Below are 269020 nucleotides of genomic sequence, written 5' to 3' on the forward strand. Positions count from 1 at the left end.
AGCAACAGACTCCCCACAGCTATATTACTGCCAGGATTTCTAGGGGATGTCATTGACCAGATTTGGCCAATGAGGTCACCTGGGAATACCGACATTAAATTGGTAATCTGCCATTTAATGACGCACAGATCATTGGGCTATCATAAATGATGTGCATTACACTCCTAGATAGCTTGATTGACAAATATATCCCTGGATGCAATGACTGATCCTAAATTTACTTCTAGGGAAAATATTAAACTTTATTTTGAAAGCCTGTAACTGTTTGCATTTTTTGGTGTCGGTGTTGTGATTTTTAATTGGTGTTGGTGATTTTTTTTTCTTTTAATCCTTTGTGGAAATGGGCAAAGGGTACCAATGTATCCCTGTCTTCATTCTCTGGAATGGGGGTGGATATCTGGTCACCCCCTTTTTATAAAATAGCCTTAAAAGTTTCACCATAAGCCCTCCGATTTTACCATTACACAAGGCCCTTGTCCCTTAAAGTGGAGTTCCACCCTGAAAAAATAAATCACAGGAAAATGCTGGGAAAAAAATAAAATAAATTGTTTACATGCAACAATCTGGATTTTCTGCTAGGAAATGTCTTAAAACCTCCAAACATTATATTTTTTTTAAAGCAGAGGTCCTAGAGAATAAATTTGCGGGTTTTGCAATTTTTAATGTCAGATGGTGTTATGTAGCGTGTTTTTCAATCGCAACTTTTTTTGGAAAAAATACACTTTTGAATTTTAATGCAAAAAAAAATAAAAATTCATAACGCAATTTATTTGGTAAAATATAAAAAATGTTACACCGCGTAAATATATACCAAACACGCCGCGCTTTAAAATTGCCCATGCTACGGCATCAAACTACGTAAATTTTACTATTCATAGGTGATGCTTTAAAAGGCTTTACAGGTCACCACTTTAGATTTACACAAGAGGTCTTGTTCTAGAATTACTGTTCATGATCTGACATCCGAGGTGATAGCTCATGTGTGGGACGGTCGCTGTTTGCGTATGTGCGGGACCTAATGCTCCACGGTTTTGTTTTTTCTTGCATTTCCTTTTCTTTAATGAATCAAACAAGTCTGGATATGAAACATTTCAGACCGGTATCAAGCAAAGTGTCATGGTCAGTCTATCTATATCATATATATATATATATATATATATATATATATATATATACACACACACACACACACACACACAGTATATGCTCTATATTCTAGAAGACTGCTTTTCAAAACATGCAGCAAGCATGATGCTGACTGCAAACTTATCACTGACAGTAATCGTTTAGCTAAAATGTTTAACGAACATCAGGCATATCATTCATAAAACAAGTGAAGGTCAAAAGCTATGTACACAAAAAATAATAAATAATAAAAATAATGGACTTATCATAAACATTATCTTTACTCTCATTGCTGCAGGAAGTACACATTTGTTAACAACTGGAATTTGGCAATATCTTTTAATTAGCTGCTCCACACATCTTGCATAATAAATAAATACATGTTTGTATTTAGCATACAATTCAACCCTTTGGGAAAACTGGACTCCAGTGCAGACTTCAACTCTGCATTCCATGAATAGCATTCTAATTGATCCACAAATAAGACCAAAAATGGTTCACATGGTCTTATGCAGTAATTCCAATAGAGGAAAAATAGCCCCATGGCAACAACAGAGTGGTGGGGTTTAAATGTTATCCTTGCATAAACATGCATGTGTGATTACACTGTAAACCTTCCAATACTGTTTATCGTGCACATTTATAATAAAAAAACAAACTGCCTGTTGTAGCCGCGCCCACTTTTAACCACTTCAGCCCCAGAAGGTTTCACCCCCTTAATGACCAGGCCATTTATTTTTTATACAGCACTACGTTACTTTAACTGACAATTGTTGTACCCAAATTAAATTGATGTCCTTTTTTCCCCACAAATAAAGATTTATTTTGGTGGTATTTGACCACCTCCTGCGGTTTTTATTTTTTGTGCTATATAAATTTGCTCATCAATTCAATTTAGGCCAATATGTATTCTGCTCCAGTAAGCAGATTGGTTTGCACAAAAGTTATCACGTCTACAAAACGATGGGACAATTTTATTTGTTTAATTATTTTTCTAGTAATGACGGCGATCAGCGATTTTTAGTGGAACTGCGACATTGCGGCAGACAAATCGGACACTTAACACTTTTTTGGGAAACAGTGACATTATTACAGTGAATAGTGCTAAAAAAAACATGCACTGTTACTGTACTAATGACACTGGCAGGAAAGGGGTTAACACCAGGGGCGATCAGAGTTAAGTGTGTCCCTAGGGGGTACTTGTTAACTGTGTGGGGGATGGACTCACTAGATGAACACAGAGATCCACGTTCCTGCTTAGCAGGAATACAAGATGACTGTGTTCTCTCCTGTCAGAATGGGGATTTGCCTTGTTTACATTTACTTGTTTACTGTAGTTTCACGCTGTGGCCGGTCTGCAAGTGGGTAAAAACTCTGAGGTTAAATGTGCTAATGTGTAACAAAACAGCTTATAATATTTCTAAGGCCCCTTTCACACAACCGTACAGTTTGTGTAAACTGACTTTTTCAATTTACCCCTGCCTACCCCCAATCCGATCCAAAAAAAAAAACAGTCAGAGCCGCTGGGTGTAAACGAATAGCGGAGTCCATTTACACCCAGCCACCCACAGAGTGAAGTGGACTCAGTATGTAGAAACTGAGCAGACACAGACCTGTCATATGCCCACTCTGCTCGGATTAGCAGGGGATCAGCAAACAGGTGATCCCCTGATGATGAAAACGGAGTCTGGCCATGTGAAAGAGGCCTTATGATTTTCAATATAGGTCTACAGCTACAACCTTTTATGTAGATAGTTGGGTTAAAAAAAAAATTGAAAACCTCCATATACAGAACCCAATACTCACAGTTGATCCAGAGGAAGGCAAAAACAAAAGTCCCATAGGCCTCGTTCACACCTAATGCCGATGCGGCTCCCAGCAGGGGTCCTGTGCGTCCTGATTCGCCATTTCAGGTCCAATTTCAGACCGAATTTTAGCCTGAATTTGGACCTAAAAGAGACCCAAAGACACACCGGAGCCACATCAGAGATATGTGAACGGCTCCATAGAGAGCAGGTCACAATCTCCTGTGGTTGCGAATTGGATGCGGAGATCCCGCAACCAATTCATAATAGTGTGAACCCAGATTTAAGCTTGGTTCTATTTACTCCACCAGGGAGAAAAACTCTTTCCTGGTCCCCTAAGGCAACCAGATATTAAATAGAACAAGCATATTTTGTAATGTTAGGCAGTTATATACTATACTGTGCATTTAGAAATGCTTTTTTTTTTTTTTTAAAACAATCAAGTGAGTTGGCTAGAAATATTTACTAAGGGAGTCTATTCCATAATTTTACTTTTAATCCTAAACTCTAGATTTCGTATAAATAGGTTTATAACAGATGTTCCTGCCTATGGATATAGATTGTGCAAGTTATGCTCAACTTACACAATATATCCGCTGCTACCCAAATCCAAGAGTTGACTTTGGTTGAATGCATCTCTTCTTCCATGGACAAACCAAAAGGATGTTTATCCCAACTACAGGATCTTGACACACCTAGATCAACCAACCAGATCTTTTTTTCAATGGGAGAAACATTATCATATACAAATAAAATTACATAAAAAGTGGGTATTTTACAACTCTCACATATTTTCCTCTAAAACAGAATACGTTACCTACAAATTGATATTCCGTTGGCATAATTCTCAAGCTAAATCACGCTAAGAGAATCATCACCACTATCGCCATTGTTTTGGAGAGGCTGCAGCGCAAAGAAGTCGCTATTCATGCCATTCATGCGATGTACCATGGTATATATTGTTTCATTGTACAGAACAACCAATAGGCTTATTTAAGCTCCATTTACACCAAAGCTTTTTTTTCAGGCTTTTTGCAGAAACACAGGACATTTTTTATCATGGGTTCCTATGGGACACATTCACATCAATGCATGTTTGTGCTTCTGCATTTTTGGAAAGGGTCAGGGACTTTTTTAAACCCAAAACAGTGCTTTTTTGGTTCAATAAACTTCAATTGAGAAGATGCAGAAGAGGATGCAGTGCGTTTTTACTACGATTTCGCCCCGATTTGTGTTTTTAAATCTGCCCAACAAATTTTCCCCCAAAAAAAACATAACACAAATGCATAGAAATCGCTTTAAAAAAAAAAAAAAACATGGAACGCACAGCTAAAAGCACTGCAGAAATGCTCAAAAGCAACATGCATAGATGTGAACCTAAACCAGCATATTACATAACATTTACAGTAAGTCCCTTATTCGCATGTCCAGTCCTGTAAATCTGGGTACACACTCAGTTTTTTTTTTTCATTCAACTCAGTGGGCTGAACAAAAAAAACTGGCAGGTGACTGTACTAACACAAGCAATGTTGGTGCAGCAATCTCCCATGCTTTGCCTTTGTGTTCTGACAGGAAACACTGATCATCGCTGGGCTTACAAACAAGTTCAATTTACAAAACTGAACTCGTTCATAGGTAGGGGACTTACTGTATTTAATACCCCCAAGGTTCTAATCAGTAGTACTCGCAGATACTGAATACCGATACTTTGAATTTAATCTCATGTGAAAGTGGCACGTGTCAGTATTTATTATTTTTTATTATTATTTATTTTTACATTTTATGTATTTTTTTTACAATACTTCTTTTATTAATATTTTTTACAAATTTTTTTAAATTATTTATTGCAAGTTTTTTTTTTTTTATCAGCCCTGTTGACCTCTGACATCTCCCTTTGAGACAGAGAAAGGGAGTAGGGACACATATTCCCCAGTCCCTTTCTCAGCAGACTCAGCTGCACTGAAAATGAAAGGAGAGAAGACAGCAGCTTCTCTTCATTCATTAACTGAGACATGGTAATCACAGGAGGTTACAATGTTGCAGTTATGAGAATGGACAGAGTCAGTGATCACTGACTCTGTCCATTCAGAAAACGAAGGAGCCGGGTTTACCGGCTCCTACCTCCATCCTGAGATACCGAGGGGGACAGATGCACGGAGGGGGACACGGAAGAGAGAGGACGACAGATGCACGGAGCAGCATGGAGGGGGACGGATGCACGGAGGGGGACACGGAGCAGCATGGAGGGGGACAGATGCACGGAGGGGGACACGGAGGAGAGAGGGGGGACAGATGCATGGAGCAGCATAGAGAAGGACGGATGGGAACTGGAGGAGAATAGGGGACAGTCAGCGGTGATCGTGTGTGGGAGAGAAGCACCGATCACCGCTGAAAGCCGCAGCAGGGGGTTTGAGAGAGAGGACCGGCTGTCATACTTTTAAATCCATACAGGGTGATCAGTGCTTGTAACTCCTCCACAGCACTGATCACCCTGACTGCTCAGGTATCGGGTGAAGTATCGGAGCATTTGCTCCGAGTACAAGTACTTGGGCAAATGCTCGGTATCGGTACCGATACTAGTATCAGTATCAGGACAACCCTAGTTCCAATGCATTGACCACCCATGTCTGATGGAGGATTTTACATCTTGTGTCTAAAATTAGCAAAGCCTCTACTAAAAAATTTTGGTCAGTTGGTTTGCCTTTAAAGTGATTGTAAAGGATTACATTTTTTTTTTTAAAGAACAAACGTTATATTTCCCTGCAATGGTTTTGCACAGAGCAGCCACAAATCTCCTCTTCTGGGGTCCCTAGCCTATGCCGAGATGCACGCAGAAGGTTCTTTTTAACTTAATGCATAGAAAGCCTTTAGAACCACTGTAAGTCTTCTTCTTACCTGGACTTAACATCTCCTATGCTTACCTTTGATTGTTTATATTAGAGACAAATTACCTCAGTTTGCAGTCAAGACCATCCCTCTTCTCCTTTTCCTAACCTCTACTTTCTCAGCTTGCCTCTATCCTTCACCTGTCCCATTTTACTAAATTTCTTACATCTTTTCTCTCTTATGTAGCTCTAATTTATGATATATTGGGACCGATCGCCAACGTATGCAGTCTAACAGAATTTGCCATGTCTAATTTGTAATTTTGCAGTTAATTATCTTGTAATGGCTGCACTGCTAAAAATCTATCCAATGAAGAGCCGATCAGGCATGGGGAGAATGACGCGGGATCGTGCCCTCGGAAATTCGGGGCTCAGGTAAGTAAAATGGGGGCTCCGGACAGTGCAAGGTGTTTTTTCACCTTCATGCATAGGATGTTGCATGAGAGACTTGGCTGTCCGGGACTCCCCTGCTCATTGGCGGAGAGAGAGGAGCGTAGCACCATTGGCTCACGCTACCGTCAAGGTCAGTGAGCCAATAAGAGAAGGGGGCAGGGTCGGGCCACGGCTCCATGTATGAATGGACACAGGGAGCCGCGGCTCGGGTGCCCTCATACTTTAGTATTACTTTAACTTATACAGTACAAAAGCCATGTGTGGGGAACCGTCAAACACTTTTGCAAATTCCAAGTATACTATGCCCACAGATGTTCCTTTGAATTTTGTTTACTTCCTCATAAAAAGAAAGTAGATTTGTTTGACAACTTTGGTATTTTGTGAATCCGTGTTTTTACTTTAAAAAAGCTCTTCTATGTGGTCTTTTATCAAACTCTCTTCGACAACAGAAGTTAAAACTAACAGGCCTTTAGTTACTTGGAAAAGACATTGATCCCCTCAGGCACCATATTGACTTTGCATCAGTCCATACAAAGCCAATCAATAAAAGGGTAAGAAATCAGTGGAAATGGCTTTAAAATAATATTTTGGACACATTGGTGTAATCCATGTGTTTCAGGTGCAATATTCACCTTTATTTTGTCGAACTGTTTCAAGCCACTGTTGTTCATTTGAGACTCTTATAATAGTAACCATATGATCAACATGAGCTCCACAGTCTTCCTTTTAATACAGTCGAAGAAAGTATTTGATAAATTTGCCTTTGCTTTGTCTCCAGTCATTAATGGCAAGTGTTCTTGTAAGGGACTAAACAAGCTTAGATTTGATCGGTTTACTATTACATTTAAAGAAGTTTTAGGGGGTTGTCTCCCTATTGCAACCTGTCGTTTGATTTGAATTTTTGCAATCCTGATTTCCTATTTACATTTTTTTTTTGTAACTTCAAATGATTAAAGTGTTCCCTTGATTTTATATTACTTGAAAGTGCTTTTCTAATACTTTGTTTAATGTTTGGTATGCACCCCATAGATTTTACTTTTGGCCCTTTAAACTTTAGACCCACGGTAATCTATTTTGCATATAGTTGATTTCTGTTTTGTTGTCATTGATGATAATATTCCCTTAAAAGTTTAAGTTATGGAAAGCAGCTTTTTGGATTGGAAATGTTGCTTTTATAAAAATGCAGAAATGCATTGATCCCCATTTTCTGACTAAGGTTTATTGGTCATACTGCCATTTTGTATTAGATGTCTGTGGGTTTAGTAAAGATAGACTGGTTGAGATCAATAGAAGAAACAATACACAGAAGTGAACACTCTATACAAATATATAACAGCATATAGGGAAAATGGCTAGAGTTTAAAAAATCATTGGAATATATGATGCTGCTAGAGTGTTAAGGGGAACGGGGAGACTAGGAGAGGATAGAGCTCCACGAGAAAACAGATAGGAGTATGTGATGGGATCTATAAATGACTGAGTCTAGTGGGGGGAGGTGCGAGAAAAGGAGGGAGATTGGGGGGGGGGGGGGGGGTACGGGTTTCATTGAATTTTTTTGGGGAGGGGGGGTGGGAATGTATGTTTTGGATATGAATGGGAATGTAAAGTGGAGATGCTTATTTCTAATGCGGTTAACTTGAAAAATGTATATCAATAAAAAGAGAATATTCCATAAAGATGTCTCTGGGTTTAAATAACCAGGAAAAATACTTGGTGATAGTAATTTCTCCAATTTAAAGATCGGGTCTAAGGCTAGGTTCCCGCTGCCGCAACCACCCACAAAAAAAAATGCTCTGGATGCATGCATTAATCCCAATGGCATGCCCCATGCCCTGGAAATCACACCCGCACTGGGAACTGCACATGCACTTCCCGTGCGAGCTACAATTTCTGAAGTGATGCAGGGATCTTTTTCCTGCATTTTGGTAGACACGGCAGCCCTTCTCAATGAATGAGCTGCCGTGTCCATGCAAAATGCGGCTTGCAGATCCGCATAGGTGTGAATCTAGTGTAAAGCAGAGAACCGACTTTAAATAATAACAACAGATACTCAAAGTAAAAAATTGTGCTGAGAAAACTAACTTGAAGAGGCAGGGGTGTACAAGCATCAATGCTCAGGTTACAATTTCAGGTAAAACATGCTGTAATTTTTGTAAACTTTTCAGGAGACAAAAAAAACAACATGTAAAAAAGTAGAATATAGCCATGTTCGGAATAATCAAAGTGCCCTTGCACAGTAGGTATGAGACCCATGAAAATGGCATAGTGAGATTTTTAATCTCTATGCATAATCTTCTCTTGTAGAAGGTATGCCACTTGTGACGGTTGTAAAATGTTTTTTGCTTGCATGTGAATGGATGGTATAACTCAGCAGAGTTTTATCTCATTCCTTAAAGGAGTTGTAAAGGTTTGTTTTTTATTTTCTAAATAGGTTACTTTAAGCTAGTGCATTGTTGGTTCACTTACTTTTTCCTTCCATTTCCCTTCTAAATGTTTTTTTTTCTGTGTTTTGTCTGAATTTCTCACTTCCTGTTTCTCCTCAGTAAGGAGTTCAGTAAGCTGTTCTAAATGACTTTCCACCGCTCAGATGATGGTGGAAAGCTTACTGAGGAGAGACAGGAAGTGAGAAATTCAAACAAAGAAAAAAAACATTTAGAAGGGAAATGGAAGGAAAAGGCAAGTGAACCAACAATGCACTAGCTTAAAGGAACCTATTTAGAAAATAAAATATGAACCTTTACAACCGCTTTAAGCAAAGAGGAAATCCCATTGCAAATTGAACAGCCTATTTGGCTCTAGTAAATCAACCTCAAAGAATACCACATTATCTTGGTGTTGCATTGGGCTTGGAAGACCTTTATGCACCTGCCCCACAGAGAGGAAAATACTATTCTGGAGAAAGTGTGGTATGACGAGATCCACAAATGATGTAAAAGTTGACTACTCAAAAAAATATTTGTATTATACAGTTCTGGATCATTTCAAAACCCTCAAGGGATCTACTCCTACAGTTAGGCTTCAATACACAACACATACACAAAACAAAACAAAAAAGAAGAACAACAAAACGCCACCATAAAATGCATTATACTACCATGTTTTATTAAGGGTTCACATAAAAAGTTCTGGATCTTGGTTCACAATTATTAAATCATACCTTCCTCTGTGTATAAGTGTTAATTTTTGGAGCTAAACAGACAAAACATAGTATCAAAGTATCTTAAAAGTATAGGCTCATTTCTTCACAGTAGCTTGCAGAACGATATCCGCTATTGTCTCTAAATCATGACAGATAAAAAAAATCATCATACAGGTTTATCCAATAAAGCAGTCCAAACAGCAGAGCCTAGTACATGATCTCATACCAAGTAACCCCAAATCACCTCTTACCCAATCTGATTATTGTTCTCAAATCTGATCTGCTGCTGGGGGCTACAACACTTTGCACTGCCTTACTGAATAAATCCAATATTGTAACAGGTGGTTATTGCTGAAGCACAGAAACATCATCTTCCTCAAATACTGCATGATACAGTGACAATTACAGCTATAGAAAAAGATCCCGACTCATGACCCAAAGTTCAAGCTTATTATGGCCTTAAAAACTTGAGATGCAGAGAGGAGTAGAGACATGTAATGGTGTCTGGGCATTTCCAACCAACAACTTAGCAGCTGCTTCTTCACTTTTACCATCCACTTTGTTTTGACAATAAGGATGTCCTGTCTGAGACCACATATTCACTTCTACAAAGACTTCCTCACCAACATACAACCTTTTAACTTTTCCTTTGCTTATGTACCTAACATGGATTCAAAAATAGTGTTTGTAAAGATCTTCAAAATCTGTTCACAAGTTTTCTTCTTCACGTAAAAACTGGAAGACGGATGAGAAATCTTTCTGGGCATAGCCCTTGGCACACATAAGTCTGTATAACTGATGCGATAGAGATCCCAGAGGTGTTGGGGTTTTCGTGTTTGTGGCGGAGTCCTGGGCCAAACCAAGATCCTGTAAATCAAAAAGGACATTTTAAAACACAGGTGGAACAAACTAAACAGTTTCCTTTTTTGAAAAAAATAAATAAATTATTTTGCTTATTGGTTAAAATCAGGGGAACGGCTGAAAAAAGGTCTTTTCAGGCTGAAATGTACAAATCATTTAACATGGTACAGCAGATCAATAGAAAGTAAAATTCTTGAATGGAAATATATATGATTTGTGAGGCTCGATAACTGATAATTTATAGCTCTTATTTACATTTTTCTATAGACCATACAGGCAAGTAAGTGCACCCAGCACAAGGAAATACCTAGCAGCTAATTTTGTATAGCTGGATCTAAGTACAGTGTATAAACACTAACAATGACATTCTCTAATTTGCGCCATTTTGGTACATTTAACATATCAATGGAAGCATTTTGTCATATGTTTGGTAAAAGTCTGTAAAAAAATGTAGAGTTGTCCTTTGTTTTCTCCACACTACTTGCATTACCTCAATGTGCCTCCCTGTAGAACAACGTCTGTATTCACCTCTTCAGCAGCCCATTTCTTCCATCTTTTCTCTATCTGGCATTGTGATTTTTATCTTGCATTACATTTTAGACTGTCTCCTGACGAAGCGACAAATTGAGGTCGCGAAACTAGTAGAGACCAAGAGACTGTTGTCTCATGACCCCAACTGCCTCACCGTGACCCCCTCTTGCCTGTTCATAAGGGATTGCACAACCGGTGACCGGATTGTGGTCAAACATGTCTGTATTGTTGTTTTAATGTTTTGTTTTTTTATTCTGTTCAATGTATTTATGTGAATACATTTTTTTTTACAATTTAACTAATGTGACTTATCCTGGTTGTTTCACAACCAAATTTTTACCGTACCGGTATAGTCCTCCCTGCCCATCTCTCTCTGTAGGAGCCTCGGGAACCGTGGGGAATCCCTGGGACCCCTCATTCTTTATCTGGCATTTAACACAAGTGTTGGTTGCCCAAGTCTCCTACTGTGCACTAGATGTTCTTCCTTCGGCAATGACATAGTGGGCAGAGGATGGAACTATGGTGTGCAGCAGGGGACATCGACATCCAACCCTCTCAAAAGCTGAAGAGGTTTCTGAAGGCTACATGGCCTCTTTTAGACCGATGCTAAAAATTACAGCTGAAGGGGGTTGTTCATATGATGCTCCGTTTTTAACTAAGGGTGTAGAGCTTGACAAGCAATACCACTTTTCAAACTCTCCCATTAAATTGGATGTAAACCCACTCTCATCCTTTCTAAACTACTGTCATGCCATAGTGCTGATCTATAAGGATATACATGCCAACTGCATGTATCCTTACCTGTCAAATGTCTCCCCTCTGTCTGTTATGAGACCCAAAAAAATGCAGATTCTGTGGGTGGGTCTGTTCTCTGGAGCTCGGTGGGTGGAGTTGTGATGTCGGATTCCCCGCCCACCTCTACACTTCCCTTGTCAACGTGCATTTTCTCCTGTGTATTTCTTACACTGAACTTCTGCTATGATCATTAACATCCAGTCAAAACCCAGAAAGGTCTCCACATGACTTCAGCATGCCCAATCATGCTGAGGTGTGGAGCAGCCAATCCTGGGAAAGCTGGAGAAGAAAAGGAGGGGGGATGGGAAGTACACAGAATGCCTCTCTCCGGCTCATTACATAAATAAATAACTCTTCGTGGCAAGACTGGGCACAGATGACATGAAATCTATACTGTACAAGCCTTAATAAAAAAAAAAGATTTGGGTTACATCCACTGTAAGTTCAATGGGGATGTGGAATGCACACCATAGAGACATGGTAATGTGGCTTAAAGGGGTTAATACAGGAGGCGATAGATCTCCTCCTCACGTGTCAAATACCCTCTGAACACTGATCACTCTTCAGAGGGCACTGCACTCCACCAAAAGTGTGACAGCACCCTAACAGGAGAAAAGGTACACATTGGGCTGCTAGGGCGGAGTGTATAAATGCTGGAACTCAAATTGTGTGTGCCATCTGTATGCCATTGTAGAGATTTCCCCTCACTTCCTGTTCCACAGACAAACAGGAAGTGAGGAAATTCCTGCAAATTAAGAGAATTCCTTGAGGACCCCCAGGTACAAAATTGAGTTGGCCCATCCTTTGCGCCAGTGCACAAAGCAAGGTCCATGAAGACATGGATGATACTAGCTATGCATATGTAAAGTAAAGCCAAGCTACTGACATCATACAGGTGCCCAACAGGATTGGTCAGTATGTTTAGAACAGTCTGGCGAAGGGGGTATGGGGATATATTGGGCAATCCACTGGGGGTCTGTAATCATAAAAAGGTTCTTACCCCTGCTCTATAGTATAGAGGGCAAGCACAATGGGGGTTTGTACAGTAATAAAGTGACTCTTGCTTGGGATAATCTTTTACCCCCGTTCCTACTAGGGCAGCTCCCATCCCTTGAAAAGAAAATCTTCATATGCAACTTTGTTCTATGTGTTTTGTTCTAGTCCACATCCTCTTCTTCATCATTAGATGGATCCTAAATTCTGTAGAGAGCAGTGCAACTCTGGAGTATGGGGAAGCAGGTGGAACCACAAAGCCATGGGTTCACCGGAAGTGTCATTTAAACAAGAAAAGGGCTGATCATTGACCAATAAGTGGGTGACCTTGCAGAGGACAGGGCCAACAATGGGGTGAAAATGGCATCGGGAGCTAAATTTTTATTTTAAAATTCTATTTAATTTTCTATTTTTTATCTTTAAATTCTATTTCTTTTTTTGCTGAAGCTGGTATTCGGTTTTAAACATTTGATAAATAAACTGTATTTAGATGTTATTTCTGTGTTGTTAAACATGTTGTATTCTTTCAGTGCAATGTATACATTAGAAAATCAGAATGCAAAGGGTAAAGAAAGCAATCCTATTTGGATCCTTCTAGCAGTATTCATGATAAAACAAAGAATATACTGCATCTCAAGGGAGACCTGTTTCAAAGAAGGGTCACCTTAGAGCACACAATTGATTTAACACTTTATTTACTTTCTCTTACCATATAAATCCATTGAATTTCTATCCACAATCAAAAACGTGTTACAATTTGCATAATAATGTACCTTGGCCATAAGAGTAGTTCCAAATCCACCCTGGTAATTATTGGCAGAGGGCACGCCTTCCATCACCCCTGGTACAGGGTTGTAGGTGTCACTTGACCAGCATCGTCCGGAGCTCATGTTCAGGATTTTGGCCAGTAGCTTTGGGTCAAGCCCTAATCTATAAAGGGTCAAGGAAAGCATATTAATATTCAACCGCATCAGGACACGGGTGACAAGTTTTACACACAAGAAACACAATGTCATTTTTCACTCTTTATTATGTGTCCAAAAATGGCGGAGTATTGATATGGGAGATAGAGTAAGCAATATAAATTAAAATCCATAAATCTCTCATAGTGTTATTATGCTGCCTTGTTTACAGCTCCCATTATCAGATGCAGCACACATTATAAAACTGCCTGGGTAGATTTTGGGGGAGAAAAATGTTCAGTACACATTTACATTCCAGTTTATGGATTATATATTTCAGCAGTGGACTATTTTAACAAAAGGACTTCTACTACCACGCAAATAGGTAGACAAATATTTATTACCTTTAAAAAAAAAAAAAAAAAAAAGCTTTTAGTGTACCTAAACCCAGGAACAAGAAATGTATCATATTGCATATTACTAGTCTTAGGATTGGCGGCTGCATTAGTTTTCTGTTTTCAGGCCCCCCCCCTTTTTTTTGTCCACCTTGGTATCCTGCTAGCAACACAATTCATATCTTCGGGTGACAACTCTCACTCACTGTAATGTACTGACCGAGGAGCAGTGTTGTAACCCTAATCTGCTCACTTCTGATTTAACCTACCAAACCTCTCTATTTTCTAAAAGGTGCACCAGACAATAGCTGATCTTACTACCTGAGATTTCAGGACCGCCTAGGCATAATGCATTGGAAGTTACAAGTTCAGGATCTACAGTTTTTTTTTTGCACTTATTAAACAAACCGAACACTTTAAATGGTTTAACAGACTAAAAAGGGAGTAAAATATAAGACACTCACTGTTATGTGAGAAGGAGCAGTCACAGCGATGGGAGCATGGGATTGAACATGCTCCCAGCACAAAATTACAACATCAGCTGTATATACCCATTTTGGCAGCATGGTGCTAAAGCTGAAGTTTAGCTAAAATTCAAAACATAAAATAAGCACAAGGGACATAACTTATTTTTCATAGAAATCTTCAGCTGTTCCAATGAGGAGGGGCGAATTATCAATCATCCACCTGTCCCCCATTCATACATGACGTGTCATTCATAGAAGCTGTAGTGTGGCTTCTATGAATGCAGGATCGGGCAAGAAAAGTTGGGCACAATCAAGCTCCTGACAGCCCCTTAGCTGTATTAATCCCCGCTGCACGGAACAATATGGTGGCAAGAATGTTGGGACACATGAAGATTTCTACGGAAAGAGGAAGAATCAGAACAAGAGAAACATCATGCCTACTGTAAGTTATGTCCCTTGTGCTGATTTTTATGGTTTGAATTTTAGCTAAACTTAGACTTTAAAGCCCATCACTGTGCTGGCACATATATGCATATGGATGGAGGCAAAAGCAATGCGGTCTTTAACCACTTCAATACCGGGCACTTCCTGCCCGGGCCAATTTTGAGTTTTCAGTGCTGTCGCACTTTAAAGAGCTAATTCACACCACAGCAGTCCGGATGCAGTCCAGAGGTTTTTCTGCATGTGCATTTTTGATACGTTCCAATGCGTTTTTAGCACATTGATGCAGTCCAATGTATTTTTTCCTTCTCTTTTCTTAACCTTACATAAGGACATTTGTGTTTCAGTGCGTTTTTGGTGAATTTTTGATGCTTTTTACAGTGTTCCGGTACAGTCCCGTGCAGGAAAAATGCAGCATGTGCTACTTTTTTCTCTGGAACGCACTAGAATTGCAAGCACTGGTGTGAACTATGCCATTAAAAAGCATATAACCTACTTCCCATGCGTTTCTGATGCAGGTGTCGTGAACTGGCAGTCATGCAATACTGTACCCAAACTACCATTTTTTCCATACAAGAGCTTTTTTTTTTATGGTATTTAATAACCACCGTTTTGTTTTTTTTCATTTATTTAACAAAAAATAAAAGGACAGAAAATTCTGAACAAAACAAAACAAAAAAACACACGTTTTTCTTAGTTTCTGAAAGAGAGGGGTGATCACCATATCACTTGACACAGTGTAATGGCCACATCCCTATAGTATAGAACAAAATGTTGTTCCCCCTGGAATGGGACTTTGAAACCCAGACACTGATGTATGTAGAAACAATGTTTATTTGCATAGAAAATGTCAACAGACGTGTGTACAAAAGTTTAAAAACATGAACCAAGATGGGTAATATTCATGTATGTAACAATACAAACATCAACTGTACAACAAAACATATAAAGGAAAAAAAAAACAAGCAGGGGTGAGTGCGGTCAAAATTATTTTTTACTCAATACGAGTGGTTCCATATGAAAAGACTAATAGAAACAAATTGTAGAGATGGGGATACAGAGGCGCATCAATCCAGTACCAACTTGAAACTGATAGATTCAGGTTCTGGGATTAACCGGTGCCCAAATTCCAATGTAGGGCAATATGGGCTCAGCGGGTAGGATGTGGCGCTATCGGGACCTTCAGTAAGGCAAACCAAAATCAGTGGATGGCTCCAAAACAATTCCTGTGTGCAGCTGTAATAGCCCCTATATGTCCCCGTGCGGCTGGCGTTTCCCCTCCTTGAGTAAAAAATAATTTTAACCGCACTCACCCCTGCTCGTTACCCGTGATGTAGGTTGTATACCAGAAACGCCTCGGGTACCAGGGAACATCACTCATAGGAGAGTTTTAGTGTCATTTTTTCCGTTATATGTTTTGTTGTACAGTTGATGTTTGTATTGTTCCATACATGAATATTACCCATCTTGGTTCATGTTTTCAAACCTTTGTACGCACGTCTGTTGACATTTTCTATGCATATAAACATTGTTTCTACATACATCACAGTGTCTGGCTTTCAAAGCCCCATTCCAGGGGGAACAACTTTTAGTTTAGGTCATAATTTTCGGCCAAAATGTATTCTGTCACATTTCCTTGGGGAAAACCCAAAAAATGTGTATATTATGGAGTCTGTAGAAAAGTTATACAGTCCACAAACTATGGTATACAGTGGGTAAAATAAGTATTCAACGCGTCACCAATATTCTAGGTAAATACATTTCTAAAGGAGCTATGGACATTACGTTTTCACCACATTCCAACAACAACCCATGCAATTCATACATACAAAGAAACCAAAACAAATAAGTTCAGAAATTAAGTTAGGTGTAATAAAATGGAATGACACAGGGAAAAGTATTGAACACACTAACTGAAATGCATTTCATACTATGTAGAAAATCCTTTGTTGGTAATGACAGCTTCAAGACCCCTCCTGTATGGAGAAACTAGTCGCATGCATTGCTCAGGTGTGATTTTGGCCCAGGCTTCAAATCTTGAAGGTTTCCGTGGACTTCTTCTATGAACTCTGATCTTTGATTCTTTCAATAGATTTTCTATTAGATTCAAGTCAGGTGATTGGCTGGGCCATGTTAGCAGCTTTATTTTCTTTGAAACCAATTGAGAGTTCCCATGGCTTTGTGTTTGGGATCATCGTCTTGCTGAAATGTCCGCCCGCATTTCATCTTTATTATCCTGGTAGATGGCAGCAGATTTTTATCAAGAAAAATTCTTATCAAGAATGTTTTGGTACATTTTTCCATTCATCCTTCCTTCAAAGATATGAAGTTTGCCAGTACCGTATGCTTAAAAACAGCCCCACACCATAATGTTCCTACCTCCAAAACTTCATTGTTGGTATGGGGGTGTTTTTGGGGTGATGTGCGGTGCCATTTGACCTCCAAACATGGTGTGTATTATGGCAGCCAAAGAGTTCAATTTTAATCTCATCTGACCAGACTATATTCTCCCTATGGGAAACACTGCGGTGGATCATACACACGGCCGTGTTTCCCGACCAAAGCTGTCATGGCAGTTTTCCTGCCAGGGAAACCGGCCGTGTATAGCGGGAAAAAGCTGCCGAGCAGGTTCTCCGTTTTCCCTGGCTGACTTTTTACTGCCGGGAAAACTGATTGTGTGTACAAGGCATAAGTCTTTATGTCCAAAGCAGTTGCAAATGGTGACTTGTTTGCTGTTTTTTTCGTGATGAACATGGCATGAAAAACCCAGAGATCTACAAAACAGTTAGCTGAAATATGTAAAGCTGGACTTTCCTGTAAATGTCAAGCTTGGCTACACACTCTAATTTGTGAGTCTTTCTATTGGTGATTTAGGAAAACTGGTGGCTTTAATGACCAACCGAAATGCTTGGAATATGGGTTAAAATTGGGTCAAATAAACCATTCTGCGGAAAAGCCAAGATTTGAAACTTCAGTGTTTTGTATATATTTTAATACACAATTGTGACAGCATACCGTTTTTTTTTCTCAAGTTTATCTAATTAAATTAATATTTCAGTTTTAGATTTTAGAGCAGCGAGAGGTCATTACCCCTGTCCTGTTTTAATGTTATCGTTTTCCCCTTTAAAGAAATACATTCTCAATTTGTCCTGGTTACCACCATAGACACTGAAAGTGAGGGTGAAACCAGTAATTTGAATTGTCACTAAAGCAGGAAAAGAGGGGAACCTCCACTTGGAACAGCTGTTTTAGTGACAACTATGGCTTCTTCCAATGACCTCAATATCACTAAAGGACACAGTAGTTATACAACGGCTAGCGGAGGTCCACAAAGGGGAACCAGGGGGACACAGATGTATTCAGCAGGACAGAAATGCATTACATTTTTACCCTTGCAGAGATATATATAATATAATTTATATATATATTTTTTAATATAGCTACATAGTTCATGAAAGCTGCCCCACTTTTCCCCACACAAACCGAACCACCCTCTGACTAAACACTGTAGTGAGCCCATCAGAATGCCCAGCTGTCCAGAGGAGTTCTTACAGGCTTCAGAATTGCAGCAGTACAAGAACGTTAGAAATATGGACTGCAGTGCTGGATTGCAGATCTCCAATCAGAAGATGCCCCAGCAAGGGACATGGAGGATGATCTTAGGTGAGTAAAAGACCACTTTTTTCAAAAGATTGCGAATGGATGGCCTATGCCTATAGCATTTAGCCCATGCTTTTTTTTTATCACTAGCACAGTTTAAACTGCCCGGTTGTGTGACAGGTTCACTTTAAAAATAAATCCACAACCACCTACATGTACAAGCCAAGGTTTAAGTGGAAAGCACATTAAACAATGCCATTAACATTTCTTAGTAACTTCAGCAGAAGCAGAAACAGATCTGTATAAGTACACTAATGACAGTGTAAAACCAATATTTAACAGGTTACAAGATCCTATCCAGATAAAGCCCTCAGCTGTGTGGGACTTGCACAGACTCATTATTAAATCTTCATTAAGCGGAGCTGCCCAGGAAGCAGTCTGCACAGAGATGTGACATATGTTCTCCTACTGGCAGACAAGCACTATAGTTCTGGGTCAACTGCTGATAAGGTTGCTGATCCTTATAAAACAAAGCTTGGCCAAGCAGAAACATCATTTGTTCTATCACTAGGCTTATGACATAAAATCATGCTCATTGTGGCCAAGAAATTATCTTCAAGATTTTTTATATTCTTAAAAACAAATTGTTGGCACAAATTTTGGAGATTCTTACTTAAACCATTAAGCGTCAGCTACAGAATTTTTTCTACATTTAAAAAGGGGAATGAAATGGCTACTCCTGGAATATCATGTACAACCAGGGTCGGCAACCCACGGCATGTTTGTCACACCTGGCCCATCATCACAAATTGTCTGGCCCGGTCAGTGCCAATGAAAATTCACAGAGGACACTACAGTGGGGGGGAGTGTGCAGGGGGACAGAGGACACTACAGTGGGGGGGAGTGTGCAGGGGGACAGAGGACACTACAGTGGGGGGGTGCAGAGGACACTACAGTGGGGGGGGTGCAGAGGACACTGCAGTGGGGGAGTGCAGAGGACACTGCAGTGGGGGAGTGCAGAGGACACTGCAGTGGGGGGGGGTGCAGAGGACACTACAGTGGGGGGGGTGCAGGGGGCAGAGGACACTACAGTGGGGGGGGGGGGGTGCAGGGGGCAGAGGACACTACAGTGGGGGGGGTGCAGAGGACACTACAGTGGGGGGGGGGTGCAGGGGGCAGAGGACACTACAGTGGGGGGGGGGGTGCAGAGGACACTACAGTGGTGGGGGTGCAGGGGGCAGAGGACACTACAGTGGGGGGGGGGTGTGCAGGGGGCAGAGGACACTACAGTGGGGGGGGGTGCAGGACGCTGCCTTGGGGGAGCACAGGAAACTTGCTATGAGAAAAGGGGGGCAGAGGACACTATTGGAGTGATGTGAAGGGGGACAGAGGACACTGCAATAGGGGGGGCCCTGGGGATGGGGACCCCCCCATCTCCCTACCATGCTGGCTGGAAGGGCTGGCGTCAGCCAGCCTTGGGTGCCAAGATGGGGGAGGGGGCAGTAAAATCTGAATCCCAGCCAATTGCTCCCTAGGGTGAACTAGCTTTGTATTAGTGAAGCATCATAAAGTGAGGTAAACCTGTACTGTTACTATGTTAAAATTATTATTATCTTAATTTATAAGCAAGTGGATGCAGCCCGCCATGCATTTACATACTGTACTTTAAATATGGCCCTTAAGTGGAAAAAGGTTGCTGATCCTTGATCTTATAACGTTCCAAAATGTAATTCTGTAAATGCTAGGGCAGAAATTACTTTGTAGATCTTAAAGTGGTTGTAAACCCTTTTTAAACAACTTTATGCTACAGGTAAGCCTATAGCATAAATTGTTCCTCTCCACAGGAAAATGTATCAATAGGTCATACACGATCTAGATTTATTTTCCAACCTATTCAAATTTCTATCTTCTCAAGGCAGCATTGCGTTACCTTTATTTTGTCTGTCATCTGATAATACATAACCAAGATTTTTTATAGACAGACATTGGTCTCAACAGCATCCTGGGACTCTTCTCCATTTGTGTGACTTAAAACAGACTCATGAGCAATCATTTAAAAAAGGATCTGTAATTCGGTAATTAAGTTCAGCCTTTCATGAGATTCACTTATCCATGCCAGACAGCACACCCATGTCCTTGACTTCACCAAACCCACCTACAGATAAAGCAACTCAGCTTGGTCTACCTACCCCCAAAATACAACTGAGCAGATATGAAATAGCAGCACACAGATGAAGTTATATTTCATATATATATATCCATCTATCTATATAGATATATATCTTGTGTACAATATATATATATAATTATTACACACACCAGTGATGGCGAACCTTTTTTAGGCCTAGTGCCCAGACTGCAACACAAAGCAAACATATTTATTTCAAAGTGCCAGCACTGCAATGAACTCAGTTAACATACAGTTGTCCAAACCAATTAACCTCTTTTGTCTTAAAAGAAAAACACAATAACAGAGCTTTGAATCATGCAGTTTTTGAAAAAAAAACAGCAGGCATGGTATAAGGGATGGTCAGAGACTGCTGACATGACACAGGAGATGGTCAGAGATTGCAGACATGATACAAGAGATGGTCAGAAACTGCATAAATGGCAGAAAAGGTGGTCAGAGACTGCGAACATGGCAGAAAAGATGGTCAGCAGCAATGCAGTGGAATAACGTCCTTACAGGATGTCTCCAATTTACTAGCTGACCTCAATGCTATGTCTAATTGGGCGACTATGTGTCAGATGAGGTTTAATGTTGATAAATGTAAAGTTATGCACTTGAGGGCCAAGCATATGCATGCATCATACATGCTAGGGGGAGTACAACTGGGGAAATCCCTAGTGGAGAAGGATCTGGGGGTTTTAGTTGATCATAAGCTCAATAATAGCATGCAATGCCAAGCTGCAGTTTCCAAAGCGAGCAAAGTCCTTTCTTGTATTAAGAGAAGTATGGACTCCAGGGAGAGGTATAATTTTGCCCCTGTTCAAATTATTAGTAAGACCTCATCTGGAATATGCAGTTCAGTTTTGGGCACCAGCTCTCAAAAAGGATATCGGGGAACTAAAGAAAGTGCAGAGAAGGGCAACTAAACTGATAAGAGGCATGGAGGAGCTCAGCTATGAGGAAAGATTAGAGGAACTGAATTTATTCACTCGAGTAGAGGAGAAAAGAGGGGGATATGATCAACATGTACAAATATATAAAAGGGGTCCATATAGTGACCTTGGTGTCCAGTTATTCACTTTACGGTCAACACAAAAAAGACAGGGGGGCACTCATTAAGTCTAGAGGAAAAAAAGATTTCATCTCCAAATACGGAAAGGTTTCTTCACAGTAAGAGCTGTGAAAATGTGGAATAGACTCCCTCCAGAGGTGGTTCTGGCCAGATCAGTAGATTGCTTTAAGAAAGGCCTGGATTATTTCCTAAATGTACATAATATAACTGGGTACTAACATTTATAGGTAAAGTAGATCCAGGGAAAATCTGATTGTCTCTCGGGGGATCAGGAAGGAATTTTTTTCCCCTGCTGTAGCAAATTGGATTATGCTCTGCTGTTTTTTTTTTGCCTTCCTCTGGATCAACTGTGGGTATATGGGATTGTACGAATATATATATATATATATATATATATATATATATATATATATATATATATATATATATATATATATATATATATATATATATATATATATATACACACAGGGAGTGCAGAATTATTAGGCAAGTTGTATTTTTGAGGATTAATTTTATTATTGAACAACAACCATGTTCTCAATGAACCCAAAAAACTCATTAATATCAAAGCTGAATATTTTTGGAAGTAGTTTTTAGTTTGTTTTTAGTTTTAGCTATTTTAGGGGGATATCTGTGTGTGCAGGTGACTATTACTGTGCATAATTATTAGGCAACTTAACAAAAAACAAATATATACCCATTTCAATTATTTATTTTTACCAGTGAAACCAATATAACATCTCAACATTCACAAATATACATTTCTGACATTCAAAAACAAAACAAAAACAAATCAGTGACCAATATAGCCACCTTTCTTTGCAAGGACACTCAAAAGCCTGCCATCCATGGATTCTGTCAGTGTTTTGATCTGTTCACCATCAACATTGCGTGCAGCAGCAACCACAGCCTTCCAGACACTGTTCAGAGAGGTGTACCGTTTTCCCTCCTTGTAAATCTCACATTTGATGATGGACCACAGGTTCTCAATGGGGTTCAGATCAGGTGAACAAGGAGGCCATGTCATTAGTTTTTCTTCTTTTATACCCTTTCTTGCCAGCCACGCTGTGGAGTACTTGGACGCGTGTGATGGAGCATTGTCCTGCATGAAAATCATGTTTTTCTTGAAGGATGCAGACTTCTTCCTGTACCACTGCTTGAAGAAGGTGTCTTCCAGAAACTGGCAGTAGGACTGGGAGTTGAGCTTGACTCCATCCTCAACCCGAAAAGGCCCCACAAGCTCATCTTTGATGATACCAGCCCAAACCAGTACTCCACCACCACCTTGCTGGCGTCTGAGTCGGACTGGAGCTCTCTGCCCTTTACCAATCCAGCCACGGGCCCATCCATCTCGCCCATCAAGACTCACTCTCATTTCATTAGTCCATAAAACCTTAGAAAAATCAGTCTTGAGATATTTCTTGGCCCAGTCTTGAAGTTTCAGCTTGTGTGTCTTGTTCAGTGGTGGTCGTCTTTCAGCCTTTCTTACCTTGGCCATGTCTCTGAGTATTGCACACCTTGTGCTTTTGGGCACTCCAGTGATGTTGCAGCTCTGAAATATGGCCAAACTGGTGGCAAGTGGCATCTTGGCAGCTGCACGCTTGACTTTTCTCAGTTCATGGGCAGTTATTTTGCGCCTTGGTTTTTCCACACGCTTCTTGCGACCCTGTTGACTATTTTGAATGAAACGCTTGATTGTTCGATGATCACGCTCCAGAAGCTTTGCAATTTTAAGAGTGCTGCATCCCTCTGCAAGATATCTCACTATTTTTGACTTTTCTGAGCCTGTCAAGTCCTTCTTTTGACCCATTTTGCCAAAGGAAAGGAAGTTGACTAATAATTCTGCACACCTGATATAGGGTGTTGATGTCATTAGACCACACCCCTTCTCATTACAGAGATGCACATCACCTAATATGCTTAATTGGTAGTAGGCTTTCGAGCCTATACAGCTTGGAGTAAGACAACATGCATAAAGAGGATGATGTGGTCAAAATACTAATTTTGCCTAATAATTCTGCACTCCCTGTATATATATATATATATATATATATATATATATATATATATATATATATATATATATATATATATATATATTTATTTATATTAGGTTGAACTGGATGGACTGTCTTTTTTCAACCTGACTAACTATGTAACTATGTCAGAGACTGTGGACATGGCACAAAGGACAGTCAGACTGTCTAGAGGCCCATTTCTAAAACCTGGACAGAAGATGACAACCCTGGATCATTAACACAGATCACAATAGCAAGGCTTTTATTGATATAGATCTCCCAGCCTTGCATTATTTGGGGTGCAGGTATTATGATCTAAGTCCTGGACAGGTTATGACAGCACGATGGCCATCCCAGGCTCCCATAATGATCCCATTGCTGTGGCCTGCACCTGCATAAAGGATGCCAGCCCTGGATCCTCAGCACAGATCACAATGCCAGGCTACCATTTATAGTGATGCCTTAGTCCTTGCAGGGTATTGCTGTTTTGCGGAGTTCTGGCCACCAGAAGACAGTCCTTTGTGCTGATCACAGATCACGCCCGGCTCCCATTGAAAGTGCCGATTCATCCATAGCACCCCCTTATCGTTGTGTAAAGCTCTGATTCTACTCCGTGTACATATACGTCCTCCGGCCCCGCACTGCAGGTGTGCTCCGCTCACTCTCCCGCTCAGATCACCATGTTACCTGAGCAGAGGTCTATTTTAGAGCGGGTCTCGGTATACATGCGGCCTAGTCTTGTCCACATCCACCCTGAACATGTTGCCCCTGGCCCCAGAGCCTTGTGGGAAATATAGTTCTATGGGGGGCTGTCGGGGGGTGTCGCACTGGCGAAGGTCAGTCAGTGTGGGCTCTTCTTCCAAGTATAGCTCTCACATGCCATCGCCATCACTGATATACACTATGCTCCTTTTTCTTATCCTCAAAATTCTCTATGTAAGGTTGACAACACTCTACAATGCAGTAAAGCCCCATTGACTTGCAGTGTTTCCTGCAGGTTCTGTTGAGGCAACAAAAGGTTAATATGAAGCAATAGTGGGGTACAATAGAAAAGCCTGGAGCTCTTCTTTACCCTATGGGCAGCTCAGGAATAGTTAACATTTGTCCTTTTTCCATAAAATAAGAAGAATTACTGTTTTCTGCAAAGAGATTTTCCAACAACAATACAAAGTCTGTACAATGCGCACATTATTATCCTATAAAAAAGGCTCTAAATAGCCTAAACCTCCAAGCATTTTAAATTTATCAAGGATTGGGCGATGTATGTCCACCCTACACTTGACATGTGCATATCTCAATAACAAATTTGAGTTGAAGGACAAGATGTGAATTTTTAGGGAAAAAAAACAAAAAAAAACAGAAGACAAAACTGTTTTACTAATTAATTATCAAGCAAAAAATGTACTGGACAGAGAAGACTGCAGTAAGGAATGTGTTTATAAGCTCAGGCTTTCACTGTGATATAACCCACCCTGAATGCTTATTTCTTTCAGAAAAATCCGTATGCTGTAAGCCTTTTTTTCTTGCAAGTGTACCATTAAAAGAGCAAGCAGAAGCATTTTGCATTTCATCTTTTTCTGTATTCTTCCTACTAGCTTCCACATAACTGACAGTGAAAATTAGACATGGTATTAAAATCAGTTACTGAAGTCCTCTGTCTTCCACCAAGACCAAAGCTTGTAATGGTCTAAAGCCGGCTGGAATATAATTGTCATTCAGTACGCATCTTTCCTAGAAAGTCATGCTTCATTGGAGAAGACTGAGTTTCCATTTGAAATCAACAAATTAATCTGAGACAGGTATCTGAAAGGGCAAGTTTAATAGGAAGCAGCTACTGGGCTCTCAACCATGATAAAATGTTATTGCTGTTTCCCTGTAAATTGGCTGGGAACATATGATACTTTCTGCATAAGAGCCCCATTGCTGTTCAAGAGATATACTGCTGAAGCTATCAAAATGATGACAGCCTGTCAGTCCCCCATAATAGGCTGCCAATGGCTGTGTTGTGTGCGCGCTTCTGTTTACAATTGGGAACGCTCTCTTAGAAGTGATAAAAATAACATAAAAAGAAAGCCATTATGGTTACAAAATTTGAAATAAAAAACATTGAATCAATTGCAAGTGTTTCAATTGGGAAAAATCTAATAGCAAGAAAGGATTAAAGCATGGGAGCCTGGGATGTGTGTCTGTATGTGTGTATGTGTTGTGTTTTCTTTTTTTCCTCCAAAAATGTAAGCATATGAATGCTTATAATTGTAAACATTTTCTGGATCAATAGCAGAGCCTCAATGGTTAATTCTGCAAAAAAAAACAGAGAGGCCACACCCTTTTGCGCCACTGGTCTAGGGCAGTGATGGCAAACCGTGGCACCTCAGATGTTTTGGAACTACATTTCCCATGATGCCCATGCACTCTACAGTGTAGTTAAGCATCATGGGATATGTAGTTCAAAACATCTCGGGTGCCAAGATTCACAATCACTGGTTTAGAGCTACTGCACAGGCTTACTTTACTTATTTGGCCTGTCAGTGGTTCCAACTACAAGTGTAATCATTAGAAGTTTCCCATGCTCAGCACTGATGTATGGAGGTTTCTGGTGTGCATAGGGGATGAAGTACTCTTCCAAAATGATATAGTCACTATACCACAATGGCCCAACACTTGCTTTTAGTGGTCTAGTGTCTCTACCCTTAAAGTGGTTGTAAACCTCAGACATGGAATATGAGCAAAGTATATCCCTCCTATAGCAGGGGTGTCAAACTTAATTTCATCATGGGTGGCATCAGCATAATGTTTGCCCTCAAAGAGCCAGTTGCATGTGTAAGCCTATATAAATGTATCAACTATCACAATATTTGCCTCTGCATTCCATTTTTACTGGTTTTAGTAATACCTTGAGACTTAAAATATTACTAAACCCCACAATAGTAAAATCAGTCTGTATATGCAGTAAAGCATGCTTGTTATACTCAATGTGGAACCTAAAGGGGTTCTCTGATCCCCTCCCTCCTACTGTCCCCCTGATAGTATATAGAGTCAGACCGCACATGCTCAGTTTGGTTTATATTGCTAGAGAGGTTTTTTTTTCTTGGGAGAGTTCACGTGATCAGCACAGGGCCAATAAGCACTGTCCAGACAGAGGGTCAGGGGTCTTGCCGTCCAATAGGATAGTCAGAAAAATACTCCTACAAGCTTTAACCAGTGCTTGGCTGGACACTGATAGAAGTCACAAGACTGCTCTAACTGCTGATAAGAAAAGGAATTTAGCAGTTTATATTTACTAAAATAATTGCATTTCCATGTTCTGTGTACTGTGGGAGACCAGATATAGTGAATGTAGGGTCCTGGGTTTAGTAACACTTTAAGCTGTAAACGGGAAGGTGCCGACCACCACAGAGACCACTCACACTCTTGTAGCAGATGATGCAAGTAAAAAAAAAAAAAAAAAAAAAAAAAGGGATGCACTCCACGGTTCAGAGAGAACATGGCTCTGCCATGGTGTTTTGTCTGAGTATTCCCCAATAAAGTTTCTTGTGGATGATACCAAAAGGTGTGCGACCCTCTTTTTCAACTGGCATAGAATTGTATTACTCTCATAAATTATAAGCCAGAGCACCCCATGTCAAAAGTCAAGAGTCCCCCATTCTCCCTTACATCACAGTGCTAACCCTGTGCTGCTATCGGGAAGAATTTCGGGGCAGAGCTGGGAAGCAGAAAGTGTAGGACCTGGAGGAGGACCAGAGGAAAGCTGGAGTCAGATAAATGCTGAGACCAGGGGATGCAGAGACAAGGGGATGCTGCAGATGCACAGAGGGGTACATGATCTGTAGGGGGAGTTGTCCTCTCTGCTGCCAACTGCTGAGACAAGGTGGGGGTGACACAGCTGCAGGAGAGGTGCAAGGGCCACATAAAATGGCCTGGCGGGCTGTATTCGGCCCCCGGACCTTCTGTTTGACACATGTGCTCTATAGTGTGTACTTGTCTCAATTGAGAGCACCAAGTGTCATTTGTGTAAGCTGCTATATTCCTCTGCCATCAGCATGAATTACAAGTTTTCCTGACACGAAGAAAAAAAAAAGTGACAGGGAAGGGACCTCCAGCAGGTTGACAGTCTCAGCACTGTTCCTGTGTGCTGTGTGAAGGGGGTTATGTCCCTTCCCTCCAATCAGCATTCAGAGCTCTAGTCACTGAGCTCTGCAGAGTAACTACAACTCTCCACTACCTTTTTTTCTGATAGCTCACAAGCTTTATAAATTCAGCATGTTGAACAGATATGGAGTAGAGAAGACCAAAGATAAACAGGTATACCTTGTGTAAGAGGATTTGTTTCATCTCTGTGTATCACCTGAGTCCATTCACTTTACTGGGTATATGTAAGGGTTTACAACCACTTTAAGGAAGAACAAAGGGTCTGCATTTTATTTCTTTATCTTCTCTCTTTTTTTTTTAAATCTTGTTTTTTATTTTAAGATGACTTATTAGCTTTACCAGGACCCTCCGAAGAAGGGGATACATACTATGGCACAGTAGGGAAGGTGACACTGCTTGCTTACTAGACAATACATGAGCCACATAAACCGTTTAATCCAAGCAAAGCATCAAAATATAGAACGCAGTTCCCGCTAACTTGCTTTTGATAATGCATGTGACAGGGGTCACTTTGGGTGGGGGGTTTGTGGAACTCCGCTTACCCAGACCCTCTTATGTGTAAATCACCCTGTGTCTCTAATAGGGGCACAGGGTGAATGAGAACCCCACTATGATCTGTGCTGACAGACTCAATGTTGTATATATGTATATATTGGGTGTTGTCTCATGCAGTTGTGTACTATTTTCTGTGATGGTTTGGGGTGTGACTGTATTCTATTGTGGCTGCCTCAACTATTATGGGATGTGCAAGTGTGTTTGCTGTGAGGAAAGAGGGAGGGGGATTCCTCCAGCAGACCCCTGCTGATAAGACGGTTTACTGATGGCCTGTGTGTCCATTGTCATTGGACCGTTTAACCCGCCCTGTTTTCCAAGGGTGGGGGGAAGTGTTTTGAAGTGGGATCTGTATAACATATGCTTGAATAAAGTAGGCTGCTGGTTTTTACCCTACACTGATGTTGGCTGGTGACTGGGGGGGGGGGGCTAAAGAGTCTTGGATAGTGCTGGTTCTAGACAATGGAAGCATTGATGGTGGACACAATGCACATTAAAAAATGTTAACGTTTTTCTTGCTTTCCTTTTTACATTTTTTTATATCTAATAATAGCAAAACTGAAGTAGGTGGGTTGCAACCCCTTTGCCACACAAGCCCATAAGCTTGTTATTAGTGCTGAAACATGGGCTAGTATGCATAAAAGTGCATCCTCTTATGAAAATACACCAATGTGTAATTTTGGATTCAAAATTATACTAAAACTAAAAAAAAAAAAAAAACACACCTTAATACCTCCAACTATATTGTGTCCATATTTAATAATTTTGTTGCCATTTCCAGCAATGGGCAATGTTAGGGTTAACAATGACCGCATTCAGAATCACATTTGTTTCAAGATTTTTTCTTAACAAGTTAGCCTTATTCCATTTTACAATGTTTATGGCTAGGGATATTGATAAATCAATTATCGCTGATGCAAAACAAATTCCTATTTTATCTCAATTACTTTGTGACAACAGCATAGGTCAAGATAGTTTAACAACCATGTGCTTCAATAAAAACTCAATTTTCAATATGTTAATTAAACGATACTCTATGTATTACATTATGGCTCTCCATTTCGAACAGAAACATGAGCGATAACAAAATAAACAAAGTCATGATAATATTTCAATATATAGTTAGCGAAATCTATATAGCTTGTGCTGATATTCTGTTACTTATTTAAAGACTGACTGATGAAGGACCCAGTTATCAAATTATAACAATCGTATACATATGAAACTGAGATATTAAAGAATTCAACTTGTTTTTAATTTTGTATAGCGTAAGGGAGGGTTATAACCCATCAGTTTTTTTCCATCTGTATCCCATTGAGGAGATTTCCTTCACTTTCCAACAGAAAGCGATAGGTAATCCCTGGTATATACCAGGATCACCAGAACCAGTGTCCATATTGAAAGATTTACCCTCTATTCCTGTTCTGGAATAATTTGGGATTTCTTTACCACTCAATAATGGTCCACAGGACAAAGAGGGTGAATCTCCCCAACGAGGGACACAGACAGCAATAAATCCCTGACAGGTGTTTTAATTCTTCTCCACGCTATCCACAACTAAAAAAGGTTTTGCTTTCAGTCATACTTTAAAGCCACACACATCTCCAAAAAAATAAATAAAGGTAACCCAAGATTTCTTGGCAGTAGGCATTCTGATTTGCAACAGATCCAAAAAAAGTTGCTTTGCTGCTTCAGGGTCTGGGCCGCTCACCCTCATCAAGTCCACTATACATTCTGCATCATATCGAAGTCTGCTTGCTGTGCATGCAAGGTTATCCGTCCAAAAGTTAAACCAAAATAAGTCTTGCAATTGAAGAAATTTGAATGGAGAATTGATGTCAGACAAAGCATTATACAAAATGCCCACAATAAGTTATTTCTGCTACATGGGGCAATACTAGCGTGTACCATCTTTGGATACTACATCATTACATCTATTGATATTTTTGTTGAATTTTTTTCAGTAAAAATATATTGAAAGTGTGAAGGCCACGGTATAAAAGAGCCAAGTGCTTATATGGTCCAGTTATTTAAACCCACCTAACACGCTCTGCTACTACTGTAATTGATTCTCAAAGCTAGCTGACAGATGGCATCTCATGTATTAATATTTTGTTCCATTAAAGTGGGTACATCTGTTTTAACTAGTTTACAGTATAAAAACAAGCCTTTTAAAGTAGTATGATGCAACCAGAGGAGACCCAGTAAACCAACATTATCTAAATTCCAGTGGTCAATCTAAGCCCAACAGGGCAGGGGGGACAGATTTACAGGCAGACCTAGCAAGCCCATGCCTAAAAGGTGCCAGTGTTTAAATTCAATAATCTACACCAAGCCCTTTAAACTCACTGGGCCAGATCCACGAAGCAGTTACGCTGGCGTATCTATTGATACGCCGCGTAACTTCTAGGTTGCTCCGGCGTATCCGTTTTGTATCCACAAAACAAGATACGCCTGAAGCTGGGCTAGATCCGACTGGCGTACGTCTTAGTACGCCGTCGGATCTAAGGTGCATATTTACGCTGGCTGCTAGGTGGCGCTTCCGTCGATTTCCGTGTCGAGTATGCAAATTAGCTAGATACGCCAATCCACAAACGTACGTCCGGCGCATTTTTTTACATCGTTTCCGTAAGGCTTTTTCCGGCGTAAAGTTACCCCTGCTATATGAGGCGTAGCCAATGTTAAGTATGGACGTCGGGCCAGCGTTGAATTTTCCGTTGTTTGCGTAAAACGTTCGCGAATAGGGCTTTGCGTAGAATTATGTTCACGTCGAAAGCATTGGCTTGATGCGGGTTAATTTGAAGCATGCGCACTGGGATACCCCCATGGACGGCGCATGCGCCGTTAAAAAAAAAAAAACTCATTTACGTGGGGTCAAGACGTATCACCATAAAACACGCCCACAACTTAGCGATTTGAATTGCGCGCCCTTACGCCGACACATTTACACCACGCCGATGTAACTTACGGCGCAAATTCTTTGTGGATACGGGAAATACGCTGTAAGTTACGGCGGCGTAGTGTATCTGAGATACACTACGCCGGACTTACAAATGCGCCGCGCTACGTGGATCTGGGCCACTATTCCTGATATCATGCGGCTAAGCAGTGTAATAATCCCTTCAATGAACTGGCTGACAATTAGGAAAGGCCAATAAGATATAAGGAAAGAGAGAATATAGGCAGTTCAGTGAGGCAATGAAAACATATTTCTACATTGTGATTGAGCATGAGAGCCATAGGAAATCAGAGATCAACCTGCAGCTAAATCGGCCTTTATCATTAATACAAGATAATCTGCACTGTATTTAGCAAAGGATAAGAAAGTGGTTTGTGGCAGGTTTTATACTATAATGCCAACATTACACTTCCCTGGCAACATCCTGCCCCTGTAAATTGTCTGCATTGCTTATATGCTCCACCGTCCACCCTTTGTTTTGTCAGAATGGCTTTTTTTCCCCATACAGGTCTACAGGAATGTAAAAGCAGCTTAAAGCAGGTAGGTGGTAAACTGCCGGTCAAATGCAGCTGCAAGGATTTTTTTTTTATTATTTAAAAAGTGACAGTTTATTTTTTAATTATTCAAAAGACAAGGTTTCTCTACTGTAGCATACACTGAAGAAATGTATCACAGACAATTGGCAAACTATCAAATTGCTAAAGACAAAGGAAATGGGAGACCCAATCAGAAAAAAAAGGCAAAATATAGCAAAGAAAATATTGGTTAAGAAACTGATGAATACCTTAAAGGGTCACTAGGAAAAAATTTTTTTTGCTGAAATGACTGTTTATTGGGTATAGAGACATAAAAGACATAAAAGTTAACTGATTTCTTTTAAAAATGATTAAAAATTGAATTTAATCTATCATATAATGTGCCTCTAGTTTCACTTTGGTTTTAAATGTACATACATGAAGTTCCGGGTGAGAGGTGAGTCGGGAAGACTCACAGAACAAAAACAAACAAATCCAGGGCAGTGTTTTGTTTTTAAAATTAATCTGATTGGTTCTGAGGAGTTTTAGACACACAGTAATGACAGCTTAGACCACCGTGAGAAAGCTCCCAGTACGATGGTTATAAGGAGCCAGACAACCAGGAAGTGTGGAGATCAGAGCAGAATTACAGCCACTTCAAAGCAAAAACGAACAATGAGGACATGAAACCAGTACTGCAGTAAGGTAAAGGAAGCTATTTAGCTAAAAAAAAAAAATTCCTTTAGTGACCCTTTAACCAAACACGTCAAGTGTGGTCACAAATAGGAGATATTTGGAACTTTGTAGTGCCCTTAGATATAAAGATCACAAATAATATGGCACTGCAGCCTGTAACATCGAACCTAAAAACATTAGAGCCACTGTTCAAAGTAGGAGCTGCATTCAACAATCAATAAGTAGAAGATTCTGCTACAGACAGTGAGGGGAAAAAAAGTATTAAATTCTCTGCCGATTTTAGAGGTTTGTCCACTGACAAAGAAATTATCAGTTTAATTTTAATTGTAGGTTTATTTTACCAGTGAGAGACAGGATAACAAAAATATCCAAAAAAACGTATTTCAAAAAAGTTAGAAATGAATTTGCATTTTAATGCGTGAAATAAGTATTTGACTCCTTTGCAAAACATGACTTAGTACATGGTGGCAAAACCTTTGTTGGCATACACAGAGGTCAGATGTTTCTTGTAGTTGGCCACTAGGTTTGCACACATCTCAGGAGGGATTTTATCCCACTCCTCTTTGCAGATTGTCTCCAACTAATTAAGGTTTTGAGGCTGACATTTGGTAACTTGAACCTTCAGCTCCCTCCACATATTTTCTATGGGTTTAAGATCTAGAGACTGGTTAGGCCGCTCCAGGACCTTAATGTGCTTCTTCTTGAGCCACTCCTTTGTTGCCTTGGCCGTGAGTTTTGGGTCATTGTCATGCTGGAATACCCATCCACAACCCATTTTCAATGCCCTGGCTGAGGGAAGGAGGTTCTCACCTTCTTCCTTACATGGCCCTGTCCATTGTCCCTTTGATGCAGTGAAGTTGTCCTGTCCCCTTAACAGAAAAAACTCCAAAGCATAATGTTTCCACCTCCATGTTTGATGGTGGGGTTGGTGTTCCTGGGGTCATAGACTGCATTCCTCCTCCAAACACGGACAGTTGAGTTGATGCCAAAGAGCTCAATTTTGGTCTCATCAGTTCTATGAATCATTCAGATGTTAGCAAACGTACAGACGGGCCTATACACGTGGCATAGTGCACAGGTGTCAAAAACAAGGCCCGTGGGCCGAATCTGGCCCTTCAGGCCATTTCATATGGCCCTCGCAACTCTCTTCTGCAGCTGCCGGAGAGCTCCAGCCCTTCTCTGGTCCGCCTCCAGATCCTTACTTTCTGCTTTCAAGCAATGCATCCAACTTCTTCCAAGCAGCAGCATAAAACAAGGGGGGTACACTGATGTAAGGGAGAGTGGGAGACTCAACTTCTGATGGTGGGGTGGCTCTTGACATCTAATGTAAAAGGAGGGGATGCGCTGGACATCTAATCTTGCAGATACAACCGGCCCTTTTGAGGACAATCATAATGCTGATGCGGCCCATGATGAAATTGATTTTTTACATCCTTGGCGTAGTGCGTTACCAATTGTTTTCTTGGCGACTATGGTCCCAGCTGCCTTGAGATTATCGATAAGATTCTCCCATGTAGTTCTGGGCCCATTCCTCACTGTTCTCACCTTGTGGAGTTTTTTTTTTTTTTTTTTAACAGATATGTTTTATTGAAAGACAAAACAATATTACACTATCACATGGATATAATAGCACAGTGAAGCACAAAAAGCAGGGAACAACTTAAGGGCTAAGACCGAGCAAATTCCCTAACCTCAACACATGTTTAGGGGAGAAGGCAAAGACATCCAATCCCCACCATGAACCATAATGAACAGACCTTAAGTTATACAGGTGCCATACCCCCTCCAAGGATCTTGAAAAGGGGGTGAGAGAATATAGTATCTAAAAGAGGAGGGGGGAGCGGGGGGGGATAGGGAGCAGCTGTAATGTAGTCAAGAGCAGCTCACTGACAGGCCCACCAACCACAATCAGTCCCTAGCATCAATCCACCCAGAACAGACCTTATCAAATTTTGCCGGGCACTACCTTGTAGAGTTTTAAATGATCATGAGATTTTGCATGAAGCCTCAGACCGAGGGAAATTGACATTTTGTGTTTCTTCCATTTGCAAATAATCACACAAACTGTTGTCACCCTCTGACCAAGCTGCTTGGCGATGGTATTGTAACCCATTCCAGCCTTGTGTAGGTCTACAATCTTTTCCCTGACATCCTTGGATGGCTCTTTGGTGTGGAGAGATTGGAATCTGATTGATTGCCTCTGTGGACAGGTGTGTTTTATACAGGTAACAAGCTGAGATTAGGAGCACTCCCTTAAGAAGAGTGCTCCTAATATCAGCTTGTTACCTGCATAGAAGACCCCTGGGAGCCAGAAATCTTGCCGATAGGTGATCAAATACTTCTTTCACTCATTAAAATGCAAATCAATTTATACATTTTTTTGAAATGCGTTTTTTAGAATATTTTTGCTGTTATTCTGTCTCTCACCGTTAAAATAAACCCCAATAAAATTATAGACTGATCATGTCAGTGGGCAAACATATAAAATCAGCAAGTAATCAAATACCCTTTTCCCCTCACTGTAAACTAAACTTTCCGATTTTTTTTTATTGTGCAGTCTGTGTTCCTAGATCAGTTACTTATACAGAAGTGTATTACTAATCTCCACTATCCATTGTTATAAGGAGACCCCAGCTTGGATCCCAACTTTTGCTATCAGCAGTAAACAATACTTCATGCAAAAAAAAGGTGTGAAGACAAATGGTTGATCCTAAAGACTCATGGGCCGAGGGTCTAGATAGCTGCAATTAATTTTGAATGACCTCCAAAAGTATCTCAAACTGATGTTAAAAACACTGCATTGGCAGTCAAAGCCCCCCGAGTGTCAAGCCTTTTACTCCTCTAGAAATATTTGCTGTCAGATGATCGCATAATACCCTCTTTGGTAAAGTAGCCTCTTATTAGTATTATATGGCACACTAATAATGAGAACTCACTGGTAAAATGGTACAGACTTTGACTATGGAAGGAAAAAAAGTTTATTTGCAAGGAGAGCAGAAGCATGTTTGAGAACATTTAATAGGCAGTCAAAGTAGAACTATAGGTAAAACTATTGTTTTCACTTTGGATAGAGCAATAGGGTGTTATAACCCGTCAGATTTTGCTTTTTCCATCTGTGTCCCATAGCAGAGATATCCATTCACTTCTTGTCCAATAGCCAAGCAGGAAGTGAGAGGAAATCCCTGCAAATTAAGGGAATACTTTGGGGAACTATTGACCTCATTAGAAGATGTCCCCTCGATTACTTTTCTGGGGACAACCCAAAATTTGGGACGTTCAATAATATGGGTAAAATAATAGAGAGGGTGAATCTCCTTAACGGGGGCACAGACAGCAAAAGAAAAGGACAAGCATTCTAATCCCTCTGCACTCCATCCAAAAAAAAAAAAAAAGTAGTTGCCTTCAGATATACTTTGAGAAATCAGACATAGTATGCCTACAAATTCTTAAAGTGTAAATGTACAGTGGATATAAAAAGGCTACGCCCTGTTAAAACGTCAATTTTTGGTGATGTAAAAAAAATTCAGAACTTTTTCCACCAATCTTTTTCCACCAATTATATATATATATATATATATATATATATATATATATATATATATATAAGCGCTGCGTAAACTGTTGGCGCTATATAAATCCTGTATAATAATAATAATAATAATAATATATAAATATATATATATATATATATATATATATATATATATATATATATATATATATATATATATATATATATATATATATATATACACATATACACACACACACTTTGGATCTGAGAACAGCCATATCACCATTTTTTACTTCCACTGACCCAATCATGGGGCATTGTTTACTCCCACTAACAATGAGGCCAATGTCTGAAGGACAGTTAACTGGCCCTTTGTTTAAAAAGTTTGAAAACCCCTTTTTTAAAAGAAACCTAAAAGAAAAGGATAGGAAAACATCAGACAAATATTTGAAATTGCAATCTCTGTACACAAAACTCAGTCCCCCCTGCATAGTTCTATACATTTTATTTATTTTAGATACCTAAAAAAAAAAAAAACTCTAATTCATATAAAACATACCTTATTCCAAGGTTCATGGTCTCTGCTGTGCCAATCATGCCAATAGCCAACAGCATGTTATTGCAAATTTTTGCTGCCTGCAATCAAACAAATACTTATGAGAAACTGAAAACAAGTTAAGTGGTTATTTGAACATCTTAAAATATAAGCAAACCTTTGTGAATATTTGTGCACTTACTTTCTCAACAATTATAGTGCATTAACCAAAGTAAGTTTTTCATTTCTCGTTGATCAGCCAAAGTCACAGATGTCTAGTCTAAAATCAAGACAATGGTCTGGGCTGGATAACATTTACATGCTGACAGCATGAATACAGGTTGATTGACTACCAGCTAGAGCTGCTTTTGAGGTGTCCACAGAGGATGGGGCGTTGATTGAGACAGGAGGGGGAGTTTTGTAGTTGACCACCAAAAAAAACAATTCCAAGACTTAAAAACGTAAGAGTTTCACCATTACAGAACTGACATTCTACTCCATCACTCCATTATAAAAATCTTTCTGGTTATTCTAGATAAAAGCGCAATGATCACTTTAAGGTGGACAGCCCAATCTTCTCCACTATATAAAAGGTGCCAGTATTACTGGCAGCAGTTTTTATAGCCAAATAAAAAACACAACAATTTTTTTTTTTGTCGTCCTTGTTTCTACATTGCCACACACCAAAACTCCTCCTCTTGCTTAAATCCCACCCCCGCCATTTTGACTAGGTGTCTTTGGTGGCCAGTTTCTTCGCATTTTTGCTGCCGGCCCAACAATGATAACAGAGCCACATTTTGTGCATGTACTGTACAAGATCATACACTGTTCCGTATTGCGACATTATATGTCATCAGACAAGATCTTCGTGAAAGACACTATTGACATATTATTCACAGGTGGTAAGCGAGACTGTCTACATAAAGCGCAATGTTGGATTAAAGTTAACACAAGTAACAGAATAAATCTTTAATTTACGTACAGTGCCATGAAAAAGCATTCATACCCCTGAAAATGTTCCACATTTTGTCATGTTGTAACCAAAAACGTAAAGGTGATTCATTGGGATTTTATGTAATAGACCAACACAAAGTGGCCCATAATTGTAAAGCGAAAGGATTGTCCAACCTGAGCTGGGTTTTTTTTCAGTTCCGTCAGTTACCATGGGCCTTTTGGCTGCTTCTCTGATAAATGCTTTCCTTGCCCGGCCTGTCAGTTTAGGTGGACGGCCATGTCTTGGTAGATTTGCAGTTGTGCATATGCTTTCCATTTTCGGATGATGGATTGAACAGTGCTCCGTTCAAAGCTTGGGATATTTTTTTTAGCATCTAACCCTGCTTTAAACTTCTCCACAAATTCATCCCTGACCGGTCTGGTGCGTTCTTTGGCCTTCATGATGCAGTTCACTAAGGTTCTCCAACAAACCTCTGAGGGCTTTACTGAACAGCTGTATATATACGGAGATTAAATTACACACAAGTGGACTCTACTAATTAGGTGAGCTCTGAAGGCAATTGGTTCCACTAGATTTTAGTTAGGAGTATCAGAGCAAAGTGGGCTGAATACAAAGGCATGCCACACTTTTCAGATATTTGTAAAAAAAAAAAAAATGAAAACCATTTATCATTTTCCTTCCACTTAACAATTATGTGCCACTTGTGTTGGTTGATCACATAAAATACATTTAAGTTTCTGGTTGTAACATGCCAAAATGTGGAAAGTTTCAAGGGGTATGAATACTTTTTCAAGGCACTGTAATGAACAAAAGATGTTTTGAGATCAGCATGCAGAGCTGTATGCACCAGGAATTTTTAGGGTGGGGGGAAAGGTTTGCTTTATTATGCCTATGTGTAGAATAGTAATTAATACTCATAAGCAAGTCTAAACAAATCCTACCAAATGCTATGAGCAAGCAACAAAGCATGTTTGATGTGATATATGTAGTTTTCACTTTCCCACAGCAGCCATATATACAGTTCTCTTGTCCACCCATCAGCTGTTACAGGTATCACTGGGGGTTTGGGGTTTATTGGTTAGTTATACGCTTTAAAGCAGGGATGTCCAACCCAAGCCGGCTACAGTAGGTGAACCCGATTTTGTGTCAATCTCGCTCTCTTTCTCGGCGAGATTGAGCACCTACGAGCACCATCGCGGGAGCCAGCGCCGAGCTGGCTTGCCGCGATGGAGACAGAGCCGTCATAGAAGCGACGGGAGATCCGACTTGGATTCCCGCCAATTCTACACGTGTGCGGCGTTTGTTATGAATCCTGAGGGGGAAGTCCCCGCCGGATTTTAAATAAAAATCCGGCATGGGTCCCCCCCTCAGGAGCATACCGGGCCCTTAGGTCTGTTATGGGTTGTAAGGAGAGCCCCACCCTACGCCGGAAAAAACGGCGTAGGGGGTCCCCCTACAATCCATACCAGACCCGTATCCAAAGCACGCTACCCGGCCAGCCAGGAAGGGAGTGGGGACGAGCGAGCGCCCCCCCCCCTCCTGAGCCGTACCAGGCTGCATGCCCTCAACATGGGGGGGTTGGGTGCTCTGGGGCAGGGGGGCGCACTGCGGCCCCCCCACCTCAGAGCACCCTGTCCCCATGTTGATGAGGACAGGGCCCCTTCCCGAAAACCCTGGCCATTGGTTGTCGGGGTATGCGGGCGGGAGGCTTATCGGAATCTGGGAGCCCCGTTTAATAAAGGGGCCCCCAGATACCGGCCCCCCACCCTAAGTGAATGAGTATGGGGTACATCGTACCCCTACCCATTCACCTGCAAGAAAAGTGGTAAAAACACAAATAAACCACACAGGGTATTAAAATATTTTATTAGTCTGCTCCGGAGGCCGCCCCCTGTCTTCTTTATTAGCTCTTTTACCAGGGGGAGCTTCTTCTTTGACGTCTTCGGGTGGGTGGGGGCCGCCGTCTGGTTCTCTTCCACCGCCGGGGGGGGTGGCTTTTAAAAAAGCCCCCACCCCCCCGGCGGGTTTCCTTCGGCGGGGCTCTTCTTCTTCCGCTATCCCGACGGGTCTTCTCCGCTATCCGGGGGGTCTCCTATGTTCGCCGCTCTCCGCTGTTGACTCGTCGCACCCCGGTTCTTCGTCTCGCAGTCCGGTCCCTTCTTCCGTGCTGTACGTCTTCTTCCGTGCTGTGAGTTCTTCTTCCGTGCTGTGACGTCATGTTCTTCACTTCTCTTCTTCTCCCGATGTTGACACGCCGGTCCTTCTCGCTGAAATGACGGATGCGCGCCTTGCATCGGACCTATATAGGCCTCACAGTCCCATCATGCTCTGTACCTACCCATGTGATACCTACCCACGTGGGTAGGTATCACATGGGTAGGTACAGAGCATGATGGGACTGTGAGGCCTATATAGGTCCGATGCAAGGCGCGCATCCGTCATTTCAGCGAGAAGGACCGGCGTGTCAACATCGGGAGAAGAAGAGAAGTGAAGAACATGACGTCACAGCACGGAAGAAGAACTCACAGCACGGAAGAAGACGTACAGCACGGAAGAAGGGACCGGACTGCGAGACGAAGAACCGGGGTGCGACAAGTCAACAGCGGAGAGCGGCGAACATAGAAGGAGACCCCCCGGATAGCGGAGAAGACCCGTCGGGATAGCGGAAGAAGAAGAGCCCCGCCGAAGACGCCGGAGGAAACCCGCCGGGGGGGTGGGGGCTTTTTTAAAAGCCACCCCCCCCGGCGGTGGAAGAGAACCAGACGGCGGCCCCCACCCACCCGAAGACGTCAAAGAAGAAGCTCCCCCTGGTAAAAGAGCTAATAAAGAAGACAGGGGGCGGCCTCCGGAGCAGACTAATAAAATATTTTAATACCCTGTGTGGTTTATTTGTGTTTTTACCACTTTTCTTGCAGGTGAATGGGTAGGGGTACGATGTACCCCATACTCATTCACTTAGGGTGGGGGGCCGGTATCTGGGGGCCCCCTTATTAAAGGGGGCTCCCAGATTCCGATAAGCCTCCCGCCCGCATACCCCGACAACCAACGGCCAGGGTTGTCGGGAAGGGGCCCTGTCCTCATCAACATGGGGACAGGGTGCTCTGAGGTGGGGGGGCCGCAGTGCGCCCCCCTGCCCCAGAGCACCCAACCCCCCCATGTTGAGGGCATGCAGCCTGGTACGGCTCAGGAGGGGGGGGGGGGCGCTCGCTCGTCCCCACTCCCTTCCTGGCTGGCCGGGTAGCGTGCTTTGGATACGGGTCTGGTATGGATTGTAGGGGGACCCCCTACGCCGTTTTTTTCGGCGTAGGGGGGCTCTCCTTACAACCCATAACAGACCTAAGGGCCCGGTATGCTCCTGAGGGGGGGACCCATGCCGGATTTTTATTTAAAATCCGGCGGGGACTTCCCCCTCAGGATTCATAACAAATGCCGCACACGTGTAGAATTGGCGGGAATCCAAGTCGGATCTCCCGTCGCTTCTATGACGCGCTTGCTGGGATGTGCTGTCACTATTCCAGTGAGTGCGAGATGTCGGCGAGATCTCGGCACCATGTCGCCGAATATCAGCGCGACGCTGTCGTGCTAAAAACACAATATCACAAACACCTACTGTATGAATGCTGCCCAACTTAAAATGGTAAACTTACTTAAAATTGTTGATTTTTCTGGAATTTCGTGTATGCATTTGACAGTCTCTTTACTGGACTTTTAGTCTTATCTTCCCAAACAAAAAATATCTCACCCTCTACAATCACACCTTATTCATGTCACCAGTTTGTGGCAGCACCTATAATTGTAAGCAACCATGAAGCACATGAAGGGCAAAATTAGAACTAAAATATCGGATGAGCACCTCGAGAATGAATTGAAAATTGGTTCTACATCCATCAAACCCGATATTGATGCATTAGTTCAGCCATTCTCAAAAAGGGTTTGGTGGAACCCTGGGGTTCCTCCAGAGGTTGCTAGGGGTTCTTTGAGCTGTGGCTGATGAACCACCTTTTTGATGGTGCCTACAAAGTTCAAGGTTCAGCATCACTTCGCAAAGCCAGCAGCATGACACCAAATATCTTTTTAGCTGTCTTTTAGGGCCCTTTCACACGGTGCAGATCAGTAATGATCCGCCTCCGTAAGCTCAGCGGGGATCGCTTTGTATATCCTCGCTGAGCCGGCGGCTGACAGGGCGGTCCCCACACACTGTGCAGGGACCGTCCTGTCTTTTCTCCGCTCTCCCCTTTGGGGGGGGGGGTCGGATGAACACGGACCGTGTGTCCGTGTTCATCCGATCTGATTCGCAGACGGAAGAAAAAATAGGACATTCTTCCGTCTGCAAAATCGGATCTTTGCGGAGGCGGGTGATTACGGGTGTCAGCGGATGTTTATCCGCTGACACTCGCAATCACATAGGCACCAATGTATGTCCCTTTTTCATCCGCAAACGGACGTCTGAAAGGGCCCTAAGGGTGGCATTCTGAGCACCACTTTAAAAAGGGGGCCATTCTTCCTATTGGCCACCAGGGCATTGTTCCCATTGACCCCTGATGAATTGGTTTTAGTAAGGGTTCCTCCAGACATGAAAATCATTTTTGGGGTTCCTTTAAGGTTAAAAGGTTGAGAAAGCCTGCATTAGTTTACCAAAAACAGTGTCACATATCACATAGTTTTATGTTGCCCTCTTTTACTTTTATATACTGTATTTGCTGGCGTATAAGACTACCTTTTACACTTAAAAAAATGGCCAAAAAGCAGGGGTCGTCATACACCGGGTCAGCTGCTCGGATGCCTGCTGGTTGTGCGGTAATACTGTATGTAGCTTCGGCAACATACAGGATATACCGCTTAGCCAATCCTGGTGAGCGATGTATTCAAATGAATACAGAGCCTGCTCGGATTGGAGTAACAACATTTGCCAATCTGAGCAGGCTACATAAAGTAGCCTGCTCGGATTAGCTTTGAGAGTCAGAGAGGCGTGGGCTGATGATGTTACAGCCTCTGCCAATCCAAGCAGGCTTTGTATTCATTAATAGAATACATTGCTCACCATTATTGGCTCCAGCAAGAAGGAAGAAGAATATGGCTCCAGAAGGAAGAAATATGAAGCGTCCGAAGCCTCGGAAGGGGGGGGTCGTCTTATACATCGAGTACAGGCAAAAAAAAAAAATCTTAAAAAAATTTAAAATTAGGGGGTCGTCTTATACACCCAGTCGCCTTATACCCCGGCAAATACGGTATATAAAAAAATAAATACTCCAAAAGTACTCCAATAGGTACATTATCTATATCGGTGACTGTTCGCTTGTGATCTGCCCGATTTTTTTTCTGCTCATCGGCTATCCTTATTGTTAGTGCATTTTATGCATGGCCTAAGACAATTCCTCTTCTTCGAATGTGGCTTAGGTTGGACACCCCTGCTTTACAGCATTCAGGCATACCTGTATTGCAGAGCTAGAAAAACAATCCAAGCTCAGCAGGATGCCTATCCCGTAAGTGGATTCCATAGTAAGGATGCCAGGTTGGTGAAACAACCATTTGTGGTATATAGTGTGAGAATTACTGCTATGCCTTACAACAACAATTGGGCATACCATTAATCATATCATTAACTACAAAGTTATTTTTCAGGCCTACTGGTTTGCCTACACGGTGTCATCTAATGAATGGTCAACATCCTGTCACATGACATAGAATTTAGGTGAGAATTTAGGTGAGAAGGAGGAGCTATAAAGTATATTACAGTTATGCCTAGATGCTGTAAATGCATGATGATAATCATATGCAAAAATGTATACTACCATTGGCTGTGTTGCTGGCCTGGCACCCTAATGTCCAGACTTGGGGACCCCTATGGGGGAAAGCCTGGCAAAAAAGTGATTGATAAAACTGTGCAGCAGGCGCACATGCAGTATGCTCAGGCTCTTTATGCAAGTTGTGTGCAGGCTTAGGACAGCAAAGTTGAGGAGGACCAGAATGACAAAGCAACTTTGTCATTAATAGACAGGGAGCATAAGAGTATGTGAGAGTATATGAGTATTAAAGGAGTTAGTAAAATATTCTCAGCCAATTGTTACCATGTAGCAAAATGGTAGCATATACAAAAACATTTGTTCTGAAGACTTCCGTGACACTTTTTTATTATTTAAGAAGTGTGAAGCATACCTGCCCTGTTCCAACTTCTCCACAGTAAACCACATTAGCTCCCATACAAGACAAAAGTTCTTTTGCAGCATCAAATTCTTGCTCAACTCCGCCAACCATAAATGTGAGGTTCCCAGATCTGGCAGCTCCAACACCTTTAAAGAGAAATGAATTCTTGATCAAGAGAATCATTATGTGACAAAAGACAGATCTCCTTTAAAAGTATAACTGTACATTATTCCTAACAAGCAGTAAATTAAAGTTTAAAACAAGTCCTTACTGACCTATGTAGCTGCAGGCACAGAGGAGACATTTGTCCTCAAAGCTCACAATACAACCACTACAATTATTCTCTGTGTAGTTTGGCTCTCCCTGCTCCCCCTCCCAACAGTGACTCTGCAGGCTTCTAATCTCTAATGTAAACACAGTGCAGCTGTTCTGGAAGCTGATGAGAGCGCCAAGTTAAAATTATTTCAGTGCTTTGACTGTAAAGTTTTGTCTTGCCCTGAACTCTCCTGTCAAGCCTACCTAAACATTTCCTCATCATTAACATGAAAGTAATTTTTTTATTTTTTTTTGGAGAAAATAATCGAGGCTACCATTGCTAATCTCCTGAAAATAACACATGCCTGGGTTAGCCTTACCCAGCAGTTTTAATCATTTCTAAATACTAGATCTAAAACAATTATGCAGATCAGATATGTCAGGGTAGAGTTCTAAGACCTTATAAGCAAAACTTTTTCTAAGTGTGTATTTCAGCTGTAGAAATTTGCATAAAGGCCAGGCAACTAGCATTTGTAGAAAAAAGAATATGTAAATAAAAAGGTGAAAAATCTCTAAACCGCGCATCCTGAAAACCACAATTATAAATATAACCAATCAATATAGAGCAGCTCACAGTATAACCAAAAGGTCAGATTGTGAAAGAAAAAATTATTTATCTCATACCGCGCTCAAATGCATAAATGATATTAAAAATATGAATAAAAAAAAAATAGATACCGGCGTATAACACGCACAGGCATATAACACGCACCCTAACCTTAAGAGGGAAGTTTCAGGGAAAAAAAAAAAAAAAAAACTTTCCACAGCCCCCTGTGTATTACACGCAGGCACAGCTTACCCTCTATATTCAGGGTAAAAAAGTGAGTGTTATACGCCAATAAATACAGTATATAAAATTTTTTTTATCATCAAATAATGTTCAAATATAAATCTACATTTTCAATAAAGTCCAAAAAACACCACTGACGATTCTTCAATCATATGCACAATAATGAATAAATTCCGTGGCAGGAATAGAAAGCGCAGTCTTCCACCAGTTTAGGCAAACACCCTACTCACCAGATTGATCAGACACCCACGACAGGTGTCAGATAAGCGGAAAGATCTATCGAGATGATTTTTATATTTATCATAATCCCACCCCAATGAATTCTGAATTGATTTAAGCATAATCAATAACCGTAGCCTTGCTGGTGTTATGTTTTATGGGCTATTTATACTTGCGATCCAATTGACTAAAGTTCTAAAATGTGGTCCTTCGCTTAATTGTATACTTTGAGGAGAAACATCTTTTCTCCTTTACTTATAAACCCGGTCTGGCTACATTCCTGGTGAGAGGCGTCTGCATCAATGGTTACATCTCGACATCGCTGGTAAGAGGCGTCTGTATTGGTGGAAACTTTTCTTTCTTTTTTATGTTTTCCGTTTATCTGACACCTGTCATGGGTGTCTGATCAATCTGGTGAGTAGGATGTTTGCCTAAACTGGTGGAAGACGGCGCTTTCTATTCCTGTCACTGAATTTATTCATCACTGTGCACTTGATTGAAGAATCGTCGGTGGTGGCTTTTTTTTTACTTTATTGAAAATTTTTATTTGCACAGCACATTATTTGATCACATCATTTTTTTTATATATTTTTCCATTCATATTTTTAAAATCATTTATGCATTTGAGCACGGTATGAGAGTAGAAAAAATAAAAGAATGTCAGCCTCCATTTTTCCCTGAAGTAAGTTTTACTTTAAAGATGGGGTACCCCAAAGTAGCTAGGGTAAAATTAAGCATAAGCAGTGGTTACCTTCAGTGAAAAACATGTCAACAAAATCAGTAAATGCACAACTATAGGCTACTGAAGCTACATGCAAACTTCATTTTTCCTTTCAATGTTTCAGTCTCATTCTGAGCTCCCTATTGGTCACTGAGGCCCCCCGCTACATATGGGCCAATAAGAAGGTTTTGTACAGAAGCAAACACCAACCATTGTAGAAAAGAACTGCATATTATTATCCATCGACCTTTTTGATATGTGGTATTCACTTAAAGTTATGTTTTTAAATCATATGCTTTAGCATGAGTTGACCAGATTTATGAATGTTTTACTCTAAAATGCAAAAAAAAAATAAAAACCCTACTAAATAAATATTCTACAAGATGATGCGGTATATGCTAATCATTACTGTCCCATTAAATTGTGGTTTCTTTTAGTTCATAATGCTTGACTCGGAAAAACAGCCTATTAACTATTGCCAATGATACTTCACTAATCCTAGCCTAGCTGTATTTATCCACGGTACATAATAATGAATTCAAGAAATCCTGTAATACAACCTGAAACAAATTAAGATGACAATTCAAGCTAGAACTTACAAACAAAAGCTGGTATTATCCATCATAGGTCAACAGCTTTTTATCTAGATTACAGGCTGCTAAATATCTACAGAGAGCCATTTATTAAACCAGAATGAATGCTGACAACGGCTCTCAGCTGGTTAATTTTTTGACAGCTGCTCCCCCTCAGTAGTACAAACACTTAGGTTGCAAACGGATAAAAAAATAAATTACTTAACCAAAAAGAGCAATTAATCATTTTACAGTGCAAAGAACGAGAAAATTGATACTTTCATCTACAGAGAATTTCATTTAGGGATTGCTACCATTCCTTGCTTGAAAAAAAAAATGTTTTTCCCCAAAGTATACAATTAAACCAAGAAACACAATTTAGAACTTTAGTCAATTAGACCCCAAGTATAAATAGCCCATAAAACATAACACCAGCAAGGCTACGGTTATTGATTATGCTTAAATCAATTCAGAAGTCATTGGGGTGGGATTATGATAAATATAATAATAAAAGACAGTGGTAAGGGGGAAGAACAGATAATTAAAGTGACTATGCCACAAAATTTAGAAGGATTTGCTGCAACATGCTTTTGGTTTTTGACTTCTACAACTGAAAATACAAGAGTGAGCCCAGTTTTGTTGGTACCATGCCCCTCCAACACCCCCCTCGCCTCCCCAAGCATTTAGGTTTACTTTCTTTTACAGTGGGCTACAAAAGTACCCGGCATGTCCAACTACTCTCCATGGCAGCCTTTCAAAACTACGTTTCCTCAAGAAGATGCTAGGGGTCCCTGCCTTGCAGCTGTGCAACAAAATTCTTTGTAGCTATCCATTTAGGAAGACCCTTTGCAATGACCCCCAAAAGGTAAAAAGTATTCTTGCCAATGACTATCACACCAATGTACTGTGAGCTGTAGAGACAGAAATTATAAATAGGTGGTCCCTGAACCCAAGAAGCAATTTCAAGGGTCCTTTTTTTATTAGGCCTCATGCCCACGGACGTTTTCACAGCCACTTTTCTGAGCGTTTTTTGCAGCTAAAAAAACGCTCTCCATGTTAGCCTATGGTCTCATGCCCACCATGACGTTTTTGAGCTGTAAATGGCTGAGCCGTTTTTAAGCTGTAAAAAAAAACAAACACAGAACCAGTGCGTTCTGAAGCTCCAGCGTTCGAGCTGTAAAGACGTCAGACGACAGCAAACGTGATTTAACGAGGCTTAACGCCGTGTTAAGCCTCGTCCGGTGTTTCTTTCTCTATTCAAAATTCAATGGTTCCCCTATGGGAGCCCATTGATTTGAATAGAGGTTGCACCAGAAGTCGGATCAAGATGACCCGACTTGCGGGGCGACTGGTGTGCGGAGAATCTGGAAGGGGAACCCGCGCAAATAAAAAAAAATTTGCGTGAGGTTCCCCTGGTATGGATTTTAAGGGGAACACCTACGCCGAAAAAAGGGCATGGGGGTTCCCCCAGAATCCATACCAGACCCTTGTTCGAGCACGCCGCCCGGCCGGTCAGGAATGGGGGTGGGGACGAGCGAGCGCCCCCCTCCTGAACCGTACTAGGCCACATGCCCTCAACTGCGCCCCCCACCCCAAAGCACCCTGTCCCCATGTTGATGGGGACAAGGGCCGCTTCCCGACAACCCTGGCTGTTGGTTGTCAGGGTCTGCGGGCGGGGGCCCCCAGATCCCGGCCGCCCACCCTACGTGAATGAGTATGGGGTACATTGTACCCCTACCCATTCACCGGGAGGAAAAGTGTCAATAAAATAACCGTCGCTATCTTCTTGCAGCTCTTTTACTAGCAGCGGCCAGACCGCTTTTCCTCGTCGCCTTCTGCTTCCGATGTTGCCACGACGCTCCCTCCTGCGGTAATGCCGGGTGTGCGGTGCACGATGATTTATATAGGCCTATTTTGACGTCACAGTCCCAGCATGCTCTGGGTGGTGTCGTCACCACCCGGAGCATGCTGGGACTGTGACGTCATAAAGGCTTATATAAATCATCGCGCACCGCACACCTGGCATTACAGCGGGAGGGAGCGTCGTGGCAATATCGGAGGAAGAAGAAGGCAGAAGGCGACGAGGAAGAGCGGGCTGGCCGCTGCTAGTAAAAGAGCTGCAAGAAGATAGCGGCGGCCAGCCCCGAAGGCACCGGAGAGCGGGAGAAGAACCCCGAAGTCAGAAGAAAACCCCCAGGGAGCGGAGAAGACCCCCGGAGCTGACTAATACATTTTTTAAAACCTGTGTTGTGGGTTTATTTTATTGACACTTTTCCTGACGGTAAATGGGTACTGGTACGATGTATCCCATACTCATTCACGTAGGGTGGGGGGCGGGATCTGGGGGGCCCTTATTAAAGGGGGCTTCCAGATTCCGATAAGCCCCCCGCCCGCAGACCCCGACAACCAACGGCCAGGGTTGTCGGGAAGAGGCCCTTATCCCCAGGTGCTTTGGGGTGAACCAACCCCCCAATGTTTAGGGCATGCGGCCTGGTACAGTTCAGGAGGGGGGGGGGCATTCGCTCGTCCCCCACCCCCATTCCTGACCAGCCAGGCAGGGTGCTCGGATAAGGGTCTGGTATGGATTTTGGGGGAACCCCTACGCCGTTTTTTTCCGCGTAGGTGATCCCCTTAAAATCCATACCAGACCGAAGGGTCTAGTATCATCCTGGGGGGGAACCTCACGCAAAATGTTTTTTTAATTTGCGCAGGGTTTCCCTTCAAGATTCTCCGCACACCAGTCGCCCCGCAAGTCGAATAATCTTGATCCGACTTCTGGTGAGACCTCTATTCAAATCAATGGGCTCCCATAGGGAACCATTGATTTTGAATAGAGAAAAAAAAGGGGGGGGCTAAAAACTAGCGCTGCAAAACGTGCATTGAATTCAATGCAAAACGCGGGAAAAAATCGCAGAAAAAACGCTGCTTTTTTTCCTGGCGTCTGTACTAGCTTTACAGCCCCTTTTTCCAAAAGTCAGTGGGCATGAAGCCTTAAAGTTGAGAAAGGCTGCTGTTTAAGAAGAGTGCAAGTGACAATATACAAATTCAGCCTGAATCTTTGATATTGATATATAGTATGTAACAAAAGCTTCAATAAAAGAAGAAAAATTAATAAAAAAAGGCAGCTTTTTTTTTTGTCCAAGTACGTTTTGGAACTGTGGGCGAAAACTGGAGAATCAGAAGGAAACTCACACAAGCAAGGGGACAGTGGTGGAAACAGGAACTGCGTCCTGGAATTCCTAGTACACAATGCCTATTACTGAGCATCTGTGGTGTCCACATCCATCTCTTCTAAGAGAAGTCAATAAGCCAATCAAGTTCTTCAAATAATTTTGTAATACAAACAATATATTATAGTGATCACAACATTTTTGTACTTCCATAATTAAGTGGGTTGGTTGGGATACAAGTACAGTACAATTGCTGGCTTGTTTTAAGGGTACACACCACAAGACTGAACTGCTTCTTCCTTCATTGCTTGAGAGTCATTGACTGAAATATTCCTTTACAGATCAGTTGTCAGGCACCTTGTAGTTCTTCCGCTAGACTTTTAAATCTCTAAAAATGAAGGCAGGTTTGCTGCTGCCAGTACATCACTTTGTTATATGTATAGCATATACAGTATGGTAAACTGAAACCATGATGGTATACAAGCTTAATTTTATTTCTGTTGCATAAAAAGGTGTTCAGCATGTTAGGAAACATTTAAAAAAGGCAAGTGCACTGTAAACCAAATGAAAATTATCAATCATGCAACTCAACGTAGAACTTCACTTACTGAGTTTTGTCCTCCCCCCCATTTTGACCGTTACCCACTACCACTCAAATTACAATGCAAACAGAAGTTCTGACCTCCCCCCACAACTTCTTGGGACACATCACAGTTCCCAGGAGGCTGCAGGATAATTCATAGGTGCAGCATGGCTCATGCATGCACAGTGGCATTACTATGGGGGTGCAGATCGCACCTGGGGGACACCAGCCAGAGGGGGGACACCAGGCCTGGACTAGCCATAGGGCAGCACTTTGCCTTCCCTCAGCGATGCCAGATAGGCTGAGCTACAGATCACATGACTGGAGGGAGAGCAGGCTGAAAACCCGCGGACTCAACACCTGTCCCAGGCAGAGCCCGGAGCAACCATGATCAAAGCCATCGTCCCCTGCAATAACCACGCCAAGACCCAGCTCTGCACATTCTACCATCACTAAGTAACACACCGATATGGGGGGAGGGGCAGAGAGGGCACATGGGGGTATCTATGCTCCCAACATCTTCTTGTGTGGAAGCCTTTCCAGCCCTGACACCACATGGCCTGGGAGCAGACCTGTGTGTGCCCATACCCCGATGAGATCAGTTGTCTACTTCTCCTGTCAGACTCATTTAATGTCCACAGTGAGTCAGCCATACAATCTGATCCCTTTACATTTATAGAAATGGTGTTACCTGGGGACTACCCCAAACCATTCACTTTGTATTGTCATTCAAATGTGCTGGTTGCCCATTAGTTGTTACTGCACTACACTACTGTCATCATATGTGGAGTTATATTGGGGGAGGGGGTGACACCATGCTTTACTGCATCAGGTGACACCAACCTTGACGTTCCCACTACTGAGCCAACTGAAGCCACATGGAGTCACAAGGGGCTTCCCATATTCAACATCGGCAGCATCGCAGAGCTGAAGACTGCCGAAAAACTGGCCCAGGTGAAGACAGTGTTGGATTCCTGGGCTGGCAAGAGTCTTTATTAAAAATCAGCAGATACAGTATACATTGTTCTCCTTCTTAACTATAGTTACCTGAAAAGGAAACACGTGCAGGTCATCACTTCTTTCCACAATAAGGGATTCACAGGCAAGGATGTTGCTGCTACCAAGACTGCACCTAAATCAACCATTTATCAGATCATCAAGAACTTTAAGGATAGAGGTTTTGTTGTGAAAAAGGCTTCAGGGCGCCCCAAAAAGTCCAGCAAGCACAAGGACAATCTCATACGGTTGATCCAGCTGCAGGATGGGGGCACCACCAGTGCAGAACTGGCTCAGATAGAGCAGCAGGCAGGTGTGAGTGAATCTGCACACACAGTTTGGCTAAGACTTGGAGGATGGCTTAGTGTCAAGAATGGCAGCAAAGAAGCCACTTCTCTCCAGGAAAAACATCAGTGACAGACTGATATTCTGCAAAAGGTACAGTGACTGGACTGCTGAGGACTGGTATAAAGTTGTTTTCTCTGATAAATCCCCTTTACGATTGTTTGGGGCATCCAGAAAAAAAACTTGTCCGGAGAACAAAAAGGTAACTGCTACCATCAGCCCTGTGTCATGGCAATAGCAAAGCATCCTGAGACCATTCATATGTGGCGTTACTTCTTAGCTAAGCGAGCGGGAACATAGAACATCACCATAAATAAAGAATGGTACAAAAAACATCCTCCGAGAGAAACTTCTCCCAACCATCTAAAAACAGCTTGGTGACGAACAATGACTTTTCCGGCATGATGGAGCACCTTGGCAAAAGTGATACCCAAGTGGCTTAGGGAATAAAACATCGAAATTTTGGGTCCATGGGCAGGAAATTTCCCAGATCCTAATCCCATTAAGAACTTGTGGTCACGGTCCCATTTGCCCAAGTCCTCACTAGGATTGATCAAATAATGCTTTCAGAAAAATAATTTCACACGCTGCATGACTTCATCCCTATCTATGATGCTAAATGGAACCCTTGGCGTATGCAGCGTTTTCAAGAATGACCAGAGTAATTTTTTCTTGGTTTAATTTTTTACTTTTGTTAAGTTTGGAATTTCTGTATGCAGTCTAAGTCGTATGGTTGATAAATATACAAAAACCGATGATAATCTTGTACTCCCTTGAATGCAGATTCATGTGGAGGATTATTATTTCACTTATTATTTAATCAATCTTATCAATCCACAAGAGGCAGGTGAACAAAACCCACCCACAAATTCCAAGAAAGAATGGGCTTATATCAGTCAGGATGTAGCCCAGATGTTGATTGACAGCATGCCTGGGCAGATTGCGACGGTCTTGAAAAAGAAGGGTCAACACTGCAAATATTGACTCTCTGCATAAACTAAAAGTGGAGTTTCAGTCTGTAAAAAATAAATAAAAAATACTGTAGCTGCTGACATTCAATATAAGGACATTTACCTCTCCAGGGATCCCACAATGTCAGCAACCCTAGCCGATTCGTCAATCAGCTTTGGGTGCAGGCGCCAGCATCTGTAGTAGGGGTAACTGAATGTGAAGCCTTGTGGCTTCATAGCCTGTTTCCTACTGAGCATGCGCGAGTCTCACTGCGCTTTCTGAATGATCCCGCCATCTTCTGGGACTTGTTTCCCAAAAGGCAGCGGGGGAGAGGGGAAAGGAGGAGGGTCCATAAATTATGTAGTGTGCCATGCAGTAATCTTACTAGGAAGTGGGAATGGGTACCTTCCATAACCAGGTACCCGCTCCCCCCCAAAAAAGTGCCAAATGTGGCAGTTTGAGGGGGGGTGCGCGAACAAGTGGAGCTTCCCCTTTTGAGTGGAGCTCCACTTTAATGTTATTGTCAAGAAAACCCCTTGACACTAATGAAATGCTTGTATTTATACTTCAATTTACCATAGTAACATCTGACAAACAGATCTAAAAAAAACACTGAATCATCAGACTTTGTGAAAATTAAGATTTGTGTAATTCTCAAAACTTTTGCCCACGGCTGTACACATATAGGTATAGAAAAGAATCACCCCCATTTAAAATAATCAAATTTTGTTGCTTTACAGTCTGAAATGAAGACACATTTTCGGTTTTATCCAGCTGTATTTACTAATGCAATTTCTAACATCAACGTGTCAGAAAAATAAATAAAAAACCCAGTCACAGGGTTTGGAAAAAGGATTACCCCCCTTATGCCAGTATTTTGTTGAACCAACTTTAATTACAGCCTTTAGTCTGTTGGGATATGTCTCTACTAATCAGATGAGACCAAAATTTTATTATTTGGCCTCAACACCAAACGATATGTCTGGCAGAAAGGGGAAAGGGAATAGCCGCTCCAGGTGGGAACCCAGATGAATATCCTCCGTTGCAGACAACTCAGGTGCAGGCAATGCACTTAGCAAAGCAGGAACAAAGATTGTCTCTGGACAGCCGCACTCTGAACAAATTGTAGCCTTTTATTAAAAGGACAGCACTACAAGTCACAGCAAAATAAAATAAAACCTGACTGCTGACGCGTTTCGCACTGAAACTAGTGCTTAGTCATAGCTCAGAAAGCCACACAAAAATTTCCACCCAGTGGTTGAAGGAGAAAAGTAAATGTCCTTGCATGGCTTAGTCAGAGCCCAGACTTAAACCCCATTGAAAATCTGTGGAATGACTTCAGTCCACAAAGAGTCACCATCAAATTTAACAGAATTTTAGCAGTTCTGCAAAGAAGAGTGGGAAAACATTGCAAAGTCTAAATTTTCAAAGTTAGTAGAGACATATCCCAACAGACTAAAGCCTGTAATTAAAGCAAAATGTGGTCCAGCAAAATACTGACATAAGGGGTGATGCTTTTTAAAACAAAGTGATTTTTAAAAAAAATTAAACCAGTTTACCCAAAAATATTTTAGTTTAGATGACAGTTGACTGAGCCATTTGTCCACTCCCGGGCACCCTTGTAGTAATAACACCTAATATCATAACGCATTTCACCAGCTGTGAAAAGTAGAACTATGGCTTGACTTTTCCAAATGGTGCACCAGGCTTTGTTCCAAATGAGACCTGGTGGCAGGTTGCTGCACACTCATGCCAACAAGGGACATGCTGCTTCAGATTTCAATTTCAAGTCACAAGCTAGAGAAGGGACAAATACTGTAAGAATTTATTATTTGCAACAGACAGGGGTAAGTTGTTTAGCAGAACTGTGTAAATCTCAGGCCTGGATGTACAGAAATACCATTCTTTTGCCAGGTAAAGCAGGCTACTTCTATCCATTTTATTTATGCATTTAGCACAAGGTCATAGTGTCAGGAGGTGTAGATTCTACCTGCCCACCTGTTTTGGATTGGTGCAGGCCTGATCTATGCATGTGCTGGTTCCACAAAATTCACAGTCCCAGGGTCCAGAAGTCACATGCCACCACCATTGCATATTGAGTGTGCAAACACAGCAGGGCTATTCAAATGGTAGCATTCTCCAATTTCGTCCAATATCCCATCTTTACTGGGCAAAGTTCTATGGCACACTGGTGATTGAATTAATACACAGCTACCTAACATCTCTATTCATATTTGGGGAATCCTTTGGTGCCAACTATACTCAACTGATACATTGGTGGATTAACTACTTGTTTTAAACAAGGAAAGTACACTATGCCTTAGATCTACATATCCCCTTATATTCAATTTAGAGGAATTCTCTGTATACTGATAAAATACACAAGTAACATTTTCCCACCCCAGTCAATCTGAGCAGATCAATACAGTTAAAGGGGTTGTAAAGCTTAATGTTTATTCACTTCGCTGTCACAAAACCCCCAGCCCCCCATTTTACTTACCGGAGCCCATTCACCTGCTGGACGCGTCCCCTTCTCCACTGCTTCTCGCCATTGATTGGATAGATTGATAGCAGTGCAGCCATTGGCTCCCGGTGCTGTCAATCAAATTCAATGATGCGGCCACCGCGGGGGGGTGGGACCGAGTCATACACTCCGTGTCTATGGACGCAGCGTGTATGACAGGGATTGCGCCTGAAGGTTAACTCGTTAACTCCCTCGGGAGTGAGCTTCCCAGAGGGGGTCAGCTCTTGCGGGGAGAAGCCGAGACAGCCGCCGAGGGACCCCAGAACAGGAGGATGGAACCACTCTGTGCAAAATGAACTGCACAGTGGAGGCAAGTATAACACGTTTGTTATTTTTTTAATTAAACCTTTAGAACCCCTTTAAATATATTCAAAATTTATTTTGGCAGTACTGCATATCTGCCATCCCATCTAGTGTACCTGAACTTGCCCCAGTGATGCCATGAACAGTGTCATCTATAGTAAAGCTATAGCACAATTTACTATTGTATGTTTTGTAACTTATTTGATTATATACATTTAGCAGATGTTATGGGTATTGCCTATAAATTTCTGTTTGATTATTTATAGACATCTGATACTTTCATTATGAAGGAGGGTTGTCCTATGCTTTTAAAAACGCATTGAGCCAACCAAATTTTCTTCTACTTTAAAATATTTATGTGATACTGTACAGTAACATTCGAACCTGCATTGGGGCGCTGCAATAAAATGCAGTGTTAATAGGACACACAGAAAACAACGGTTTTCCATATGTCCTAGCAGTGATTGGCGTTTGATAGTGCAGTAAAATGCTGTTCAGCGGACATAGTGTGAATTAGCCTTAGGGTCCTTTCACACGAGCGGACCGTTCGTCCGTTCATTACAAGTCCGTTAACGGACTTGTAATGAATCCCTATGGGAACGCGTCCGTTAGCGGATGGAGCATCCGCTAGCGTCCGCGTCAGTCGGGATCCGCTTTTCCGAACGGAAGAAACCCTATTTTCTTCCGTTCGGCGGAACGGACTGGATGCAGACGGACAGACGGTCCATCTGCATCCGGTCCCCCATAGGGGAGAGCGGAGCAGAGACAGGGCGGTCCCTGCACTGTGTGCGGGGACCGCCCTATCCGCCGACAGCTCAGCGGGGATCCCCGCTGAGCTTTGGCGGACACACGGAGCAAACCCAGAAACGGTCCGCTCCGTGTGAAAGAGCCCTCAAAGTAGGACTGAAGGCAACCCCCCCCCCCCCATATTGGAATAGAGTAAGGGTGGGTTATACGTTTTTTGCCATCTGTGCCTTAATGGGGAGACTTCCCTCTTCTTGTTTCATAATCACAAATGGAGAAAATTCCCTAGTAGTCACTAGAGCCACCAGAACTAGTGTCCCACATTGGAAGATCCCCCCCCCCCTTTTCTTTTCCTGATGACCACTCAAAAGTTAAGCTTTTTATTCACTTTCAATTTCTGCAATAATGCTCTCTTTTAGAAAACCAAAAAAAAAAAAGTTTTGGTAAGCCTTCTCCCTTTAAAACACTATACGAGTCTAGGTAGCAAATGCTATGCTTTGGACCAGCCTGCGAGCTGAAAGCCTTATTCCTGGGAGTGTCATCAAACAATTGGGACAGCAGGTTCTCTTTGGATGATTATAGATTGAATTGTAGATATTTAGCTTATAGAGCTAATGGACACAAGGTCAAAATGGCACTTTGGTCTGCACTACAGCCTCATGAGTGGCTTATTTAAGTAATTCTCTTTGTCATCAATGGCCCAAAAAGTGACAATGAATTGACTGCACCACACTTGTGTCATCTCGTGATGGGGCTGTCTTTGCCATTATGCAAATAAAATAGACTTATAGATCAATATACAGTATTTTACATCTCCCTGTAAAATACAAGGAAGGAAGCAATGTGCTTTAAAGGAAATTATTCCTGTATATACAATGTTGCCAGCTGTCGTATTTTCTGTTTACTTCAATAAACCGTCAGTAATGCACAACTTTTAAAAAACAATTTGTAAAAAGAAAAAAATGTAAGAAATTGAAAAGCATGCAGTTTAGATAATAGCCAAATTAAGAACAGCCTTACACAGCACAGGGAACTACTTGTGCTTATATTCCTGAAAACCTCACATAAAGCACCCTAAAAAGACACTTTAACCCTATGCCACCACAAACATTAAATCACAAGGTCTCCTGAAAAGACCAAATATGCATTTAGCAGACTTTCACAAAAGAGAGGGCCAATGGGACCAGCAAAGCCATCTAAACCGTCTTTAAAATGCAATTGTTGTAATCATTTTCTACAGATGCAGCCTCACAAGGGGCCGCTGTCACAGGGACCATTTACAACGTATTATGGTGTCTCTATTGTTTACCAGCGACACTTGCTAACCAGGCGACAGCTGGGACAGAAAGCTGCTGCTCAAGGAACAATATAATCCCGTGAAAGCAATCAACAAATTTAAGGGTGTTAATTAACTTTACACTTTATCATGTTCAATTAGTTGTCTTTTTTAAGCAGCGATTGCCGTGCACAATCGGTTTAGAGCATGCCATGTTTGATTTGTAAGTGATCACAGTTTTTGCTGCTCACTCCATGTCAGATGCTCCTTTGGGTTTTGGTGACACAGACGAACGAGTTGCACACATGCTTGGCAATGGGATAATCTGGTTTATTATATATCACCATAACATAACCCTGCTTGTTAACACTGCATGGGCAGTGTCCAATTTAGGAAATCAATGACAGCACTAGTAATTGGGATTTAAAAAAAAAAAAAAAAAAAAAGCTATACAAAACACATACACAAAATCTCCTAAAAAAAGAGCTAGCTATACATTAAAAAAAAGAATGTTTAATAAAAAGCTTATTTACCAATTTTAACTAAATCGGGACAGTTTGACATGAAAACTGTCTCTGGATATTTTGTTGGATATTAGGCCACATTCATAAGGGTGTTAACCACGCTGTGAATCCTAGTGGCAATAATCTACTGATTCATACAGCTGGGACTGACAGTTGTGTGCAGATAGCTGCAGCCACTGACAGCCTGTCATTTCACTGTACACAATCGGTAGCCGCAGCTATCCACACGCAGCTGTCAATCTCAGTTGCAGGAATTGATAGATTCTTGACGCTGGGAGCCGCAGTGTGGCTAAACTCTCATGAGAATGTAGCCTTAGACAATGATAAGCAACAGCTTCAGTTATGCAAGTTACTACGCATATAGTGTGAACTTATGATGTAATTAAAGTGGTTGTAAAGCCAACCACGCAACATACACCTACAGGTAAGCCTAGATTAAGGCTTACCTGTAGGTGCAAGAAATATCTTCTAAACGGTTAAGGAGATATTTTCACAAAAACAGGCACGCGCCATAGACAACAGCACAGGCGCACCGAGTGTGCCGTTTTTGTGAATGGTAAATTCGGGGTTAATGCTGAATTTTCGCATTTTGCGCAGGGATCGGCTGTCCCGCGCGCATACGTGGGAGTGACGTCATCGCCGCTCCGGCCAATCACAGCGCCGGAGCGGCGATAACAGGAAGATCATCTGAGACATGGCGGCGGAGAACTTCGATCTCAAGTCGATAATAATGAGCTAGTATGCAATGCATACTAGCTCATTGACTTTCTCTTGCAGGGTTTTTTTTTTTTTTAAATGAATGAGGTTTACTTTCTCTTTAAAGGACCTTCAGTAATTTTTTTCAAACTTTCCATCTATTAAATATTCTGCCCTTGTTGTTTTAACTTTGGATAGTAAAATTTTTTTTTTTTTGCCAGTAAATGCCTTATACAGCCCACTTCCTGTTTCCTGTCTGGTATAATGCCTAGGCTTATGACACGCACAGCTCTCTCACTCTCTTGAGAGTTTGTCAGGAGGGGAGGGGGATGAGTCATAAGAGAGCCAATGAGAGCTGCAGAGCTGGAGGTGTGCCTCTGCGTGTGTGTAAATCCAGGAAGTGAACAGGCAGTTAAAGTGGATGCAGAGTGGTTGGAAGGAAGCTTCAGAATGGCAAAGATGTTTTTATTACAAATTATGTGACCAGACTACAGTTCCTCTTTAACCACCTGACCACTGGGCACTTAAACCCCCTTAATAAGCAGACCAATTTTCAGCTTTCGGTGCTCTCGCATTTTGAATGACAATTACTCAGTCATACAACATTGTACCCATATGAATTGTTTTCCTTTTTTTCCACACAAATAGAGCTTTCTTTTGGTGGTATTTAATCACCGTTTTTTTTTTTTTTTTTAGCGCTATAAAAGAAAAGACTGAAAATTCTTAAAAAAAAAAAATTAATGTTTTTTTCTTCGTTTGTTATAAAATTTAGCAAATTAGTAATTTTTCTTCATAAATTTTGGCCAAAATGTATAGGGCTACATATCTTTGGTAAAAAATAAGTACAAATTTGTGTATATTATTTGGTCTTTGTTAAAGTCCACAAGCTATGGTGCCAATATCTAAAAATTGATCACACCTGAAGTACTGAAGGCCCATCTTATTTCTTGAGACCCCAACATGCCAGAAAAGTACAAATACCCCCCAAATTACCCCTTTTTGGAAAGAAGACATTCCAAGGTATTTAGAAATAGGCATTGTGAGTTTTTTTAAGTTGTAATTTTTTCCCACAATTCTTTGCAAAAACAAAAAAAAATTTTTCTTAAAAATGTACATATTAGCAGGTTATTTCTCACACACACACACACCATATGCATACCACAAATTATACCCCAAAACACATTTTGCTATTCCTCCCGAGTATGGCGATACCACATGTGTGAGACTTTTACACAGCGTGGCCACATACAGAGGCCCAACATGCAGGGAGCACCTTCAGGCTTTCTGGAGCACCCAGGCCAATTCCGACATTTCTCTCCTACATGTAAAAATCATCATTTATTTGCTAGAAAATTACATAGAACCCCAAAACATAATATTTATGTTTTTTAGCAAAGACCTTAGATAATACAATGGTGGTCGTTGCAACTTTTTATCTTGCACGGTATTTGCGCAGAAATTTTTCTATGGAAAAAAAACTTTTGTGCTTTAAAAAAAAACGGTAAAGTTAGCCCAATGTTTTTGCATAATGTGAAAGATGAAGTTACGCCGAGTAAATAGATACCCAACATATTATCTTTCAAAATTGCACACACTCGTGGAATGGCGCCAAACTTCGCTACTTAAAAATCCCCATAGGCGACGTTTTAAATATCTTTACTGGTTACATGTTTTGAGTTACAGAGGAGGTCTAGGGCCAAAATTATTGCTCTTTCTCTAACGTTCGCAGCGATACCTCACATGTGTGGTTTGAACATCGTTTTCATATGTGGGCGGGACTTGTGTATGCGTTCGATTCTGTATGCGAGCACACGGGCGCTTTAAAAAAAATATATATATTTTATTGTTAATTTTACTTTATTTTAGTTTGACACGTTTTTCCACAAAAAAAATGTTTTGGATCACTTTTATTCCTATTATAATGAATGTAAACCTCCCTTGTAATAGGAATATGGCATGACAGGTCCTCTTTACAGTGAGATATGGGGGTCAATAAGACCCCACATCTCACCTTAAGGCTGGGAAGCCTAAAAAAAAAAAAAACAGTTATTGCGGAGTATGGGCAGGGTAGTGTGGAGTATGGGCAGGGTAGTGTGGAGTATGGGGCAGGGATGGCTGAGCATGGATGGATGGATGGATCTGTGACAGCAGTTGTCACAGATCCAGCCCACAGTGCTGCTACCATCTGCTCTCCCCCCTCTCACACAGTACCGATCGGTACAGAGAGGGGGGGAGGAACCGGCGTCGTGATGACGCTGGTTTGTTTACAAGTGATAGCGTCCTCTGGACCCGGCATTCACGGACACTCCCGGGGGTGCGCGATTCTGGGACGACGTCAATGTACGCCCTCCCATAGTTAAGCAACCGCCCTGTAGCCATCATTCGGCTATGGGCCGGTTGCCAAGTAGTTAAAGTAGGTGTAAATCCTGTCTAGATAACATTTGGTTTGGTAAAACCAAAAAAATTGTGCATTCTGCAAGTGCAGTTGCTCCAAAGCTTAGTAAATGAGCAGAAGTTCTGCTGACTTCCATCATCCAATCATGTGCAAGCAAAAATGCTGTTTTTTTATTTTCCTTGCACATGATTGGGTATTCTTTGAAGAGTAAAGCTTTACCTCATTTACCAAGCGCTGGAGAATTTTTACTTGCAAAGTGCAACTGTACTTTGCAAAGTGCACAGTCTATTCGTCTTTAGAAAATCAACCCCAATAGATTCTACCCAACTGCCATTGTTTTTATCATAGCATATGGTTTTCACCTTTTATTGCATCACAGTGCTGCAGATATCCACTTGTCTTTTAACCCCTTCCTGTTCATATTCACTTGAGTGATAGCTGCATATCACTGCTCTGCTTCGGGGTTCCAACAGTGGGGTTCCAAAAGTGACAACAAAGGATCATAATGTGTGCCAGCATGGCCACTTCTAGTCTCCACCATGGAAGCATGCGACAGGGTGACAATGCAGGGGCACAACTGGCAGACAGTTGCCATCCCCATTACAGGAAGAGCCTGAACAAGAGCCTTCATTGCAGGATAGCCAAGCATTATTTTAGTGAAAGCTGCTTGAGACTGCCATACACGACTAGAAATTCTAGCTTTAGATGTCCCTGTCGGCACCACTCAGCTCGACAAAGGGCATTTTTTAACTGACATTTGTCAAAGGGAGCTGGGTTTAACATTGTCTACCAAACAGCAACTGCATCCATCAGATGCAGTCACTGTTCAGGTATTCCGACAGCTGCAGGTGCCAGCCGGTCACACTTTCCTGTTATGCGATCTGGATGCGGATTTCGCAATAGTGTGAACCCAGCCTTAACCACTTGCCGACCGGCTCAGGCCGATATACGTTGGCAGAATGGCACTGCAGCACAAATGGACGTACCCATACAGCGGCTCCTTTAAGAGCCATAGCAGTCATACGCCCGCTGCACAGCGGAGGACCTGATGCGCGTGGCTGGTGGGCGCAATCGCCGCCACCCACCCGCGATCATGGGCACAAGAGCCAGAAGGGGTATTTTGAGTGTGTAGGGGAGAGACAAGTAGGAACAACGATCTGGGTCCTCCTCTAGTCAGTCCTATCCCCTTACATTTAGAAACACACCTAGGGAACACAGATACCCCCTTGATCGCCCCCTAATGTTAACCCCTTCCCTGCCAATGACTTTTACACAGTAAATCAGTGCATTTTTATAGCACTGATCGCTGTATAAAATGTCAACGGTCCCAAAAAGATCTGACTGCCGCAATCCCAATTATAAAAAAAAAAACAACGCTGATTGCCACCATTACTAGTAAAAATTAATAAATGCCATAAATCTATTCCCTAATTTGTAGAAGCTATTACCTTTTTGCAAACCAATCAATATATACGCTTAATGCGATTTTTTTTACCAAAAAAATATAGAACAATACATATCGGCCTAAACTGATGAAGAAATTTGTTCTTTAAAAACGTGTGTGATATTATAGTAAATAGAAAATAAAAAATTATTCAAAATTGTCTGTTTTTTTGTTTATAGCGCAAAAAATGAAAAACCAGTGGTCAAATACCACCAAAATAAAGCTCTGTTTGGGGGGGGTCAATCTTATTTGGGTAGAACGTTGCACGGCCGCGCAATTGTCCGTTAAAGCGACGCATTGCCGTATTGCAAAAAAATGGCCTGGATGGGAAGAGGGTAAATCCTTCAGGGGCTGAAGTGGTTAAAGCCCATCTATTGTCAAAATTTTAAATCATATTAAAATTCCCACATATTATTTCAATTACTTCTAGCATACTCCTTTTAATCAAAATCTTTAAATTTGTAAACTTTCTTTGTGAAGAATCCCAGATATTACCTTTGAATTCTGTGACACAAGTGTGTTCTAGGAGTAGGCACTGCTGTCACACATTTCACAGAGTCTGCCTACTAAACTACAGAGGTGTTGCAGGGAGGCATTTCAAGGGCATAGTTGATACAGGAATCCCAGCTTGCAGGCAGCGAGGTACCATAGCATATGTAGTCCTTTTATAATGAAAGAGAACAGCCGAGGAGAAGTTGCAAAGAATTCAAGGAATCCAGGAAGTTGTGGAATTAGAAGGCGGTTAAACAGAAAGCACAACATAAAAGGATATATTTTTCAAGTAAGTTTATACTGGATTGTCAAAAATAAACTTGTTTGCAGAGTGATTACAAAAAATGCCTGAGAAAACAGGTCATTTAATAATTACCATTGGTTATATGCCACTTCTTTCAGGGGATTCGAGCACGGAACCAGAAGGAACAGTCTCCTATATAACCAGTCCCACTCCCAGCTAGCCTCGGCATGTACTCCAAGAATGGATTTTATTGGCATGTAAAAAAAAATGTTTTCTTAGTTGTACACTACAGGACACAGAATCTTTAGGCATTACCATGGGATGCCCACAAATAGTCCAACTGCGAGGCAGGCAACACAGCAAACAAATGCCAACAGGCCCACATAACAAAACAGGTCAAGAATACTACAACATACTCAAACATACTTACTTGAAGAGCAGTTTGTAGCACCTTGGCCTCAAAGGAGGCCTAAACATCTACCTGGAAGTTAAAGCGGAGTTCCACCCAAAAATGGAACTTCCGCTTTTATGATTTCTCCGGTGTCACATTTGGCACCTTTCGGGGGGGGGGGGGGGCAGATACCCGTCTAATACAGGTATTTTGCTCCTACTTCTGGGCATAGAAAGACGCAGTATCCACGCTACATCCGTCGCCTCCAAATTCTCTTGAATTTAATTGTATTGTAACTGTACGGTCCGCCCTCACATTGTAAAAGTGCTGTGCAAACTGTGCTACATAAATTCTGTATAATAATAATATTCAGAAGCCCAAATGGGCTTATCTGAGCAACCTGATGTTGAAAAGCCAAAGCACTAACAAGTATGGTAGAGTGCAGTTTTACAGGGAAGGGTGATCCCCATTTTACAGATCACAGGCTTAAATGGCACCACCTAGCAATGAGTGAAGCGCTAAAAGTAAAAACAACAATGAATACTGCGTGTCCCACCTAGAGTGGATACTGCTACAATAATCAAATCCTCAATGAAATGTACCAGTCCTCAAAGTGCAATGTGCTACAAGCACTTCATGATATCCTGATAGCAATAAGCGAATAATCCAGACTAAAGTGCAATGTGCTATAAATAGTGTCCCTATAACAATCATTGTATTAGTGAACAATGTGGCAGTCCATTATATAGCAAGTGAACACAAAGGCCTGGATTCACATACAGCGGCGCATATATATGCCACCGTAGCGTATCTCCTTTACGCTACGCCGACGCAGCGCAGTGAGGCAAGCACTGGATTCACAAAGCACTTCCTCCCAAATCTGCGCAGGGTTTCCAAGGCGCAAGTCGGCGTAAGTGGAAGTGGGCGTGAGCCATGCAAATGATGGGCCGAGTGCCAGACAGATACGAATCGCCAACTGCGAATATGCCGTCCCGTGGGCGCATCTCAGTGCGCATGCTCACAATCACGTCGGAACTACTGCCTGAGATACGTCGGATCACTGCCTACGGCGTGAACGTAACCTACGCCTAGTCATATTCTTATATTTTTATCAAAAGAGAGATACATACAAAAACCGAATACATATTCCATAAAATTCTACATTCACTAGAAGCACAGATTCAAGAAAATGAACTAAACCTTGAGATACATACAAAAACTGAATACATATTCCATAAAATTCTACATTCACTAGAAGCACAGATTCAAGAAAATGAACTAAACCTTGACTTCTACCCTTCTTTATTCTATTCATCAAGGCCACATAAAGCAAGCCCCAAATCTGTGTTTCCTATATCCCCCTCTCCTTTTATCCTCTTCCCTCCGAAAACAAAACCAACCCCCCCCCCCCCCAAAGGAAAGAAAAAACCCCACCGACCCACCCCCCCCCCCCCCCACTCCTCGAGATGCAGGGCTTACAATCTTATATGTTCCTTATGCACACATATCGCTACACATTTTCAGCACGACCCTCCCTTCCCATCCTATCTCTCCTCCAGCATTCTTTTTCCTTCCTCTGAGTTAATAAATACTTTCCATCCTGACCAAGCTTCATTGTATTGTTTCCTCCTGTTTTGAGCCGATAGGACCAGGTCCTCCATCACCTCAATCTCCTGAGTCCTATTGAGCCATCCTGCTATGGAGGGAGGTCTAGGGTCCCTCTATCTCAGGGTAATTCCTGCCTTCACTGCATTGATCAGATGACCCACCAGTGACTCCCTGTAATTCCGAACGGTAGTCATATTCACGTCCTACGTAAACTACGTAAAATACGTCAACTTGTGTTCCCTGTTGCAGCCCTTTGCATTGATGCTGCCGAGTTATACCTCCTTTACGGGGCATAACTTTATGCGCACTGCGTCGGACAGACGTTTGTGAATCGACGTATCTCTCTCATTTGCATATGCGCATAGAAAATCAATGGGAGCGCCAAATACGTCCAGCGTAAATATGCGCCGACTCTACTCCGGCGTAGGCAAGTTACGTTGGTCGGATGAAGCCTATTTTCAGGCGTATGTTAGTTTCCAAGTCCGGCGCACAGATACAATGGCGCATATTTGCACTTACACGGCGTATCTCGAGATACGTCGGCGCAAATGCTTTGTAAAACCGGGCCAAAATCTTCATTCTGATCCACCACTGTGCATATAAATCAAAAATCCTTGTGCTGACCTCCACCAGTTGTGCCCTCACCTTAAGGCTTAATGAAAAGCACTTGTGACAATAATTAATCCTCAGAAGTACTCCTCTTGTTGTTCCTACTTTATTTAAATTGTGACACTGGCAGACGATCCCCTCTTCGAGTTCTTCTTCCTGATAGTTTACCAGAGACCTCTGCTCATCACCCACATGCAAGACAAAAGCTTGCGATAGTGCTTCATCTTTTTTATAAATTTATTAAATAATCATGCAGCACGTATACACTCACATTTTCCAAAGTAAACAGCCTTTGTAACAAATGTGTGAAGACAAGGGTGTCACCTTAGAACCGGCTCTGCAGCGCCGATTAGCAGGGTTCCCTCCCGTTAGTCAGCCCCTCAAGGGGCTGACATACGAGGAAGTAACCAGGAAAGTTTGTTTGATGTGACGTACAGAGGGAACCCTAATCGGAACTGCAGAGCCGGTTCCAAGGTAAAACCATCGTCTTCACACACACAGGATGCTTGCTACATTTTTAAAAGTTAAAAACCGCCTTTGTGAGTGTATATATGCTCTATGATTATTTAATGAATTTATAAAAAGAGAAAAGCAAGCTTTTGTCTAGGTGGGCACACAGCATTATCATTTACTTTTAGGGCTGCACTCATTTTGTTTTTTGATTTGCATTATCACATGGTTAGGAAGTGTGGGGAGTGCTGGCAGCTTTTATACATTTTTCCACCTAGCAATGGCCAAACAAGAAGCAAGGAGGCTGCAGTGGAAACCCCTTGCGAAGTACAAAGAGGAAATCAGATTGCCTAAAAGAAGCAAAATCTGAGAGGCAGACTAACAGCATGTACCCAGTCAAGACAGTGGATAGAAGTTTCCTGCGGAGGTTTGGAGCAGGACATAAGAAAGGAGGATGTCCTGGTTAAGGTGGAAGTAAAAGACCACCTTAGGGAGTAAGGAGGCTTTAGGCCTCAGACAACCGGGCTCTGTAGCAGATAAGACTGCTAACTCAGAGACCCATCTGCATACAGGTGACATCAATTAAAAAGACCACATTGCAAGTGAGGTCAGACAAATGAATATACCCAATAGGTTAAAATGACAGCCTTTGAAGGACCAAGAGAACTAGCATAAGATCCAATGGGGACACAGGGGAGTTTAAAGGAGGAGGGTGAGAAATTTAGGCATCCTATAAAAATAACTTAACCAAGGGAATGATTTAAAAAAAAAAAAGCAGTCAAGGTCAAGATTTGCCAGCTGATGATACTCAAAGCCAGATGATGATCCAAAATCCAACCAGAAAAAGGATCCGAGTCTCCAAGTATTTCCTAAAGTTTACTGAACTTGCACCAAGCGAAATATGCCTTCCCAGGTGTGAGTTTTTTGAAGTCTATTCCCTATCCTTCATTTTTTTAGGACCATGTCTTCCAAGCTGTAAAGGCCATCAAACTAAAAGCCAGAGTATACATTGGCCCTTTAAATAGAAGATTCAGACAATCCAGGAGGGCCCACTGAGAGTCTGCCAGGAGTCTGAGTATTATGTTCTCCTGAACTCAATTGGTGCAATGAAAAAAATAAATCACCAGAATGTCCACCATCTAAATCCTGTGGAGGGTCAGAAAGGTGTAGGTCATAATGGTCTGATCCCATAAGGTATTCAGGGCATCCACTGAATGTCTGAGGAACCCTGGACCCGATGACAAACCTGTCAAGTATGTGGTTGAATCTGCCAGAAGATCCATGTCTGATGTCCCTCACCTGCTGCAAAGGGCTTAAAGTGGATGTAAACCCACTCTTATATTTTCTAAACTACTGCCATGGTGCTGATCTATAAGGATGTACATGTCTCTTGCATGTATCCTTACCTGTCAAATGTTTCCCCTGTTATAAGAGCTGAAAAACTGTAGATTCTGTAAGTGAGTGAGTCTGTTGTCTGGAGCTCGGTGGGTGGAGTCGTGATGTCAGTAGACTGCCCCGCTCTTCTTTACACTCCCCTTGTCAGGCATTTTGTCCTATGTATTTCTTACACTAAATTCTGCTATGATCAGTGACATCCAGTCAAAATCCAGAAAAGTAACCAAATGACTTTAGAAATAGGAGTGGGGGTGGGAATTAAAAAATAATGCCCGTCTCCAAGCTAGTGCATGAGATATGTAAATAACCTGTCACTCACAGCAAGGGGCGGAACGGACCAAGGTTTTTCTCTGTTAGTCCGTTTTCTCTCACTGAACAATAAAAGAGGATTGCTCAGAGCTGGATTAACTCTGTGTGGCAAGACTGGGCACAGATGTTGGGAAATATTTTACTCTACACTGTGAGAGCAAAAAAAAAAAAAAATCGGGTTTACATCCACTTTAAAACACCTCCAGATGAGGAAGGTTTGAGTCCATTCCCCTGGACCTAGGAACAAACGATTAAGAAAGTCTACCTACCAATTTTCTTCTCTGCAACTGCATTCTTCTGTGGGGTCCAAGGGGTTAAAGCAGATGGTGAGTCAATGCTGCCTGGTTTAACCACTTGTTTGCTATACTGCACAAGGTTGCAGGGCACTAGCAGAGCAACCTTATTCACTTGAATGGGTCATTCTTGGCAGGTGCTACACCCACCAACCATGACAGGTCATATAACTCCTGCTGTGTCTGCAACATGTGTACACAGCACTAAAGGGAAGGCATTGGCTTATGCAGCTCTTGTTTGTTTCCTACTACAGCTTCAACGTTACAAGAAGCCCCTCTGCAATTGGACTCGGATTGATGCTCTGGGATGGAGGTCAGCAAGCCCAGACCGTAATCTACCAGTCATCTTGTCTACGATCTACTGGTAGATCATGATCTACAGGTTGCTGACCCACGCTTTAGATAAGATTACCCTTTTTTCCATAGAAAAGAGGTAAGCTTCTCTCAGTAGAGATGAGAGGTCAATCAGCTAAGAAACAAACTAGCTAGGGGTGGGAGGGTTTATATAAGGGAATGTTCCTGTAGTCTTCTCGTTCTGCCAGTGTCCAAACAAAGGCAGCTGCCTTGGTAATAACGAAAGATACTGTACGACTAAGAAATATACAATTTTTGTCAGTTTAGGAGGGTGTTCCTTAACATTTACCCTACAAGAACAGTCCACTAGCGCAGTGTTTACCAACTCCAGTCCTCAAGGCACACCAACAGGTCATGTTTTCAGGCTTTCCATTATTTTGCACAGGGGATTTAATCAGTTTCACTGCCTTAGTAATTACCACAGCCATTTCATCTGAGGGAAATCCTGAAAACATGACCTGTTGGTGTGCCCCGAGGACTGGAGTTGAAAAACACTGCACTAGCAGATATCCACTGGCTGTCATAAATGTGGCATTACTGCCTGGTCTGTTTAAAATTATCAAGACTGGGCATTTGGCACCTCATGTGTATGGTCACTTTATAAATATGCAACATTCATACAGGTAAATCTGCAGTGAAAATCAAACACAGACTGCAATGCAGAATAACTAACTCCTGCATTGCCCAGTGGATACAAGAGAGTCTGTATGACAAATGTATTCTGGTTTCCTTGCCTTGGTGTGCGCAGAACTTACATGCTGAAAAAGATTACAATATAATACATGTAATTAAATTAGGTTTATATACTGTAGAAGTGCAATAATGAACACACAGAAAAATGTCAATACGTTAATTACTAGTTTTGCTTAATTACAAAAAAATGGGGCAAAGTAAAGTGGAGTAATCCTACAGGGTTTACCCAGAGGAAGAAATCGAATGATTTGCTTCATATAAAGATTAATCCTGACTGAGTTCCAAAGGGACTGGGTGTGCAAGAAGGAAGAGTGCCAAAGAGGATTGTATAAAGTCTAGATTAAGAAAATAAAAATTATAATATATATATTTATTTATTTATTTATACACACACACACACATACATACAGTATGTCACAAAAGTGATTACCCCCCCCCATTTGTGTGAATAATTTTATTATATATTTTCGTGTGAGGCAACACTGAAGAAATTACACTTTGCTACAATGTAAAGTAGTGAGTGTACAGCTTGTATTACAGTGTACATTTTCTGTCCCCTCAAAATAACTCAACACGGCCATTAGTGTCTAAACTGCTGGCAACAAAAGGGAGTACAAATTGGGACCAGCCATTTTCCCTCCCCGGTGTCATGTGACTCGCTGGTGTTACAAGGTCTCAGGTGTGAATGGGGAACAGGTGGTTTAAAATTGTGTGTCATCACTCTCACTCTCTCATACTGGTCACTGGAAGTTCAACATGGCACCTTATGGCAAAGAACTCTGAGGATCTGGAAAAAAGAATTGTTGCTCTACATAAAGATGGCCTAGGCTATAAGAAGATTGCCAAGACCCTGAAACTGAGCTGCAGCACGATGGCCAAAACTATACAACTGTATAATAGGACAGGTTCCACTCAGAACAGGCCTCGCCATAAATCGACCAAAGAGGATGAGTGCACATGCTCAGCGTCATATCCAGAGGTTGTCTTTGGGAAATAGACGCATGAGTGCTACAAGCATTGTTGCAGAGGTTAAAGGGGTGGGGGGGTCAGCCTGTCAGTGCTCAGACCTTACGCCGCACACTGCATCAAATTGGTCTGCATGGCTGTCGTCCAAGAAGGAAACTTCTTCTAAAGATGATGCCCAAGAAAACCCACAAATAGTTTGCTGAAGACAAGCAGACTAAAGGACATGGATTACTGTGGTCTGATGAGACCAAGATAAATGTATTTGGCTCATATGGTATCAAGCGTGTGGGGCGGCAATTAGGTGAGGTGTACAAAGAAAAGCGTGTCTTGCCTACAAAGCAAACATGGTGGTGGGAGTGTCATGGTCTGGGGCTGCATGAGTGCTGGCGGCACTAGGGAGCTACAGTTTATTGAGGGAACCATGAATGCCAACATGTACAACATGTTGAAGCCAAGCATGATCCCCTCCCTTAGGAGACTGGGCCACAGGGCAGTATTCCAACATGATAATGACCACAAACACACCTCCAAGACAACTACTGCCTTGCTAAAGAAGCTGAGGGTAAAGGTAATGGACTGGCCAAACATGTCTCCAGACCTAAACCCTATTGCGCATCTGTGGGGCATCCTGAAACTAAAAGGTGGAGGAGCGCAAGGTGGCCAACATCCACCAGCTCTGTGATATCATCATGGAGGAGTGGAAGACGACTCACAGAGTATCATACATATACACATACTACATTCAAAAGTATTGGGATGCCTGCCTTTACACGCACATGAACTTTAATGGCACCCCACTCTTAAAGGGGTTGTAAAGGTTTGTTTATTGTCTAAATGGGTTCCTTTAAGCTAGTGCATTGTTGTGAAATTAAAGAAAAAGGGTAAGTGAACCAACACTGCACTAGCTTAACCACTTCCATACTGGGCACTTAAACCCCTTCCTGACCAGAGGACTTTTTGCGATTCGGCACTGCGTCGCTTTAACTGACAATTGCGCGGTCGTGCGACGTGGCTCCCAAACAAAATTAACGTCCTTTTTTCCCCACAAATAGAGCTTTCTTTTGGTGGTATTTGATCACCTCTGCGGTTTTTATTTTTTGCGCTATAAACAAAAATAGAGCGACAATTTTGAAAAAAAATAAAATATTTTTACTTTGTTGCTATAATAAATAGCTCAATTTTTTTTTTTACGTTTTTTTTTAATCCTCAGTCTAGGCCGATACGTATTCTACATATTTTTAGTAAAAAAAAAAAAAATCGCAATAAGCGACTGGTTTGCGCAAAAGTTATAGCGCCTACAAAATAAGGGACAGAATTATTATTATTATTTTTTTTTTTTTTTACTAGAAATGGCGGCGATCTGCGATTTTTATTGGGACTGCGACGTTATGGCGGACACGTCGGACACTTTTGACACATTTTTGGCGCCATTCACATTTATACTGCAATCAGTGCTATAAATATGCACTAATTACTGTATAATTTTTTTTTTTACTAGAAATGGCGGCGATCTGCGATTTTTATTGGGACTGCAACGTTATGGCGGACACATCGGACACTTTTGACACATTTTTGGCGCCATTCACATTTATACTGCAATCAGTGCTATAAATATGCACTAATTACTGTATAAATGCTTTTTTTTTACTAGAAATGGCGGCGATCTGCGATTTTTATTGGGACTGCGACGTTATGGCGGACACATCGGACACTTTTGACACATTTTTGGCGCCATTCACATTTATACTGCAATCAGTGCTATAAATATGCACTAATTACTGTATAAATGTGACTGGCAGGGAAGGGGTTAACACTAGGGGGTGAGGAAGGGGTTAAATGTGTACCCTAATTAGTGTTCTAACTGTGGGGGAGGGGGGGTGACTGGGGGGGGTGACCGATCTATGTCTCTATGTACAAGAGACACAGATCCGTCTCCTCTCTCCCCTGACAGCACCGCTGTCTGCGAGAGCCGGGAATGAGAGATGATCTCATATGTAAACATATGAGATCATCTCTCATTGGCCGCACAGATCGCCTAGGAAACGGCCGCTCCGATTGGCCGTTCACGGCGATCTGTGACTGGCTGTGTCCAAGGGACACGGCCAGTACAGAAGTTCCCCGCCGCGCGCTCGGGAGCGCGCGCGGGGAACGTGTAAAGGAGAGGCCGTAAAAACACGGCCTGTTAGAGATTGGGAGCCGCGCTGAGGCCGTACAAAGTCGTACGGCCGTCAGCAAGTGGTTAAAGGAACCCATTTAGAAAATTAAAAAAACGAACCTTTACAATCCCTTTAATCCGTAGGGTTCAATATTAAGCTAGTCCACCCTTAGCAACTATAACAGCTTTAACTCTTCTGGGAAGGCTGTTCACAAGGTTTAGGTGTGTGTCTATAGGAAAGTTTGACCGTTCTTTCAACAGCACAGGCACTGATGTTGCACAAGGCGGCCTGGATCGCAGTCTCCGCTCCTATTCATCCAAAAGCTGTTATCAGATTGAGGACAGGACTCCGTGCAAGCGAGTCAAGTTCCTCCACCCCAAACTCGCTCATCGGTGTCTTTTATGGACCTTGCTTTGTGCACTGGTGAACAGTCATGTTGGAACAGAATGGGGCCACCCCACAAAGTTGGGAGCATGAAATTGTCCAAAATGTCTTGGTATGCCAACACCTTCGCTGGAACTAAGGGGTCAAGCCCAACCCCTGAAAACCCACCCACACCATAATCCCCCATCCACCAAATGATTTGATCAAAATGTAAACATGTCATGAATGACTTTCCGTTCATGAACAGCTTGCTTACTGTTGTGATCGGTGATTGACCCAAAGCAATCACATGGTACCTGGCTACCTGTACCATAGAGATAGATATATCTCTCTCTACACACACACACACACACACACGTCAGGGAATTGCTGCACTAAAAATGTATTCAAAGAATATTCACATACAAATGAATTGCATATTGTACCCGTTCCAATATAAAGGCAGTCCCCGAGTTAAGAACGACTCCTACTTACGAACGGACCTCAATCCTGGCCACTTGTGCTCCACGCTGGTCCTGGATACCTCCGAGCAGCTATCTTGCAGCGCTGGACACATCCCACACTGCAGTACTACATGTACTGCATGGCCAGAAGAGACCCAGGTAACATAACTGCATGCCCAGAAGCGCCTGGAACATCACTCATCCCTGCACAGTTACACTTAAAAATGCACTGTTCCAACTTGCACACAAATTCCACTTAAGAACAAACCTACAGTCCCTATTGTGTTCGTAACCCGGGGACTGCCGAGAGATATAATTTATTATATATATATATATATATATATATATATATATATATATATATATAGCAGTGTGTGTGAAAATATTGCGCAAACTTATAAAAGGTGAAAAAGGTGGGCGGCCAACACACAAAAAATATTTGTAAAGGTATTGTGTAAAAAGAAGTGTAGCGCCAATATATTTCAACTCTACTTTGGTAAGAACCAAAAGGAGAGAGATAATATAAGATTGGAAATAATCCAAATGTGTACTTAACACCGTGAGGTGTAGTGACAATTATTTGTAATTGAGAATTTTGTAAATCCTTCAAAATTAATAAATAAAACTTGTGAAGTGAAAATAAACACCTATAATGCAAAAATAGTCTGTGAGACAAATATTCCTGTGTGGATGTTAATGTGAATGTGAACCTCAGAGGATCAACATGCACCTGTTGCCAGTTAAGTCCTGTTAGGGACTCAGGAGAGAGATGATGGTACTCTCAAATAAACACACACTACAGCAATTAATCTGCAAAGGCAGGTGAGCTATAGGTTCAAAACAAGTTTTTTTGGGGGAACATCTTAAATCATATGGGATGATATTAACTTCACATAAATTATATATAGTCCAATCCCCTGTTGGGAATAATGCATATATATAGTCCTTTTTGATTGTATAAATATCCTCAGTAGCACGCTTCAATCAGACTTTTACGAGAGAAGAAATAACTGGGTACTCTTACCAGAACACGTTGACCCACTCCTCATCTTACGATCGTAAGAGTACCCAGTTATTTCTTCTCTCGTAAAAGTCTGATTGAAGCGTGCTACTGAGGATATTTATACAATCAAAAAGGACTATATATATGCATTATTCCCAACAGGGGATTGGACTATATATAATTTATGTGAAGTTAATATCATCCCATATGATTTAAGATGTTCCCCCAAAAAAACTTGTTTTGAACCTATAGCTCACCTGCCTTTGCAGATTAATTGCTGTAGTGTGTGTTTATTTGAGAGTACCATCATCTCTCTCCTGAGTCCCTAACAGGACTTAACTGGCAACAGGTGCATGTTGATCCTCTGAGGTTCACATTCACATTAACATCCACACAGGAATATTTGTCTCACAGACTATTTTTGCATTATAGGTGTTTATTTTCACTTCACAAGTTTTATTTATTAATTTTGAAGGATTTACAAAATTCTCAATTACAAATAATTGTCACTACACCTCACGGTGTTAAGTACACATTTGGATTATTTCCAATCTTATATTATCTCTCTCCTTTTGGTTCTTACCAAAGTAGAGTTGAAATATATTGGCGCTACACTTCTTTTTACACAATATATATATATAGATTAAAAAAACAACAAAACAGTAAAGTTAGCCCAATTTTTTTGTATAATGTGAAAGATGATGTTACGCCGAGTAAATAGATACCCAACATGTCACGCTTTAAAATTGCGCACATTTGTGGAATGGCGCCAAACTTCAGTACTTAAAAATCTTCATAGGCAGCGCTTCTTTTTTTTTACATGTTACTATTTTCGAGTTACAGAGGAGGTCTAGTGCTAGAATTGTTGCACACGCTCTAACGCACGCGACAATACCTCACATGTGGGGTTTGAACGGCGTTTACATATGTGGGTCGGGACTTGCATGCGTGTTCGCTTCCAAGCGCGAGCTACCGGGGACAGGGGCATTTAAAATTGTTTTATTTTTTTATTTTAGTTCATTTTTGAATTTTAACACTTTATTGTACATATTTTTTTTATCACTTTTATTTCCTATTACAAGGAATGTAAAAATCCCTTGTAATAGGAATCAAAGTGACAGGTCCTCTTTATGAAGAGATGTGGGGTCAATAAGAGAATAAGATCTCTCCTCCAGGATTACAGGCATTAGATCGGTGAAAAATATTCACCGATCTAATGTCGACAGCCGCGATTGCGGCTTTGTTTACTTCCGGGTAGACCATCCTGGTGACCATCTCTATGCTTTCCCAGCAAGCGCCGGCCGATTCGCTCTCCAGGCCCCCGATGGCACGGGAGAGCCCGAAGAAGCACCGGATGGCGGCGGGAGGGGGGGGACGTCCCCTCCCGCCACCTATAAGAACGAACAAGTGGCAGAACTGACGATTTGATCGTTCTTATGCACAGAATCAGCGGTTGAAGACGGTGATATCTGAAGCTGCAGGCATCATTCAGATATCACCGCACAAAGTCGAGGACGTCATGACGTCCTTGGTTGTTAAGTGGTTATAGCAGAACTAAACCTTCTTATTCTTTACAGCCAAGGAAGTTGCCATCTTAGCCTCTGTTTGATCTGCAGTTGCCATGGTGCTGCATATGTGATCAGTTATGGCACCAGCCATTTAATGCCTAGACAGTTTGCTTTAGAGCACGAGCAACTGTGACAGGTATCATTCACGACATGCCCTCAATGTAACCGTTTTGGGAAACAAACAAAATGAATGAGTTTTGCTCTGCTTTAATGAGTACGCCTGATAACATTTCAATTCCAAGGAGGAAAATGGATTTTGCTTTCAGCTCCACAACCAAATTAACTAAATAGGTGAGCATTCACCTAACAAATATATAATGTGGTTGTGAAACATCAATGCCTTAACAAAAAGGGACTGAACATAAAAGTATTGTTTAGCACAAAGCACCGGGCACCAGATACTGGTGCAGCCGAAAAGTTGTTAATACTGAAAACCTAATAATGAGTTAAGTTAAATTTTAAAGAAGGAAATTATGGGCTCTATACAAAAACAGCTGAAACCTCAATACACAGCAGCAGAAAACATTAGTTTTCCGCAGAAGATCTGCAGGGAGCAGGGAAGCGGTCGATAGATCCTTAAATTGGAAGCAATAGTCGTTCTTCTGTCCCAAGTTGGCAGCTGCTGCATTTGCAGACCTGGTTCATTATTTACCCATAATGACCATCAAGCTCCAGTCAAAGTCAGATCACAACAACTGTCAGCAGCCCTTTTAATTAGCCTTGTTTGAATTCAGATAAATATCACAATAGCCAAGCTTCTGCTGAAAAAGCAACAGAATGCAGCAAGGGCCAGATTTATCTGCCATTGGAGTGCAAAGCATTGTGAAAGAATTCTAAAGGAAGATGGATGGCTGGGACAGAACATGCCACTTAACCAGTCTATGTAACTGGTAATACAGACACACACACACACACACACACACGTAGTTAAATGATGATTAAAAAATAAAAAACAAATATTTAAATACAGCAATTTCAATTTAACCCTCTATTAAAATGCATATGCTGTAACTCGCTGCAAAACACGCTATATTTAAATATACAGTGCCTTGCGAAAGTATTCGGCCCCCTTGAACTTTGCGACCTTTTGTCACATTTCAGGCTTCAAACAGATATAAAACTGTAATTTGTTTTGAAGAAACAACAACAAGTGGGACACAATCATGAAGTGGAACGAAATTTATTGGATATTTCAAACTTTAACAAATAAACAGAAAAATTGGGCGTGCAAAATTATTCAGCCCCCTTAAGTTAATACTTTGTAGCGCCACCTTTTGCTGCGATTACAGCTGTAAGTCGCTTGGGGGATGTCTCTATCAGTTTTGCACATCGAGAGACTGAAATTTTTGCCCATTCCTCCTTGCAAAACAGCTCAAGCTCAGTGAGGTTGGATGGAGAGCGTTTGTGAACAGCAGTTTTCAGTATTTTCCACAGATTCTCGATTGGATTCAGGTCTGGACTTTGACTTGGCCATTCTAACACCTGGATATATTTATTTTTGAACCATTCCATTGTAGATTTTGCTTTGTTTTGGATCATTGCCTTGTTGGAAAACAAATCTCCGTCCCAGTCTCAGGTCTTTTGCAGACTCCATCAGGTTTTCTTCCAGAATGGTCCTGTATTTGGCTCCATCCATCTTCCCATCAATTTTAACCATCTTCCCTGTTCCTGCTGAAGAAAAGCAGGCCCAAACCATGATGCTGCCACCACCATGTTTCACAGTGGGGATGGTGTGTTCAAAGTGATGAGCTATGTTGCTTTTACTCCAAACATAACGTTTTGCATTGTTGCCAAAAAGTTTGATTTTGGTTTCATCTGACCAGAGCACCTTCTTCTACATGTTTGGTATGTCTCCCAGGTGGCTTGAAAGAAAGGTCTTTCTTCTTGCCACTCTTCCATAAAGGCCAGATTTGTGCAGTATACAGGGACCGATTGTTGTCCTATGGACAGAGTCTCCCACCTCAGCTGTAGTTCTCTGCAGTTCATCCAGAGTGATCATGGGCCTCTTGGCTGCATCTCTGATCAGTCTTCTCCTTGTATGAGCTGAAAGTCTAGAGGGATGGCCAGGTCTTCATAGATTTGCAGTGGTCTGATACTCCTTCCATTTCAATATTATCGCTTGCATAGTGCTCCTTGGGATGTTTAAAAGCTTGGGAAAAAATTATATATCCAAATCCGGCTTTAAACTTCTCCACAACAGTATCTCAGACCTGCCTGGTGTGTTCCTTGTTCTTCATGATGCTCTCTGCGCTTTAAACGGACCTCTGAGACTATCACAGTGCAGGTGTATTTATACGGAGACTTGATTACACACAGGTGGATTCTATTTATCATCATTCGTCATTTAGGTCAACATTGGATCATTCAGAGATCCTCACTGAACTTCTGGAGAGAGTTTGCTGCACTGAAAGTAAAGGGGCTGAATAATCTTTCACGCCCAATTTTTCAGTTTTTTATTTGTTAAAAAAGTTTGAAATATCCAATTAATTTCGTTCCACTTCATGATTGTGTCCCACTTATTGATTCTTAAAAAAAATTACAGTTTTGTATCTATGTTTGAAGCCTGAAATGTGGCAAAAGGTCGCAAAGTTCAAGGGGGCCGAATACTTTCGCAAGGCACTGTGTGTGTGTATGTGTGTATGTATGTATGTATGTATGTATATGTGTATATGTGTATATATATAACATATACATACAAATACACACACAGTATCTCACAGGAGTGAGTACACCCCTCACATTTTTGCAAATATTTTATTATATCTTTTTAATGTGACACCAAAGAAATTACACTTTGCTACAATGTAAAGTAGTTAGTGTGTCCCCTTAAAATAACTCAACACACAGCCATTAACCGCTTCCGGACCGCCCATCGTACATATACTGCCGCAGGGTGGCCCGGCTGCACAAAATCACATACAGGCACGTGATTTTGTGCACGCGGTGTCAGGGGCGAGCACGCGCCGCTCCCGCAGCAGGTGCCAATCAGCGGGTTTGGCAGCCATAGCCCACTGATCGTTCCCAGGACACATGAAGCAGCGGTGTGCCTATGTAAACAAGGCACACTGCTGATCTGCCAGTGAGGAAAAGAGATCTTCTGTTTCAGATAAGCTGAAACGCGATCTTCATTTTCCTCCAGTGCAACACTCCCTTCCAGTTTCATTCATACAGGGATCAGTGCTTTTTTTTGCACTGATCACTGTATTTGTCACTGGGGTCAGATTTGTCCACTACAATGTTGTAGTCCCACTAAAAATTTGCAGATTCACCACCATTAGTAGTAAAAAATAAAAAAGTCAAACCCATAGTTTGTAGACGCGATAACTTTTGCGCAAACCAAATCAATAAAACGCTTATTGGGATTTCTTTTTTTTTTTTTTTTTACTAAAAATATGTAGCAAAATACATATTCAAAACGGATGAAAACATTTTATGTTGTTGGACTGTTTTATAGCAGAATGTAAGGAATATTGTTTTTTATTCTAAATTGCTGCTCTTTGTTTATAGCGCAAAAAATAAAAACCATAACACAGGAGGTGATCAAATACCACCAAAAGAAAGCTCTATTTGTGAAAAAAAAGAAAACATAAATTTTTATTTGGTACAGCGTCGCCCAACTGCGTAATTGTCAGTTAAAACAATGCAGCGCCGTATGGCTAAAAATGGCCTGGTCAGGAAGTGGGTAGAACCTTCCGGGGCTGAAGTGGATAATGCCTAAACCGCTGGCAACAAAAGTGAGTACACCCCTGAGTGAAAATGTCCAAAATTAGGACCAAAGTGTCAATATTTTGTGTGGCCACCATTATTTTGCAGGTTGCCACTGGAGTCCACTTCCACTCTTCCATGACATCACAGAGCTGGTGGATGTTCGAGACGTTATGCTCCTCCACCTTCGGTTTGAGGATGTCCCACAGATGCTCAATAGGGTTTAGGTCTGGAGACATGCTTGGCCAGCCCATCACGTTTACCCTCAGCTTCTTTGGCAAGGCACTGGTCGTCTTGGAGGTGTTTGGGGTCGTTATGTTGGAATACTGCCCTGGGGCCCAGTCTCTGCTTGAGTATGTCACAGTACATGTTGGCATTCATGGTTCCCTCAATGAACTGTAGCTCCCCAGTGCCAACAGCACTCATGCAGCCCCAGACCATGACACACCCACCACCATGCTTGACTGTAGGCCTGATGCAATTGTCTTTGTACTCCTCACCTGGTTGCCGCTTGACACCATCTGAACCAAATAAGTTCATCTTGGTCTCATCGAACCACAGGACATGGTTCCAGTAATCCATGTCCTTTGTCTGTCTTCAGCAAACTGCTTGCAGACTTTGTGTATCATCTTTAGAAGAGGCTTCCTTCTGGGATGACATCCATGCAGACCAATTTGATGCAGTGTGCAGCGTATGGTGTGAGCACTTTTGTTGCCAGCGGTTTAGACATTAATGTCGGTGTGTCGAGTTATTTTGAGGGGACAGCAAATTTACACGGTTATACAGGCTGTACACTCACTACTTTACATTGTAGCAAAGTGCAATTTCTCGAGTTGTCACATGAAAAGATACAATAAATTTTTTCAAAAGTGTGTGTGTGTATGTGTATATATATATATATATATATATATATATATATATATATAAATATAAATCAAGAGATATCATTTAATTAAAAATGACACTAGTTCCTGTCCCCCATACAAACACCTTTAGGAAAAACCTATAGAAGGTTGGCAGAACCAATAATTTGTCATTTGGGGGGGGGGGGGTGGGAGACATCACAAATGGAAAAAAACAAACATACGCAACAGACGAGAGAATCTCTGTAAAATGCTCAAATGAGCTGACTGTACAAGATGTTTTTTTTCCACTTTTATAGAAACTTTTATAAATTTTCCAACATTACATACAAATAAATAAATAAAAAATACATAGTTTTTTTTTTTTTTCTTTTTTTAGAGGGTAATATGAGGTTCCTATTTTTTGTTTCTCTTCTTCTCATTTTACATTTGGATGGTGGGGAGAGAGGGGAGGGGGAGAGGAAAAGTAAAAGAAACCCCCCCCCCCCTTTTAATTTTCTCTTTTCTTTTTTTCACATTATAGAGTTCACCTGATAGGTATCTGTTAGAGGGTAATATGATTCCCTTCTATCATCTTATATTTTATTGCCTTATATTTTGGCACTGATAATGAATAGTAGGGTTCTTTTTTTTTTTATCACTACAGAGTGCACTTGATAGGCACTTTTTAGAGGGCAACATGATCCCCCTCTATCTTATTTAATTTTCTCTTACACATTGGCACTAATAACAAGGAACATATATTTTTTTTTTCCCTCTCTCTTTTCTCTTTTTCGTTGGGAGAAGATTTCTCTTACCCCGGTATATCGTCATCCAGCTACCTCTTTCCAGCTACCTTGCCCTATCCTTGAGCCCATGTTTTTCCCTGGCTTATTACTCTCCGATAGCTCACATAATCCAGAATAGAGAATTTAGAAGAATATTTAGGACAGGGGATGATGTATATGAGACAATGGGATAGGTAACTATAAGAATGGCTGGTGATAATTTTTATTGGGGGGGGGGCACAAACAGATCCCTTCAGGTCCTTACCTATAAAGCAAGCTCTTCACCAAATCTTTGGAATACCACACTGGATATGCAACTCAACATTGTACCTGTAACTGTGCTCTCTAAATGAAGCCTATATATGATATGATTGTATAGTGTTGTAATCACAGCTGTGGTATTAGTTGCTGACCTAATTTCTAATTTTCTTTGATTTTATGTCATTCCACTTTTATGATATTTCATACTAAATAAACTTCTAGTTTTCTAAATCTATTGGTACTGTGTGCCCTTAAAGCCCAACTTATTAGTCCTTTCCTCAATTCTCGCTATTTCGGGGCGTTGGCACATTATATACTAGTGCATTCGCGGTGTCACCACGCGATGTATGCACATTAAAATAGATCTCTCTTTTACCTCCTTACCTATAAAAAAAACGGAGCCTCCCGCCTGGGCTGTCATGGCTCCTGATATCTGGCAGGTTCCGTGTTCCAAATCTTTAGTCTACCGATTGGCCGGAACGAGAAGTCGGAAAACAGGAGGTTAAGCGATGGCGAATTTTGATTCACTAGATTCAAAAGTGGGAGGACAACGTCAAACAAGCCAATTAAAGCCTCAGGCTCTAATCACGTGCTTGCTTGAAATTGATGGACCTAATAGACACCTTTTAGTACAGCGCCCCGTACAGTGCACTGCACACACATAGGATTCATTTTTAAAGTTAATGATAATCTAAAAAAAAAAAAAAAATTATATACCGTACCAAGAAACAATGGGAGTTTGGAGGAGCAAAGAAATCAATTGAAATTGATATTACAAAACTCAAAATGTTATTATTATTAAACAAACTGTTAAAATGAGAAAGTTTTTTTTTTTTAACCCAGAGCAGGAAAAGCCCTGTGCTCACAATACAAAAGAATGGTTGCCTCTACATGTTTCACCACAATCTTGGCTTCTTCTGGAGCTTTTGCAGGACCTTAGTACAATATCACCCTTAAATTTATCAAGGTTCCCGTCCTCAGAGCCTGCAATGAGGTCCAATGAAGTGTCAGTGAGCCATAAATGCAATCACACCCTGTTATAGTAAAAAGTTAACAAATAGGCTAACAGTTATATCACTACCAGAGTGTATACGTCATATACTGGTTGTAAGCTTCCAGGGACAGTGACAGCTTGACAGTGCCATCTAAGCAATTCCATTAAGCCAGGGAAGATCAATATAATTAGTCTGTCCCAAGGGAGTGTCCCTTTTCAACTTAGATTTAGGAATCCTGCAGGTACCATACAGGACGATCGGCCGTGGCTGTGCTTAGATGGTACTATCCCCCTGAAGCTTACAAGCAGTATATGAAGTATACGCTCTGAGAGTGATATAATTATCAGCCTATTAATTTGTTAACTTCTTGAAATAACAGGGTGTGATTATAGGGTTGTTCCCCCCTCATTTATGGCACACCGACACCTCAGTGGACCTCTTGGCGGGCCCCGGGGACTGGAACCTCGAATATTTTAAGGGTGATATTGTAAAAAAAAAATTCTCTTAACCTTTTAATAATAAAAATTTTAATTTTGTAATTTCATTTTTTTTGCACCTCCAAACTCCCATTGTTTCTTGAGAGATATAATATATTAATATATAAATATATTGATATATTATATCTATCAACATTTATTTAAGGGAGGTGGTACCTGTAGTAAATTCTCCAGTCTCTAAGACTAAACTTATTTTTCTAAACGATAATGTGACCAACATTTTTTAACGTTAAGATGTTAAAAAATGTTAGTCACATTAACATTTAAAAAAAATGTTCTATGAACTTTGGGGGAGCGCCCCTTCACCCCTTATGGACCGGTAGCTACTGCTTACAACCCCCAAAACATATTTAGCAGAGACCCTATAGAATAAAATGATGGGTGTTGCAATTTTTTATTTCACACAGTATTTACACAGTGTTTTTTTTTTTTTAAATTTGGGGGAAAAAAATACACTAATGAATTTTATTGCACATAACAGGTAATAACCAATTTTTTGGGTAAAAAATATATTTTGCCAAGTAAATCGATAGCCAACATGTCTTGCTTTACCTATAGGCCCATTTCTGAGATTTGTGGTTTACAAATAAAATCAGTATTTTTTTTTACTAGAAAATTACTTAGAACTCCACACATTATATATTTTTAGCAAAGACTCTGAAGAATAAAATGGCACCCACTGCAGTGCCCCCATAGCAAGTCAGCTGCTATGGGGGCACACTCCTGAGCCACACTGTATGCCTCCATAGAGACACACACACACACACAGCGTGGCTCGGCCCCACTTAACTTTCTCCTCAGGATTTGATTGCCAGCAGCAGCAGCTACTGGCCCTCGCTGCCAGTGCCGGGACAAGGCCATCCAGTGCCCAGGGCAAAGATGGCAAACTGCGCCCCTCTTTCCCTTAGGGTTAGGGTCAGGGTGCCCATCCCTGCAATAAACCATTGCACCAGGGGCAGCCGCCCATCCTGCCCACCTCTTGTCCCGGCCCTGCTCGCTGCTGCCTGTGTGTGCTGTGAGGACAGGAAGCGAGCCACTGCAAATGGGCACAGCGTTGAATTGAGAAAGGACTCCTATAAGTAAGTGTTAAGGGAGGGGGGGCGATACAATTATTGGAACTTTTTTTGACCTTAATTCAGGGAATGCTTTAGGCCCCTTTCACATTGAGGAGTTTTTCAGGCGGTAAAGCGCTGAAAATAGCGCTGCTATCCCGCCTGAAAAACTCCTGCACTGCAGACTCAGTGTGAAAGCCTGAGGGCTTTCACACTGAGGCGATGCGCTGGCGGGAGACAAAAAAATCTCCTGTCAGCAGCATCTTTGGAGCGGTGAGAGGAGCGGCATGTATACCGCTCCTTCACCGCTCCTTCCCATTGAAAACAATGGGAACCGCGGCAATACCGCCCGCAATGCGCCTCTATAGAGGCGCATTGCGGGCGGTATTAACTCTTTATCGGCCGCTAGCGGGGGTTAATACCGCACCGCTAGCGGCCGAATCCCGTGGTAATCACGGCGGTATAGCGCCGCTATATTTAGCGGCGTTATACCGCAACCGCAGCTCCTGCCTCAGTCTGAAAGGGGCCTTAAGGTAAATGTCTGGTCTTTAAAATTCCCTTCTCCCTGCGTAAACATTGTAAAAGACAGGTATGCTGTTCTAGTCACTAAAAAGTGGGCACTTTATCACTTCTGAATTATATTCTAGTCTATCAGAAGAAAAACAGAAGAAAAAGTACCAGGATATGTGGAGAATGAGGCATCCCCAGAGTCCAAACAAACTGAAATTATCTGCATTTCATAGTAGAAAAATTAGCAAGTAGCACATATTACAAAGCACAGCAATGCACAATTCACATCTCACGAGCAGTTTGCAATGTCATCCATCCTTTTCATGTTAGAAGCATCTCTTTTAAGCTCAGGTAGAAAGAACTGGTATGCCCACTACAACATTCATGTAGGTTCCTACACATCATTCAGGTATAGCGGCCACTGCCTGTCTAGTCCATAATCACGCTGCACCATTTTAAACATAAACAAATGTGAAAAGTCATACCACAAAACATTGTATTTTCTACATAGGAACAGCATTGAGGGTAAGTAAGTTAATTATTCCTCATCATCAGTAATTATGATTAGATGAACACAGTTTCCGATAATAAATGGCTGTAATGATGGAGGGCTCCATCCCAAGAAATGCAGTGTTACATTAGCATAACTGTGCATGCAACTAACACAATACTGCTGCTTCTGCAAGCTTGTCATTGAAGGATTAGTTAGGAATGCATAATTACCAAAAAGCACACTGTAATTTGTTAGTTACTGTGACAGTTCTAGTTCATTAGGAGTCGATTACCACATAGTGCCCTCTAGTGTTCGAAATGCCTGCATGACATCTTGCCTGGTGTAGCAAAAAACTGCATGACGTGGTAGCAGTTCACTGGAAAAATACTTTGCATCATGGTTACATTTCAAGCTCCCTGCAGCTACACAACAAAAAATGATCAGCGTGTGAAACAAAACAAGATTTCCTTGTAGCAATAAAAAATAAATCCTAAAGTACACTGCTATTATAGTATTCCATGAATACCAAATAATACACTGCTGTCTGTTTGATCTACATTTAGAAAATGCAACTTGCAGAAAAAAAGGACCAAAAAACAAATTAAAATTAAAAAACACACATTTTTAAAATTTGTTATGCAAGCAAAGTGTGAACATTTGAGGATCTGAAGCATCCATGCAGGCAATGATTTCACGAAGAGGGTTTATGGGGGACTGTGCCAAGACCCATTAGTGTTGGAAACGCTGCAGCCTTCCCCTGTTGCTGAGCCACTGTTGATATCTCATGGCAATTCCGCAAATACCCTGCACTTAATGCAAAAAGAAAATTTGCAAAACAGCAAGCAACCCATAGCAATTAGAAATCATCATTGTAATTACCCAACGTACACAATATCCAGGTTATTCAAGCAAGTTTGCAAATGTAACCTTTCACTTTTTCCCCACTACCCCTGCTGTTCAGAGAAATCTACGCATTTCCCCAGTTTTAAAAGGTCCTTACTTCTGCTGAAGATGTATGACAATATTACAAAAGAAGGAAAAATAAAATAAAAAAATCCCTTCAATTCCTTAAGATGCGCATGCTCAAGATCCCCCTTTTCAGGGATGCTCTCACAAGACAGAATAGCAGTTTGCTTGTCTTGTGCGTCTCTAAAATTATTTTGTTTAACTGTTCATCTGCCAGCTGCTGACATCTCCAGGAAGGCTTGGGAATTAGAAGTTCACGGTATTGAGCATGCGTCAACCAGCATGTTTTTCTTTAATCCCAGGAGGCACACATTCTTTATATAAGCAGTCTGCCATGGCTTGCTGCATTTTGCACACCAGAACTTTCTATGATATGCCCTAGAAAAAGGCTTTCAAGCCTAATAATTGGAATACAATAGAATAATGCATTTGGGGGAAAAACACTTTGATATACTGGTTTGAAAAATATAAAATCCTACATCCCTTTCCTTGTTATTTCTTAACTAGCAACATATATTACTTGTCATCACATGGAAGATTTATTTGCGACTAGCATTTAAAGGAAACATGCGTCCATTAAATGATTGTGCCGTGTCATTTCTTTCTCCTCCTGCACTACCAAAAACAAGAAGCAGCAAAGTGTTCTCGGTGATGATTTAATAGTGGCTGCTTAATGAGTTGGTCTTCCTGTAGCAAATGAATCACTATTTAATGCTATTATCAACAGTTCATGACCCGCCAGCATGAAATGTCAACCTGATGAATCTAAACGCTGCTGACCTTAGAACAGAAAGTTACCCCACTGGAGAGAAAGTCTTATTAGGCTGCACAGCTTAGCAATGGGACACATCAGGGACATGGACCTTACAGGGAACTGGCAGCCACTTCAGTTCTGAATGTATGAAAGTACAGGTTAAAACATGATATATATATATATATATATATATATATATATATATATATATATATATATACATACACACACACACACACATTACAATGTAGTTGGGGGGCAGCAAAAATATGATACAGAGGGAACAGGAATAAATAAGTGTGTGTGTTCTGAATGTATGAAAGTGCAGGTTGATATATATATATATATATATATATTTCAACCTGCACTTTCATACATTCAGAACACACACACTTATTTATTCCTGTTCCCTCTGTATCATATTTTTGCTGCCCCCCAACTACATTGTAATGTGTATGTATGTATGTATATATATATATATATATATATATATATATATATATATATATATATATATATATATATATATATATATATATATAAAATTACACAATTTATATAGTGGCAACAGTTTACAGCAGCACTTTACAATGTAGTGGGGGGGGGGACAGCACAAATACGATACAGAAGGAACAGGAATAAATAAGTGTGTGTGTGTGTGTAATATATATATTATACACACACACAAACATTATATACACACACACACTCACTCTAATATATATATATATATATATACACATATATATACACATATATACACACACACACACACACACACACACACATATATACATACATATATATATACACACACACACACACACACACATATATACACAGCGATATTATTTAGTGCAACTAAAAGCATTAAAAAAAAATCCCCGATGCAAAAAGTGTTTGTTTGCAGGCTACATCTATAATCCAAGCAAAATGCGATTTCTTCCTCTGGCTTTGCCTTTTGGGAGATATACATATTGCCTATTCGTTTTTTTTTTACCCACATATCTGCGTTTTAAATATTTGGTGAATTGAGCATTTCTTCACTTCCATTCCAGCGTTATAAAGAAACTGTATTCTCAGAACAGCTTCAAATGTTGGAAGAAGAACCAAATACCTGTAATGCTCTCACTAGCGCTGGGCATATAGCAACACAATTTGTGACTTTTACTTTGGTTTTATTCAAATTTTAAATAAATGTGAGAGCTAGTGCACCATAAAAAGTTTCTGTTTCACGGTATGCGAGGTTAAGAGAGAAGATTTTTTGTTTACGAACATGCTGAATAAAACTTGGAGTAAAACAAAGTGTAAACCAGTTTTGAAATGTTTATTAAAAAACTATAATGACCCAATTATCGTGGTCACCGTTATCTAGTCAGTGATCTCAGTAAGTTGAAAATGGAGGGATGAGTGTGAGTGGATGTCAATGAGCATTACATTTATATTATGGAGAAAAAACAGAAGTCGCGCTAAAAAAATTATAGTGAATAGGACATTGTGACGTGCCTAAAGTGATAAAACCACAACAAACAAACAGTGTGTGTCACTAGGAGGGAAGGGTTCGGCTGTGGAAGGATGATAGAGTAACCATTGGTGGAGATTGGCTCGTGACTGGTGACCAAGCCTAAGGATCCTACTGTTTACATGCCGTTTTTGATCTCTCAGAGATCATTATTTCTGGTAAGGGTAAGTGGTAAGGGTCAGTGTTGGACTGTGGTGGAGGGTCTCCTGTCTTCACTTTGGCTGGATAGCTGTGCAGATTTTCATCTCACTGGAATCAATGCTGAATATCACTACTATTTAAGATTGGACTTTTTTCACATTTAGGCTGATTGTGGAAACCATTACTGTTTACTTGTATTTTCAAATCTCTATATAATTGTTTGTTTGTTTTGGTTTTATCACTTTAGGCACGTGACAATGTCCTATTCACTATAATTTTTTTAGCGCAACTTCTTTTTCTCTTTGCTATGTTGTATAACATTTTTTTAGTCGCAGCTCACTGTCATTGTTACTGTATGGTATGCGCAGTATTTTTTCTATGCTATAATTTATTTTATGGCCATTTGTAATGCACTCGGGTACTTTAATTATTGCGTAATAAATTTAAAATTATTAGCACTACGATACTGATTTTTTTTTTTTTTTTAAATAAACCTAGCATGTACAATAGCTATAGCTTTTTTTTTTTTTTTTAACCATAATGCATTCTTTGCATGCACCTTTTGCATGCAGCCCCCCCATACTTACATATGCCCAATCACAAAGTCACAATCCAGCACTGTGCACAGGAGCAGCAGTTCTCCCCCCTCTCCTTAATGGACAGAAAGGCAGCAGCTGGAGCCACTGGCTGTCATTTAGAGCCAGTGAGCAGAGAGCAGGGCCGAGCTTCATTCTGTGTTTCAGAGTCCACAAGAGTGCCCTAAAGCAAGCGGCTTGCTATGGAAGCGCTGTGCGGGCTCTAGACGAGGATTGGGGCTGCTCTGTGCAAAATCACTGCACAGAGCATTAAAGTAGGACAACAGGTTTGTTACATAAAAAAAAAAAAAAAAAAAAAGTTTACAATAGCTTTGAAATGATCTTCTACACAGTTTATACAGATAAGATGTTCAGGTTGGTGGCAGTAATATTCTTTATTTGTCCAACATCATCTTATATTAAATTTTAAAATGTATTCTCGTTTAGGACCTCCTGATAAAAACACACTGTACCAAAGAAAGGGTAAGATTAAAATTGAGAGAAGGCCTTTAAAACATTAAAAGGAGTTTCTATATTTGTATTTAAATTACTAAAAAGTAACACCTAATATAGTTAAAGTCTTCAAGCAAATTGTAGTCAGGGGTAAGCTTTACACATGAATAGGTACATAATACGGTCAAAAGATGGTATTTAAAACTGAGCAGCAAGGTTAAATAGCAAATCTCAAAATCAGGGCATAGTATGTCAGCACTTAGTAGCAAATGGACTCTGGCATTTCAAGACCTGCTAGTAGTTAAATTCAACTTACATAATTATTCAGTAGAGGTAGTGAAGGTTTTGACTTTTCTTTTGATTCATTAGACCTCATGCACTCTAGGCTCTTCTGAACACCTTTCTCCTTACAGAAATCCATGTATTTCAAACGTATTTAGGCGCATTAAGTGTTTGGTCGTTAATTATTTAATTGGCCAGAATTTTTTTTTTTTTTTTATGCCAATTGAAATTAAAAAAAGCTTAAGTTGTAAACACGCCTAGCAGTTAGGTGTGCGTTTTTCTGCCAAAACATTCCTCTTCCAAATGTGATTTTGGTGCTTCGCCACAACTTTATCCCTGACCTGGTGTGTTCATTGGCCTTCATGATGCCGTTTGTTCACTAAGGTTCCCCAACAAACCTCCGAGGGCTTCATGGAACAGCTGTATTTAAAATTACACACAGGTGGACTCCATTTACTAATTAAGTGACTTCTGAAGGCAATTGGTTCCACTAGATTTTAATTAGGACTATCAAAGTAAAGGGGGCTGAATACAAAGGCACGCCACACTTTTCACATATTTATTCATAAAAAGGGGAAAAAACAAATGGTTTTCATTTATTTTTTTACAAATATGTAAAAAGTGAGGCGTGCATTTGTATTCAGACCCTTTTACTCTGATACTCCCAAATAAAATGTGTTGGTCCATCACATAAAATCCCAATAAAATACATTTACAATTTTGGTTGTAATATGATAAAATGTGGAAAATGGGGGTGTGAATACTTTTTCAAGGCACTGTATCTCATACACCCTATATAATTAAATAAATTATATTATACATACATACACATATATTATATTTATATATATATATATATATATATATATACACATATATATATATACACATATACATACATACATATATATATATATATATATACATATATATATATATACATATATATATATATATATATATATATATACACACACACACACACACACACACACACACACACACACATATATATATATATATATACACACACACACACACACACACACATACACATATACACACATATACATACACACACACTAAATGGCTTAAATGTTTAATTACAATATCCCTAAACTATATTACAAATTGCAACTAGTGTACAAAGCATTTTATATCCATTAATATCAAAAGCAACTGACAAATGTCATTGCCCTTTTAAAATCGGTTTCATTGCATAGGATTTTTTAATAGTGTTGCTTGTTTTCGCTGAAAACATTGATCAAAAATATTTGATACTGGTAAGGCAACACAAAAAAAAAAAAAAAAAAAAAAGCAAAGAAAGCTAAAACATAGATCAGGAATTTTGGAGGCAGACTGTTTTTTTTTAACCAGCCACAAAAACAGTTTTGCCAACCTTTATTAGCAAACAATGTAGTCATATTTCAGTGTAACCCAGGGGTATTGCAGTAATGATTCACTTTAGTACGGGGACAGTTATAGTTTTGATTATGTTAAGGCCCATACACACGGTAGGACTTATTGTCAACAAACTTCAAAATGAGCAAGTTTGCTCCATCGAATAAACTTTTTTCGGTTTTCATCGGACAAAAGTTCGCTCTGCAAACAGACAAACTTTTCGGTAACAAAAGTCTAATGGTGCAAAGTCCTATCATGTGTACAGAAATCCATCAGACTTTTGTCTGAAGTGCAAATACGCATGCCCAGAACCAATGTTAAAATCAACCAACGGGGGGCGTGTCCAAGATGGCGCTGGGAGCAGACGTGTAGCTGCTGAGCTCCCGCTCTGAGATCCTCTCCTGCTTTGATCCGAGTGTGGAAATCGGACCATTACCTCACCACTTCTTACCCTAGTCCCCGGGGAATGCGCCGGAACAACAGGGGCTGCCGGACCCGCCGTAACGCCGCCGCCGCGGTCACCCCACCCAAGTCTGGGCCTAGAGCGCCGGCCTCTACACACCACATGGCGTCCCACGTGGATCCCCAGCGGGATGATTCGATCCAGGCTGGGTCGGCGGCCTTTGAGGCCCTCATGGCGGCGATCTCCACCTGCCAATCCGCCCTCACCATCAAGATCGATCACGTCCAGGCGGAAACTGCGCTCATACGCCGCGACCTAGACACGTTCCGAGACCGCGTGTCGGAGGCGGAGAGACGGGTCTCGGATCTGGAGGATATCCAGAGGGATCATCACGCCGACATTCAGTCGCTGAAGGCCAGAGTGAAGGTCCTGGAGCACAGAGCGGAAGACGCCGAGAACAGGAACCGCCGCAACAATTTAAGAGTCCTTGGGCTCCCGGAGGGGGCGGAGGGCGCGGACCCGGTGGCCTTCATGGAACAGATCCTCCCGGTCATTCTCCCGGGCGCCCGATTCTCCCCCTACTTCTCTATAGAGCGGGCCCACCGAATACCGGCCACTAGGGGCCCGGTAGGAGCACCGCCGCGCACCTTCATTTTCAAGCTCCTACACTACCGGGACAGAGATACCGTCCTCCGGGCTGCACGTCTGCAGGGGGAACTCAAGTTCCAGAACGCCAGGCTCCTGATCTTCCCGGATTACTCGGTGGAAACGCAGCGTCAGCGCAAGTCATTCGACCACGTCCGTGCCATGCTGAGAGACCGCGGTGTCAAGTACAGCATGCTCTTCCCTGCTAGGCTCCGGGTCCAAGATGGAGAGAGGGTACAGTTTTTCACCTCACCAAGAGATGCTGCGGCCTGGGCCGAGTCCCTACCGCGTTGAGCGGGCTGCAACGCTAATTCTCCTGCACCCTTCATCGGCTGACTGTGAGTAACTCCCCGAGGGGGACTTCCCGTGGGGGGATGGGGACATATTGTGCCCGTTGAAGGGGGTTTGCCCAGTTCCCGGACCCGGGGGTCGCCCTGTCGCCTTCCATGGCTGTTGGGCCTGCTGGCCATCCCCCCCTAGATGGTGGACATGGACCTCCTGCATACCCGCAGCTCCGCAGGAAACCCCCCCTTTTCCTTGTCCCTTACACTGACTACCTGTTGATGCCTCCCCTGCTCCCCCCTTAGCGTTCCGGCTGCAGCGGATGGACTCCTTCTTGTTCCCCCCCCCCCCCATTTTTTACCTCCTGCTGATATTCTAGGTGGGGGTGTTCCCCCCCCCCTCCGTATAAGAACTGGACTACTATTGTTTGCCTTGTCTCCCTGTTGGGAGTATTTGCTCTCTACTACCTAAGAACTGCGCCCCCGGGGCTCCGGGTGTTCCACACACTTTATCCTTCTGTGGATACTCAGGTTCACTGACTGTTTAGTTTAACAGAAGCGGATAGCCGCTTGTTCATTGCCCTCATATCCAGCCTGAGGGCTGGGGTCTGTTTTGGGATGCAAGCTCTCCTCCATGTTGGGGGGGTGGCGGGGTGGGGGGGGGGGTTGGGTGGCCCGGTTGGCGCCCTGTTATGTTTGATTGTTATGTGTTCTATGACAGTACGACAACCTTTTTATATAGTGATTGCTGGGATGGTGGACCTGGACCCTTCCTCGGGCCGGACTCTGGCTGGGGTGAACGATCCGGGCCGCTCGTGTCTGCTCGCTCCTTTGGTGATCTTCTTGGGGGATTGTTATGGCTACTCTTGATGTCCTCTCCTGGAACGCACGGGGCCTTAACTCCCCGATCAAGCGGTCTCTCGTTTTTCAATTCATTAAGAAGCACAGCCCTCACGTGTGTGTGTTGCAGGAGACGCATCTGGTGGGTAGCAAGACCCTTAGTCTTAAAAAGCCTTGGGTAGGCCACCATTATCATTCAACGTATTCTACCTATGCCAGGGGGGTTAGTGTCCTGGTACTCAAGTCACTCCCTTTTAAACTCCTCGATCTGGTTCTAGACCCGGATGGCAGGTTTGTGCTGGTCCACGCTCTGATTTACAATATCCCGTGGGTTCTAGTGGGTTTGTATTTGCCCCCTCCTGCCTCCCTGGGTGTCCTGGGAACACTTGCGGCCAAGTTGGCGCAGTTTCCCTGCGACAATGTGGTCCTGATGGGTGATTTCAACCTGGTCCCGGACTCTGGTATGGACAGGTTCACCCCATCGGGTACTACTCGCCAGGGCTTGGCAGAATGGGCGGACACGTATGGGCTTACAGACGTCTGGCGATGGAGGAACCCGGATTCTCGGGCCTTCACCTGCCACTCGGCCACCCATAGATCCTTCTCTCGAATTGACTTAGCATATGTTGGGGCGCCGGTATTGCCCAGGGTACGTGACATAGCCATCCTCCCTCGCGGGATTTCGGACCACGCCCCCCTGCTTCTCTCACTGACCCTGACCACTGACCCGACTGACACCCTCTGGAGACTTTCCAGGTTCTGGGTCTCCGACCCGGAGGTGGAGCCCAGGTTCCACGACACTCTCCGGGCCTACTGGGTAGATAACCCAGGTACGGCCGCGGAGACCACGGTGTGGGATGCCTTTAAGGCCTCCTCCCGGGGCCACTACCAAACAATCATTGCGGGGGTCCGGAGGGAACGCAGGGCTGAGCTCACTGATGTAGAGGGGGAGGCGGTTAGACAGGAGGCCCTATACGTCCGCACCCGGGAACCCCATCACTACTCCCGCCTTCAGTCCCTGACGCAACAGGCAGTTCTTTTACGGACGGCCCTGACACAGAAGAAGTTACTTCATCAGTCCCAACGCATTTTTGAACAGGGGGAGCGAACGGGGAGGCTTTTGGCCTGGCTCTCTAGAGAGCAGTCGGGTGGGTCCGCCATAGCTCAGGTCAGGGACGGGGAGGGGACCCTCCACTCCACTCCACAGGAGATCAACAGATGCTTTGCTGACTATTACCATCGCTTGTATAGCTCCAGGGTGGCGTACGATTTGCCCGACCTGTTGAGCTACCTGGAGGAGGTGGATGTCCCTGTTCTCACTCCCTCTTCTGTGCGCAAACTAGATGCCCCGTTTAAGCTCGAGGAGATACAGGCGGCTCTAAAGATGATGCAGGGAGGCAAGACGCCGGGACCGGATGGGTTCCCGGTCGAATTTTATAGGGCCTACGAGGAAGATCTGGCCCCTAAACTAAAATCCCTTTTTTCGTCGGCCTCAGAGGCGGGAGCACTCCCGGACTCGATGTGCGAGGCAGTAATCGTGGTAATACCTAAGGCTGGCAAGGACCCTACCCAGTGCTCCTCGTACCGCCCTATCTCTCTCCTTAACGTCGACGCAAAGCTCTTCGCGAAGGTCCTTGCGAATAGACTCAACACTGTTATTACGGCCTTGGTCCACCCGGACCAGACGGGCTTCATGCCTGGCCGTGGCACTGATATCAATCTTCGTCGCTTACATACCCACCTGGCGCTGGCGGGCCCGGGTGATCCCGGGGTGGTGGCCTCACTCGACGCCGAGAAGGCTTTCGACTCGGTCGAGTGGGGCTACCTCTGGGCGGTTTTGTCGCGGTTCGGTTTTGGCCCCCGTTTCCTGTCCTGGATACAAATGTTGTATGCTCACCCCACAGCGCGTATTCGCACCAACGGGACCCTGTCCCCCTCCTTCTCCTTGGAGCGGGGAACCAGGCAGGGCTGCCCACTGTCACCGGCATTATTTGCCCTGGCTTTGGAGCCGCTGGCCGCGCACATCCGGCTGGACCCGGAGGTCCGAGGGGTCAGGGTGGGCCCCCTAGAGGAGAAATTGTCACTCTACGCCGATGACGCTCTGCTGTACTTGGCGGATGCTTCTACCTCCCTGCGTAACGCACTGGCGCATTTTGAGACGTTCGGGCGTTTTTCGGGAGTGCGAATCAATTGGGACAAGTCGGTGTTGCTTCCGCTCCACCCCTCGTTGATTCGCACTGACTCACATACTTCCCTACGATGGGTGGATGAATTCACCTATCTGGGGGTAAGGGTGGGCCTCGAGTCGGGGTCGTACATGGAGAAGAATATCCTCCCGATGTTAGAACATGTGACCAAGCGCTGTGCGACGTGGCGTAATCTCCCCCTCTCACCGGTGGGACGGGGGAACCTCGTGAAGATGGTGATACTTCCCAAATTACTATATTTCTTCCGCCAGACCCCTGTCACTATCCCGAAATCCTTCTTCCGACGTCTTGACAGTATAGTGATGACGTTTGTGTGGGCGGGTAGTCCACCCCGGGTTGCGAAACGTACCCTCTACCTTCCCTTGTCCGGGGGTGGGTTGGCCCTCCCCAACTTTATTGCATACTACTGGGCGGCGGTCCTGGTGACAGTCCGTTGGTGGTTTTCCCAGCCACGCCAGAACCCGGCGGTCACCTTGGAAGCGGCTGTCCTGGGCTCCTACGCAGCCCTATCTAACCTGGTGTTTCGGGGATGTAGGGCTCACCCCTCCGTTACGGGGCCAATGGCGACCGTTATTCGAGTGTGGGCGACCTCTAGGGCTCGAATGTTGAAGCCCAACACCGTCTCCCCACATACCCCGCTTTGGGGTAACCCCCTCCTCCCCCACCTGAACACGGTCCCTGACCCGGTGGTCTGGGCTCGGCGGGGCGTCCTTACCCTCCGGCATATTATGCCGGGAGGTGTGGTGATGCCCTTTCAGGAGCTGAGCCGGATCTACAAGGTTCCATCCTCCCTTACTTTTAGGTATGCACAACTCAAGCACGCTCTTGCAGCCCAGTTCCCGGAACCGGTTGCGCTCGAGTCGGACTCGATTGAGCGCCTCCTGATTTCGGGTGTCATGGGGAAGCCCCTTTCATCCCTATACCTACGTTTCACGGTAGCATACGACACTACCACGGCAGGGGCCCTGGCCAAATGGAATGCGGACATCCCGGATCTGGACGAGGAGATTTGGGAGGACTGTGTCTCTTCCTTTCTTCCGTCTATGATCGCCTCCAGAGACCGATTTATACAATTAAAATTTTTGCACCGGGCCTACTACACTCCGCAGAGATTGGCTAAGATTTATCCCTCCAGGAGCCCCAGGTGCACCAGGTGTTTGGGGGAAACGGGCTCGTTCCTTCACATGGTATGGTCCTGCCCCAAGCTAGCTTCGTATTGGGGGGAGGTGGCGGAGGTCCTCTCGGACCGTTGTGGGGTGGAGCTCGTAAGGGATCCGAAAGTGTTCCTCCTTAGTTACCTGGGTGAGGTTGAGGGTGACAGGTACACCAAACTGGGTATCACCTTTGCTTTGTTCTACGCCAGGAGGGAGATCCTGCTGCGCTGGCGGGGCACTGAGCTCCCCACAGTGTCCTCCTGGCTGGCTACGATTAATAGAGTTCTCCCACTCTATAGGTTGACGTATGAGAGCAGGAACTGTCCAGCCAAATTTGAAAAAATCTGGTCGAAGTGGATTGACTCACCTAACTGATTTGTTGATAACCCCCCTGTGATGGCCCCTGACTGAGGTGTCCCGCGGGTCGCTGCCCCCCCCCTCTCCTTCCCCCCCCTCCCTCTCCTTCCCCCCCTCCTTCTCCTTCACCTCCCTCTCCTTCCCCCCCCCCCCTGCCCTTGTCCTTGTTGTCTCCCCTGCCTTTCTACCTCCCTCCTGCGGTTGGTGCCCCGAGACTGGCACTTGTTTTATTCCTGAAGTCTGTCCTGTGAGTTGTGTGGCCGGCCTACTATCCCACCATAGCTATGTTATATATATGCTGATTTACTATGATTGTGTAATCACTCTGCTGCCCTTGTGGCTTGTACTGTCGTTGATTTGTGTGTGTCTTTGTTGTCTGTCTTCAAAATAAAAAATTTTACTGTTAAAATCAACCAACAATAGCAGAAGTTGACCAAAGGGTAGCGGTAAAAAGCAGAAAAACCACGTGATGTTGGGAATGTTTGCAGAAAAGTCCTGCTATGTGTATGCTATGGGTGTGCCCGGCCAACTCCCGTCGGACAAAAATCCACGGAAAAGTTTGTTTGAAGTCCTACTGTGTGTATGAGGCTTTAGATTGTTTTGCCATGGACAATGATCTGCCATGGAATATTGTGGATTGCAACCCAACTTACAGCACAGGGCCTTTTAGGACCACTGGAAAGGAGATCCTAAAATAGGTTAGGCCTTGCTTTGGATAGGGATGCGCCATTACTAGGGTTATGAGAGATTTGGGGACCAAAAAAAGATTCTTGCCAAACCTGTTCCCTATCCTATAATAAAAAAAATGTTTACACTTTTATTTCACTAAAGCAAAGTGACATTTTGAGGCCCTTCAACTGGGGTTTTAACCCATTCCATCCATCAGGGAAGGAAGTGCACAAACACTTTAAACACCTTCTCCCATTGTATTTGACTCAGAGATGCCTTGTAAACAAACCCAAAACAAATCAAAAGTTATTTTAGCAAGGCCATTTGCTACCAAATGTTACAAAAGCACAAGCTTTGGAACCTCATAAGTCAGATTCCTGTTGATCTTACCCTCCAAATAAGTTTGCCGATGACACAAACACAGAAGCAAAAAGATTTTAGTGCCGAACTGTTACCGTTACAGAAAAAAAAAGTTTCACTTTCCCAAGTTTTACTTTCAAGTGTTTAGCTTCGAATTCTGACAAGAAGATTCTTAAAAGCACTTTTTATGTGTTAACGGAAAGCCTTTTTCTTCTTTTAAAGGTCAGTACTGTTCAGGGGTAAAAAAACGTGCAACATTTTATTCTTCATGAGAAACAGCAACTTTAGGGCATCGAAAGAAACAAGGGAAAAAAAAAGAGCAGAGAACGTAAAACTAGGACTTAAGAGTTTACAAGAGAAAAAGTCTGAAACAATTGGGGAGGCTACTTGCTGAGCGAGCCTGAGAAAGCAGACATTTTATGGGAATCTAGCGCATAATTAACAGACCAGAAACATAGAATGCGTGAGAGTAGAGAAAGTTATGCCAAGGCAATACAAGGGGGGCAGAGAGGTAAAAAAATAAAGTCTTCAAACTACTGTGTGGAGATGGAGCTAGGCAGTGAATGATCCCAGACAAACACAACAGACACACTTAAATTTAAAGTCTAGGAAGATATAAAAAACAAATTAAAAAAATAAAGTTCACCTTTCTGAAAAATAAATAAAATAATAAATGCACATCTTTTTGCAGATAATTTTTTAATTATTAGGAGCCTGTAAAGTGTTGCACCCACGATCAGCAGATCACGGGTGCAATATCTGGCTTCTACAGACTGTCATTGTAGCCGTCTGCCTGTACCTCTTGAATGGGCTGGCAGTTACTGAAAGACAAGAAGCATCAATGAACCACCATCAGATGTAATAGCTGACCGTAGTTGTAGTTCCCCCATTCATTCTGCGAATGAATGAATGAATGATGCGGCTGGGTGGAGTCCCACAGGGCTGCGTTTTTTTTAAATTGTGACATCGGTTGTAGGGGAAAAATCTCTGCCCCGCTGTTATAATTAGGGGAGATCGAGCAGAGGCTGCAGGAATGGGAATCTAAAAGGTGAACTTATTTGTATTTATTTTACATTATCACATGTATAACTCAATGAAACCAGTTTACCTACATTTGACTTGTTTTTTTTTCTCTTGCATACAGTGGCTTAGCGGTTAGATCTCTTACCTTCAGCCAGGACATATCTACATTGAATTTGCATGTTCTCCGTGTGTTTGTGTGAGTTTTCTCTTGTTACCCAGTTTCCTCCCACACACAGACATGCTGGTAGATGAAATGGCTCCTGACTAAACAGACCCCAACGTGTGTGTATAAATAAGACAGACAGACAGACACAGACAGACAGAGACAGACACCTCAAAATATCGAATATCATCAAAAAGTGAATTTATTTCAGTAATTCTATTAAAAAAGTGAAACGTATATATATTTTATATAGATGCATTACACACAAGTGATATATTTCAAGCATTTCTTTTAAATTTGACGATTGAATGAATGAATGAATGAATGAAAAACTTATATAGCGCAGCACATGCGAACCAAATCGCCTCTGGGCGCTTGTTGTTCCTGTCTCCTTTGATATCAAAAGAGATGAGTTTTGATCTTTCTCCTGAACGCTAAGTGATTTTCCTCCAACCGAATGCTGGTTGGTAAAGCGTTCCATAGTCTGGGACCCTGGACCGCAAATCTTCTTTCTCCTTTGGACTTGTATTTGGCTTTTGGTATTTGGAGCAAATTTTGGTTGGTGGATCGCAGCACGCGATTGGAGTTGTGAGCTTTTATTTTTTTGCATAGATAATGGGGAGCATTCCCATGGATACATCTATGCGTTAGACAGAGTGCTTTGAAAACGATTCTGTCTTTAACGGGCAACCAATGAAGGGCTCTCAGTGAAGGGGAGATTGATTCCCATGGTTTTTTCCCAGTCACTAGTTTGGCGGCCGTATTTTGAACGACTTGCAGACGAGCGATTTGGTACTTTGGGAGTCCGAGGTAAAGGGCGTTTGCATAATCCAATCTGGAGTTTACAATTGCTCCCACCACGGCCGCTATGTCTTCTTTCGGAATGAAAGGAGTGAGTTTACGTAGTAGGCGCAGCAGATGGTGAGATCCGCTGACTACTGATCCTATTTGTGCATCCATTGTCATGTAGGAGTCAAAGATGACCCCGAGACTTTTGACTTTGGCGCTAGGGGTGATGTTTTTGCCCAGAATGGGCGGGGGTATCCAAGTTGTTGCAGGTTGATTCATACGTTTGGCGTGAAACAGGAGAAGTTCTTGTCATCCAGTTCTCTATCGAAGAGAGGCATGTCTCTAGATTGAGATGGTGATCCTTTTTGTTGCAAATGCGAAAATACAGTTGCGTGTCATCTGGATATGAGTGATAAAGCAGTTTATGGCTGCTGATGATTTCAAAAAGAGGACGAAGATAGATGTTGAACAGCACTGGCGATAGAGGCGATCCTTGAGGGACTCCGTACGATACCGTGCGTTTCTCAGAGGTGAAAGGTCCCAGTTTCACTGTTTGAGATCGGTTTTCCAAGAAAGAGGAGAACCAAGGTAAATCACCTTCTGCGACTTTGGCTACGTCAGCTAACCGAGTCAGTAACAGTTTGTGGTCTACAGTGTCGAAGGCAGCGCTCAGGTCCAGTAGAACCAGGAGACAAGATTCTCCTTCGTCTGCGGCCTCTAGAGCGTCGTCCCATATTTTGAGCAATGCTGTTTCCGTACCGTGTCCGGGGCGGAAACCCGATTGGAATGGGTCAAGTAGGTTATGGGTATCTAAATGCTGTTGCAGCTGTTGTACCACTACTTTCTCCATTACCTTGGAGAGGACATTTAGGCCTGTTATGGGATGGCGATGAAGGGGGTACTTGGGGTCTAGGGTGGGTTTCTTCAGGATGGGCTGAATTATGCCCTCCTTCAACTGGGAGGGCACTATACCTTCCTTGAAGGACTGATTTATAAGCTGCGTGATAGGAGGTGCCAAGATGTCGGCGCATTCCTTCAGCAGTTTGGTGGGAATGATATAATTTGGTGCTGTGCTGTTTCGCAGAGCACCGATGATATTTTTAGTGGCATCGATGGAGATCGGTTCTAGAGTGGACTTTCCTAATTGTGGTGAATTTCTGTGGGTATTATGTGAATGATTGCAGGGGGGGTTGAGGGGGGTATTGTTTTGTTGAATGCTTTCCCGGATTCCCTCAATTTTATTAATGAAGTAATCCGACAATTTATTGCAGAACTCTTGGGTGTCTGAATTGGGGGCTTCAAGACAGACGGGATTCATGGTCTGAGTGACCATCTTGAAGAGTTCACGGGGGCGGTTGAGGGCGCTGTTAATAGCCTTGGAAAAGTAATTTTTCTTGGCTATGAAAATTTCTTTACGGTATTTTCTTGTTATGGCCTTGTAGATGATGAGGTTTTCTTCTGAAGCGTTTTTCTTTTCCGCTCTTGCTTCAGTAACGATAGCTGGTTGTTGAACCAGCTAGAGGTGTTTTTCCGGATGCAGGTTTTTCGTTTCGGCGCGATTAAGTCTGCTGACTGTGATAGGGCTGCATTTATGGCATTCAGAGTTTCTGAGACCGTTTTGTGTGGTTTGATTGTCTTTATTTTTTCCCTTAATGTGGTTTTGAAGAGTTCCGAGTGGAGCTTCTTCTGACATCTAGTCCAGTGTGTTGTCACTGGTTTTGATGTTTTTGTTAAGGGGGGGATTTTGGAAATTATGAATTTAATTGCATGGTGGTCTGTCCATGGCAACGGTTCATTTTCCAAGACGTTTATTTCCAGGTCTTGTCTGAAAATAAGACCGAGCGTGTGACCTGAGGTATGTGTGGGCCCACATACTAATTGCTGTAGCCCCAATCCTTCCAGGTGGTCAATACAGGCGTCGGCAACGGGGTCTTGTGAGGAGTTGGCCCAAAGGTTGAAATCCCCGAGCAGCAAAAGGTGTTTGCTGATAAGGGTGTAAGTGGAGATGAACTCCGTCAATGATGGCAGAAGCTGCGATTTTGAGCCAGGTGGTCTATAGCAGAGTAGAATATGGACGGTCTCCTGGGGATTTGTTTGTAGTTGTAGAGTAAGGGTTTCCATGAATGGAAGAGGGTTCTGAAGGGCTGGTTTAGTGATTGCCAGGTGATTCTTGTGAATCACTGCCAGGCCTCCTCCTCTTTGCCCTATTCTGTTTTCAGTTATGATACGATAGTTTGTTGGCACCAATTCTCCGAGAATGGTGTTACAGTCGGCTGTGAGCCAGCTCTCTGCAATAAATAGACAGTCTAAATCGTGTTGTAGAATGAAATTGTGGATTTCTAGTCGGTGTTTTACCGCCGATCTTGTGTTGATCAAAGCACATGATATGTGCTTAGGCTTGGCTAAATGGCTGAGATTCTTGACAGTCGATCGATCTTCAATAATCGCTCGATTCTTAGGGCGCTTTTGGTGATGGCTGGTAGTATTGCGGCAAAACGCCTCAGACCCCAAATGGTTTTTGCGGAATACCGCAGCTTAAGCATGGTCGTCAACACCATGCGGGGGGGGGGGGGGGATTTATTAGGGGTGATGGAGGGGAGATTAACTTAATCCTCCCTCCTGGCTTGGTCCAGAGGAAGGCAAAAAACCCCGGCCGAGCTGTGCCAATCTGCGGCAGGGGAAAAAATTCCTTCCTGACCCCTCGAGAGGCGATCGGGCAAAGCCCTGGATCAAGTTCTACTTGTATTAAGAGGGGGGTGGCGGTGATGAGGGGCACCCTTGTTGCTGGGTGTAGCAGATGGTGGCAGATCAGGCAGCTGGAACCAGGTTGGGAGCTGCCTGTTGGGTGGATTGGTTCTGCTGAGGAGGCCAATTTTTCAGTGAGGGTGGATGAAACCTGATGGAGAACAGATAGACCATCAGGTCCACCTGGTTATTTGACAGCACTCCACAGCAGATTGACAGCTGTGGAGGCCCTGATCGCTGGCTGGGAAGAGCGTCGGAAAGCGTAGGCATCTTTTCTGGGGGCGGGGGGGGTTTCAGGGTGGTCTTGGCTGCGATTGCCGGGTGTGGGAGGCGGCGCGCCGCTAGGCCGCGGTCTTTCCTAGATTGCGGCTGCCGCGGCTCTCCACAGGCCGGCGCGGATGTCCGGATGGGTGCGGAAAACGGCAGAAGGTTGCGGCGGGGAGATCCCTTGTTTATGGACGGTGATGTGGTGGTCTAGTAGAGGGGTAAGGAGAAGGGGAGAGCCGTACTGATCGGGTTTCTTCGGCGGCTTGTCCTGAAAAGGACGGCCGTCAATGATTCCAACAGATGGCCCTGAGAGCAGGCTTACCTGTGGTCCTCCCTGGAGAGGGGGCGAAAGGGAGAGCCAGGGGGCTTCAGGGTAAGCCGGGGGGAAGCCAGGTAGTAGTCTGCGAAGGAGAGCTGGAGCAGACAGCAGTCAGGGGGTCAGCAGTCAGGGGGAGAACAGGGGCAGGAGCTGGGTGAAACCCTGCCTGTCTGGCTCCAGGAGCCGTGCGTCCTACTGCTAGGTCCGCACGCCGATTACTACTGGAGCTCAGTTCTAGCCCTGGGGAGGAGTCACTCTTTCAGACGATTATGGCTTACAGCTAGTGAAAACCCCAATATTCAGCATCTTGGAAAATTACATGAGACCAATAAAAAATAAAAAATGTTGCATTTCATTTGGAAATCAAGGTCCCAGAATCTGGAGGAAGAGTGGAGAGGCACAGAATTCAAGTTGCATGAGGTCCATCCAGTGTGAAGTTTCCAAAATCGGTGAAGATTAGGGGAACCATGTTATCTGCTTGTGTTGGTCCACTGTGTTTTATCAAGTCCAAAGTCAGGGCAGTGCAGCTCTCTACTAGGAAATTCTAGAGCACTCCCCCCTTAAAGACTTACCTTATAACAAAGCCCTCCAGTGGCGTGCCATTACTGTTGTCAGGGCTTCCATCTTCACCCAGTCTTCAGCTGTTTGAATGGTCGAACTGCGGTGACACATCACTCCAGAACATGCGGGCAGAGGCCACCATGATCGTGGCAATGTATTCTGAATGGACAGCACTGACCCAATCAGATTGCAGTGGGCATGCGGCGGTGATGTCAATGGGTGCTACAGATGGGAATCGCTCCCAAACAATGCATATTTAGGAGATATTCCTTGTACCTCCAGTAGAGCTGCACGATTTGGGCTAAAATGAGAATCAATTTTTTTGCTTAGAATAAAGATCACCATTCTCAAGGCGTAACAGCTTTCACATACAACAAAAAAATGGGCTAACTTTAACGTTTATTTTTTTAAATCGTAAAGGGTAATTTAAATAAAAAAAGTGTTTAACCACTTCCCACCCACGTATGCAGACTGACGGCCGGGAAGTGGTTCCGTTATCCTTACTGGTCGTAATATGACGTCCAGCAGGATAACGTGGGGGATCGCGGCGTGTCAGTCCGACACCCGCATCTCCGATCGTGATAAAAAGGCCTCTGTCAGAGGCTTCTTAGCACATGATCAGCGGTGACCAAATCACAGCGTGAACCATGAAGTGCCGGTAAACGTCATTCCTCGGTTTGTGCTGACAGGGAGAGTTGATCGGCACAGCCCCCTCAGATGTGCAAATAAGCAACCAATCAGTACCCAGCATTCCCCCAATAAAAAAGCCTTCAAGTGCCAACCCCAGTGCCCAGCAGTAACGCCTGTCAGTAACACATCAGTGCCCATCAGCGCCACATATCAGTGCCACCTATCAGTGCCTATCAATTCTACATATCAGTGCCGCCCCATCAATGCGCATCAAAGGAGAAAACAAAATATTATGACAAAAACTAAGATTTTTTTTATTTTTTTTTTAAATGTTGGTCTTTTTTAGTTTGTTTAGCAAAAAATAAAAACCCCAGGAGGTGATCAAATACCACCAAAAGAAAGCTCTATTTGTGGGAATAGAATGATAACAAATATGTTGTTTGGGTGCAGTGTTGCATGACTGCGCAATTGTCATTCAAAATGTGACAGTGCTGAAAGCTGAAAATTGTCCTGGACAGGAAGGGGCGAAAGTGCCTGGTATTGAAGTGGTTAAAGGACCGCTGCGCAAATACAGTGTGACATAAAATATTGCAATAACCACCATTTTATTCTCTAGGGTCTCCGGTATATATATATATATATTATATAAAATGTAATGTTTGGGGGTTCTGAGTAATTTTATAGCGATAAATATTGATTTTTAACTTGTAAGCCGCAAGTGCCAGAAAAAGGTTTAGTCTTCAAGTGGTTAAACTTCCCTCATCTACAGGCAGAAGTTAAAGGAACACTAAAGGCATAATTTTTTATTTATTTTTTTAAAATAACAAACATGTTATGTTCGAGTGTCCCCGAATCCGGTCTTCTGGGGTCCCTCTGCAAAAGCTTTCCACCTTCATGCGAGCGAGCATGGTGGAAAGCTTTTGCGAGCACGCTCCCATGATACAGCGGCGGCCTAAGCCGCCGACTATCACTCGAGCCCGCCCCCCGGCATCATCCGCTGTGATTGACAGCAGAGCCAGCCAATGGCTGCGCTGCTATCAGTCCGTTAAGCCTAGCCAATCAACGGCCAGGCTGGAAACCGAAGAAGATCACAAGGACACGTGCAGGGACTTTCGAGGGGTGAGGTAAGTAAAACGGGGGTTCGGGGGGGGCGGTACAGTCGGATGTTTTTTCACCTTAATGCATAGGACGCATTAAGGTGAAAAAACATTTACATTTACAACCCCTTTAATTCCTTTGATCCAAGAAGAAATGTTACTTTGTTTATACTTATCTGCATGTTGTGATAAAACTTAGAAAGAATCTTGAAATGCCGTTTTGAAAATCGGGAAGGGAAAATAAAATCGCAATTTCAAATAACGATCAATCGTGCAGCTCTAACCTACAGGTAAGCTTTATTATATGCTTACCTGAAGGTACTGGTGATCATGCAGTGTTCATTACCGCTTTAACGTGCCTTTTATATCTTCCTTTTTTTTTTTTTTCAAATTTTCCTTTTTATTTCGTCTCTTTTCCAAGAAAACAGAAAGCAAGAAAGTGATACAGGAAACATAAGAAGAGGACTAAACACAGTCCTATACATCAACATATATATGGATATTATATTTATTCTCTCTCTGCAACTCTATTTACTGTTCATAATATCTGTATCACTACTAGTTTCAATCCATTCCTCTATGAGAGACCAAATACTTTCTACTTTTAAACTAAATTTCAGACTACCCGAGTATTCCATCTCCCCCTAAATATCCATTTATTCTTTATCTAAAGTACTAATTCCCTCCTTATCCCCGCAGCACTTCCTTCCTCATTTTATCCCCCCTTTCCCTCCCCCCTTATCCCTACCTCTAGACCCCCTTCTTCCCCCATTCCCCTCCTCCAGCCGTCTATATCCTCAGGCCGGAGAGAAGAATTAGGAGAAGAGAAGAAAAAAAAAAAAAAAGGGTAAAAATTAAAATGAATAAATAAAAATAAATAAATAAATAAATAAAAAACAAAAGAAAATTAATAAGACAATACAACCCTCCCCTCCTCCGCTGTCCTCCCACCGTGCGCGAAATGTTCTCTCTCCTATTTTCCTTCTTTCTTCCATCTACTACCCTTTATCCTATTCTCCTAATAGCTTTTTACCTTCCTCCGACTGTAAAAATAATTCCCAAGGTGCCCATATCATTTTAATTTGCTCTTTCTTATCTATTGTTTTTGGGAGGAGTTTCTCCATTATCCCCATTTTCCTTACTTTTTTCAGCCACATAGATATTGGAGGTGCCTCGGGGTCTTTCCATTTTGTTGCAATGCAACTTTTCGCCGCATTTATCAAATGACACATCATTGATCCTATACGGCAAGTTAAACGTAATTTATAATAAGTAGTAATACAACACTGTACTATTAGCATTTATGTCAAACAGCTAAGACTGGGTCAAAGTAGCCGTATATGGCTACCATGACCTCACCTATGTCACAGAAGATCTCAGAACCTGTCAGTGGTTATGACATTGACTTAGTCTTTTCTAAGAAAATACCTAACTATACTACAAACCTAGGCTTTACTTAATTGTGTCCTTCGGTAATCTGTCAGCTTAGATTAATGGATGTGCCTATACACCTGAAAATTCGGGTTTCCACCAAGAGAGTTAAGCTTCTAAGAAGAAAGAAATATATGGATACAAATATTCCTATTTAAAATAAAAAAAAAGATCAAAGTCTATGTAAAAAAGAAATATGTGGCACAGCACATCTCAGAACACATATTTTATCTTAACCGATGCACATATATTAAAGCTATATTGTGATGCACCTTTCAAATCTTCAGGTATTATGTCTACCTCTCATGCATTTCGACCAATGAAAGTACAAATGTGGAAGTTGAACTTGCAAGATATGTTGGATATGCATAACAAATATGAGCAGCCAACCATACAACACAATGTATGCAATATAATTGTTAGCTGTAAATCTTCAGCATATCTTATGCTTTTCTTGGAACTGAGAAATTAGACATATATTCTTACCCTTGCACTGCCTCAGATGCCCATGGCTTACCGTATATAATGTTTATAGCTTTTGTAGTAGAAATGTTTATTTACATACACAGCATACCTACTAACAAAACGTGTGGCCAATTTTAAAGATAATAATAAAAAAAATCTGTTAAAGGGTGTATATGGCAAAAAATTACTTTAAATTTATAACATCACCATTGTAATACAGAGAATATTTATTTTTGACAATACAATATAAACTTGATTAATCGCCTTTCATGTTGTCAGTGCCGTCTGTGCTGGCCATCTCTTTCTACAACTTCCTGGACTGCTTTGCAGCATTTCCTGTTTATTTTTCAACTCTAAGGACTATGTATCCAATGGTACCTTCCTGCCCACAAATGCGTCTCTACTGGACTTGGCTTTTTTCTGTGGGGCTGTACGCTCCCAGCAAAGAGACCTGTCTCACCAAAAATTCAATTCCCATACTAACAACCGGGATCTGGAACATCAAGGTCAGTTATGATCAGTTATGGTGAAGCTCATCCCTGTGTTTCTCTCTCTGTGTGTGAATAGAGAGGAAATATATATTGCTTCTTTCTCTCTCTTTGCAGAAAGTAAAAAATATAAAAATAACCTTCCTTTGGGATGCAGAGCAAAAATAGATTTATCATCAACACACTTCTTTAAATTGTCAAACAAAATATATATTTGAAAACAAATCCTATTTTTTGGAAATAACATGGTGTGCATGGATTTCTTCCAGTCACGGGCTGCATCACGCCCCTCCAGCCTGTGCCTTAGATTAAAAGAGGTAAAATATCTATCAATCTAAATGTAATATCCTGCCACCATTGTGTTTAGCTGGTTAGTGGGCATGGAGGAGGCGGGCAGGAAGGAGGGAGGGAGTGGGCTGTCATTTAGCAGCACTGTGTATACACCAACATGTGTGACCCTATAGTCACATGGGCTACTCAGATGTGATGGGGGGAAAATGCTCAGCATAGAAACGCACTGAAAACTGAGCATGTGCAGAGATGCCAACTGAATTGGGGACTTAGACAGAAGTTGTAGATTGATCCTGCTGATCTCTACCAGGTTTCTTGCAGAATACAGAAAACAAATCTCAGTGACTGGGTATAAACAGTATGGAATACAGCATGTATTAATGTTTTTTTTAGGGGGTTGTAAAGGTTTGTTTATTTTCTAAATAGATTCCTTTAAGCTAGCGCATTGCTGGTTCACTTACCTTTTTCTTCGATTTCCCTTCTAAATGTTTTTTTTTCTTTGTCTCAATTTCTCACTTTCGGTTTCTCCTCAATAGGCTTTCCACCATCATACGAGCAGTGGAAAGTCAGTCAGAACAGCTTACTGAGGAGGGACAGGAAGTGAGAAATTCAAAGAAAAAAAAAAAACATTTAGAAGGGAATAATCGAAGGAAAAGGTAAGTGAACCAACAATGCACTAGCTTAAAGGAACCTATTTAGAAAATAATAAACAAACCTTTACAACCCCTTTAATGCATAAGATGAATGAAGGTGAAAAAACACAAAGGTTTACAACCCCTTTAAACACGGACCAAACCTTTTCACCAACTGGGGCATAATTTAATTTGTCTCTGAGATGAGCAGTGTACAGAGTGTGTTAGATAGAGAAACTGCATGCAGGCTCTGCCGAAACAGCCTGCAGGTCTAAAAAAAGGCCCATATTGTCTCACAGGGGGCTGAATATTTAATTGTGTATTGGATGATGCAGACACAAACCCCCTTTGTTTTGTGTAACAAACAAACAAACTTCTCTATTGGGTGTTAAGACCCCAATACACTTACCTCCTACGATGCTTGCATCCATACGAACTTGGCAAAAATTTATAAGCTCCACTGGTCTAGCAGGGCCCGGAGTCGAAGTTAGAATTCCCATCCAAACATTATACTTTGTTACTAACAGGATGCCGATTTCCTTTTGGAACCAGAAAGGTATTAGGTATCTGGACGACTTTTATTCGAATGGATACATCAAGACCTTTTCTTCTATCCAATCGGAATATGACCTCCCTCACACCAACGAGTTTCAATATACTCAATTAATGCATTGTCTATATAAACTTGGCAATATTTACAAACAAGTTAATGCTTCAGCTTGGACCTATTTTTCTTCGCCAATACGACAAAATAAGGGCATTTCTTTATTTTATCAATTAATGCAACAAAAACGAGTTTTTAATAAATCTGCCTCCCATCTTCTTTGGGAAAAAGATCTTAAATGCTCTTTCACGAATGACCAATGGCGCTTGGCCTGTAAGGCCAATCAATCTGCCACTCGTTGCACCTCCTTGTGGGAGTTATCTATCAAAATCACTTTGCGTTGGTACCTTACTCCGGTAATAGTGTCTAAATTTGACCCCCAAACCCCTGCAGCTTGTTGGAGACGTTGCCCAACTTCAGTCAGAGGAGACATATTCCATATATTATGGAGTTGTCCAAAGCTCACAGTCTATTGGGCAGGAATCTTCAATATAATATCTGACCTGACTCAAACACGAGTGGCTCCTGATCCAGCATTGGCTATTTTATCATTAGGAATAGACAGGTTTTCATTTAATCTTCGTAGAACGATAACCCATCTACTCTTGGCAGCTAGATTGTCGATTACAAGAAAGTGGAAAGATCCCGATCCGCCTTCCCCTGATGACGCTATTGACCTCTTGGATTTACATAATTCCTATGAAAGGATTTTAGCGTCATCCTTGGGCTCGCTTCATAAATACTCAATCCAATGGGACCTCTGGAACGTCTGGTTCAAAAACAGGACATAATTCTGTTTACCTTATTTCCTCCGACACGTTGTTTACTATTCAGATAGGAAATATGAGAGGAGATAGCTCTCGAACACTATGATTCCCATATGGGGTGTTCGGGAAAGCTAGTTCCTTTATTTTATTTGTTTGCTAATGTATTTCTTTCTTTTTCCTTTGATATTGTGATTTGATCTCTTATTGACTTGATACTATTGAGAAAATATTCTACAGAAAATACTCTACATTTTTTCTTATGATGATTGGTAGTATTATATTGCTTAGCCAACACATATCTGTATGTTAGATAATGAGTATTACTTTGTCTCCTACTGTTACGATGCATTGTGTACTATATGCTATTGTAATGCATTATTTTGTTTGATTGAAAAATATCAATAAAAAACTATTGAAATAAAAAAAAAAAAAAAAAAAAAACAAACTTGGGTAGGAGGCCTTCAATGCACTTTTGCAGCCTGGACTATCTCTCTGCAAGCTATACAATATACACACACACACACACACACACACACACACACACACCCTTGTCTCGACCAGGTATAAGGGGAAATATCAGTGAGCCAAATGCCTGTTAAAGCATCTGGTCTTGCTTTGATAAACCATTGTGTTCAGACAACCTCAACATACCGGATTATAAAAATATTTTCAAGCAGTCAGATAGCCTGCAATAGTTCCAATGTCTAAAATTAGCGAAAGAAATTAAGCTACATGCAAAAAATAAATAGAGGATAAAAAAAAAAAAAAAAAACTCACACCCTTTGAAAAGACTCTGCTTTTTTATTAATCCCTTGTGATTACCACAGTCTTGTCCAAGTCCCACCATGCATTCCTAAGCTTTTGAAATGTGACTACCATAACTAATGCACAATTTTCTCCTAAATTTACCATAACAAAATTACAACCCTGTCAGCGCCCACTGAATAAATACCTCCCCAGCAGCCCTTCAATCCCCATCAAAACCATCATCACTGAAATCATTTCAAGATCAGAATTACCTAAACTTACAATTGAATTGCTCAAAAGCCAATTCAGATTTCATGGCTTGCTAATTTAAGTCACACAGTGCAAAACTAAAGCAAGAATGTTTGAGTCAATCATGGCAGCCATATGGGCAGCTGGGCTAACATATATTTACATACAATTGCCTTACATTATGCAAACTGTGTGATGTATAGATACATACTAGAAGCGGAGCTGTACTAACAAGGGCCAGACAACTGACAAATACTGCCAGAGTGCAAGGCTATATTTAGACTAATCAGCCTGATACATGAATTCCATTATCAATCCCAACTGTATGAACTTCAGCAGGCATTATGACTTTCTCCATACTTTGCTGGCATACACAATACATCTGTCTGCACTCATGAGAGTATCTGTTACCAAACCAATTATCTAAAAAACCTTAAAAAGTGTGAAGTCCTCAACCCCCAAGCAAAATAGGGACCTGTCAGCAAGGTATAATGGATACATGTCCCAGGCCTCGTCACAAAAAAAAAAAACACAATTTACAGTAGGATTTTTGTTTTATAGAATTTTTAGGAAATGTATACTAGTACAAGTTTAGGTTACATTTTTTAAGTTTACAAAACAAAATATTTCATCTCCTTTTACAAATAACCAATAAAATAGACAGCACAGCCTGCAAGTTTATGGTCACTCTGTGCAAGGCTGACCCTTTTCAGGAGGTCCGGTTTCTGCTAGCAGATAGATAGGGATTGGTTCCCTTTTCACAGTCTTTCAGCAATGAGAGCAATCTGAGCGCTCCTATTTTGACCATTTACAACATAGAGGGAAATGAAGAAACTTAGAAAAGGTTTACCACCTGCTGGCTACAAAGTGGAAAAAAGGAAAAATTCATATAAAATATTCCATCTTTAGCAGATTAAAAATAAAATCGTTGACAAAAATAAAGATTGTTTCTGACAATAATTAACACTCCCTTCTTTTTTATAGCCCTCAATTTTTTTTTTTTTTTTTTTTAGGGCTGGGAGAATATTTTGGATATTGGAAAAATTGAAGTAAAGTGTGCAATAGAACACAGATGGGGGTTAAGCTCAGAAATAATGAGGAATTCTAGTGCCTGCCTTTTTCTCCTTTTTTTTTTTTTTTTTTTTTTTTTTTCCTTCCTCTGTGTGTATTGGGGATATCCTGAGAATATTTCTCTCCCTTCGCCTTTTTGTATTTTTTTTTTTTTTTTTTTTGGAGGTCCTTTTTAGGCCATTTCCAAACACTGGCTGGTTATTGGTGTTTTAATGCTGGTGTAGTTGGATTTGGGGTAAATGTATTTGGGATATGTTGTGGGTATGCTCATGATTATAGAAGATTAGAGGCCAGAATTGCAAACCAGAAACCAATATAGGATATGATTGGACTCCCCGTCCACCCGTCCACCAAAGGGGGGGGGTGGGAATTTTGGGGTTGAATGGGAAGGGTAGGGGGTGGGGGGGGGAATAGGGATAAGGGTTGGTGTTGGGCTAGAGGGGAATTTTGTTTTTTGTGGGTTGGATATTGGATTGTATGATATTGTATATATTAGGTCAGCAGGGGTTTAATGGTTAAGAGGCAAATATCATTTCACTAAATGAAGTAGGATAAATGTTACAAGGGGTTTAAGTATCAAGTGGGAACAAGGATGGGTAAGAGTGAGACACGAACAAGTAAGGGAATGGGAATGAGTAAGAGAGGCAGTGTAATAAGGAAGGAATTGATCACACAGGTGAAATAAAATAAGAGGACTTGAGAGCACTTGATTTAGGGAAGATTTTTGACACTAATGTCTAGTATATCTAGACACACTAGAGGATGGGGACAACACAGTCAATAGAGGACTAATTTAAAGGAATGACACGGGGAGGGGGGGGAGGAATGGGAAGGATTCGGGGGAGGGGGTGGGGAGGGGAAAGGTTAGTGGGAGATGGGGTGAGGGGAGGAAGGGGGGGGGTGGAGGGGAAGAACAAATAAGCAACCCAAAATAGGGATTCTGTGGAGCTAAGGAATAATGTAAAAGTATTAAGATTGCAAGATCGGTGGGCCATGGCAGGGAAAAGGAGATAAGAGAGAAAGAAGTGAGAGGAGGGAAGAGGAGGGATGACAGGAACGACAGGTATATATAGAATGACATGTATGTGATATGTATGTATAATATTGTAAATATGTGGATACCGAGGCTATTGAAGAGGGATTAAAAGGCCCAGATATAAAAAGGCTGTTAGCTGTATAGGAGACGGGGGGAGGGAGACGGAGGGTGGGGAGAGGGGGGTGGACGGGGGGGGGGGGAGAGGAATTTTTTTTTTTTTTTTTTTTCTCCCTCTCTCTCCTCCCTTCTTGCTCCTCTCCTCCCTTGGTCTGTGTTTCTCTCCTTTTCTAGAGGGGAGAGGTGGGAGACCAAATAGACGAGGGGTACCCGGACCTACGGGAAGGCGCGGTTCTCCTTGTTGCTCATACATCGACCCCCATTAAAGCGTCTCTCCTCCGTGTGGAGGGAAGTCGGAGACGCTAGGTGGAGGGTATTTTTGGGTTTTTTTTTTTTTTTTTTTTTTTTTTTTTTTCTCCTCTCTCCCTTTCTCTTCCCGGGCTTGCCTCTTTTCCCCCCCTTCCTCGTTCACTTCCTCTCACGCATTCTTTCTGGCCGGGGGGTGGAGACCCCCATCATCTTATTGTATCGACCCCCGATCCCTTTCCCCTCCCAAGAAGAGCTGTGGGGGATAATCTAGTCAAAATTCCAAAATGTCAAAAATTACGGTAATGACCTATAATGTGAAAGGGCTAAATAAACCGGAGAAACGATCAAAATTAATGGCAGAACTATGGAGAGCAAAGGCACAAATAGTATTTCTTCAAGAGACTCATTTTAAAAAAAATAAAATTCCAAAGCTAGAAAATCACAGATTCCCAAAGGTGTATCACAGTTCCTCATCGTCAACAAAGACAAAGGGAGTGTCAATTATGCTCTCAAAAACGATATTATGGAAAGAGTTAAGCATAATAAAGGAAGAGGAAGGACGCCTCCTTATTGTGAAAGGATACATAAATGAGCAGAAGGTGACCCTGGTAAATGTGTACTTGCCCAATGACGGTCAGATAGCAGCATTGGAGAAGTACACAAACAGGGTACAACAGATTATGGAAGGTATTGTAATAATGGCAGGAGACTTAAATATTGCTCTAGATCCTATTTTAGACACATCAAGGGGAACCTCACATCTAGCATATAGCAAACTAAGCAAAGCAAATAGGCTCCTACAAGAAACACAGGTAGTAGACTGTTGGAGGTCCACCCACCCACATGAGAGAGACTACACTTTTTTTTCAGCGAAATATAGAACCTATTCCAGAATAGATTATATATTTGTATCACAAAATTATTTACAGGGAATAGATGAAGTTACTATTGGGTCTTTTTCAATATCTGACCACGCACCTATAAAGTGTACATTGAAATGGGGGGAAGAGGTAGCACGTGAATGGCACTGGAAAATCAATGAGTCCCTTATAAGGGACCCAGAGTATGAGGAAAAGATAAAACAGGAAATGGAGACCTTCTTTGACAATAACGAGGATGGAGAAGTGACCCCAATGTGCATTTGGGAAACACATAAGTGTTATATCAGAGGATTATTGATATCTCTGGGAACACATAGGAAACGAAAGATAGGAGCACAGATGGATGCTCTGATGGGAGAAATCCGTAGACTAGAAAAAGTACACAAAAGATCTTTGGCAATAAAGGTAGAAGAAGAGCTGAGGAAGACACGAGAGGAATTGAACCTAATATTAACGGATAAAGCGAAAGCATCATTAAGAAGGTGTAAACAAGCGTTTTATGAATTTGGCAACAAACCAAGTAAGATGCTAGCGAGAGCTTTAGGTGAAGTAAGAGCCCAAAACCATATAGAGGGTATTAAAACAACGGGGGACAAAATAACGAAATCCCCACAAGAAATTGCTAAAATATTTAGAAACTATTATGTGAGTTTGTACCAAATAGAAGGGGAGCAGAGGATGGCGAAAATGGGGGAGAGGGAGGAAAAAATAAAAGAATACATAGAGAAGTCAGGAATGCCGAAGCTATCAGAAGATATAGGGAGAAGTCTAGAAGGCCCGATAACAGCAGAAGAGGTTAGAAATACGCTTAAGCAGTTAAAACCGGGTAAAGCACCCGGCCCAGACGGATTTACCCTTCTTTATTATAAGACTTTCGCAGAAAAGTTGCTGCCGAGATTCTTAGATGCTTTCAACTCGATAAGAGAAGGACAGAAGATGCCAGAAGAAACTCTTATGGCACACATAGCGGTTATACAGAAAGAGGGGAAAGACCCAGCGCAATGTGCAAATTATCGCCCAATATCTTTACTGAACGTTGATCTGAAGATCTTTGCAAAAATTTTAGCAAATAGAATATTACCATACACGCCTAGCCTGATACATCAGGACCAAGTAGGCTTCACGCCAGGAAGAGAAGGTAGGGAAAATACGCAACGTGTGATAAATGCGATCCACCTCTCGCAGTCACATAAAAAGCCCTTAGTATTAGTATCTACGGATGCTGAAAAAGCATTAGATAGGGTTGATTGGAAATTTTTAAAATCTATTATCCAACATATAGGACTGCGGGAGGGAATGCAAAGATGGATTATGAGCCTATACTCCAGACCAAAAGCGAAAATAAAGATAAATGGCATTATGTCAGAACCCTTCGATATAGGTAATGGGACACGACAAGGGTGTCCTTTATCGCCTTTGATCTTTGTTTTAACATTAGAACCTTTTTTAAGAACAATAAGGCTAAGCACAGATATTAGAGGAATAAAAGTAAAGGGGGGAGAGCAGAAGCTTGCGGCATTTGCCGATGATTTAATGTTTTTTGTGACAGAACCAGTACTATCTCTGCCCCCACTGCTTGCGGAGATAGATAAGTATGGAAAAATCTCAAACTTTAGAGTAAACTATGACAAATCAGAGGCAATGGGGGTAGAGATAAATAATACACAACAACAACATTTAGCGAACTGCTTCCCATTTAGGTGGACGAACTCACATGTAGGATACCTGGGGACTAAAATACCGAAGAAACTAAGCAGAATATTAGAGTTAAATTTAGCCCCGTTGGTAAGACAATTGAAAAAAGACTTACAGAAATGGGACAAGGAGGTGTTTACTTGGTTCGGGAGGATTAACATTCTAAAGATGAATGCAATGCCGAGGTTATTGTACGTACTACAGACACTCCCAACAAGGATACCGCAGGGATTCCTTAAAGGAATCAAAGCGAAGTTTGCAGGATTTATATGGGCGGGGAAACCGGCAAGAGTGAGAAGAGATATCTTAACACTGCCAAAGGAAAAGGGGGGAGTAGGATTCCCGGATCCGCTAGCCTATTACGAGGCAGTTCATCTGTCGAGAGTACTTGACTGGTGCGTTGCGCCAAAGATCAAACCTTGGATCCTCTTAGAACAAGAAATGACGGATATCCCACTGGAGGGGCTATTATGGCTCTCCAAATCGGTCATACCACAGACAGTCAAGAGACACCCAACGATAGGGACGACAATAAGTACTGTTAAAAAAATACTCAAAAACCTAGAGGATGAAACGGAAGTCAACCCGATGACACCAATTCTAGGGAACCCACTGTTTACTCCTGGCCTGAACGATCCAGGATTTGGGAATTTAAAAAATAGAGGTCAAACCAGATTGATACACTTTCAGAGAGAGAATCGGGTAATGTCTAATGAAGAAATAGAAAGGGAACTGGCCGAATACCTAGACCCGTATAGGAGAAGACAGTTAGGGGGATTTCTCAGAACTATTCGAGGACAAATCAGGGTGAGAGAAATATTGACAGAATTTGAGAAAATGTGTCTTAAGAGAGAACCAGTAAGACATTCACTATCCCTGTTCTATTCAATGGTAAACGAAATAAAAGCACCACGAGTAATAGGCTTTATTCAGAGTTGGGAAAGAGACCTAGAGGTAACATTCACGGAAACTCAGAAGAAAAAAATCTTTCAATTTAATCATAAAGCATCAATAGCATCTAAATTCCAAGAAGGAGGATATAAAATTCTGAGCAGGTGGTACAGAACACCGGAGGTCTTAAATCGGATCTTTCCCCAAGTATCAAATATTTGCTGGCGATGTCAGAAAGAAGAGGGAACTCTGCTACACATTTTTTGGAACTGTGAAGGAGTCAAAGACTTTTGGAAAATGGTATCTGAAGTGATAGAAGAAATAACTGAGATAGTGTTGGGGGATGAACCGGCGACATATCTGCTATTAGATTTACCCATGTCAATAGAAAAATTTAAGAGATCCCTAGTGAGACATTTAGTGGTCACAGCCAGATCATGTATCCCGGTTCTTTGGAAGAGCGCATGTTCCCCAAGCAAATCACAATGGATAGCCAAAATTACTGAAATGCAAAGCATGGAAACCCTCACAGCTTCTTTGAGGGAGGGGGAGGAGAGGGTGGAAGAGATATGGGCACCATATGTCAGATATAGGACACGGGAGGAGGGGGAGGGGTAGGGGCGAGGAGGAGAGTACATTGGGAGAGGGAGGGAGAGATTTAAGGTTTTTTTTTTTTTTTTTTTTTTTTGTTTTTTTTTTTTGTTTTTTTTTTTTTTTTTTGGGCCGAGTAATAGACTTGGGGGAAGGGGGGGGAGGGGGAGAAGATGGGGTATTAGTGCCTTAAACGGGGGAAGAACACGTCAAAGATGGTAGAAAAGGGAGGAAAAGAGGAAAAGGAGAAAAAGTACTTGGGTAGAAGAGACGTAGAGGAAGAGCGGCAGATAAAAATAGAGGAAATCTAAATAGGAGATAAGATAAACATAAGAATGTAGAGTATGAAGCTGTTTATATTGTTTGATGTGATATGAACCTGTGTTTTAAGGCAATGTGATATGTTGAAAAATGGAAAATAAAGAATTTGAAAAAAAAAAAAATAAATAAAGATTGTTACATCAACATTTCATATTACTGATAGGGGTCTGTTGTACCATGTACCCGTGTTAAAAAGAATCCTGTTTTCTTTTTATTGCTTCATTTGTGTGAAATACCCAGTGTTCCTGTCAGTCACCCTGCTTTCCTGTTCCAAACTGACCAAGCTAGGCATAAAGTTGCATCCATCCGAGCGTAGTCAGTTTTTTGTGCATTTTCTATGCAGATCAGTGCACTGCTGTCTCTCTACCTCCACTTATTCAAGCTCCTCACGCAGCGGAAGAGATGAGATAAAAAAAAAAGGAGGCGTGTGTATGAAAAATTATATATATATATATATATATATATATATATATATATATATATATATATCACACATACATATATATATACACACACACACACACACACACACACACATATATATATATATACACACACACACACACACACACATATATACACACACACACACACACACACACACACACACACACACACACACACATATATATATATATATATATACACACATACATACATACACACACACACACACACACACACACACACACACACACAATGCCTTGAGGAAGTATTCATACCCCTTTAAAAAATGTCCACATTTAGCATGTTACGACCAAAAACGTAAATGTATTTTATTGCGATTTTATGTGATAGACCAACACAAAGTGCCACATAATTTTGAAGTTAGAAAAAAAAAAAAAAATGATAAATGGTTATCCATTTTTTTTTTTTAAATAGATATGTAAAAAAAGAGTGGAATACATTTGTATTCAGTCCCCCTGAGTCAATGCTTTGTAGAACCACCTTTCTCTGCAATTACAGCTCCAAGTATTTTTGGGGAGGTCTCTACCAGTTTTGCACAGCTAGAGAGTGAAAGTTTTGCCCATTCTTCTTTGAAAAATGGCTCAATCTCTGTCAGATTGGATGGGGAGCGTCTGTGAGCAGTAATTTTCAAAGTCTGGCCACCATAAGTCAAAATAAAGTACAACATGTAACAAAGTAATAGCTGCATGGCCTATGACCTTACTAATCCCTGAAGCATGATATAGAATGATACAAATATAAATGCAAAGAAGCTGTTGAAAGTGTCAAATGTTGGTACACAATGTTTGCTAGCTCAACGCGTTTCGCGGCTAAATGCCGCTCATCCGGAGCAAGCAAGTGGTGCATCTGCAATTGGAAAATGAACTAGATAAATAAAATGTCTTGGTGGATGGACTAATGGTGGATTCTGTATTTTTATTATGTTAACTGGTAATAACATGGTTAAAATTGGGTATCACTGTTTTAGGAACCAATGTCACACGTAACGTATACATATGTTAAATCTGGTGTATAATTTTGTTATTTACGGATTAATAAATATTTCAAGCCCCACTACTGTATTTAAATCAACCACATGCTTCGCTCAAAGTCCCACTTTGTGTTCTCATTTTTAAACCAAAATATTGTTGGGGATGGAGACACGTGACCTCATCAGGCCACGGCCTCATTTAAAGTCCCAATGTTTCTTCCCCTGTCCCCTTCTCCCCAAATTTACATAGCACCAGTGTTCACAGCCAAATACAATGAGTTTGGTAAGGAAGGCATTAGAATATAAGTAGACAACAGGTACTGCTCACAGATCTCAATATCTTCCTACCACAGCTATGAGGCTGTTGGCAGTGGTCTACCATTCTTGGTAAAGGAAAAAAAAAACCATTGCCCTAATTTTTTATTAGTGTTCATGCTGCTTTCTCCCCCTAACTACAAACATAATTTCTTAAGTAAGCATTTGGCCCCATCTCTCCCAACAGTGAGAGATAGAAGGCAATATGGTCAAACTTCAAAAAAGTATTTAATAAAATATTTTAAATATGTTGCGTTTACAGAACTTGTTTGGCATGCTATCTCTATATAGAGTATGCACATCTCAGCAGAGGTCTGAATAGTTCTGTTCCTTGTCACCGGCCATCTGAACCCATTTATAATGCCATGCATTAATGTAAGTGAAAGTAACTTTAATGGTGAATCAAAGCCAGACTCTGCTCAGTGTACGTCTCCACTTACTACATGTTCTTTGATCAGTATGTTCATTAATAGCCGTGCAATTTTTAATATATCCCCCCGTGAGCATTACATTTTAGCTTTTTCTGCAGACAAGGTTTCTCAAGAAAAACCCTTACTGTACAAGGCAAAGTGACCAAATATTCCAGACAACCCCTACAGCTGGTAATAAAAATAAATAAAAAATCTAGTCCTTGAAAATATCAAAGTTTAATTTAAAATGCAATGACAAAACACTGGAAAGAAAGACCTTTCAAGGTCCACTAACATCTGCTAGTCTCATGAGGAATAAGACTGCACCGGTCCAGGGGTTCACAATTTAAGGATGGTTCATTGTCTCTCATTAAAGTTAGAAGACATCAACCCATTCACATTTAGAAATTATATACAAAATAAGCTGAAAAAGCAACTCTGCACACAGAATACTTTTCAAAAGGGTTAGTTAACTTTCTGTATAAAACTGCTAACACACTCAATGTGCCCCCATTAGTTGTAAACGCAATGCATAATTTAAGCTGCATACCTGTAGGACATGTTGGCCGCCCAGAAGCCAGTAAAAAAAAAAAAAAAAAAAAAAAAATGGCACTGTATCAGAGTTTTTTCAAGTAGTCCAGTTTACTGTAAATACTTGAGTATAAGCCGAGTTTTTCAGCACCATTTTTGGTGTTGAAAGTGCCCCGCTTGGCTTATACTCGAGTCACCTTTTTGCACCTGATCTCCCGGACTTTGGGGACCCGGTACCGGCCGGCCATAGGCCCACTCTTCCTCTACAAGTGTGCAAAGTTTGTTGTCCAGGGGACCTACGGCCGGGGAGCACCGATTTTTAAAACGCTGGGCACCCCTTCCATAGACTCATGTTAAACGTCAGTCTAGTCATGGACACAGTGAGGCATGCACACGGACACAGTGAGGCATGCACACGGACACAGTGAGGCATGCACACGGACACAGTGAGGCATGCACACGGACACAGTGAGGCATGCACACGGACACAGTGAGGCATGCACACGGACACAGTGAGGCATGCACACGGACACAGTGAGGCATGCACACGGACACAGTGAGGCATGCACACGGACACAGTGAGGCCCATGGTAACTCTGGAGGAGCTGCAGAGATCAACTCAGGTGGGAGAATCTGTCCACAGCACAACTATTAGTCGTACACTCCAAAAATCTGCCCTTCATGGAAGAGTGGCAAGAAGAATGCCATTGTTAAAAGAAAGCCATAAGAAGTCCTGTTTGGGAAAAGCCATGTGGGGGACACAGCAAACATCAAATATTAACTTTTTAGCCAAAAAGAAAAACGTTATGTGTGGTGGAAAACTAACACTGCATATCGCCCAGAATACACCATCCCCACCGTAAAACATTGTAGTTGCAGTATCATGTTGTGGGGATGCTTTCCTTAAGCAAGGACAGGGAAGCTGGTCAGAGTTGATGGGAAGATGAATGGAGCCAAATACAGGCGGTTCCCTAGTTACAAATATCCGACTTACAAACGGAGGGAGACAACAAGAAGTGAGAGGAAATCTATTCTAGGAAGGGAAATTCACTCCTGTAAGATTTATTATGGGAAAACCTCCACTGATGCTTTATCACCAATCCTTGTTTCCACAACAACCCCAAATGTTCAAAATCCAATTGTCATTGGGACAGAAAGTGAGGTGAAATCTTCTGAACAGGGACACAGACAGCAAAACAAACATTACAGGGGTGATAACCCTTGCCTATGCCATCCAAAAAAGCTTAAAAATATTTTTTAGGGCTGGAGCTCCACTTAAAAATGTACCTGTTCCGACTTAAACAGATTCAACTTAAGAGCAAACCTACAGAACCTCCCTCATTTGTAACCCGGGGACTGCCTGTACAGGGCAGTCTTAGAAAAAAAAGCCTATTGAGAGTCTGCGAAAGACTTGACTGGGGTGGAGGTTCACCTTCCAGCAGGCCAACGACCCTAAACATACAGCCAGAGCAACAATAGAATGGTTTAGATCAAAGCATATTCATGTGTTATAATGGCCCAGTTATAGTCCAGACCTAAATCCAATTGAGAATCTGTGGCAAGACTTGAAAATTGCTGTTCACAGACACTCTCCATCCAATCTGACAGAGCTTGAGCTAATTCGCAAAGAAGGGGCAAAAATGTCACTCTCTAGATGTGCAAAGCAAATTTATTAAATGCTTTCTTCAGCTCTGTGTATACAATGGAGCATGGGGGAGCTCATGTCCAAAATGGGGGTGGGAGTGACACAGCCCCAAATCCACAATGGCTCAAAAGTGATATGGTCCAGAAATATTTAGACAGAATAAAGGTGGATAAAGCACCTGGACCAGATGGCATCCACCCACGGATCCTAGGTGAGTTGAGCTCTGTCATTTCAAAGCCACTGTATCTAATATTTAGGGACTCATTAATGACAGGAATAGTACCACTGGATTGGCGTAGAGCCAATGTGGTGCCTATATTTAAAAAGGGAACAAAGTCTTTACCAAGTAACTATAGACCTGTTAGTCTAACTTCTATAGTTGGGAAGATACTGGAACGTTTAATAAAAGACCACATGGATGAGTTCTTGCAGGAAAAAAACTATTTAAGCAGCAGACAACATGGATTCATGAAAGACAGAAGTTGTCAGACAAACCTGATTTCCTTTTATGAAGAGGTAAGTAAAACCCTGGACAGAGGCGTGGCTGTGGACGTGATATATTTGGATTTTGCAAAAGCGTTCGATACAGTTCCGCACACACGGCTCATGTGTAAGGTAAGGTCTACAGGATTGGATATATCAGTTTGTAAATGGATAGAAAATTGGCTGAAAGCCAGAATTCAGAGAGTCGTGGTTAATGATTCTTACTCTGAATGGTCCAATGTTATCAGTGGTGTACCCCAAGGTTCAGTGCTGGGACCCTTACTTTTCAATATATTTATAAATGATATTGGGTCTGGGATCAAAAGTAACATTTCTGTCTTTGCAGATGACACCAAGCTATGCAGTGGAATAACGTCCTTGCAGGATGTCTCCAATTTACAAGCTGACCTCAATGCTCTGTCCAATTGGGCGACTGAGTGGCAGATGAGGTTTAATGTTGATAAATGTAAAGTTATGCACTTGGGGGCTAAGAACATGCATGCATCATACATACTAGGGGGAGTACAACTGGGGGGATCTGTAGTGGAGAAGGATCTGGGGGTTTAGTTGATCATAAGCTCAATAATGGCATGCAATGCCAAGCTGCGGTTTCCAAAGCGAGCAAAGTCCTTTCTTGTATTAAGAGAGGTATGGACTCCAGAGACAGAGATATAATTTTGCCCCTGTACAAATCATTAGTAAGACCTCATCTGGAATATGCAGTTCAGTTTTGGGCACCAGTTCTCAAAAAGGATATCGGAGAACTGGAGAAAGTGCAGAGAAGAGCAACCAAACTGATAAGAGGCATGGAGGAGCTCAGCTATGAGGAAAGATTAGAAGAACTAAATCTATTCACTCTTGAGAAGAGGAGAATTAGAGGGGATATGATCAACATGTACAAATATATAAGAGGTCCATACAGTGTACTTGGTGTTGAGTTATTCACTTTACGGTCAACACCGAGGACAAGGGGGCACTCTTTACGTCTAGAGGAAAAGAGATTTCACCTCCAAATACGGAAAGGTTTTTTCACAGTAAGAGCTGTGAAAATGTGGAACAGACTCCCTCCAGAGGTGGTTCTGGCCAGCTCAGTAGATTGCTTTAAGAAAGGCCTGGATTCTTTCCTAAATGTACATAAAATAACTGAGTACTAAGATTTGTAGGTAAAGTTGATCCAGGGTAAATCCGATTGCCTCTCGGGGGATCAGGAAGGAATTTTTTCCCCTGCTGTAGCAAATTGGATCATGCTCTGCTGGGGTTTTTTGCCTTCCTCTGGATCAACTGTGGGTATGGAGTTGGGTGTATGGGATTGTATTGTGTTTTTTATTTTGTTTGTTTATTTTTTTGAGGTTGAACTGGATGGACTTGTGTCTTTTTTCGACCTGACTAACTATGTATGTAACTATGTAACTATGTAACTATGTAAAGCTGGTAGAGACATCCCCAAAAAAAACTTGCAGCTGTAATTGCAACAAAAGGTGATTCTACAAATCACATAAAAATACATGTTTTTGGTTGTAACATGAGAAAATGTCAAGGGGTTTGAAAACTTTTTCAAGATTATGCATGCGATTATTGCTAGCAGCTCTTATAACCACTAGTAATAATCACTGTGCTCTCACAGGGAGGATAAAAGGAAAGAGAAAGGCGCCTCTAAGTGCAGTGGTTAAAAAATGTATTACAGGCACAATGGGATTAAAAACACTTACAGAATAGTAAGAGGTCAAAGGCATATAATGATTTGTCCTCATGCAGATTGCTGTAATCCTCGTCCAGATTTCTGTAATCCTTGTCCGTCTGGGGGAGATAGAGAGCCGTCCTGCGGCTGTCAAAGTCCCTGATGACGAGGATTGCAGAGGAGGTGAAGATGCGATGAGGTGGCCGAGTTCTGGAGCTGGAACGCACCGGACGATGTGACATCAGGTGAAGGTGGTCGGCGGTAATGCGTTTCGGAGCATGCATAGCTCCTTCGTCAGACCTCTTACTATCTTGTAAGTGTTTTTAATCCCATTGTGCCTGTAATAAATCTTTTAAGCACTGCACTTAGAGGCGCCTTTCTCTTTTTATGACCCTCCAGACCCACTTCTTTACAAAAAGTGCTGCCTTCAGCGCCATCTCTCCACTGCTACCAAGGACTGGATACCCAGCCTCACCAGAGCACCCTAATCTCCCTCTCCTTTCTCCCGGGGGGGGGGGGGGGGGTCCCACTGGGAGAAAACGGCTCAGTGGGAGGTACTCCCATGTCAACATGAAATGACTGCTCACTATACCAGCCCACACTGCCAGTATCATGTGATCCATGTGATCAATCACAGCAGATCACATGACAATTGTAAAGAATGGATATCCTCCTTTCATGCCATCCATTGTATTTGTTTTACTAGCCGTTATGGGCCCTGTCCTTACCATGTGACCAATCGCAGCCCATTTGTACCATGTGATTAGCTTTGGCATATCACTTCCCCAGAGTAGTACAGTGTTAATATGGTAACACTGTATTGCTCTGGTAACAAGGTGTTAAAAAATAAATAAATGTAAAAGACAAATATGTAATAAAATATATATTTAACATACTGTCACTAATGTCCCTGATCACTGCCACACCAGTTATATGATAACACTGTACTGCTCTGTTGTCAGTATGTAAAAAAAAAAAATAAAAAAAAAAAAATTCCCCAATGTCTTCATTGTAAAACTGATCGAGAAATTACAACTTCAAAAAACTCGCCGTGCCTCTTACTAAATACTTTGGACTGTTTATTTTCCAAACATGGGTCATCTGGGGGGTATTTGTACTGTTCTGACATTTCAGCAAAGAATAAAAAACAACAGTAGTGATTAAACACCACCAAAACAAATGTATATATTGGTGTGAAAAAAAAGCGATAAAGATTTCCTATGAGTACAGTGTTGCATGACTGTGCAATTGTCAAAGTGTGACAGTGATGAAAGCTTAAAATTGGCTTGGGCAGGAAAGGGGTTAAAGCAGTTAAAAGTACCATCTCTACATGTTGACTGGGAATGAATGTGAAATTTTGAAATGCAATATTTCAATATTTCATACGTACCTGCATACATTTTTTAGCCTTAAACACAAAGACAAACGAACACAAAAAACACTACATGCTCCTTGTAATGGCTTATGCACCCAAAAGGTGAAAAAGCAACATTTGTATCTGTTCAGTGCTTAATTTTTTGGATCTGAATGCAGCTTTGACATTTTGTATGGGCTCATGCACACAGCTATGTAAATATTAGTAAACCTATGCTGCGTTCAGATCAGTAAAAATAAATAAATCTGTGACGGAGGTCCTCTGTAAGGACCATATTTTACGCTGCATGCATGTAAATGTTCGCGATAACATTTATATTAGTACAGCATACAGCACATAGGTACGCTATTGAAGACTCCTGCGCCCCAGCAACAGGACGATAGGCTTTCAGTAGTCTGTGTCCTAGCAACAAAAGGCAATTTACACTGTATGCATGTAAACGGCTAACGTTACACAAAAAGAATACTATTACTATAAAAGTTTTTTTTTTTTTTTTTAACGCACAATCACGCTGTCAGTTTCTAACATCAAGATCCTAGATACTAGTTTCTGCATTTTCCCAAGGATGTGTGCTTGTACCCTTAGACCCCTTTCACACTGGGTCGTTTTGCAGGTGCTATTGCACTAAAAATAGCGCCTGCAAACCGACCTGAAACAGCCGCTGCTCTCTCCAGTGTGAAAGCCCCAAGGGCTTTCACACTGAAGCGGTGCATTAGCAGGACGGTAAAAAAAAAGTCCTGCTAGCCGCATCTTTGGAGCGGTGAAGGAGCGGTGTATATCCCGCTCCTCCACAGCTCCTGCTCATTAAAATCAATGGGGCACCGCGGCTATACCGCTGGCAAAGCACCTCTGCAGAGGTGCTTTGTGGTGGTTTTTAACCCTTTCTCGGCCGCTAGTGGAGAGTAAAACCGCCCTGCTAGCGACCGAATAGCGCAGCGAAATTAGCGGTAAAGCTTCGCCAAAATTAGCGGTGCTTTACCGCCGCCCCCACCCCAGTGTGAAAGGGGCCTTATGCTCAGATCTAGTTGCACAAAAGGTGTAATGTGCCCTTTAGCATTTATTATGAAAAAAATTACCGTAATAATAATTATAATAGAAAGTAGGAGACACCTGCAGGAGCAGTCCAAGGCAGAATAGCTCTCACTTTGTTTTAAAAAAATACAGTGCTGGCATGGAAGTGGACTGCAGAGGAGTGTCAGAGGAAAAAAGTAATTATGATGCAATGATGGTCTTTTTCCTGACTTTTTGGGGAATCTGTTTTTATTCCAGCCCCACATGTACAGTTCATAAACACCTACAATGCACAAAGGACTACAGTCATGATCTGTCCAGTTTCTCTCTCCTGCTAGCAAAATTCTATAGCACATCACAGTGCCAAGTATTTGGTCTACTTCTTTATTTTCTTAGTGTAATAGCAAAAAGAAAAAGTATATAAGTATATAAGTATATATATATATATATATATATATATATATATATATATATATATATATATATATATATATATATATATATATATATATATATATATATATATATATATATATATATATATATATATATAAATAATTAAAAAAAAAATTTGATAATGCAGCACAGAGATGTGAATGAACCCCAAAGCTGCATTATCAAATGTGCTTTACGATAAGTGCAGATGCATTGTGTTAGGATGTCAAAATGTATGTCTAGCATGTACACGTTTTACCCCAATGCATTGGTGTGAAAGTCCTTAATGTTATGTCATAATAGCGAGTCTTGTATGTTTCCTTATTACACACATTTAGGATGATACGGAGCAAGCAAAGGAATTGGAGCCCTTTTCCAAAGGATTCCACCTCTGCCTATGCCCTTGTAGAAGATCACGAATTACCAGTCCCAGTAGCCATCAAGCAAGGCCTTCACTAAAGCAGATTTCTCAACATTACTAAACAGCCCTCACTGGTAACTTTCTCCATCCCACCACTGGTCCCAGCAGATAGAACATCCTGACAGCCAGCATGAAAAGATACTCTGATGGGGACACTGGCTGTCAGAAGCCACCAGCTGGCCTGCCAGGGCTCTGCAGTCACAAGGGCCAGCTGACAGCCTGGGCGTTGCTGACCATGCTGAGCCTTGTGCCGCCCAGCTGCTGTGTGGTCATGTCCATCTGGAGATCTCCAGCAAGACAAATATCTCTGCCTGTCAGATCTCTTCAGCGCCCTTGTTATGCAAATTCAATTACTCAAGTGTGCCTTATTAATGCTGGCTAACTGTTCCGAGAGCCATCTCATACTGACAGTCAGTTCACATTTTAACTCGCCAGAAGAACCTCATTTATTCTTGCTTAACAATTCACGTGTAAAACTAAAGGGGAGCAGACAGAGTACATTGTGCTGTAACCTCTAAGCACACAGATACGGCTACTAACAAGAAAGAATAATAAGGAAATAAAGCCGATAATTAGCTGGTGTATGCCTCTGGGTTCTGCTCTCACATAATAAGTCGACACACATACTCTAATATGCACACACTGTATGTATATATTTAATGCATCTGGTTAAGCAATGAAAACAAATATTTAAGGCTGCTATTTTTTTTTATACCTAAAAGATAAAACAAGAGGTGCCATACAGCCAATGGTACATTATCTCTATAGAGAGCACATATTGATTACACCACCCATGGCTTTACATTGATCCCTGAAAATGGTAATGTGACATTGTAAAGCCCTACTCAGACCTCCAGACTGGGGAGGAACCCAGCTGAATAAAATTTGGAAGCACTAAAAAAAAAAGGCATTTACTCCGATGTTTGGCTGGCAGAACGATCTTGGATTTGTTACCGTATAGATATATAAAAGGAAAAACACCATAAGATGTCAGAGTGTGCACAACAACTAATAGATTCCCAGAAAAATGCATGAACAGGAGGCACAAGACATGAGGGAATATGCAACATTGCTGCCAAAATCCAGAAATACCGGAAGGTCTTTTTGCCAGTCAATAGATGCCCAACACGAGACACCGAAATCATTTCTCAATGAAGGGACCACCAGGACAGAAGACAACAGCAACAAGACCTTCAACTACAGTAAATTACATCTAAAATAAACATCCTGTAGTAAATATGTTTGTTATTATCATTCTGCTTTTCAAGCTATTACCAATGGAATAGAGCTGTATATGATATGCCTTACGAATTGAAAAATATTTAGCAAAAAGCAGAGCATGTTGGGTTTTTTTTTTTTTTAACGTGGGGTTACCCCAAGTGGTGTCTGATGTACTAAACATTTTAATGTGGTTGTACAACTGTTTGGCTACTGAATTAAAACGTAGCATACTCATACTCTTAAAAATGTAATTAAACTATTTTTTAGTACAATGCTTGTCAACCAAAACGTGAAAATGCTTACTAATGGGAGAATTAAAGGATGAATTTATCTATGTGGTTCTGCATCTTCATTGTTCAATTACAACCTCATTGTTACTTTTAGAACTTGATCCGTTCTAAATGCACAGTGTCGCATGTCATATGAAAGAACATTGTTTTCAAAAGAAGTGCGTTCACATCAATGCGGTGCGATTCTGATGCGGCAAAAAAAGAAAGAAAAGGGAGTCACGTGCGAGTTTGAGCCGGAGCTGTGCAAATTCAGCTCCAAAGATTTCAACAGCCACTGGATTGAAAAGTGCAGTCCTGTGTTCACATCAAAGCAAATCCAGCTCGTACTCCTTCCCTCCTCTCAATAGCGGGTTATTAAAGGAGTGGGGCCACCACATCCTTAAAGTGGATGTAAACCAGATTCATGAAATTTGAGCTGGGCACATATATCTGCAGTATTTTGTTATCTCTTTTCAATGGGCCAAGTTTTATAGCTCTCTTCCGAACGGTTCCTCTGTTATCAGCCTGAGAACTGAAATATTTTTTCACTTTTTAGACAAAGGCAGCCTGAATCTTTTGTCAAAGGAGGTTGCTAAAATAGATTAGCAGAGAGCAGCTCCTATTACAAAACAGCTCTGTGAGTGTCTGCCTATGAGGAGAGGGGGTGTGTACCTTTCCTCCAATCAGCAATGTTAGCTATCTTGGCTGTATGCCCAGACATCACACTCTGTTAACCAGGAAGAGAATATCTCCTAATAGAAACTCAACTTTCTAAACGGTATATAAATGTGAAGAAAGCAGATATACATACAAAACCTATGTAGGGAGATTTGGTTAATCTCTGTGTCATCTGAGGCTGTTCACTTCACTGGGTGTATGGGGGGGGGGGGGGGTTACATCCACTTTAACAAATGAGGACTCATCAGCTGTCGATGAGTTTCCCGCCGACAGCTGAAATGTAAACAAAAGAATGGCAGCAATAAAAAAATATATATATAATATCTCTCTCTCTCTATATATATATATAATATCTCTCTCTCTCTATATATATATATATATATATATATATATATATATATATATATATATATATATATATATATATATATATATCCATCTATTATATAATATATATATATATATCTCATAAAAGCATGCAGCCTGGTAGGTCAGGAAATGGGGGGTGTGCCCTCCCCCCCCGAACCACACCAGGCCATGTGCCTTCAACATGGTGGGATCACCCATGTGAAAAGGTGCCCAAACCAAAATTCTGTGGCCCACCTTCACTCTACCCAGATGCATACTTGCCTGTATCCCATGGGTGACCAACTGCATTACATTCTTCCCCAAATCTGTGCCTTGTGTGTGCTTGCACAGTACCTCCCAACACCCTTATGTAGGGCTTTGTCCCATGGCCAGAGACATTCCTACAAAGTCAATGCAGAACTACTGCACAGGCAGCACACAGACATTTTTTGAAAATGCAAGTATAAATCTGGGAGTGAGGTGCGGCAAATGCATACATTTTCTCGATTTACTGCCAAACTAAATTTGCTGCATTAACTATGCTTGTCAGGAGAAAACTCTGCTGACCTACTACTAAAAAATTCCAGTAACCTGTAATGTTGACCCACAGGCTCCAATTCTTTCTGAATAACTGATCTGGACCAAGTACGCAAATCAAAAATGTCAGAAGGTACCCATGGGCTCTTTCAAGTTGATGACTCAAAGCTCTGAGGCAAGAGGGCCAGAATGGAAGCCAGGAAACTAGCATTTTTTTTAAGACGTCAGAACAGCAGCCTACTGTTTCTCTAAATATAAGGAGCAAGAGCCCCCCTATGAATCAAGAACGAACAATACACCTGTACAGCTTATCTTCAGATAAGAGAAAAATCCATGTATATTTCATACGCCGACACATTCCGGAGGCTTGAGAAGTCACATCCCTGGCATTTCATAGGTTAAAACATTTCTAGCAATTTGTGAGAAGAGATATCCACATCTGTACTGGTGTGGGAGGATCCCCTTCTCAGTGTGAGCACGGCAGGGTTAGGCCACTGATTTCCAACATCAAATCTAATTGACACTCCTGGGAGCTTGTCATCCATGAACATCACACTTCTCAGATAAATGGAGGACGCGATGTAAGATTATACACAACTGCTATGTTTGGCTATGGATGAACTGCTGGGATGACCTGATTCAAAGGCAATCATTATAAATTCACGGACACAGTAGGATTGTTATCATCGAGGAATCATATATAATGTAATCTTTAATACCTCCAGGTAATACTCCACCTAATGATGTGCACAAGAGTTTCATTAACTTCACAAGCAAACTGGCAAATAAAGTAGATGTAAAATACAACTGAATTTTAGTTTGCTAAATCATTGTACACCATAAACAATTGTCATATTTTAATCAATAGCTGATCTCCTGAAGAGTCTTTACGTTTACAGGCACTTTAACAATGGCTGCATGACAGTGCAGGTATCCAGATAGTGACAATAATGGACCATTCTTGTACAATGTGAATGAAACCGCTGCTTGTAGACTTCATAGGAAGCCTGTGTGACAGGGTGACCATGCATGCGAGACCGGAACAGAGGATTGTTACTCGTGGCAGGAAGTGTTTGAATAAGGACCTTCAAGGTGGGATTAGCAGATATTATTTCAACAAATGCCAATGACGTCTGAAATTACTTTTAAATGTTAATGCTACATAAGATGTTAGTGATTGGAACAACAGACTTTAATGCAATGGTTCCCAACATGTCCCTGTCAAAATCATAGCCGAGAGTCCGTACACCTGCTCTGTCAAAAAAACACTAAAACACCCATTCCAATAGAAGTCTATGTAAAAGCACAGATTACTCCAACAAAAATCATGGGTACACATTGCAGCCAAACCGCAGTGTGAAGGCATCCTTAAAGCGGGGGTTCACCCTAAAAAAGATTTTCTAACATTACATCCAGCTCACACTCTACATTGACAATATGCCGTTTGCTTTTGCTGTACATACCTCGTACAGCTATTTTCTTCCCCGGCTTCCAGGTAGGGCCTCCCCCGGGAGTGGGCGTTCCTTTCCAGCAGGTGATTGACGCGATGACAAAAACGACCTCCACCCGTCGCAAAAGGAGCGTCACGAGTTGCCGAAAGAAGCCGAACGACGAGTCGGCGCTATACGGCGCCTGCGCACAGATGTGTAAACACACCTTCCCCGTTCTTCTGTGTGGCAATGTCAGTGATAGTCGTTCCGTATAACGGGGAACAGACAATCACTGACGTCACAAGTCCAGCCCCGCCCCACTACAGTTAGAAACACACATGTCACACTTAACCCCTACAGCGCCCCCTAGTGGTTAACCCCTTCACTACCATTGTAATTTTCACAGAAATCAGTTCATTTTTATAGCACTTTCCGCTGTGAAAATGACAATGGTCCCAAAAATGTGTCAAAAGTGTCTGATGTGTCCACCATAATGTCGCAGTCACGAAGGAAAAAAAAAATAATAATAAAAAATGCCATAAAACTATCGCCTTTTTTGTAAACGCTATAAAATTTGCTCAAACCAATCGATAAACGCTTATTGCAATTTTTTTTACCAAAAATAGGTAGAAGAAGAAGAATACGTATCGGCCTAAACTGAGGAAAAAAATAAATGTTGTTATATATATTTTTTGGGGATATTTATTATAGCAAAAAGTAAAAAAATATTGAATTTTTTTCAAAATTGTCGCTCTATTTTTGTTTATAGCGCAAAAAAAAAAAAAAAAACGCAGGAGGTGCTCAAATACCACCAAAAGAAAGCTATATTTGTGAAAAAAAAAAAAAAAAAAAAAAAAAACGCCAATGTTGTTTGGGAGCCACGTCACAAGACTGCGCAATTGTCAGTTAAAGCAACGCAGTGCCAAAAAGGGGCAAGGTCCTTAACCTGCATATTGGTCCCGGTCTTAAGTGGTTGATGTGACCTATAAAACTAAAACTAAAATCTTTTAGGTGGAGGGAAGTAAAAATAAAAATAAATATTATGATTGCATAACTGTGCACACCCTTATGCCACGTACAGACGGTCGTTTTATGCGATGTAAAAAAACGACGTTTTTAAAACAGAGTGTGTACTGACCACTCCCCAGAAACATTTCCGGCTTGCGGGATTGGCTCACCAATTTTCCCAGAAGTCTGCCTAAGATACAACTCAGATTTCAGGCATCCCCTGGTGCTGGTGACACTATAGAAGTTTAGCGGCTATAAACAGATTTATTACACTTTATACATTTAACACTGAGTAGCACACAAGTACCCCCCCCCCCCCCTTTTTACCTTTTAATAATGAGATCCCTCTGATGCTTTGGAAGCCCTCTGCACACGATGGCTTTTACTGTAAGATGCGACAAAGAAAATGTCAGGAAAGACCTACTAGAACAGCTGAACTTTATTTGGGCACTTTAACCACTTCCAGACCTGCGCACGACGATGTACGTCCTATTTTTAAAGATGGATATCTCGGTAACGGCAGCAGCTGCTGTCACAACCGAGGTATCCATTTTTAGTGTGCGCGGTCTGGAATCCGATAATGGCGGTCTCCGCGGCGGATTCACCGCGAGATCGCCGTCATCGGTGGCGGGAGAGGGCCCCCCCCCTCCCGCCGCTCTCCTGCGCCCTCCGCCGCTTACCGGAGCCGTCGGTAGCGGCGCAGGCGATCGGATGCTGTCGGCTGGTGAGCGGGGACGAGACTGAAGGAAAAATCTCCTTCGCCCGTCCCCATAGCTCGGCTGGGCGGAAGTGACGTCAAAACGTCAGTCCCGCCCAGCCTCTTAAAGAGACAATTTTTTTTTTTTGGTCATTTGAAAAAATTACATTTTTTTTTTATTTATTTTTTTTGCATTTAAGCCCAAATATGAGATCTGAGGTCTTTTTGACCCCAGATCTCATATTTAAGAGGACCTGTCATGCTTTTTTCTATTACAAGGGATGTTTACATTCCTTGTAATAGGAATAAAAGTGATCAATTATTTTTTTTTTCAGTGTAAAAAATAATAAAATAAAAATAAATAAGAAAACAAAAACAAAATTTTTGCGCCCGCATATGAAAACGGTGTTCAAATCACACAAGTGAGGTATCGCCGCGATCGTTAGAGCGAGAGCAATAATTATAGCCCTAGAGCTACTCTGTAGCTCAAAAAATGCAATCTCTAGAATTTTTTAAACATCGCCTATCGAGATTTTTACGGGTAAAAGTTTGACGCCATGCCACGAGCGGGCGCAATTTTTAAGCGTGACATGTTGGGCATCATTTTACTCTGCGTAACATTATCTTTCAAAATATATAAAAAAATTGGGCCAAATTTATTGTTGTCTTATTTTTTAATTCAAAAAAGTGATTTTTTTCCAAAAAAAGTGCGCTTGTAAGACCGCTGCGCAAATACGGTGTGACAAAAAGTATTGGAATGACCACTATTTTATTCTCTAGGGTGTTAGAAAAAAAATATATAATGTTTGGGGGTTTTAAGTAATTTTCTAGCAGAAAAAACTGTTTTAGTCTTGCAAACACCGAATCTGAAAAACACCTAAGGTCTGGAAGTGGTTAAAATGATGGCAGGTGTGTACTGACTCCCATTTAACAAGAGTTTGAAAGTGATTTAATTCTGAACACAGCTACATCCCCAGTTATAAGAGGGTGTGCACACCAAGACCCCTTTCACACTGGGGCAGTTTGCAGGCGCTATTGCACTAAAAATAGCACCTGCAAACCGACCTGAAACAGCGGCTGCTAGCAGGACCGCTCCAAAAGTCCTGCTAGCCGCATCTTTGGAGCGGTGAAAGAGTGATGCGTTTACCGCTCCTCCACCGCTTCTTCCTATTAAAAGCAATATGAAACCACGGCTATTCTGCTGGCAATGCACCTCTGCAGAGGTGCATTGCGGGCGTTATTTACCCTTTTTTGGCTGCTAGCGGGGGTAAAACCGCACAGCTAGCGGCCCAATACCGCCGCAATTCCAATGGTAAAGCGTGCTAAAAGTAGCTGCGCTTTACCGCCACCGCAGCTCCTGCCCCAGTGTGAAAGGGGCCTAAAGCTGCATACACACTATACAATTGTCCGGACACCTAAATATCTCATGCAAATTCATTCTGTGAATAGAGCCCATTGCATCTTATCACACAAATAACCAATTGTGTCAAAACCAATGTACTAGAATGGTTGCCTCTATATAAGTGTTCAGGGAACATAGCTTAGTGTAGAAATCACTTATAGCAGCCCCAGTTCCTATAAACTAAGCAAGTCTAGCCTACTAGTATGTGGCTGCCCCCAGGAATGCCATGTTTACTGGTCATAGAGGCTAGTACATGAGGCTGAAGGAAAATAAAAGCAAGAGAGAGTTCCCATAGTTTCAGGAGTGTAGCTGTGCACAGGGAATGTCAAATGCTCTCTAAAAGGGCGAGCCAAAAGACAGAAGGCTCTTCGTCGTCGCACATGTGAACAAGTCCTTATGGTTGACACTGGGACTAGGGTGTCAGTGATCAGGGTCACAGACTAGCAGCATTGGTCTGGTTGACATTGTACTGCAGTGGTAGTGATCAGAAATAAAGGTTGGTGTCACTGACATACAGGGATATCAGACCAGGCAACGATTGTACATAATCACCACCACAGCAGTACAAGGTCACTATAGAGACCCTACGCTTGCTCTGGTGAAAGTATGTACACAGAAAAAAAAATTTACTTTGTATTTTTGTTTTTTAAATATTTTGATTTACACCAGTTGCTTATACTGCCATGATGGCCATTGAGTACTACTGTGGCATCTGTGATTGGCCACAGTAATCACATGGTAAAGGGCCGCTGTGACTGGCCATGTACCATGTGATCACTGACCATTTAAAGATCACAGTGTCATTAATGAAAGCCATTGTTTACTACCATTTACTATGATTCCTGTGGTTGGTCAACAGTGATCACATGGTACAGGGCCAATCACTGTGGCCCTGTACCCCAAACTGTGATCATAAATCAAGTGGCTGCACAGCTCTGAGTCCATGTATGTGCACCCAAACTGGGAGGAAGTACCACTATACCCTCCCAGAATGCGCTTGCCCTACTCTGCCATATATGTGCAGTGGCCGGGTAAAAAGCTGTTAAAGGTTAACTAAAACTTTTCTGTGGAGGCAGGTGCAGAAGACACATCCGACAGCGGAAGCCCCATAGAAAGTCTATGGGTGACGTCACTTACCATTCATTTCACAGCCTTTGTTGGCTGTGTCCTCTGAAGATCTTCTGCCACTGGAGACCGGATCGGCTTCAAAAAAAGTTATGTATACGGATTTTCTCTATACAGGGCTAGATAGGTTAGTGTTAGATTGCCGATATCTGTAGATGCAGGGATTTTAGTGTTAGGGTGGACTTGCACTTTAATTGAAAACTCTTCACGAAGGGAGATCTGCGTGCCACCTCGTCATAACTTCCTGGATGCCCTCTGCGGTTTATTTTCAAATTTCTTAGGACTACATATCCCACGGTACCATGCTGCCTACAAGCAGTAATGCCTGCAATGACTCCCGAAACTCCCCCTCAGCACCTCCCCAGTTTAGAAGGCAGGCTCTGTGAAATGTGTGACAGCAGTGCCTACCCACAGGACATAATGAATACATGTCACAGAATTCATAGTAAATGCGTGGGGATCTTCAGTAGGCTAGAAATAACCAAAATATAATCTGGAAATGAACACATGATTTTAATTTCAACCTTATATAGACAAGTTCTCTTCATATTAAAAAGGTGTACAAAACTGATATATACCCCCTTTAAAAAGAAACCGGCCATGAAAGTAGAATGCCATTGCTAATCTCTTCTTCTGAAAATGCCAGCAGTCTGGTTGCTTTGTTGCTGCATTGGCTTTGGTATTTGGGAGTCACTGACCCAGAACAAGTACAGAGAGATAGACCTGAAGCATGCAGCAAATGAAAGTCTGAAAAGGTCTGAAGTCTGTTACACCAGACACGGCCAATCAACTAACAATGCAGAAGTTGGTAAAAATGTCTTTCATAACGAATGCACTTTAAAAAGGAACGCCCCAATGTCACCCTCATTTCCCAGCCAGCTAACTGGACAATGAACGGACAGGACATGGATTACATTATTCCAGAGGTCTGTCCTCTGTTAAGTACTAGTAAAGGGCTAGCACTGTAGAAAAAAAAATTAATAGAGGGCGCACCAACCTTGCGCATTACCCAAGTGATGTTCATTGATATATGGAAGGAAAGGACAAACAAGTAGATGATAAAAACACATATCAAAGTCCACAATGGACATAAAGCAACCAGGTCACCGAGACTGTGTCCAGCACACCGGAGAACCTTCCAGATGGCCAACGCATTTCAAGGGGGATCACCTCTTTCTCAGGGCCCATCTGTAATACTGCATTGGCAGCATAGATATAGCAAATTGGTCTCACATAATCTAAAGACCACTAGACAACCTCTTTTAGATGTTTCTACAATGATTCCATTGGGTGTCCCCTGACCCTTGGAGGGCATCAAGGTCTGTGCATCTACCGATAGCCATAGAAGTTCTAGGCGATATCCATTGCCATTACATCGCTTGAGAGCAGGATGTTTTTGCTTGTTTGTTATAAAAAGGCTAGCACTGTGTGCCCTGTCTCCCCAAGTAACAGCACTTCTGTACAGGGGAATAGAAATATAATGTAAAAAAACTAATTTTTAGGTTTTTATACTTGCTGTATTTAAAACACTTTTTTTTTTAATGATTACAAAAGTATTTTTATATTTGCCTGGAGTTTAGTTTTAAATTGTAGTATTAAATGCAATACTGACCAACCAGCCAGGTGCGTCTGGTACATTCTTCTGATCATATAAATCCTTACTGCTATACAAGTTAGGCAATCTGCATTTATTCCAATGAACTTTGGCACGTTTAATAACATTTTCAGCATATGTTATCATACAATATATAAATATGTTCAAAATATTTCTGTGATATTAATAGCATAGTTTTTAGTAGATGAGCACAGAGCAATATATTGCCATTCAACCACCAGTAATAAGGCTGCTGCATGTATATGCATGTACTTTCATCAATTCCTGGCTCTATAGATGTTGGAATGTATTGCCATCTTGTGGTGCAACTCAAAGCCTGTAATGTGCGACATTCCCTGCATACACATAGTTAAAGCACAGTTCAGTGGCAAAGCTCCATTTAAATTCTACAGGATATTATAATCCATAGCACGCTATGTATGCGGTCATGCTTCTCTGATAATGATGTTGCCTGAACTTCCATGGACGCTTATGTAAGCATTCCTGCAAAATAAAAAACAAAAAACAAAGGCAAAAGATCTCCCAGCCCTAAATTACAAGTACCACAATGAAAAAGTATGGCCATTCTGTGAAAGCATAAAGAAGAAGAAGAATGTGAAGCTGCATTTATGTAAACAAGAATACAATGCCTGTGATTAGGGTGGATTTGATTTAAATCAATTCGATATAAATCACCCGCTGTTGACTCACCGACAGTCCCATTTACTTTAATGGGATAGCTGGTGATGTGGCAGTGACACAACAAGGTGAGGAACGTGGTGGCAGCGGGTAAGTGGATGCCCGGTAACAGGCGCTGCCATGATGGATCTGAAATGACAGGTGCTCTTTAAATGTAAGGACTTTCTCACTGGTAGTTCTTTAACCACTTGCCGACCAGCCGCAGCAGTATTACTGCAGCAGCATGACTCGTCTGGGTCGAAACAAAGTTATGTTGCGACGCTTTGCCCTGTGGCCACTAGGGGTGCGCGCCTGCTGCTCGCCCCCAGAGCTGATGCAAGTGCCCGGCAGGCGTGATGACTGCCGGGCACCCGCGATTGCTCGTGACATAGCGAGATCTTGGATCTGTGTGTGTGTAAACGCACAGAACACGGTTCTCTGAGGCGAGAGCAAGTCCCATCCCCCTAAAAGTTAGAAAACAGAGGGAACACAGTTGACCCCTTGATCGCCCCCCTAGTGTTAACCCCTTCCCTGGCAATAACATTGTTACAGTAATCAGTGCATTTTTATAGCACTGATCGCTGTAAAATTGTCAATGGTCCCAAAAATGTGTCAAAAGTGTCCGATCTGTCTGCCATAATGCCGCAGACACCGGAGGATTATCACCATATCAGTCTCCTGTTGCAAAGGCATGCAGGGAACAGGGGATATATCATACAATATAGTGTTCACTGTCAGCTGGAAAGCTGTAGAGGTGTCACTACGTTTACATGCCCGTAGATTTTTGTTCCTACATTACATTCAGTAGAGAGATTTTCCCCAACTACCTATTTAAATGACAATGATTTTGCCAAACAGGAAGAGATAAAAAAAACAAACGCAACAGGGACACCGACTTCAAATTAAACCCGAGTGGTGCACAGAAATTAAAATTCTGCATCGAAACCAAAAATTTAGGATGCATTGGGCGGAAAAAAAAAAAAATGGATAGTTTTTAGAAATAATTTTTTATATATATATATATATATATACATACATACATACAGTGCCTTGCAAAAGTATTTGGCCCCCTTGAACTTTGCGACTGTGACGGTATCGGTATGATATCCCCGTCAAGCATTCCCTCCTCTCCATACAAGAACATCACAGGATTCCCCCACACATGAGTCAAGACTGGATGCTGGAACCAAGACTGATTTATTGACACAAAAACTCAGCTTATATGTGGTTACAGCCTGTTAGGAACGCCCCTCTCACACAGTGGGGTTTCCCATACAGATTATAGGAGACAAGTCTGAGCCGACCATGCAGACACATTTCTTTAGATAAAGACATCTGGGGAGTTAATTAATACACTGAAGCAATCAGAATAATTAACATACTACTTCTCTAATCATTTAGCCTGATGATACAATACAAATCTTTTAAGGGTAAACACAGATCTTCTTTACACAACACAATAGATCAATTAACCTTTAGAATAGTGAGGGGACATTAGCACGTCAATAACCGGTCAGAGGAATGAATCACACATGAAATTCCTTTCTACCTCTACCCATGGCCAGCAGGGAGCAGTACACTGAGACATATAGGCAAATGTATCACAATGGCCCCCCTTTTGCTCCCTGCTCCGGCAAACCCGGTTGGACCTTCCCTGGTCCAGTAGGGTTGACGGGTTCAGAGCTTTTAGTCCAAGGTTAACTCCGTTTGGCATGACTGACCTCCCTTGGCAACTGCTTCAGACTCAGGTATGTCACCGGGTCGTCAGATCACACGTCGGTCAGTCCCCAAGTCTTTGTGCGATCTGCAAAGTCACCAGAAGTCAGTGTGAAGACAGCGAATGGGTCTGTGCGCCGCCGTCTAGCTGTCCCGCTATGGGAGGGGGCAGGTTATGGCTCTGAAGTGACAATCACAGGAGATTCATAAAAAGAAAAAGTTATATTTGTTGAAATGCTGTAGCACTGGTGCTCAGCGTCCGGGGGGGGAGGGGACTCAGAGCCCCATAAGGTCAGCCACCCCCTGCTCCCTCCGCAGCCGCCAGTTCTCCTCTTTGAGCTTCTCCAGCTCCATCTCCAGTTCATGGAGCCTGGGGGGGTCAGCCCGCTGTGACCTCAGGTGGTTGTTCTCCTCCTCCATGCGGCTTATGCACTCCTCCAGCTCTATGTACTCACGGATCAGCTCCTGCTTGCTCATGTCCTGCAGGCTCTCCACGTGGTCCTTCATCATCAGGAACTGGGTGGTGGTGTAAGGGGCCACCGGTGGGCCCTTGGCGAACATCTCGGCCCGCATCTGGGACGCCCGCTGCGACTCCCTCTCCTCCAGTCGCTTCTTCTCCTCCCAGGTCAGCTTGTTATACAGCTTCCAGGACCTCTTCTTCTTGAAGGGTGGCCGGCGGTGCCTCTTTCTGCCCAGCTCCCTCCAGGGCCCCTCCGGCTCAGGGCTGGAGCCCATGACCAGCTGACAATGGTGTTCCCTGTTGTCCGTAATAGCAGATTGTACCATGAGGGCTTCGTAAGGGTTGCCCAATGGTTCTTCCCGACCCAGCTCCTGGAGATCCCAAGCCGAGTCTACACAATGGGCTGCTGCTGGTGGGCGGTACCCAGGTTGAGACCAATTTGACCTGGTGTTGTCATTCATGGGGCAATTCTGCTTGAAGTGACCCAACTGTTTGCACCGGAAGCAGCGTTGTTCGTTGTCCTCCTGGCGTGGATAGCGAGGGCTAGATGTCACCGGTCTGTTAGGAGGTTGGTATCTGGTGGGTGGGAGGGCACCGTTTGTGGTGGAGGTTGTTCCTGTGGTGTGATCTGGTTCGTCTTGCGAGTATCCGCATATTCATCCGCCAACTTAGCGGCCTCTGGTAGAGTCATGGGCCTGCGATCTCTCACCCAATCTTTGACATCCGTCTGGATGTGATTGTAAAATTGCTCCAGGAGCATTAGTTGCAAAATGTCCTCTGCGGTGGTGGCCTGGCTGCTGTTAGCCCAGTTAGAGGCCGACCGGGACAACTGGCATGCCCATTCCGCATAAGAGTCTTTCGTGGTTTTGCGTGAGTCCCTGAACTTCTGTCGGTGGGACTCTGGGGTTACTGCATAACGAGCCAGGAGCACTTCTTTAACCCTGGCGTAGCTATGGATATCCTGATCTGGCACGGTCCGGAAAGCATCAGAAGCTTTGCCTGACAGTTTGCCTGACAATATTGCAACCCAGTCTCCTCTAGCTATTCGGTGCAGGTTACATTGTCGCTCAAAATCCGCCAGGAAGTTATCAATCTCACAGTCCTTTTCATCAAAAGCTTTAAAAGCGCTAAACGGAATCTTCCTTGCGTCTGCTGTGCTGTACTCACTGTTTGGAGAAGGTGCGGCTGCTGGTTGGACTGCTGCCAGTTTTAACTGTAGCTCTGCATCTCTTATTTGTTTATCCTTCTGTAGCTCTGCGTCTCTTATTTGTTTAGCCTTCTGTAGTTCTGCGTTTACTAACAGGTCCATCACTTTCAGCACCACATCCGGCGTTGGGTTCGGGCCGAACCACGATAGATTCTCTCTCATTAGCTTGTTGGCTGGCGATTCCTCCTCCTGAATCCCTGGTGTCTCCATCTCTTGTACTGCTGGCGTTGCTGCAATCCCGTCCTCCTGGTCTAGCTCCATTGATTCTGCTATGATGACCCGCTTGGTTTTGTTGCTAGCAATCCTTCCACGAACTTCCAGTAGTTCTTCCAGTGTCTGCTTGGAATCCGGGTGTAAAGGAGAGTAGAAGGGAAAATCCCACTGCTACCAACCAATTGTGACGGTATCGGTATGATATCCCCGTCAAGCATTCCCTCCTCTCCATACAAGAACATCACAGGATTCCCCCACACATGAGTCAAGACTGGATGCTGGAACCAAGACTGATTTATTGACACAAAAACTCAGCTTATATGTGGTTACAGCCTGTTAGGAACGCCCCTCTCACACAGTGGGGTTTCCCATACAGATTATAGGAGACAAGTCGGAGCCGACCATGCAGACACATTTCTTTAGATAAAGACATCTGGGGAGTTAATTAATACACTGAAGCAATCAGAATAATTAACATACTACTTCTCTAATCATTTAGCCTGATGATACAATACAAATCTTTTAAGGGTAAACACAGATCTTCTTTACACAACACAATAGATCAATTAACCTTTAGAATAGTGAGGGGACATTAGCACGTCAATAACCGGTCAGAGGAATGAATCACACATGAAATTCCTTTCTACCTCTACCCATGGCCAGCAGGGAGCAGTACACTGAGACATATAGGCAAATGTATCACAGCGACCTTTTGCCACATTTCAGGCTTCAAACAAACATATAAAACTGTAATTTTTTTTGAAGAATCAACAACAAGTGGGACACAATCATGAAGTGGAACGAAATTTATTGAATATTTCAAACTTTTTTAACAAATAAAAAAACTCAAAAATTTGCCGTGCAAAATTATTCAGCCCCTTTACTTTCAGTGCAGCAAACTCTCTCCAGAAGTTCAGTGAGGATCTCTGAATGATCCAATGTTGACCTAAATGACTAACGATGATAAAGAGAATCCACCTGTGTGTAATCAAGTCTCCGTATAAATGCACCGGCACTGTGAGAGGTCCGTTTAAAGCGCAGAGAGCATCATGAAGAATAAGGAACACACCAGGCAGGTCCGAGATACTGTTGTGGAGAAGTTTAAAGCCGGATTTGGATACAAAAAGATTTCGCAAGCTTTAAACATCCCAAGGAGCACTGTGCAAGCGATAATATTGAAATGGGAGTATCAGACCACTGCAAATCTACGAAGACCTGGCCGGCCCTCTAAACTTTCAGCTCATACAATACTTTCGCAAGGCACTATATACAATTTTTTATTATATTCGACTTTTAAACCCGTTCCTGGCTGGCTCACGTACTTATACTGCGGCACAATGGCACCACTGGGCGAAACCTTGTACGGGTATGGGGTCCCCTTTAAGATCTAAAACCCTGTTTGGGGGCCCTACCTCCTGCATATAAATACTTACCGAGTACGGGATGTCTTAATCTATGTTGCTATTTTGTCCCCGCAATGTTAAGGGGACCTTGTATACTTTGTAACTCTGCAAACTAAATAAAACTTTGTTGGATTATAAAACCCTGTTTGGTCAGGTGAGAAGAGACATATCGTCTGTTCCTACTAAGTAGGAACAATGATATGTCTCCTCCCCCAGTCAGTCCTACCCCCATACAGTTAGAGAACACATTTAACCCCTTCATCGCCCCCTAGTGTTAACCCCTTCCCTACCAGTGACATGTACACACAATAATCAGTACATATTCATAGCACTAAAGTGCTGTATGTCAATGGTCCTAAAAATGTGTCAAAAGTGTCCGATCTGCCCGTCGCAATGCTGCAGTACTGCCAAAAATCGCAGATCACTGTCATTAATAATAAAATAATAATGCCATAAATCTTTCGCATAGTTTGTAGATGTTATAACTTTTGTGCAAACCGATGAATATACGTTTATTGCAATTTTTTTTACCAAGAATATATATATTGGCTTAAACTGATGAAAAATATAGTTTTTGTAAAAACATTTTTGGGTATATTAGAGCAAAAAAAGTAATCGTTTTTAAACATTTTTGAATTTTTTTGTGTATAGCCCAAAAAATAAAAACCGCAGGTGATCAAATACCACCAAAAGTAAGCTCTATTTGTGAGGGAAAAAAAGGACGCAAATTTTGTTTGGGTACAGCATTGCATGATCGCGCAATTATTAAAGTGACAGTGCCAAATTGTAAAAAAAAGTGCTCTGGTCAGGAAGGGGGTAAAATCTTCCAGGGTTAATTACCATATTTATCTGCATAAACTTTAACTTTAAGTGAAAACTAAGTGAAGTTTCACAGAAAAAAAAAAAAATTTAAATAAAAGATTTTTGAAGCAATTGGTGCCCATCTGCAGCCTAATCTGTGCCCATCTGCAGCCTTGTCCATAATTGCAGGCTTATCCGTACCCATTTGCAGCCTTGATATTGCTGGAATAGACAGAGCTGGATCTCCTGTGAACTTGGCTCACAGTCACGCCCATTCCCGCCCCTTGGCTTCTTGGATGGACATAACACCGGTCTCCAATGCCAGGACGCTAGGAGCCGTCCAGTGGGTGGGACTGGGCATGAATGTGAGCCGAGTACACAAGAGATCCGGCTCTGTATTTTGGCGGCGCTCGTCCCCTCCTTTCCCTTTGAGGCAGCTACATATTTGCGTCCAACACGCGCACACGATTTTCCCCCTATTTTAAGGGGGGAAAAGTGTATTATATGCCATAAATAAGGTACATCGTTTTTTAAAGTGTTTTTGTGTAAAAAAAAAAAAAAAAAAAAACGAATAAAAAGGGAGCACAAGAAAAGAACAATGCATACCTTTAAATTCTATATAGGTCTTCACACTGGTCCTGTTGCGGTGTAACTCACTTCCCCATTCAAATGCACTGAAAATTTGGCAACATGGGTGCATTTTTGATGCAGTTTGTGTCACATGACCTATGAAAATGCGTCAAAATCACGCACATTTTTCAGTGCCCATTATCAGCACCTTTCTTTCCGTCGGCAAAACGCTGATAGTTTTCAGTTGCCGATAGATCGGTGCATCCCTACTGAGTATATTTGTATTCCTAGAGAGAAAAGAGTGCAGCGCTAAAAATCAAATGTCGAGAATTAACTTAACATACTGTGGTATACAACATACAAAAACTAACACCATCATTTGATCAATAGCATCTCTAAATAAAGTACACTGCGCAAATGGTGAAACATTAGTTGTACAGTACATATATGATGATGGGAGGGAATCCAGGAGTGTAGGACTAAAGCAGTCACCACCTTGTGTGCATCCGCCACCCAGGAAAGAAGATTAAATACGCTTAGCAGAAGGTAGCATCAAGGCATGCAATATCAAAGCTTTGAATAGCGAGTGGTGCAAATCCTCCTCCACAACTGAGCCACTTCAGACAACCTCAAACTGGCAAGTGGGAATATGGATCAGGATGGTAATGTCCAAGATGGTAAAAACCTCCTTCCATCACAAAACCATATATGCATCCTTGGCTTTTGGGGGTTATCCCGGATGATGCCTGCAGCTGCAGGCACCGCTACTGTTTTTTTGTTTAGAGCGGGCGATTGGCTTTCCAGGCATAACAACCGATTTGGCTAAAAGCCGATTGGTTGTTATCCCGGAGGAGATCCCCCCTCCTGCCACTCTTACTGGGCCTCCGGTCCTACCGGGAGACCCGATTTGCGATCCGGCGCCTACTGACAGACTGGAACAAAGCCATTTACGGCTTTGGTCCAGTCTCCTGAATGTAAACACAGAAGCAACGTCACAACGTCACTTCCGGTTTACTCGGCTGCCAATGGTGCAGGATTTAATATACAGTATTCAGAATCGCCGTTGAAGTGTAAAGGAGTGATTTGGGGTCTTTTAGACCGCCGATCCCTCCATAAAGAGTACCTGTCACCACCCATTACTGTCACAAGGGATGTTTACATTCCTTGTGACAGCAATAAAAGTGATCAAATTTATACTAAACGATATCTTTGTTTAGATTGTTCTGTTGCAATAACTGTGCAACTATCATTCATGATGTACCATAAGATTTGTTCCCAATTTCCATTTGAGATTACTTGATGTATTCTGCAATTTTGTTTAATAAAAAACTTTGAACAGAAAAGTGATCAATTTTTTTTTTTTTTTTACAAACACAATTTAATAATGTAAAAATAAATGAAATTAGAAAAAAAAAAAAAACGGAAGTCGCGCCCGCATATGTATACGGTGTTCAAATCACATATGTGAGGTATCGCCGCGATCGTCAGAGCGAGAGCAACAATTCTAGAACTAGACCTCCTCTGTTAAGCCCCATACACACTATCAGTTTTCCCTGCAGGTTTTTGTCTTCAGGTTTACCAAAACCATCCAATATGAGGTCAAACCTTAAGAGTTTAAATTCATATGCAATCAGGCAGGTCCTTGGCAGTACATGGTTTTGGTAAACCTGAAGACAAAAACCTGCAGGAAAAGTGAAAGCGTGTATGGGGCTCAACTCTTACCTAGTAACCATAAAAAATAAATAAATATTTCAAGCGTCACCTATGGAGATTTTTAGGTACTGTAGTTCCACGAGTGCGTGCAATTATAAAGTGTAACATGTTTGGTATTGGGCCAACTATATATATATATATATATATATATATATATATATATATATATATATATATATATATATATATATATATATATATATATATATATATATATATATATATATATTTGGGGGTTACAAGTAATTTTCAAGCAAAAAATATGAATTTTAACTTAACACCAAATGTCAGAAATAGGCTTAGTCGTGAAAGGGTTAAATAAACCCGTAACCATACGGTTTCTCACTAAAGGGCTTTACAAGGTTGCAAGATGTATTGCATCTAATAAAAAAAAATCTGATCACAAAAGCATAAAATTTAAAAAAGGTGCAATGGCATGAAAAGGACTCAACCCCACGTGTTTCATCTACAAAGACTTCAACTGGGGCAAGAGTCCACATCCATGCACCGAGCGATAATATACACTCAATCAATGGTAATTTTACAAAACTGTATACAGCATATTGTTATGTGGCCATATTCAACATGGTGTCCGGCATGTTTTCCAAGTCTTTATTTGGTCACCAATGATGATGGATCTATCTGGGCCTCTCTGTGGGTTAGCACCTATGTCTCAATGTGAAAACAATGAGGCTTGGATAGAGCAGAGTGCCAAGCATCACGTAACTGCACAGCCGGCTTTTTTTCAGGGGGAACTGAGTTCCACCACCTCTGGCTCAGACCCTTTGGTACCTGCTCACCACAATCACTTGTAAACACAGAAGTCTGGTTTCTGTGTGTACAAGTCACAGCTCTGCACTCTGTGTGTAACCCCCTGAACTCTACACACTGTATGTAATGCAATCCTGGTATTTAATGCCCCTTAAGACCCTTCTACTGTTTGTGAAATCTGAACGGGGTCGTGGTTGAGTTCCTGCACCTATTTTCTGAGAAAAAAAGCTCAGAGTATACGGCATGTGCTCCAAGCCTCAATGTGGCCACCAGTGATGGTAGGTGCTAGACCACGCCAAACGGCATTAAAATCACTTAGTGTGGACTAAACCTCAATCCAATCAAACTTAGATCCACTGTGATTTTAATGCTGTTTAGCCTCAAAAGGATGTTGGGAATGCCACCTGGAAGTAATACGGAAGTAGCCGTCTGGAGCTTGGTGCCATCTGAGCCTCGCTGTGGTCTAGCACCTACCATCACTGGTGGCCACATTGAGGCTAGGCGCACATACCGTACACTATGTTAAACACAGCTGTGCAATTAAGTGACGCTTAGGCCGCGTACACACGGTCGGACAAAACCAATGAGAATGGACCGAGGTTCAGTTTCATCGGTCCAAACCGACCGTGTGTATAGCCCATCGGTCTGTTTTCCCTCGGTCCAAAATTTTAAAACATGCTTCAAAACCGAACCGATGCCCGATCGGTCCAAACCGATGGTTAGTACAGAAAGCATCGGTTCAAAACCCGCGCATGCTCAGAATCAAGTCGACGCATGCTTGGAAGCATTGAACTTCGTTTTATTCAGCATGTCGTGTGGTTGACGTCACCGCGTTCTGACCCGATCGGTTTTTGGAACGATGGTGTGTACGCACATCAGACCATCAGGCCACTTCAGCGGTGAACCGATGGAAATGGCCCGTCGGACCATTCTCATCGGTTTGGAACGACCGTGTGTACGCGGCCTTAGAGCTCGGCTCTATCCAAGCCTCGTTGTGGTTCAGTGACTCCTTTAGTCCTTCACTGCTGGAATTCCTCCCATCATATATGAATGGATTAACATTTTAATCACCAAGGAGACTGTACAACCAATGTTGTTTTACCATTTGCACAGTGCACTTTATTTAGAGATACCATCAATTTAAATAATGGTGTTAGAGTTTTTGTATAGGTCAATCAGATTTTAAATTTTGTATACCATGGTATGTTGATATGTTACTGTCAACATACTGTTTTCACTTCATTCATGTAATTTTTGTTAAGATTGTAGTGCTGGCTGCTATTGTTTGTTTATGTGTATAGCGCAGTATTTTATATCAATTCCTTATATTTGCATTCTTGCCTGTGCTGCTGAAGGAGATTTTCCCCAGCTTACCATCTGATTAAATTTGTTACCATGACAGCAAGTGAAAAGAAGTCTCTCCAACAGTCCCAGATAGAACTTGTATCAGATTTGTACTCATCTCCACTCCTTCCAAAAATGTACACTTTAACATTCCTCCCCCTAAGGCTCCATTCACACCTGAACACGGCGTATTGTACTGCGATTTGCCGCGACAAATTGCAGCGTTTTGTCCCGCGATGTGCCACGACAAAACGCAGCGTTTAACGCGGTTTTCGCTGGAGGGGTGATTTACACATTGTCGGCTATGGCCGAACGCCGAAGCCGCCTGAAAAAAAGGGTCAGGGACTTGTTTTGAGCTTCAGGCGTACGGCGTTTCGGCGTGGAGATGTGAACCATCTCCATAGCCGACAATGTTAAATCACCCCTCCAGCGTATTTCAGGCTGCAATAGCGTCGGGCGTAAAAACGCCTAGGTGTGAATGGAGCCTAACACTTTAACAGCTGAAGCAAAGCAGTCCATACACAAAACAGATTTTGGGCAGTTCCTAATAAACCAGTCGAAATTCTAGCAGTTGATACCCCATTGGTATCCTTTTTCCCATTGTCCTTTGACCAGAAAATCAAAGAAACCGGGGGGGGGGGGGGATTGGTGGCCAAACAGTGGTAGTATCAAATCAGATACAAGCACTGTCGGTCCAAAAGAGAGATTTGTCCATCCACATGGTTTAACAGGATTGGGGGAAATCAAGCGATTTCTCTTGTTTAGCCACTCTAAAGCCGCATACACACAAATCGCACTTCCAACTGATTTTGCTCTGAAGGGCGTTGTCCGTGAACTTGGTATGCATACACATGGCAGGACTTTATCAGTCAACAAACACGAATGTATCGCAATAGACGTACTACGTGGTTTTTCTGCTCTTTACCGCCACCCTTTGGGCAACTTCTGCTAATGTTGGCTGATCTTTAGCAGTGGTTCTGAGCATGTGTGTTTGTACTTTGGACTTTAGTCCGATGGACTTGTGTACACACGATCTGAATAAGCGACATAAGACATTTGTTGCCGGAAAGTTTGTCTGTTCTCACAGCGAACATTCGTCCGATGAAAACGTTTGTCCGATGGAGCGTACACACGGTCGGATTGTCTGCAAAAACAGGTCCGTCTGAGGTTTGTTGTCAAAAAGTATGATTGTGTGTATGGGCCCTTATAGTGCATGGCCAGCTCAAGTCTTCAAGCCCCCTTGAGACACCTAATTCCTACAGTGAGCTTTTAACATCTACCCTCGTCCACCAACCCTTTACCTAACCCCCAACGTGAGACTAATAACAACCTAACACCTAAATTAAGTCCCAACGCTAACCTCTCATCACCTTTGCGAGCCTTGTCCAAGCCAGGAGCCACTACATTCCTAAAAAGCCAAACACCAAAATGATGCAGTGTCAAAACCCTGGAGACAGAATACCCCAGTGGAGCACTGTAACCACAATACTTTGTCTACATGTACAATCATAATTCAAGTTGCTTGACACAAATACCAGCCCTTCCTCAACATTCCACTCAAGAGTGCGATAGGCATTAGATGTCATAAGTCAAGCCAGTACATATTAGACAAACAAGTAAGGAGCACGCCATATGTTTACTAGCTTTTCATCAAAAATGACAAGCAAGAGAAAAATGTCATCTACAATGCTTAGTGTATGAATGAAACATGCTTCTTAGCAGTTGAACGGTGTATAATTAATGCCATGGTAAGAATGTTTTTATGGTGTGTTTTGGTGAGTTTTTATTGCCATCAAGTTCACGATGTAGGTGGGCCGCCTTTTAATCCCTCCGCAGACAAAAGCCCTAAATAAACACAGATCCCTTCCTGGGAAAAAAGTCCACTTCGGTTAAATGGCAAGGAAATGAGTAAATCATTAGTAATCTTTAAAGCCAAAGCTATAAACTCAAGTTACCTTAAAGTTAAAATGAAAGTGCCTTGCGAAATTCTCCAAAGTTCTGAAGCAGATAGAAATCTCAAGCTCTCAGCTCCAGACTAGGCGCCAGCTGATAAACAAACAGCTTCGAGTCAAGACCGAGAGAAATCCCAGCTTTTCAAATTTAATGGTTCTGGTGAAGACTATTTATTGCCTTTCCTATGTTCCCTCACTTAGTGGCAGAAGAAGAAATGTAAACTCATCATTATCTCTTTGGGTCCCATAAGGGGCAAAGATTACATCCAAAAAAAAATAATACAAATATAAAATGTATCGCTGTAATTAGCTTAATTAGAAGAGATAATAATGCTCCTGAAACAAACACACTAGCATTCATTTAATACAGTAAAAAGTGCAGCAATGCAAACCAATCAAAAACCATTTGCCAAAAAACAGCAGCAGACTAAAGAGCTCATCTGTCACTCTGCTCTCCCCTCCTATCAGCACATTCCTGGTTAGTACATGAGCTCTTCAGCTCTCCAGAATGATACCTGCTGCACCTCCCTCTCCAACTCTGAGCTCTGCTGTATGAAAAAAAAAAACATATCTATCAAAAACACCTTTTTTGCGTACAGAGGACTTCTGTCTAGACCTCTTGGTCTATGGAAACCATATTTGTGAGATAGAACTAAATTGAACAACATGTATGATATTTGTTCCATGCTGCAGATTCACTTTTTTAAATAAAAATTGTTTTGTATGGTTAGAACTTATCCATATCACGTGACGTAGCGCGAGTGAGGTGGGAGGTGTAGGACGGCTCGATGGCGGCAGGAGACACACGCCGCTCTGAGACTCCGTCGGCACCGCTCGTGACCTCGCAGACCACAGCGTGTGTTTTGTGAGAAGCAAGCGGGTGCCGCAACCCCGCCGCATCCCCGCTTGGGACCGGGAATACCACCCTGGAAACCGCCAGTGAACGAGCCCCCGCTGGACACGCAGCGCCGGAGAAACTGAAGCTGCTGCGCTCTCAGCACTGATGTCAGCAGCCTGTGTGGGGATATGCGCTTCAGGGGCTGTCAGAAACCCATCGGAGACATGTAGCCGGGCAGTGGAGCAGGAGGAAAAGTAAAGGGTCTGGTGAGGCGCTCAGTTGAGCCGATTCCGAGCGGGTCCCCCCCCCCGTGACCCCCCCTCCCGTCGGTTATAATATTGTCCCCCGGAATTACCATACACCAGTACACCAGCACATCATAAGGAGTCTTATTGTGTAATAATGGAAATAATTAGATGTTAACTGTCTATTGGGTTAGATACTTGCGAGAACTGTAAATGATGGGAACACAAAATGCAAAGTGAAATATAAGTGAACATACAATTGAATGAATAACCTACACTGGGATAGAGTTTGATAGCTGGTTCATTTGAACTCACCACCTGGTGCAGGATCTTTTCATTGCCTGTTCTCTGTGGGGCATATTTGAGTGTACGGCCCCAGCCCTTGCTGAATGGTTCTGGATGGCCTGCGGAGTCAGACAGGAGAGAAATCTGGGACAATATAAATTCTGATCTCCCCTCTTATGAACTACCTAATTGCCCCTGTGTTTAGGTGTATCAATGACAACCCCGATGACAGGGGAATTGAGGCATGAGCGTTCTGAGGAGAAATTTAAATTGGTGAAGGATGACCAAAAACACATTACTCTTTCTCTGGACTGTACCGGTAATGCATACGCGACCGTGAGAACTGTGAGAAGCTGGGAAGATTTTAGTTTTTGAAACTGAGGGACAGGGGAAAGGCCTGGGCATTGAAGCATTAGTGTTCTGAGGGAAAACTTAGGCCGGCGAAGGAGGGCCAAAAATTCATTACTCTTCCCTGGACTGTACCGGTAACGCACACGTGACCGTGAGAAGCTGGTAAAAATTCCAGTGTGTGAAGATTGGGGGACAGGGAAAGATCATTTAGGCCCCCCCCCCCCCCCCCCGGATTTAAGGCGTCTCTCCCTGTCTCTGGAACGGTGAGGACGCTCTGGACTGATGTAGCATAGGAGACGACTCTTAAAAAAAAAAAAAAAAAAAAAAAAAAAAAAAAAACACCGAAGGTATTTTCCTTCTAGAAGTGAGTCCGGGAGCCCAGGTGATTCTGATTAATAGCAGTAATCGGCCTCTCCTCTGCTGATCAGCCCCTTCCCTCCGTGTTTTAGTGCAGGGCTCTTGCTTTCCTGTGGCCCTCTCTTTATTGAAATAATTATTTTTTTCAGGACAGGAGTAGTATATAGGGGAAGATAGAGGCTCACATTAGGAGGAAAGTCGTGGGCTTCTCTCGTTCCCTTTCAACAAAAAAAAAAAAAAAAAAAAAAAAAAAAAAAAAAAACCATCTCCAAACTGGGGAAGAGAATCAGACCCTCCAACAAAATGAATAGGTCTACGAGGGGCGGCACTACAAAACCAACTAAGAATAACTTGGGGAACAGCTCCATACAACAATATATGACGCAGGAAGGGAGTCTAAAAAGTCCAGGACTCGCAAAAAAAACTGATAAGAAGAAGTTCGATAAAAAAAAAGGAGTAGGAATAAGTAGTGGGGAGAGTTCTAGAGGTGAAACGACACTAGAAAGCGAGCAAGAGCAAAATAATGCAGAGGAGCTATCCCAAGATACACAGCCCCCTACAAAGGCAGAGATGAACGCAATGCTGGTGAGGATGGAAAATGTCATGGAAAATATCATAAGGACAGAAATCAACAAGATAAGAATAGACCTAGGAGGGCTCTGTGAAAGAGTGGTAGAGACGGAAAAGAGAATTGAGGAGCAGGACCAGGAAATAAAATCCTTGAAAAAGCAAGTCAAGGCCCTGACCGAAACCCAGAGATTGGTGGCATATAGGATTGAGGACCAGGAGAATCGCAACAGGCGACAGAACCTTAGAATCAGAGGGCTATTAGAAGACAAGGAGGAAGACCTAAAAGACATCATGAACACAATTTTTAACCCCCTGCTAGAGAGATCAGTAGAATCCAAGCCCCTTAAGATTGAAAGAGTACACCGAGTGGGGAATCCCCAACAAATAGAAAGATACGGCCCAAGAGATGTGGTCGTAAGGTTCAGGAATTATGTTGACAAAGCAGAAATATGGAGCAGGCTTAGGGGGAAACCCCCCCTGAGATATAGAGACACCGAGATACAAATATTCTCCGATCTTGCTAAAGAAACACTGGCTAGGAGGAGAGGCTTGAAACCCCTCTTGGAACTCATGCGGGCTCAAAATATTAGGTACCAATGGGGATTTCCGGCTTGCCTCATGGGTATAAAGGGGGGTAAAACAGCACGACTTAGGTACCCGGAGGAACTGAATGATTTTTGCTCTAAAATGGACTTAGTAATCCCTGAACTTCCTGATTGGGTGGATTAGCGGGGGGACGCTTAGTATGGAATTTTGAGATGCTGGACGGGGAGGGGGGGAGGGGGGGAGGGGAGGTGGGGGGAGTCAAGGGGGAGCCCTTAACACCACCACAAAAGAGGAGCCAAGGATGAAGGCGAGGAGTCTTCTACCAGTGGCTCCCAGGCCAAGAGTGGGCCGGGGTGAGGGAGGGAGGGAGGGGGGAATGGGGAGCGAGGGGGGGGGAGGGGGGAAAGTGGGAGGGAGGGAGGGTAGTGGGCCAGGGAGGGGGGGGGGAAATGGGAGGAGGACCATCTGAACGACTCCACAGGAATTCTTTTCAAACTCAAAAAAGGAAAAGGGAAAAAAAAAAAAGAGATAAATGATAGATATTAAGTTCCTATCATATAATGTAAAAGGTTTAAACTCCCATATTAAGAGACATAAAATTCTTGCTGAACTTACGCAGTATAAAGTAGACATTGCCTACCTACAAGAGACCCACATTACCTTAGAGTCTAATATAAAGCTGTTTTCATCTGAATATCCCGTCTGGTATTATGGAGATACAGTCTCATCGAGATCTCGGGGGGTTGCCATAGGATTTGCAAGAGGAGTTAGATACACATTGGTGGACAGACTGAATGATCCGGAGGGGAGATTCTTGTTCTTGAAAATAAAACTAGGACAGGAGGACTACACTCTGGCAAATGTGTATGCACCCAATGTGAATTCGGCTAAATATATTAGTAAAATTCTCAGAAAATTAAAAAATTTTGAAGAGGGACATGTGGTGTTGATGGGGGACTTTAACTTCTGCATGTGCCCGAGCCTCGATAGTACGACCCATGCTCAGGGGAATAACGGAGAACATCTTAAGTTACTGAAAAAACAAATGACACAAAATCAAATGGTGGATGTCTGGCGAATCCTTAACCCCAAGACACGAGACTATACGTTTTTTTCCCCTGTGCATGGGACGTACTCGAGGATCGACTACGTCCTCATAGACCATAGACTTTTGGAGAGGGTGGTTGAAGCAAGATGTGAGATCATAACGCTATCAGACCACGCCCCCATTTCCATGAAAATAAGCACATCCATACAAAAATGCATTCTACCTGAATGGAGATTGGATGAAAGCCTGTTGAGGGACGAGGTGGTGGTCGAGAGAGTACAGAAAGAATTGGAATGGTATTTTCAGGAGAATGACAAGGAGGGAATCACAGGAGCAACCCTGTGGGACGCCCACAAAGCGTATATAAGAGGGATTTTTATAGCAGAAGGGGCAAAGAAAAATAAAATGAGAAGGAGTAAATTAAAAACACTAAAAGAGGAGATATATAGGCTGGAACAGGAACATAAATTACAGGGCCAAAAGAGGGAAACACTCCGTAAGTTAACTTTAACAAGGGACGAATATAAAGCCCTTGCCGGGCAAGAAACCAAGAATTTCATAAACAGGGTAGAGAGTGAAAGATATGTCTGGGGAAATAAACCTAGTAAAAACTTGGCCAGAATGGTAAGAAAAAAGAAAACCAGAAATTTTATCGAAAAAATCAGAAATGGGGATGGGGACTTAGTATATGCGACAAATAAAATAGCAGAATCTTTTAGAAGCTATTATGAAAAACTATACAATGTCCAACAGAAGATTAGGGACCCTGCCGAAAAAAAGGATAAGATCAGGAAAGTATTACGGCAAACTAATTTACCGAAGATAGAAGAGTATGAGATAGAAAGAATGGAGGAAAGTATAACTGAACAGGAGATAAGTGAGGTCCTAAAAAATACTCCCAATGGGAAAAGCCCGGGACCAGATGGCTTCACGTCGGCCTATATACAAAGGTTTAGTACTATTTTAGTCCCTAGATTATGTCAATATTTCAATGGGTTGGGGCGAGACTATGAGATGAGCAGAGAGGCATTAACAGCTACGATCACTGTCATTAAAAAAGAGGGAAAGGACAATACGAATTGTTCAGGGTTCCGACCTATCTCACTCCTGAATGCAGATACCAAACTGTATGCAAAAATTTTGGCCGAACGAATGAAGGGGGCGATGACTGCCATTGTCCACCCAGACCAGGTTGGTTTCATACCTGGGAGGGAGGGAAAGGACAATGGGGTCAGGGCACTTCTTCTTATGGAGCAGATCAAAGAAAGAGGGACCCCCGGTCTATTCCTGTCAGTAGACGCTGAGAAAGCGTTTGACAGGGTAGACTGGGGGTTCCTGATACAAACACTCGAATGTATAGGAATTGGCCCAAGGATGATTAAATGGATCAAAACGCTCTATTTCCACCCTTGCGCTAGGATCAAGATCAACGGATCTTTATCCGCACCCTTCGAGATGAGAAATGGAACCAGGCAGGGCTGTCCCCTGTCCCCTCTTCTTTTTGTTTTATCATTGGAACCCCTGCTGGCAATGGTCCGACAAAATCCAGAAATATATGGAATAGAGGTTGGAGAAGATGAGCACAAATTATCCGCCTTCGCAGACGACATTTTATTTTATATAAGTAGCCCAAGAGTCACTCTCCCGAAGTTAATAACTACTTTAAAACAATATGGTGAGGTGTCAAACTTCAAAGTAAATACAGAAAAGACGGAGATCTTAAATATCAATATTCTTAAAGATGAAGAACAATATCTACGGAAGAAATATAATTTTAAATGGCAAAAAGAAATAAAATACTTGGGAATAAAACTGGCAAATTCCATTAAGAAAATATATAGAATAAATTTTATCCCCCTGCTCAACGAAATAAAAAGGGAAATTAAAAATATATTCAATAGACCTATTTCGTGGTTCGGGAGGATAAATGTAGTAAAAATGGTTCTCATCCCAAAAATCCTATATAAGTTTCAAATGGTCCCAATATACCTACCACCGTCATTCATTAAAATAATTAACTCCCTCATAATGAACTATATTTGGAATAATAAAAAACATAGGGTGTCTGCTCAAATTCTAAAACGGGCCAAGAAAAAGGGAGGCTTAGCTGTACCCGACATCAGATTGTATTATAATGCTTCGGTTCTCTCACGGGTTATAGAATGGGCTAAAGAATCCCAGGACAAAAGATGGATAAATATTGAATGCACATTAGCAAGGGCACAGTTAGGGAGATTAATTTGGAATCCACCACAACACAGATCCTTACACACTTCAACACACACAATTACTCATAATGCATGGAGGATCTGGGATAGACTTCACAAACAATTAAAAACAGAATTTAACTCACCCTTTATTGATTTAAAAGAAAACGAATATTTTATTCCAGGGACAAAAGAAGTAGGGGGAAATTGGATCACAAATAGAACACAGTTAAAAGATATAACACTAGATGGTAAAATTAGGACACTTCACGATATTAAACATAGGATTGGAATTAGGGCGCTCGACGAGTGGAGATACTTGCAGTTAGTGTCATTCGTCAAGCGCCTACCACACCCTTTGAGGTCACACGAGGATTACACCTTATTGGAACAATTGTGTAGCACCGAAAGCTCAAAAGGAAATATATCTAAAATCTATAATTACTTGCAGAAAATGGAAGAGTCGGACACGCTAAAATACATCCAAAATTGGGAAACGGACTTAGGGGTCCCAAGGGGGAAAACGACCATAGGAAGAATCCTGAAAATGACGCACACCTCGGCAGTAGATGTAAGAACTGCCGAGATGAACTTCAAATGTTTGACGAGGTGGTACGCCACCCCAGATAAAATGGCAAAATTCAGAGGGGGAGAGTCAGAGAAATGCTGGAGAGGTTGTGAGTCAAGGGGAACAATGGCACACCTATGGTGGGACTGTCTGAAAATTAAAGCTTATTGGAAAAAAATCTTGGCCCTGATAAAGGTAATAACAAAAAAAGAATTGGAAGATAACCCATGGGTAGTGCTCTTTCATGGGGGGGAGACTCCAGAGAAGGAATACAAGGATTCACTGATCCCTCATTTATTGAACGCAGCGAAAAGATTGATTCCCCTTAAATGGAGAGACGCGAAAAGTCCGCAAATGTGGGAGTGGATTGACTCCGTAGAGGACACTTATAGGAGAGAGAAATTAAAATACGGAAGCTATAAACACAAAGTAGGGGAAAAGGATATATGGGTACCCTGGATGGAATTCAAAAAATCCTGGAGGTTTGCAGAAAACCTGAGAGAGGAATAGGAACGCATTTTTTCAATTAAGGGAAGGAATTCTTACAGTGGAGTCGTGGGATGGTCAAGGGAGGGGGTGGGTAGGGGGGGGGAGGGGGCATTTAGTTGGGGAGGGGGGAGATGGGGTGCTGGGTTTTTCTTTGTCACGCAGATAAAACCTTTTAAATAGTTCCGTACTTACTATAAAAGAGTGAGTTCTAAACGGTGAAAAAAAAAAAAAAAAAAAAAAAAAGAGATGAAAATATAAAAATAAACAAATAAATAAAATATAAATAACAAGTATAAAAAATTGCAAGAGAAATGCACCACAAATGATGCTAAACCTGATGTAGAGACGGAATTATGAATAAAATCATGAGCAAGTCTCTCGCTGCGGTGAAGTCTGAAGTGGCAAAAAAAAAAAAAAAAAAAAAAAAAAAAAAAAAAAAAAAAAAAAGAACTTATCCATATGCAGCTATGATGCTTTTTCCAGCTGCATACATACAAGCTAACGTATTTTTTGCTCCATAAGACGCACCTGACCATAAGATGCACCTAGGTTTTAGAGGAGGAATGCAAGAAAAAATAAATATATTCTGAACCAAATGGTGTGCTAAAATATTTTCCAGTGCCCATGAAATGCAGCCTGACCTTTGCCATAAATGAAGAGTAACCATTGCCATACATGAAGAGTGACCATTGCCATACATGAAGAGTGACCATTGCCATACATGAAGAGTGACCATTGCCATACATGAAGAGTGACCATTGCCATACATGAAGAGTGACCATTGCCATACATGAAGAGTGACCATTGCCATACATGAAGAGTGACCTCATGTTATCTCATTTGCCTGACAGAAGACCGAGCAGCCAGAGTGGACAAAAACTGTCTTCTGTCTCAGGCACAGTGTCATGCCCAGTCAGGAGATCGCCTAGCGCCCACAGGGGGGGGGGGGTGGGGTATGGATGTCTGTCACCGCGCTCTCCCGCCTGTCTTGGTGGCCATGGGAGGAGCCTTGGTGGCCGTGGGCGGAGCCTGTCATATTCGCACCATAAGACGCAGAGACATTTTCCTATATATTTCTGGGGGGAAAAGTGTGTCTTATGGTGTGGAAAATATGGTAATAATTTTTTATATCCTTGGCAAAAATGGCTCAGGTCTCAAAGCAGAGGCGATAATCCAAAATATTCTTCACCTGGCATAAAACATGCCTAAGGCAACATCAATACTGAAGTGCAAGCATCTTGTGGCTTTTAGAAGCACCTGTCCTTGTGCCTTCAAAACTCAAAATGCATACAAAGCTTACGATTCTTTCTTCACACCAAGCCCCTCCCCGCTGTCATTCAACCTTCAAATGCCAGGAGTAGTGGATAGTGGCACAGGTATTGGCATTTGACAGCTGACTGACAGAAAGCAGGGCGTAGCAGCAGCAGCAAAACCCAAACCTCAAAAGAAAAGAAAGTGTGTACACAGTCTGGGTCTTTGATTCAAAATGTTCCACAGGGATTTTTTTGGCCAGATCGGTTAACCAGAGTTTTCTCAAGTCCTATACCGAGTGAATATATACATTTACTAACCTGACAATAGAAATTTCATCAAAATGGCCATTATTTGGTCAATAGAGGATTGAGAGAGAGGGATTGGGTCTCTCCAATCATAAAAATGTAATCATGCAACAATTCATTTTAGAACGCACATTGTAGTGCACCCTCGTCTAAGAAAAAAAAAAGAAAAGAAAGAGGAGAATATATATATATATATATATATATATATATATATATATATATATATATATATATATATATATATATATATATATATATATATATATATATATATATATATATAGCGCCATCTCCATCCCACAATCATTGTTGGTCCGTGGCGTTTGAAGGGGAGTGGGGGGCGGCGCATGATTCAATCAGCTAAAACTCCTTCCTGCCATTTTAAAAACATTCAGCAGATTCACAATAAAAAGAGAAACAAGCGATAGCGGTAATTGGTTTACAATGATCACGAGGTACAGAACCACTCTGATTGACTCATAGTACATAGTGACTGTCCAATGACAGCTCAGATCACAGTCATTCATGGGAGCATTGGCAGTCCGAGTAAGTTGTCTGAAGTACAATTTATAAAACAGCGCTTCAGAAATACACATCATGTCCTCCATCATTTTTACAACATGGCGTTACAGAGGTAGTTAAAAAATTTCTATAGCGGTTGCCCAGGGTGTCAGAATGGAATTCTGATGCATTCCTCCATTTATCGAGCAATAGCTGCAGTATTTCTTTCCATGCCTATTAATGGTTCTGTAAAATTTGTCAGCACTAAATTATGATCGATATACCATACATAACCATGACTCTTCAAGCCTTCACTGGAACCAGAAGATACAAACACATACAGTAGACTGTATTATGATGCCATCAGGGCTGGGCTCAGTCCTTCTCTGAGCTGGCCGCTCAGCTGTCGGACAATTGCCAGCTCCTATCTCTCCACAGTGACTCACCTGTTGATGATCTCCTGCTTGTCAGTCCTGCCTACTTAAGTCTAGCTCAGTTGATCTCTGCCTTCGCCAACATCACAGAGACTATCTCCTGCGTTCCTGTTGAAGACTTGCTTGGCTGACATTCCTTCTGGCTCCAGATCCTGCTTGCTGTTCTACTACGTTTATCTCTGGCTCTGACATTTGGCTTGGCTGACTATCCAATCCGATTCCTGAACTCTGGTGAGGTTTTCACTACGCTTACGGTTTATCTTTTTTTTAATTATTATTATACAAGTGTGATTTAACTGTACTTCTGTCTCTGTCTGATTCATGGTTTTTGACAGGTGCAGACTTACCTCCAGAGACGGGTGCATCCATGAAAACAGCTCCCATTTTTTCCACTGCCTTTGCCAGTTCTTTAGACACTGCTGGGTCAATGGTACTTGAGTCAATCAACAAAGAGCCTTTCTTCACTTTTCTGTGTAAAAAAAATAAATAAAATTAATCATCTTTAACAGTGTAACGTACCAGAAGCACAACCTATATTTATCAAGCACATTTGCATTGCTGTGCTCTGTACTTATCAGTGTTTTCATAAAGACCGATTGGAAACTGCAATGAGCATTGCCATTATTCAGGTGTTCAGAAAATTTAAAAGGCAAAATGTTCACATACATTTATGTAATGCCATCCAAAGGCCACATTGGCCTTATAAGCCACTCGATGACCGCTGCTATATAGTAACAATTACATTATTTAAAAAAAAAATAAAAATCTATGCTTCTTCTACAGCGTGTTCTAAAGTTTGTTAGATAAAACATGACAGAGGCTCAACCTTTTTTAATGTGGAGTCCTAGGGCCAGATTCACAAAAGAGATACGACGGCGTATCTCCTGATACAACGTATTTCACGCAAAGCACGGCGGGAAAATTAAAAACGAAGCATGCGCAGTACGTTCGGCGCGGGAACGCGCCTAATTTAAATGGTCCCCGCCCCATTTGAATTAGGCGGGCTTGCGCCGGACGTCTTTACATTACTCTGCCACAAGTTTACACTCAAGTGCTTTGGGAATCAAGCACTTACGAGGAAAACTTGCGGCGGTGTAACGTAAAGACGATACGTTACGCCGCCGCAGATCTTTATGAATCTGGCCCCTAATTCTCAACGTGACATTTTCTGAGACTTAAGTTAGGATATATCGAAACTCAACAACAACGTAAAAAAGGAGAAGTATGGCCAAAGCTTTTTTGGTCCTAGTTTTCTTATGGATTACAGGAGTGCGGTCCTTTCTGCACTGCTGTGACCTCTTTTCAGCCAATAGTCGGCTTAAGTCCCCTGTCAGCTGGCATCAGCCAGTCCAGGCTCTGGATAAATCCTGACTTGAGTCGGGACCCACCCAGATGTCTGGAACAGCAGCTTGCATTTTAGCGCTGGAGGAGCAGAGCAGAAAACCAGTGACTGGCAATCACCGCTCTCTGCTCAGAGCAGAGGGGAAAACTGAGCAATCACCGGTGTTTGATTGCTCAGCTCTCAGCTCAGTGGCAGCGGGGGACAGAAGCAGCATCTGATTGATGCTTCATCCACCAGAGTATAAAAGTTATTGTTTTTTTATAACCCATTCTTCTCTTTTAAAATCCCAAATAGTTAAAAATCTTTAGATGTGGTGGATATTTCTTTATTTACACTCTATGATCACCTGCTCATCTGGCCAGTAACACACTTCCTGTCCAAAAGTGACAACACTCAGCCTAGGACACGAAAGCATGTTGTTAGCACTACAGAACACCTCCCCTCCGCCCTCATTGCCATACCTGCTTAACATAAGGTGCATATTTGTGTATATTTGATGTGTTTAGATGCACGTAAGGTGCATAGGGCAGCACTGAATTTCTTCTTCCACCCACTTCCTGTAAGCTCAGGGCATCAAGGTCATGCCCTGCAGAAGAACACTGCAAAAAGAAGGATTCTCCCTAAAACCAATAGAATGAAAGACTCATCATAATTTCTGTCATTGCCAAAAAAAAAAAAAATATTCTGTTTTCCCATTTCTAGCCCTGACCCGTGTTTCCTATGACATATGAAACAAACACTCAGATCTAAGCGAGCAGCTGACATTTGCATAATTAGACTTATTTGAATAGCTCAGCTAACATTGGAGCAGTGTCAATATTTAGCACATACAAATGAGTTAGTCAAAACAGCCGCGTAAACACCTACTTCAAAATTCCATTTGGACCCGTGTATGCTTCAATGGCATTCAAACTTGATGGCAACATAGTGATTATTCGGTCAGCCTTGTCAGCAACATCAGATGGCGATTCTACAATCTATAAGGGGGGGGGGAATAAAAGAGTCTTTAAATTAACAAAATTTGGAGTAAAATTATGCATGGTCATATGGATAAATAAATATACCTTTTAATGCTCACACTATAAACATACACACATTGATGATCACGTATGGGATAGAAAAATGCATGGCCTTGTGAATAAATGTACAATTCCACAATCATTCAGGTAAAAGGAAAAAAACAGCTTTGAGTAGGGGTGCAACGGATCGTCATTGATCCGTGATCCGAACCGAAAAAGATTGATCTGAACCGCACACACGTGATCCGAGGATTGTTTTCTAAAAAAAATAATAATTTGCACATGTTCAGTCCACACACAGCGTGGTCATGGCGAACGGAGGAGCTTGAATGCCCCGCGTCATTTAAATCCCCTGTATGGGAGCATTTTGGCTTCCCTGTCAAATATAATGATGAAGGAAAGAGGTTAGTGGATAAAACCGTGACGGTGTGTAGGCACTGTGGCACAAGAATGCCATATGACAGTGGGAACACATCAAGTATTGTCACTAGGGGTGCAACTGATCCGTACAGATCAGCACCTTCAGGTCGGGACACACGGCGATCCACGGGCCTCCCGGTCCATAGGAAAGGCCGCGGCTTCGGCCTAGCTATCGAAGCGGCGGCCATCGAGGTCCACCCGGCGCGGGGGATGCAGGCTGCTCCTCGGAAGTTTGTGGGCACTTGAGCTCAATATGTCATTGACTCCTAACAGCCCAGCGATGAGCTCCATGCTGCACCTTGAGGAATCCACACGAGGAGCCGCTGCCGCCGCCGCACCGGGCGTCCTGCTGCTTGCCAGAGAGGAGGCGATCGGGGGGAACTGTATGGACTGAGCACGTAGGGGGGATTTTCACTAGACACTCAGCCCACCGATCAATGACACTAAAGGGATCTGATGATTGGGATAGTTCAGGTCACAGTAGGGAACTGGTGACACCACTTTCGTACATGGGGCTGCGACTTCCACTTGGCTGCACATATAAGTATTGCGAGATGCAGTTATTTCAACACAAAACAGAGCTTATACGCTTAAATACAGTATTTGTAAAAAGAAAGGAAGAAAGAAAGAAAGAAAGAAAGAAAGAAAGAAAGAAAGAAAGAAAGAAAGAAAGAAAGAAAGAAAGAAAGAAAGAAAGAAAGAAAGAAAGAAAGAAAGAAAGAAAGAAAGAAAGAAAGAAAGAAAGAAAGAAAGAAAGAAAGAAAGAAAGAAAGATCAAAATTGAGCTTGATGTCAGGGATGGGTGGTACCCAGCAGCCATCAAACACCAGACAATAATTGGGCAGCTTAAGAAAGGGGTTGGACCACATACACGTAGCGGCCTGCCCAGATCCCATCGGCTGGTGTTTGATAGCTGCTGGGTCCCACCCACCCCGGCCATGTCGCGCCCACCCCCGACATCAAGCTCAATTTTGACAGCTCCTCTCTCTGCATTCAGTTATGTGTCAGTTTCACATACTCAGCGGCTCTGGCAAGCATCAAGCACCACGCTGAGTGTGGAGAAGGGAGGAGGAACACTTGTGGGTGCGGTCAGTGTTAAATATCGGCCGATGCCGATTAAAAATGGCCAAATATCGGCCGATATATTGGTCAACCTCTAAAACACACCAGAGGGCATCTAGACGCATCAATATTTACTAGAGTGCATCTTAACGCATCAAATATACAACAGAGAGCATCTAAACTAGGGCTGCAACTAACGATTATTTTCATAAATCGATTCGTTAGCCAATTGTTTTTAATAAATCGGATAAAATCGTGAAAAAAAAAAAAATGTAATATGCCATTTTTTTTTTGTTTATTTCAAATAACGGGGGTTGTGAATATCCCACTGACATCAGCAAGGAGGAGAGGCGCGGACGTGCCTGGTCACATGAGCGCCGCTGTATTCTCGTGAGAATACAGAGGCGCCAACGGCTTGCACAGGGGAATGTAATACTGGGACAGAGGCTGGACTAGCAGGGAGGAAGGTGCGTGCCGTTAGACCAACTAACCAATGAAAATTGTAGGCAACGATTTTCATTATCGATTAATCGTTTCAGCTCTAATCTAAACACATCAAATCTGTAACAAAGTACATCGAAACTAGGAGTGCAACGGATCAAAAAAACTGACGCTTCTGACAGTGGCGGAACTACCACCATAGCGACCCACGCGGGCGCTATGGGGCCCGCAGCCGAGTGAGGATCAGGGGGGCCCGGCAGGAACGTTGTTCCCGTTAGCAGCTGTGGCTGCTTACACACACACACTGCTCCAGGCACGCTCTGCCAATGAGAGCACACTTCCGAGGGATCTCATAGAGACTTCAAAGCTCTGACACAGCCGAAGGGAGACCGGGGATGCAGAAGATTTCATTTCCTGCCTCTGTGCCGTGCCGATTTCTGAAGATGAGGTCAGGTAGGTGGAGAAGCATGGCTTTCTATGTGGAGGAAGGAGGGGGTGAGAATTCCTGCCTGGAGCAGTTTATTTTAGTGGGGAGGTTAAGGAAAGGGGGTGGGTTTGCTTTTGGAGAAGGACCCCCCTCCCCCCTGTAAGTTTCTTGTAGAGAAGTTTACAGGGGGTGGTTATTGGCAGGGATTTGGTTCTGGGTGGGAAGTTTGTTAAATGAAGGGAGATATTATTTAGCATTAGATATGAGGGAGATATTTTTGCCTTGAGGTGTGATCAGAGACAGGGGGGTTAATATTGTGGGGATATATGAGGGAGGGTGGTGTTTTTCAGTGGGGAGTTTTGCTTGTGGGGGTTCTTAAGCAGTAGAGGGGGGGATTTTTTCCTTTAGTTCACACTGATGTGGCTCTGCAAGGTGTATTTTGTGTGGGCATGGCAGCCCATTTATACTGTGTGGGCTGCTGTGCCTCCTTAAATACAAAGAAAAGGTCAAAAGGACCCTCCACCATTTCTGGAGTCGCAGCCCGCACAGGAATCGCAAATGCAGAGCAGTTCCCACATCGCATGTCTCCTGTCGGCAGTTTACACTGCCCCATATGAACTGCTGGGAGTGCCAATTAAAACTTAATGGCACCCCCAAATCAGTTCGCATATCGCAGTGCGATCTGCAAATTCGGACAGGAATTGAATCACATGGGTGTGAACACCCAGGGCTCAAGTCCTGCGGGAACGCATGGGAACAACGTTCCTTTACTTTTTCCACAGCAGGAATGCCGTTCTCATTGTCAAGGTGCACCGACCTCCCCTACCTTGGTCCTCCTATTCCTCCTCCTCCAGCGGCCGCTGTTACAAAGTCCCAGCTCTAGTGATGGGTGAACACTGATTCATTGGCAAATTGAATCAATGTGATGTAAATTATAGGAGCCGGGACTTTGTTACAGCGGCCACTGGAGGAGGAGGAGGTGGACTGAGGGAGGGGAGGACGGGATGGCGCTGGGATATTCAAATCCCAGATTCAGACACATGCCAGGCTTCATTGCTAGACACAGATCAGGCTGCATTGCTGCACACTGATTAGGCTGCATTTGATGGACACTGGCAAGGCTGCATTTCATGGGCGCTGATCAGGTTGCATTTCATGGGCACTGATCGGGCTGCATTTGATGGACACTGGTAAGGTTGCATTTGATGGGCACTGGCAAGGCTGTATTGATGGGCACTGATCAAGCTGCATTTGATGAGCACTGGCAAGGCTGCATTGATGGGCACTGATCAAGCTGCATTTGATGGGCACTGGTAAGGCGGTAAGGCTGCATTACTGGGCACTGATCAGGCTGCATTTGATGGGCACTGATCACGCTGAATTGTATGGGCACTGGTAAGGCTGCAATAATGAGCACTGATCATGCTGCATTTGATGGGCACTGGCAAGGCTGCATTGATGGGCACTAATCAGGCTGCATTTGATGGGCACTGAGGAGTGAGTGGCCCAGGGCAGGCAGCCTGAGGAGAGGGGCCACAAGCCGGCATACTCAGCAATCCCAAACTTACTCTTCTGCACAGATTAACACATGTGTGCATACGCATTGGGGCAGCAGGGGTCCCACACATTGGAGCCTGAATAGAAATATAGTGCAGAAGGAGTCCCAGTTGTTGCAACTTGTTTTAGAAATTCCCTGCGAGGGAACCATTATCACACAGTGTGGTGTGTTTTATTGTTAGTATAGCATACAGATTAAATTATTTTGTTGTTACATCTGTGCTATATTTATTTGTTTAATGCATGTGAATGTTAGATGTGTCCTCAACTCATAAACTGGCGCTTCACAATAAATATTGCAGTTTATTCATTAAAAAAGTAGTACATAAAACATACATATGCTGTGTGTATGTATATATATATATATATATATATATATATATATATAGAGTAATCTCATGTTGTGAAGGGACATTTCTAAACACGTGCCACTACTATAGACACCCAGCAGGTACCATATTTAAAGGATTTTTTTTTTTTCACTTTAAGCATCATTTAAATCGCTGCTCAAGAAAAAACTACAGTTTTTAAAACGTTTTTTTCCATTGATACATGTTCCCTGGGGCAAGACCCGGGTTCTCAAAGACGTTTTCCAACAATAACTTGAATATTGGGCTTTAAAATGAGCACTTTTTTGAATTCGAACGTTCGAGCACGTTCGCTGCATGGGGCACAGGTCACGCTGCATGGGGCACAGGTCACGCTGCATGGGGCACAGGTCACGCTGCATTGACACTAGGGCGGCTCTGGGGGGCCCCATACAACATTTTGCTATGGGGCCCTGTGATTTCTAGTTACGCCCCTGGCTTCTGATTGTTCCTCGGATCATTTTTCGAATCTGCAAAAAAAAAAAAAAAAAACATTTGCAGCCTCACTGTGCCCCAAATTGCAGCCTCACTGTGCCCCAAATTGCAGCCTCACTGTGCCCCAAAATTGCAGTCTCCCCAGGGCAGAGGAAGTGAGAGGGTGGCCAGCAGGGCCGGATTTCCTTTCCCAGCTGCCCCAAGGCCAGGTTCCGCAATGCACCCCCTCCCCACCAACCGAACCAGACCCCCAAATCAACGGAGAATGGCAATTGGAACGGTTAGTTCAAATGTTTTTTTTGTTTTTTTTTACTTCAATCACTTTTTTATTTTTGTACAATTTTCTTATTTTTTATATTCTTTACTTTTTAATTACTTTTTTTATTTCATGAATTATTATTTCTTATTATTTTATCAAATTCTTTTCACTTAACTTTATTGCTATCACACACAGGAGAAAACAATTTCCTGTGTGATAGCAATTGGAGGTGACAGCTTCTCTTTACTGACCCCGTCACCTCCAAAAACAGGAGTCCTAGCACTATGCTAGAACTCCTGTCACAGCTGAGATGGGAAGAGCACAGCTCACCCCTCTCACTGTGTACATAGGCAGCAGGGACAGGAGACCGACTCGCCACTGGAGGGGGGAGGACGGGGTGGAAAGGAGGAAGTCCTGAAGAGCCAGCCGAGAGAGGTATGTGGGGGGAGGACGGACGGCAGCACACATTTTCTGCTAGAAAGCAACTCACCACCTGTATGTTGAAACTGTCTCCTCTCTGCTCGCACACAGCCCCGCCTCCTCCTAACCCCGCGCTGTGATAGACAGAACACATCCCAGCATTGGACCCGCATTCTGTCTATCACAGCGCAGGGTTAGGAGGAGGCGGGGCTGTTTGCGTGCAGAGCGGAGACCGTTTCAATGTATGTTTTACCGCTCTGCGAACCCGCGGCACACCGCGGATCACGTGGGTGCCGATCCGAAGTCATTGATCTGTGCCGTTTACGAATCAACGACGACCTGCTGCACTACTTATCAAAACACATTAAAAACACACCAGAATGCATCTAAAACGCATAAAAAATACACCAGAGTGCATCGAAACGCATATAATAAGCACCAGAGTGCATCGAAATGCATCAAAATCACACCAGAAAGCATATAAAAGGCATCAAAAACACCAGAATGCATCTAAACGCATAAAATATGCACCAGAGTGCATCTAAATGCATACAAAAAATACACCAGAGTGCATCTACAAACACATCAAAAATATTGATGTGCAGAGAGGATTTACAAGGCTCTATTCACAGTGTTATTTTAGAAATACACATTATTTCAGCCATGGGACTGTAAGGGTTAAATTTCATTCACAACATGTTCTTACAGGAGCCGTATCCCTATTAGATCTGTATACGGAGCCTACAGGCTGAATTCACAAAGCTCACAAACAAGATTGCTGAGAGGCATGTTGAGCCCATTGAATATTACATTTTGGAAAGTAGACACCCCAAGCTATTTTCTGGGAGGCATGGTGAGTATCTTACAGCTCTCATTTTCTCAAAACTTTGTGACAAAAAGCGAGATCTGCAAAATACCATACCTTTCAGCAAATAGGTTGGGGCGTATACTTCCCAAAATTGGGTCATGGGGGGGGGGGGGGGGTTGTGTAAGTGTGTCCTATTCTGCGATATGCTGTACCCTACACCAATACTGCACTAGTGTGTAGTAGTGTTCAAAACATTCACCAATGCAAAGACCAGGATTGTCAGGACAGCTGGGACAATAATAACGGGTGTCACGCCTAAATCCGCACTTGGACACATTTTCTTTGGGGGGGCTCGTTGGGTAGGGGTACTCTCAAGGACATACGGAAAATGCCTCTAATCTAGTAGGCTTTCTGAATTTGGTTGGGGATGGTGAGGTGCAGCACCGCCTGGATACAGGAGGGCTCAGACCATATCTCCCTGGAATTTATGAAAAGATCTAGTCCGTCCTGAAGCTTTGTATAGCACAAAAGCATTCAGCAAAGCCAATTGAAATAAGTAAACAGACACTTTTTTTGTACCAGCGTCTGGCCTTCTGGGCAACTAGATACAGCGCCAACAACTGGTCGTGGAGGTCCACCCCTCCCTCAACTTCACAGCAAGCAATTTATTACACTTCAAGCAGGCTCTCTCACCCAGCCTAAAAACGGGAATCTACAAGCTGCTGGGGAAAAGCCCTGGTGATTAGAACGCACAGTGCCATATGCGCCAATCTGATGATCAAACAAGTGACTAAAAAGTGTCACGCTTGTGTAATAATTGTCCACATACAAGTGGTACCCCTTTCCGAATAAGGGTGACACCAAGTTCCACACAATCTTGCCAGCGCTCCCCATGTAATCTGGGCAGTTCTCCGGCTCTACGTGACCATCTTTTCCCTCATAAACCATAAAACTATATGTATAGCCTGTGGCCCTATCACAGAGCTTATACATCTTGACCCTGTATCTGGCACGCTTGCTGGGAAGGTACTGTTTGAAAGACAAGCGGCCAGAAAATTTAATCAGGGACTCGTCAACGCAGACAACTTGATGGGGAGTATACAAGGCTGCAAAATGTTTGTTGAAGTGGTTTATGAGGGGGCCGAATTTTGTAGAGCCGATCAAATTCAGGGTCTCCACGAGGACAACAAAGTTAATTGTTGTTGAAAAGCATTAACCACAAGATCTGCTCGTATCGTGCCCTGGAAAAGGAGGCAGAGAACACGGGCACATGGTAAACTGGGTCAAAGGGCCAATATAACCGCATTTCACTCAATTTAACTATGCCCATGTCGAGTGAAATGCCCAGAAAGGTCTTAAAAAAGGAAACTAATTGCTTTCCATTCTTTGGCAAGGGAGGACTGGGGATTAGCGGTGATGTATTGACCAACATACAAATTAGTTTGGTCCACAATAGATCAAGTGCCGTAAAATCAACTGTTTCCACCTGAATTCTGGGTTGGCCAGTGAATGGGGGGGGGGGGGGGCAGGGGGAGCACAGGTTCTGCAGAAGTAGTGGGGACCCAATCAGGATTGCCAAATTCTGCAGGAAGGAAACTATGGGCACGACGGGCCTGTCTTTGTCCTCTTGGTGGCAGCAGGACACTACCCTGCCGGGCGATCAGGGGGTTAAACCTTTATTAGGTAATAAATGGTGGGTGCCCTGACGCTATAAAAAGCAAAACTAACCAACCAGCGTCACCCGTAACACTTATACGGTGATCCCTGGTGAAAGGGTTAACTCTAGGAGCAAATCAAGGGGTTAAACCTTTGAGGGGGGGGTAGGGGTACCCTGGACCCACAAATCGATGGCCACCCCCTCACTACGGATCACTCTTTGAGCCCCCCACCCGCGGCAAGGCAGGGATGTACCTGTACGCCATTCTGCCGACGTACATCGGCGTGCAGTGGTCGGGAAGTGGTTAAGTAGTCGATTATGTTGTGAAGTTTGGAGTCCAGTAGATTTTTTAGAGGCGTGTGTTGGACCGGCTGTGAGGGGAGGTTGGAGGCCAGTATGTTTTTTAGGCATGTGATGTGGAGTTGTGCGTTCTTTGGTGGTGACCATAGCTGCCTTCGAAGCAGCCGACCCGTGTTCAATTCCAGGTCAACTCCATCTCCAAGTACTTGGAGTCCTCAAAGAGAAAAAGCACTATACAAAAAGGTGAGTGCATCTAAACGCATTGAAAATACATCAAAGAGCATTTATATACCGTATTTATCTTCATATAACGCGCCCCGGCGTATAGCGCGCACCCCCAACCTAGAAGGAAAATTCCTGGAAAAAAAAATACTTACAGTTCGGATGCCCCTCGTCGGTGTCTTGCCCAGCGTCCATCGGCGGCCTTGTCCGGTGTCCTTCTGCGGCCATCATGGTGTCCTCCCCGCTGTGTTTTTCAGCCAATCCCTGCTTCCCGCGCTGTGTTTGAACCACTCCGCTGACATATGCCGAGCGCAGTACACTCGGGCAGGCTCGGCTCCTCTCGCGTAAAGGATGTACAGGGCGTGACCGCGAGCGGAGCCGAGCCTGCCCGACTATACCCGAGTGTACTGCGCTCGGTATATGTCGGCGGAGTGGTTCAAACAGCGCAGGAAGCGGGTATCGGCGTATATCGCGCACCCATGATTTTGCCCTGATTTAAGGGAAAAAAAGTGCGCGGTATACGCTGATAAATACGGTATATTATATATATATATATTTAACACTGACCGCACCCACAAGTGTTCCTCCTCCCTTCTGCACACTCAGCGCGGTGCTTGCCAAAGCTGCTGAGTGTATGAAACTGACACGTGATGTGTGTGTAATTATATATATATATATATATATATATATATATATATATATATATATATATATATATATATATATATATATATATATATATATAGTTTTACACCTCTCTTACCTTAGCTAACTGCTCCAGGTCTGTCAGATTGAAAGGGTTATTTTCCCCAATTGCCGTTTTGAGATCTCTCCACTGGTGCTATATAGGATTTAGATCTGGGCTCATTGCTGGCCAGTGCAGTACTATCCAAAGCTTTATCTTAAACCATTACTAGGCGTTTGATGTGTGCTGTGCAGTGCAAGTTCAACTTACAGATTTTTCTGTAAAGGTGAACTTACCCTTTAAGATCTCTGGAGATGGACTTGAAACCTTGAGATTATCCATGCTTTTCCACAATTTTTATTCTCAAACCCTTTAGAAAATTCATCGCTGCTCTTGCTCTTCTCCATGCGGCACACAGAGACACACAACAGAAAGGTTAAGTAAATCTTTTACCATTGTAACTGGTTTCCGGTGTGATTTTTTTAATTTCAGCACCTGTTAATTGATACAGGCAAGTTTATTACAAACAGGAACATTACGAACTTGGAAGGCAATTATTTCTTAAAATTTTGAGAAAGTGACAATAATTTTGTCCAATCCATTTTTGGAGTTGTGTGGAGCGTGTCAGATTTTTTTTTTTGTATTGGTAGGACTCAAAAAGCCAAAACAAAGAAAAACATGAGAATGCCTAAACATTTGTAAATGCAACACTTTTCTGGACAAAGTGGTGCATTATCTTAGAGAAATGCCAGGGTGCCAATATGTTTGGCCATGACTGTATATTAGGTATCCTCATGCACACCAGACATACAGATTTCATAAAATATTTGCCTAAGGTTTCCATTTGTCCGATTTAAAAAGCAGAGCTCCACCCTAAAGTGGAACTTTCGCTCATCGGAACCCTCCCCCCATACGGTGTCACATTTGACACCTTTCAGGGGGGGAGCAGATGCCTGTCTAAAGACAGGTATTTGCACCCACTTCCGGCCACACAGTCTGCGGGCAGGACGTCAGATCTCCCCCCCCCCTCCCCCGTTGTGTTCTGGGAAAATCTCGGCTCCCAGAACACAGCGCACACGACTCGTGCATGCGCCGTAGGGAACCGGGCAGTGAAGCCGGAGCGCTTCACTTCCTGGTTCCCTCACCGAGGATGGCGGTGGGGGCAGCAGAGTGACGATCGGTCGCTCATCCTCTGCTGCCGACAGCACAGGACAGGTAAGTGTGCTAATATTAAAAGTCAGCAGCTGCAGTATTTGTAGCTGATGGCTTTTATTTTTATTTATTTTTTCCAGCGGACATCCACTTTAAAACACAGCTATTTTCTTCACCCTTCAAGTTTTTAATTTCATTTCTAGGGAAAACTTTATTTTTTCATAACTGGACAACATAAATCCACACAAGTAGCTTATTTTACTTTCAAAGCTAATGTAAAACAAGCTGAAGCTAGAAGTTGATTGGTCGCTATGTACAGCAGCTCTACATTCAGTCTGCTCAGATTTTAGTTCATTTTTTCTCAGGTTCATGAACATAAAACCTGCTCAGCAGTGCAGGGTGTTAAAAAAAATGCTTCTCAATGTCACAAAAATGTTTTTGTTATTAAATAATTAAAAAAAAAAACAAACACACACACACACACACACACACACACACACACTTTTTTGCAAGCTACATGTAATGGATGTGGTGTGAATCCAGCCTCAAACATGAGTAATAAAACCTTGTTTACACCGAATGTGTTAAAGTGGAACTTCGCCCAGTTCTTCTAATTTTTGGCACTTTCATTTTTTTTTATTAAATTTTTTGAGGGGTGGGGGGTATATTCTTTGGTTTTGGCAGGTACCCATTTCAAGCCAGATCACCATGGCCATCCGAGTGGAAGTTCGTCTCCCCCAGTCTTCTGGGACATGTCACAGAAAGCTGCGGGACTAGTCACATAGCAGCGAAACGCACGTACGCTCAGTGAGAAGCTGCAGTCACAGCCAGCTTCCCAAAGCAAACATGCCAGCGCCAACAGGCGAAGTGCTGACTCTGGTAAGGACTGTGCTGGATCTTTGGACAGGTAAGTGTCCTATTAAAAGTCAGCAGCTACAGTATTTTTGTTTCAGACTGAAGAAACGCTTTAACCACTTGTTATAGAAAAAAGTGGGGTTGGGACTTTAAATGAGGCATGTGGTTTGCACCACCACAGGCCTCCATCCCTGAAAGGGTTTAAAAAATGGAAGGTTGGGACTTTAAATGAGATGCGATTAGCATAATGCGGTTGAATATACATATGGAAAATACAAAAATTCTTACCATAATAGTCAGGCTCAAAAATACCAAACCAAAGAAGCACAAAACCAAATTCATCTGTCTAACTGTATGTAATTAAAACAGAGGTTTAGTTGCAGTCATTTGCAAATGTCTGGGAAGCTGCAGGCCACGTCACGGCACTCTATGTAACTGCAGTCCTAACTATGAATTTAAAGGCCTCCAAAAGGAGGAACCCAGGTGTGCTAATTAATAGACAGGGAGCAGAAGGCAACCTAGAAACGCCCCTATCTATGGTTGGTCTGGCAAATGAGAGCACTGAAAAGACAAAAAACAGGGGTGAAACCAAAACATGCCTACCAAACTAAAATACCACCAAACTGGATGCGGACCACATCAAACTGGGTCAGCTAGTCAAAAAATGACAATGCATGAATTAACTTTGTTGGTGGCAGATCTGTGGAGGCAATTATGTAACACTCCTGAATCGCATCTCCATCCCTTGGTTATGGTTATAGAAAAAAGTGGGGTTGGGACTTTAAATGAGGCATGTGGTTTGCACCACCACAGGCCTCCATCCCTGAAAGGGTTTAAAAAATGGAAGGTTGGGACTTTAAATGAGATGCGATTAGCATAATGCGGTTGAATATACATATGGAAAATACAAAAATTCTTACCATAATAGTCAGGCTCAAAAATACCAAACCAAAGAGGCACAAAACCAAATTCATCTGTCTAACTGTATGTAATTAAAACAGAGGTTTAGTTGCAGTCATTTGCAAATGTCGCATCTCATTTAAAGTCCCAACCTTCCATTTTTTAAACCCTTTCAGGGATGGAGGCCTGTGGTGGTGCAAACCACATGCCTCATTTAAAGTCCCAACCCCACTTTTTTCTATAACAATAACCAAGGGATGGAGATGCGATTCAGGAGTGTTACATAATTGCCTCCACAGATCTGCCACCAACAAAGTTAATTCATGCATTGTCATTTTTTGACTAGCTGACCCAGTTTGATGTGGTCCGCATCCAGTTTGGTGGTATTTTAGTTTGGTAGGCATGTTTTGGTTTCACCCCTGTTTTTTGTCTTTTCAGTGCTCTCATTTGCCAGACCAACCATAGATAGGGGCGTTTCTAGGTTGCCTTCTGCTCCCTGTCTATTAATTAGCACACCTGGGTTCCTCCTTTTGGAGGCCTTTAAATTCATAGTTAGGACTGCAGTTACATAGAGTGCCGTGACGTGGCCTGCAGCTTCCCAGACATTTGCAAATGACTGCAACCAAACCTCTGTTTTAATTACATACAGTTAGACAGATGAATTTGGTTTTGTGCTTCTTTGGTTTGGTATTTTTGAGCCTGACTATTATGGTAAGAATTTTTGTATTTTCCATATGTATATTCAACCGCATTATGCTAATCGCATCTCATTTAAAGTCCCAACCTTCCATTTTTTAAACGCTTTAACCACTTAAGACCCGAACCATTATGCAGGAAAAAGGACCTGGCCAGTTTTTGCGATTCGGCACTGTCGCTTTAACTGACAATTGCACGGTCGTGTGATGTGGCTACCAAACAAAATTGGCGTCCTTTTTTTCCCACAAATAGAGCTTTCTTTTGGTGGTATTTGATCATCTCTGCAGTTTTTATTTTTTGCGCTATAAACAAAAATAGAGCGACAATTTTGAAACAAAAATTTTTTTTTTTACTTTTTGCTAAAACAAATGCCCCCCCCCCCAAAAAAAAAGATTTCAGTTTAGGCCGATACATATTCTTCTACATATTTTTGGTAAAGAAAAAAAAAAAAAAAAAAAGACGCAATAAGCGTTTTTGGTTTGCGCAAAAATTTATAGCATTTATCAAATAGGGGATAGTTTTATGGCATTTTTATTAATATTTTTTTTTTTTTTTACTACGAATTGCGACGATCAGCTGTTTTTTTCGTGACTGCGACATTATGGCAGACACATCGGACAATTTTGACACATTTTTAGGACCATTGTCATTTTCACAGCAAAAAATTCTATAAAAATGCATTGTTTATTGTGAAAATGACAATTGCAGTTTAGGAGTTAACTACTCGGGAGCGCTGTAGGGGTTGTGTGACCTCATATGTGTTTCTAACTGTAGGGGGCGAGGCTGGACGTGCGACGTCACTGATCGCCTTTCCCTATATCAGGGAAGAGACGATCAGTGACATTGCCACTGTGAAGAACGGGGAAGGCATGTTTACACACACACACACACACACACACACACACACACACACACACACACACACACCCACCTCTCCCCGTTCTTCAGGTCCTGTGACGGATCGCGGGACACTGGCGGTGATCGGGGCCGCGGAGCTTCGAACCGGGTCGCCGGCTGGGCACTTAAAGGGGACGTACAGGTATGTGCCTGTGCCCAGCCGTGCCATTCTGCCGATGTAAATGTGCAGGAGGCGGTCCTTAAGTGGTTAAGCAGTGTTAAATAAAAGCACAAGAACACAATATTGCTGTCTGTGGCCAGTTCACACCAAAGAACTGCCTTGGTATACGCTGGGAAAACATGAACACAATAATTCTGAATCTAAAAATTACATTCTGAAATGACAAATTCCTTTAACAGATTAGGAAACTAAAATCTACCTAAATTTCCAGTAAACCTAATATAGCAACACATAACAAGCAAATGTAACGAGTAGCGCGAACACTAGTCACAGCAAGAGAGCTATGGGAAACCGATAAGGGCAGTAAACGAAAACATGCATGTACCATGCGATTTTACAAGGCCGCACAGACAATCAAATATCTCACATTCTTGTGATTTATGCAACCTATACACATTTAAGTTCGTGGAGGAAAACACACTTTCATATTGTAAGAATTCATGTTCTAATAAAAAAAAAAAAGAAGGGAGGGCACAGCAAATGGAACACACACACACACACACACACACACAGGAGGGGGATTATATATATATATATATATATATATATATATATATATATATATATATATATATATATATATATATATATATATATATATATATATATATATATAGTATTCGCAACACTTCACTTTTTTCACCTTTTGTTATCTTACAGCCTTATCTATATATATATAAAACTCAACGTGTGTGTGTGTGTGTGTGTGTGTATGTATGTATGTATGTATGTATGTTCCAGCATCACTTGGAATATAACCTCTGAAGGTAAGAAATACATAGATACTTAAAGGGGGCGTACCATCATCCAGGATATAGATATATAAATTTTGGTTCTGAGGTCCCCGAACCAAAGAACCAAATAGGAGAAGATTGGGGCCAAGATTGGACTATCGCGGTACTGGTAGCGTTAATATGGAATGTAAGAAAAGAACAGGTAAGTAAATAAAAACCATTTTATTAAATACAGTATCAAAAAAAAGGATACAGTAGGGGAATACAGAATTAAAAAACAAAACGACCAACATAACACCAATGTAGTAGTCCCCAGGAGGGGGAGAGGAACAGAGGGTTGAAAGTCATATCGAACATCTTAACTAGTTTCGCGGCTTCTGCCGCTTCATCAGAAGAAGGTCTACAATTAAAATGACAAGACGTCAAACAATTAAATATTAAACAATTGCAAAAAATAATAATAAATAAATTGGGGAACAAGAGACTCGGCTGCTCACCTAAAATCCCCCCACACACAGGAGGCGGGGAGGGTGGCTGCCACCACATGGGGTACCAGATGGCGACAGGGGGGCGCTTAAGTAGACGGTTGGACCTACTAGTTGGGTATATACTTATATACCCAACTAGTAGGTCCAACCGTCTACTTAAGCGCCCCCCTGTCGCCATCTGGTACCCCATGTGGTGGCAGCCACATGGGGTACCAGATGGCGACAGGGGGGCGCTTAAGTAGACGATGGGGTATGGTTTGTAGAATTTTAAGAATTTTTTTTTTTGCTTAATGCATTTTGGAATAAGGCTTTAACATGCCAAAAATGTGGAAAAAGTGAAGCCCTGTGAATAATTTCCAGATGCACTGTGTGTATGTATGTGCAGATTAAGGATTTAAGCAGCACAGATGGAGAAAACTCCTGCAGTGATAAAGTTAGACCTCTGCCCAGCCGCAACGTACCAATGGTTGGAAGTAGGGGTGAGCTCCCGCGTGTTCGCACCGCCCACGTGCAGAGCCCGCCAGGAAGTCTGCACTGCGCTAATCACAGGCAGGGAGACATTGTCCCAATGCATGACATGATTTGGAAAAAGCACACACCAGTTTAAACTGCTCGAGCAGCCACATGCGAGTGGCCCAGGGAGCTACTGCACAGCCGAGAGCCCTCACCAGCTGCAAGCCTCAGTGTGCCGTATGTGCTGAAACAGTTCAGCCCGGGGAGAAAGTCAAAAGCAGACCCGGTAAAAGAGATGGGGGTGAACCCAAGCACCCCCTGTGCACGCCTATGGTTGTAATTATTTTTGGCTCTATATGAAGAAATCTAGCTCAAAATTGACTTTCTTGGAAAAAAAAAAAATCATAATAATTCTATATTAGTTGTCTGCAAAAGAAGACTCTTGGTAACTACCTCTCTGGTGGGTAACGAGTCCTTGCTTGGCTCTTCTGAAGAGCTATGGTTGCCATTAGATTCTTTAGCAACCAATGCTTCTTGGTGTATCAGGTGCCTGGTCCCCTAGCTACGTGCAGTGGTTCCTCCTGCTGTCCCATACCTTACTACTGCCTCCTGTAGCAATATGGTGGCAGTGGACAGCAGACACATCTAAAATACCTAGAAGTGTTGAATGCAAAAAAATTTGTGGGAGGTCTTTCCCCCCCCCCCCCAAGTTTCAGTGTCACTTCAAAAGGGAAGTTAACTTCAAAACAAATATCGTATTAATGGATGGACATTACTAGGTCATTCTTGAATCTTCCTAGATCAGGACATAATTTGGTATTTATGCAAAACTAATAGGATACATAACTGGATCAAATGTTTTTTCTTTCATATTTTTGTAGAATTCCTTGCACACGCTGAATGAAAAATGCTGACGATAGGGTTTTTGTGGCGACTGGTAGTAGTGCTTTAGTAGCTTTTTTTAGAAGCATTTAGGTACATTAGCGTTTTTACAGTACATGAAAAGAAAAAAAAAAAAAAAAAAAAGTTAGTAACGTTTAGCATTTTTTTTGCTGAAAAAAAAAAAACGTTCTGCTTCTGGACGCTGAAGCTCACAAAACAAAACACTAGTGTGCATGGAGCCTTTAAGATATTGTAAAACATGAGTCTTTTTTTTTTTATAGCAATACTGAAAAATTATTATTTTGGAGAAAAAGGAAATATAGTTATAGCACATCATGAGTTTCAAGTAGACAGTTTATAAATACTGATGATCTAACATGAAATTACAGGAAATTATACTGCTTAAAAAAACCTTGCAGCGTACAAAGAATAAAAACACTGCATTTTGCTTTTGTTTAAAGCATGGGCACGCCATCATAAAATAGGTATGCACTTGTAAAAAGAGAGTCCTGGAAAGCACTTTATTGTGGGGAAAGGATGGCAATGCCTTCACACTTTTATGCCAAGTAAGTAACTGTGTAGAAGTCACGGTCCACAGTAACAAGAATGCCTAGTACCCTTCAAAAGCTCAGCAGGGAGTTCCTTTCTGCCTGGACTGAAAAGGAACATTGCTGTCTACCACCACAACGCCCAGTGAAAGAGAGAGATCTTTACTTGCTAATTAGGTCTGTTGGAATACATCCACCGTGTTCCAGACTTATGGGGCAGATGGCCCCAATAAGCAGGTGGAGACCTGCAATAAAATTTACAGGACCTATTTTTGAGATGGGTTACATCATAAGCAAAGAAAACATTCAAAAGAAAAAGGAAAAAAAAAAAGACAGGTGTCAGTTTAGCACAATAGTGTTGTCAGATGTGCGTTATACAGTAAATACGGTATATTAAATATTTTGGAATTAAGCCATATGATTGCTTTTAACACTGGAATTTGAAAAAAGCCCCCCCCCCCCCCACCATTTTCTGCCTCAGCTCAGCATAGCTTTAAATAAGGCATTTCCTGGAACACTATCCATGCTAAACCTTGGGGCAAAAGAAATCGAATGTCATTGATTTTATTGAAAAGCTCCGTGGTCCTATCACAAGGAAAAGGAAAATTACTGCACACTTCAACATGGCAAAAGCTCTTTTTAGGGACATGCTTCTGGAAAACCAACACGCAGAAAAAAAAACTATTACTGTATAGAAATATATTTATAAAAAATAAAAAATTATATGTATATTTAATTACTTCCGACTTGGTACCAAGAGAAACATGAGCAGAGTAATGGGCGCATTAGGGTGCAGCTGGTTCTTCACTGTCCAACTACAGGCTGGAGGCAAGGATGATGACCTAGCGGTATTGCTCAAATGTAAATGGGGGAAAATTTGGTCATTGACCTGGCTGTTTTGTCTGGAAAATTCTGTGGCAGACAAGACAGCTCTCATTTAAACCAAGTATTTAGGCCTGATTCACACATATGCAGGTTACAGTTTGCATATTGCATGTTCATTTTGCATTTTTTCAATACATTGAAGTCTATAGAACCAAAAACTAGAAAAAAGTCCCTGGCCCTTACCATAAAATGCACAGATGTGAACTACATCCATAGGAAACCATGTTAAATGGACTGTAGTGTGTTTCTGCAAATCTTAAACGCACTAAAAAATGCATAAGTGTGAATCAAGCCTTTGTCGTTTTCCTGAAGTTAAGCATTAAAAAGCCTTTTTTTGCAATACTGTAAAAAAACATGGTATAGAAAATACCAATAATTAAGGTTACTGTCCGACTTCACTTCTTTAATGCTCCATTCTTTAGAATTCCTTCAGCCACAGGGCAGTTTATAAGGAACATGGTCAAATGTGAAAATCAAAGTGTCTTGTTGACCTGGTTGGTCCTCCAAAATGAAGATTACGATTTGCAGTAGATACTGGTGGTCTTGGATCACCCATCATCCTCCTAAATTTTTCAAATATTCCCAGCAACTAGAACATTGCACTTAAATTCCTGTAATTCTCCTTCCATGACCATTGCTACCCCATGGAAGAATTTTTGTTTATTATGAGTAAAAATTTGATATTATAATCTACTGATCACAGGTACAATATTTTGCAAGCCCCTAATGAAAACATAATAAATGTCATGTTTTTTTTTTGCAAAAACCATGTACATTTATTATCTCTTCCCAAAAGGAGAGCATCATAGTCTTATTCATACCATTTAATATGTGGCCGTAAAGCAAGACACTGTTCCAGCACAGTAGTGCTCCAATAACATTACATTACATACCCTCCAGATCATTAAAGCGGTAGTTCACCCTCACTGACATGATTTTTCCATCGAGACAGGCATTGTAGCGCGAGCTACAGTATGCCTGTCCCGATTTTTTTACCCCCGTACTCACTGTGTACTCGTACATTAAAGATTTCGGCTCCCGCGGGGAATGGGCGTGCCTATGGAGAGGGAGGATGATTGACGGCCGGCCCTGGCACGTCACTCTCCCCGAAGACAGCCGGAGTAGGTCTCGGCTCTTCACGGCGCCTGCGCACAGGCTATGCGCAGGCGCCGTGAAGAGCCAAGCCTATTTCGGCTATTTCCGGAGAAGCATGACGCGCCAGACCCGGCCGTCAATCATCCTCCGTCTCCATAGGCACGCCCATTCCCTGAGGGGAGTCGGTATCTTCGATGTACGAGTACAAGGTGAGTACGGGGATAAAAAAAAAAAAATCGGGACAGGCATACTGTAGCTCGCGCTACAATGCCTGATTTTATGGTAGAAGAAAAAAAACATTTTTTTTTTTTGCGTTTATAGGGTGAACCCCCGCTTTAAAGGTTTACCAAGTTCTCCTGGACAGGTTTTACTTTATCTAAAGGTAGTCCCATACGTCAGTCAGCATTTAATATATATTAAAAAAATAATAATAATAATAATAAATCAGTAAAACCTTGGTTTGCGAGCATAATTCGTTCCAGAAACGTGCTTGTAATCCAAAGCACTTGGTATATCAAATCATTTTTTTTTTTTTCACAAGAAAAGCATTTTTTTTTTTTACAGGGTATAAAAGAGAAGAGAGGCACCTCTAAGTGTAGCAATAAGTTGCTAAAATGTTGTACCTTCATTACATGCAACCATATTGCTACACTTAGAGGCTCCTCTCTTTTTTATACTCAGTTGTGACATGACGCTACTTGTATATCAAGACATCGCTTGTATATCAAGGCAAAATTTATTAAAACATTTTACTTGTCTTGCAAAACGCTCTCAAACCAAGGTTTTAATATATATATATATATATATATATATATATATATATATATATATATATATATATATATATATATATATATATATATATATATATATATACACATATACATACACATATACATATATACACACACACACACACACATTTACACACATTTTTTTTGTGTTTTTTTTTTTTTATTGTCCATTTCGGTGCATCCTGAATTTTCAGTTTCAGCCCAAAATTTTCATTTTGGTGCACCACTAGTGTGTGTGTGTGTGTGTGTGTGTATGTATGTGTATGTATGTATGTATATGTGTATGTGTATGTGTATGTGTATGTGTATGTGTATGTGTATGTATGTATGTATATATATATATATATATATATATATATATATATATATATATATATATATATATATATATATATATATATATATATATAAAACATTACATCTTTTCCTAATTAGTATTTTATGTTTAAAGAAAATAATAGCATGTAAGACGCATACCTGGGCACCAGTATCTTGAAATTCTTTACAGGCCTCTGGAAAAACGTCATACGCAACAACAGGATACCCATGTTTCACAAGATTTTTTGCCATTGGATTTCCCATATTTCCAAGTCCTATGAACCCAATAGGTGTTTTGGAGGCCATTGACCTGCAAACTAAAAGAAAAATAAATAAATGAACTGCACACAAATGAAAATACTATACCTCACAAATGAGTTGATATCTTGATCATGAAAGACATGCTTTAGGCTGGGTTCACATCTGTGCAAATTGGATGCAGTTTTCTCCACATACAATTCGCAGAGCAGGAGATTGTGACCGATTCACACATCTCCGCAGTGGCTCCAGTGCAATTTGCACAGTAGCCCTGTGCATCTTTTGGTTAATTTCAGGTACGAAATAAGGCAAAAATCCAGGCTGTACAAGACCTGAAACGGTGAATGGAGACGCACCGGACCCCTGCAGTGAGCCACTGCGTGTCATAGTATGAACCCAGCCTTAGTGAAAAAGAGTGTTTGTGGAATAGAGGAGGACAGGAAATATGGATATTTGTTATATGGCTGGTTAAAATTGCTTTAGTCATGTTCAGTCCATCACCCCATTTCACATAATAGCACCGCACCGCACCGCACCAGGGTATCACCCCCCCCCCCCCCCCCCACACTAATCAAAACTGCCAATTCTTCAAGAGGAGCAAAGGATGAGTCCTCAAAGCAGAACTTCCCATTTTAACCCCCAAAAAATGTGCTTGATTTCCTTTAAAAGCGTAACTTCAGGTTTACACCCCCTGGATTATTATTTAAAAAAAAAAAATTATTATACATACCTTTTTCTTGAAGTCGTTTTCCCAGTCCAGTGACATAAGTGGAGCCTTCTCTTCTTTTGGTGGCAGAGGGGCAGGCATTGGGCTACGCCAACATGAATTATTGGGAGCCCAGCCTTATTATTCTAAATAGGAAACCTTAATTTTGTTTTCAAATATTAAAGATTCTAACTACCTGCAAGAATGAGTCCTTACATTTAAAAGAGTACCTGTCATTTCAGATCCATCATGGCAGCACCTGTTAGCAGGCATCCACTTACCTGCTGCCACCACGTTTTGTCACTGCTGCATCGCCAGCCGTTCCATTAAAGTGAATGGGACTGTCTGTGAGTCAGCAGAGAGTCAGAGGAGGAGCCAGTGCGGGACAGAAATTACAGTTGCCCTTTAAAAATTATGATTTTTTAAAATCAAGTTGATTTAAATCAAGCCTTTTTACTAGCGATTTAAAATCGACTTGATTCAAATCAAAGCCACCCTGGCCTCAGGCAACACAAAGGTGAAAAAAAATCCTCCTAGTTGTACCCATTACCAGCCATTTGCACATCCCTGCAAAAAAAAAAACGTAGAAATGAAAGCGATTTCTCCACAGACTCGCAAAGCAGGGGTTGGGGAGCTACCATACAAGAGCTCTGAGAGCCGATTTGAGAGAAGGGATGACACACCCTCCCCCCCCCCTTTCACACAGGAACAGAGCCAAGGCTGTCAATCACAGGTTATGTGCTGGAGCTCCCTCCCCGTCACCTTTTTAGCTCTTGGTGTCAGAAGTGACTCATGCTGATAACAGAGGAACAAGAAAAATGACACTTAGTGCTTTGGAGAGGGACAAGTAAACACTATGGAAATATGCACTTTTTTTAGATCTTGTCTGAGGTTTAAGCAAAAGGCTTCAGTAAAAAGGACCTCAAGTCCATGTTTTTCTACATGCCTAAAGTTAAGTAATTCAAATACCATAAACACAAATATGACCTGTCAATTTAATTCACATGTCTCACATCAAAACAGAGCTAAAGAGGAGAAAAGAATGTGCGACTGTAAAAGGCAAACGTCTTCAGGGCTACGTGTCTTGTACAGAGTTTGTGTACAAAGGTGAGAGATGAACATGCAAAAACCTAAAACGTTTCCATAAAGCATAAACATTAACAGAAACATATGGACATGCTTCTAAAGTGCATGTAAATAATAATAAATGCTTCTATTTAGTCTGTTAAATAGACTAATAACGACATGGTGTTTTGTCTGTCCGATTAGCACACAAAGTTGTTGATCCTGCCAGAAATCTTGTAAGGATAAGCTGAGTTTTGTGCCAAAACCAAGGGAAAAGAATAGGACAGGAGGCTGGTGGCCCAATCAGCTGCAGCGGTGGAATTTTCCTCTCCGCCCCACATGACAAAAGGGGCAGGGATGCTGGAGATGAAACCAACCAAATATGGCCACATGGCGTTAGAAAGGCACTGGACACGGATTTTCACAGGTTATCAAAAAGTGGACAAAGTGATTACTTGAGCCCAAATGGCCTGCCCCCCCCCCCCCCAAGACTGGGCATCCCCCTTGAGAAGATATCCATCAAAGTTGAAAAATCCAACTGTAATAGGTCAAAATAAAGAGATTTTTAATACAGCTTACCTGTAAAATCTTTTTCTTGGAGTACATCACGGGACACAGAGCGGCATTCATTACTATATGGGTTATATGGAGTACCTTCAGGTGTAGACACTGGCAATCTCAAACAGGAAATGCCCCTCCCTATATAACCCCCTCCCATAGGAGGAGTACCTCAGTTTTGTAGCAAGCAGTATGCCTCCCAAAATGGTCCTCAAAAAAGAGGGGTGGGAGCTCTGTGTCCCGTGATGTACTCCAAGAAAAAGATTTTACAGGTAAGCTGTATTAAAAATCTCTTTTTCTTTATCGTACATCACGGGACACAGAGCGGCATTCATTACTATATGGGATGTCCCAAAGCAATGCTTACAATGAGGGGAGGGAGAACATCTCCAAGACAAAAGGATTTAATTTAGAGATATACTCAAATCATAATAAATCCAACTTAGTTGAGAAAAATAAAATTTTTAAATTTAACTCGAACAAGAGGAGCCCCCGGAATCCGAGGGTCTCAAACTGCAGCCTGCAGCACTGCCTGCCCGAAGGCAGTATCAGTATTCCTTCTTACGTCCAACTTGTAGAATTTTGTAAACGTGTGGACAGAAGACCAGGTTGCCGCCTTGCAAACTTGAGCCATAGAGATCTGGTGGTGTGCTGCCCAGGAGGCGCCCATGGCTCTAGTAGAATGAGCCTTTAATGATACTGGAGGAGGCAACCCTTTCAAGCCGTAGGCCTGAGTGATTAATTGCTTAATCCACCTAGAAATGGTGGACTTTGCAGCTGCCTGCCCCTTCTTGGGCCCATCCGGTAGAATGAACAGCACATCTGTCTTCCGGATCTTCTTTGTAGCTTTAAGATAGGCCTTCATGGCCCTGACAATATCCAAGGTATGCAGCAACCCTTCCTTTCTGGAAGTAGGTTTAGGGAAGAAGGATGGTAATACCAAATCCTGGTTCAAATGAAAACTGGATATGACCTTCGGAAGGAAGGAAGGATGAGGGCGGAGAACGACCCTGTCCTTATGAAAAACAAGATATGGTTCCTTACAGGATAAGGCTGCCAGCTCCGAAACTCTTCTTGCGGAAACTATGGCAACCAAAAATACTAACTTCCTTGTCAGTAGAACCAAAGGAATATCAGCCAACGGCTCAAACGGTTGTTTCTGTAAACTTGACAGAACAAGATTTAAATCCCACGGACAAAGCGGGGATTTAACTGGAGGTCTAATACGTAAGACCCCTTGAAGGAAGGTCTTAACCAGCGAGTGGGTGGCCAGCGGCCGCTGAAACCACACTGACAGAGCAGAAATCTGTCCTTTGATTGTGCTTAATGCCAATCCTTTATCCACTCCTAGCTGGAGAAAACTTAATACTCTATCGATGGTAAATTTGCGAGAAAGCCATCGCTTGGACTCACACCAGCCTACATAGGCCTTCCAGACCCTGTAATAAATCACCCTAGAGACCGGTTTCCTGGCTCTGATTAGGGTAGAGATTACTTTCTGAGACAGACCTCTACCCCTGAGAATCAGGGATTCAGCTTCCAGGCCGTCAAATTTAGATGCCGTAAGGCAGGGTGGAGGATCGGACCTTGCGATAGCAGGTCTGGCCGTAGAGGAAGAGTCCAAGGGTCTCCCACTACCATCCTTAAGATTAGTGAGTACCATGCCCTTCTGGGCCATGCTGGAGCTACCAGGATGACTGGTATGTGCTCCAACCGGATCCTGCGCAGCAGGCGGGGTAGTAACTGGAGCGGGGGAAACGCATAAAGAAGTTTGAACTGATGCCAAGGGCAAACCAACGCATCGGTTCCGCAGGCCATCGGATCCCTTGAGCGGGACATGAACCTGTCTAGTTTCTTGTTGAGTCTCGATGCCATGATATCCACGTCCGGCACTCCCCATCTTTGGCAGAGTGCTTGAAAGACTAGTGGATGCAGAGACCATTCCCCCGGCCATAGAGTCTGGCGGCTTAAGAAGTCCGCCTGAAAGTTGTCCACTCCTGGAATGAATATTGCCGATATGCAGGGCACATGAGCCTCTGCCCATAGAAGAATCAAGCTCACCTCTCTCTGAGCGGCTTGACTCCTGGTTCCCCCTTGGTGATTTATGTGTGCCACGGCCGTGGCATTGTCTGATTGAATTCTCACCGGGAACCCCTGCAATTTTGACGTCCAAGCCCTGAGGGCTAGTCGAGCAGCTCTGAGCTCCAAGATGTTGATGGGCAACTGCTTCTCTGGCTTTGCCCAAGTACCTTGGCGAGTGCAACCATCCAAAATTGCTCCCCAGCCCGTCAGGCTGGCGTCTGTGGTCACTATCTTCCAAGCCACTGGGCTGAAAGACCTCCCCTTCAGTAGATTCTGAGGGTCTAACCACCAACACAGACTTTGTCGGACTCTTGATGAGAGCGGCAACGGGATATCCAAGGCCTGTGGCCTTCTGCTCCATGCTGACAGGATGGCTGCCTGTAGGATGCGAGTGTGGCTCTGGGCGTATGGTACCGCCTCGAATGTGGCCACCATCTTGCCTAGTAACCTCATACATAGGCGAATAGTCGGTTCTTTCTTGCTTAGAACCAGTAGGATTAATTCCTTGATGGCTTTTACCTTCCTCAGAGGTAGGAACACTCCTTGTTGTTCTGTGTCTAATCTCATGCCGAGATATTCCAACTGCTTTGTGGGCTGGAAAGCTGACTTTTCTCGATTTAGGACCCAGCCGAACCTCTCGAGGTATTGGACCGTGAGGGCCACTGCTCGCTCCAAGCCGGGAGACGAGTGATCTATGACTAGGAGGTCGTCCAGGTATGCTAGGATCGTGACCCCTTGGATCCTTAGTTTGGCTAGGATTGGAGCTAGGACCTTCGTGAACACCCGGGGGGCCGTAGCCAACCCGAAGGGAAGCGCCACGAATTGGAAGTGACGCGAAGCCACCATGAAGCGTAGATATCTTTGATGTGGCTGATAAATTGGAACATGAAGGTAGGCATCCTTTATGTCTATGGACGCCATGAAGTCGTCCTTCTGGAGTGTGGCAGCTGCTGACCGCACGGATTCCATCCGAAATGAGCGGATCTTTAGATATGCATTTACCATCTTTAGGTCCAAAATTGGCCTGACATCTCCATTGGATTTTGGGATGATGAATAGGTTGGAGTAGAAACCCAGCCCCTGTTCCAGGACTGGTACCTCTACTATTACTTCCTGGGAAAGTAGATGATCTAATGCCGATCTTAATGCGGCTCCCTTTTCCGGATCGTTTGGAATCCTCGACTTCTGGAAATGAGGAGGAGGAAACCTTAGGAAATCTAATTTGTAGCCTGTGGCCACGGAAGACCGTACCCACTCGTCGGGAATGCTGGCTTCCCAAATCTCTGAAAAGAGTCGCAGCCTTCCCCCCACCTTCGTGGGTGGGGGCGCCCCTTCATAAGGTTGGCTTGGGGGCTGGTTTTGCTGGTTTGCGAAACCACTGCCTTTTGCCTCTAACAGCCTGTCCTTGTGATCTGCTGTTGAAGCCGAAGTTTGCTTTTGCAGGAGGCCGTCGATACTGCTTGGCATTAGAGGGCCCCTGCCCAGGGGAATACTGTCGTTTAAACGCAGGTCCCTGAACCTTCTTCTTAGTTGGCAAGAGAGTACTCTTGCCGTTTGAAATGGTCTGAATGTATTTATCTAGGTCTTCTCCGAAGAGTCGTCCTCCATGGAAGGGGAACCCTACCAGGAGCTTCTTGCATGGGGGCTCAGCCTCCCAGCTTTTTAACCATAAGAGTCTTCTCATATGGATAAGGGATAACGATAAACGTGACGCTTGCTGGATAGAATCCTTGATTGCGTCTACCGTAAAACATATGGCCTTAGGGACATCCGAAAATTTTTCTGCCTGCTGGGCCGGAATAAGTTTAAGCATCTGCTTAAATTGATCCGATAATGCTTGAGCGACCCCAATCGCAGCCACAGCTGGCTGTACTACTGCCCCTGCAGTAGTGAAGGAGTTCTTAAGTAGTGCTTCCAAGCGCTTATCAACTGGATCCTTGAACACCTGTATGTTTTCTACAGGGCATGTTAACGATCTGTTAACACATGAGATGGCTGCGTCCACTGCAGGAGTAGCCCATCTTTTGGAAAAATTTTCTTCCATAGGATATAGGACAGAGAACCTTTTAGGTGGTAAGAAGATCTTATCTGGCTTGTTCCAATCTTGGAACAAAATTCCCTCTAATAGAGGATGGATCGGAAACACAGCATTGCTTTGAGGCGCCCTCAGTGAGCCCAAAGCTGAAACCGTCGATACCTGGAGATCTGGTACTGGCAAGTTGAATGTCCTATGGACCAAGTCCGACAATCCTTGAATCCACCAGCTCTCCCTCAGGGAGACTGCCCCAGACTCCTCTGTATCCGGGTCTTCGATCCCTGAACCTACTTGGTCCGTGTCCAAGAGGTCGTCCAATTCCCCTGAGGAAAGGACCTCCTCTTCTGAGGGTCCGCGCTCGGGCGACGGAGATCTATTCCGCTTACTGCCCCGCATAGCTGCGGATATCATTTTTCCCATGCTTTTCTGCATCTCTTTTAAAGAGGTGAGTAATACCTCCTCCGTGACCATCTTAGGGTTGGACTGACCCGCGTCAGCTCCAGCCCCAGATCCCGATGGCCCCAAGGCTCCCTGTAGGGAAAACAGCGGCATACCATGGTACAATACCGAGGTACACCTGCTACCTATTGGTATTTGGAACTATAAAAGTTAATTGTCCAAACACCTGTTTGGGGGATAAAAAAAAAAAATGCTTCCTCTCCCCTAGATGACTTTTTTTTTTTTTTTTTTTTTTTTTCGTTTTTGTTTCAAATCCAGGAAAGAAAAAACATTCTGTCCCCCTGAGTAGTATTGCAAAGAAAAACTATGAGATGGAAAAGAAACAGCCTATTTCTAGGCTTGACAAAACAGTCCTCTGAAGACTGCAATATCCTTTCTGGCCACTGTGTGTCCTCGGCGCCCCGTGCTGCCGCTCTGGTCTTTCTCCTCAGTTCCAAAGTATTGATGGAACAAACAAGGAAGGGCCGCCCCTTCCTTTAAGCCACTGACCCGCCCTTCCCCCCCAGCAACCTCAAACAGGAAATGCCCCTCCCGACAGGGGGAGGGGAGGGGGGGGGGGATTTTGGGAGGAAGGGACCTCTCTGTTCCAGCAAACTGCAGCCTGCAGCCTGGAACCATGAGGAGGTCAGCGTTTTGCCTGCTTGCAGGCTCTGAGGAGGAAGACTGAATGGAGCATCGCCTGGAGGCCTGCAGGTAAGCAAAGCTCTCTGACACACACATATATTTTTATATAACACAGGCCCCACTCAATGCTTTTCCAACACTACAAGGGAGGTCACATCTTATGGGGAATAATACATAGAGAGCCATCCTATCTTTATGATATGTGACTAGTTTGCCAGATGCAGTGCATAACTTTAGGCATGTCCCCTGTGACCCCCCAGAAAAAAACCTGCTAAGAACCAAGTTCCGCAAGTTTTCCCCTCACTTACCTGCTCCATGCCGCAGGACTTTGCCAAGCAAGAGGCCCAATCTTCCCCCATCTCCGTGGGGATGTCTAGACCTTCAGGCCCTGGGTTCCTATGAAGGATCCACTGTCCTGGGCCCATATAGCACCCTGGCAACAGAAAACTTTAGGTACCCAAAGGTTTCTAAGTTCTGGGCCCAGGGTCCAGCTCTCTAAAAAGAAAAGCATTATGGGCTATACCCCAAGGGTTTGGGGTCCGGTTACTGACCACTTTAGCGCTGAGGCTTTTTTGGACAGAACCGGTAGCTCACCTAATCCCAAGGATGCGGAGGCAAGCTAAACCATGACTAACACCTAAGACACTGGCGTAAAAACTGAGGTACTCCTCCTATGGGAGGGGGTTATATAGGGAGGGGCATTTCCTGTTTGAGATTGCCAGTGTCTACACCTGAAGGTACTCCATATAACCCATATAGTAATGAATGCCGCTCTGTGTCCCGTGATGTACGATAAAGAAATATATTGTTCAGTTGGTTACAACATACAAGGCAAAAAGACAGCCAACATTTCTCGGGGGCCACAATCCCCTTCACCGGGGCTGGGTGAAATGGTAGAATGTTAAATGGACTCCAAAGTACTTCTAAGCAGACTGATCAGGCAGAGGATGTTCCAAGCAGTCATTGTTCATGTGCACAGTAGAAATAGCCATTTCACCCACCAACATGAATGTCAGTGGCTGCAATAATAACCCCACAGTGCTGTCAGTGGCATCACTCTTTCCCTCCCCCCCACATTGGTGGTTAGTGGAAGTGCTATACATATATACACACTAGTGGCAGTGCTATTTAAAGCGAAGCTCCAGGCTCCTTCAGAATAAAATAAAAAATTTAGTCAGCAGCTACACTTACCTGTCCATGAATCCAGAGGCGTCTTCACCCGAGCCAATTTTTAAATTGTCTCAGGTGCTGCTGCCACCATCTCATCGAATGGAAACCAGCAGTGAAGCCTTGTGGCTTCACAGCTGGTTCCCTACTGCACAAACGCTATGCGCAGCTGGAATTGGGAGCGGGTACTTGTCAAAACCAGGAACCCCGCTTCCCCCCAAAAGGTGCCAAAATTTGGCAGTGGGGGGGGGGGAGCGAGAGGGGAGGCAAATAAGTGGAGCTCCACTAACTTCTCCAACATCACCACCCCCCTCCACCCATTGGTTGCCTGTATCAGTATTTCTTAATCCCACCCTTTCCCTGCATCGCTAATCAGTAGTAGTACATTCAGAGAGTGTTCCAGAACCTGGCATTCTGCTGCCCAACAAATAGTGGGTGGACTGCGTGTTGGGCACCCCTGCTTCAGAGTATTCCCCTTCTGCTGCCCGACACAAAGTGGGTGGTTTCCAGCAGTTTAGTACGAATTCAAGTAAGAATTTGTACCTGAACCGGTGAACAAAACGGAACCAGCTTTGGGATTGCAAACCGGACATGTGTAAACCTAGCCTTATAGAAAAAGAAATAAAAAAAATGCATGTGTGATTCGATCTATATTTTTTTTAGGTTTGTGACACAATGGGGTCGATTTACTAAAACTGAAAGTTCAAAATCTGGTGCAGCTGTGCATGGTAGCCAATCAGCTTCTAACTTCAGCTTGTTCAATTAAGCCGACAAAATAAAAAAAAATAAAAACCTGGAAAACGATTGGCTTCTACACAGAGCTCTAACAGATTTTGCACTCTCTGGTTTTAATAAAACAAGCTAATCTCTTTAATAAAACTAAAATGAATGACCAACCATACAAAATTAAAAAAAAAAAAAAAAAAAAAAAAGTTTTCACTGAAATACTATCTTCAATCCAGAGCTGTAATTCTTCTCTGCAACTACATGGTGCTCCTCAAGCCGCTACCTCTAGGCCCAGCAGCCAGCCGACCCATGCAGCCCGAGCACTCAGTGTAGCACTGACCACCATCATTGCTGGAGGAGAAGAGGAAGACCTTTGGAAAAAGATATACGGTACATTTTTATTTCTAAAGTTTGTTGTGTTTTTTTTTTATTGCGGAACTGATGTGTCCTGAAAATGAAAAGCCTGATGGATATAATCCTTAAAATTAAACACTTCTTCTTTTGCAGAGAACTGTTTTTAGGATATTTTTGGCCAATGATGGGGTTATTTTATTACATTTTTTCATACTTCTCTATTAAATAAAGACGGTCTATTATAGTCTAGTCTCTAGATCAGTGGTTCTCAACCTGGGTGTCGGGACACCCTTGGGGGTCAAATGATGATTTGCCAGGGGTCACCAAATCCTAGGCTGTCCCTGAAATCTGCACCACTCTCCCAGCCTTTTTGCGGCCACCCAGCAGGGCTGTCCCTGGAGCTTGTGGCCACCCAGCTGGGCTGTTTCTGGAGCCCTCAGCCGCCCACTCAGTCTCTTTGTAGGCGCCCATTCAATTCATGGCATGGCTGGGGGGAGAAGACTAGAGGCCAGCTGACTGGTGAGGAATGTGAAGTGGGAGGGGCTGGAGGAGACCCTTTCTCCTGATTTCGGCATAGGTGTCACTGCTACGAGACACCACAAAGTCGGAGACACAGTAACACTACCTGCGATTATTGTTGCCATTAAAAAGGACTCAGGGAGCGCTAAATGTCCGTGGGTTAGAGGCGCAAATTACTTGTCTTGCCTTGGGTGCTGACAACCCACGCTACGAAAATAATTTCACTGTTAGGGGTCCCCACAACTTGGGAAACTTTATCAAGGGGTCACGGCACTAGAAAGGTTGAGAACCACTTCTCTAGATGAAGATTAGACCACATTTAAAAAAGCCATATATATTGATATCTCTGTGTCCCCGATAATATGTTGTTGTGTTTGTAGCGCATTGGAAATTGTATGTGTGTTTTTTGTGTTTGTTTTTAAAAAAAAAAAAAAGCCATATATATCGAAAAGTTAGGTCATTCCAAATCATTAACATTTTCATGCCACTGTACAGCGAGCTGGCAGAATGCATGTTTAGTGATGTCACTAATGCATTTTAGAATGCATCAGTAATAAGAACATGCATCATCTGAAAGCTTATGCAATTGGCTTTAACTATTTTTTTCAGCTAGGAAAAACATGGTACTGCATTAAATATAATCTGTCATTGGATAAATAGGTAGCCTGCCAATACCGACCTCCATCTGAAAATGCTAGCTGCCCAGAATTTTAAGAGAGGTCATAAATGACGGCTCGCAAATTTCTTTCCAGATAAATTCCCTCAAAATCAATTATTTCTTACCTGCAACCTCATGATGGAAGTGCTATATATCAGTTTGTCTTTTACCGTGAACAGCTGTCATATGCACTCTATTGTTTCTAAATTTCCTGCATGCTTCTCTCTGCTTGGGTCACCTCCCTACTCACTTGACAGTGGTCACATTATGGATTAGTTGCATAGTAAGCAGGAGACTTAGGAAGCTGAGAAGTTTAAAGTAGAAGTAAAAAAAGCCTTAATAAAAGTGAATTTCCCTTCAGATACACTCTTAGGTCCCATCCCACCAGGTGCAGTGGCAGAGGGCTGGGCAATCCCACCCAACACAGTCCAACCTCAAGTAGCAAAATGCCTTGTAATCCATAAGGTCAGTTCACCTCTCCTTGTGATAGTGTGCTGAAAAAAGTCCACCATGCAGAATGTCTTTTCATTGAGACATGATCATCGCATGGCTATGCTGAGGCTTTAGGTCAACCCTGAATAGCAGTGTAGCCACACTATAGAAGGAAGTCTCCCTTATTAAATCTTGAATTTGAACTTCTGGTGGATAACTCACACTCAAGAAATATGCAGCAATTCTTACAGTATTTAAAGTGATACTAGGAGGTACAATAATTTTTTTACATAACAAACATGTCATACTGACCTGCTCTGTGAAATGGTTTTGCACAGAGCACCCCCGAACCTCCTATTCTCAGGTCCCCTGCTGGCGCTCTGGGCTCCTCCTCCCTGCTGAGTGCCCCAATAGTAAGCCGCTTGCTATGGGAGCACTCGTGCATGCTAGCTCCCAAGCCCACAGAACGGGGCTCTGCCCCGTCCCCACTCCCTCCTCACTGGCTGTAATTGAAAATGCTGTGCCTCAGCCCATGAGAGGGAGCTGTTCTCATGTACATCACTGGATTGAGATTTGGCATAGGTAAGTATTAGGGAGGGTCTGCATACAGAAGGTTTTTACCTTCATGCATAGAATACATGAAGGAGAAAAAAAAAAAAAAAAAAAAAAAAAAAAACTTTCAGCCGTTAGAACCACTTTAAGTGTGGCCTACAGATTACCATTTGCCTAAATTGGTTCAGTAGCACTTTAAAGAGACACTTTAATCAGAAATGCTAGTTGCTGCTCCGTTTCCGTCTTCAGTATTTCTGAGTTACTGCCCCAGCGCAGGCATGTGTTCAAGTGTGGTTATCACACCTGACTTGCATATGTTTTCTAGAAACAGAAGAGAGATCCCCTAGTGGACTTTAAAGGCACCACTTGGTGCGGCGACGTGGCAAGTGACATGCCGCAGCTGGTGGCAGGCGACGTGGCAAGTGACATGCCGCAGCTGGTGGCAGGCGACGTGGCAAGTGACATGCCGCAGCTGGTGGCAGGCGACATGACAGGCGACGTGGCAATTGACATTCCATATTTGGTGACAGGCAACGTGGCAGGTGACACGCTCAGGACTCCCACGGATTCTGCATTATGGTGAGTAGAACTATGTCATTTATTACTACAATGTAATAATAGAACGAATGCAGACAAATTTCCCGTGAAAAATCTCTTACCCCCCTGCGTGCTAACCCAAACCCCCGCCCCAGGCCTTGACACAATTTTCATCCACATTAGTTCCATTATTACATTGTAGTAATAACCACGTCACCTGCCACCAGATGCGGAATGTCACTTGCCACGTCACCTGCCACCAGATGCAGAATGACACAATTTTCATCCATGCAGCCAGCCCCCGGTGCCAAAAAGGTTGGGGACCACTGATCTAAAAAGCATTTAGGACACTGGATCAGAATAACCAACACTAGCAATTTTGGAATGAAAGCCCAGCAATGGCAGCCTACATATTTTTTCTTCAAGGGTTTACGTCAATGATCTGAAACACAAAAAAACTCACTCAATAGACAACTCTCCGTCATTAATTTAACCTCCTATCAAGGCGGTCCTGTGAAATACGGGAGGTTTAATACAAAGATCATTTTAGTCTACCTCACTCAGTAAGCACCAAGTTCCATTCATTATACTGTGAAGGGGCAATGGAGGAAAACAAACCTTATGACAGGCAACAAAAACAAAAACCTTGAGTACAAGTGGCGAGTCTGAATTCATAGTCTTATAAGAAAAGGTTAGCCAGCAAATTAGCCAAATTAAAACTTTTCATTTGTTTAGTGGTCCATTTCCCCTCTGATTTGTTGATGTTGTTAATCTGGATTATACTGCGCTACATTAAATTTAACAGATAAATAAAGGTTTAGAGAACAAATGTTCAGCCAAGTGTCTGAATGCAACTAAAAGCATTAAAAGGCTTAAGAAACTGTAAAACTAATTCCACATAATAAGAGATCAATTTGACTACAGATATATATTACAGTTGTCCAGATTGCTTGGCTGCTATTTTTATGCCATTTGAATTTTGCAATTAAAGTCCATTTTCGGGACATGCTTTCAGAGGTCCGCCACCTTCTTGGATTAATTTAAAAAGTAGACCCCAAGAAGAAAGAGAAAAAGAAGAAAGAGAAAAAGAAGAAAGAGAAAAAAGAGAAGAAAGAGAAGAAAGAAGGGGGTAGACCTCTGAAAGCTGTACAGCTCAGGCCAAGAAGGGGGTAGACCTCTGAAAGCTGTACAGCTCAGACCGGGAAGAAGAAGGGGGTAGACCTTTGAAAGCTGTACAGCTCAGACCGGGAAGAAGAAGGGGGTAGACCTCTGAAAGCTGTACAGCTCAGGCCGGGAAGAAGAAGGGGGTAGACCTCTGAAAGCTGTACAGCTCAGGCCGGGAAGAAGAAGGGGGTAGACCTCTGAAAGCTGTACAGCTCAGGCCAAGAAGGGGGTAGACCTCTGAAAGCTGTACAGCTCAGGCCAAGAAGGGGGTAGACCTCTGAAAGCTGTACAGCTCAGGCCAAGAAGGGGGTAGACCTCTGAAAGCTGTATAGCTCAGGCCAAGAAGAGAAGGGGGTAGACCTCTGAAAGCTGTATAGCTCAAACCGGGAAGAGAAGGGGGTAGACCTCTGAAAGCTGTATAGCTCAGACCGAGAAGAGAAGGGGGTAGACCTCTGAAAGCTGTATAGCTCAGACCGAGAAGAGAAGGGGGTAGACCTCTGAAAGCTGTATAGCTCAGGCCAAGAAGGGGGTAGACCTCTGAAAGCTGTATAGCCTTTTTTCTTGGGAGAAAAAAATAAAAATCTAGTAGTCACGTGCAGTACTCATTTGTGTTGTTACAAGTGCACTAATCTGGCCACACTCACCGTTCCAATGCCCTTGAAATACTTTCTAGAAAGGCAAGCAGGGAGCAGTGATCATGTACTGTACTAGATAAAATGGAAAGAATCTACAGAATCTACCATGTAAAGACTTCATCAAGTTATATGATCCCATCATTACTAGAGAAACCAAATAGCATTTAAAGAACATGTCAGACATTTTAAATGCCTCATGTTACAGCAGGCACCACAAGCCTTAGGTGCCAGTTAATCTGTATGCCCTTGTTATCCTGAAACCACTGGGGTCGATTTACTAAAACTGGAGAGGAAAAAAAAAAACTGGTGCAATTGCATATGGTAGCCAATCAGCTTCTAACTTTGGCTTGTTCAAATGAGCTTTGACAAACAAAATTGAATGCAGATTGGTTTCTATGCAGAGCTGCACCAGATTTTGCACTCTGCAGTTTTAGTAAATCAACTCCCATGTGTTACTAAGGAAGTCCATACAGCGGGTGCCGAGATGTTTTAGCCTACCCAATCATTTGTTCCTTCCCAAAGTAGTTAATCAGCCGATTATTAGCAGCACGTAGACTGACTCAATCTGGCAAAAATGGCTGGATCAGGCAATTGTTATCTCACATTTAGGCACAGCTTTAGGCAATAACTTTCCTGGTTTGGGACTAGGCGCTGTCCTCGGAGATAAGCCCCACACACAGTTCCCCTGTCCAAAGAGGACTCTTGGTGGCCAGTAGGGTCTGTTTCAATGGATAGGGGGTTGACAGGTGGGTGGGGCATAGCACCAAAGTCAGAAACAAAACAAAAACCGAAGTTAGGCTTACCGGTAACTCTGTTTTCAAGAGTCTTCCAGGACAGCCCTGTAGATGTAGCTCCTCCCTCCGGGACAGGAAACACAATCACCCCCAATTATAAAAGGCGGTCCTCCAGGTCCTCTCCTCAGTTCATCCAAGAATTCCTGACGGACTCTGAAAAACATAATCTTACCAACATATCGTTAGTACAAACTTCCATTTCCAGTTTAGAATAATATACACCGGGTGGGAAGCCAGGCTGTCCTGGAAGACTCTTGAAAACAGAGTTACCGGTAAGCCTAACTTCGGTTTTACCCTTTCGTCTTCCAGGACAGCCCTGTAGATGATAGACAAGAAACTTACTTATCAGGGTGGGGTTACGGCTTGGAGGACCCTCCTACCAAATGCCTGATCCTTCTCAGACATCAAGTCCAGGCGATAGTGCTTGGCGAAGGTAGTATAACTTGACCACGTTGCCGCCTTGCAAATCTCTTCTGGTGAGGCTCCGCCCCTCTCGGCCCATGAACTCGAAACTGCTCTAGTCGAGTGTGCTTTAACAAATGGGGCTTGTAGGCCCTCTAACTCATAAGCCTTCTCTATTGCCATTCTGATCCATCTGGCAATAGAGGATTTTGATGCCTTATGACCCTTCTTACTACCTGAAAAATTAACAAAAAGGGAATCACTCTTCCTAAACTCTTTGGAAGCTTCTAAGTAAACTAAAAGGCACCTCCTAACATCTAGTAAGTTTTGGGGTGCTCCCTCTGAGTCTGAGGTGGAACAAAAAGAAGGAAGGACAATGTCCTGTGTCCTATGGAACTTGGACACAACTTTAGGAAGAAAACTGGGGTCTGTTTTCAAAATAATCCTATCATCAAAAATCAACAAAAAAGGCTCCAAGATTGAAAGAGCCTGTAGCTCACTCACCCGTCTGGCTGAGGTCACTGCCACCAAGAGGACCGTTTTAAGTGTGACCCATTTCAGGATGGATTCCTCCAGAGGTTCAAAAGGTTTGCCTGAGAGTGCTCTGAGCACCAATGAAAGATCCCAAGAAGGACAGGTCGAGACCCTCACTGGCCTAGATCTTGATAAGGCCTTGAAAAAACTTCTAACGTATGAATTCTGCTGAAGGATTTTGATGCCTTATGACCCTTCTTACTACCTGAAAAATGCAAGAAGACACTCAGGGCTGCTACCTGTACCTTTAGAGTGCTAGGGGAGAGACCCAGATCTACCCCAGCCTGCAAAAAATCCAGAATAGCTGGAATCCCTGGATGATCTAACTCTTGTTCTCTCATCCAGGAACAAAATCTCTTCCAGAATTTGGCATAGATTGCTCTTGTAACTGGCTTTCTGCACTGTAATAGGGTGTTTATTACTTTCTCTGAGAAACCCTCTGCTCTCAATAACTCTTCCTCAGATACCACGCAGTTAGACTCAATCTGTCTATCTGCGGGTGTAGGATTGGACCCTGCGAGATCAGATCCTTCCGGATTGGAAGGGGAAATGGAGGAAAAATGCATAGTTCCTTCAGGATTGCGAACCAAGGCCTCTTTGGCCACCAGGGCGCGATCAAAATCAAGTCTGTCGCCTCCAACCGAAATTTCTGGAGCACTGCTGCTATCATCCTTACTGGGGGGAAGGCGTAGCAAATGTTGAACCTCCAGGGATTGGAAAATGCGTCTATTTTTAAGGCCTGATCTCTGGGATCTATTGAGAAGAACTGGGTTACTTTTCTGTTCCTTTCTGAGGCAAAAAGATCTATTTCCGGAAGACCCCACCTTTGTGTTATCTGAGCAAATACTTCTTCGTTCAGGGACCATTCGTCCTGTTTCACTGGCTGGCGACTTAAGTAATCTGCCAGAGAGTTTTGAGTACCCTTTAGGTGGACTGCTGTCAGTGAAAACAAGTTGGTCTCCGCCCAGGAGAGGATTTTGTTGGATATTTCTTGCAAAGCCGGACTTCTTGTCCCTCCCTGCTTGTTCAGGTACGCAACAGCCGCTGCGTTGTCCGAACGAACTTGCAGGTGATGTCCTACCAACTTTCCCTGAAATGACTCTATGGTTCTTAGAATTGCCAACAGCTCTCTTTGGTTGGAAGAACGACTTGCCTCCGCTGGAGACCATGCTCCCTGGGCTACTGCTTCCCCTAGGTGGGCTCCCCAGCCCCAGGCACTTGCGTCCGTAGTCACTATTACTTCCACCGGGAAGGACCAGTCTAGACCCTTGCTCAGGTTGTGATGTCTTCGCCACCACCACAACTTCCTTTTTACTTTGGCTGAGATTGGAATCAGCGACTCTAAATCTTGATTTTGGCCGCTCCAGAGACGGAGCATAAGTTCCTGTAATGGGCGTTGATGATGTCTTGCCCAAGGAACTGCAGGGAAACAGGATGTCATGAACCCCAGGACTCTCATTACCTCTCTGATTGAAATCCACTGATTGGACTGTAGTTGGGCAACGGCCTGACTTACTTTGGTAACCTTTTCCTCGGGGAGATACATTTTTCTCTTTACCGAAGATATCTTGTACCCCAGGTAAACCACTTCCTGGGATGGCACCAACTGGGATTTGTCCCGGTTGATTATCCACCCGAGTGAGGAGAGATATTCCTGTGCCACCAGTAAATCCTTTCCCAACTGTTGAGCCGATCTGGCTACAAACAGTAGATCGTCCAGATATGGGATCACCGTGATAGCTTGATCTCTGAGAGGGGCAAGAGCTTCTGCCAGAACCTTGGTAAAAATTCTCGGAGACGAGGACAGACCAAAGGGCAGAGCTTGGAACTGGAAGTGTTGAATCCCTAAAGTTGCCCTCACTGCTACCCTGAGAAATTTCTGGTAATCTGGATGTATAGGGATGTGCAGATAAGCATCCCTGAGATCCAGGGTCGCCATGTAACACCCCGGGAACAGACATCTTGCAACTGTAAAGATCGACTCCATCCTGAATCTTTTGTACTTTACAAATCTGTTCAGGGGCCGAAGGTTCAGGATCATCCTGAACTTCCCTGATGGTTTCTTTACTATGAAGACGTGGGAATATACTCCCTGTCCCTGCTCCTCCAGGGGTACCAGAATTAGAACTCTCTGATCCACTAATTCTCCTAGCGACAGCATGAGAGCTTCTGCCTTTGCCTTTTCCCTGGGTGGATGAGTCACCCTGAAGTTCCAGTGAGGCAGTGACGCAAACTCCAGTTTGTATCCGTTCTCTATTAAATTTAGAATGAACGGGCTTGAAGTTGCCTTGGTCCATTGTGGGAGGAACTGCCCCAACCTTCCTCCCACGGGGACACAGGAGTCATTGCGGTTTTGGGGGGGGTTGAGGAGGATTAAACAGGATTCCTCCTCTACCACGCCCTTTGTGGCCTGCCCAATGCTTCTTGGGTTGGCCTTCCTTCTTCTGGGTTTGCCAAAAGTTTGAACCCCTGAAGCCACGAAAAAAACTCTTTCCTTCGGCTTCTTTCTTTTTCTCAGGAAAGGCCTTCTTCCTGTCCTGAGTACGTTCCAAAGCCTCTTGGAGGCCGGGTCCAAAAAGGTGATCTCCTGAAAACGGAAGACCACACAATTTTAACTTTGAGGCGGCATCTCCCGTCCAAGTTTTTAGCCATACTGATCTTCTGGCTGCATTGACCAAGGCTGCTGACCTGGCAGCCAACTTTACTGACTCCTCTGAGGCGTCAGCTAGAAAACCCACTGCCTTGAACAAGAGTGGAAAAGATTTTAAAAGCTCTTGTCTAGAGGTACCGGCCAAGATGTGTGCCTGTAACTGGGTGAGCCAACACTCTAAGTTTCTTGCTACACAAGTAGCCGATAGAGCTGGTTTTAAACTGATCGCAGAGGCGTCCCAAGCTCTTTTCAAAAGTAGGTCCCCCCTTTTGTCCATTGGGTCCCTAAGGGAACCTAGGTCATCAAATGCCAAATCTGTCCTCCTGGAGACCTTGGCTAAAGGGGCATCCAGTCTAGGAACCTTGTTCCAAGGATGAGACACATCTGATTCGAATGGAAACCTACGTTTGAGGCTGCCTGAAAAAAAGGGTCTTCTTTCAGGTTGTTCCCACTCTCGCAGAATCATATCAATCAAAGACTTATGAACCGGAAAAACCTTGGTTCTGGTCGCATTCCCCTGATACATGAGGTCATGCCGTGAGAGCTGAACCTGTTCCTCCTGGATATCCAAAGTGTCATAGATGGCATTCAGGAGATCCCCCACATCATCTAATGATAATTTGTATCTGGCCGCCCTGGAGGAATCCTCCTCTCCCTCTGATTCAGATGCTGAACCTGCCTGAGAGGAAACAACTGATCTGGGAGTTCTGTCTCTAATTTCCTCCTCTTCCTCCTGAATTTGCAAGGAAGGAGTACTAGAGGCCCTAGTTAGGGACGGGGCTGGAGCCTGCATCCTATCAATCAGTCCCTTAAACGACTGAAATGTGGATGCCATCTCATCTTTAAAAGATGATAACATTTGGTTACAAGTGGTTAACGAACTTTCTTTAACCAAGCTATTAAACACAGTCAGGACATAAAGGCTTATCCCAATTAGAACTTAGCTTTGTCCCACACACTGCACATTTCTTCCTAGGAGGCTGGTTCTTATCATGGGCCTTGACCTGTTAAAATAAACAACACAGTTTGACCACATTACAACCAGCTAAACCTTCATTCACCACTGTGACAAGGTTTCCTAGAAGGTGCAAAAGAAAAAACCTCCACCAAACAGGTTCACCACCTAGGGGGGGGGGGGTATCTGGGGTAAAAATCCCCTACCTATCAGAGTAAGCCATGTGCCGTCACCAGGCCTTACCTGAGAGGTACCGGTGCCTGCTGGACCAGGATCGGAAATAGCCGCTGCTGCCTCCATGGTCCTGTGTAATCGTTTTCAGTCTCCCTGAACAAACACCAGCGCCGGGTCCTTCGAGTCTCCTCCGCGCCCTTTTTTGAAGTAGGAACGATACTTCCGGGCGCCCCCTGATGACGCGCTTCCGCCGAGAAAACTCCTTCCTCTCTTTGGAACGCATGGAACCCGCCCCCTCATCGAATACCGGAAGTGGCGCGCCGAATCGATGGCGTCTCTCACCCTCGCAGCCACGCCACCCGGATCACTACAGGGGACGGATCCCACCGTCAACGGGGTCCGACTCTCGCCGAGCTCACGGCGGAGGAGACTCCAGCTACGCTCTCTACCCCTAGGGCCAGAGGAGTGCTGAAGGCTGAGGTAGGTTCTCTCACATCAAAAAACAAACAAATACGTTCCCTGATTGTATCTCCTCCCGTCCGGCAGGAAACACAAAAACTGAGGAGAGGACCTGGAGGACCGCCTTTTATAATTGGGGGTGATTGTGTTTCCTGTCCCGGAGGGAGGAGCTACATCTACAGGGCTGTCCTGGAAGACGAAAGGGTAAACCATGATTACAGGGTAGGCCAAATGGACAGGCTAATAAAGTAATAGCAGGCATTTATTACAGCGATTAAGGAAGATTTTAAACTTTTAGAAGCTTAAAGTTATTAAGAAATTACTTAAGAATAGTAAATCTGTCAAGACAAATATTAGGGCTCTGCCAATCATCTGTTTTTCTAGGTGAAAACAAAAAGGGCTTTCATCCTTATGCATATTTAACAAACTTGTTAAAGAGTAACTCCACTACACACACTTGTCTGTGTCCATGTGCAAAATTAATGTGAATGGAAGTCATTTTATTATCAGTCAGCTGCTACAATTACAGGGTTCTAATGAGGAAAGTGGCTTTAGACACAATTTCCCTTTCAATGTATCTTACCAAAAATTATGGGCCAGATCCACATAGCGAGTATGCCGGCGTATCTACTGATACGCCGGCTTACTTTCAAATACGCCGCGTCGTAACTTTAGTTTGAATCCTCAAACCAAGATACGACGGCTTCTGGGTTCGATCCGACAGGTGTACGCCTTCGGATCGTAGGTGCAATACTTCAGCGCCCGCTGGGTGGAGTTCACGTCGTTTTCCGTGTCGGGTATGCAAATTAGCTTTTTCCGAAGATCCACGAACGTACGCGCGGCCGTCGCATTCTCTTACGTCGTCTCTAGTCGGCTTTTTCCGGCGTATAGTTAAAGCTGCTATTTTGCGGCGTATAGATAGACCTGCCATGTTAAAGTTTGGCCGTCGTTCCCGTGTTGAAATGCAATTATTATTTTTTTGCACAAGTCGTCCATGAATAGGGATGGACGCAAGTCACGTGAAAGTTAAAAAAAATGACGTCGTTGCGACGTCATTTCGTGCAAAGCACGGCGGGAAAATTTGAAACGGAGGATGCGCAGTTCAATCGGCGCGGGGACGCGCTTCATTTAAATGAATCACGCCCCTACCCGCCGATTTGAATTCCGCCGCCAGAAATACACTACGCCGACGTAACTTACGGTGCAAAATCTTCCTGGATTTGACTTAAAGCCAGGTAAGATACAGCGGTGTGGCGCATCTCTGATACGCTGCGCCTATCCAATTATATGTGGATCTGGCCCTATGTTTTTATTGCAGGGGGAAAGGATCCATTAATGGTAATGGGAAGCACCTTTCAGTCGCTTTTTTTGCATGAAAGCGCCTGAAAAGCACCTTGGTGTGAAAGGGGTCCAAGATAACAGATGATATCACAGACCTTTGTGGGTGAACAACAGTCACCAACAGTAGGGCAACTATTTCTATTTTGAATGGTTTCAAGCAAAATGGCTGTAGATCAGTAGACATCTCTCCAAGAATTATGGGGGAAAAGGTAACTTGACATCCTTGAAGGACTCGTACAGAGATGATTTGCAATATAAAGCCTCATACACACGATTGAACTTCCATCGGACAAATCCGTGGATTTTTGTCTGAAGCGCTAGCCATGAACTTGTTCTGCATACGGCCAACATACACAATATTATGTGTTTTTTCAGCTATTTAGCGCCACCCTTTGGGCAACTTCTACGAATGTTGTCTTATGGTTAGCATTGATTCGGAGCATGCGTGTTTGTACTTTGGTTTTTAGTCCGACGGACTTGTATACACACGATCGCATAATCCGACAGAACACATTTGTTGTCGTACAATTTGAGAGCATGATCATCCAACATTTGTTGTCGGACATTCTGACAATTGTCCGATGGAGCGTACAGACGGTCGGATTATCCGACAATACACGTCCATCACACAATTGTTGTCAGAATATTCGATCATGTGTACGGGCCTTTAGAAAAAGCTTAGATTGTGAATGCCATATGGTCACCAGCAGGCCTCAAAATTTCCCCTCGCCTACTCGCATTTTGCGGGTGCAAAATCGTTTCTGGCGAGGAGCTGGGAGTGGGGGGGGGGGGGCGCGGGTCCTGCCAGCATGCGGGGATTGATCGGGAGCCGTTCTCCCATCAATCACCCTGGGGAAGAGAAAAGCCGCGGGATTACATAGCTGATAACCCGCTGTTACAGTTTACTTTACATTGCAGCTCCCTCCGCTCCACTCGCGGTTACACGCAGCCCCGCCTCCTGACCCCGTGCCTGTATCATATAGACAGAACACGTCCCAGCATTGGACTGGCATTCTGTCAATCTCATACAGGCACGGGGTCAGGAGGTGGGGCTGTGTAACCACGCGCAGAGGGAGCTGCAATGTAAAGTAAGCGGAATATCAGCTATGTAATCCCGCTGCTTTTCTCTTCCCTCTTGATCGATGGGAGAACGGCTCCCAATCAATCCCTGCATGCCGGCGGTACCCGCACTCCCCCCCCCCCCACTCCCAGCTCCTCTTCCCCTGGGGCTATCCTCTGCACAGGTGAGCAGAGGCTACAATCGTGGGCACAGTGAGTAAAAGCTGAAATGGTGGGCACAGTGCGTAAAGGCTGCAATGGTGGGCACAGTTTGTAAAGGCTGCAATGGTGGGCAGATGCTGCAATGGTGGGCACAGTGGGCAGAGGCTGCTATGGTGGGAAGAGGTTGCAATTGTGGGCAGAGGCTGCAATGGTGGGCACAGTGGGCAGAGGCTGCAATGGTGGGCACAGTGGACAGAGGCTGCAATGGTGGGCACAGTGGGCAGAGGCTGCAATGGTGGGCACAGTGGGCAGAGGCTGCTATGGTGGGCAGAGGCTGCAATGGTGGGCACAGGTGTGGCTGCACTGATAAAGTTCGCCATAAAACATGCAAGTGTAATTTCATGAGATAATTTGAGGGCGTGTTTAGGGGCAGAATTAGGGGTGGTGCAGGGTAGGGATTGGTTGGGTCAACTGGTGGCGAGTAACCCTTAAGGCCAGGCTAGTAGCACAATTTTGAGCCCTGGTCACCAGCATTGAAAGAGAAAATGATCTCTCTGCCAAGGTGACAGACAGAAATAAAACCATAAAAAGTGTTTTTAAACAAAGTCCACTTATAGAAGAAAAAATGTGACCTTGACCCATGTAAATGGAAACATTATGCGCCAAAGTGCAGCTTGGGACCGCCATTATTCTCAGTACAGTTCTTATTATCACCAATTGCATGCATCTTATTGCACTAATTGAAAATTTTGCAGGAACATTGGCTGCTACAAGTCTAAAGTCGAAACACAGAAGTACAGGACCCTGGAAGAAATTTGACCTTAAGGAGGAGCTTCAGTTAGGGCAAAAAAAAAAATAGAAAATCAGTAGCTTCAAATACTGTAGCTGCTGACTTTTAATAGGACACCTACCTGTCCAGGGATCCAGCGAGCCGACACCCCGAACCGATTCGTCAATCAGCTTCGGGTGCAGGCACCAGCATCTTCACTAAAGCCTTCAGGTTCACAGCCGGTTTCCTACATGCATTCTAAATGGTCCCCTCCTCTTATGGGACCTGTGTGTCCCAGAAGGCAGCGGGAGAGGCACTGCAAATACTCAGATTGCTGCGGCAATCCTACTTGGAAGTGTGAGCGGGCATCTGTCAAAACCAGGTACCCGCAGCCCTCCTCCCCACAAAGCGCTAAATGTGGCGGGGGGAGGTGAAAAAAAGTGGGCTTACCTGTAGGTACTGTGAATATCTACTAAACTTGCACCGTTTAGAAGATATTCAGAGTGCATGCAGCCGGTGACATCACAAAATCACATAGAAACGCTGGAGCTTCAGAGAGCATGCGTGTAAATGGCGGTTCCACTCATGTAGCCAGAGAGGCCGTGTACTCGAAAGGAGGCTGCGGCACAGAACATTTTTCACCCTAATGCATAGAATGCAGGTAAGTATAATGGGCCAGATTCACATATAATTGCGGCGGCGTAACGTATGTCATTTACGTTACACCGCCGCAAGTTTTCAGCGCGAGTGCTTGATTCACAAAGCACTTGCCTGTAAACTTGCGGCGGCGTAGCGTAAATGCGTCCGGCGCAAGCCCGCCTAATTCAAATGGGGCGTATATCATTTAAATTAGGCGCGTTCCCGCGCCGAACGTACTGCGCATGCTCCGTTTTGTAATTTCCCGCCGTGCTTTGCGCAAAATGACGTCGCACCGACGTCATTTTTTGAACGGCGACGTGCGTTACGTCCTTTCCTATTCCCGTACGACTTACGCAAAAAAATTAATTCGACGCGGGAACGACAGCCATACTTTAACATGGCTGGTCTAAATATAAGCCATGAAATAGCAGCCGTAACTTTACGATGGGAAAAGCCAACTAGCGACGACGTAAGAGAATGCGACGAGCGCGCGTAGCTTCGTGGATCGCCGTAAACAGCTAATTAGCATACCCGACACGGAAAACTACGCAAACTCCACCCAACAAAAAAAAAAAAAACATATCTTAGGCTTTTTTTTTTTTTTTGTCTATATGCAATGCATTATATAATACTGCCATTTTCCTGTGGGGTATGGGGGGGTCCTCTTCAAAGTGGACTGAGGGCTATGTCCTTTATGGGGAAATGGGCGCAAGTATATGATGAAAAAGGCCCTTGCTATATAATATAAAAAAAATAAAAATAAACCCCCCCCTGCCCCCCCACATACACGTTTAGTAGCTAGACAGATGTTTAATAGCTACTGGCTACTTGACGGCATATGCTATTTTCTATAAATGATGAACTTCAGCTTTAAAGCCTATCCCTGGGGAACGGAAAATGCCTCCATTACAGTGGAGCTGCCCTGCAACAGTTACAGTAGACAAAACATTTTATTTTTAATTATGGATACATTAAAACACCTGTCAGTTTTTATTGTGGTCTCTGCCCCTATTCACCCTCTCTATTTGTCCTGTTTACCATGATCACAAAAGAAACAAAAAAATACCACGTTTTGGGTTGTCCCAGGAACATTTGCCAATGAGATAGTCATTCTAGGGATTGCTGCACTTTAGAGACATTTTCTCACTTCCTGGTTTGGCTATGGGACAGGAAGTGAATAAAAATCTCCCCAGTGGGACACAAATGATAAAAATAAACCTTACAGGGCGCTTATAACCCCCGCTCCTTACTCCATCCAAAAAAAGGAAAAAAAAAATTGCCTTAAAAGGGGTTGTAAAAGGTAAAAAAAAAAAATCCTAAATAGCTTCCTTTACCTTAGTGCAGTCCTCCTTCACTTACCTCATGCTTTCATTTTGCTTTTAAATGTCCTTTTTTTCTTCTGAGAAATCCTCACTTCCTGTTCTTCTGTCTGTAACTCCACACAGTAATGTAAGGCTTTCTCCCTGGTGTGGAGTGGCGTGCTCGCCCCCTCCCTTGGACTACATGAGAGTCAGGAAGCCCACTAACACACAGCTCGTTTCTCTATCTGCAATGTAGAGCGCGTCCTGACTCTCCTGTAGTCCAAGGGAGGGGGCGAGCACAACACTCCACACCAGGGAGAAAGCCTTGCATTACTGTGTGTAGTTACAGACAGAAGAACAGGAAGTGAGGATTTCTCAGAAGAAATAAAGGACATTTAAAAGCAAACTCGAAGGATGAGGTAAGTGAAGGAAGACTGCACCAAGGTAAAGGAAGCTATTTAGAAGAAAAAAAACAATTGTACCTTAACAACCCCTTTAAGCCCTGGTTCACATTGGTACAATTTGACACGTCAAATCGGCAGCAATTGCACCGTCCTAATCGGTGCGACACTGCATTTGCAGCGCCGCACTGATTTCAAAAATAAGTTTCTGTGCTACTTTTTGCGATTTCGGACTGCGATTTACATGGACTTCTGTGCATCGATTTTACTCCCGTATGTCGGTCCGGATTTCGGCCGTGATTTACATGGACATCTGTGCAGAAACCTGCACAGATGTCTCTGAAATCACGGCCGAAATCCGGACCGACATACGGGAGTGAAATTGTGCAAGTTTAGCTTCATCCCCGCAGCTCAGTGTGAACCTGGGCTTAGTTCTACTTTAAAGGCTCATTTTGGTCTAGTGGGGGGGGGGGGTCAGTTTTACCTACCCCGTCCTCCTCTCCTCCATGCCAGCAGTGGACGGTCCGTCCGTGTCCAATGTAGGGATATTGGACTTGTATGGACATATTGGATGATGACGTCTGCCAGATCATGGGGGTGAAGAAGTTGTGGGGACCAGTCATACAGCCTGAGTTGAGGATCAGGTAAGTAAAAGTGCTTTTTGAGGCCCCCCCAGACCTAAATGAACATTGAACCCTTGCAGGGCGGGGGCAGCCCTCGTGTGATGGAGGTTCCCTTTCCCCGGAATTCAGCTTTAATGAATGGTGATGATAACATGGTTTTCTATGTCACTGCACATAATACACTCACTAAATGATGTCACAGTGCCCTCCATTGTGTCATTTCCAGTATAAAAATAAAAAACTTTATGTATAATAACAAAGCTGACAATGATAAACATGTAATGATAATAAACCTCACCCTGCCAGCTGGGTATAGCAGGCAGTACAAGAATGGCAGGTGTAGGTCATTGCTCATAAATCTCATTGTTATCTCTCCAATAAACCTTCACTGCCACCATTCATTTATATGTACATTGGGGGGGCGCCAGGTGACCCCCGTAACAATACATTGATCCCTGCACAGGCTGAGGCTTACCCACTGCAAAGCGTGCATGCCTGCTGACAGAGCTGTGCAAAGCACTGCAAGACTTCCTTAACAGGGCTGCCATGCTTCCTCCCTGCTGACCTCCACTTCTAGGATTCTTGTTTAGACGCCCTCTGTGACGTACAGGTGCTAAGCGACTGACAGCTCATGTAGCCAATAGCTGAAAAGGTTTTCGGTAGCACGGCCAATCAACGATGAGAAAACCATCACGCCCCCCCACACGCCTCTGGCTGCAGAATGACTGAGGAGCTTCCCAGCTGCTTGCTGTGCTCTATTGGCTGAGACGGGAAGAAGAGATGCTGTGATTGGCCGATGAAGCGGTTCTGCCAGTTTATAGTTATATAAATATATTCTACATTGATTATAGTAAAAGAGACAGTGAATGAGAAATCCCGGCATTCCTGTGCAGCAGGCTGGCATCCTGCCATTCATGATTGCATGTTCTTATAAGGATTGCTGGCTTTGTTGCTGCAGCTGGAGAAAAAAATCCTTTAGATGTGTGACATCTGTCACATACAGATCCTGCTTCATCACAGAAAGTCACCACATACATGACAATCTCTCTGTACAATCGACCTACAATTATGTAGTGCAAGAGCCTGAATCATTGGATACAAATTCATTGGATAGATTATTAGGTGCTGTAGGTCTTCATATTGCATAGTGGGGTTTTATTTACTAAAACAGTAAAGTGCAAGCTCTGGTGCAGCTCTGCGTAGAAACTAGGGTTGTCCCGATACCACTTTTTTAAGACCGAGTACAAGTACCGAGTACTCACTGATACCGATTACCGATACTTTTTTTCAAGTACTAACTGATACCGATTACCGATACTTTTTGTGACAGTTTCTCAAAGCACAATACAGATTAGGTGGCACTGATCTGCAGCACTAATAGGATTAGGTGGCACCAGGGCCGGCCCTATGATGGGACCTGGTGGTACCATGGGTACCAGGCAGAACTTTTAGGGGGGCAGCATACTGATGCCCGCCAGCCCGTTCCGCCAGCTCCGCTACCCAAGTAAAATTGATGTCCTTTTTTTCCCCACAAATAGAGCTTTCTTTTGGGGATATTTGATCACCTCTGCGGTTTTTATTTTTTGTGCTATAAATATATATCTTTTTTAACTTTTTACTACAATAAATATCACCAAAATTTAGAAAAATAAACTATTTTCTTCAGTTTAGGCCAATATGTATTCTTCTACATATTTTTGGTACCAAAAAAAAACACAATTAGCGTACATTGATTAGTTTGCGCAAAAGACATTTCACAGGTCCCTTTATACTCCTGGATACATGTATAGAGCCATGGCAGGTCCTTTTATACACCTATATGCATGTATAGAGCCATGACAGGCCTTCGTTATACTCCTTTATACATGTATAGAGCCATGACAGGTCCTCTTTATACTGTATATGTGGGGGCCTTTTGGTTGGCGTGATTTTTTTTCTGGGGGGGGGGCAGCATTTCATTCTTGGTCCCAGTCAGCACAATGTCTTGGGCCGGCACTGGGTGGCACGTATATGCAGCACTGATAGATGGCTGACTGGCACTGACGGCTGGCGGGCACTGATGGGCAGGCACTAAAATGCCATTAGGGAAGGCTGCATGCAACGCCCATCCTGGTACTCCTTGCACTCGGCCGCATAAAAGCAGCAGCGGCCATCTTGTTACACCCAGCCCAAACTATATAGGCTGGGTGTAACAAGATGTCCGCTGCTGGCATACTGTGGCGGAGTGCAGGGTGTACCAAGATGGGCGTCTCTGACGGCAGCACAGAGCGTCGCTTCCATGACCGAAAGTGACAGCTTCCTGCCAGCTTACTTCCTTCAGGACTTGCTCGACGCTCTGCCCTCTGCTCGCTGACCCATCGCAGGTATCGGCTAAGCCATTGAGAGCATTTGTGCGAGTACAAGTACTTGCGCGAATGCTCGGTATCGGTCATCGGGACAACCCTAGTAGAAACCAATCAGCTTCCATTTTTTTTTTGTTAAAGGGTAAGTTCACCTTTACAGAAAAATCTTACTGCTATAGCCACGGCTTCCTGATTATCAGTGCAGCCCCAACAGTGCCCAGCAGTCATGCCAGTCAGTTCCATCAGTGATGCCAGTCAGTGCTGCCTTTCAGTGCCTATCAGTACCTGCTTATCAGTGCCACCCATCATTGCCGCCTATCAGTGCTGCATATCTGTGCCACCTATCAGTGCTGCATATTAGTGCCACCTCGTCATCAGTGCCCTTCAGTGCTGTCTCATCAGTGCAGCTTTATCAGCACACATCAATGAAAGAGAGAGATTACTTATTTACAAACTGTATAACAGAAACTAAGAAAAATAAATTTTTAACTTTCTGTGTTTTTAAAAAAAAATTAAACACAAACAAAATAAACCCAGTGGTGATTAAAGCGGAGTTCCACCCAAAAAGGGAACTTTTGCTTTAAGGGAAGGTGACCCCCCCCCCTGACATGCCACATTACATGGCATGTAATTTTTTTCTTGGGGTTCTTTTTAGAGGGTTCCAGATCAAGCTTCCGCAGCACCAGCACCTCTCTCCCCTCCCTCTCAGCAATCATCCGGGACAAGTCACAGGTCCCAGATGATTGCTTGGCCAATCACGTGCGTGCCCTTCTGAGAAGCCACGGCCAGGCTCCCACAGTCACTATGCCGGCGCTGCAGAGAGGAGGGGGAGACAAGCGGAGCGTCGTACGTGTGGGGCTGGCGAGGGGGGATGGCAATTGAGCAAGCAAGTTGGTTGGTTGGGGGGGGGGGGGGGGGCGGCTAGCTGGGCCTCCCTCTACCAAGAAAATTGAGCACCAGCTGCCACTGATAGAGATGAATGTTTTAGCAAAGTCCAGGTGCAGGGACCCCTGAAAATAATGTGGCGTCTATTTTTGTATCGGCGACCTGAAGACAAGATCAGTGGTGATGAGGAGACCCAACTTACCTGGAACGCAGTCCTAGTTATCTGGCAATAATTGTCTATTCTACTCTGGTATTAGTAGCATGGACGGGGCATGTGGCTGAGACCTCTCTTTCTCTCCTTCCTCCTTCCAGGAACTTCTTTCAACAACCCCAGAGTCAGAAAGTGACATACATAATTATACATTACAGTGTGATACTAGCAGCTTACAATGGAGGACAACAGATCCCTACAATAGTTTTGGTATGGTAGATCTATGGTTTATTGTACAGAGATTGTATGGTCAGATTGTAACATGTATGATGAGCCTTAAAGCAGACCTTGAACTTAAACTAAACTTACTCTCATTTTGCCCTGCCTCTCTCAAATTTGGATATTCATTTTAAAAAAAAGTTTTTCATTTATTACATTTTCTTTATGAGAATGACATTAATAAAACCCTGCTTTGCTGTACATGAGCAAAAGACAGTTTGTATGAAAGTTACAAAACTGTGGTATGTTTGCACAGGAAATCTCCTTCACAGATGGAAAGAAGGACTTTGCCAGGACTCGAAGGCACATCTGCATCCATGCTATAACAATGAAAATGCAGATGCTGGAGGTTGGGAGAGTCAAATACAAGAAGAATGAAGTTGCTCTTTAAAGTAAACTCCCAAATTAAACAAACCACTGACTGACAGGCAGGGTTTTTTTTTTAAGAGACCTTAGTGATCTCTTATAAATGCATATAAATACTAACAATTACCTACAAAGCCACCCACAACTCTGCCCCCAGCTACATCACTGACCTAGTTTCTAAATACCAACCTGTACGTTCTCTTCATTCTTCTCAAGACCTCCTACTCTCTAGCTCTCTCATCACCTGCTCCCATGCTCGTCTCCAGGACTTTTCTAGAGCCTCTCCATGCCTATGGAACTCAATCTACCATCTATCTCCTTCTCTATCAGCTTTTAGAGGATCCCTGAAAACCCTTCTCTTCAGAGAAGCCTATCGTTCCCACACCTAACTGTATTTTCATTTGAGTCCATCTGATCATCCCCCACAGCTAACTACCCTTTGTTCCACTTGACCCTCCCTTCTAGATTGTAAGCTCTAACGAGCAGGGCCCTCTGATCCCTCCTATATTGATTGTATTGTGACTGTACTGTCTTCCCTGATGTAAAGCGCTGCGCAAACTGTTGGCGCTATTTAAATCCTGTATAATAATAAATAATAATAATAATAATAATAATCTCCCAGCAGTAATGTTATCTGAGCCATGCATGCGCAGCTCAGACCACATTTACGGCACCAACTGTGTGCTATAGTGAATTGACTCCACTGCCGGTGTGCTGTGACATGTAGTGCTGTTTTTCTATTTGGATTTACAATAAAGGCAATTTTTATTCGGAGTGCGGCTGTCCAGAAGAATCTGTTCTTTTGTTTTGCAATCTCATATGCATTGCCTGCACTCGTGGTTCTGGGAGAAGCAATTATTTTGAAGATTTCCACACCTGAGCGGCATCTTTCTCTCATGCCATTCAAGCTGCTGGAGAGTACGAACCCAAAAAGAAGACCAGACAAAGATAAAAGTGTCTGGGACCTGCAGCACAGTGCTAGAGGGCTGCGTTTGACAGACAAGTCTGCCATATTGTTCTAAGATGTGGTGCATACTAGCACATTATGGCATAAACCTGCAGGCAGGGGCAGACTGACCAATCGGGCACTGCCCAAAGGCCCCATCAGGGTTGCCAGCCTCAGTAAAACCAGGGACAGCTTTTTACATCTGTCCCTAAATTGTCCCTTACCGACATCCTTATGGTCTAAAAATCCCAAGAATCCCTCTCTAGTACCTTCTCAGTGTGTGTATGTATACTGTGTACTGCGTGTCTGTATGTGTATACTGTGTGTCTGTGTGTGTATACTGTGTATGTATACTGTATGTGTGTGTATACAGTACTGTGTGGCCCCATAATCTCCTATTGCCTGGGGGCCCCATAATCTCCTATTGCCCGAGGGCCCCATGAGTTGTCAGTCCACCACTGCCTGCGGGGGCCATTTTTAAAGCGTTTTTTTAAATCGTGTTTACTAATGCTTTAAAGGGAAAGTCCACCCTGACACTAAAATCTCTAAATCTACAGGCCCTGTAAAGAAGAAATCCCTATACATACCTTTTTTGATGGCAATCAGGTCCAGTCTTTTCAGCGGCGGAAGTTCTGCAGAGGACACAGCCAACAAAGGCTGAGAAATGAAAGAGAAGTGATGTCACCCATAGAAGTTACTATGGGGCTTGCATTGTCAGCTGCCTCCTCTGCATCCGCCCCCACAGCGAAGCTGCTGCTTGTGGTCCAGTGTGGAACCGGAGTGGCTTTAGAAAAGGTTAGTATAGCGATTTCTTCTTTACAGCACTAGATAGGTTAGTCTTAGATTGTGGATGCCTGTAGATTTACAGATTTTAGTGTTAGGGCGGACTTCCCCAGTAAAGTAAAACTGATGGCAAAACTTTTTTTTGGATGTAGTATGGAAGGGTTCTAACCCTTTTCAGATTCTCACTGACATCTAAAGTATTCACAGCACTTCACTTTTTCCACATTTTGTTATGTTACAGTCTTATTCCAAAATTGATTAAATTCATTATGCTATGGGAAAGGGACACATAGGGGAGGGATATATGCGATGCGAACCCCCGAAATAATATGGAAAGGTTCCCCAATGGGGCTTTGGACAGCAGTGTAATAAGGTTGAAAAAGTAACAAATGGATAGCAAAAAGGGGTACATTTATTGAGAATATACAGATGTCATGATAAAATAGATTACAACATTAAAAAAGGCTGGCCAATAGATACAATACATAATCCACAGTGTCGTTTATATTCAATTTACACAATACTGTGCACATTGTTACGTATCAGATTGCTGAACATGGTACAATTCCGACGCATTTAGACCTCTGTAGCGGTCATCATCAGGGGGAAATTGACTCTATAAAACACATTACATAATTTCAGAAATAGGAAAACATCATCATAAGTCCCATTTGGGGTCTAAAATGGTAAAATATTTAGCGCTGAAGTGGAATAGATGGTCCCGTGGCCAGATGGGTTGGGAATCGCCGGGTGATGAGGAGGACCCCACAGGGGCACCCACCCCCCCAAGGTGGAAGAGCCCAGCCCGAGGGGCTTACAAAGAGCCACACAAAGTAGACACCCTCCAGGGGATGGGAGAATCGGCACCTGCAATGAATACCCAATCAATGACCATGTATTAGGTGTAAAAGTTATGGCTAAATTGGCTCTTAGCACATTATCATAAAGTATTAAACGTGTATGGACTAACTGCTATCATAGTAACTCATCAGGTACCATAAGGTCCCAGAGAGGTATGGTTAACCTTTAAGGGTACAGTACAGTACATTAGTATACAATATAGTGCTGGGTATGATTAAAATGCATAAGGGTGAAAACTTAAATTAAAAAAGTGTTGAGATTCATGAGAATTGTTATGGGTAAGATTAAATTCATTATTTCCTCAAAATTCTTCAAACAATACTCCATAATGGCAACGTGAAAGAAGTTTGTTTGAAATCTTTGTAAATGTATTAAAAAAAAAAAAAACATAAGTATTCACAGCCTTTGCCATGGCACTCAAAATTGAGCTCAGGTGCATCCTCTGTTTCTTTCCACTAATCATTCTTGAGATGTTTCTACTACTTGATTGGAGTCCACCTGTGGTAAATTCAGTTGATTGGACATGATTTGGAAAGGCACACACCTGTCTATATAAGGTCCCACAGATAACAGTGCATGTCAGAGCACAAACTAAGCCATGAAGTCCAAGGAATTGTCTGTAGACCTCCGAGACAGAATTGTATGGAGGCACAGATCTGGGGAAGGGTACAGAAACATTTCTGCAGCATTGAAGGTCCCCATGAGCACAGTGGTCTCCATCATTCATAAATGGAAGAAGTTTGGAACCACCAGGACTCTTGTTAGAGCATGCCGAACGGCCAAACTGAGCGATAGGGAGAAAACGGCCTTAGTCAGGGAGGTGACCAAGAACCTGATGGTCACTCTGACAGAGCTCCAGCGTTTCTCTATGGAGAGAAGAAAACCTTTCAGAGTATCAACCATTTCTGCAGCACTCCACCAATCAGGCCTGTATGGTAGAGTGGCCAGATGGAAGCCACTCCTCAGAAAAAGAACATGACTGCCCACCTGGAGTTCGCCAAAAGTCACCTGAAGGACTCTCAGACCATGAGAAACAAAATTATCTGCTCTGATGAAACAAAGATTGAACTCTTTGGTGTGAATGGCAAGCATCATGTCTGGAGGAAACCAGGCACCATTTATCCCCTGGCAAATACCATCCCTACAAAGAAGCATGGTGGTGGCAGCATCATGCTGTGGGGATGTTTTTCAGTGGCAGGAACTGGGAGACTAGTCAGGATTGAGGGAAAGATGAATGCAGCAATGTACAGAGACATCCTTGATGAAAACCTGTTCCAGAACGCTCTGGACCTCAGACTAGAGCAAAGGTTCATCTGTCAACAGGACAACCCTAAGCACACAGCGGAGATAACAAAGGAGTGACTAGGTGACAACTCTGTGAATGTCCTTGAGAGGCCCAGCCAGAGCCCAGACTTGAACCCAATTGAACATCTCTGGAGAGACCTGAAAATGGCTGTGCACTGACGGACCCCATCCAACCTGATGAAGCTTGAGAGGTCCTACAAAGAAGAATGTGAGAAACTGCCCAAAAAATAGGTGTGCCAAGCTTGTAGCATCATCCTCAAAAAGACTTGAGGCTGTAATTGGTGCCAAAGGTGCTTCAACAAAGTATTGAGCAAAGGATGTGAATACTTCTGTACATGGGATTTTTTTCCCTTTTTCTTTTTAATTTGCAAAGATTTCAAACAAACTTCTTTCACGTTGTCATTAAAGGGTATTGTTTGTAGAATTTTGTTGAAAATAATTAATTTAATCCATTTTGGAATAAGGCTGTAACATAACAAAATGTGGAAAAAGTGAAGTGCTTTGAATACTTTCTGGATGCACTGTATGTCCCATTGGGGAGATTTTCCTTTAATTCTTGTCTCATAGCCAAAACAGGAACTGAAAGAAATTCCTCTAAAATTAGGTAATCTCTGGTTGTCACTAAAATTACTGTCCAAACTCCCGCTATCTGTTATAGGTAGGATAAATTTAATCAAGATGGTGTGGGGCCCCCAACTCTTATATATTATGCATAACTCTCCTCAGTGGATACCCCGTAGATGGTTTACTCAGATAGATACCTTATTTAGATCATTAATTTGGAAGAAAAAAATTGCCCGTATCCGACTTTCTACCCTACAATATAGCAAGGATCAAGGGGGTGCAGCGGTTCCTAACCCCAAATTTTATTTTTTAGCTTCTCAATTACAGCACCTGTGTGGGATGGGGCGTACTGAGGAACAAGACTCCATTGATACTTTGTTGCGCACGGGGTCTCAGGATGCCTCGGTTTTGGCGTGTCTGGAGGCGGGGCTTCCGCACCTGCCACAGGCGGCGCCCACCGTGATTCTCCTTAGGAAGCTTTGGTCCTTGGTGAGGTCAAGTTTGAACATTGTAGGTTTTATGGCTGAAACCCCCCTTTGGGATAATCCTGGCCTAGCGGAAGTGTACAAGCTGGACGGTTTCCTACCCTGGAGACTGGCTGGTATTCACAATATTGCCCAGATTTATAACCAAAATGTACTTAAATCATTTCAAAACTTGCAGGATGAATTTGATCTCCCTAGGCATCAGTTTTATAGATACTTGCAGCTCCGGCACGCCTTACGGGCCCAAGGTCAGGTCTCCATTCTTCGCCTGTCTAGCCATCGTTTGATAGGGGATATATTTTTCAGCAAAGACAGAAAAGGCTTAATTTCACATGTATATTCTACCCTTCTATCGACTATACAAGACTCAGCGACTCTACCTTGTAGGAGGGGATGGGTGGAGGACCTGGGTGATATTGATGGGGAAACATGGGACATATGTTTACAAGCAGGACCTCATACATCAGTCTCACAGTCTCACAGGCTTTCTCACCTATTCCTGCTCCATAGGGCATATCGCACGCCGATTCAATTATTCCGATGGGGAAGAAGGGATTCTTCTTTGTGTCCTAGAAACTGTGGGGGGGAGGGTTCACTTATCCATCTGATGTGGCGTTGTCCCAAGCTGCACCGGTTTTGGGGTAATGTCACGGAGATTATCTCTTCCACATTTCAAGTTGGGGTTCCGCTGGACCCCCTAATATGTGTATTAGGTGCAGTGGATGAAGAGGTTTACCCTCACCCAGTCAATATTGCAGTTATCAGGCTTCTGTACATAGCGAGAAAACTCATAGCTAGATTTTGGTTGTCCCCACATGCCCCGACCAAGAAACAATGGATTGAGCAAGTTAATTTTATACTTATAAGAGAGCACTATACCTATCAGCATAGAAAAGCAGTTCGGAAATTTAATTCCATTTGGCAGCCCTGGATGGAGACCCCGGGATTAGCACCCCCGAGACTAATTATGTCTCGACTTTTGCAGATGTGAGAAACATCTCCAATCTAGAGGTTAATGTGAGCTTTGTTGTATTTGTGTACTACGTAATAACTGGATTTTAAGCCCTGTACTTCGATCAATGGAGGGACTGGGTGTTGAATTTGTGGGCAGACTGTGGGATGCAAGGTTTTAGTTGAGGCCCGTTGGCCTCATGAGTGATGGTGTTGGAGGGTGGGGTTGTCTCTGCCTGCTCAGCACGGTTTAAACTTTGTTCATGTCATTATATATGTCTTGTGTACAATTTTGGTGCCTCCAAGGCATTATATGGATTGTGTATGTGTAATCCTATTATTTTCAGACTTGCAATACGTGGATCTGTTTGTTGTATTTTATTGTATTGGCACAATAAACCATTTTTCTGATTTAAAATTACTGTCCCCATTGCAAGATTTCCTCTCTATTCCTGCTCAACCTAAAATTTTGGATTATTTTTTACATTCCATCTTGGTGATAATGTTGATTAGGACAAATAGAGAGCATACTAGCACGTTATATTACCTTACCGGGTAAAAAAATATTTTTTCTAAGAAGCTTTACTACTGCTTTAAGGCTACACTTTGTGTTCCTCCTAAAGTGGTCCTTCACTCCGTTTGCTAAGATCCTATCTCCTGACACACCCACCCCCCAAACTTACACAATTGGTGAAAAAAAATGTCTTAGGATCCTGCCAGTAACATGACGACGACCCTGTGGCATATCCGCATGTAGGCAGGTGCAGTCTGTACTCCCCACTGCAGGTGGCACTCAACCAAAGCAACACTGCATAAGGGGAAGGAAGTTGTGAGGAACTTTTGTCCTCTATGACTTCCTGCGGTCACAGGGAGACAGCTGTTCAATTAGATACTGGCACCCCATGTGACCCCAGCGCCCATCTTGGCAGAGTCTATTTAAGATTTTGGCTCCCGGGTTTGGCACGCTTTATACAAGTGGCTAGTTGGGGACAGGGTCTTTATCTGGCAGGGACAGTACTTGGAGGTAAGGAAAGGTTCCAGGGGAGTAGGGATAGTGCAGGGACAACGTCTACCAATTTAGGAAGCCTCCGTTTGGGTGTGGACCTGCCAGGCCACATTTTGTTACTCATTTCAGACGCTGTTGGTAGCTTTCAAGTCTTCAGACCGCTGTTACAAGTGGCTCTGGTGTGCCTACACTCTAGGCCTGAATAAGTTGTGTTGAACCTGTAGCGGGCCTTCCCCTGTTAGATTTTAAAGACAGGTCATCCCCGCTGGACTTGTATTCAAGATTGTACATAAGTTGAACAATTGTCAGGAAGTTATGCATTGTGGGGCTACTAGTAGCAGGAGATATGGACTCCATAGACTCTTCGGAGAAATGGACTACATTTCCCGCAATGCTTTGCCATCTAGAAGGATGTGATGTCTTCGCTCAGCACATTGGAGGAGGTTACTTAAGGGCGGGGAGTGGCGCTTTTCTCTCTCTCTGGACCAGTTTCTCTCCTGCGCGGAACGGTGGACAGCGTGAACTCCACTGTTAAGCCGGAAGTCTGGGCCTAGCTTGACCGGTAGACCCGCCATCCAGACGGAAGCAAGACCTCAGCGTACCAGCCTGTGTTCCAGAGATCGGAGAGGCAGCCCAGCTGACAAGCGTAGCGGTGGAGCACCCTCGTCCGGGATCCGGTGTGTCGTGGAGCGACATCTGGCCAACGCGCCTTTCTTCTGAGGAAAGAATCAGGCGGGCCGGCCTGTTGGGTGAGAGAGCACCTGCTCAGTTTGACTTTTCTTGGTTGTCATAGGCATTCAGCCCAGTTCCTAGGCCACGGACATGTGTTGGCCCGTAGCTGAAAATTTAGAGGCCTAGGTAAACGCTTCCGGCGTTTCGCAGAAGTAATCTATACAGACAAGCGAACAACCTCGCAATATTCTACTACCATAGACATTTTCTTGTGAAAAATCCTTTTCCTCTAACTACTACCAGTGGATTACAAACTCTGACGTGCACCAACCGGCCGCTATTGAAAATTGACTATGCTGCAGGACTGCCCGCTAGGGGCGCTCACGGGCCTAGACTGACCTGGAGTTTAGAAGGGTGGTACCACCTTAAGGTTTAGATTATTATTTTATACCCACGTTCATCACTGACTCCAGCAAGGGCCCTTGCTAATCAGACTGAGTTACTGTTATCAATAGTGGTTATGTCAAAAAGAAACCCTATGTCTGAAGTTATTTAGTTCCTTATGTCTTTCTATACTGTATATATATATATATATATATACACAGTAAACCACTATATATACATTTAACTAGATCCATTGTGTGGAGTGTATTTTCTCGTCTGGAGGGATTGTCCATAACCTCAGGTAACTTATTGCCATATTGTAGTTGCATTGTGTGCCTACTATTGTGACCCCAGCCCAGCAGAGGTCACAATATCTCATTCACTAAACTTCTGATGTGTCAAGGGGGGGTTCGAGCTGATTAAATAGGGGTGAGCTAAGCCAAAAGAGAGTAGATCCTGAATCAAACTGCGGCTCCTCCGGGGGTAGCGCTACAAACCTTTCTACAATATAACTTTGCTGCCTATGCAGGCATAGGACACACCCCCTGTCACGCCCCTCTAAAAGGAGAATTGTACACAAAAATTATTGATTAAACTCACAAGTGCTTTTTTTTACCACTACTATTCTGTTGTACTGGCTTTTGGAATTTACAAATGCAGCAATTTAGAAATTGGATTAAAGGTTTAGCACTGGAAAACTATTTTTGATATATAAATAGTGCATTTTATATACAACTATATAGATCAGACCAAAATGAGGGACAAATTAGGAGGAATGAGGGACAGAAGGACTTTAATCCAAATGAGTAGATATGTGCATTCCCGTTCGTACGAATGTTATTTTCGTATGAAAATTTTCATTTTTGTACCCGCAGAATAATGTGTACATACGAAAAAATTTTAGCACCAAAATACGAAAACGACGGGATTACGAATGAGTCGCATAACGAACAACCGCAAATACGAACGAACGATCCGACGAAAATTCGACAAAACGAAAACGGCAAAAGAACGAATATGACATCTATAACAAAAGACTTGCATTCTTTATTTTGTTTGAATCCTTGTTCTGTTCGTATTTTGATTTTCAGTCGTATGTTCATATGACATCTAACAAAAGATTTTCATTCTGTATTTTGTTTGATTCCTTTTTCTGTTTGTATGTTCATATGACATCTATAACAAAAGATTTGTATTCTGTATTCTGAATTCCTTTTTTCTGTTTGTAATTTGGTTTCAAAATACAGAATGCAAATCTTTTGTTATAAGATGTCATTTTAGTTTTTTTGAATGGACAGTGAGTGTAGTTAGTTAGTGAAGCAGCTTCTCTTTTGTGCTGAGTAGTACAGTAAAGCCAAATAAACTTTTCTGTGGATTTTCGTCTGAAGGGAGAGATCAGTTGGCTAGACTTTTGAACCTGGAACCCAAAAATGGTTTTCTGATGGAGTTTAAAAACGAACGAACGTTCGGTAAAACGATCGTTTTTATGTTTGTTGTTAAAAAAGTCTGACCAAGTGTATGGGGCTTAACAATAGTTAATATGGATGAGTCGCGTGTTGAAAGTGCCGGGAATCCCGCAATATATTTACGAAAGTACAAAATGACGAAAATTCACGAAAATTATTGTCTAACAAGTAACGAACATGAATTAAACAGAATAACGAACCATCCCGCATGTACGAAAATAAAACGGTAACCAAAATACGAAACGATCGGAATACGAAAAAATCGCGTTGTACGAAAAACGAACGGGAACGAACAGGAAAACGGGCGTCTTACAAAAAACGAACGGGAACGAACCTACGGAACGATACGAAACAGAACAAAAAAAAACGAAAAAATATTCTGTGCACATGTCTACAAATGAGGGACAAATGAGGAGTAATGAGGGACAGAAGAACTTTGATACAAATGAGGGACAGTCCCTTGAAATCAGGAACAGTTGGGAGGTATGCGTACATGTGTAAGATCTAGTGAACTACCTCCTTGGATGTGTGACATGGGCACCCCCAGAGGCAGTTTGTGGAATCACATGTATGCACAGATATACCCCAGGGTCCCCAGCATGTTACTGACAAGGACCCAAGCCGCCCCCTAGACCTACCAGAGACCTATGGTGTGTTTGCCAATGAAAGGATTTAAGATATTAGCGATGCAGGAGAGGAGCGGAGTAGGGAGAATGTTGCCTGCAAGCAAGATATCGCTGAATTCCATGGCCCAGTGAGCAGGTGTTTTTTATTTTGTATACAGGGACATTTTCGATAGACAGCGCCTCCACAGCAATAAAGCCCCTTTCACACGGGCCGGACTTAACTCTGATTTGCTCAGAAAGAGATCTGTCTGCTGATTCCCTGCTGAGCAGAGCTGGTGGGTGACAGTTTATGCAGAGCGGACATAGACACAGCCCACTCTGCTCTATGGGCAGTCGGGTGTAAACAGACCGGCTGTCCATTTACACCCGACTGCCCTAAAATCAGATCTGGTCAGATGGAGGGTAACGGATCCCCTTTCGTTTGTTTTTGCCCGATCAGATTAGAGGTAGGTGGGTGTAAATGGACACAAGTCTGTTTAAATTTGGCTTTCCATAGAGGAGAAGGCAGCGTCAGCCTGAAAAAAAGACAGGCAGACCCAATCTTGTGTGAAAGGCAGGGGCGGACTGACCATTGAGTCACTCTGGCACTGCCCGAGGGCCCCATGCCACTAGGGGGCCCCATCCGGGTTGCCAGGCTCAGTAAAACCAGGGACAGTATGTAAAAATCTGTGTTTTTTTTAGATCTGTCCCTGATATGTCCGAAAATGACATGCTTTTAATGTGAATATCCCAAGATTTTAGCTGCCCGCCTCTGCACTACCTCCTGGCGTGGTGGCCATCTGTAAGCCAGAGGGGCCCCATACTCTTCTATTGCCTGGGATCCCCATGAGTTGTCAGTCCGCCCCTGGTGAAAGGGTCCTTAGGTTTAAAAAAAAAAAATCCCTAGTACTTTTTATTTTTCCCCAAACATTTACCTGATGTCCTTGTCACTGCTGCCAGGTGCAGGATCGATCAGCACCGCTCCCTGGACTTCCTGCATACTCAGCAGACACAGAGAGTAGTGGGCTTGCTGCTAGTGCAGGAGAGCAGAACGATCTTCAATGAAAAACTGACAGCTAGTGAGAGATCAGCAGGATGCTGTGCAACTCATTATACAAAGTGCTTATATGCATTAATGTCATGTGAGTGTGGTTTTATTTACCTGCAAATAAAGTTTTTAAATGATGTATGCTATATGCGATCTTCTATTTCTCGAATCCATGGAGATAATGTAAAATGGTGATCAATTGATTGGACCTCTTGAGGGGGACTGAACAGTATTGAAGGTGAATTGAATTGAAGGAAATTGTCTGTGGTTAAGGAGCGCTTTTGCCAGTCTTAAGGTCCATACATACAATACGAAAATCAGATGGAAAAATTCGTACGACGAGCTATCTGCTAATTTTCGGATCATTACTACTGTGCTTTCAACAGACAAAAGCTGAATGTGCAGGCTATAAATTTTTTGTCGGATGTGAACTCAACGTCCGATTTTAGTTTCATCAGTATGGTTTTCGTACGAAAAAAGTCAAGTCTGATACACACGATCGGACTTTCTGCGGACAAAGTGTAGGACTTTTGTCCGAAGGGTGTTGGCCATGAACTTGTGCTAATGTTGTGTAAGGCCTCGTACACACGACCGGACAGTCCGCTGAAAACGGTCCGCCGGTCGGAGATTTCTGTCTGATGGTTGTACACACCATCAGACAGAAATGAGAGACAATCCGCGTGGACAGACAGCGCGGTGACGTGTCTGTGCCGTCGCCGCGGCGATGTGCGCGACGCTGAAAGGTCAATGCTTCCACGCATGCGTCAAAGTCATTCGACGCATGCGAGGGATGGCGGCCGGTCGGACATGTACGGTGAGTCTGTACAGACGACCGAACATGTCCGACGGACAGGATTCCAGCGGGCATGTTTCTTAGCATGCTAAGAAATATTTGTCCGCTCGAAAACAGTCGGGTGGACAAATGTCCGCTGGAAACCTGTCCGCTCGGCTGTACAGATGACCGAACATGTCTGCTGAAACTGGTCCGCGGACCAGTTTCAGCAGACATGTTCGGTCGTGTGTACGGGGCCTTATGGTTAGTTTTGCATTGAAATTAAAATCAGGCAATTTTGCTCGGGTCCGATGTATTTGGGAAGCCAGGGGCTCACGCTGGAGCTGTCACCGTCACTAGCACTGCCCAATTAAGGTGACAGAGGGTGCACATTTGATTCAGCAAGTTCAGTAGAGCATGTGGTTCTTAACGTTGGCTTGTGTGTGGGGAATGAGCTCCAAATTTTGGTACAGGGATAAATGTAATTAGCTTTTAAAACACCCATTTCCATAGTTCTGCCACTACATGGCTATTCTTGGTCATATGAACATCAGACTTCTATACTAAAATTAAGATTGATATCAATTATCCAATATCTGAATATAGCCCCTGCTCCTTTTTATCCAAGACTTTACCTGAATGCAGAGAATCATTCCAAACTTCTCATATCCCTATTGTGCCAATATACTTAATAGGAATGTGCCTATATAGGCTTGCATAACTATCAACTCCACTTTTTATCCCATCTGCAGCAGAAATACAGTCATGCCTTATAAACCTATTAACACATTGTGAAAATATAGTAACCAGGATAGGATTGTTAAAACGAAAAAAAATTCTATGGAAAACAGGCCGTCCTATCAGAGAAGCGTTGCTTTGGCCCTGTAAGTTGTGCGGCTACAGACCCCAGTGAAAGAAATTCAGCCCTGAAATTTTCCCTTGCTAAACATTTGAACATCTACTGCTCATTTATGAGATTTATAGCCCTTGAGTTTCTAACACCTAAACTGCACAAGTGCACTGGAGCAAGTGGAATCAAACACACCATTGTGCTGTGTGTCCTATTTATTAAGCATAACATGATTATCAAAACAATACAAGGGATATATTAAAAATATATGTTCAAGATAATAAAGTATATATAAACCCAAGAACCACAATGTAATAGATTGCATTATTCCAGTCCTTAGATTTTTCCAGCCCAGATCATTTTTTCAAATTTTTATGTGAGAGAAAGAATATCATAGAGCTGTAGATTTACAGCTCAAAAGAGAAAGAAGAAGTACCTAGGACTTAAGGAAAAGGAATATGGAGGAAAAAGAAAAAGAAAAGTGGAAAAAGGAAGAGGAAGAAGAAGGGAGAGAAAGACTGGGGAAGAGAGGGGTACTGGGGGGGGGGGGTAGAGAAGAGCTGGAGATATGTGACTCGCAAACCACACAGGCAACACCCGGATTATGTGGTTGGCATCTCCGGAGTACACATTTAATTTACAGGCGTAACAAAGCAGAATCAGACTACAGAGTTGCATTCAGAGGGTTCGACCCTCATCAGAGAAGACGAACACGTACCATAACGTCCAAGTTTTGGAGTAGAGTTCTTGTTGGTGACGTGCCGAGAGGACAAGATCCTCCAACTGATTTTTTCCTCTACTTTATTGAGCCATAGACCAATGGTCGGAGACTGCAGAGATTTCCATTTGAGGGGAATACATGCCTTGGTGACGTCAAGGAGGTGGCAAGTGATCGATTTTTTATAGACTTTCCCAGGAGCAGTGGAGGCATAGAGTAGGAAAAAAGCTGGGTCATTTAGATTCTGACGTTCCGTACATTTTTGGGCAATGCGACTGACCTCTTTCCAAAATTGTTCTAGCTTGGGGCAGGTCCAGAAAATATGTAAAAGTGTTCCTTGTTCCTCCTGACACCTCCAACAACTATCAGAGTTTGAGGGAAAACATTTTTGGAACCTCACTGGTGTCCTGTACCATCTGGTTAGGATTTTAAAGTACGTTTTTCGCACTCTCGTGTAGATGGAGGATTTATATGTAAATCGAAGGATATGCTGTCTTTGCTGTAAGCTGAATGTGCAATTGAGGTCTGGTTCCCAGTCACTTAGGCAGCGTGGTGAATAAGTCTCTGAGGGTGTGATTAATAGATTATAAATGGCTGAAAGTCAATGCGCCATCACGCCCTTCTCCGAACAGTATACCTCTTAAGTCGTGAGAGGTTGGCAAAAATTGCCTGGGAGTGGAAGGGATCCAAAAAAATGATTACATCGGAGAGCGCTCCAAAAATCTATTCAGAAGGGACCTGAGGGACTTGTAAGGTCAGAGATCGATGGCTAACACCTATTGATTAAGAAGTGAGAGGCCTGTAAACAACCAGAGTTTATCAAATATTGAAAGGGTGCATCTTAATATCCCGGGGTAAAAAGTGGATTCCCTAGTATCGGGAAAAGTGGCGAAAGAGATGCTTGAGTGAACAGAAGTGAGCAGAGCTGTATGGTCTGACCGATAAGGGGATGGCTTTTCAAATTTTTGGGCAATGAGTTGTAACACCAGGGTGCTCTACAAAGAGATATGTCACTTTGAGCATGTTCTAATTAAGATATATAACAAGGTACAGCACTAAGTGGATAAACCGTGATAAACCAGATGTATAAACACAAGTGTAAATAAATGGCTGAACATGAGTTAAACCGATAATAAAATGATACAAAATATATATAAAAAGTGAAAAGTGAAAACAAGTTCCAAATTTGTGAGTAAGAATGATAGGCCAAGGACGCAAAAAAAGTCTATATACTGTGATTCACATCAGTGCACGTAAATTGAATGTGTGAAAAGAGGAATCTTCTTCCACCAGTATAACACCCAAATAGTGGTAATGTAGTCTCCTTACCAAAGGTGGATGACCGTTATCACAGCGGTCTCTCTGAGCACAGGGGTTTAAAGTCTCCCAAAAGACTCACTCCAAATGATCGATAGGCACAGGGTGGTATCTCAATGTCTCATAGGATAAGAAACAGAAAGAGGCCCCATAGCATAATACCGTTAAAAAATAGTTTATTCTGCTAAAATGTTGCACTTACACTTAAGCTGTCAAGATCTCGCGGTGAAAACAACATGGAGGGACGTGGCGGCTCCTCAAGATTTCTCCTGTCCGTGGAGCTCCGTAGCTGTGTAACTCTGTATACAAAGTGTAATGACGTCAAATCAGCTAAGCCACACCTATGCATTTTGTCATGGAAAGGACGTCATCTGGGATAGGCTGCTGGAATCACAGTATATGGACTTTTTTTTTGCCTCCTTGGCCTATCATTCTTACTCACAAATTTGGAACTTGTTTTCACTTTTCACTTTTTATATATATTTTGTATAATTTTATTATTGGTTTAACTCATAATCAGCCATTTATTTACACTTGTGTTCATACATCAGGTTTATCACGGTTTATCCACTTAGCGCTGTACCTTGTTATATATATATTGCTTTAAAATTTGGTATCCTGTTTTTTTGTACTGGCAGCTTCATATCCCATTATCATTGTGGACATTTTTCACGTTTATATTTATTTTTAGCGCAGTGTTTTTCCTTGTTTGTAAATTTTTTCTATGTTCTAATTAAGCCCATAACTTGATGTCTCGATGTCTATTCCAATCAATGAGTGTGAGTTAGCATTTTACACTGGATCTATTATTTTATATTGAATAAATACAGTATGTTGCGCAATGATGGCATTTTCTGATTACATGATTGAATGAGAGGGGAGATCATATCATTGGCTGCAGGATCCCTGGTGGATTGGATTATTACACTTTAGATTTATGGCTATCTGGTGAGTGAGAATTTTGGATGGTGGATAGCATGCTGAGCATGGAACTGAAGAATACCGTAATATATAGATGAGTGCGGATACACACAAGGAATCAGTATCCTGAACGGATGGACATTTTATATTAATTAACAATATTATTTTGAAATATTATTTAAATATTTGGCACCATGCACATTGGTATTGTTACAATTTTTTGGAAGTGTATACTGATGTGTAATTTAAGTTACTGCGGCTATTCTTACATATAATAGGCTGCATTCACATATCAGTGTATCGTTTTCAGGCAGAAAGTCATATGATTTTTACTGCAATTTTTACCTTGTTTTTTTGCCACGATTTTGTACAGGTCACAAGGTCACCAATGTAAAAAGCAGAAAAACACCCAAAATCTGCTCAAATAGAGCTAACAGGCGTTTGGCTTCAGGCGATTTGGAGTGGAGATGTGAACCCATCTCCATAAAGAATAATAGATTTTTTTCTCCTCCAGCCTTTTGGAGCTTCAGGCTTCAAGCTACAAAACGCTGAGGTGTGGATGGGGCCTTAGTATATCGCCCTAATTAGTGGAGTAATTTTAGCTGCAGCTAACAACACAGGAGGGAACCCATTTAATTTTGCGCCAATGACACATTTATCATAAAGGCCTAGGTCTTGTTGCGAAAGGATCTCTGCTCTATAATGTTTTATAAAGATATGCTGGCTGGACCAAATAGCTTCTTGCCAGATTTGTTCCACTGGAGCTCTCACTTTTTTTCTGCCCATGATCTGAGATTTGGAAGAGTGTTCTTTTAGTGAAGGTGGCACTTTTAATCCTTCTTTATATGCAAAGGATACAGTTTGCTTATCCACCTGACAACTGTGCCTGTAGATGCCTTTAAGCCCTTCTTAAAGTGGTTTTGGTGAGGTTGTGGAAGACTGTTTTGTGTCACAGGTGATACACCATGAAAAGACTGATCGGAGCAACAAGACACAAGGCAAGTATTCTGCATCAACAGGGTCTCTCCCAGGCAAAGATTTCAAAGTAGCCTGGGGTTTCAAGATGTGCTGTTCAAGCTCTTTTGTTGAAGCAGGAAGATGGATTTGTGTGTTTCCCCAGTCATACAGTCCCCCATACAAATAGAAAACACCTGCAGGGAACACATTTTACCCCTTGATCGCCCATGATGCTAACCCCTTCCCTGCCAGTGTCATTAGTACAATAACAGTGCCTATGTTTAGCACTGATTACTGTAATGTCACTGGTTCCCAAAAAAGTGACAAAAATGTCAGTTAGGTGTCTGATCTGTCTGCTGCAATGTCACAGTCCTGCTAAAACTCGCTGATCGCCGCCATTACTATTAAAAAAAATGAAAAAAATAAAAATAAACCATAAATCTATCCCCTATTTTGTAGAAGCAATAACTTTTGCACAAACCAACCAATATACTTATTGGAATTTTGTTTACCAAAAATATATAACAAAATACATATCGGCCTGAACTGATGAATAAATTCGTTTTTTTACATTTTTTTTTTTTATTGAAATGTTTTATAGCAGAAAAATAGAAAATTTATTATCAAATAATGTATTTATCGGCGTATAACACGCACAGGCGTATAACACGCACCCTAACTTTAAGAGGGAAGTTTCAGGGAAAAAACCTTCCAAAGCCCCCTGCGTATAACACGCAGGCACAGTTTACCCTCTATTTTCAGGGTAAAAAAGTGAGCGTTATACGCCAATAAATACAGTACTTACCGTAATTTTTCTTTCCTGATGGACTCCATGGCAGCCTACATGTGGGTTAACCCCGCCTCCTCTCTAATGCTATAGGACCCCATACCCATAAAAGTCAGCTCACCTCTCAGTACTGTGTTCTGTAACTAGCCGACTCTTGGACACTTACTTTCCCTTTTACATTTTCATTTAGGGTGGGAACTCTGTCTGCCATGGAGTCCATCAGGAAAGGAAAATTACGGTAAGTATTTGATAATATATTTTCCATTTTCCTGACAGACTCCATGGCAGCCTACGTGTGGGAAATAACTAGCCAAACCACACGGGTGGGTATGCTGAACAGAAATACATTTAATTTGACCCGTCAACCAACAGGATTTATGACCAAAGGTCACCGAAGATAGCGAAGCAGGCTTAATTAACGGAGGCCCATGAGGCCGCTTTACAGATAACGTCTGGAGCCATATGCCGGACTGCCGCCCATGAAGCCGCTATACTCCAGGTGGAATGTGTCTTCACCGGCTCCGGAGGAGCCAAGCCTTCAGCTGTATAAGCCTGTTGGATGTACTGGATGATCCAGGCCGCAATCGTTTTGATCGAGGCTCAATTCCCTTTGTTACTGCCAGCGCGCAGGACGAACAGGTAGACAGAGTGACTGAAATGGAGAAAGTAGCTTGCATGTATACCCCCAGAATTTCGTCTACGTCCGGAGGATAAATCTTAGTGGACTCCTGGGTCCTGAATGGAGGTAGGATGATTTCCTGGCTCTTATGTAACCTTGAGGTAATTTTTGGATTTGAGCTGAGCATAGAAATAAGGCCCACCCGGTCCGGGAAGAAGGACAAAAAAGGTTCTTCATAACCTAGGGACCCGATCTCCGAGATCCTCTTAGCCGTGGTAACGGCTATATAGGAAGTGTTTTAGCTGAAAGGTTTCTGGTAGAAAGCGAGGAGGACCCCGTGTTACTGAGTTCAGACAGTGAGTTGAGAACAATGAAACGATAGATCTAGGCTGGAAAAAAAAATGGAAGCTGAAGATATTCTGAACTTTTGGATTTCTACAGGAACTGCCCATAGAGGATGAGAACTTGGCAGGCATGGCCCGTATTCCCCTATAGACTTAATCCATGCTCATCTCCGTAGAGCTCATGGGAGTGGAAATCGCCCTAGAAGTGCACCTGAGCTGCACAGGCAGAACTGCCCATTAAGGCAAAAGGCCTGGCCCGAGAGGACGAGGCAACGGATCCCAAAGGCTAAGCTGGCTCAGGACGTGAAGTCAAGGTTTGTACGTCCAATAAGGAGTTACTACCACCATTTTGACTGCTTCCTTTGAGGTCTTCGTAAGAACATGAGGATGATTGTGAGCGGTGGAAAGGCGTATGCCCTCTTGAAACTCAATCAATCCGTCAGGGCATCCATCTTGGAAGCCTAGCTGCACAGCTCCGAGTGTAATACCTCTTCAGCTTCAAGTTGCCGGGGAAGAGAATAGATTCACTTTGGGATTGACTCCCACAGACAGAATCCGCTTGAATGTCTGTACATGAAGAGACTACTCGTTGATGTCTTAACCGAGTACGTGTCAGGAAGTCCGCTCAGCCATTCTGGACTCCGGGGATGTAAGCCGCTGAAAAGCTGGTCAGGTTCTTCTGGGTCCAATACATGATGGGCTTACCTCCCAAAAAAGAGTGGAGCTCCAGGTGCCCCCATGACTCTTCACATCGGAGATCTCCGTGGTGACGACTATTCTTAAAAATACTGACTCTCCCTCCCGGAGACGGGAGAAGGACTGAAGGACACTCCAGACTGCTCGAAGTTCCTGGGTTGAGAAGACGTGTACCCAACCTGCCTTGAGCAAGATCTGATCTGCAGGGGCTCTTCAACCAGAATCGATGGCATCGGTTGTGACCGTAATCCATGATGGGGGCAATAGAGTGGCAGTTGAGCAGGTTTTGTGACAAATCTACCAGAAGAGGCTGCCTCATCATCAACGATATGTGAATCGATCGACTGTTGCCCCTTGGTTTCCATTGTTTCAGAAATTTTGACTGGAAAAAGGCGTAACCTCTGCAGAGACCATTTAAACATAGGAGCCATGCAGACCATCAAGCCAATAACTTTTATTTTTTTATTTTTTTTTATTGTGGCCCTCAGCCGTGAAGAGATTAGAGATCACAAAATTATTTTCTGGATAATCGGGATCTTCCCCACTGGGAGAGAGATGGTGCTTTCCACCGTAATAAGCTGGGCCCCAAAGTACATCAGGTGCTGGATTGGATCTAGGTGGCTTTTTCCGAGACTTAGGAGCCACCTGAGAACGAACAAGGAGGAGATTACCTGCTCCCTGTAAACCTGCAACTGCCCTTTGCTTTGGGACAGCAACCGGAGGTCGAAGTCCTGATAAAGACGTACCCCTCTCGTTCCAATGAGAGCCACTATGGCCAGAGGAATTTTGAGAAGACTCAGGTGAGGATGTCAACCTAAAAAGGGAGATAGATGGACTGTAAATGTTTTTGTCCAACTTGGAGCCAGAGGTAAATAAAAAACTCCTTTTCCTATAACAATAAAAAACTCCTTTGGAGGCAAGCATCCTTTTAAGCCGATTGAGATTAGCCAATCGCTTGGCTGTACAGATGATTGACGGAGTCTCCAATGGAATCTTTCCTATACTTTGTTTAGGTAAGATATACCCATCAATGGTTGCCGTAAAACGTTGTCTTCTGTGCTAAGAAGAGAGGGGAGTATACCCCCTGAAATTTTCCGTCCCCTGAGACGTGTACCGCAGCTCCTTGAGGTTTTAGCTAGTCCCATAGGATAGTAACGCCTGCTCCTGCTCTTCCGACCGAGGTAGCGGAGTGGGAATAACTCTGGAGGAGGAGTATCAGTGAAGCACTGTGTGTGGTCCGATAAAACCGTATTAGCATCCCCATAATTCTTGCCTTCTGCTCCAACTCTTTCTGAAATCCTGGCCAGGCCTTTAAGAGCGAGTTTCTCCCAATCGTTCGGTACCTTCTGCACTGGGGACTTTCCTGACCGAACAGACGCCCGTCCTGAGGAAGGCGCAACTCTAAGGCCCTCTTAGCCGTGGACGAGGACAACTTAGTCCGAGCCAACAGGAGGAACAGATCGATAGAAGCCTTCCCCAAAAGACTGCCCCCAGCTTCAGCTCCTTAACTGCTAAACTTCTGACCAAATCTTCCGGAGCGCCCTTGAGTACCGAGACTATGTTCTCTGTCCAGGCTTCCAAAGCCTTAGTCATAGCTGCTAGAGCCAGAGCAGGTTAACAGTCGTACCGGCAAGCCCATAAGCTTTCTCGGGTCTTGATCTATTCTTCTCTCAAGCCCGTCCTGAAGGACACAGCATCTTCCAAAGGAAGAGAAACCTGTTTAGCCGGACGTATCAATGTGCTTGACATAGAAGATTTCTTGTTCACCTTGCTCCACACTCCACAACAATGATATCCTTTTATTCCGTAAGGAGCGAAAGGAGAGAACGTTCTTTTCCCGGGTGCTTAAAAAACTTTCTTGCTTAGCCAGGGGGTGGAAGGATCTACCCAATTAAGGGCTTCCTTAACCGTTTTGAGTAGTGGAGGAATCAGAGAGACGTCAAAGCTTCTGACACATTCTTCACCTTCCAACTCGCTGTCCGAAGAATCCAGAGAAGCAGCGTAGGGCTGGGAAGGGCCTAAATATTTTTGGGCCACATCAGCCAAAAATCCAGGAAGAATGGTGAACTGGCTCCGTGTGTGTGGGATTTACCCTATTTTAGGGAATACTGCACCACACGTTTCACAAGAGACTCTATATTTGCTTTCCGTCTCTTTATTCCCTCAACCGTCCGGGCATAACATCAGTCACATAAAGACTTGGCCTCCGAGACTTGTGTCTCACATCCTTAGCAGGCTCTGCGATCAGAGCAACTGACATGGCGGTGAGTGCGGTGACTGGAGGAGGAATGAAAACATCTCCTCTTGGATGGAGGAGGAATGGAAACATCTCCTCTAGTGGGAGGAGAGATTACAAGAAAGCGCATGCAGTAAACTGTGAAATAACAAAGTCCAAAGTACCAGTCCTATAAGCTTAATAAAGCTTTAGTGTGTGAGACAGTCCATGGAACCAGGCAGCCTTGCGGTGGGAGCTGAAGCAATGCTCCAAAATATGAAACGAGAAAACAACAAGAGCAGGCGCCACTTAATAAACTGTTTGACATAAACATAAGATCACTCACATGGAGGTGTTGAATAACAGGCATAGGTATGAAGTCTGTGAGTCGTCCGGCCCAGCCACAATATGTGTCTCTGTCCCTTATCACCACACAGAGCTGGTGCTGTGTGGCAATTCAACGCTGCTGATCGAACACGGGAGGATGTGTTGATGGCGGTGCACGGATGTGTAAGCAGGGATGCTGGAGCGCACGCTGGAACGCACGTCGGGACGCTATGGCATGGGAGGAGGGAATGACGTCATCACGCTGGACTTCGATGATGCGACGCGTTTCCGTGCTAATGCCGTGGTTCGATGGGGAAAACACACGGCGCGCACCTTTTTCAAGCTCTGGGCCGGACGACTCACAGACTTCATACCTATGCCTGTTATTCAACACCTCCATGTGAGTGATCTTATGTTTATTTTACATTAAAGTCAAACAGTTTATTAAGTGGCGCCTGCTCTTGTTGTTTTCTCGTTTCTAGTGGGAGGAGGAATGGAAACATCTCCTCTAGTGGGAGGAGGAATGGAAACATCTCCTCTAGTGGGAGGAGGAATGGAAACCTCTCCTCTAGTGGGAGGAGGAATGGAAACCTCTCCTCTTAGTTGGAGGAGGAATGGGAACCTCTCTTCTTAGTTGGAGGAGGAATGGGAACCTCTCCACTTAGTTGGAGGAGGAATGGGAACCTCTCCGCTTAGTTGGAGGAGGAATCGGAACCTCTCCTCTTAGTTGGAGGAGGAATGGGAACCTCTCCTCTTAGTTGGAGGAGGAATGGGAACCTCTCCTCTGCTGCCCAGATGGAGTCTAGATCTGGACAATACATGGAAGAGTTGTGGCCTGGCAAGGTCTCTGTCGTCGCAGGACCACTACCTGCGAGTCCGATCGGGAAGGGCTAAAAAAAAAAAGAATGGGGGGGTGACCCCAAACGCAATCTCAAAACCCTTGAGATAGCAACCTCGGCCCCCTCCCCTCGCCTGCACGTACTTTGTGCGTAAGGGTTGGCCGCCATACAGCAGTGACCTGTCCAAAATCCTCTGGACAGAACGTCAACATAAGTAGGGATGGTCTGCAGTTGACACCTGAATGATACATGTAACAGTATCAGGAAAGCCAATCAGAAGATTAAATACATATACACACACACACATGTACACATTTCTCTCCCTTTTTTTTTTAACATTATCAAATGAAAATATATATATAATTATTTCTATTTTATATAATATGTATTTGTATTTATTTATTTATCTATTATTATTATTTTTTGTTACATTAACTTTCCCCATAGGGGAAAAAGGACACAGTCAGACCGCTGCAGCCCAGGCTGGGAGGAAGCCGCCGCTCACTGTCTGCAGGATTCCCATCCTGACAGGAGACTGCAGCCCTTCAAATTCCCCGCCTGGATGACGTCACTGCTCGCCCACCGCGTGCCTGCACTGTGGGAGACAGCCAAAAGGCGCCTGCACGGCCGCCGGCCAATCCGTCATCCACGGCACGTGCAAGCCAAGCCTCGTTATCGTGGAGGCACCGCGCATACACAGCACAACAGCGGTGGCCGCGACCCAGAAGCACCGCGGCTGCCTGGAACGCAGAAGCGTTCCAAGTGCCGTGAAGGGGGATAGAGGTACCGGAAAGCATCGGGAAGTACCAAAGAGCACCGGGGGGTACCAGGGAGTGTTGGGAAGAACAAAAAACAGACATGTAACACAGATGCGACTGCCATGAAAAGTAGGAAATTTGCAGACCTTACCAGCCATTGGTGCATCCGTCTTCAGGCATACCTAGGAAACCTCCTATCCATCACTGGGGACTCTAGTGGCATAAAAAGCTATTCACCCGCTCGTAGCTTGGCCCCAAGCTGCACCGCATGAATGGTATGCCAGATTCCGAAGATATTCCTGACCGGACGCCAACGGGAACAATCGTGATGTAGGTATATGGAGGAGGACAAAAAAGGAACACAGTACTGAGAGGTGAGCTGACTTTTATGGGTATGGGGTCCTATAGCATTGGAGAGAAGGCGGGGTTAACCCACACGTAGGCTACCATGGTGTCTGTCAGGAAATGTTAGTTTTTTTTTTAAATTGTCGCTCTTTCTTTGTTTATAGTGCAAAAAATAAAAACCTCAGAGGTGATCAAATACCACCAAAACCAAAAGAAACCTCTATTTGTGGGTAAAAAGGGACATCAATTTTGTTTGGGTACAGCTTCACAAGACCGCACAATTGTCAGTTAAAGTGACTTAGTGCCGTATCGCAGAAAATGGCCTAGCTAAGAAGTGGATAAATCCTTCCGGGGCTGAAGTGGTTAAAAAAGGATGTCCAATGCAAAAAAAATTCAGCAAGTGCAAATGAGCCCTTAGGGACTTGGGATGTTAGGAAAAGACTGTTATTAATGTTATCTGGAATGACCAAGTTTTTCAGTAAGGCTTTTGAAACTCTGTCCTTGCAGGGACTAAAGTTACTCAAGGGGTGTAATACAAGTGACCGGCATCTACAGCTTGGGTCAGCTGAAACCCATTGGGGTATAAAGACAGCAGTATAAGACTTAATATAACGTGAAGATAAAAGTGGTTATCAAGGGTAACAAAGGCTTCTCTCGCAGCCTGTTGTAAGTATCCATAAATTGCTGCCACTGTGCCATCAAACGCAGCTACTGTACCCATCAATTGCTGACACTGTGCCCATCAATTGCTGCCAGTGTGCTCATCAATTGCCGCTACTGTGCCCCATCAATTGCTTCCAGTGTGCCCATGAATTGCTGCCAGTGTGCCCATGAATTGCTGCCAGTGTGCCCATCATCTGCTGCCAGTGTGCATCCCGGCACTTACCTGTCTTGGTGGGGCAGTGGGTCACGGCGGCGGTGTCCTCCACGCGCCTCGATCTCTTCTCCCACCCTCTCTTCCCTTCCTCTGCTATTATTGGACACCTGATAGGTGGCGTCCAATCACAGTGCCTGTCGTTTCAGCCAATCAGGTGACAGGTAACATAGACCCGAGCACCTGACTGGCTGAGAGGCGGTTCAGTGTTAGGAAAGCGATTCATTCGCTTTCCTAACACACAGCTGAGTGAACAGCGAATGCCCAGCCTATGGCTCTAATCAGGTGCTTCCAAAAAATACCCGCCGCTGTAATTCAGGTGCCCGGCGCCCGACAAGGGCCCGGGCACCTGAATAAGTGGTGGCAGCGCAATGCATGAATCTATCTATGGTGATAGAGGGACTGCAGGAGAGAGGGGGCGGCGCCCATGTTCCCTTCATGGACGCAACGCCACTGGTGGGACCCCATTCCATTACTGAGAGTGAGATAGCAGAGATACGCTGGTCAGGTGGAGAGGGCATTGGCAATGCGTGTCCCTCCTAAATGCAACAGTGATCGTGGTGGTGTATATTAACATCAAGAGAGATAACTAATGTTCAAGCTGGTCGCACCATTAAAGATACCCCATGTGTAAAGCAGTCACCCTGTTCAAGGTGCCTAGCATAGTGCACAAGAACCCCCCCCCCCCCACCCCGGGGTAGGCCCTCTATGTGACCCACACTTTGCACCCAACGAGAAGGGAAATATGAAGGCGTGACAACCACCAACTACCCTTTTAAGGGTGTCCATACAGGATCAAAATATGTCTGGTCCCCGCTGAACCGGACGATTTTCGATCCTTGCTAGGCAGGCTCATGTGTCCTTAGGCAATAGATTATGTATGGCCAGTTTATGTTTCCTTAGGTGATAGATCTCTACTGTATACCAAGAGAAGCTTACCTTAAGTTTTTCCTCTTTCTCTCTCTCTGAATGATATTCCACCAAGATGATTCAAGCTTATCAAATTCAGAATGTTCATTGTTTTCTGAGCCCTTTACACTGATCACATAGATAACTAATATATTTTTTAAAGAATATATTCCCCTAAAGTAATTAATAATCCCCTTTGTGCAGTGATCTGCTAACCTGGCTGCCTGGACAGACCACAACTTAAATCCTGTTCCAGAGTGCTGATTAGCAGCACATTTTATGGTCTTCATGCACATTATGCCTATCGTGGCTTCCGCTCCCGGAATAGTTAAATTCAAACATTCTCATCAGTCTGAAGACGGCAATAACATGTGACAGACTTATGAGCAGTTTATTGCCCCAGTTTAGCTGGACAGAAAGCAGCATAGAAAACATCATTTATTTTCTTGGAGTGGAGCAGGTGTCATTGTTGTACTGGGAGCTATGTTCAGCGATTAGGAACAGATTTCATTTACAACTTCTTCTTAAGAGATTCTGCAGCACAGTAAAATATTAAGTTCCTATTTGTGTTCAAGACCACCTCAGGACTTTTCTCAGTAACATAAAAATTACTAATAACACATATGTCTCAGACACTAAATCCCCCATCTGACTGCTGTGCTGTTAGCTCTACTGTAATCCCATGTTGGAATGATGCTAACGATTACCTGGATGACACTTAGGGGTTTATTTATACTGTAAATGTTTTCACATAAGAGTCACACAACTGTTACTCAGTACATTTTTTTAATTTGAATCCAATTGGATGTAAATCCTGAGTGACCCTAGGTTTACACCTTGCCCCCAGACCCCCACAACCACTGGCCAGGGTTGTGGGAAAGAGGCCCTTGTCCCCATCAACATGGGGACAAGGTGCTTTAGGGTGGGGGGCAGAGAACTCTCTGCCTGATGCACTCCCCTCATATTGAGGGCATGTGGTCTGGTATGGTTCAGGAGGGGGCGTTCACCACTTGTCCCTTCCCTTTTGTGACTTGCCCGGCTGCATGCTCAGATAAGGGTCTAGTATGGATTGGGGATGCCATGCCTTTCTAAAAATAATTTTGGCATGGGGTTCCCCTCAAAATCCATACCAGACCCGAAGGACCTGGTATGGATTGGGGGGACTCTTCGCCATTTTTTCGACTATTTTTTATTATTGCGACCCCCTCCTTAACAACCAGGTATTCACTGTAAAGAGGAAAACAATTGCAAAACGCATCAAAAACGCAAGTTTAAAAAAGCAAGCCGCATACATGTTAACCTAGGGTGAAAGTTTGAATAGAAGGTGCAACAACACAGTCGCTCATAGTCTTAACCAGGGGGGCATGTAGGTAGGTGCAGTTTATTTTCTCCACTGCAGGTGGCGCTTAACTACAGCAGCTCTGCAGCTGTAGAGGTGGTAAGGTAAGGGAAGCGATTCGATTGGATGCTGTTGCCCTATGTGACTCTGGCAGCCATGTTAGGTCAGGCACAGCCTATTTATGACCCTGTCTCCCAGGCTTTGCACACTTTATACGAGTTGGTAGTGCAGAGAAAGTAAAGTAAGGGGGGGTGTAATGGCGCTTGCCACTAATAAAATAATGGATAAAATTAATTGATTAAATTAATTAATAAAAATGTGTTTCACTCCTTATTCCTTAAAGAAACCTCCAAACATCAATAACAAATGATGAGAAGGATGAATACCGTGAAAAATAATGAATATCCAAAATATGATTGACTAAAAACCATTTGGTCATCAGACACTTATCAAATAAATAACTCCAATTTGAGACTACTCAGAGACACACGCCTGTCAGCTTTATGCTGCCTGATGTTTTATTTTATCGTTCTAAATGTGAGTGCATTTCTTTATTCTCATTAAAACCCATGTTTGCATACTACACTATGGGGATATCATATGTGTTTTATTGAGTGCCATCTATGCACTTTGGAAATACTTTATTTGGATTATTATCCTTTGAAACACTACGCACTGTTGAAGCACTGATTCATTTGTTTAAATTTTTTAGCACAGGGATTGTGCACATGGACCTTTTTTGATCTATTTATTTTGCAAAAATTTTTTGTTTACTATAATATACACTGGATGTTTGATGTCACTATTTATTCACTGAAGGATTCATTTTTGCACTTGTATTTATTATCAAATTGGAGTTATTTATTTGATAAGTGTCTGATGACCAAATGGTTTTTAGTCAATCATATTTTGGATATTCATTATTTTTCACGGTATTCATCCTTCTCATCATTTGTTATTGATGTTTGGAGGTTTCTTTAAGGAATAAGGAGTGAAACACATTTTTATTAATTAATTTAATCAATTAATTTTATCCATTATTTTATTAGTGGCAAGCGCCATTACACCCCCCCTTACTTTACATTGTTGCTGGTGCGTGAGCATCTTTTAGTAGTGGCTGCTGCCTTCATATTTTATCTATTTTATCGTTTCCTATTCATATATTTATATTAGGTTTTAGTGTCCTGGAGTGGTTTTGCGCATTAGTTCCCCCCTTACACATAAGTGCAGAGAAAGGTACCCTGTCTGCTAGGTATAGTACCAGTGGTAGGGAAAGGTTCTTGACAAGGTAGGATCGCATTTCTTCTGGACATCTTCCTGTTTGGGCAGCTAGGCCGCATTCCGCCCCTCTCTACTGGTGCTGTCATTTTGGCACCTGCTCTGTTCAGGTTGCTGTAACCGTGAGTGCACCTGGCTTGGCAGTCTTCCTACCGGTATTGTTGTGAACTGTTGCTGCATTACTTCAATACAAGTTTATTGTTGCACCTGTGTAAATTATTGCCACCACACCACGCTGCACCCCACCTACAGGCAGGTGAAAGGGTGACAATGCAGAGGCACATTCAGGCCCCGTACACACGACCGGATCTGTCCGCTGGGATTTATTTTGTGTACGGCCTAGCGGACATTTTTCGGCAGACATTTGTCCAGCCAAACGGTTTTCAAGCAGGTAAAAATTTCTTAGCATGCTAAGAAATCTATCCGCCGGAAACCTGTCCGTCGGACGTGTTCGGTCGTCTGTACAGACTCACCGGACACGTCCGACCGGCCACCATCCCTCGCATGCGTCGTACTGATTCGACGCATGCGTGGAAGCTTTAAACTTCCAGGGCCGCCCACATCGCCGCGTCATCGTCGCGGCGACGGCGCGGCCTCGCCCCGCGTATTGTTTACGCGCGGATTTCTGTCTGATGGTGTGTACAACCATCAGACAGAAATCTCCGGGCGGACATGTCCGATGAAAACGGTCCGGCGGACCGTTTTCAGCGGATTATCCGCCCGTGTGTACGGGGCCTTAGAGGAAGGTTTTCACAACATAACAGGACGTTTTCTGTGCAGGAACCTTCATGGCAGGATTACCAGGTTTTCTTTTAGAGCCTATTCACATTTGTTTTCATGGCTCCCTAAAATCTATGTGCTGCAATTGTGTGCCCATGCACACCTACATATGTGGGTTACCACACACTCTCTGTAGTGCATGCATAGGTGTGATTAGGCCTTTAAATAAAACAGAACTCCGAGCAAACATATTTTATTTAAGTAGTATAAAACCTAAATGCAAATATTTTATTATATTGCAGCTTATCAATTCTTAGATGTGAGGGCTGCAATTGTTTTCCTTGTTATGCTTTCTTTCCTTTACTTTTACCTTGTGATCCAGCCAGTAAGTATGTTGTTTTTCAGCAGAAGAAGCTCTGCTTCAAATGTAGCAGTTAGAATGTTGAGACAAACTATTTACCACTGACAGGTGATTACAGTGATCAACTTTTATTTATTTATGTAAACCTTAATTTTATAAGAAAAAAATAACTAACTTCTTTGAAAATGCTTTATTGTTTTTTTGTGTCTTCCCCTGGATCAATTGTGGGTATAGGATAGTATATATGGAGCTTTTCTACTTGTGTTTTTTTATTTTATTGGTTGAACTAGATGGACTTATGCCTTTCTTCAACCACACTATGGGCCAAATTCTCAGACAATTACACTTGCGCCGCGTATCAGTGATACGCTACGCCGCCGTACCTTACCTGGCGGAATTTCGAATCTGCAGCGATTTCGCGCCGTAAGTTACGGCGGCGTAGTGTATTTCTGCCGGCGGAATTCAAATCGGCGGGGAGGGGGCATGATTCATTTAAATGAAGCGCGTCCCCGCGCCGAATGAACTGCGCATGCTCCGTTTCGAAATTTTTTAACTTAGACGTGAGTTACGTCCTTTCCTATTCACGGAAGACTTACGCAAAAAAAATTCAAATTTCGATGCGGGAACGACGGCCATACTTAACATGGCAAGTCTATCTATACGCCGCAAAATAGCAGCTTTAACTATACGCCGGGAAAAGCCGACTAGCGATGTAAGAGAATGCGACGGCCGCGCGTACCTTCGTGGATCGACGGAAAAAGCTACCCGACGTGGAAAACGACGCAAACTCCACCCAGCGGGCGCCGAAGTATTGCACCTAAGATCCAAAGGCGTACGAAGCCGTACGCCTGTCGGATCGAAGCCAGAAGCCGTCGTATCTTGGTTTGAGGATTCAAACTAAAGATACGACGCAGCAAATTTGAAAGTACGCCGGCGTACTCTCTTTCTGAATCTGGCCCAATGTAACTATGTTTGCTGTACCTGCTCATAAAGTGTAAGATGGAGTTTGGCTTTAATTTGTTAGTGTATTTAAGGTGTGTCTATGCCTTCTCTATGGAGGCTTCTTCCTATATTGCGTACCTTAGGACCTATTCCTCAAGTAGAAATCCTGTTGAGTAGGAGGTCCAAGGATGAGTGGTGAAGCCATAGGTGCCATAATTGTTTGTGTTTATCCCACGTTTCCCTGATTTAGCTTGCATCTCCTCCATAAGCATAGTGTCGTTAATGATATCTATCTGTAGTCCAAGGGAGGGGGCAAGCACGACACTCCACACCAGGGAGAAAGCCTCGCATTACTGTGTAAAGTTACAGACAGAAGAACAGGAAGTGAGGATTTCTCAGAAGAAATAAGGACATTTAAAAGCAAAATCGAAGGATGAGATAAGTGAATGAGGACTGCACTAAGGCAAAGGAAGCTATTTAGGGAAAAAATTGTACCTTTACAACCCCTTTAAATGAGATGAGTGATTGAGTTTGGATGTACTTAACACATGTACTATAATGCAATGTGTTACTGTGCATAACGCACCCTAGGTTAAAGCATCCTGATTATTTTGGATGTGCTGACAGCAGATCTTAATGCACAAATAAATTATCCATTTTTAATTTAGCTATTCACTCTAACATGTTTTATGGTGTGCTTCAGCATGGTGCATTACCTGCTACGGTAGTTGTGCTTAAGTGTTTTATTTTAAATGAATGGCAATGCACTGAAGTCCCTGCGTTACCATGCATTGCATTGTGCAGGTCTGAATGGGCTCTAAAAAAAAAAATCTGACAATTTCTTCCTTGGAGTTGATATTCTCATTCAATGTAGAGCAGGAGCACAACACTGTCGCCAAACAGAGCCCTCTAGTGGTGGCCAGCAAACACTTACATAAAACAATATGTCAAATTATTAATGAAGCCCAGAGATTTCACTATACACACCACCTCCTATTAGGTATAACAAGAAAATAAATACGCTCCAGGGGGCAAAGAGTGGATTTTTAAGGTGCATGAAATCAAAAATCAATTATACAAAAAATAGAAAATGTATTAATACATAAACAGTATAAAACTACTTCTACAATTAGGGCAATATGCAGCCCTGTGGTCATAATACAAAAGAATGGTTGCCTCTACATGTTTCACCACAAACGTGGCTTCTTCTGGAGCTTTTGTAGGACCTTTATTTTAAAACATTACAAACACCTTAAAACTTACATAAAACAGGGCTGTGCATATTAAAATAGGCAAAATGACATTACATGTGTTAGCAGTGCTTGCATTCTATATGATCAATAAAATTGTTGTAATAATGTACGGTTTTTAATTAGGGACCAAACTTCTCATAACATAAAGTAGATCTATACCTAGATCCTCAGCATCTCATTAGCTTCCATGAACACTGTATGTTACATGTACGTTTGTGTAGTCACCAAACCAGGTTGTGCTACAGAGGCATCTGGGTGTATTTTCAATGCAGTCTGTCCTCCTGACACTATTAAAGTGGTGTTAAACCAAAAAAATAAAATTTATTACAGCCTATCAATCCTTAAAGTGGATGTAAACCCCCCAATTTATTTTTATGTCACAATGTAGAGAGTAAGATTTCCTATCATCTGTGCCCAGTCTTGCCACACAGAGTTAATCCAGCTCTGAGCAATCCTCTTTTATTGTTCAGTGAAAATTAAAGACTTCCAGATAAAAACCTGTCTAAATAAAAAGTCCTTTCCGTCCCCTTGCTTCGAGTGACAGGGCATTGATGGTGCACTGTAATGCTGCCTTGATGGGGCACTGTGAGGATGCATTGATGGGGCACAGTAATGCTGCATATATGAGACACAGTGATGCTGCATTGATGTGGCACTGTGAGGCTGTATTGATGGGGCACAGTAATGCTGCATTGATGGGGCAATGTAAAGCTGCATTGATAGGGCACGAGAAATCTGCATTTGATGGGGCACGGTAAGGCTGCATTTGATGGGGCACAGTGAGGCTGCATTTGATGGGGCACAGTGAGGCTGCATTTGATAGGGCACAGTGAAACTGCATTTGATGGGGCACAGTGAGGCTGAAATGATTGGGCACAGTGAGGCTGCAATGATTGGGCACAGTGAGGCTGCAATGATGGGGCACTGTGAGGCTGCATTGATGGGGCACAGTTGTGCTGCACTGATTGGGCACAGTGATGCTGCATTGATGGGGCACAGTAATGCTGCATTGATGGGGCACTGTGATGCTGCATTTGATGGGGCACGGTAAAGCTGCATTTGATGGGGCATGGTGAGACTGAATTTGATGGGGCACGGTGAGACTGCATTTGATGGGGCACAGTGAGGCTGCAATGATGGGGCACAGTGATGCTGCAATAATGGGGCACAGTGAGGCTGCATTTGATGGGGCACAGTGAGGCTGCATTTGATGGGGCACAGTGATGCTGCATTTGATAGGGCACAGTGAGGCTTCATTTGATAGGGCACAGTGAGTCTGCATTTGATAGGGCAAAGTGAGGCTGCATTTAAGGGGCACAGTGAGGCTGCATTTAGGGGCACAGTGAGGCTGTATTGATGGGGCACAGTGAGGCTGCATTGATGGGGCATCGTGAGGCTGCGTTCACGGGCACAGTGAGGCTGCATTCATGGGCACCGTAAATCTACATTTGATGAGCACAGTGAGGCTGCATTGATGGGTACTGATATGGTTTATGTTAATATAATAGCGTGTTTAGTGGCAGACTTAGGGGTGGGGCAGGGGGGGTTGGGTGGGGAAACTGGTAGTGAGGCGAGGCAACTTCTAAGGCCCGGCTAGTGGCTCAGGACTTGAAACTCTGAGCCCTGTATACAGTATATATATTTTTGCTTTTGTAAGGTACATACCACCAGTATGTACTGCCTGTCCCCACCATCAACTGCCTCTTCCCTTTTGTACAGCTAGTTTTCTTCCCACTGACACCCATGCAGCAGCATTTTTTCCTTCCCCTGACAGTGACACATAGACATGCTGGATAAACCCCTTGGCGACGATGCAACACAAATATGCGGCCCCACTGCACTAGGCTTTTTGCCATGTGGCCGCATATTTGCATACCTCCCTTTGTGCTGGAAAATTCGCTGCATGGCGTGCTCCCAGCACAGTGACCAGGGTCTCACTGAGAGCCCCAGGCCTCGTGCTAACGATCAGGACCTGAAAAGTCCAATTCCAAGTCACCTGTTCGCTGTGATAGACTCTGATTAGCTATGACAGTAATCAGTCACTGTGAAGACCGTCCCTGTGTCTTCTGTCTCTGTGAATAGATGAGAAAGATACAATTGCCCGGATTCACATACAATAGCCCCATTTACGCTACGCCGCCGCAACTTACGGAGCAAGTGCTTTGTGAATACTGCACTTGCTCCTGTAAGTTGCGTCGGCGTAGCGTAAATACAATACGCTGCGCCGCCGTAACTAGGCGCGCAGCTACGTGAATCTACCCCAGTGTGTTTTAGGTAGGATAAAAAAAAAGTAAGCAAAATACACACTATTGTTTCTGGGCTGTACTACAGGTACATACAACAAGTAACATACACATATGTGATATGGCTGCGATCGTCAAGAGCAGGAGAATTTGTTTTTGGTTGTTGTTTGGTGGTAGATTATGATAGTAGCAATAAATATACAGCTAAATAAATAAAAACAAAGATTTATTTTTTACTATTTTGGGTCAGTTTTCCTTTGATAATAAAAAAATAAAAAAACAGGAGAGATCCATTACCACCAAATGAAAGCCCAATTTGTCCTCAAAAAGCAACATATAATCCACCTGTATGCACAGAGTAGTTGTAATAATACTGTATGTACGGTTTTAATAACACATGTCAAAGTTTCAAAATTGGGCATAGCCATTAAGATTTGTTTTATCCTTAGGTGCGAAGGGGTTAAAGGGGTTGTAAACCTTTGGTTTTTTTTCACCTTGAGCCTGGGTTCACACTTGTCCGACAAACGCTCCGACATTAGGAGCTATTGTCGCATGACGTATGAAAATCAATGTTTCCCTATGAGAGCCGTCTTAACTGGTCCGACACAAGTCGGTCCGACTTTGAAAAAAGTTCCTGCACTACTTTGGTCCGACTTTGATCCTACTTTAGCCCATTGAATATCATTGAAGTCGGATCAAAGTAGGATCCTTGTCCTAACCATCCAACTTGTGGCATCTGACATTGTGATTACAGCAGCAGTAAAAGGAATCTATCTCACATTGGGATTGTTTTGATTGGTCATAGGACAAGTCAGACTATCACAAAATCGGATCAAAGTAGTATCCTGTTCATGAAAGTCAGATGGATGTCGGACCAATGTAGGATCAATTTTGGACTGTTGTCGCAGAGCAAAGTAGGATGAAAGTTGTATGACTGTCGTGTCCTACCAGTGTGAACCCGGCCTAAGGCTGGGTTCACACTACACGACATTGTGATAATCTGACTTGTCCTATGACCAATCAAAACAATCCCAGTATGAGATAAGTTCCTTTCCTGCTGCTGTAATCACCATGTCGGATGTCAAAAGTTGGATGGTAAGGACAAGGATCCTACTTTGATCCGACTTCAATGATATTCAATGGGCTGAAGTACGATCAAAGTCGGACCAAAGTAGTACAGGGAACATTTTCAAAGTCGGACCGACTTGTGTCGGACCAGTTAAGACGGCTCTCATAGGGAAACGTGGATTTTCACACGTCATGCGACATGAGCTCTCAATGTCGGAGCGTTTGTCAGACCAGTGTGAACCCTGGCCTAATGCATCCTATTCATTAAGGTGAAAAAATACCTTGGAATGTCCGGCCCCCCAGCCCCTCGTTTTACTTACCTGAGCCCCGCTCTCTCCACGGCTTCTCGGCTCTTCATTGGATAGATTGATAGCAGCGCAGCCATTGGCTCCCTCTGCTGTCAATTAAATCCAATAACGCGGTCGCTGGGGGTGGGACCGAGTCATACACTCGGCGGCTATGGACACCAAAGTGTATGACACAGGAGCATGCCCGCAAGGTAACCCCCTTGGGAGAGAGCTTCCCAGATGGGGTTATCTATTATGGGGGGGAGCCACAAGAGCCGCGGTGGGACCCCAGAACAGGAGGATCGGGCCACTCTGTGCAAAACAAACTGCACAGTGGAGTTGAGTATGACATGCTTGATATTTTATTTTTCTTAAAACTGAATCTTTAGTGTCACTTTAATTTTCTACATTATGAATAATCCACAATTGCTTTTGGTAAATGTACATGTAAAAACTTGACTATAGATTTACTGTGTATGTAACCTTTTTTGTGCAACATTGTTAAGATATTTGTAAAAATAACTTATTAGCATGGATTATACATACAGTAACCTTGAATTGTTTAAGTAACGTATGTATGTATATATGATACTACAGTCAGTTTACTGTGTTAAAGAAAACATTTGAAATCCAAATGAAAGTTGAAAAGATAAAAATATGTTTCTGGCTGACTATTTGGGCTTCTGTGTAAATTTCCAGACATTTCACCTACTTCTAATAAGGAAAACAGAGTTCACATCCATTAGATTAGGTGGCAGTAACAGTTTGACAGTCGTAAATTAAACTGGTAAAATATAATGTGTGGGTTATGACACCTGGTCAAATGAGTCATGAATGGGTCTCTTTACTTCATTGGTTGAAATTGCTAGCAAGTAGTCTTACCCATACTTAATCATCATGCATTACGATATAATCAAGTGTACAGTGTTTACCTAATAGACCCATATATAGGCTGAAAACATAAATTGTGCAATTAACTAAACAATGTAATACACTAAAGTTACAGTAAAGAGATTTCATCTGTATTTTGAAATACATTTTTTTCAGGGCTACATTTATATATCATGCTCTTATAGGAATCCCTACATTTGTACATTTGGAATCCCCATTTGCAACACACCATTCCATGTGTCATGTCTGTTTTTGCAAGAACTACTGCTAGAATGTACTGTAAGACAGCATGTAAGTTTCCCGTTGACTTCTCATCGCCTGTTTAAACCCTTGAAATGCCAACCCACTGTGCCACAACAGCATTGACTTAAATAGGTTGCGTTTGGCGGCAGTATCGCCCACTAAACATGAGATGCCATTTAAATTTTGCTGCAACAGGTGTACAACCCTGGGTGGCCGCATGTCCTAGTTTAGGTGGGGGGTAGGTAAAACTGCCTGCTTTTACTGTCGCCACGGTGTGAACGAGCCCTAACTTGTTTTACAGCTCATTTTCTGCATGTTAGGAATATGTAATATTTAAATGTTCTTAGCCTGCCCACAGGTTTTATTTAAAGTGGTTGTAAAGGCTGAAGATAAAAAACCTTCTGTGTGATGTTCCCCGCTCAGCCCCCCCCCCCAAATACTCACCTGAGTCCTCTCTTAATCCAGCAATGTGCTCGGGAGCCTCAGCTGTCCCTGGTCTCTCTCCCCTCATTGGCTGAAACACAGCAGTGGGAGTCATTGGCTCTAATTAGCCTTATCCTTAGCGCAAGATCACTTTTTGCATTTATATTAGTTTTTGTGTATGATGAACACTGTTAGATTTTGCTGCTTTTGAGTTTTATATCGTTTTTCTGTAGCATTCACATTCACTACTTACTCACAGTAGCACGAAGGACCTATTCACATTTAAAATTGGCTCTCATTGCTGTCAATCCCAGTCAGTGAGCCAATGAGGAGAGAGCAGGGAGCAGTGCCCCCATGGCAAGCGGCTTGCTATTGGGGGCACTGGTCAAGGGGGAGGAGCCAGAAGTGATGGCGGGGGGACCTGTGAAGAAGAGGAACAGGGGCTGCTCTATGCAAAACCACTGCACAGAGCAGGAAAGTATGATATATATATATATATATATATATATATATATATGTGTATATATATATATGTGTATATAATTTTTTCTTTAACACATAACCTTTAATATCTCTTCAATTATAAATTGTAGAGCCAATCCCATTGAAGAATCAGTTTGATGAAACATGTCTGGGCTGAGCTACATGGCAATCAACTGTGGTGTTTAGCGTCTGAATTTACCGATCACTGTGTGTGAAATCGTTCTAGGAGCAGAGAGACAAGCAAACGAGGGTAAGATCAGTAGATTCAGCTCCGGGTTTGCTGTGACTGCTATATATCGCATGCACCGCTGCTAGTCTCTTGCTTCTGAAAAGGGATTTGGTTTGAAGTGCCTTGTTTTTCTTGGAAGGATGTGAGTGCAATATTTGGAGATTTTGTGTGTGTCATTTTAATAAATGGTTTTACAGTACTTCACTATTGCCAGCACTCATTTATTCTTATGTGGAGAACACTGGTTTACTGAACACTGTTGGAATTGCCTAGGAGACCTTGGGAGGTTTTTACTAAGCTTTAATGCCGAGCATGAGAATGCAAGGCACATTCTTGTGGTGCGTACAAATCCTTAAGGGGACGGAGTCACAGAAACACAAGTGGTGTGGTGGAAGCATTATATCAAGTTGTTTTGAGAAGATTGCATGTTTGTTTAAGTTTGAAACACTTGAAAAAACACTACAATTTATGGACTTGGGCCCAGATTCACCTAGAATCGCAGCGGCGTAACGTATCGTAGATACGTTACACCGCCGCAAGTTTTCATCGCAAGTGCCTGATTCTCAAAGCACTTGCATGAAAACTTACGCTGGCGGCCTCCGGCGTAAGCCTGCGTAATTCGAAGGGGCGTGTGCCATTTAAATTAGGCGTGCTCCCGCGCCGGAACCTACTGCGCATGCTCCGTTTTGAAATTCCTGCCGTGCTTTGCGCGGTGACGTCATTTTTTCGAACGGCGACATGCGTACTTTCGTATTCCCTGACGTCTTACGCAAGGACAAAAAATGTTCAAATTTCGACGCGGGAACGACGGCCATACTTTATACAGCACATACGTGTGCTGTGAAAAGTTAGGGCAGAAAAAACGACGACTAACTTTGCGACGGGAAACTAGACTAGCAGCGACGTAGCGAACGCGAAAAACCGTCGTGGATCGCCGTAACTACTAATTTGCATACCCGACAGTCTAAGATCCGACAGTGTAAAACAATTACACCTGTCGGATCTAAGGGCTATCTATGCGTAACTGATTCTATGAATCAGTCGCATAGATACTCTGAGAATCTGGGCCTTGATTTTTTTGATTCTTTCCACACTTTAGGTGTGGGTTTTGGATGACCACTTATGAACACTTGTTCAGAGATAATATATAATTTGTAGTATATATTTTCTACATTTTCTTTTTATTCTCATGTTTAATTATTTTTTGACACTTTTTCACTTGGTGATTTAGTTTATATTATTTACATGTTTTAGATATGTTTATATGATTTATGAACACAGCGCTACAAATTTTATTTACATTTTTGCATATAAATTGTAGGGTGAATCCAGAAACATTTGCCTTTGCTAGATTCGCTGTAATCCACTAAAATTTGCTGAATAACAAATCTTGTACTTAAAAAACAGAGACGACTTTAAGTATGTATTTGTTGCTGCCAGAAGCATAATGATTCAGTGGTAAATGAACGGTGAATGTCAGGCAAATGTCCTTTGAATCCTCCATATTTCTAATGGACAGAACTTCAATTATTTTTTTTCTTACCTCAAAGAAAAAGAAACAGAGAAAACAAATTGAAAATTAAAGGACCAGCAACACAAAACTGATATTTTTGGTATTTGCAGAAATGTTAGAGCAGTATTAAACCCAGAACCAGACTGGTAATATATTGCAGCTTAGCAATCATTAGATGTGGAGGCTGCATCAGTTTTCTTTTATTTTTTTCCCTCTGTTTTCACCTGCTGATCTGGTCAGTAAAGTCCACCGGGAATCCCGAGGGGAAAACTGAGAACCTACTTGGTAAGTTTCCCCGTGTACACACGGCCAGGTTTCCCATCGGGGAGAGCTTTGGCCGTGGAATCCCGGCCGTGTGTATGCTCCCTCGCATAGGAAAACTGCAGGGTTTTAAACTGCCGTGAATCTTGGCGGGAAAATAGAGACCAGGTTCTCTATTTTCCTGTCAGGATTCCCGGCAGTTTTCCTGTCGGGAAAACTGTGAGGAAGCATACACACGCCCGGTTTTCCCGGCCAAATGCTCTCCTGGCAGTTTTCCTGGCAGGAAAACTGGTCGTGTGTACGAGGCTTAACACACCTCCTGTATTAGCGAAACACGACTCTGGAGGAATGAGCACTGGAAGCACAGCATCATTGACAGTCTGGTAGGAGGGGTTAAATGTATTAACAGATTTAAATACACTAACAAATTGAAGCCAAATTCCATCTCACACTTTTTAAGCAGTTACAGCAAATTTATTTTCCTTTTGGGAAGGTTTTTACATGAATAAATAAAAGCTGAACATTTTACACACCCCTGTCAGTTGAAATGACTTGTCTCATGCATGTAAACTTATATATTCTGCTGGAGAGCATGTGCTTTTGAAAAACAACAGACTTGCTGCCTGGATCACCAAATGAAAATAGAAGAAAGAAAGCCTAAAAAAAAAAAATGAATGCAAATGAATAAATTGCAATATAATAAATGTTTGCTTTTAGGCTTAAAGTGATTGTAAACAATCACCCTGTAAAATAACTCATTCAGCTTAAAATAGAAATGAAAGGCACTTTTTTTTATAAGTGATCACATTTCCTCTGTTCTCAGCTGCAAGAGCTAGGGGAGGAGAAACCGCAGCAAACTGATTTTCCCAGTAAATGGCTGTGCAGGGGGCCGAGGGGGGGGGGGGGGGGGGGGGTGCCAGAACAAGTTTTATCCAGGGCTCAAAATTTCAAGTCCTGAGCTACTAGCCAGGCCTCAAGGGTTACTGGCCACCAGTTGCCCCACCCAGCCCGCCCATAATCACGCCCTCATAAATTATCTCATGAAATGACACTTAAAAGTTTTATGCAGAATTAAGTTATAAAAATAAATATTAACAACAACTGTATCAGTGCCCACCAATGCAGGCTGCCTATGCCAACCAATGCAGCCTTGTGCCCACCACATGCAGCCTGTGTTTACCATGCAGCCTGGGTCCACCAAATGCAGCCTGTGTTCACCATATGCAGCCTGTGTCCACCATATGCAGCCGGTGTCCACCACATGCAGCCCGTGTCCACAAAATGCAGCCGGTGTCCACAAAATGCAGCCGGTGTCCACAAAATGCAGCCCGTGTCCACCAAATGCAGCCTGTATCCACCACATGCAGCCCGTGTCCACCACATGCAGCCTGTGTCCACTATTCAGCCTACCTGTGCAGGGGAGGTGAGGAACAGGAGAGCCGCACAGGTGATCAGAGCGCAGTGCGGGGAACACAGGATAACAGTTTTCATTTTAATTGCAGTGTTCCCGCTGCTAAACGTCATATTTAGCCCCGCCCCCTGGCCAGGGAACTTTGATTGACAGATCACCCGTCACCAGGATTGGACGGGTGAGCTGTCTATCAAAGTTCCGAGACCAGGAGGCGGGGCTGGATCTGACAGTGAATGGCAATTTAAAAAGAAAACTGTTATCGATGTGTTCCCCGCGCTGCGCTCTAAACATCCGGGCGGCTCTCTCTCTCTTTTCCCTCTCTGCGGTCACTGGGAGAAGGACTCCCATTCCACACAGGCTGCCGGCGGTGCTCGCCCCCGGCTCCCAGGCAGCCCTTCCTCGTCGGTCCTCAAAATCCATTTAATACTGCTTTAACCTACCTGATAAATTCTGAAATCTCTTGGATAATATTTTGTTAAGATATCTGTTTGAGTTCCTGGATCCACACACCGGCTGTGACGGTGTAGGGGGACGACTCTTCTTTTTAATTTTTTGTTGATTTTATATTTATAGAGAATGCAGATGAAGGTGCTAGAATATGCTAAACTTGCTAGAATACCCCAAACTCCCAGGTGAACAGAGTCAGGAGTTATGGAGGGCGATCTCACTGAGGCTCAGTTCACAATGCAGTTTTCTTTTGATCATTTCTGCAGTGCGTTTTGCAAATGTGATTTTACCGTGATTTTGCTTTTGCTTTGGCAAATTTGTTGCTGGGCAGATTATAAAATGCAAAACACAAATCGTGGCAAAGTCGGGGTAAATTGTGGAAAACCCACGATACATGCTTTTCTGCAGCTTCTCCAATGAAATCTATTGCACCAAAAAAAAAAACATAGGGGGTAGATCCACGTACTTGGGCGCATTAATACACTGGGCACAGCGTATCTAAGATACACTACGCCGCCGCAACTTATTATTTTTTTTCGAATCCACAAAGAATTTGCGCCGTAAGTTACGGCGGCGTAGTGCATCTCTGGCGGCGTAAGGGCGCGGAATTTAAATGGATGTAATGGGGGCGTGTTTTATGTTAATACGTCGTGACCCGACGTAAACAACGTTTTTTTTTAACTGCACATGCGCCGTCCGCCGTTTCGCATGCTCGAAATTAACCCAGGAAAAAGCCAATTATTAAGACGGTGACTTCATTTAACGCAAATCCCTATTCACGAACGACTTACGCAAACGACGTAAAAAATTCAAAATTGTATGCGGGAACGACGGCAATACTTAAAATTGAGTACGCCTCATAACAGCAGCTTTAATTATACGCCGGAAAAAGCCGAACGAAAACAACGTAAAAAAATGCGCCGGCCGGACGTACATTTCGTGGATCGCCGTAAATAGCTAATTTGCATACTCGACGCGGATTTCGACGGAAACGCCACCTAGCGGCCGCCGAAAAATTGCATCTAAGATCCGACAGCGTACTAAGACGTACGCCTGTCTGTTCGATCCCAGATGCCGGTGTGTCTTGTTTTGTAGATACAAAACAAAGATACGATGCGGGAAATTTAAAATTACGCCGGCGTATCAATAGATACGCCGGCGTAATCCTTTTGTGGATCTGCCCCATAGTTTTGCATTTTTAGGCCTGGTTCACACCTATGCATTTTTTTGCGAATTTTCAGTTTTGCAGAAACACACTACAGCCCATTTAACATGTTTTTTTTTTATGGATGCAGTTCACATCTGTGAATTTCATGGAAAGGGCCAGGGACTTTTTTCTGTTTTTTGGTTCCATAGACTTCAAAGGATGAAAAGCATGTATTGAAAAACGCTAAATGCCCCTGCAATATGCAAACTGCATAAGTATGAATCAGGCCTAAAAAGTCACTGACCCTTTCCAAAAAGGCAGTGGCTGAAAAAAGCACCGATGTGACCGTGTCCCATAGGAAACCATGGTAAACAAACTGTAGTGCGTTTCTGCAAAAAGCACCAAAAAAAATGCATGAAGGTGTGAAGCAGGTCTGATGAGATCCAAAACACATAAAATTCCACGGACTGACCGATCCCACCAGACTTTACCTAGAAATAAAATATCACCTTTGGTGGACTGAACTTTAAAAACCGTAAAGATCAAAACACTTAGCGCAGGCTTAAATTTTTTGCAGTTTATACAAGTTGTGCCTTGTAAATTACAGCATTAGATTTACAGTATGTGCGCTCGCTGCGTCAGCTTGCCATTATTACTATTGTGCTTTCTGTTTTTGGCCACTTTCTAGTAAACTGCATTGAACTACAGTCTCAAAATGTTGACATTGGCTCTACAGACCTAAGCTGTTCAGCTTTTCAGCTGGATGAATCGCTTCCCAGAATAACCGCAGTGGAATATAGCTGGTAATGACCTACAGATTCCAATCATCACTGAGATAGTTTTGGTTTTCGTCTATGACTAATGCTGGTTACACAACTGTAAAACTGCTGTCAGTGTATACTTGCTACTATTAATGAGTGGTCTCTGTAATTTTCATTTTATGATCACTTTAATATGTCAGTTGTTCCAATATAATAAAATATGTCATGAATGACTGAAGCAACCATATTTATTATTGGGAATATTAATGCACATGGTTTAAATGGCTGTGCTAGTAATGAGGAATGAATGTCACAAAATCCAGTATAGCAATATATCGAGACTATGTCTATAGTAAAATGTGGGACCTTTGATGCACAACTTTTTAGTAAGATTTTTTTTTAAACATTTTATTTAATTTCTATTAAAGTACAACATCTAATAGTAAAAAACAATTATAAAACAGTAATTTCCAACCACTGCAGTGTTTTATATATAATAAGTCTTTCCACTCAACACGTTTCATGGGCATGGTCCTTTTCATCAGGAGCAAGCAGACTTGAATTGCTGCCATCTTAATAGAGTGACAAAATTGATCTTAAATAATCATATCAATAAAGCCATGATGTATGAAATGGGCTATATTGATATGTCCCATAGCCAGCAGCTACAAATACTGTAGCTGTTAAAGCGGGAGTTCACCCGAAAAAAATTTTTTAACATTAGATTGATGCTCATTTTGTCAAGGGGAATCGGGTAGTTTTTTTTAAAAACGAAGCAGTACTTACCGTTTTAGAGAGCGATCTTCTCCGCCACTTCCGTGTATGGGCTGTGGGACTGGGCGTTCCTATTTTGATTGACAGTCTTCCGACAGGCTTCCGACGGTCACATACATCGCGTCACGAGTAGCCAAAAGAAGCCAAACGTCGGTGCAGCTCTATACGGTGCCTGCGCACCGACGTTCGGCTACTTTCGGAAAATCGTGACGCGATAGATGCGATCGTTGGAAGCCTGTCGGAAGACTGTCAATCAAATAGGAACGCCCAGTCCCACAGCCCATACCCGGAAGCGGCGGAGAAGATCGCTCTCTAAAACGGTAAGTACTGCTTTGTTTTTAAAAAAACTACCCGATTCCCCTAGACAAAATGAGCATCAATCTAATGTTAAAAATTAACATTTCCGGGTGAACCTCCACTTTAACTTTTAATATAAGGACACTTATATTGGGGAGCCTGCCATTGCAACTAAGGAAAACCGGCAGTGGAGTATTCACACTTCACAGACAGTTTCCTACTGTGCATGCACAAGTCGCACGTCGCTTTCTGAATGGCCCCTTCGTCACTCACAGGTACTGTGGCGAGGTTAGGGCGGAAGTACACATTTGTACTTCAAAAAAGGTAATAAAAATAAAAAAAAATTGTATATATATATATATATATATATATATATATATATATATATATATATATATATCCAAACACGAGGGGGGGTGGGGTGATCTTTAGTTTAAGTCCTAGTTCTAAAGTTGGGTGACACTCCGCTTTAACCACTTCCCTACGGCCGTACGACTATTGACGGCCGCAGGGTGGTTCTAAATCTCTGAGCCGCCGTCAATTGACGGCAGCTCATTTCCGCTTTCCCCGCACGCGCTCCCGAGCGCGCGGCGGGGAACTTCTGTACTGGCCGTGTCCCTCGGACACAGCCAGTCACAGATCGCCGTGAACGGCCAATCGGAGCGGCCGTTTCCTAGGCGATCTGTGCGGCCAATGAGAGATGATCTCATATGTTTACATATGAGATCATCTCTCATTCCCGGCTCTCGCAGACAGCGGTGCTGTCAGGGGAGAGAGGAGACAGATCTGTGTCTCTTGTACATAGAGACACAGATCGGTCACCCCCCCAGTCACCCCCCCTTCCCCACAGTTAGAACACTAATATTAGGGTACACATTAACCCCTTCCTCACCCCCTAGTGTTAACCCCTTCCCTGCCAGTCACATTTATACAGTAATTAGTGCATATTTATAGCACTGATTGCAGTATAAATGTGAATGGCGCCAAAAATGTGTCCGATGTGTCCGCCATAATGTCGCAGTCGCAATAAATGTCGCAGATCGCCGCCATAACTAGTAAAAAAAATAATAATAAAAAAATAATAATTCTGTCCCTTATTTTGTAGGCGCTATAACTTTTGCGCAAACCAGTCGCTTATTGCGATTTTTTTTTTTTTTACTAAAAATATGTAGAATACGTATCGGCCTAGACTGAGGATAAAAAATGTTTTTTTTAAAAAAATTGAGCCATTTATTACAGCAACAATTAAATTTTTTTTATTTTTTTTTCAAAATTGTAGCTCTATTTTTGTTTATAGCGCAAAAAATAAAAACCGCAGAGGTGATCAAATACCACCAAAAGAAAGCTCTATTTGTGGGAAAAAAAGGACGTAAATTTTGTTTGGGAGCCACGTCGCACGACCGCGCAATTGTCAGTTAAAGCGACGCAGTGCCGAATTGTAAAAAGTCCTCTGGGCAGGAAGGGGGTTTAAGTGCCCAGTAAGGAAGTGGTTAAATAAAAACAAGTGAGCGGATGGAGGGCCACATTCAATCTTCAATCCTGGAGTATAAGCCTACTGCAAATGGTGGCCACATGTGAACTAGACGGTCTAATGGTGTCCTTAAATGTTTCTATTAATGATCAATTTCTATTCTGACCCATCTATTCCGATGGGAATAATTAACATTTTTTTGCGATATGGCACTGCGTTACTTTAACTGACAATTGCGTCGTGTGACGTTGTATCCAAATATTTTTTTTTCTTTTTTTTCCCCATAAATAGAGATTTCTTTTTGTGGCATTTGATCACCTCTGCGTTTTTTTTTCTTTTTGCATTATAAACAAAAAAAAAAAATGACGATTTTGAAAAAAATAAACAATATTTTTTACTTCCTGGAATAAAACATATCCAATACAAAAATTTTTAAATCTTATTTCTTCATCCATTTAGGACAATATGTATTCTACTAAATATTTTTGGTGAGAAAAATTCCAATAAGCGTATATTGATTGGTTTATGCAAAAAAGTTAGTGTCTACAAACTATGGGATTTTTTTTTTACTAGTAATGTCAGCGTTCAGCAAATTATAGCAAGACTGCAATATTGTGGTTATTTTACCCGCTGATACAGTGGCCTAGATTCACGTAGGGCGGCATTACGTTGTGCGGGTGTAGCGTATCTTATTTACGCTACGCCGCCGCAACTTAGAGAGGCAAGTGCTGTATTCACAAAGCACTTGCGTCCTAAGTTACGGCGGCGTAGCGTAAATCGGCTGGCGTAAGCGTGCGTAATTCAAAGTAGGCAGGTCGTGGGCGTCTTGTATTTAAATTAAGCGTGACCCCATGTAGATGCATGGCTGAACGAACAGCGCATGCGCACCCATGCTCAGTATCACGTTGTATTTATGCCCAAAGATACGCCGGCTCAATGCCTGTGACGTGAACGTAACCTACGCACAGCCCCATTCATGTACGACTTACGTAAATGACGCGCTTGTTCCGACGTCCATACCTTGCATGGGCTGCGCCACCTAGAGACCAGCTTTATCTTTACGCCGGCATATGTCTTACGTAAACTGCGTAACTAATTGCGACAGGCATACGTACGTTTGTGAATCGGCGTATCTTGCTCATTTACATATTCGACGCGGAAATCAACGGAAGTGCCACCTAGCGGCCAGCGTAAATATGCACCCAAGATACAACGGCGTAGACTTATGCCGCTCGTACCTTGGCAGAATTTATGCGTAACTGATTCTATGAATCAGGCGCATAGATACGACGGCGGCCATTCGGACTTACGACGGCGTATCTGGAGATATGTCCGTCGTAAGTCTTTGAGAATGTGGGCCTGTATGTTTGTTTTTTTTCACACTGTTGTACCTGACAATTACAGCAGTAAATAGATGTACACTGATATCTGAAGGCCGAATACTGAATAAGGAATAAAGCCCACAGCCTGCATATCACTATGTCAAAGTAACAGACAAAGTGATCACATGATCGGGAACTGCTCTGATTGGTTTTCACTTATTAGTAGTGTTGCTCACGAATATTCGCATTGCGAATATTCGTTACGAATATGGCATATTCGAATATTCGCGAATAACTCGAATTTCGCGGCCAATATTCGCTATTCCGAATATTCGTATTTTTTCAATTTTATTTTTATAACAGATCACATCCTAGTGATCTCCATCGACGTCTAAAAGCATTGCTGGTATGATTAGAGACCCTGGGCCGAGTAGCTAAGCTGAGGCGATCCTTTTATGTTGCCGAATATTCGCAATCGCGAATATTCGATTTCCGAATATTCGCAAATACTTTCTCCGCCCTTCTTTTGCATCAGAGCCAATCAGAGTTCTCCTACCACAGTTGTCATAGGAGAGAGTGGAGTGTTTCTGTGCGTTTTTCCAGTGTATCACATCTTCAAAGAATTTTCCATCTTTTGTCCCGTGTCATCATCATTTGCATTTCACCTCTTTAATGAGAATAATAACTGTTTAACATAAAGACATTTAAGAGATGTCAACGTAAACGGTTTACTTGTATTTTCCAAATCTATGGTTATTCAATATTTATTAAACTAATCAATATACAAATTGGTCAAAGTAAACCCTCAAATCTATATAATAATGTATTTATTTTATTAATACCTTGTTAGTTGCAGGGTCCATTACGTAAAACCACACTTTTTCCAAAGGGCAGGTGAAATTGAATGTTTCAAAATTTCGCATTCGCATTAGCGAAATTTCGCAAACATTTTTTTTTTTTTATAAAATAGCACAAATATTCGATTTTAGCGAATATTTCATGAATATTCGGCTATATATTCGTGATATATCGCAAAATCGAATATGGCGTATTCCGCTCAACACTACTTATTAGAGGGGACTGCAGCATAATAATGAAAAATAGGAAAATGGTACCTCTAAACACAATTAAGCAGACTTTTCCCTGCCATTTTTGGGCAGTTTTGTCATTACATCTGCTACAGTGCACCAAAAATGATGCATATGTTGAGCGATTAATTGTCTTGATGTGGAATGCTTTAGTTAGTTGGTTATTGCCATTTACAAATGATGGGATGGAACAATGCAGTATAAGCATACTGAAACTTCTTCTCAAAGTTACACATTTTTCTACATGCCGTTGCACAGCATTGTTGCCAAGACTAACACCTTGGAAAAGCTTTGTGCATGTACCTTAAATAGGAGCACACACACACCTCACAGCCTGTGAAAGACTCCAAGTCTGTCAATCTCCTTCAAAGGGTCTCACAAGACTTGGCAGCTGTGGCAGACTCTAACCAGCTTCCTTTCTCAATTCTAATTAAGTGCCGCAACTGGAATCCAAAGAACACATAGGCAACATTACAGATACATGTTTTCTAATATGTGTCATCAAGGAGCTTTTATTTAAAAAAAAATTAGGAATCTGTGATTGATTGAGCATACAAGTAATGACCCTATTGGCTTGAACCAGGGGGATCGCTAGCACTGGGCACCTTGATCACATGGCCAATAAATACAGGTGTCCTGGGTCCTGACAGCATGCATATTGTTTTATGTGTGTGCTGCTTCATCAGCTGCAGATTCTGTACCCACCTGGCCACCCACCCTATACCTCCTCCTCAGGTCTGACAAGCAGAACTGCTAAAACAAAGCAGCAAGTTAGGCTGCACTGTTAAAAACAACAATAAAAAAAGCCTCTGTCAATAAAATATAGCGGCGCCAGGTTTGGGGGTTTCTGAAGAGGTGAGAGCTGTGGAAGTGGTTGTGCAAGAGTGAGAGCTAAAAAGGAGGGATCAGGGGATTAGGTGCATAAACGAGAGATACTAGTCACATAGGTGACAGCTGAGGATTAAGGTGAGCTGTACAGCCGTGGCCAAAAGATTTGAGACTGACACAAATATTAAATTTTCACAAAGTCTTCTGCCTCAGTTTTTATGATGGCAAGTTGTACAGTATATACTCCAGAATGTTATGAAGAGTGATCAGATGAATTGCAACTAATTTCAAAGTTCCTCTTTGCCATGAAAATTAACCTAATCCCCCCCCAAATAAACATTTCCACTGCATTTCAGCCCTGCCGCAAAAGAACCAGCTGACATCATGTCAGTGATTCTCTAGTTAACACAGGTATCTATCAGTGTTAATGAGGACAAGGATGAAAAACACTCTGTAATGCTGATTACGTTAGAATAACAGACTGTAAGCTTTAAAAGGAGGTTGGTGCTTGAAATCATTGTTCTTCCTCTGTTAACCATGGTTACCTGCAAGGAAACATGTGCAGTCATCATGGCTTTGCACAAAAAGGGATTCACAGGCAAGGATATTTCTGCTACTAAGATTGAACCTAAATTAACCATTAATCGGATCATCAAGAACTTTAAGGAGAGAGGTCCAATTGTTGTGAAGAAGGCTTTAGGGCACCCAAGAAAGTCCACCAAGCGACAGGACCGTCTCCTACAGTTGATTCAGTTGTGGGATTGAGGCATCACCACAGCAGAGCTTGCTCAGGAATGGCAGCAGGCAGGTGTGAGTGCATCCGCACACACAGTGAGGCAAAGACTTTTGTAGGATGGCCTGGTGTCAAGAAGGGCAACAAATAAGCTACTTCTCACCAGGAAAAACATCAGGGACAGACTGATATTATGCAAAAGGTACAGGGATTGGACTGCCAAGGACTGGGGTAAAATCATTTTCTCTGATAAATCCCCTTTCCGATTGTTTGGGGCATCCAGAAAAAACCTTGTCCGGAGAAGAAAAGGTGAGCGCTATCATCAGTCCTGTGTCATGCCAACAGTAAAGCATCTTAAGACCATTCATGTGTGGGGTTGCTTCTCAGCCAAGAGAGTGGGTTCACTCACAATTTTTCCTAGGAACACAGCCATGAATAAAAAATGGTACAAAAACATCCTCCGAGAGCAACTTCTCCCAACCATCCAAGAACAGCTTGGTGAAGAACACAATGCCTTTTACAGTATTATGGAGCACCTTGCCATAAGGCAAACGTGATAACTAAGTGGCTTGGGGAACAAAACATCAAAATGTTGGGTCCATGGCCAGGAAACTCCCCAGACCTCAATCCAATTGAGAACTTGAGGTCAATCCTCAAGAGGCAGGTGAAACTACCCCCCCCCCCCACAGACACACACAAATTCTGACAAACTCCAAGCATGATTATGCAAGAATTGGCTGCCATCGGTCAGGATGTGGCCCAGAAGTTGATTGACAGTATGCCAGGGCGAATTGCAGAGGTCTTGAAAAAGAAGGATCAACATTGCAAATATTGACTTTTTGCATTAACTTAAAGTAATTGTCAATAAAAGCTTGTGACACTTATGAAATGCTTGTAATTATACTTCAGTATACCATAGTAACATCTGAAAAAAAGATCTAAAAACACTATATTAATATTTGTGTCATTCTCAAAACTTTTGGCAAGGGCTGTAGATTGGGGGGGCAGTTTTGAAGTGTTGAAGGGGCAGAGATAAGCTGTGAGGGATGCAGAGGCGAGCTGTAGACAGGTGTGAATGGGAGCTGTGAAAGGGGGTGCAGAGGTTAACTGGGGGAGAGGGAGTGTGATTACAGAGATGAGTGTGGACAGGGAGGTTGCAAAGATGAGCAATAGAGTGTTACTTTGGGGGGGGGGGGGGCTACTTGAGGGTGGGTTGTTTTTTTTCCCACTGAGGAGCAGCAAAGTATACACAGTTCAGTGGCCAGTGATATACAGCATAGCATGCAGGGTACAGTGCTCAGGAATTTGTAATGCACCATGTGTATTGCATCTTTAGAATTGCAATACTCTAAATGCTGTGTTATATGTTGGGCTGTAAGTTTCAAACTCCTGATTGATGCTCTCTGTACCCAGGGTTATACGTTACATGATCCTGACCACTCTATATGGTGAAAGGGCAGCAATCAGGAGTATGCAAAGCATGTCCCAGCATACAGAGTTCAGCAGTCAGGACTATGTAATGTACAGCAATATTATTATTATAAAGGATTTATATAGCGCCAACAGTTTGCACAGCGCTTAACAAAATGAAGGCAGACATTACAATTTGGTACAAGAGGAATCAGAGAGCCCTGCTCGCAGAGCTTTAAATCTAGGAGGGGGGTCAATTGATACAAAAGGTAATAGCTGTGGGGGATGTGAGATGATGGAGAAAGTAAAACAGTGTATTAGTTAGTGTATTAGAAGCTTCTTTAAAGAGAAGGGTTTCCAGGGATCGTCTAAAGATGATAGATTAGGGGACAGTCAGACAGATTGGGGTAGTGAGTTCCAAAGGATGGGAGAATTTCTGGAGAAATCCTGTAGGCGAGCATGGGAGGAGCATACAAGGAAGATAGCGAGCAGGATGTCTTGGGAGGACCAAAGAGAGCGGCTTGGTTTGTATTTTGAGACTAGGCGAGTGATGTAGTTGGGGGCAGAGTTGTGGATGGCTTTGCAAATGATTGTTAGTACTTTGAATTTTATTTGTTGGGTGAGTGGAAGCCAGTGCAGGGATTGACAGAGAGGTTGGAGGAGACTGAACAGTTGGCAAGGTGGATGAGTCTTGCAGCAGCATTCATTATGGACTGAAGGGGGGATAGGTTTTGTAAAAGTAATCCAATGAGGAGTGAGTTGCAGTAGTCAAGGCGAGAGATAACCAGGGAGTATATTAGAAGCTAGGTGGTGTCATTGGTTAAAAAGGGGCATATTCTAGAGATGTTGCAGAGGCTAAGGCAGCATGATTTGGACAAGGATTGGATGTGGGCCTGAAAGGACAGTTTAGATTACCCCTAGCACAATGGCATGTGGGGACGGACTGATAGAGAATGATAAACTGATAGAGAATTTAGGGGAAGGGGCATGTGGGGGAGGAAATATTGTGAGCTTGATTTTAGATAGATTCAGTTTGAGGAAGTGGTGCGACATCCAGGCTGATATGTCTGTTAGTAAATCAGTGATGTGTGAGGATACTGATGGGATGACCTGAGGGTGTCATTGGCATATACAGGTCATTCTCCAAAAAATAGCATATTGTGATAAAGTTCATTATTTTCTATAATGTACTGATAAACATTAGACTTTCATATATTTTAGATTCATTACACACAACTGAAGTAGTTCAAGTCTTTTATTGTTTTAATATTGATGATTTTGGCATACAGCTCATGAAAACCCCAAATTCCTATCTCAAAAAATTAGCATATCATGAAAAGGTTCTCTAAACGAGCTCTTAACCTAATCATCTGAATCAACTAGATAACTCTAAACACCTGCAAAAGATTCCTGAGGCTTTTAAAAACTCCCAGCCTGGTTCATTACTCCAAACCGCAATCATGGGTAAGACTGCCGACCTGACTGCTGTCCAGAAGGCCATCATTGACACCCTCAAGCAAGAGGGTAAGACACAGAAAGAAATTTCTGAACGAATAGGCTGAACGAATAGGCTGTTCCCAGAGTGCTGTATCAAGGCACCTCAGTGGGAAGTCTGTGGGAAAAAAAAAGTGTGGCAGAAAACGCTGCACAACGAGAAGAGGTGACCAGACCCTGAGGAAGATTGTGGAGAAGGACCGATTCCAGACCTTGGGGGACCTGCGGAAGCAGTGGACTGAGTCTGGAGTAGAAACATCCAGAGCCACCGTGTACAGGCGTGTGCAGGAAATGGGCTACAGGTGCCGCATTCCCCAGGTGAACCAGAAACAGCGGCAGAAGCGCCTGACCTGGGCTACAGAGAAGCAACACTGGACTGTTGCTCAGTGGTCCAAAGTACTTTTTTCGGATGAAAGCAAATTTTGCATGTCATTTGGTAATCAAGGTGCCAGAGTCTGAAGGAAGACTGGGGAGAGGGAAATGCCAAAATGCCTGAAGTCAAGTACCAACAGTCAGTGATGGTCTGGGGTGCCATGTCAGCTGCTGGTGTTGGTCCACTGTGTTTTATCAAGGGCAGGGTGAATGCAGCTAGCTATCAGGAGATTTTGGAGCACTTCATGCTTCCATCTGCTGAAAAGCTTTATGGAGATGAAGATTTCATTTTTCAGCACAACCTGGCACCTCCTCACAGTGCCAAAACCACTGGTAAATGGTTTACTGACCATGGTATTACTGTGCTCAATTAGCCTGCCAACTCTCCTGACCTGAACCCCATAGAGAATCTGTGGGATATTGGGAAGAGAAAGTTGAGAGACGCAAGACCCAACACTCTGGATGAGCTTAAGGCCGCTACCGAAGCATCCTGGGCCTCCATAACACCTCAGCAGTGCCACAGGCTGATTGCCTCCATGCCACGCCGTATTGAAGCAGTCATTTCTGCAAAAGGATTCCCGACCAAGTATTGAGTACATAACTGAAAATAATTATTTGAAGGTTGACTTTTTTTTTATTAAAAACACTTTTCTATTATTGGTCGGATGAAATATGCTAATTTTTTGAGATAGGAATTTTGGGTTTTCATGAGCTGTGTGCCAAAATCATCAATATTAAAACAATAAAAGGCTTGAACTACTTCAGTTGTGTGTAATGAATCTAAAATATATGAAAGTCTAATGTTTATCAGTACATTACAGAAAACACAATATGCTAATTTTTTGAGAATGACCTGTAAATGGTAGTGGAAGCCATGGGAGGCTATCAGCTGACCCAGGGAGGATGTGTAGATTGAGAATAGTAGAGGTCCAAGGACCGAACCTTGGGGGAACCCAACAGTAAGAGGTGTTGGAGAGGAGGAAGTAGAGTTGTAAGTGACACTGAAGGTGCGGTGAGATGGGTAAGTTTCAAACCAACGGAGAGCACAGCCATGGATACCAAGCAAATTTAGTTTTTTGAGGAGGAAGGGGTGATCAACTGTATCAAAAGCAGCAGAGAGGTCCAATAGTAATGCCGCGTACACACGACAGTTTTTCGGGTTCTAAGAAATTACGTTTTTTTTTAATGTCATTAAAAACGTTCGTGTGTGGGCTCCAGAGCAAATTTTTTTTTCGAACATGCTCTATTTTTTAACAGCGTTTCTAACATGTTTGTTATTTTTAAACAAAAACAATTTTGCCTTTAGTGTCCCTTTAGGATAGTGAAAGATCTCATCAATTTGTTTAGATACTTTATGTTATTTGTTTTTATTTGTAGTAATTATTAATGTAAACTCTACTATCAGTATCCGTGTATAGGAAATTAATGTACTTATTTTTTTAATGTGTAACCAATAAAAACTTTTGACAAGGAAAAAAATCCTGTTAAGTATATAATAATTGGTACCTGTGATCACGGACATATGTACACAAATGATCATGTAAAGATGTGCGCAGGTGATCACGGACATATGTGTGCACATAATCATTGGGACATATGATTTTACTGTTACATATGTGGGAACATGTGTGTTTTACATTGTGTGTTACTAGGCTGGTGATCAGTGTGTAAAAAGCTGTAAAAAACAGCTCATACACACTGATCACCAGCCGGCTGCAGCGATCTGCTCTCTTCTCCTGACCGACAACTTCTGTGTGAGGAGAGCCGATCGACTAGAAACTGGATCTCTGTTTACATCACATGACAGCTGTGATTGGACACGGCTGTCATGTGATCAGGAGGGCCAATCATAGAGCCCTCCTGCCGATCGGAGATGCGCCGTGTCCGGGTGACACAAGTGCATTGGGATGACGCCGCTGCGCGGGCATGTGCAATCCTATGCATCAAGGTGAAAAACTGACACTGACCAACCCCCCATTTTACTCACCTGAGCCCGTTTGTTCCCTAGGCCTCTCCTAGGGGGTTAACTGATGCCAGAAGGAGCCGCAAGCGCCGTTGGGGGACCCCAGAAGACGATGATTGGGGCCACAGTGTGTAAAAACGAATTGCACAGTGGAGACAAATATGATATGTTTGATATTTATATGAAAAAAAAAAATGAGGGTTTACAACGACTTTAACCACTTGCCATCTGCCTCGCGTAGATATACGTCAGCAGAATGACACAGGCAGGCAAAGCAACGTACAGGTACATTGCTTTAAGTCTCCTGCCGCAAGCTCTGTGACTCAATGTCTGCCGGTGTCCCGCGATCGTTTTACGGAGCAGCAGAACAGGGGGATGCCATTGCAAACATCTACTATGCAGGAGTGGCAAGTGGTTATATCACAAATTATAAAACCATTTCACGGCACAAAAGAAGTCGGCTGGGTCAGACATAAATAGAAATTAAGGTATCACCTGTTAAGAAACCATACCCCACCCCCTTTCCTAGGCTCTCCTATCCCAATATGAAGCCAGGGAGCGATTTGGTTGCATGGGATACACTGTGACGAGTTGGGGGAACTCCTGTAACGCTCATAACAGGATAAGTAGATTTAAGACACTGCACAGGTTGAGCAACTGGGAACCACTGAAAAATGTGTAACCATAATTAATACAAAGCTAATTCCACAGAATGGGGGACAACCAAGAGCTAAATCCTAAATGTCTATTATAGTGTGATCATCTATGGTTCTGCTAGGAGTTCAGAGTCTAGAAGTTTCCTATTTGCTCATTATATTTTCCAGTACAGGACAAAAG

The 269020-nt window shown here is 42.8% G+C and overlaps 1 protein-coding gene across 1 annotated transcript; it reads right to left on the minus strand.

The window, feature by feature from the left end:
• Nucleotides 1-9289: 9289 nt before the first annotated feature.
• On the minus strand, nt 9290-210394 carry HIBADH (3-hydroxyisobutyrate dehydrogenase). Its single transcript, XM_040352920.1, has 8 exons — nt 210260-210394; nt 183150-183307; nt 162900-163009; nt 161038-161159; nt 43627-43760; nt 36540-36616; nt 13301-13457; nt 9290-10214 (listed from the first exon to the last, which is right to left on the minus strand). Exons 1-8 carry the CDS (start codon nt 210330-210332, stop codon nt 10056-10058), a joined length of 990 nt encoding a protein of 329 aa, XP_040208854.1. The 5' UTR covers nt 210333-210394; the 3' UTR covers nt 9290-10055.
• Nucleotides 210395-269020: the final 58626 nt, after the last annotated feature.

The sequence above is a fragment of the Rana temporaria genome, chromosome 5, assembly GCF_905171775.1.
Source record: "Rana temporaria chromosome 5, aRanTem1.1, whole genome shotgun sequence".
Taxonomy (NCBI): domain Eukaryota; kingdom Metazoa; phylum Chordata; class Amphibia; order Anura; family Ranidae; genus Rana; species Rana temporaria.

Excerpts from the sequence above, each read along its gene's own strand:
- HIBADH (XM_040352920.1), bottom strand. The coding sequence starts at position 210,332 with ATGGCAGCCCTGTTAAGGAAGTCTTGCAGTGCTTTGCACAGCTCTGTC. Across the intron at positions 163,010-183,149 it reads TTCAAGATACTGGTGCCCAG|ATTGTAGAATCGCCATCTGA; the intron begins GTATGCGTCTTA and ends CCCCCCTTATAG. Across the intron at positions 161,160-162,899 it reads GGTCCAAATGGAATTTTGAA|AAAAGTGAAGAAAGGCTCTT; the intron begins GTAGGTGTTTAC and ends TTTTTTACACAG.